This window comes from Amblyomma mixtum, chromosome 2, assembly GCF_055824585.1.
Source record: "Amblyomma mixtum isolate Tamu chromosome 2, ASM5582458v1, whole genome shotgun sequence".
Classification (NCBI taxonomy): Eukaryota; Metazoa; Arthropoda; class Arachnida; order Ixodida; family Ixodidae; genus Amblyomma; species Amblyomma mixtum.
This window is the reverse complement of record NC_143013.1, coordinates 207,890,524-208,106,382: the sequence shown is the minus strand read 5'-3', so window position 1 is coordinate 208,106,382 and position 215,859 is coordinate 207,890,524. Positions and strand designations below refer to the sequence as shown.

General features: G+C 47.2%; 2 protein-coding genes and 7 pseudogenes across 5 annotated transcripts; 5 read left to right on the top strand and 4 right to left on the bottom strand.

Moving 5' to 3' along the window:
- Positions 1 to 40,415: 40,415 nt before the first annotated feature.
- LOC149362389 (uncharacterized) lies at positions 40,416 to 180,008 on the bottom strand (annotated as a pseudogene). Its single transcript, XR_016288995.1, has 4 exons — positions 179,705 to 180,008; positions 177,106 to 177,166; positions 168,548 to 169,049; positions 40,416 to 44,998 (listed from the first exon to the last, which is right to left on the bottom strand). The product of XR_016288995.1 is annotated as an uncharacterized LOC149362389 (transcript).
- On the bottom strand, positions 47,010 to 63,343 carry LOC149362396 (uncharacterized; annotated as a pseudogene). The gene is made up of 7 exons (XR_016288996.1): positions 57,772 to 63,343; positions 56,843 to 57,210; positions 49,502 to 49,585; positions 49,200 to 49,435; positions 48,374 to 48,545; positions 48,170 to 48,317; positions 47,010 to 47,657 (listed from the first exon to the last, which is right to left on the bottom strand). The product of XR_016288996.1 is annotated as an uncharacterized LOC149362396 (transcript).
- LOC149362397 (uncharacterized) lies at positions 47,564 to 57,871 on the bottom strand (annotated as a pseudogene). The gene is made up of 6 exons (XR_016288211.1): positions 57,772 to 57,871; positions 49,502 to 49,585; positions 49,200 to 49,435; positions 48,374 to 48,545; positions 48,175 to 48,317; positions 47,564 to 47,657 (listed from the first exon to the last, which is right to left on the bottom strand). The product of XR_016288211.1 is annotated as an uncharacterized LOC149362397 (transcript).
- Positions 65,785 to 66,318, top strand: LOC149362395 (uncharacterized; annotated as a pseudogene).
- Positions 99,730 to 100,342, top strand: LOC149362394 (uncharacterized; annotated as a pseudogene).
- On the top strand, positions 110,474 to 127,981 carry LOC149362393 (uncharacterized). Its single transcript, XM_089568290.1, has 5 exons — positions 110,474 to 111,296; positions 112,345 to 112,431; positions 115,276 to 115,431; positions 116,200 to 116,264; positions 127,637 to 127,981. The coding sequence occupies exons 1-5, from the start codon at positions 110,489 to 110,491 to the stop codon at positions 127,979 to 127,981; spliced, it is 1,461 nt and encodes a 486-aa protein (XP_089424416.1). The 5' UTR covers positions 110,474 to 110,488.
- On the bottom strand, positions 114,727 to 129,932 carry LOC149362392 (uncharacterized; annotated as a pseudogene).
- LOC149362391 (uncharacterized) lies at positions 154,223 to 156,027 on the top strand (annotated as a pseudogene).
- LOC149362390 (uncharacterized) lies at positions 156,770 to 176,859 on the top strand. The gene is made up of 2 exons (XM_089568289.1): positions 156,770 to 157,521; positions 176,749 to 176,859. The coding sequence occupies exons 1-2, from the start codon at positions 156,796 to 156,798 to the stop codon at positions 176,857 to 176,859; spliced, it is 837 nt and encodes a 278-aa protein (XP_089424415.1). The 5' UTR covers positions 156,770 to 156,795.
- Positions 180,009 to 215,859: the final 35,851 nt, after the last annotated feature.

The following is a 215,859-nucleotide window of genomic DNA, read 5'->3' as shown; positions in this document are numbered from 1 at the left end:
CAGTGCAGGCCCCTGTCCCCGATCTTCGCCTCCTGGGCCTCCGAGCTGCCAGAAGACGAGCCGATCGGAAGGCGGAGAGCACTTCGCTACCGGAGGACTGGACGGCCTACCGGCGGATTGATGCTGTCTGCCGTCGCCAGGCGAACCGCCGTGCTCGAGAGGGTTGGGCTGGCGTCTGCCAATCCATCCGCTCGGCACGGCAGTCGGCTTGGCGGCTCCTACGGTCCCTGCTCCAGGTCGTGGCCAACCGACACCCAGTCCTTGGTGCCGCCATTGCCCGCGGGGTGTCACACCAGGCACTGGCGGAGCAGCCGGCCGACCACCTCACCAAGCAGCCCACCCAGGTCCAGGCCCCCCACTGGGACCTCCTTCCCAGCGTCCAATCCCATGTCCTCCTGTCCTTGCAGGTTCTGTTGGCGCGACATCCCTGTGCAGTGACCCGATCACCCCACACGAGCTCCACAGGGCACTCCATCGGTCCAAAAAGAAGAGCGCTCCTGGGGTGGACGGGCTCATATTGCAGATGCTGCGGAACTTGGATGCCCCGGAAAAGGACCGCCTGCTGACAGCTGGTCACTGAACCGACAAGAACAACGAACCCTGTTGCTAATACACTTGACCTTGTTCTCACTTCACATCCCGACCTTGTTTCCAACATCACTCACGTTCCAGGAATGAGCGACCACTCCTTACTTTCTTTTGGGTTATACCTCGCACATCCTACACATGTCAAAAGACCAGTAACTATCCGTAATTACAATAAAGCAGACTTTGACGCGATTAATAACGAAGTATGTTCATTTCTTGACATTTTTCTTCAGGACTTTGACCAACGTACAGTAGAAGCTAACTGGGCGATGTTCGTAGAAAAAGTTGCGCACCTGACAGACAAGTACATTCCTTTACGCACAATAATTAACAAACCGGACGCTCCTTGGTATAATGCTCACATAAGACGACTATCAAACAAAAAGAAGCGATTGTACAGGTCAGCCAAGCTTTCTTCGAGCGAAGCTCGTTGGAGTGCCTATCAATTAGTTTCCAGCGAATACCTATCAGCGCTAAAGATCGCTAAGAATAACTATCTATGCCACACGCTGCCGTCAATGTTAACAAACGATACTAAGAAATTCTGGCGCTTTATAAACCAAAAAGATGATGACACTATAACCCTCGTTGACAACTCTGGAATTGTTATACCTCATAGTCAGATCGCGTCCGTTCTTAATGACACATTCGCCCAAAACTTTTCTGTAACCCGCAATGTCCCGCTACCCACTGCACCTTGTTACGACTACCATGATATGTTCCCGCTTACAATTGAATCGTGTGGCGTCGAAACTGTGATTAAATCTTTGCGTCTCTCCTCTGCTCCCGGTCGTGACCTAATTACCGTGAAATTTTTGCACAGCACTGTTGCTTATTCATCCATTGTATTAGCAAAACTTTTTCAGCAATCACTTGAGACGGGATGCCTGCCCCTTGACTGGAAAGTCGGTGAGGTGATTCCACTCTATAAATCAGGCGACAAGCATTGTCCTCTCAATTACCGACCTATATCTCTAACCAGTATACCGTGCAAAATATTAAAACATATCCTATATTCATATATTGCAAACTTTCTCGAATCTAACTCATTTTTCTCGAACTCACAGCACGGCTTTCGTAAAACGTATTCCTGCGAAACTCAACTCGCCTCTTTCACACACAAGCTAAACATTATTCTTGATAATCGTTCAATGGCAGATTGTATTTTTCTTGACTATTCTAAGGCTTTCGACAAAGTGTGCTATAAACTGTTACTTTACAAATTACAGCTAATGAACATGGACCTCAAACTTCTTACTTGGATTGAATATTTTCTCACTAACCGTTCGCAGTACGTATCAGCCAATAATTAAAAATCTCAGTAAAATCCCGTTCACTCCGGCGTCCCGCAAGGCTCCATCCTTGGTCCTCTTCTTTTTCTAATTTACATTAACTACTTGCCTCCTTCTGTTTCCTCACATATCCATTTATTTGCTGACGATTGTGTAATCTTCCGGGAAATAACATGGAGCGACGGCATAACTACCCTTCAATCATACTTAAACGCTGTTTCTTCGTGGTGTAAAACATGGCTAATGGAACTTAACATCAATAAGTGTAAATCTCTTCGCGTATCCAGGACTGACAGAAGTATCCCCACTTATTTTCTGAATCATATTCCCTTAGAATCAGTACACTCATACAAGTACCTTGGTGTGCACATCACTTCCACTCTCACTTGGTCTCTACATATCACATACATAGTTAACAACGCCAATCGTATGCTGGGTTACATCCGCCGCAACTTCGCCAGAGCTCCTTCATCCCTCAAACTGCTATTGTACAAGACATTAATACGTCCAAAACTAGAATATGCCGCATCCATTAGGGACCCTCATCATGAAAACCTTATTCATTCACTCGAAATGGTCCAACATAACGCAGCCCGCTTCATTCTCTCCAACTATAATAGGACCGCTAGCATATATCTTCAATGAAATCAAGCCTTAATCTGCCATCCTTAGCTTCACGTCGCAAAATGTTTCGTATCTGCCTATTCCATAAGATCTTTCATCATCCACACCTGCGCAGTGAATTACTCTCTTCCCCGCATCACCTATCATCAAGATTAGATCATGCCTACAAAGTCGGTGTCCCATTTTGCAGAACTAACGCTTTCTTTCAGTCATTTTTACCTCGAACAGCAGCAGAGTGGAATCACCTTTCCGCACCAACAGCAACCATCAAAGATTACCAGCTTTTCAAGAACGCCTTAGCTAACATTGTATGACTAGACACATCTGTAACTTTTTTGATAATAGCCCCATATCGTTTATTTTATTGTTATGTTTTTTTTCACCTGTAACCACTCCCCTCTCAAATGCCAATGGCCCAGAGGGTATATGAAATAAATAAATAAATAAACGACATCTGGTCGAGCGGCATCCTTCCGGAGAGTTGGACCACAGCCATCGTGGTCCCTATCCCCAAACCCTGCAAGCCCTCTAGGGAGCTGTCCTCCTACTGACCTGTCTCCTTGACCTCAGCTGCCTGCAAGACCATGGAGTCGGTGGCATTCCAGCGCCTCACCTGGATCGCTTAGGCCTCCAACTTCCTCCCCGAGAACCAGACAGGTTTTCGCAGGCACCGCTGTACCGCAGACTCCATCGCGGACGTGGTGTCATCCCTCGAGGAAGCGAAGTCCCAAGGAGACGTTGCCAGCCTTGTCCTCCTGGACGTCCAGTCGGCCTTCGACGGTCTGCTCCACAGCACCATCGAGATGGCCTTGGACGAGCTGGGGGTGACAGGTAACCTCCGACGGTTTATAACCTCCTTCCTCTCCAACCGTTCTATGCAGGTTCAGGTTGGCCGCACCCTGAGCAGTCCTCGCCCCATCACCACCGGGGTCCCTCAGGGTTCTGTCCTCAGCCCTTTCCTCTACAACCTGGTCATGGCAGGCCTCCCTCGCTCCATCCAGCGGGACCGCCGCCACAGAGTCCTTTGCTCTGTGTATGCGGACGATGTCGCCCTCTGGGTCCGAGCTCCGAGGAGGCAGATCACCTCTGCCAGAGAGGCCCTCCATCGTGCCCTCAACGGGGTGCAGCGGTTCCTGGCGACCAAGGGGCTGTCTCTCTCAGCCACGAAATCGGAGGCTTTGTTTTTCCATCCGAGGGGAGCACAAGCCACGGCTCGGATTGCTACCCTCAAGATTGACGGCACAAACCTCCCTTGGAAATCACAGGTGAAGTACCTTGGTCTCACCATCGACCACCGGCTCTCCTGGATTCCTGCTGACAAGGCCCTCCTGTCCCACATGGACCGAGTCGGCCGAGCAGTCCTTTCCATCCTCGCCCGAGGCAACGGCTGCACCCCCACCTGGGCCATCCGACTCTTCGAGGCAGTGGCGACATCAGCCATTCTCTACGCCCTCCCCCTTGTCACGCTCCGGAGCACCCGCCTTATTCGCATGGAACTCTCTCGCAGAAAATGGATCCGCCGTTTCCTGGGTGTTCCACCGCGATCGCAGGTCCCGGCCACGCTGGCAGAGGCGGGCGTCTACCCGCTGAACATCTTGCTCCTGCAGAGGGGCCTGACCCACACGGACCGGCTCGCCCACCTTCGTGATGGCGAGGCCCCGTGCTCGTCTGCAGGCTAACTCCAACTCCAAGATGGGGAAGCTCCACGCTCTCTACGTGGAGACACTAGGCCCTCCCCAGGGTCTCCCAGTTCGCCCCCCCCCCTTCCCAACCCGACCTCCTCTGCAGGTCACCCTGGGCCTTGACGGAGTGACGAAGCGTCACTCCCCTGCTGCAGCACTCCGCAGACCACTGCAGCCTTCCTGGAAGAGTGTAAAGGGACCACCCTCCTCTTCACCGATGGCTCTGTCCTGCTAGCCACAGGGCAGGCAGCAGCTACTCTGGCACTGCCCCAACTGCAGCAGACCCGGTCCTGCAGACTGTCCTTCCCAGGCAGCTCTATGGCAGCTGAGCTGGCGGGACTCCACTTGGCAGCAGACTTCATCGGGTCCACCACACCGCTGTCTTGTGTGACTCCCGGCCTGCCCTCCAGATCCTTAGCAGGCCCCACATCTTGCAGACGTCGACGAGTGTCCTGCGTGCCTATCTGCTCGCCCTTGAGGATGCTGGCTACCAGGTGTCCCTTCATTGGGTCCCTGGCCACACCGCCATCCAGGGCAACGAGGACGCCGACTCCTTCGCGAAGACGGCCCACAACGGTGGGTCGCCAGTGACCACTTTGCCCGGCAGCTTCTGAGGCAGGCGGTAAGGACAAAGCACCCTGACAGGCGTATCTCTGCGTGCAGGCCCTCCACCGGCTCCCAGACAAGATCCCCCGCAGGGAACGTGCCCTCCTGCTGCGACTTTGGATCGGGTGTTCATGGACGCCGACACGAAAGTTCGTAGTTGGAATGGCCTCCTCCCCTGCCTGTCCATCGTGCGGGGATACAGGCACCCTGGGACACCTGTTGGGTGCATGCCCTATTTTTGCTCTGCCTCGTAGCAGTCTTAGCAGTCTCTTTGCAGGCCACCGTGCCCTCGGCCTGCCAGCAGACACGGAGGACCAGCTGCTGTCCTATCCGCCTGCCGGATCCTGCTGGCCTACCTCAAGGAGACCGGCCTTGACATCCTCCTTTAGCCCGAGGAGCCTAGACCTACAGCCCGAGGCCTGCGGCCTCCTGGACCTGCAGCCCCTGGACCTGGACCCTTCTAGATCTTCGGCTTCTCCCAGCCACATCAAGGTCTAGGAGACTGCCTTCCCCCTTGCCCGATGCTTGCACACCATCCGAGTGCATCGTGGCTCCCTCCCCAGCCCGGTGCTTGCACACTATCCCAGTGCACCGAGGCTTCCCCTCCGCGAGCTGTTGTTGCAGCGGCGGCGCGACTTCAAGAGCCCTCCCCCTGCGAGGACACGGACCGCTCCCGTCGCGGCGACGACCATCCCCCCTCCCTTCCCCTCCCCCTACATCCCCTTACCCCGTCCCCTGGTCCCCAAGAGTGATGTCACCAACTGGCCAGCATACGTCGGGACCAGTATCCCCCCCCCCAAGAATATCTCAAAGCAATTCAAGTCAAGTCTCTGTCCTCATGGCCGGCGTACTTAGTGGTTAGTTTTCTAGTTCTTTTCCGCCACTGTGAGTCAACGCTTTTCCTGTATGAATATTTAAATACTTTAGCTGCCCACCTGTTATCATCCAATTTCCTCAGGCGTTCTTCATATAGTATTTTACTCTTAGCTTCCCGTGCCTCGAATGATGCCCAGCCCGTATCTCCTTGTACTGCCTCGTTTGTGGTTTGCCGTGGGCACCTAGTGCTAATCTTCCAACAACTCTCTGATTTACGTCTAATCTCGACTGAACTTCTGCCCTTAAGCACAGAACCGCATTGTCGAAAGTAAGCCCCGGCACCATTATTCGTTTCCAAATGCCTCTCAGTACTTCATATTTGTTGTACCCCCACAATGCCCTACACTCTAAGAACTGCTACTCCTGCAGTAAGAGTAAAAGAGCCTCGCTACTCCTGCAGGCCTCAATCTACTCCCTCTACATACGAGAAAGAGTGAAAGCGTCTTTTCACTCCTCTTCAAGAAAGAGTAAAATGGCTTTTCCACTCCTGCATGCCCTGAGAGAGTTCGGGGCTTGTTTTACTCCTCTGCCAAAGGAACTAAACAAATGATAACGTTCATGCGGTTCTGCGGGCGGCACAATAGCATCGCATACCGTAGCAAGCAACTGGTATTATTTTGCTTATGCCGCAAAGAAGAATCTACAGCGAGGCAGTTGTTCATCTTGCTGTGAGCGCTCGCCATGCATTCCTTCAAATTTGCGTTTAACTGTATTTTCGCGGAAGTACGGACACATCTGACTGGCTTTCTATAGGATCTCTCATTAGATGCAAAGGCTTTGGGAAACAAATATAGGCTTTCTTTGGTCACTGAGTCCACCCCGAACGTCGGCAAAAGTCAGGGAACTAAATACAAACGCTATGTAAAGCAAGCTCATGCCCGATGCTTGCTGAGGGCATGCACCAACGACATCAGTTTTACTTAAGCGATGCGCACGAACGGGCATGAATTAATGCGTCGAAAACATGCACATTTCCGTATCGCGTGAGTTGGATATGGTTAGATATGACGGGCGGTAAGTGGATATATATGAAGCTTTATCTTACGACTGGTTTTTTATACTGTGGGTTAATCGTCTGTATACATACCTATAGCGGCAGCTTTCTAAAAGCTGCCACATCATGTATTAGCGGCAGGACGAGGTAAATATTTTCAAAAGCCCATCAACCACGCGAATCCCAAGTATTTATGACATTTTTTTTTCTCTTAGCGTCGAACATCATAAATTGCGCCGCAGTTGTTTTCTGAATTATTCAAAGTATTCGGCATCGAACTCATTCACTTATCTCATGAAATGTATCATTATAAGACACGCAGAGTAATATTTTTTAGACACCTCTTCGGGTCGTTGCTCACAAAATAACATAACTAATGATTCAGCAAATTTAGTACTCATCATGCTAGTCTGACACTTAACCACTTAATTATTTACTCTTTTTTTTCATATGAGAAATTGCTTTTAGTACAATATTCTCCTGCAAATGTATTCAATTAGAGTTTTTCAGATTTTGAAATAAAGTAATAAGAATCATTTCCAATGCATTTGTGATTGCCTGATTACATCTCGCTCAGAAAACGGCTCTATTACCATAGACAATTAACTCACATAAAATGTGAGCATCATGCTCTGAGAACAGAATAAAATCTAGGTGTTCCTATGCACACAGTTTGCCTGGTATAACTCACAATCCAAAGGCTTACAACAGTGTGAGTGCTGAGAAACATATTTCAAAGTGGTGATTGAGGAGGTAGCCTCGATATGCAATACATTGTGATGAGCATAGTTGCTTGTTCATACTCAAATTACAGACTATTTCGTATCTTTATTCATTAATTATTCTCATCGCTTCAAACTCAGTCTGCTCAACGTATTGTATGTAAATTTCTTTTCATGTTATGTTATTGGCTGTAATCCCATTTATATACATTTTGAAACGTTTACTTATGTGTGCACTAACATGCACATGTACGCAGTTATGGACACTACAGAGCCTAATACCCTCATCTGTTTTGTGTCTGACTTCCCTGTCAGAATGCAAAAAGCTCACTAGGGCTGCGATGTGTGTGAACTTGACTTGCCCATACATTAAAGCTTCGTCAAGCTGCCTGTATAGCACTCGTTGTGTTCATCCCCACTATTTCTCTATGTCATGCATGATGGTGCACTGGTGCAGCTCAGTCGAGCATTTCTTCTAGTTTATATGCTAACTTGGGCGCTTATGTGCATGTGTGTGCAGAGACAGAGCCTAATACCTTCATTTTTGTCTCAAATTCCATCAGCATCTAAAAAGCTCCATTTGTTCTGGCAAACTGTGCGGGTGCTTGATTGCTTAATTGCCCAAGCAAAGTTAGGGAAATATTTGCAAAGCTGCCTGTAGTGGCATTGCCTGGGCTCGTCCCAGCGACTCTTCCCCGTCTTGTCTGCTGGCATAGTTTGTATGTTTTCGAGCATATCCTCTCATTTATATGATTATTTTTATGCCGCATAAGCTTTTATGTAATTTATCTATGTTGATATATAGTCTCCCTGTCTGAATAAGAACAGTGCTGAATGATTTCTGACTCGTTAAAAAATACAAAACAGTGTTTTGCCTTTATCTCAGTAACAATGATTCACGTGCTTAAGTTTAGCAGGAAACCTTTAGCAAACCTTTTGCAGCACTTAGGAGGCCAATGATGGTTAAAAATAAACAGCTCAAAGCGTTTAGTACTACTGTCATGTTTTTTGAAGCAGTATGTGCAGCATCAACAAAAAATGTCACTGAATTGCTAGCTGTGCAAAACTCAACATGAAATTACTTCAAGTTGCAATGCTTTGACATCAAAAGCACCATGTTTAATTATTTTGTTCAATGAAAACATTTTATTTCAAAAAACAAGAGTGCAAGTTCAGCAATGAAAAATGACATGTACACTTCAAGAAATTGCAATGTAGTAACTGATAATCAAGTTCAATATTTGAAAAATGTTAGTAATAAGTATACAACAGCCTCTTATTTGAGTGGTGTTAACTTGTGCACGTGGCAATTACAGGCTTTTCATCTGTTCTGTACCTGTGCCATCATTAAAAGAAGATTTCACATCGCGGCATCACTTCCGCTTGAAAATAAAGGTCCAGTCGCTGTGGTGAAACTTCTTGTCCAGGATGGCTGATGAATAATTCTTCTTTTCTAGCCACTTGATAGGAGTAGCGGTGCCGCCTAAACTGCACCACTCTCAGTGGCACCATTACAAGGAAAACTTTTTGCTCAGTCATATATATGGAGTCCACAAGGGCAAACCTAGGGGGCTCTCCTTTTGCCATGATGAGAATATCATCTTTTCTGTACATTGAATTATCCAACGTGGCAGATGTTGCTTGCCAGATTTGCTCTTCCCCGACCATGTCTTGGAGCACAGCAGGGAGATCATTGTGCTGCACTTTTTTCGCACCAGTAGATGCCATGTTGCTGCCAATGCTCAGGCTGTTCAATTGATATGATTGAAAGAGCTGATGCCTGGCCGCCAGTGTCCTGCAAATATTTCTGAAATTCATGCAGCGAGAAGCCAGCTTTTTGAAGTACTGGTGCTTGGCTTCAAAACGCATGCACCAGTACTGTATGAGTGGCCCAAGCTGGCTGATCATTCTTGGGTAGTGCACCATGAAATGCATCTTGGGCGTTATGCCCGAGTTGGGATATGTGGCCACAAAATGCTGCATGAACTGTTCGATCTTTTGCTGAAGATAAGGCAGCCATGAGACTGGCACCTGTTCAGCCAACACCATATCACTGATTTCTCGAAATTCCAGATAAATTTCCCAGTGCTGGTTGCGCTCAGGTATCTGAGATGAAAAAATGAAGGGCAAAAGCCTTAGAAGGCACCATTTCTGGGCTGCTGTACCTTTCAAGCTTCCTTTCGGAGACAAAAAAGACTGCGTTACAGGTTCTGGTCGGTTCTTCCTGTCATTGTACCCGTAAGAAAATGTACTAACCTTGTCTAGGTCATCCATAGACAGCACAGAATCATTTATAAGGCCACTGACAACACTGCGAAGAACATGAGATGCAGTCCCTTCAAAGATGTCATGCATTAGATCAGGTGGCAGCTGATTGCACACTGAGAAGTACTTCAAGGACAAGAGTGGTGAAGGCCCACTAACACCATACATACGCTTCAGGTCTTCATTCACGGCAATGGATGCAAGATGTTCTGCGTGAATGTCATCTGTACGCAAATTGCATGCTGACTCGTTGGTTATGCATTGTATGTCTTCAGAATGTGCCATGCAGAAACGGCAGATCCTCCCCCTTGAAAACGAACCACTAAATCCACCTATACTACGCATCGAGAGGTTGTCTCCACAAAAAGCAAGCACCACAACTTTTGCTTGAATGACACCACTTTCTGTTTGCAGTGTGAGGCCTTCACTTTCTAGCCGCTGCAGATCATTTATTAAAGGTGAGAAAACCTTGTTGTGGCCATGCCTGTTCACATCTTTGAACCGAGCTACAAGCACAAGGTGAATGGCTTTGAGTTGTGAGCGATACGCAGCAGGAATGTTCAGAATAGTAAAGTAGACAAGAAAAAGCTTATGTAGGCCTCTCTTGGACCCTAAAGGATTACAAATTTCAACTTCATCAGCATACATAGACAAATAAATAGTATCCGCTTCTGAAGTGGTTAGCACGTCCTTCAAGTTGTTTTTATAGATTGTTCCATCTCTGAAATCATTCAGGATTTCAGTGCCTTCCTGGTAATGTGATGCAGATGACTGCGAAGGTGAAGGGTAGAAAACTATGTTGGCAATATCCGGCACTTCAAGGACATTCTTCAGCACTCTTGTTATTGGCACATACTGAAACGTTGGTACACTTTGTGGGGTGAACTTGTGCTGTTGTGGTGCTGTGTATGGCATATTCTGCTTGGCAAACAGTTCTCGGGTGTAACTGGATCGACAGCACGAAAACATCTTGTCGACAAAGTCACAGCTGAGGAGCTTAGTAATCTCTTCATTCAAACTGAAACTTGGTGGCAAGTAGTTTTGAACTGCAATAGAGAAACCGTGCAGCGTTTCTTTCAATAGGTACCTGAAGTCGGCGAAAACATTCTCTGCTGCCGAGTATGGGATTTTGTGCTCTTCCGTGAGTTTAAAGAAATATAAGCACAGTTTCTTTGGCATTCGAGCAAGGAACTGCGCGAAAGCATCATCTCCGCTTGCACGACGGTGGCTTTCGAGCGACGCGTCGTTATAGACTTCATCAGCAGTGACGTTACTGGTGTCTGCTGAAGGCGAAGACTGTTGAGAAGGCTCTGCTCCCACCTGGTCTTCACTGCCGATATCCGTGCGGCTACTGTAGGCATTGCCAGAGTCTTGCGGCAGCGCGTCGATGCCAACAACGCTCCGGTGACATCGGTAGACATGCTTTTTCAGGGAATCAACAATGACGTACGTTTTTGGGCACCCCTCAATACCGCACGTTACGCGGAAGTTCGGCTCCCAGCTATGCGCGTCACGAATATGCGCTAAAAGAAGCATGTACTTTGTGTCGAAAAACGCACATTTCTGACAGCGATACAGCAGCACCTGCGGCGGAGCCGCCATTTTGAACGCGTCTAGAAGGAGAAACAATTTCTCTCTTTCGCTTGTATCTGGCCTTGGCCAAATGGCCATGGGCGCGTGTGAAAGCTTTTCTTTTTTTATAACTTTCTTTCCCTTTTCCTTATGTCTAATGGCAAACAGCACGAATAATAAAAGAAAAAGCTTTTCTCCCTCTATCTATCTGTCTATCTTCTCCCTCTATCTATCTATCTCCAGCATCCGTCGCGCTGGTAACTGTAAAACATACGAAACTGCCTACCGCTCTTTCAAACTTTATATCTGAAGTTTCAATAACCATAGCCGTTTTAATTTTACTAACTGTTTATTCAATAGTTTGAACAGAAGTCTAGTAATTTGAATTGCATCATAACATTTTTTCATCATAACAATTTCCCATTTTGCGCGGCGTAACTGCGGCTCTGCTTATTCAACTTTGATGCCGCGCTCGCTGGTTTCGCGCGCGTTTTTCCCCGCTCTCTCCGCTGCACCGTTACCGCTGCCGTTACCTGGCAGCGCTGGCTCGGCCATGGCTATCCAATTCCTCGTTAGCCGCGGACCTGCGAACTTTTTGATTTCCGTGTGCGGCACCAAAAGAAGTGACCTGCAAGTGGCTTTTAAGGCGCACTCGTCGTTGCAGTCCGTGGGTGACAATGCGATCATTCAGGTACGGTTCGTTGACTTTGTTTCACAACTGAAAGTTCTAAATGCGCGCGAAAGTGTATTCTGCATTCGCACGTATTTTGAAAACTCAATTTTTGCAGAGTTAGGTTTTCGTAATTGGAGCTATAGCATTGCCGCCACAGAATCCCGCGCGTTAACAAAGCGCACATTTAATTGCTAGGTATATTGCTTCGGTATACCGCAACCAGTACGCGTCACTGTTTCGAAGGAACTGTCGCGAAATTGCTAATTGTGCAAGGTAGCTTTTCTTATAAATCCAAGTGCTCTCTATTTGCTTTTTCCTGAGCATATTCACCGGCCGCTTCAATTCTGAAGCGTTGGTGCTACAAGACATGCATACGCGGAAGCTACGTTTGTGTCTAAAGCGCCTGAATTTTTGAAAGCACAGCTCTGAGCAGTTCTCGTTGTCATAAATAAGTGCAAACAGATTTGTTCTGGAAGTGCTTTAACCACAGTTTCTTGCGCATGAATTCTTGTGCATTAATTTTATGACAGCTGCTGATTTTTTTTATCATCGCGCACATACACCGGCCTTTACTGTCACACCCGAGGGAGTAGTGGTATGGCCAGGGCATTAGTTTTATTCTTTCCACTTTCAGGTGTACAGCAAGGCGTTCGACACGCATGTCGACGTCGACGAGAACACAGTATTAGAGGACGGCTGCAAAATCAGGGTAGTTGATATATGTTTGGTTGCTGAAGGCACCCCTTCAGACGAAGCCGCAGGAAGCTCGTAAGTGTCGCAAGTGTGTTCTCCTTCCGCAAGCGTTCTCAAAGATTGTGCTACTACCACTGATGTTATCAGCAGAAAAGTTTTGTTGAGATAAGCGCCACTTTATTTGCCTGCATATACTGTACAACCTGATGAGGCAAATAACAAGTCGTTTAGGAGCCGCTTTCTTTTTGTGATTTTTCCTGTTTCGATTACTTCGTCAGAATTTGCCTACTTATATTAAAGGGCAGAGCAACTAAATGTGCTGGACAAGTTCACACTGGGACAGAACTTGCAGGTAGCAGGGCAGCAGAAATGTAGCGTGCCATGGGTATCACCTGAAGTGGGGCATATGTACCATTTCAGATAAACCTATGTAAGCAGCCTAAGAAAGTCATATTTGTCACCTGCACTCTTTCTTTGTGCAAAAGAGCTACTACAATTAAATGTCTATCCTGAGGTGAATGTAGTTGTGACAAGCAAAATGATAAGCTCAGTCACAGCTCCACAGGTGCATGACCTATCACTGTGTGGTTTGGCACGAATAATGCAGCTCAGCTGCTACCTTGTGTGCTGTGTGCATGTGGGTTAGTTATTGCTGTCACTTTTTAATCTTACATGAATTATTTATGCTTGCAAATGCATAATATGGTTAATTTGGTTATTGTGAGGACTGATATGTTGCTGTTGCGTTTGTGCAGCGTGTGGCTCTGGAATTCAGTGCAGACTTCTCCAACACTTCCTTCCAGCCAATGATCAGTTTAACAGCATATTGTCACTTGTTCAGCTGAAAGCGGCTGAATGTGGCTTTCTGCAAGGCACAAGCTGCAGAGAGAGTTTTCTTCTCAGCCACTCATGAGATACGGTTAATTAAGGTGCACCAACGGGGCAACTTCGTATTGTAAAGCATGAAAGAACGAAAGAAAAGGGCCATCGCTTAGTCGTTTACACTTTTTCTCAGCTTTCCTCTGGTGTCCTGCAGTCGAAATGCATAAAATTAAACATCTGATCGGGGCAGTAGAGATTTTGTTCTATCACAATCTATATTAACATGGCAAAAATGCATGGGCCCCATTAGGCTCTGTGCATTTTCCCCCTTCTATTGTCTGGACAGCAAGTTTCTATGTTAACAAGGCGGAAATATATTGGAAAATTTGGTTCCCAGAAAAACTGTTCGTCGTTTAAGTTGTCCATATTAATGGTGGTCGTATTAACAAGGCACGAGTGTATATGGCTGCGTGAGCGTAGCACAGCTGTGTAGCATCAGTCACTCATGTCTTACTTTGCATTGTTGTCACTACGGGTGGCCACTGCTGTGAGGTTGTCATGAAGGTTAAAAATGCCTCTACCATGGCAGATGCATCATTGTGGAAGCATTTGAGAGGGCACAATAGCAAAAGTTATTTTAGTATGTTTCAAAAGTGCTGTGGAAAAAAGCTGGTATATTTGGAAGTTGTACGCACACAAGTTGAGTGGCTTGTTAATGTAGCTGCTTTGTTTTACAATTTAGAAGCACTTTTTTGTTGCAGTCATCTGCTGTTTCCTATATATTGTGCTTTGAAGCCTTTTGTATACAAGGTGTTTCACCTCAGACTGTACACAATTTTTAAAAATAGGCTTTTTGTGTTAGAAGCGCGCTTTTTTTTCGGCATACCATTGTCAGCGGTGTAGTACATCAGAATACAGCTAGGATATGCTAACTACCTGGCTGGCTCACCCATATTGAATAGTTAACTTGTTAATTATTGCTGTTAGGCTCCTTATTTATTGACAGGCGTGTAGTCTACTGTAAGTAATGTCCATATCAGTTTTTAGAATTTCGAAGATGCGGCTAACCTCACCGTTGTGGCCCAACAAATTTTGGATATTTCGACGAGTTAGTGCACTGCAGAGGTTGCTTTGTGTGCAAGCTTCTCAAAAGTGCATGGATTTTGACGTGATGTAGCCAAAATGTGATGGGCAACAGCGTCAAGGGTAACTGTAGTTTTGAAATTCTAAAACTGATATGGATATTACTTACGGTGGGCTACATGCCTGTCAATAATTAAGGACCCTAACTGTAATAGTTAAAAGATAACTATTCAATATTAGTTAACCAGCCTGCTAGTCGGCATGTCTTAGCGATATTCCAATATACTCCACCGCTGACAATGCTGTGCCGAAAAAAGCACTCTTCTAACTCAAAAAGGCAATTTTTAAAATTTTTTGCAGTCTGAGGTGGACCACCCTGTATGCACAGTGACCAGCCCAAGTGTACAATCGTCAGCACGCTTAACACGAACGCTGGAGCACGTGCCCTCCACTGACATTAGCGCCGCTGGGCGCTGGCCACTGCGGCTGAGACAATATTAAAGTGGAAGCAGGGCACGAGCTGTCTCCAACTTCCAGAAACACACCATGCAGCATGGTCTTGGACTCAGCGCCCAGCGCTCAGGGGCTGTGATACCAGTGAAGGACACGCAATCCAACGTTCGTGTTAAGTGTGCTGACGACAGTACTCATCGATTGTGTCTAGCCAGAGTGCCTTGCTCACAAACATATACAGTAACAAGAAGGCAACTGTGATCAAGTTATATATGTCTATTGTCATAATAGCCATCATGGTCCTGTCTGTAACCTTTATTCTGTTTGCATTTTCCATTTCTGATTTTGTTTCTTTTTCCCTTCATGTGGCTTTCTGTCTAGGGTTGCCTCGTTCATTGCAGTGTCTGAATGCAATGATGAACCAGAGATAATGGCTGCACCATCAGGAAACCATTATCAGCAAAAAGCAATGGTGCCATTCACTTTTCCAAGGACACCAATTGACATTAGAGCTCAGCTGTCTCTTTGCAAGCAGGGCGACGTCCCTTATGCTCTACGAAAGCGTATCGTGGATTGGCTGTGGTTTGAGATGTCATCATATACATTGTAAGTGAACAATTAACTGCATGTATAATTGTGTGTGAGGGTACTTCGGCTTATCAACCTAAATATAAGGGTTATTTTATCATCTTTAAAGTGCTTATTAAAAGAATTGTTGCTCTTTATGGTATTTTTAAATTCAACACTCATATTCCAATCTGGGCTACCGCAATGCGATAAAATACCTTGATGCTGCTGCTCAAAGAATACATTCAAGACGCATTAAAGCAGCAGGTGATCATGCTTAGATATATGTATTAAATATCCAGCCTTGCATAAATAGCTGCAGCATTAATGGAATGCACTCAATGTATGTGTGGGAACTTCAGACTTCCTATGTTCAAATGTTTTTACCACTCTGCACGCCTGTGAATAGCACACGGCATTTAAAACGTCTAGTCATTTGGTGGTAGGCTGCCATTTTTAGCTGTCATTCGCCTACTTGTTTCTAGGCAGTGGGCTATTGTCAGGACTAATTCCTCGTTCTGGGTCGCAGCAGTGATTCCCCTGCTTGCTGCTTCCTTATATGCATCCAATCCATAGTTTTTACTCATGATAAGGGAATCGAGCCATTGTCATTGTTGTACAAACCTTTGGCCCAAGGCTGCGTATGAAAAGTAGGATATGTATACATTGGCTGGGTGACGAGTGTCACATTACTTGAAAAGGGGGAAGCCTCTAAAATCTTTTCATCTAAATTCAACTGCCCCATGTGCCCAGATGAGGAGGGATGAGAACTTAGAACTATTAAGTCTGTATAGGGGCGAGATTGTCGCTATACTTTTGGTTGTTGCAGGTACCCAGGACCTCTGTATGCTCAGGTAGCAAAAGAACTTGTGCTGCGATATCCCCAGCTGAGGGATGCCTGTGGTGAAGGACATGTGAGTAGTTTTCTTGTTTCCTCACAGTTGTCTTTAAGTGGTTGGACAGTTTGGACCTCTATGCTGTAAATAAATTATTTTTGTGATCTGTTTTTCAAGTTTTTATAAATCACATAAGTTGCAAAAATTGTTCCCACGAATAACTCGAGGCAAAATATTGCAGACGAGATGTGTCTGAGATTGGCATGTTGTTCCTTTATTAAAAAAATGTGGCAATAACTCCTCATGAGCTCTCTCTTTCCAAATTTCTAAAAATGGTTCCCTTCTCTCCTCATGGCTAACTTGTTCAGTCGGTGAGTGCTGACAGGTAGCAGTTGAAAAGTAATCTTACCTACTGACTGCTTAAGTTTGTTCTTTTTTTTTCCTTTGTGTTGAGTGCCTCTCCTCTCTAAAGCAGCTGCAACGAGCATAAAAGCTGTCAGCTGGTGGTGGCTTTGGGAAAACAAATTGTATTTGCTATGTGAATCAGTTTGCCATAAAAAGGAATGTTTAGGTCTTTGTTCAAGATACAGAGCTTTGCAGACATTTGGATTACTTTGAGAGGGTTTTGCAGGCATTTGGATTACTTTGAGAAATGTCCCCTTTCAGGAATAACAGCCATTGGTGCTTTTCTCTTTATGTATTCTGCCGAATTTCTGTTACGACCACTGCAACAAGAACGAGGCATGATGCATTGCTGAGCCACTTTCCTGCCTATGCAGCATCCAAGAGCTTGCACATTTATTCTTTATCTCACAAGTCGTTTTTGCCGCACATTGAAAGTTCGAGCTCTCAGGGCTGAGGAAGGAAACCAATAGTCATTAACTATTTGAGTGGCGTTGTGACTCTTTTTTCAAACAGTTATTGCAGTAATAGAAAGTGTAATTAGGGATGTTGCCTTGAAAGTACAGAGAGTGTTTCATTCACTGGTTAAATTAGCAAAGAAAGTTCACACGAACGCAGCACAGCAGAGGCTGGCTGTGAAACGGTGCACTGCCGTTCGTCAGCATGGGGTCTGCCGAGTCAGCCCAGCTTCCTGCTCAGCACAGCTGGTCACTGGTGTTCTTTCCTTCCCAGTGATTGAGCCGCGAGTTGTGGGGTGAGATGCGGAGGAACATGTTTCGCAGTGCAGAGCGTTCGAATTGGCTCATATTGCCACAGACTTCGCAGCATTGCAAACAGCTTGTTAGGTGTAGTATGCAGGGAAGAAAGGAGCACTAAGGGGCCTGCCAGTTTTGCTTCACGAAATTTAGAACTGACACTTTAACCAAACTCATGAAATAATGAGGTGAGTAATGTAAATAAGTCATTGACAGTGTACATGTCACATAGTTATCATTACCGAAGATCTGGTGTTTTGTAAAATCAAATTACGTAGTACTGATATTATAGTGACTATGGAATTTAGCTCACTGTCATAGTCTTGAGGTTGGCTTCTTTTCAGGAGTGGAAATTATGAGTGATGCATGTAAGTGGCATCTGTGATATGTTCAAGCTGTGCATTCGTAACTGTTTTCAGTCCGCAGCTTATCTAGGATTTCATCTGACTTAATTGCATAGCAGCAGTAATTTCTCTTAAGTCTGAGCTCATGAAAAGTCTGCTTGTACGCCATCCATGACCATCCAATGTGTAGATTTAACAGATGCCTGATACTAGCATACTGGCTTTGAATCTTTTACAGAAACATGTGTAAGCAATGGAAAATGCTTGTGCATTTTTAAGAAACAGTGAAGGCCAATGTTAGATATAGCCTGAGTCAATTGATTTGCATATTTTAATGAGAGACAACTTTCAATGAATGCACCGCTCCCATAATCTAGGGAAGACCAAAAAATGAAATACAGACAAGTCTCAATGCCACTGGTCGCTTTCTCAAGCAACCTGCAATGACGTTAGTCTGATTATCTTACTTTTTTTCTTTCACCTCTGAAATGATAGTGCACACCCATGCATTTCCAGTCAGGGTTCACGAAGTCCGCATAATAGTCACAGTGTCATCATCACAAGTTTATGCTGAGTTGCAGTGAAAATATTTCATTTTCAAGATCGAATTTCTCTGTATTGGATATCTTTTTTGACCAAGAAATGTTAGCAGAGCCACAAGAACCAAACGTTTCAATTTTACTAAGAACAAAAATTGAATGCTGCTGCAGTTTTTCTCAATGCGACTTTAAGCTTGCTGAAATTGCCCTTTTTTGATTAAGACTACAACATGTTTGATTGCCTTTATCTCCTTGGAACTAGTCGGTGATAAAGAATAATAAATTGCTAGCAACTGAAAGCAATTGTGTGTTGGGTGGGTTTCCAAATCAAGCTTCTTAGTTTAAATGAATGACAGTTGAATGCAGTTACTTATGAAAAGCAAAAATGCGCTGCCTTCCATTGGCTGCAGCTCATCATTGCACATATTTTTGTTTCTTAATGTTCGCTTAGTTGCACAACAAAATAATTGGACTTCCTGGGCTTCTTTTTTGTACTCTGAAATTTTCGGGCTGACTTTTCTTCACTGATGCAAGTAGCCTAAAAGAAATATCATGCAACTTTTCTTTTTCTTTGCTTCTGCATCTGTGTCTGGACGTACAAGTCCTTGGCTGCACAGAATACCTTGTTTCTCAAATATGGCATTTTACTGTGTCAATTACTGCTTGTTATATTCTTGATGTAAGCGAAAGTACTGATTTACTGATCTGTCTTCATTTAAAAAAAATCTCTGCACCTCCCGTAACCGAGAGTAGAGTAAGCATGAAATGTTTACGGGCCTAATGTCATCTCGGTGGACACCCGAACCGCACCGCACAGGAGAACGCAAGGTTTTTTGAGGAAAGGAAATGGCGCAGTAATTCTCTGCCATCTCGGTGGACACCCGAACCCACCATAAAGGAAGGGAGGAACCCCACCACCTTTGAACGCAGCGCTTCTCCCCCGGATCACGTATGACAACGAAGTGTAACGTTGCATTTATGTGCTTTTTGCACGCGTTATTAGAAATCGGAAATTATAATTCCGTGCATTATCAAACCCACAGCTCCACTGATATCTTGATAAACATTGAGAAGGCACTGGCAGCAGTTATTTTTTGTCTCATTTGGAGACCAACCGGCGCTTGCATGCCGGTCGCGTAGGAGGGCTTAGAGAGTCTCGTTAAATCTCGTTAAGTCTCGTACGGTGCCCGGATGTTCTCGTTTCAGAGCCCGGATGACTGGAATTCAGTGCCCGGATGAGTGGATTTCAGTGCCCGGATGACTGGAATTCAGTGCCCGGATGAGTGGATTTCAGTGCCCGGATGATGGCTCTCGGTCTCGGCGTGACGTCACCACACTGCCGACAACGGGAGCTAAAAGCATTTCATGCTTAAAAAACAACTTTGCAGTTCACATGGCAGACTGCCCTAAAGTTCAAAGCCAAAAATACCAGAAGAAAACTCCCAGCAGGCTTCATTGAAGTGGATGCGAAAAGGCGAAAAGCAAAAGAACACAATTCTGCCAGTGGGAAGGATGTGACCAGTACTGAGGTACCACAGTTCCTTGAAAGAAAGGTAAACACACCCTCCGAATCATGCCTTTTTATTAAAATATTGGTTTCTGCTTTAGTAAAAGTATAAAAGATAAGCTTGTAGTCCGGTCTGTGCTAAGCCTGGACTACCCCACTACAGGAATGCATGAGCACTGCACCATCTTTTGTTGCCATTTCATGAGCATCATGTGTTGTCTGTAAGCAAACTTTTATGCAATTGTTTTGTTGCACTTCTCTGGTGGTGTCGCCCAGGATGGCTACCTAGTGATATATGTTAACGTGAAGTGAAATCTTGTCCAGCGGTAAACATTTCTTTTTTTCTTTTCTTTTTTTTCGTTATCTTTTGTGCCTTTACAATTTTCACTTTTTTCCCCGGCGTTTCGCCATGATCGTTTTTACCTTCTTCAAAGTTCTTTACCTGTCACAGCCCTTTATATTGTCGATTCTTATTGCTTTTAACTTCAGTTTTGCGCCGTCCTTTATAATCTTTTCACTCTTGTGACGTGGCTACACTGCTTCCTGGTGACCACGCACCAATCCACATTTTTCCGCTCCTTCCTGCTGCCTATTTACTCATCTTGTACGTAAGTAAAATTTCAGTTAGCGCTCATGTGGATCTTGTGTCCTTATTCGACGAGTTGTTTTCTTTCGGTATAATATTCATAACTGGATCACCATGTCTCTAACATGGCTGCCCCCTTGTCAAAGTGGTCAATATAAATTATTGTGCATTTAATGAAATTTTATTTGGAATTCTGGACTTCTTCTCTTTGTCATGTCCATTCTATGTAGTCTAAGCTTGGCGCGGTAGGAGGACGTCGGTAATAGTCAGCAATTTCACATAAGGGCTGCAGTTGTAATGCTTACTATAACAGAGAAATTGTACAGCTATTTTGAAAATTTTAGCCCAGCAGCCACACGATAGGCATGGTCTAAAGCCAATCATAAACCTCAGTGGAACTTTACTACTGAATTGTCTTTTGTGATACCTTTTGTATGTAAACGTATGTGTCATGTCTGCTTTTTAATTTGCAGAGAGCGTTTTGGAATGCCCCTTTTTTGCATTCTGATGACGAAAGAAGCCTTGCAGGGCACATTGAACTGATGAAAAAAGAAATCCGCATGGCAGGTGGGAATGCCGAGAAGATCAGACAGTCAATGGATAAAACTTTTCAGATTCGAAGGGATTACATAAAAAAAAAAACCAGCTTTGGAAGAACTACTTGATGTATACCCAGCCCTAGGCACTGAGCGAGAGGCGAGTGCAACATCTTTTTTGATTGCATGAATAAGCTGCTGTCACTAAGTGCCAATGCCATCTTACATTTTACTGTGCTTTAATTGATATGCTATGAATTTTTTACAGTGATGCTAGAAAGTATAGGAAGTGTAGCTGTTTACAGCAAAATAAATTTTAAGAAATGCCATGTTTTGCATTCTTAGAGACATTGTGCAAGGATGGAACAAAGACTAAGGTTCGATAAGAATAGAGACCAGCTTACAATGGCAGTGCTACACATGCATAGTGAAACTAAAGCCTGGCAAGGAAAATAACCATGACAAGCACCTCTTCTAAAACAAATTTAAATTCATAGTTTTATCTTCTTTTGCAGTGCCATTATTTGTTTTTCATTTTTGAAATTAATTTTAAGTTTGGTTTGGGATTTGTTTTCAACGCCTGCTTACTTTCTGGCTTCGGTTTTCATATGCGTGCTGCACCATGTCATTATAAGGTGGTCGCTGTTCTTATGGAGCTTTTTATTTCACTTTTAATGCATTACCTGCAATAATGAGGAAGAACATGCCATTTTTTATGTGCTTCACCTCCTACTGGCATGGTTCTTTTTCTGTTGACTTTTTTCTTTTAACTCTAATTTAACAGCCGTTGTGTATGGGCATATTTTGTGTGCAAGACTGAACTTAAAACACGTGGTAGCTTGGTGCCAGCAAGTCCCTATAACCTGTCCTTGTTGATTGTACAACTTTTTCATACCTTTTACTATTCCTGAATCAGTATGCTTATTTAAACGAAGAGAATTAAAAAGCCAGCCTTTTCATAATGGCTATATTGACAGAAACAATTTTTCTGAACTAAAACTCTTTCATGGCTGAGACGCGAACACTGGCTCCGGTCTCTGCATTCACTAATCAGCATTCACTAATTCAGTAGTTAAAGAGGGTAGCCTAAATACAAGTGTAGTTCATGCAGCTACTCAGTAATGTTTCAAGAACAACATCCAATGTAAGTAAATGCTGAACCATGGCCTCTCTTTTGTCCTTTTCAGCTCCACAGCGAGTTCCAGAGGCTGACTGGTGTGAATGGGAAACAAAAAATGTGTGAACTTGTGGAAAAATACGGCGAAACAATACTGGCTTTAGCTTGCAGAAGCAAGCATACAGTACAAGACTTCGACAATGAGTGTGAGCTTTCCATGTGGTCTGAATATCTAATTGACATTAGGAAAAACATAAAATTAGTCATGATGCCAGCCTCTCTACTGAGGTTGTTGTTGTGCTGTACTGAACATTTAATGGCGTCAGTCTTTCAGTAGCAGTCTTGAAAGCTTTAGTGTTCAAAATGCATCTAATCTCATGGAACAATCATATTAGTACGTTCAGGGAGCAAATTAGAGCCTGTCCAAACTAAAGTCTTCTGAAGCAGCCATAATAAGCATTTAGCATCACTTATGGCCAGCAAAAACTTTGAAAGGTGCCATCTCTTAAAAGTTGCGGCTACTGACACTACTGTTTTATTTTCACAGGCTGACCATGCTTCCCTGCATTCCATATCAAGTCTACTCATCACACCCTTCTACATGTGGACCTGCGCTTTTCAGCGTGAAACACATCTGCATGCACTAACTCTCTTTGTCACTAGCTTCTTATTCTTACTTACCTCTCAAAAAGCATGTTAACAAAAGTTATTGCATGTGTTTCCAACAGCAGTTTTAATGCATGTTTCAGGTGCTTCTTAACATACAAGTTTAGAATTAAGTTTTATGCTTTGCTGTTGTCTCTTATCACTTAACCCAAGAACACAGCGGCAAATTTTCTGAAATGAGGCCTTCCAACCATTGTGGCTGGCCTACAGTCTGCAAGGAGCCAGCGCCACACTGCGGCTACATAAGACGCACGGTGGGGGGGCGGACGAAGAGAAAAAGGAAAGTGATACTTGGCAGAGAGAACGGGAGAGAAGAGGAAGAGGGCGGTCGGGGACGGATGTGTACGAGCTCTACCGGCTCCCCGAGTACCCAGGCTTGGGCATCAGCCGCAGACGTCCGGGTGACCAGACCCGGACAGCCGTCATTGGGAGCCTCAGCCACCAGAACCAGGCGCCTCTCTCCCCTCCCAGCCCACAGCTTCTCAACACGGGCCGCCTCTCTTCCCCTCCGCTGCATACCCGGCCTGCCTGACCTGGGGGGCGTGCCCGGAGTACACCAGGTGCCTAAAGACTGCCCTGACGCCCAGCCACACCTCCTCACTCTATGCACCAGGCTCATCACTGGGACACAAAAGAAACGTGTGCTTTTCCTTTTTAACTCTCTTCTCGCAACTGTTTTGTTTTCCCTTTCTTTTTCCTCTTTGTTCTCTTGTTTCTTGGTTTTTTTTTCTCGTTTAATTTCAATGCTTAAATAAGAGTTTCCTTTCCTGCAAATGCCGCCTCCTTTATTTCTTTCCTTTAACTCATGAATTTTAATTTTTGAGGGGAAAGACTTCAGGTCAAATTTACGCATTAAAATTCATTAGTTGAAGGAAAGAAATAAAGGAGGCGGCATTTGCAGGAAAGGAAACTCTTATTTAAGTATTGAAATGAAACGAGAAAAAAAAACCAAGAGACAAGAGAACAAAGAAGAAAAAGAAAAGGAAAACAAAACAGTTGCGAGAAGAGAGTTAAAAAGGAAAAGCACACTTACGTTTCTTTTGTGTCCCAGTGATGAGCCTGGCGCATAGAGCGAGGAGGTGTGGCTGGGCGTCAGGGCAGTCTTTAGGCACCTGGTGTACTCCGGGCACGCCCCCAGGTCAGGTAGCCGGGGTATGCAGCGGAGAGGAAGAGAGGCGCCTGGTTCTGGTGGCTGAGGCTCCCGATGACGGCTGTCTGGGTCTGGTCACCCGGACGGCTGCGGCTGATGCCCAAGCCTGGGAACTCGGGGAGCCGGCAGAGCTCGTACACATCCGTCGCAGACCGCGCTCTTCCTCTACTTTGCCACGCGTTCTCTCTGCCACATATCATTTTCCTTTTTCTCTTCCTCATCCGCCACCCCGTGCATCTTATGGAGCCGCAGTGTGGCGCTGGCTTCTTACACTGTTGCAGTGCAGCATGACATCACACTCAGTCGGCTTGCACCTGCCAGCCAACAGCTTGTGGCCTGGCAGGATCAAAAAGTTGATTGCAACGTCATAACAGCGGATCACTGCCACTGGTTGGGGGGGTCTCTTGTGAGGGGATTTCCCACTCTGATCTTGAGTTGTATCGAACAGTAGTTTTCATTTTTATTGTGTTATTTTCGTTTGTTTAAATCTTAAGAAGTAAGTACCGTTAAGGCAAATGAATTATATTTGTGATCTTCATCTCCCCAGGCATTTAATACACTTGAATTAGTGAACTCTACTTCATTTATTCATCCTCATTGTGCATCTGTGTGTGGCCACTTTCATTGACAAACTGAAAATGCAAGGAAATGCCTCATGAAAAGCCGTGCAAGTGGCTGAAAGAGCACAAATAGAGGTCGTTGTGAAGGCTAAATGCTCAACGGTGTTGGTGAGGAGGCAAAAAGAATGCTCTGATGAGTGCATCGAATGCCAGAGGCAAACAACAAATGTCTTTCAAACAGGATGGCAAGAAATGATAGGCAGATTTTGGTTATTGACAAAAGGGAAACGTGTTATGACATGCAATCCCTCAAAAAGCCTCGTCAGTCTCATCAGCCATGCAGGGAAAACATAGGACAACATTTATACTCAACTAAAGGCCACACGCCCCAACTTGAGAGCTTGTAATATGGGGAAAAAAATCCACAAATAGCAACTGTGTTCAGCATGCGTAGGCACTTTCCACTGCACTCTTCCTGGGAGGCTGCCAGGTGACTACATATGCCTGTTGCTATCGTAATCTGGCTCTGTGATAGTTTAGAGTAGAATTTGGATGCGCGTGTAATCTTGAGCCCATGGCAATCGTCGACCACAATATTACACTGACAGAACAGTACACGGGCAGCTTGACTGCAATATTTAGGGTAATATTTATAACAGGTGCAGTGAGCCTTGGAAGCATCTGTTTTGAGGGGTTAACTGCATGTCCTTTGCTGTTTGTTTTGGTAGATTTCCAAATGATGCATGCCAGTGGAGCTTGCCATACCTAGCCATGAACAGGGAGCTCTGTGTGGTTTTCAGCATTGTGGCTCATCACTCAATACTTTCTTTCAGCCATGTAAAGATCTGTACTGTTTGCATGCGGTCCATGTATATTGTTAAGTTCCTTTTTTTGCTGCAGATCACTATGCTGCAGAAGTCTTGATGGCTATACCACGACTAGTCAAGGAAAGCCCTGCTGCAATCATTGCTCAGCTGGTATGCACCTGCTTTTTTGCTTCTAAGACTTAATGTTTCAAAATAGTGACATATAAATGTAACCTGGTTTTTTGTGCAGTGGAATATTCTTGCTGGTTCACATTTCCTTCCTTATAGGATTGCTCTGATGAGTGCTTGAGTTTCTGGCTTAAATAAAGGCCCAGTAATTTGATTACAAATGATTCACTTGTAGCAAGTTTTCATGCCCAGATCGCATGCTGCACATGGTCTCCCAGTGTCTTCTGCACGTGGACAGAAATTAAGCTAGGGTGGGGCGAGGTATTTTCGCACAGGGTAAAGTTATGCAGAGGGTTTGGCATATTGAAACCGAGTCTTTCTGGGCTCTTATTAGACATCCCAGCACCAGGACAGTGGTTGAGGCTTTTCATCTTTGTTGTCTAGTCATTGGTTTCCATCACATAAAGTAGCCTTAATTTTAGCTATCCCGTGGCCGTCTAACAGGACGGTGCAGATATACTGAAGTGATCAGTGTTGCGTAAAAGTAGTGAGCACATTGCAAGACAGCTTCATTGGCTTGCAGTGCACTAGTGTGGCAGTCATAGGAATTACATATTACATTTGCAAATCTAAACTGTGCATAATGGTATGAACTGGCACATAATGTGCAAAGTAATCACAGTTCTCGTTCATGCCAAATGCTAGTGTCAAACAACGTCAGTATTGCGTGCTTATAAAGAGCAGACATGCTTTGTCTAAGTTGCCATTTGATAGATTTAATTATTATGAAAGCAAAAACTTTACACAAAGCTGTCGTGTTCTTGCATGGGAAGTAGTATTACCTTAAATGAGTATAAACAAATTTTTGGTTGTGTGTTCTTTGTAGCGACGTGCTGGGCATTCGTATGCATAGAATTGTTGCATGGTATTCGCCTGTGATTACTAAATAATTACAATCAGATTTCTTTTCTTGCCTGTTTCAGTTTCAATAGCATAGCAATTGCTATTACATCAGTGTTCAGTATAGGTCATGGAAGGCACAAAAAAAGCTATGATATCGCTACTTCATCATTTTAATTAGTTGCTATGCTAAAGCCAGCCCGCCTTAAGAGTTAGAATCACAACGAATGAAGAGGCAGCAATTATATTGCAGTTTTCCTCATGCCTCACCTGGCTTATACTGATCTTTGATGCCATTGCCATTGCTCAGTTTTTAAAAGTGAAGCAGGAGAGAGGAGATATTTAATTACAAATTATTCAGCATTCATAGGCAAATGCTGTGTGGTTATCCATGGATAGTAATGCCTTATGCATCATTAAAAAGAAAAAAAATCTGCAACTGAAATTTGTTGTCTGTACTTTTAAGATGAAAATTTATAATTTTTCCTTCACAATTTTTAGAGCATGAAATTCAGTTAATGGTATCTGAGAAAGAGAAACTGCAACAGCCATTTCTCTTCAGCGAGAAAACTGTCATTGGTTAAAGTGTTTTCCAGATTCAAGGTTACTATATATTTTAAATTGCACAATGTATTATGTCACAAGCAACCATCATGCACAATAGGTGTGGTTTTAGCAATGACGAAGTGATAAGGGAATGCATTTACTTAGGGCTGGTAGTGACCGCTGATCCGGATCATGAGAGGGAAATAACTAGCAGAATATGAATGGGGTGGAGCGAATATGGCAGGTTCTCTCAGACCATGAATGGCAGTTTTCCAATATCCCTCAAGAGAAAAGTATGCCGCACTTGTATCTTACTGGTAGTCACCTATGGAGCAGAAACGTGGAGGCTAACGAAGAGGGTTCAGCTTAAGTTAAGGACAACACAATGAGCTATGGAAAAAGAAATGATAGGTGTAACGTTAAGAGATCGGAACAGGGCGGAGTGGGTGAGGGAACAAACGTGGGTTAATGACATCCTAGTTGAAATCAAGAGGAAGAAATGTGCTTGGGCAGGGCATGTAATGCAAAGGCAAGATAATCGCTGGTCTTTAAGGATAACGGAGTGGATTCCAAGAGATGGCAAGCGTAGCAGGGGGCGGCAGAAAGTTAGGTGGGCGGATGAGATTAAGGAGTTTGCGGGGATATGGTGGCCGCAGCTGGCAAAGGACAGGGTTAATTGGTGAGACATGGGAGAGGCCTTTGCCCTGCAGTAGGCGTAGTCAGGCTGATCATGTTGATAATTGCAGAAGAGCTTGCTCATGTTGCAATTTTCATTTGGTAAATATGTGCTTCTTTTACTTGCACACAGCTTTTGAAAGGACTAGTGCAGTGATAATTGTATTGAGCTTCATAAAATTGTAGCTGTGAATAAAGGTTTGCAATGAAAGGTGTCTGCACTTGGTCACAATATGTTACTGCCTTAGGTGCACATTAGTGGCAACATGACGCACACGATCACTACATTCTAGTTGCATTCTTTTTTCATGGGGTTATATGCAGGATAATATGAAAAGGGCATTGAATTTGACCCTTACTTGCATTATTGTCGTTCATATTTGCAGGCACCTGGAGAAATGCATATGTACCCGAAGGTCCTTCACTCGGCCGAGCAAGCTGCAGAATCATCTAGCATCCTGGTTTCCTTTGAGCGATTACAGCTCACTGCGGTGGATTTAGTAGATGGGTTCGCTTTGCTTTTGGCGGTGTTCTGGGCATTCAATGTCAAGTACACCCCAAAAGCAAAGCGGACCTGTCTGCTTCTTGAAACGCTGATGGGACTTGATCCCAGCGAGCGCCTCCCGAGTGTGTTTCGGGCAGCCACAACAATTGCAACAATGAGTGAAAAATAAAAAGTTGAGTGTTGTACATTTGTGGCACTATTTATTGAAGCATTGTTATTCCCAACACAGACTGAGCACCATACTAATGTGCAAACTGTAGTGTAGCCATAAAGTAGTTGTATGAGCAAAAATTATTCTGCTCAAAGATCACAATCTATTTTGCTCATTACTCTTTTGTAGATGTAGAGCAGGTGGATCCTGCAAAAGATATGAATAACTTGCTCTGAAGAATATGTGAAATCAGAAAATTGGTAGGATACATTGAAAACAAGTGAAACTCCTTTCGAAGGAGTAAAATAACATCTGGGCTGATACTCCTTGAAGGAGTACAGTCACTCTTAATAAACGGAGTCCTGGAACTCCACCTGAAAGAGTAATAGGATGCTGCTTGAATGTGGTAGCTTTACTCCCTCGGAGGAGTGCCTGTACTCTATTGCAGGAGTAGGACAGTACTCCATGAGTAGGTGTTCAATCACTCTTTGTCCAGAGGGAGTAATTTTATTCTGGAAAAAGGAGTGGAATATGGGACAAGCGAATACTCCTCCAAAGTGTGTTCTGGGCACTCCTCTGTACTCCTTTAGTTCTAAGAGTGTATGTTTCATTATTCCGGCATCTCTTCGTCCTTTTGCCCTAAGAGCCTGGTCATGTTTTTCTTTCTCTCTTTCTTTCTTTATTGAATACTGCAAACCTTATACAGGTCCAAGCAGGGTGGGTAAAATGGCAAACAAAACAATAATAACAAAGTTAGTAAACATCAAAGTGTGGTGAAAGGCAATAAAGAATCATTCCAGTGCGGGGAAAAAATGAAAACTTGAATAAATCTGTTCGTGCAAAATACGGCGTCAGAGAATTAGGATGATGCTGGCGTTTATACCTCGATGTTGAAAGCGACAGATATGGGGCAGGGTTAATAGCTAATTCTTGATTCCAAAGCAAGTAAAGAAATTCCAAACGTAATTTTTTTCTTCGTTGTGCAAGACATTGAATACCATTAACCTGCATTATTTCAGAGGGTGAGTCACACGGAAAAAATTTAGAGTAAATAAACCTTACAGCTTTTCTCTGTACCTTTTCTAGGCGGGTGATATTGTGTTTAGTAAATGGGTCCCAGACAACGCACGCGTATTCGAGTTTCGGTCTAATTAGTGAATTGTAAGCAAGTAATTTTACACTAGGGGGAGAACTTTTAAGCTTATGTCTTAAGAAGTATAGCTTGCGGTGTGCGGAAGAGCAGATCTTATCTATAAGTAAATTCCATGATAAAGTGTTAGTAAGTGTGACACCCTAATACTTATACAGTCAAGTCCACTTATAACAATACTGGTTATAACAATATATCGGATATAACAATGGTGAGTCATGGCACCATCAGCTTTGCCATGTGTTCTATGGTAAAATAAACTGCTTATAGCAATGCTGTCAAGGCACATTATTGGTTATAACAATCAAATCTGGTAATTGAGTGTCAACCATTATAGAAAAAAATCAAGGAAATGCTACAACCACACCAGCAAAACCATGCTTACGACACAAAAGCACGCATGTGTGGGGCTGACCAATGAACTGAGCTGGCGCAGCAACGCCACAAAAGCAAGAGGCAGGCGTCATCCGTCAGGAGAGCTGCTGCATTGCTGCATTGGCTACGCACGCCATGCGTACCCCCAATCAGTTGGTGCAGTGCACGTGCATGCAGCCAGCGCGGTTTTTTCTTTCTCTTGTCAGCTGTCACCACACCCTTGGTTCTGCATGCTTCTTGAATTTCCCATAAGAATCACTTCCGGAAAGCCGGCTTGATTCCTGTGACGTGGTGGTGCACGAAGCTCCCGGTGGCGCAGCGATGGCGGTGCTTTGGTCATCGGTGAACGGTGAACATTATTCCGGTTTCCTGAAGTTCGAATTAACGAGCTTTTACAGGCATTAGAACAATCAAACCCCTTTGGGTATTTACTGTCAATAAATGCTCTGAAGTTTGTCATCTTTTATTTTTTTCGGCACAACCCTGTTATAACAATTATTGGTTATAACAATGGTATTTCCATGGCACTTGAATATTGTTATAAGTGGGCTTGACTGTATTTAGTCTCTTCCAGCAAAGGCGACGAACCTAGCCTGTAGTTAAAAGAAAGCGGAGCTTTTTTGCCAGAGAAGCGAAGAAAGACGGTCTTATCAGAGTTAAGTTTCAAGTCCCACGTTTCACACCATTCAAAAATCTTAGCGAGACAGGAGTTAAGATGGATTTTGTCGTCAATTGAAGTTAATTCATGAAAGAGCACACAATCATCCGCAAACAACCTGATTTGCACATTCCGATCAAGTTCAGTGGTAATGTCATTAATATACAATAAAAATGCTGGCGCTGCTCTCTTTCTGGCGTGTTTCAGACAGTGTCCTACGAATTAAATTTGACTATCGCGATGCCATTATCCTCATTAATGGTCTTAAGCGCCACTACTGTGGCTATGTGCGTCAACTATAGCTATGCCGGCGAAGTGTTCCCCACTGCTATTAGAAGCGTTGGATTCTGCATATCCTATTCCGTCGGCCGCGCGGGAGTCCTTCTGGCCACATTGATTGGCGCTGTCGGCGGACACCAGCGGGTATTAGCTTTGAATATTCTGATGACGGTACTGAGTTTGTTCAGCGCGGTGGCAGTTCAGTGGCTTCCCGAGATATTCTACCATCAAAAGAAAGACACGGATCCTGGCACGTTGGACGCACGGGAGCGCATGGAGGCCCTGAAGGCTTTCCTCGATCCATTTCGAGCATCTGAGAAAGTGGGAAAGTCAGGCAAGCCGGATAGGTTCCGGAAGTCAAAGCAGGCGCCGGCAAGCCTTGTTGCGCCTGCAGCGGAACGCGAAGCGACATCTGTGGCGCCGTCCCCTGCGTTAGCCACATGCCCTCCGCAAGGGACCGGAACGGCTGCTGAAAACCTTGTTTTGCCTTTGAGAAAGAGCGGATCACCTTCAAAAGCTAGTCGTTTGGCAGGCTCTTCACAGCTCAAAGCTGGATCACGTTCACAGAACACTGGACCACCTCTGGTAAAGGCTACATCCACTTCGGAAGATGCCGGAGCACCCCTTGAGAAGTTTGCGCAACCTTCGGAGGAAGTTCGATTACCTCTGGAGAAGTCTGCATCATCTCCGCAAGATTTGCGGGCTCCGCAAAAGGCCGCATCGAAGAGTAAGAAGGCACGAAAACACAATACAGCTTGAGGTGCTGGCTTGAACTGAACATCAGGACAATGTGGTTCCGTATTGTTTCTTTGCGTATTAAGTTCTCATCAAGGAACAATTTCAGGTAGACTTGCTACGAATTTTCTAACATGTCGGCTGCTAGAACCAAAACCCACCAAAGATTTTGTGTTTAAACATTTTCGCTCTGATTCGCTTCTTGTGTGTTCCGCTCCTTGTCGAGAAGGACTAGTGGCGGGCCAACGTTAAGTTTGCTATCAGTATTTTTGTGAAGTGGCTGCTCTCTCGCTTACGGTTACTGAAGACAATCCCAATCGTCATTACATTGCTCCTGAAGTACGCTTCGGTAGTCCTGTGTGCTGTTTAGCCACATTTAATTCATTGTAGAATTTAGTTTTTCTTCGCATTTTGAACTGCGTAAAACCCTGTCTACTCTATGCGTTTGTGTTTTATGACTGTTGCAGAACATTAATGAGAAAATTTTGAGGGAATATTAGATGCGTCGTTATGTGTTTTGGAGTAATCCGTGACAATAAGCAACGCAGTCTCAGCGCATATTGAGTCACCCAAAATATTACTTGCCTTGTTTGTGTTTGTACAGTGGACCATGCAGATTTTATTTTATTTTTTATGATGGAGCTCGTCACTGGCGCCAGTATAGGTGCTCAGAGCAGAGAGCCGGTTGCTGGTGGCCAATGTATTACGAAGGGGTATTGAGATTCCGGTGTGTAAAAGAGGAGGAAATAAAACGAAATGAACAATTTGATACATTTGCTGTAATTACTTTTTCAGTGGAGGAGAGAGGCCATAAAGCCACGACAACGGCATGACACGGGTCCTGCCCCCTTGCAGATTGGCGTCTTATAGATACGGCTATGGCACAAGTGATTCATAGGTAAAGAAAAAGATAGAACGCAGAATTATTACCAACTTTTTGAGGAGTTATGGAGGCCACAGCAAGTATCGAAAATGAATGTGAGTAGACATGAAGAAACAGTCATCAAAAAGTTATGTGGGAACGACCAAAACATACCCCACACTTAGGTAATGATGACGAAAATTACTTAGTAATGAAATTCGTATTAAAAAAGGACGAAATGACACTTGTTGCAACCTATTTAACAAAGTGGGCAGTAGTATGATAATGATTCTTTGCAGTAGTTTACTCGTGGCGTGTGTACACTTCACGTTTGAGCATGACGAGACAAGGTTCTTGCTTTTCCAGCTGCGCATTTACGCCAAGATGCTATCGTTGGTTTTAACAGAGAACTTGAAGCATTCCAACAACCTGTCAATGGTTTGGTTTGGTTTATGAGGTTTATCTTCCCAAAGCGACTCAGTATACGAGGGACGCTGTAGCGAGGGGCTCTTGAAATTTCGATCAACGGGGCGAACTCTTCGTGAATACCAGCGTATCACTGCTCAAGCTACCGAATGCTTGTGGGCTCAACATCTGCCACAACTACGGGCCGACCTTGCGAGCAGGACGAAGACAGCCCGGAGCACCGTCCACACCCTGGAGGCCCTGGATCTACCGGATGACGTGTCAAGGGTTCTATCGTTAGGACCGAAGTTTGCTGTGGAGCCCAAGCCGTCAGCTGCACAACTACTTGCGATGGTACGCCAAGTATCGCAGCGTGCTACGCAACTGGAACACGACCGCTGCATTTCAGAAGGAGTCGACGTTTTGCAATGCTCAAAGCCAGGATCTTCCAAGCTACCCCTCAAGCGTGTCGAGTCCTTCATCAAGGAACAGGACTTGGTCGTGCTGCCTGCTGACAAAGAAGGTGGTTTCACGATTCTATCCTGTGAACTTCACAAGTCCAAAGCTGACGAAGCCGTGTCTTCTGTATTTAACTGCCGCAACGAAGTAATGATGTCAAAAGTAAAAGCTAAAGCAAAGAAGCTATGCAACAAGTTAAACCTTACCAAGCTGGCTAAAGAAATAAGCGATGCACGAAAAGATTTTTTAGACGTGTTTTTCAGTGCAAAAACCCATAAACCGGAAAAACCATTCAGGGTGATAATTTCTGAAACTGGCACATGGCAAAAAACGGTTTCGATGTACTTAAAAAGCAAACTTAACCTTTTACCGCTTGACGACCCTTTTATGGTTAAGAAATCTGACGAAATTTTAGACTTTGTTCGGTCGCGCTCTGATGACAGCATTGTTGCATTTTCTGTGGATATTAGCGCTCGTGGTGTTCGTCTCTCGTCTCTTGTGTACTCGTCTGTTGCTGCGCTACAGTGTATTGGAACTATGTACCAACAAGCCCAAAAAGCCACGCTACATATATAATATTCGAGCACTAGCGCTTGGTGCGTATTAGTTCAGTTCTTTTACTGAACTGAACTAATATGTACCAACTAACCACTTCAAAGCATTTCAAGTCCTTTATATTGCCCATTCCTCCTTATATAGCTGTCACATATATCATATTCGAGCACTCGCACTTGGTGCGTATTAGTTCTGTCGTCACTGCCATAATGCACATGCCTTTTTTGTTTGTTTCTATCTGTGTGAGAGCTTTGTTCTCTAACCCAATACTGTCCTTACATATTTGCATGCCACTTGTCTGTACCTTTATTGTTTTTTTCTTTTTCCTTTCTCTTTTTGTTTTTTTTAACTCCAGTTGTTTCCGCATTTTTGTCTGTCTCAAAATGGACACTCCCTCAGACATGATTCTTCCTCCCCCCTCCCCCACATCCACCATCGTCCTCCCTCACCTCTACCTCGTGAGACTCAGCGCAGTGCTAGTGTCGGGTGCGACGGGCCTTGAGAGGAAATGTTCGAGTCGTTCGGATTTTCGATCAGCCTGGCGCTAAACACGACCTCATGTTCAGCACAGCTGGCGATACATTCTATTTGCGAGTTCTTCCTCGGTAGGCCGCTGCATTTTCAAGTTTGCCGCACTCGGCAAACTAAAAACCTAAACACAAACCTAAAAACAAATTCAAAATTTTTGAACACAAATATAGAAAGATACGTCTTTATAAGACAGAGCAGCGGGCGACTCGGTGGGAACAGCACGCGTGGAACAGCGCTGCTAAAAACGCCGTTCGCCATCTTGCAGATCGCCACGGTGATTACTTGGAGAGCCTGGATGACGCCCCCTCAACTCTACTGACAAGAAGGCATCATTGCGCCTGCGCACCGCCGGTCCTGCAGCTACGAAAGCAAGGCGGCGGAACCGTCAGCACAGAGCAGCGGGCGACTCAGTGAGAACAGCGCTGATAAAAACGCTGTTCGCCATCTTGCATATCGCCGCAGTGATTACCTGGAGAGCTTGGATGACACCCCCTCAACTCTGCTGGAAAGAAGGCATCATTGCGCCTGCGCACCGCCGGTCCTGCAGCTACGAAAGCAAGGCGGTGGAACCCTGTCAGCACAGAGCAGCGGGCGACTCAGTGGGAACAGCGCTGCTAAAAACGCCGTTCGCCATCTTGCAGATCGCCACGGTGATTACTTGGAGAGCCTGGATGACGCCCCCTCAACTCTACTGACAAGAAGGCACCATTGCGCCTGCGCACCGCCGGTCCTGCAGCTACGAAAGCAAGACGGTGGAACCCTGTCAGCACAGAGCAGCGGGCGACTCAGTGGGAACAGCGCTGATAAAAACGCTGTTCGCCATCTTGCAGATCGCCGCAGTGATTACCTGGAGAGCTTGGATGACACCCCCTCAACTCTGCTGGAAAGAAGGCATCATTGCGCCTGCGCACCGCCGGTCCTGCAGCTACGAAAGCAAGGCGGTGGAACCCTGTCAGCACAGAGCAGCGGGCGACTCAGTGGGAACAGCGCTGCTAAAAACGCCGTTCGCCATCTTGCAGATCGCCACGGTGATTACTTGGAGAGCCTGGATGACGCCCCCTCAACTCTACTGACAAGAAGGCACCATTGCGCCTGCGCACCGCCGGTCCTGCAGCTACGAAAGCAAGACGGTGGAACCCTGTCAGCACAGAGCAGTGGGCGACACAGTGGGAATAGCACGCGTCATGGGCGTCCGGAGGGGGGGGGGGGGGGGCAAGGGGGGGCGGCTGCACCCCCCTGGAAAATCACTCACTCGAACCGTGAGTGATGGCCGCACGTCAGGGGCGGCGGTGCGCTCAGCCAAAAGAGTAAAAGCGGCCCTGCTTCCACGCTTTGGGTCACATCTGCAAAGTGCCGCGTCCGGGGACGCGTCGTTGCAGACATACAGCGGCACCGGCGAGCATGTGTTTCGAGCCGTCTTGAGATGTGTGCCTGTTTCTTTGATCTCTAGAGAGATAGCGACACAGAGGCAGACAGTGCACACCCCGGCCACCGATGAATTCTTCAGGAGGGAGGGACAAATCAGCCGTGTCCATCCCCGCTTTGTCGGACTGCTCAGGGGCAAGCGGGCGATGAGTTGGCGCCGCCGCCGCTCGCTGTCTCCTCCGATCCACGGGAGAGCGCAGTTCGGTACAAGCGCCGCTTTCAGAATTTTCGGCAAAGGGGATTAGCTGCTTTTGTTCACGGCGACGCAGTCTCCAGAGGCGCCCCCACACCAGCGTTCCTTGCGTCTTCTCCGGAAACCAGCGCCTTTGGTCAAGGCAGCCCGATGGCGCCTGCCTGGCTCGCCTGTCACCTCTGGCTGGGCCTCAAATCCCAACAGCGCCCATGTATACTGTGCGATGTCAGTGCATGGTAAAGAGACCGTCCGTCCCTCATAGCCTGAGTCGTTTTGGGGCTCTGAACCTCATAAAAACACACAAAACAAATTTTCCGACCGGAGTGGCGAGCGTCCCTTCCCCTCGGAAGTCGCGCGGCGTTCCTTGCGTGTGCGCGCCTCTTTGTTTGTGCTTCGGTGTTTTTAGCGGCCGGTTGTCAACGAAGCTGAGAACAACCAAGACAGCGGACGAGAAAACGACGAGCGGCGAGTAGTGTGTGTGCAAATACTCGACTGTGCGGTTGCGCGAGCAAGATGGAGCGAGGTGTATGAAGCTGCGAGCGTGCCTTTATCTTGTAAATAAGTTTTCGCTGCATACATAGTCATTTTTTGTTTTCAACGTACGCATTCAACCGTTTTTCCAATCAATGTGTATATATTTTTAACACTACCAACCCCGAGGAACTCCATAGCCAGCTTTGTCTCGCGCGGTCCCGAATGATGGATATTCGACGCTTCTTCAAGCGTCAGCGGTTGTCTGACGAAGCATTATCCAAATGCGCCCCTGCAGATTCTGGTGTGACATGTGACAACGGTGTAGCATTTGAACAGAGTGATGCAAGCTTTTATCACCGGACAGTAGCTGATGTCGTCGACTCCACGGAAGGGACTCTGTCAACAGTGAGTTCAGGTGATGCAGCAGGCCGAGATGATTCCATTTCTCCTTTCTTGGGATTCAAGTCCGGATTTGACCAGAGCGATGCAACCTTTCATCACCGGACAGTAGCCGGCGTCGTCGTCTCCATGGAAGGAACTCCACCAGCGAGCTCCGGTCACGCAGTAAGCCGAAACGATTCCCTTTCTCCTTGCTTGGGATCGAAGTCCGGAGACAACATCAAGAAAACAAATAACTTGCCTCAAGAATATGACTTAGGAGAGTTTCTAGGCAAAGCTAAACTCACTGGCATACCGGACTTTTTGAAGTTACGTCTTCTTACTAAGCCATGGTCGCCAAATGTCACATATGATTTTAAGAAGGATGTAACACCTGGAAAGAGGCCTTTTCGACATCAGTGGCTGGGAGATTACGCCCCCTGGCTTGCGTACTCAGCGACAGCGAAAGGCGCCTTTTGTCGTTTTTGCGTCATTTTTCCTCCGCGTGTTCAACGGGGTACTCAAGGTAGTTTTATCGTGCGCGCTTTCAGTAATTACAGAAAAATGCACGAGGCGTGCAGGGATCACGTAAAATCCCAATGGCACCAGGAGGCAATGACGGCCTCACAGAACTTTATGGATGTGATGAAAGGCAAGCAGCTACCCGTTGTACAGCAGCTGAACAGGGCACTGCACGCGCAAGTTGAAAGGAACCGTGAGAAACTATTTCCAATAGTTTCCACCATTGTCTTTTGCGCGACGCATGACTTGCCGATTCGCGGCAAGCAGTCCGATAGTGGAGTCTTCAATGATCTGCTTGACTTTCGTGTAGAAGCTGGAGATACTCTACTTCAGGAGCACTTCGCTTCTTCTGCTGGCAATGCCAAGTACACTTCTGTCCGCGTCCAGAACGAGATCATCACAATCTGTGGCGACATCCTGAGAGAGCAGATAGTTACCGAAACTAACAAAGCGTTTGCTTTTTCCGTTCTTGCTGACGAAACTGCAGATATTTCAGGAAAAGAGCAGATGTCTATAGGCGTTCGCTTTATTGACAAGGCGGAAGTCGAAGTGTGCGTTCGAGAGCAGTTTTTGGGATTTGTAGAGCTGGAGCAATTAAACTCCGCTTGCATCGCCGCGGCAATCTTGAAGCTTTTGACGAATGTCGGACTGATTCTTTCGAACCTCGTTGGACAGGGGTACGATGGATGCTCTACAATGGCTGGAAAAGAAGCTGGAGTGAACAAAATTATACCAAAACAGTTCCCGAAGGCACTATTTTTCCACTGTGCAAGTCACAAACTAAATCTCGTCATCAACGATTTGAACGACGTCTCTGAAATTCGAAACACAATTGGGATAATCAAACAAACCATAAACTTCTTCCGCGAGAGCGTGCTCCGGAGAAAATTGGTGCCCAACATTCCGATGCTGTGTGAGACAAGATGGTCTGCAAAGTACAAGTCTATTAGGATCTTCTCTCAGCACTACGTGGCCATAATCGAAGCACTCGAGCAGCTCGCGTCCACGGAATCATGCTCGAACGCTGCAACTAGACAACGAGCTCACATCCTCTACTGCGCAACAACAAGCTCATCTTTCATCGTCTGCTTGCATATTGTAGCGAAGTACAGCGCTCGGCTCGAACCAGCTACGAACATTCTGCAAGGTGTATCCATGGACTTCCATTCTGTGCATGGCCACATCACTGAGCTATTTTTCGCGGCCACCGGACAAACGCTGTAGAGGAGTTCTCTAACATCATGAATGCAGCAAGGGAGGCAGCCAATCACTTAAATGTGGTGATATCTGTACCAAGACAAGTCTCTCGTCAGGCCCACCGAGACAACTACGGGATTCAGTCGCCAGAGGAATACTACCGTGTGGCAATATATGTGCCGTACTTGGACTCCCTCACTGCTTCTTTAGCTCGGCGCTTTTCTGAAAGCAATGAGAGGAGCTTCAAACTTCTCCAGCTGTATCCATCAAAAATGAAGCACTTGAGCCGTGTTGAGTTCGCTGTTCTCGCCGAAGAACTCCAGTGCTTTTACGGCATCGACAACTTCAAGGAAGAGGCCATCTCTTGGTACGAGATGTGGTGCAACAAAACTGGGGACCCATCAGAAATAACTTACTGCGAGCTTCTACATCAGGCCAAGACATTCTTCCCTGGTGTTGCAAAAGCCATTGAGGTGGCTCTGGCTTTGCCAGTTACTACCTGTACGGTCGAACGCTCCTTCAGTACAATGAGGAGAGTGAAAACGTGGCTACGCTCAACGATGACAAACGACAGACTGGACGGCCTTTGTATGATGAGTGTGCACCGAGAGCGTGTAATGAAGCACAGAAATGAATTTATCACCAGTGTCATCATGCAATTCGCCCAGAAAAATCCGAGGCGCCTACAGTTTCTGTTCAAGGAAGACTGACTGAGTGACTGTCGTTGCGTGTTTGTGAACATATTGTGCTGTGTGCTGGTCATCAATCCGGGTGTGTCGAGAACCCGTATGCAGCAAGACTGAGCACTCTTCTCCACGAAGTGATAGTATCTTTTTGCATTTTTATTAATTTTAATTGTTTCTTCGTTGATAAACTCCAATGTATCTCTCCTAGCCTCGCTTTAATTTGCTGTTTGTAATTTTTCTTTCATGTGTGTATTTTACTTATTTATTTTATTTGTATATAAATAAATAAATTTACTCCGAAATTATTTATTCACAAAGGAAAATTGGGTCACTGACCAAGTCAAAAAATGAAAAATGACGTTTCGGGTCCCATACGAGGCCCTTGTTCACAATAACCAGCAAGCTTCGAGCCGATGTGGTCAACGTGAAGGACCCGCTACCACGTCCCAAGTTCCCTGGCGTTGTTTATCGGATACCTTGCAGCGACTGCCCCTCCGTCTACATCGGGGAAACCGGGAACTTCCAGCGGCGCATTAAGGAGCACCAGGCCGACGTCAGAAACAAGCGCGCTGCAAAAAATGCAGTTGCAGAGCACGTGCTGTCCACTGGCCACGAGATAGGCTTGGATGAGGTGGAAATCCTGGCGACGGAAAGAAACCTATCTGCAAGACTACATCTAGAATCCCTAATCATCCAGACAACGGCCAACACGCTAAACAAGAATCAGGGCACGCTACATCATATCTACGTGAAAAGTTTGCAGAAGATTCTGAAGCGTATATAACCATCCCTTCTTCTGTGACAGCCTTATTGTGAACAAGGGCCCCGTATGGGACCCGAAACGTCATTTTTCATTTTTTGACTTGGTCAGTGACCCAATTTTCCTTTGTGAATAAATAATGCTTCACCCTGACCAGACGGTGTTCCGTCGAACCTTGGACTATTTACTCCACAAATAGTGCCTTTTTGCTACGAACATACCACCCCCCTCCGGCGCCAACAACCAATGGGGCCCCCCCCTGCAAAAAATTCTGCGGACGCCTTTGGCACGCGTGGAACAGCGCTGCTAAAAACGCCGTTCGCCATCTTGCAGATCGCCACGGTGATTACTTGGAGAGCCTGGATGACGCCCCCTCAACTCTACTGACGTGAAGGCATCATTGCGCCTGCGCACCGGCGATCCTGCAACAACTAAAGCAAGGCGCTGGAACCCTGTCAGCACAGAGCAGCGGGCGACTCAGTGGGAACAGCACGCGTGGAACAGCGCTGCTACGCCGTTCGCCATCTTGCAGATCGCCGCGGTGAATACTTGGAGAGCCTGGATGACGCCCCCTCAACTCTACTGACAAGAAGGCATTATTGCGCGTGCGCACCGCCGGTCCTGCAGCTACAAAAGCAAGGCGGTGGAACCGTCAACACGCATGGAACAGCGCTGTTATGGCGACTAGAGGGGGAGGTGGCAGCTTCGGAGCGGGCGAGTTGAAGCAGGCATTCAGGACGCAGCGGCAGCGCTGCTGTCGGCAGTTAGATCGCATCGCAGGCAAGATATGCGCAGAGGCGCGATCGGTCAGCCCTCATCGCTACATGTTATGCGCGCGCTTAGACTGCGCCTCAGTTATTGTTTTTGCATGCAGTATAAGCTTTTTTTTGCAGATTTATGTTCTCTGTGCAAACTATACTGGGAAATAAAATTACGGACATAACCTGGACGCGTGAAGCGCAGAGCTGAAGCAATGGACACAACCTGATCAGCTAAAGGATATATGAAAGTCACTTGTGGACTTCAAAGATTGCTTGTTTTATTTTTGTTGCCTATAACTTTTTAACCGGTCATGGATCAGTGCCTCAGTTTATGGAGTCTACTTATCAAGGCACTTATAGCCCCCTGAAAATAAATGCAAGCGCCAGGGGAGACTGCAGCAGTACAAGCAACGGTCAGAAAAAGAATCCTTTATTTACACTGCGGCATTTGCAGATCACAGAACTTTTATTTACATTGAGGCATTTGTAGATCACAGAAATTGAACAATATATGTACAGGCAACAAAGCAAACTATGTAACACGTTGTAGTTTTAGCAGCCGTGCCTTCTCTCTTTTTCCTGGTCTGTTTTTGTTCTCAGCCTGAACAAGGAAATGCAGTCTTGTAATGGCATAAAATTTGATTACAGAATTCGTCATTGCTTTTGTTGTGTTCAGGACAGCCAACAAAGTTCACCTGATTTCTTGCCAAGCATGATACAAGATCCATAATGCTGTTCGCTTTGAGCTTGTTAAAGGTGAAACAATGAGTAAATGAATCCGCCATCTTCAAGATGAGGGTTTCAAGCTCTTTGGAAGGATACAGCAATGCTCCTCTGTCCACCTCCATAGTTAAACAGGCATCGTTCGGACGATCAGATCTAGTGGCTGAGCAAAGCAACGATTTGGCACAATCCTCATGCTTTGTCTTCTTCAACATCTTGCAGGCAACATATCCAGCATAATATGTGAAGCGGGCATCACTCTTGATTGAAACAAGACAAGTGTGGTCGGGCAAATTGGTGCTTTTAAGCACATCGTGCACTTCATTAAGCACCCAATGTCCATGAGCTCATCGAACTTGTTATTTATGTTGTTTGACGCACCGGCGTCGGCAGACAGCAAGCTCTTGATCATGCGTGGAGCGATTTCCGCCTGCAGGTGCCTTTGCCAAGCTGCAAAATGCGAGGCAGTTTACGGAAAGCAAAAATTGTGTCGATGTTGGATGATCATTGCATCCAGACATTTGTCGCAGGATTCCAAACATATTTTCTAAAGGGTCTTGACTTAAACGAGCAGTCATCAGGTATTTGTAACCAAGCTTGCCAGTAGCATAGTCAAGGAGGGATATAGTGCTGGCAAGGGTTACTCGAAGACCCTCTGCGGTTGGACCACTAAGAAAGTCCAGTTTGCCGACTTTTGCTTCCCAAGTATCTATGTATACCAGGAAGTCTTTGACATTCGACAGGCATCCAGAATTTGGACGCATAGCATTCTTGCTGCACCTGGTTGTCATTGCAGCAACAAGTTTGTGCATTCTTCTTGTAAAAGCTACAGTAGCAGTAGTTGACCCAGTGCCGCACATGCTTTCCACTTGTTCTTTATATGTATAAAGGCCCTTCACTTCGTCGCTGAAAAGAGCAGAAGCAAAATTTACCTTCATTTTTTCAAAGCCATTTGGCTCAATTACCGCCTGTATAACATGTGGCATTGCTCTGAGCCTCACAACGTCTCTGTTGTCACACTTCCATGCCTCCTTGATGACATCCATTCTCACCCTCACTTCTGGTGCTTCAAGGCCTTTTGAAACGACAGAGTTGCGGACGCACTTCAGTAGATGCGGGAAATCAGAGAAACTGTAAACTTCTCCCAGAATCTGCAGGGTGCTGCACCTTGCATACAGTCCGCTTTGCAGACCCTTTCACCCCAAGTGCATGCCACATGCTTCTATTCCATGAGGCACCGTCTGTGGTGACAAAGTCCACGAAAAGGCCGGACCTCTCTGCAGCAAGCGTGGCATCAACAACAATCCTTGAAAGCAGATCTGCCTTCACGTTACTAAGTGAGCCAAATACTCCAAGGATTTGCTGAAAATCTCCAGAAAATGGCTGGAAAAGCACTGCCAAGCCATGACCGCAGGTCTCTTGGCTCTGGATTTGTGAAGAGTATGCACCAAGGTCAACAAACCCTTCAATAATTCCTGTGCTGGTTACCTTTAAGTTTTCAGACAGTTTTATTTCATCTATTAGGATGCCTCCAAGCCGGTGATACTCATCCATGCCTTTAGTCTTTTCCGCAATTGCACTGAATATGTTTTCATTGAAACCAAACTGCTTTTGTAATCCTTGGTGTATTTCAGGAGGCAGCTTTTACTTGGCAGAACCATTACTTTATGTTTACGAATGTGTTCACACAACTTGGGGCTCTTCATTCTCATTACACTACATTCAAGAAGCCACTCTTCATTGTACTTGATCCCTAAATGCTACAAGAAGCCACTCTTCATTGTACTTCATCCCTAAATGCCTTTCCTCCTGGAAGCATCAAAGCATACCTTCACCTGCTGCCGTTGTTTTAAGGGTAAAGCAGAAATGCTTTGCTGAAGGTTTGAATGAGAAATGGATGCATTCTCTTCCTTCATAGTTTTCAAAGAGGATGTCAGTTTTTGCACCTTCTTCCTTTCGCGACGAAGCTGCATGTTACGTGTCAGCAGGTTTTTGAACACAGTCAAATGATTATTATTTTTTGCCCTCATCCTTCGATAGGAGGCTTGATTTAAGAGAAGTTTACGGAGGTATTTGCACTGAAGGCACGGTCCTTCATTCTGTGATGCGCTGAAGCATTTCGCACTGTGCAGCCTGGCTCCATGAATTCTATACTTGTCCTGGCCAGTCCTGGGAAATTTTTCTTCCGCCAAGTCCTTCTCCAATCCCGCGCATGAATTCATCTCGTTTACACAGCGAAGGAGGCCTTACACACTTACAGCGTCAAAAATGTCCACTTTCTTTACAGATACACCCTGAACAAACACTGAACAGTGGTCACGACCTCCGTGCGCGGAACACAACACGACTTTTCTGAAGCACAAGCTATCGTTGTCTGGCGCGCAAACGCTAAATGCGATTGTTTCTGGCATTCCGGCAATAAGGCTTTTCGACCAGTACTCAGTCGGTAGGTTGTCTCCGCTAAGATGCTCCACCTCCCGTAGGTTACATGTGTCATGAACCGCTGTTTCGCCAGTACTTGTGTCGTCGAACGAAGTTGCCTCCTGTGGTGAATCGTCACTTACTTTCCTTTTCTTCCCCAGAATTTCTCCGCTGGATGTCTTAGACTTTCTTTTCGGGAGTAGTCGTTTGGACAAATAAGATGGTGTGTTGGGAAACAACGTAGGTGCAGCGTCGTCACTGAGGCAAGGCCGGCCACGGGGAATCTTCACCACCTCTCCATTCAGAACGTGGGTGTAATTCCGTACGATGAATCTTTCATCGAAATGCAGTTCGCAGAGCACCGACGATTTCTCCAAGGGCTTGTCCACGCGAGGAATCACTCTCTGCCACGCTTGAAACCTCTCGTCATTTGGCACTGAAAAAACGGAGACTTTGTTTCCCTTTTTTCTTGCGGAAACATACCCCGTCGTGCACCCAGGGGCAAAACAATGAGTCTGGCGCTTTGAATTTGCAGCCATCTGCAGTCATTACAGCACACGACCTATTCACAAGACAGGCGGGTGGAACAAACACAGTTTGCAGTCCGACGAACGAGATGAGAAGCAGCAAAATAAGACCACCGACCGGGCTCAACGCCTTCGCCAGCCCACGCCACGGAGAGCATGCATCTAAGAGAGAACTTGCGCACACCTGGTGCCGTCATGAACTACTGCTGCCTGCGCGGCGCGCCGCTGGCCGCAAAGCTCCCACCTCCCAGCTTCTAGTCACCATAGCGCTGCTAAAAACGCCGTTCGCCATCTTGCAGATCGCCGCAGTGATTACTTGGAGAGCCTGGATGACGCCCCCGCAACTCTACTGACAAGAAGGTATCATTGCGCCAGCGCACCGCCGGTCCTGCAGCCACAAAAGCAAGGCGGTAAAACCGTCACCACAGAGCAGCGGGCGACTCAGTGGGAACAGCACGCGTGGAACAGCGCTGCTAAAAATGCCGTTCACCATCTTGCAGGAGCGTGACTCCTCTTCCTGTTCTTTGTACAAATGGAGTGCTTGTATAACCTTCATCCCAAAGAGCTGAAAGGCATAAGACACCCTCATTTTTTTGAACCCATTTGGCTGAATGTGACACATTGTGATTCCTGGCATCGTCTTCAGCCTCAGATTGCAGGAGTCCATCTTCTGGGCCACTTTCACGTGCTGTACGGAGACCTGCATGAAAATACGGAGTCTTGTTATCAAATGTTATTTCAATATTACTGCCCTATAACTTTTTTTGGCTATATATTCTATAACAACCTGGTAAGAAATTGCACTGTCTTGTGCTTAATGAAGAAAACAAAATCATCCAACAAGAGGCTTTAAAATATGCTTAAAAATTGCGCATGCAAAATTTTCGCGCATATGCCAATAGGCACAAAAATGAAGTCAATCCATCGTAAAGCTTGCGTGGCCAGGTGGGGTATTAAATCCGGTCTTCAACGGAGAGTTTCTGAGGCATTTGATTAAAGGGACTATGCAGAAAATTAATTGAGATTACATAAAGCAGAAGAGAGATAGGCAATCCATCACTCATCACCCCAGCGCAAGAATTTTTGAGCTAGCATCAATAACAACGAAGTTATAGACTATTAAAATTACGCTCCTCCTCTCCCCACTCAACTCGTATGCGCGGGGCAACAGAAAAAAATAAAACAGCTCCGGTACTGGGCTCCACCCATGAATACATCATTCGCTGACGTTCGGTTTGCGGATTCCGGTAGTTGCACCTAACTCCCGATGAGCAGCGTGCGTCGGCAGCGTCTCTCCGGTCTCTGCGCTTTCTTGGATTTCGGCGCGTGTCGGGTTTCTTTGCTAGTTAGCAGAACGGACCCGGACCTCGAGGCGCGATTGCTCGCTGTTATGGCCGCGATGGGCATCGAGCCCTATGCATTCACGCCGTACCGGCTGAATGCCAGCGACAACACTAGCGACTCGGCGGGCTCATCAGACTTGCCCGAGAGCGGCGGAGACGACGACCTCCCGTGGTTAGTAACGTATGCATGATTACATTTGCGTTGTGTCATAAACTTCTATTTCATGCTCGAAGGTAGATGACAAATATCGCAGCTCTCTTTCACGAAGACCGTTTCATGTCCGCTTAGCGCAAACGGTGCATGACAGGATAGGGTGGACGCACCTCGGCTCTTTGTCATATTGTGCATACGCAGGTGCAGTTGCGGCCGTTGCGAAGAAACGGCAACCCATGAAGAACGACTGTGTTGCCATGGCGTGCCAGAGGCAGTTAACGAGCAGGAAGACTGCTGCATCACCGAGCACCCTGCGTTCAACAGCCTGTGCTGCGCCCCACAGGTGCTGCGTTTTTAGAATTCTTGAATGGTGTTGACGGCGAGGGGGATGACGATTTGAATATGTACGTAGCAGTGAGGCAGCACATAAAAAAAAACGTGGCTTCATGCCCTGCTGTAACACTTGTTCTTTTCAGACAGCGTAGCCTACCGGCTCCTCACGCGCTGGATCTGGGGCACGCTGGGCATAGGGAACAGAGTGGTGCTGCCAGCCTGCGTCGTCACTCGCATTAGGCACCAATTCCCTTCTGCCAGCTACGTAGGGTTCAGACACCCTGCCATTTAGTTCAAGGTGAATGTCGCTTCTCTGTATGCTGACCTCTGAAGTTTATTACTGTGCCTGCATGTTAGTGCTCTTTATTTTTAAGCTGCTCCATTATAAAAAACTCATTTTTTTCATCAGGATTCTTGCCTGTTTTGTGCCTTGTCATGAATAAATGTGGGAGTAATGGCATTTTATTGATATAAGGTGCCAAATTATTGCACGCCTTTCGCAGGACGGGTATTGTTTGCTTTGTAAGCAGGTGTGAGTGCCGACGCTTTGAATTATGTTTCGATTGCAGTTGAGGAGCAGCATCTTTTTTCTTTGCCCTTGTGGAAATGTGGCCAGGATTTGATTCCACTTCCTGGTGTGCAGAAGCCCTGTATCAAAACCACTTAGCTACCACTGTGAGTGGTTGCCGCTAAACTGATCTTATCTATTTAATCAGGAAGCATGAAGCAAGCAAGATTTATCTTGTGCTTGGTTTCAACTGTGCAATTGCTTGCAACTAATTTGCAGCTAGGTATAGCTACAGTTGTACGTATAAATCATCTACAAATGGGAGTAGCTGGTCTTGTTGAGCTGTGTTCTTAGTGACACATAGCAACAGAACTATAGGCTTTCACAGCACTTTATTTGAGCCACTGTCATGGCAGCTGCCCACATGTATGTACACCCTCTTGCAAGTTGTTACACCTCAGCATCTCCTGTTTTGTTTTGACAAGCAATGGTCAGTGCCTTCGCCAGGTCTGATGATTATGGATTTTTATGGCGCAAGGGCATCTATGACCAGAGAACACCATGACACAATATATTTTCTACTTTTCAAGGTGGCGTCAAAGACCCATTTTCCAAGCATTTCACCCCAACTAAGCCGACCACCAAACCAAGGGAAAGCATGTACCCATTGTATCACCGATAGCTACCCGGCAGCACTGAGGATCAAATCCGGCACCTCCTGAACACAAGGTGGATGCTCAACACTTGGCCCCCGCTGCAGTTCGTCGTGTCAACAGCTCTGCTCGGTCGAACAATGAGAGGCTGCGCAAGTTGTGCCACATGAAGAGTGCCTAGGTATTGCACTCAGCTTCTGGGGTTTTGAAAGGGCAATGATGTGATATAATCAGATCTTCCTTTGCTGGCCTTTCATAGCCACTGGACATAGAATTAGTCAGCAGAGTCTGGCAACTGTCGAAGCTTTCCCAGTAGGAATGTTCCCTGCAGTGGGATACCGAGGTTTGCAGCAAGGCATCGACGTAATCTGCAAGGAGATATAGTGCATTTCAGCATTGTTATGTAGGCTTATTATTTGTTTCTATCTCCTCATCAAGATAACAGGGCTCTCAGTTTCTGGTGCATAGCAAGGATGAACACAGGTGTTAATTGCTGGGCTAGTCGGTACTGTAGTCGGGACATGTTCGTAGACACTAGCGCAATGGCTCTATGCCAAAGAAGAAGAGCACAGAAGGAAGGGTGGCCCGACTACAGTACCGACTAGCCCAGCAATTAACACTTCTGAAGATATCTTTGTTGTTTCACATCACAAGCCCCTGTACAACATTTATACACTACAGTATTTTATTCTAGCTTGTTTTCATCGTAGTGGACTTAGCAGCCTGCTTTTATTCAAAAGCCTAGAAATTAAGGGTGTCATTTCTGGAGCAGATACAGCCACGTTCAGTCAATAAAAATTGTTCATTAGTATGACACTGTCTTGTGCACTGCATTTTCAAAGTGGACATTAAGTTTACCACAAGTTTAATGACCACTTACCATACCCGAGCTTCTCTTTCAAGGGGGAGACTGTGAAATGCCCTTTTCTTGCTTTGGAAGACTTCACCTTCCACTGCTTCTCTCCTTTCTTGGTTTCAGCTATTCTCTGTCGGAGTTCTCATTGAAGTGTAGGACAGCAAGCTGGGTCCTAAAATGTATTAAGGAGTTACACGATTGCAAACCACCTGTCAGAGCTATATGTACCTTGCCTACATCATATCCGGCGAAAAAGCATTGGCCTTAGGAGCGAACTGGATGAGCACGCTGTTGAAGGACTCCAATGAGAATGTTTGAAACGCTGGAGAGAGCTGCTGAAGGTCGCGCAGCAGTGGAGCAGACTCTATGACTGCTTTGAGGCTCGTGAAGGCTTCCGAGGCTACAAAAAAATATAAATCTTGGCATGCATATTTGTTCATAAAGTATAGATGCTGCATATCTAGCTCAGAGTACTACAGCTCCAAGTACTACCATTTGCATGTTAATTACTGGTATAAACTGTTAATGCTGACAAGATACAGAGACAAACTTCGAGTGTCTCTTGATCACACAAGATTGGTGCATTACTCAGAGACAAATTTCAATTGACTTTTGCTCACACAAGATTAGTGCATTAATTGCGGAAAAAGGTGCGCCGAATTTTCAGGAAATAAAACCGAAAAATCAAAACCCTACTCATGATGCAGTGCGCAATGCATGCAAATTCTTTTTGTCATAGATACGGCCCGCAGTCAGGTGTCTCCTTTTTCATTGCCTTTGTAGCGCCCGGCGACGCTATAAAGCGCCGGCGCTGAGATCGGCGTTACAGCGCGCGCTAGAGGAAAATAAAGACGGACAGCGCGTGCTCGTGGCGCACGCCCGGCACGGGCAGTCCGGAACTAGAAGCCTGCCACGCTGGTCGTCTCTGTCTGGTGCTCCGCTGCGACCCCGCAAAATCTTCAACACCTTTTTTTTGTTTCATTGCAAGCTGTTCACCAGAAGCATAAAAAATAAAATAAACAGTGTTCAACACGAAGCTTTTTGCATCACTTACTAGGCTTCATCCAGTGCCTGTCCCCCATGGGCTGTGCATACACTTGCGGTAGGGTCCATCGTGGCCCTCGTGGATGTTACAGATGTGGTTGAGGAGACTTCTCCACATGCTGACCACGAGGACCCCGTTGCCTTCAGCAACGCCAGCTACCCAGTATAAGCGGTTCACTATGCACTGCACCCACTCTGCAATGATGGGGTGCTTCTTGCTCAAAGCCCACAGCTTCTTCTTGAGGCCTAGAATGCATGGAATTATCACACGTTTTGACGTCTCCACCCAAGAGATCGCACACTACAACTCACCTTTGGCAACATGCCAAACATCAAACCAGTGTGTCATCTGTGGCCTGCCGACTCTGCAGTAGCTCCTCACACCAGGGTGTCGGTCTGGAAAAGTAGACGTTCACTCCATGAGCTTTGTGCTAATCAATAAGCCTTGGTCTGTACTAAGAAAACCAACAGCCAACCAACAGTTTCAGCACCTGAGAGTTCTCATTTCAATTCAGCATTTTCCCATGCCAGTAAACAGAAAGGCAGTGGCAGAAGTTAAATCAGTTTTATTCTTTTTTTTTGTGTTGTGTTGGGTTTATTGGCGCATAAGCAGCTAAGGCTATCATGCGCCAAGAACAAGGTATGGAAAAAAAAAATATGCTTGAGCAGAGTGTGAAAACAAAGTTGATAAAAACGGTGGTGTAAAGGGCCTAAAAGTTATTTTTATTACCTGGCTGATTAAATACAAACTTTTTAGAAATGGCTGCTTGTAGAAGCTTTTAAAAGTTGGTTGACCTCCGTGGACATCCTTGGCTTGCCAAGGATCTCGAGGCCCCCAACTACTGAGATAAAAAACCTCAGCCTCCCTCTCAGGACTGAGAAAGTGGCTGAGGTGTATCGTTCTAAGTAGAGAAGCACAGGGTCAGAAAATTACAGGTTTTGAAGAAGACCGGCTTCCCTTAAAAAGCTAAAAACATCAAGTATACTAACGAGTGCATATTCAGCTAAAATCAACGCTGGATGAAATGGGATATGTTCTTTGTAAAATGTAGCAAAATATTTTTTTCTTAATGATTCAAGTTTTGTGCATGATAGTAGTATGTGGTTTACGGTAAGTTCATGTCCGCATTGCTCGCAAACAGGTTTGTCTTTCTTTGTTAGCAGGAAGTTGTGTGTGAGATGTGTGTGTCCTATACGGAGACGGCATAAAATAACTTCGATGAATCGTTTTTGGTGTGAGCATGATTTCCATTCGTCTAGAATGGGTTTTACTAAATGTAGCTTATTATTTCTTTCGGTATTCCATTGGGACTGCCATTTATTTCTTAATTTCCACTGTACCAACTTCATACCATCTTTGTAGGGAATGTACACTTTCTTTATTTCTTTGTTTCGAGCTTTTCCTGCACATTCATCTGCTTTCTCATTGCCAGCGATTCCAATGTGGCTGGGAACCCAGCAAAATTTTATGTCTTGTCCCTGTATTGTGGCGCTTGTTATGTTATGTATGATATCCCCGATTAGTGGTGTCACTGCATTGCTATGGTGAAGTGAGGTTAGTATGCTCAGAGAATCAGTGTAAATGATACTGTTCTGAATGTTCTCATTTATTATTTTTTCTACAGCCACCAAGACTGCGTAACACTCGGCGGTGAAAATGGATGTACACTCAGGTAGCCGTACTATTTTTTCCCAATTATTCTGAACTACAGCACTTCCCACGTATTGCGCCGATTTTGATCCATCGGTATAAAATGCTTCGTATTCTCTGTATTTTTCGTTGAGTGCTAAATATTCTTGTAATATCTGTTCATGTGGAGTATGTTTTTTCTGAAATTGTGTTAATGTGAAGTCGCACACAGATGGTAGGCAGTACCAAGGCGGGAGTGGATCAGGTTTGCAGGCAATATTAGGTAATACGTTTATTATGTCTAGTTCTTGGCATTTCTCTTCAAAGCGGAGAAGAAGTGGTCTGATTGCTAGAGGTTTGTTGGTAAATAGTGTTCGGGATGGGCACTTTGTAACGAGTGGGTAACAGATGTGTTTAGGCTGGGAACGGATCTTTAAAATGTATGAGCATGTGAGCATTGTTCGTCTGTCTGCAAGTGGTGGTTCATTGGTTTCGACATACAGGCTATTTATGGGTGACGTCCTGTACGCACCAGTTGAAAGGCGCAATCCAGAATTGTGCACAGGATCCAGTCGCTTCAAGTACGATGGCCTTGCTGATCCATACACTATGCAACCATAATCTAAAACGGAACGTACTACAGAGCGATAAATGTGTAGAAGACATACCCGATCAGAACCCCAGCGTTTGCGTGATAGGACTTTCAATATGTTCAGTGCTCGCGACGCCTTCTTTTTCAGTGCATTTATGTGAGGCAGGAAAGTAAGTTTTTTATCGAAGGTGATGCCTAGAAATTTGTGTTCGTTTTTGAAAGGCAGCTCGGTTTGGTTGAGGTGTAATGTTGGATTTGTGTGCAAGCCTCGTTTGAGTGAAAAAAGTAAGGCCACTGTTTTCTGTGTTGAGAACTGGAAACCATTCTTGTCTGCCCATGTTGCCATTTTGTTGATTGTAAGCTGTACTTGTCGTTCGCATGTGGATATATTGGAAGATGTACATGCTATCTGCAGATCATCAACATACATTGAATACATAATGGACCTTGGGATTATTTTTCTAATAGAATTCATTTTTACAACGAAGAGAGTTGTGCTTAAAATGCACCCTTGAGGAACTCCATTTTCCTGAATGAAGTCCCTCGAAAGGGTCGAGCCTAGGCGGACATTAAATGAGCGGTTAGACAAAAAGTTTTTAATGGAGTTGAGCATTCTGCCACGGATGCCGAGCTCAGCTAAGTCCTGGAGAATCCCGAACCTCCAGGTTGTATCATATGCTTTTTCTAAATCAAAAAAGACGCTAAGACAGTGTTGTTTGTGTATAAAAGCTTCTCTGACAGTATTTTCAAGGCGGACTAAGTGATCTGTAGTGGAGCATCCTTTTTTAAATCCACACTGATGGATATCAAGCAGTTCACAGGATTGAAGAACAAAGGTTAGTCTTATATTTAGGACACTTTCGAAGGATTTGGCGAGGCAACTGGTTAAGGCTATGGGTCTATAACTGCTAGGAGAGGTTGGGGGTTTACTAGGTTTAAGAAACGGTACAATAATAGCTTTCTTCCAGGCTACAGGTATTTTCCCTGACATCCAAACTGTGTTGAAGAATCTCAAAAGTGCTTCTATGGCAGGCTCAGAAAGATGTGCAAGCATTTCATAATGTATATGGTCGGGTCCTGGAGCAGTTTTTTTTCCGGCAGACAGTACTCTGTTGATTTCTTGGCGGGTAATTAGACTATTGTATTTTTCATTTGCACCTCCAGTTGTTGGCAGCCGCTGTTTTTCAGCTGTATTTTTGTATTTTAAAAAGGACTGCGTGTAGTGTGATGAACTTGAAACTGCAGTGAAATGTTCCCCCAATATGTCTGCCTGTTCCTCTACGCTTGTTTGTGTGCCAGGTGTTGTTAAAAGCGGAATTGTGAATGGTGAAAAGCTACCGTTTAATTTTCGAACCTGCTCCCACATTTTTTTAGATGGGATCTGACTGTTGATAGATGAAACATAATTCTGCCATGAAGCTTTCTCGGCACTGCGACGGACGTACCGAGCTTTAGCTTTTGCCTTTTTAAAAATGAAGAGATTTTCATGTGTCGGATACCTACGAAATTTACCCCAAGCTCTGTTTTGTTGTTTTTTAGCTTCTTTACATTCTTTTGTCCACCATACTTTGTGGTTTTGTCGCGTCACTCCTGACGACTGAGGAATAGCTGTGAGTGCGGCAGTTATGATGCAATTAGTAAACTTTTCGTTTATCTGGTCGATAGTAAGATTTTCTAAAACTATATTTTCTAAAGTTGCCTTTGCTTTAAAAAGCGACCAGTCGGCGAGGTGAACCTTCCAGCGCCGTGGCCTTGTGGGGATTATTTCCGGTGGGGATGCTAAAGTGATTAGTATAGGGAGGTGGTCACTGCCGTATGGGTTGTCAATGATATCCCATTTAAAATCATTAAAAACAGAAGGTGAGCTAAATGACAAGTCTAAAAAGGACATTTTCCCCGAGGTAGGGGAGCAGTAGGTGGCTTTTCCTGTATTTAAAAGACATACATTGTTTGTGATGATAAAATCTTCGATTACTTGACCCTTAGAGTCACAGCGCTCGCTTCCCCAAAAAGGGGAGTGAGCGTTGAAGTCCCCAACTACTAGATACGGTTCTGGAAGTTCATTGACAAGTTCTTGTAAATCGTGGACTGTTAATGTAAAATGTGGAGGAATATATACAGAACAGATAGAAATTGTTTTATGGCTGACAACACTGACCGCAACAGCTTCAAGCTTTGTTTTGAGTGTGATTTCTCGAGCAGGGACGCCGCTTTGCACGACAATCGCAACGCCTCCAGATAGTCTATTTGCGTGCTCACGATCGCGTCTAAAAGTTTTATAATGTTTCAGGATATTTGTATGTTGTGGACCTAGATTTGTTTCTTGAAGACATAAGACTACGGGCGAGATTGACCCTAGGATATCTTTTATGTCATTGTAGTTCCTCAACATTCCTCTACAGTTCCACTGAACTAGAAAAGCCATATTTATGTTTGGGATAGGAACGATTGGGAGTTTACTTATTTTCTGGGGCCGTTATAGTGGCCCTGCCTTTTTTCCGCTCAAGAGAGCTGTTCCGCCGCTCCAAAGCAGGCGGACTGTGGGATACGTCCATCACCTCGCGACAGGTGCTGGACGACCGCGGGGAAGCCGCGCGTGTGTGAGTGTCAGGTCTCCCCCGACGGGGGGAAGTCCTGCGGGATGCTGACCCATGGGCCGGCACTCCCTGGCTTGGAGTTGGCAGAGCAGCTTTCGCTGTCCCTGCCTGGGGCGTGGGTGGCCCTGCTACAGGCACAGTGACACTGGCCTCGGCAGGTGCCGGAGTGCTGTGTGGTGCTACGCCCCTGCGCACCACATCAGCGAAGTTTGGTTTTGCTGAGAAGGAGAATGTATTTGTAACTGCAAAACGCCTTCTGGCTTCTTTAAATGAAATGTTTTCTTTTGTCTTTATGGTAATGATTTCTTTCTCTTTTTTCCAGGACGGACACGCCCTGGAGTACGCAGCGTGGTCGCCTTCGCAGTTTGCGCAGCGTAGTGCTGCGTCGCATTCCTCAGACTGGTGGTCCTTTGATGCGCATTTCGCGCAGGTTTTGCGGCCGCGGCAGCTTTGTGAGCCATGGCCAAACTTCTGGCAATTGAAACAGCGACGGGGATTGGGTATGTAGTGTCTTACGTTGACTTTCAGGTATCCTACTTCGATTGTTTCGGGTAAGGTGCTGGTGTTAAATGTAAGGACCATGTGTTTAGTGTCTATTTCCTTGTTATCCTTGCGGATTTTGATCCTGTGGACGTCTATTACATTTTGTTCGGATAGTCCTTGAAGCATTTCAGTTTCTGTTAGGTGGATAAAGTCAGCTTCGGAGATAACGCCTTTGACTGAGTTGAGGGATCGGTGGGGAGTCACGGAGAGAGAGATGTCCCCTATGGAATCGATGTTTGCAAGTTTCGAGCACTGGATGCTTTCGCGTAGTTCGAGGAGTAGGTCGCCGCTTGACATTTTGGATACCTTGTAGCCAGGCCCTAAGGTATCTGTTAGGCATTTGGTAACAAGAAATGGGGATATGATTCGGGCTTGCTTTTGTTCACAGTTACTGTGTATAACATGAAACTTAGTGAAAGTTTGTTTCTTTTTCATGAAAAAGTCTGATGCTTCGTTCCGCACTCTTTTAAGAGAGCGATCGGGTTTGGAAAGGGGGGGAGCCATAAAAAATTGATGTTTTTCGGTCATGGTGCCAGCCACCCACCATGGAGTCCAACAAGGGGACGCGACAGGAACTTGAAAGAAAGTCCTGCCCACGCCAGCTGTACACCTTAACTATAACCTAATATGACTCAACTCAGGGTAGTTGGTCACACACGGTTAACCCTCGCCGCCAGGAAAAAGGAAAAAACAAAGAAGAGAGGAGGATACAGGAAAGTTGTAAGAAAGGAAATAGGAAAGTGAAAGGTAGAGGGGAGGACAGGAAAAGGCGACTGCCGATTTCCCCCGGTCGGGTCAGGCCGGAGGTGCCGTCTACAGGAAGCTGGGGCCAAAGTGGTGTGTTGCCTCCGCCGAGGGGCCTTAAGGGTCCAAACGCTCGGCATCGGCTCAACCACCAGGATCCCCTTTTCCCCGGACACGGCGATGCCACGCACGGCTAAGCGCAGATGCTCGGGTCCGTGGTGATGCATTGTTCACCATCATCCCCCTGCGGGGATGTCCCTGCGGATGCTCGGGTTAACCCCGTGGTGTCGCCACTCACCAACGTCTGCATGCTGCAGACGCCTCCCTGCGGGGAGTTTTATTCTTTGCCACTGTCTGTAAAGTTCACTGTAAAGTTCACGCCATTCACAAAATTCAAACTGGCTAGCAAGTGGTACAAGCCACAGTGCGTTTCCAAAGTGGATAGTTATACTTCTGGACTGTCTAAAGTGTCAATACCTTACCGCATATTTAACATGTGAAGCTTAACAAATTCACTGTCACTGCAATGAATATGGTTAACTAGACTCCCAGAATTGGTGCCATTGCATGCTTTTAAGTTTTTTTTTCTTGCTACCAAGCAGCAACTGTAACAGCACCTGTGGTTAGGGAATTTTACGGCGATGCCCTTCTCTTCAAGTGCATCCAAGCACTTGATGAGCCCCTGCTTTTCCATAGACACACTGTTCGGGACCGCAGGTGACTGCATAAAGGGGCCCAATAAGCTTATTGTACTGGTTCATCTGACTGCTTGAAAGCTGAGATACCAAACTTCACCTCCCCAACTTTCGCTTGTGCAGTATAAATAATGCACCCAAGCTGCATGGCCAGCACACTTTATGTTAAGTATTTGGCACTGTAGCTTGGTGAATCGCACCGCCCATCGCCTGCTAGGTCCACCGCCACACCATCAGCCAGCAGCAAGGCATGCCATTGCTCAAACAGCTGCATGAAAAATCAAACATTCTTTTGTCCTCCTATTTTTTAGTGATTCATTTTTAAAAAAGAAAAAAAAAGGTGACGAAAAGAGTTGCTGGCCACGGCAATTGCTATCTAATGTCTTAAGCACCCAAGCTGCAGCCGGCAGAAATTAAAGGGAAAGGGAGAGGATAGTGTGGAAAAGTATAGAGGGGAGCGACAGCAAGAAAGGACCGGGGAGAGCTTTGTACACTATTTACAAAATACAAAAGTAATCAAGTTATTAAAAAGTATTTCGTAACATCCATACATAATTAATATTTACATTTATCACATGCTCCATATTTCGATCCCGTAGTTATAGGAGTGTAGGTGCATGCATGCCTGTTTGATGTGGGCTGTGAAAAAGACAGGCATAGAGATTTGCTGTAATATGTGTGTTACTTATGTTCATTCGCTATTATGTTCATTTGCTGGCACATTTTCTTAACAGGTGAAGTTTACATTATGCACATACAACAACATATCGCTGTTTGCCATGCCAGTTTACAGACTGGGGTGCAGTCACACTGTTAAAATATGAAAGCGCCCAAGTGCGAAAAAATCCAGACCTCACTGATAGCTGGCAGAAGGAATCCCCGCTGGTAATTGTAGAAAGTGCAATGTGATATCTCTTGCACATCGATGGAGCCCAGGCAGCGAAGTGCTGCCCCCACTGGACATCCGGAAAACAGGATGCCAGCAGCCAAGAGAAGGTTGCCAGCTGGGTTACCACTTAGAAGTGGCTGGCTTCTCCACTTGAAGTGGTAGCCTTGAGGACAGGCACCCTCCACTATAGTAGGGTGCCCCTTACAGTGAAGTCACAGCAGCACATTTGGCTGCACACATGACACATGCCCATAACTCTCTCACACAGCTCTCAAATATAATAAACTTCCGTTCAGTATGGACGGGTGCCTGGACATCCATTCCTTGGCCGCTGCAAATAAAATACAGTAAATTTCATTTCGCAGCACATTCCTTTCGCTCACCTAGGCTTTATGTACATACAACTTGGTATGGACTTATATCTCCTTTATCGCAGTCATGAAAACTGGGAGTAGGTCATGATGTTTAACACTGAAGAAAACCAATACATGAAAATGAGCCCTTGCTTATTTCACAACGCTGATCAGGAAGACTCGTCAAGAGTGGGAAAAAGGCTACCAGGCCTGTTGTGCTTCGAAGTACCTCATGTTATCTGTCTTTAGTATTAACAAACACTTGAGCTCATGCATATGTCATGAGAACACTCTGCATAATTCCTCAGTGTAACAAGTTGCCTTCAGCATCACATCAGAAGTGTTGTTGGAGGTCTCAGTCTAGGTGCAGGCCCATTAATTGTGTTCAGTTGGCAATACAATATACAGTTCAATGCAGTGAGAACTAATGGCTAATGTGCTTTTGTATAGAAAGTAGTGCTCCTTTATGCTAACTACAAGCATGCTCTAGACTATGAGAGCAGGTGATAGTTTGGGTAGCAGCGGCACTTTTTGCATACCTGCTGAAGGTGTCAGTAAATGATGGCGTGTACATCGTGTCCTGCTCTGCCGGCTGTTCTTCCTCATCATCATCTTCCTGCCAGTCGCAGAAAGATTCCTCAAGCTGTAGTGGCACAGGCACCAAGGCAAGTGGGGACAGCGGTGTCAGTTCAATAGCTGAGGCAATGGTCGGCAGTGGTGTTGAGGCACCACGAGACCTGAAGTTGGTAGGCGATAGTAAGAGTGCCTGTGAGGATCTGTGAGACTGCAGGTCTTATTTTAAACAAACACAAAAGTACAAACAATAAACGAGGCGGCTTTTATCGGAAAGGAAACCAATTTCAGTATGCGAGTGAAAAAAAAGGAAAGGAACAAGAGAGCAAGGCAGCAACACACGGGGGAACAGAACAAAGTGCTTACGAAAAATGCAGAAAAAAGAAAGTCAAAGAGGAAAGTCACACTACTTGTCTTATTCGAGCAACGAGCGGGGAGGACTGGCTGGGTGTCGGGCAGTCAGGGAGTCTCTGGGCGTTCCAATGTTGATGCAACGCTACCGCAGCGTCGGCGTCCGTGGGCTCCCAGCACGGTTCCCAGGTCTGGTATCCCGGAAAAGTCACGTAGGCGCCAGAGGCGGCCTGTGTGGAGCAGCTGACGGGTGGTCGGAGAAGAGTGGCGCCTGGGCCTGGTGGTTGAGGCTCTCGACGATGGATGTCCAGGTCTGGTGGCCCGGACGTCTGCGGCTAAGGCCCAAGCCCGGAACTCGGGGAGCCAGCAGAACTCGTCCACGTCCGTCGTCCACCGCGCTCTTCTCTTCTCTGCCACGTAATCCTGTTCGACCTGTCCCGGCGTACCCCTCCGCACGCGCTCCTCGTGCATTGTCTTCTTCTCCTCACGAACGCCGCTGGGTGGCGCTATCTCCTTACAGTGCCTCAGTGTGCTTACCGGCTTGCTTGCCGACAAATTTCTCTGCTGGAGCCTCCTGGAAGGCACACGGATCGGTCTGGGTCCCGGCCGAAACCAGCACCTTCAGGCCCAGAGATACCTGTGTACCTACCACAGTGTAAAACAATTATTACTGCATGCAGTTGTGCAGCTATACAAATAAAACACGGGATAGTTGGTGCACTGTGTCCAGGAAGATAACACCAGTCAAAAGCAGATGCACGCGGGAAACTGGGAAGATGACACGAAAGAGTACAACCTCTTTCCTCTCATAATCCCACTCCCCTGTGTCAATCTTCTTTGGGCTGGCATTATTTTCCTTAAAGCTGTACAGACATACATAAAGTACCGGAATACTTTAGCTCAACAAACTGCTTGCTTTACTGTTATTTTTTTTACTTACCAACAGACTGGCACTCCTTTGTTCTTTCGCTTGCACGCAAGCTCTCCTTCGTGGTCTGTGTTACCCGTGTAAATTTGTCAGCAGAACATGTGCAAGTGTGCGCTGGTTCCTAAAGTAAGGCACGCACAAACACAGAATATTTGTACTCTTGTGAAGCAAGCACGGGTACACTGAAGCAGACATCATTCACCTCCAGGAGGCTGCAAAACTGTTCGACTCAAAATATTTCAGCAGCAACTCTGAATACCTACTAAACACTGCCCAGACAAAGACGAGATCTTCTGCCGAAACATTGGCTGAACATACTGAGACTTCTCCCACAACGTTCTCTTCGTTCTGTGTTTTATGAATTCCATCTTTCAGCCCTTTCAGTAGTTTTAATAGAGGCATCATTGTGCTTGAAAGTAAACATTAGTTGCAAAAATCAAATGGTAGCTAATAAAGGTTAAATTAGCCACTGGCACTAGACACATTTTGCTTACAAGTTTATGTACCATATGCAATACCAGTTCTCACCAGGCTAGCGTGAGGTGGAGCAAGAGTAGTGGACTGCATTCCACCACGCTGCTGTTGGATGCTGCCAAGCTGAAAAAAAAGCATGATTTTTCAAACCACCAGTAATTTCTGATGGTTCTTTCGCGTTTTTCGGAGGGGATCAGAAGCCGCTCCAAAGGTGGTGAATTCGGCGGTGTTGAAGGAGACTACTGATGAATGCAGAAGATGAAACGAGGAAATATATTTACATATGTACAAGCGCAAACAGAGTTTCAGAACCTGAGTCACACAGAAAGTCAAACTAACTAAAAAAAAAAAATTCTCACACAGAGAACACACTAAAAGACCTAACTTCTCGACCCATGAGTTAAAGCCTAGGTACTTGTAGAATTACGTGCCACTGCATGGAGCCTCTTGCTAAACTAGACAAGACTGACTTCCCATGCATTTGTTTATGTTTATGTAGGTTTTGCAAACAGAGAAGTTAGTGCTCTTATCACGTGTTTTTTTTTTCCTTTCTCGCTGCACCTGTGCATCGATCACCTCTCAAAGGATGTTTTTCCAGCTAATTGGCAGGGCCATTAACTTGCTGGCCCATCGCGGAAATGTCAGATGGCAGAGGCCCGCGACAGAGTAAAGTAAAGGGCCGTCCACGGAACACAGGGCAGTTCGCAGATTTCCATAGAAGCATCTGTTCCTGGCTCACACAATGTTTTTTTTTGTACGCTGGTTCGGCCGTCACACCAATGCTGCCAAGTCTTGGTACAAAACACCATGTATACTGAGCCTCGCTGTCAAATGGTGTTGGACACCCGGCTGCGGGATCGCAAAATCACGCCGCCCGACTTAGAACACAAGGAACCTACGGCATTACGGTCATAAAACGGACAGGAGAGTGAAGGAAGGTCGGGACCAAGTCTGCATGCAGCAACCGAATGTGAACCACAGCAGTACGTAGCCGTCAGGCCAAGGCCCTCCGCGACAGTTAACGCTTCGAATTTGTCCTGTGCCCTAAGTAAATGCAGCACCTTTTTTCAATTCACGAAGATAAAATTGCCTTCCATCGCAGAGCATATCGTGTAAACGTTTATACCAATCGCTGTAAGCTGGAAACTCACCTTCCTGGCGGGAAAAACAGTGTCCGCAGGGACTTCGGTCGAAGCTTCAGGTGCTTGACATTCATGCCTGACTGTCGAACGAGCGCTGGGTTATAGTAGTAAGCATCAGGTGCGAAGTGTCGACCGCAAACGCGGAGTCTTCGGCGGGCGTGCGACGCTGGCAGTCCGATGCACTCCATCCAGGTAGCTCGCTCACGCACGTCTCTAAGAATAACATGCCTGAGTTCAACACCTCACCAGTCACTAGGTTTGCAGCTGATGACACAGCAAGGCGTATTCATCTTGGGCGATCGGAAAAGGCACTGCGAGTGGCTCCCGAACTCGCGACAGAAAGAGGCGGCAGAGGTAAATTGAAACCGTATGCGCGAAGGCAATGCCCTGGCTCGCGCTTGCCCGAGGGGGTTGCGCGGCGGCTCAAGCAGATGATTTTCACCGCTACCGGAGCTGTGCCCGTGATGTCGTGGCTGCTGCGGCTCGAGCGAATGACAGCTTGTGGTGGCCTGCTGACGTCATGGGACTAGTGACGTCTATTTTCCCGATTTTGGTTTCAAAATGGGTCCCTACGAAGACCCCAAAGGCCCGCGAATTTTAAAAAACACGATTTTTAAAAATTTGTAATAAATTGCCGGCTCAGTTCCCAAGACTCATACTTGTTGCGAATGCTCTGAGCATCACTTCTAAGCATTGAAAACATTTACAAGCGGCTTTTAATTCTTTGCATAGTCCCTTTAAGTGCGGAAAGTCCGACACAAAAAACAGATTTTGAGACGCATCATTGGGATGCTGCACCTTGCACCTCACTGATTTAGCACTTGCTCCAATGCCCATTGTCTTCCACATGTTCCGGTTCCGACTGGCCCCGTCATACGTAATAGAGTCGACAAACATCCCACTTTTTTCAGGCAGAATGGTTGCCTCAACAATGACCTTTGCGAGCATGTTCCCTTTCATATTGCCATTTGTGGCAAAGCATCCAATAATCTGGCTCCATTTGCCTTGGAATGGGACGAAAAGAATCACGAGCCCATGGTCAGAAGGTACACCCTTGTGCTTTTCTGTTGTGAAGGGCCCTAAATCTACGAAGCCCTCGATCACTCCAGAAATCTTCACGGCCAAGTGCTGAGACAATTTTAGTTCATCAATGAGCAGGGTGCCATGCCTTTTGCAGGCATCAAGATTTCCTGCCTTCTCTTCTAGCCGCCTTAGAATCTTCTCATTAAAGCCAAAACGTGTGCGGTAAGAATTCATGTAGCATTTCAGTGTCGACTTGCTGGGAAGAGAGAGTATCTGGTTATTTCGGAGATGCTAATAAAGGCGAGGACTTTTCATTTTCATCAAGATACACTCTAAAATCCAACTCCTCGTGTACTGCTGCCCATCTTTCTTTACTTTAGCAGCTGCGAAACACTGTTTTACTGCTTCTTGCTAAGTGGGAGACCTAGGATCTTGTTTTGGAGGGCCTCTGTTTTTATAGCGGCAGTGCTTGCTTGAATTTTGGTGAGGTTTTCCTTGATGCACAAAAGACGGCGAACAAGACACCTGCTCTTCTGCATGACAGCTCACAGCTTTTGGCCGACTGGATAGCACGCCTTGGTGCGCTGTGCTTCCAGTGTGCCCCTAGACAAGGAGAGTTGTTACATTGGAGGGTGTAACAATAAATAGTATAAGCTATGATACAGTATGTAGGTCAAAACAACATGCATGTAAAAAATGTCGCAAGATAGAGACCTTTTTTGACAACCTTTGTCATACAGCTCGTGCTGAAGTAGGATCCATGGCGTGAAACAATGTGGTCCTTTAGTTTTTTAGTGAACCATGGCTCTTTATAACCTTCTTGGGGTACAGCGCCACAACACAAGATTATAGAGTCAGTTTCTTCGAGGATCGTCTCAGCCTGCACTTCAGTTCGCACTGGGACCTCTTTCAGCAAAGTACCTCTAGCGTACACCTTGCAGTATACGTCAGAAGCGGAGCGAATGAACATCACTACTTTTTCTGACTGTACCTTATTTTTAGCGGTCAGAACAGACGTGCAGTAAACGACATCGTCTTGGCCTGGGAAGTGGTGCTTGCTCCAAAACGGAAGTTTTAAGCTACCAAATAAATCTGCATCCATGTTAGCTTGCAGATCTCCATTTTCTTCTGCACGTGCTTCCAGAAGCTGTGCGCAATCCGCGTGCCTTTCCGTCGAGTCTCCGGCACAGCCACCAACAGCACTGGTACGAGAACATATGTTCTTTTGGACCGGACCACAACTTCCTGGCCGCTTTTTCTTTTGAGTGGGTCTTTCTTTGAGTGGGTCTTCTCTTCGACAAGTGCTATGCCAAATTCGAGAGAATTGTTGGTACAGCATCCTTTCTAAGGCAAGGTTTTTCACGTGGAGTGCACACTTCCTTGCCTTCAATTATGTGCACGTAGTCCTGTAGCACACACATACTGCGGCTCGAAGTGCAACTCGCAGACTGCACAAGTGTTCAGAGCTTTGTCAGCTTGATGAAGGTTCCTTTCCCATCGCTTTCTGAAGACCGCATCCTTCGGAACACCAAATAAAGACGGCTTCGTTCCGCCCTTCATGTGCACATAACCTGTCCAACAGCCTGGAGCAAAACAGTGGTTTTGTTGTCGGGGTGACATCTCGATCGCACAAGGCAGTCACATGTTGGAAAGATCACATCTCTTCACAAACAAAACCTTCAGCACATCGAGAATTCAGCGCGACGGGTTTTCGAAGCAAACAAACAACGCACGCTCCGAAGGCAACTTCAGTGGCCCTACCACTCGCTCGTACGGATGCTACATTGAAGGCGGTGGTGGCACCACCTCGTGGAGGGGCGTAGAAGCTCTGTGCGCGAACATAACTGAAGTCAGCGCAATGCATGGCGCCGGCCAACGAGTGAGCTCACTACCCAATTCTAGCTTACTTTAGCGTAACTCAATTGTTTACAGACATCCGTCACTTATCGCGATTTTCTCGCGCTTGTCAACTGATGCCGCGATGCTATACTTGGCGCGAACTTCATCTGGTCAGCACTGCGTAGTCGTATGTTGTGGCAACAACCAGCGGAAAAGGAACAACATTGCCAATAGGACTTGCGCGAAGCATGCTGTGTCGAGGGCTCAGCGCAGGTGTGACATGTTCATGTTGCACCGCTTTCCTGTCTACCTCGAGTTGAATCGTTAGTGGACATCGCTGGTTAAGAGAAAGGACTTTGCCCCGACTACAAACTCGTGAGTATGTTCTCTGCATTTCGTCGATGGCAAGCGAACGGAGCTAAACCCACTGCCCATGCTGAACTTCGGCTACGAGCGAAAGGCAAGTACCATGCTACAATTATCGTCGTTTTGCAACATGCAATTTGCTTGCTGCAGGGCTTAAATGTTTAGTATACTGCATTTTACGTGCGTAAAAGCACCGACAGCATTTGTCGCTTTTTTTTCATTAGTTTCTCGATCACCAAGCACGTTAGCGGCAGCAGTGCGATATGCGCTGGTTGGCCGCAGATTGAACTTTAAAACATTGGCGATAATGTAAAATTGCAGCTTCACAACTTTACCAGCACCATATGTGATCTACAGGAGTGCTTTTTATTTCCGTTAATGAAAATAATAATCTTTTCAGGTCATCCACGGGCGCAGACGCCTGATGCGCGATGACCGTGGTCCACCACCTGTCAAACGAAAGGTCAGACTGTTGACTTTGTTCTTGTGTAGTGTGTTATTCCAGTGAAATGTAACGTGAGTTCCAGCATTTACATGAGCAAACGATAGCTGAAACGATGGACACAGGACAAGCGCCCTCGTTTCAGTTGTCGTTTTTCATTGTGTAGAGGGTTATTCCCATCAAATGTACAACCAACTAGCCCACATTGCTGCCTTGCTAGCTGTTGCTCACGTTACACTTGCTTCGCATTTTAGAGGGAAGAAAGCCTCAGTGATGAGTCTGAAGCATCTGATGCAGTGTAGAAGACACCATCGCACAATGTCAGAAATATGCATTCCTTATTTCACAATATTGTGAGCATTTATTAGGCTCCTAAAGGAGCGGGCTGAAGTACAGACAGGAGGCATGGTATTCCAAAGTAATAAAAACACAGCTTTCTCAAATATTCGGTTCAGATGAATGCACAGTTGTGAAATTTGAGCAAGAAATGAGGCTCGAGTACAAAAAATACAGAAAAGCCATTTCACAAAAGCAAGTCTTCTAGAAAGATCCTACAGTGTAACAAAGGCATCAAGTACCATATCTAATTATACATTGGCAGGCAGTTGGTTTTAGGCATGTATCTATGCTGATACCACCATGTAAAGCAGGGAAAAGAATTTGTGCAGTGCACTGGCTTTCAGAACACGATTTTGAGAATTGTGGAATTTGTTGCCTAACGCAATGTAGCGCTGAGAGAAATTTTCTCATAGGATTTGAGCATGCAAGAAGTGACGTCTGAAGCAACACACTCACATATGGCACATGAAAGGTGCAAGGCATTTGCCATGTCATTTGCACTGAACCTGTTCTGACAAGCTACGACTGTTCTAGTGAAGCCAGAGTAACTGCACAGAGAACCTTGTTAAACATCATCACATGCTACGATAGTTTTAGATCAGGGTTGTTAATGTACTGTTTCATAACATGTCTCATCCAACACAGAGGTTCCCCAGTAAGCCTTTCCTAATCAGCAAACACAGTGTTAGTGTGCATTCACTCTTTGATGCTTTGCAACGTGCTGAAAAAGTAGACTTACAGCTACATGTACTTCTCTGTTGGCAGGTTGTTTGTATCAGACATCCCTCGGTCAGCCTGTCTTTCAGCCATGAAGAGAGTGTAAGTATGCATGCTCTCATCATTCCTTTGTTGCTGAAGCTAAATTGCAGCCATCTGTAGAACTTTCTTTCACAGGTCATCAATAATGTTCAAGATGCCTTTGCTACCAGCAACGAACTAGGAGTAAGCATGCATGCACATACAGGTCCACGATGTGCTGAAATAATAGGCCAATTTCGCCATTCTTGTGTTTGTCTGCCAGCAAGTTGTTTGCCTCTGATGGCTATAAATCTGCTGTCAAATCTGTATTAATTTCTGTGGGGACCTTGCAAGAGAATTCAGCATTTCAGTTGCCACTGTGTCAACAATATTCTCAAGTATGATGTCCACCTTGGCTAAAGTAATGAAAGATATAGTGGTGTGGCTGCTTCGGTCAGTAGTTTATGAGAGTATGCCGAACACCTTAGTGAAGAATGGCCATTACCGCACATGTATATTTGACTGCACAAAGGCATGGCTGCAAAGACCCAAGAAATTAATGGCAAGGGCACAGAGCTACAGCGCATACAAAGGATCAAACATTATGAAGTTTTTGACAGTCATAGCGTCCAATGGGCTAATCATGTTTGTATCAGAAGGATATGGTGAAAGGGCCTCCGATAAATATATAGTTTGGACGTGGTGCGGAGAATTATTTACTGCCAGGCGACGAAATTATGGCAGATCGTGGATTCAAGCTTGAGCCACATGTTGAAGCACAAGGAATCCGCATGAATGTGCCGGACTTCACCAGAGGTATGTAGACTATGTTCTCTACATTGCAAGCTTTCATGCACCTCTGGGTTTGAAATGCTCATATTTGTTGTCTTTTAGGAGAGTCAACTGTCCAAACAAGTGACAAAAACCAGGCGAATTGCCGCACTGCGCATCCTTGTTGAACGCACTATCAATCGGATAAAGGCTTACCAAATTTTTAAGCAGGTGTTGCCTATCAAGTCAAGGAAACATATCAACACGATTGTTTTCGTGTGTGCTGGCTTATGCAATCTGAAGGGCCCTCTGATCAAAGAGCAGCAAGAACAATAAAGGTTGAGCTTCAATCCCAATACTGTGGGTTTGACTCAATTATTTAAAATGCTAACATGCTAATAAAGCAAAAAATGCGGAACACAGACATCACTAACAGTGCACTATATCACCACTCCGTCTTGAGGAGACAGCTGTGCAAGGAGGAGGAAGTTCCTGCTGTACATCATCAGCCTCGGTTATATCCACTGTGCCATAAAGGCATCGTCCAGCAGACTTATGTTATCCTGGTAAATTTGCGAAACGACTCCCTTCACAGCCTAGCCTAAGCAATATTATATTCTCAAAAAAGCTTTCAAGGTTATTAATGCGGGTTTCCATGAATCCTTTATCCTTCTTGACTGGAATCAATGCTCCCCTTGGCAGGAACAACAACTTGTTCTTGGACCAGTACCACACTTGTCTGGGCTTGTGGATGATTCCTTGCAATAGCAAGACTGCGAGGAGCACCCAAATCTCTTCCTTCAGGTGGGGACACATGTGCAAAAAGTGCGTGCAATTCGCTGTGGCGCGTCGTTGCGACCGTCGTTTGCAACGACCGAACGCAGCTCGTCGCATGCGTCCAACCTGCTGGATGTCAACGACGAGCCGTGCGCGGCAAACGCAACGACGGGAAGCGGCAGCCAATAAGAGCGTGGAGAGCGGCAGCGTCATGATGATGTCAGCTTCGCTAACACTAACATGGTGGTAGCATGTTTACCAGTGACTGCCCACCTGACAAGACGTGCCATCTCCGTGAAACGCGAGTTTGTGACAATTGCCAGCATGAACGGATTAAAACAGTCCCGGATAAACGAGAATGAATTGCTAATATCGCTGGTGCGAAGGCATCCAGCGATTTGGGATCAGAGGAGCCCCTTGTACAAGGACATCGACTGGCGATATGCAAGCTGGACGGCTGTCGCCAAGGGGATGGGCCTCGAGGGAGCCGCTGGTAAGTACCTACACAGGAAAAAAAATGCATTGTATGCACCTACAAATCTTTTGCCTGTTTCTTCAACTACTTTGCCTGCACTGTCTGTCGTTCGAGCCAGCGGCCTGAATACCCTAGTGTGAAGTGCGCACTGTGCTGCAGCAGCAGTTGCGCGGTTTTGCATAAGCTCTGCGCGAGCGACTGCCTCTTGTGATGAAGCGCGCATCAAACCGCAGTATCAGCTGCATACCTCGCATGGGCTGCGCGCATGCTCAGCATGCCTATGACTGCGGTTGCTCCGAGCTTTCTCGGAGACACACAGAGGCAAATCGCCTGCAAAAGCAACAAGGCTATTTCTTGGTTCAGTTGGCAGTTTACCTTTACAAGCGCCAAAAAAAAGAAGGGACGTGAAAGCACGCCGTGCCCTGTCTCTTTCGTACCCGTTTTTTTCGGCGCTTGAAACCTCGTCATAATGAAGAGAAAGAAGGATTCAATTTGTGTTGCAAATGACGGGAAATATGTCGACTATACCGTTCCCGAGCTACCCTCCAACACCAACACAGAAGGCTCACCAAAGAGGAGGCGGTAGACTGGCGCAGACTACAAACCGGTACCTACCCACACCTGCACAAACTACACAAGATTTCCCCTACACAATATGCAGACGAATGTCCGTGGTGTCAGGGTAAACCTACACTAGAACATATCACATGGACCTGCCCTAAGGCAGACTTAGAGCCAAGAATAAACCCGAGTGTGATGCAGTGGGAGCACTTGCTGGCCAGCGAGGACAAGGAAGCGCAATGATTCCTTGTGCGCCGAGCCACGATGGCAGCAGTCAAGTGCGGCATCCTGGACCAAGGATGGATCACGGCGCCAAGTGACCCGTAAGGGTCAGGAACACCAATTTATTGACAATAAAGTTTTTTCCATCCATCCATCCATCCAACACCAACATCGTGTCTTTTTTTTAATGAAAACGTGTCGCTTTTTGTGAAAGCATGCCCCTTTGCAGCGCGCCGGCTGTTCGCCCATGTTTGCTAACAAGTGTGGTGTCAGTTAGCAATTGTTGAAGTGTGCAGCTGCAGTAAAACAACAGCTGTTAGTAATGAAAAATTTAGAAGCAACCATGTTTTATTTCAACTCCACAGCCATTCTGATTGAATTGCCTTAAAACACCATACGAGGTACAAGCAATCACATGAACACTGTCAACATACAAGGTAACATTAATAGTAAATTACAGAGCCATATCAGAGAAAAGAATAAATGTCCGTAGAACAAATGCTAGGCAGCAGGTACAAACAACCAAACATTCCTAACAATGCAGCACTATATAAAGTGCAAAATAACTCATTATTTCGGTAACAAAGGATATGAAGAGAAAACCCTGGTAAGGAGCAACAGGAAGTTCATTGGGGGGATGAGGTCTTTAAGTTTGGCGGTAATGTGGCTGTCACTGGCACAGGACAGAGTTGTCTGGATGTAGGCTGATGATGATATATGGTGTGGTCTACTCTGTGTTTGCATCTGACACAAACAACCAAGTAGCATATGCAATATGCATGCTTCTGCAAATTAACCTTCACAATAATGTCTGCTTCACCTGCTATATGTGATTACAGTGCTGTAAAATAAAAATTCAAGAATATATACAATGCACATGGAAGAAAAAGATTTCAGAGCGATAGATTCGAAGAGTTAGAATGCAGTGCTAAAGAGATTGTTTCAGACACACTTGGCTTTATCTCAGGTCTGTTGCAGTAAGCAGTCAGTAGAGCCTTCAGTGGTTGAAATAGTTTTATGGTCGTTAGAACAAGTAGCTATTCATTTAAACGTTTGTACTGAGAATAAGAGATTCCCACACGGGTATGATATGCCCATTGTGCACGACAGAGCGTAAATAGCTTGGTAAATATAATTAAGTAAAGTGCTGAAATAACACTGCACGGTCTCGACATATTTGGTATTCTATAGTTAGGCTTTTTGGCTAACAGGAGTATGCTACGAGTACAAACCCAATTAAATTTGTCTAGAGTGCTCGAATGACACTGTGTGAAGGAAATAAAGTAACCGTATAGTACAGGCGCTGGCTTTTAATCATACTTCATGTCCTTGAGCAAAGGCACACACTCTTGAGAACTGCACAGGCACAACGATCTTGCATTCTGAAAATCGCTGCAATGAGATTTCACCTCATTTGTTTTGCAGCATGCAACTCGAGCACTCTGGTTAAGTGATATCAAAATTGCACTGTCCTAATCTTCATTGATATGTTGCCTCCCTGAGAGTGTTTCCTCCATTTCTTTGTGCTTATAGCTGACGTGAAGACAGTCAGCCAGCGGTGGCGCAATTTGCACAACACATTTTCAAGGAAGAGCAAAGAAATGAAAAAAAAAAGTGGCTCGGCAGCAGGAGATGGAACGACATCTTGGCCGCATTATGATTTAATGCTGTTCCTGCGGGACATCATCGAGCCTCGTGAGTATGTACAATTCTTCCTCTCGATTCTTGATGTTTCACTTTTAAAGGTGTTCTGTGTCCTGTAAATTCACTGTTTACGTTTCCTACATATTATGCCCTAATTTTGCTTCGACTAATTGATAGTGAAGACACAGAGAGCAGTACAGAACCCTGTACTGGAACAGCTATCTTGCTTCAACGAAAATTAACTAGAGGACATGAGAGTGTAGTTCAGAATTCAGGTGGGAAGTAGTACAGCATCGCAGGATATTTCCTAGTTTTGGTGGAAAACAAACAGCCTTATTAGGAAACAATGAAAGTCACAAAAGATATCGCATATCTGCCATATCTTCCTAATTGATGTGAGAAAATTGACCAACTCTAGTATGGTTAACATGAACATTGTGACAAAGCCGCAAGCATGAAATATGCCTGAAGGCCACATAGAGGCAATGAAATGATAGTAAAAACCAAGCATACAAATTACAGTGTAGTAGAGGCAAATGGTGATTATAAACTGATATAGTAAGAGCAATATAAGGCACCTGAGGTTACAAGCTTGCTTTCATAAAGGGCACTTGACAAATTATGTTGAGGGTCAAGTTATGAAAAAAGAAAGACACCTTGGTACACAGGTTGTGATAAGGACAGTAGCTAAATATGAAGAAGTGTCATAGCCCATCTATGGTGATGAATGGTGGTGCTGACAAATGTGTTTTCTTTCTCAGATCTTCCAGCAACGTTAGAGCTTTTTCCGCAGTAGAAGTTGCTGAAAGCAACTCCGTCGAGATTTTGACGGGGTTTGAAGAAGAGGGTTCGAACACACCCCCACAGCAGCTCCTCATGGATATGCAGAGAGAAGCAGGACCAAGCCGTCAACTAAGCCAGTCACAAAACTCTCCGTTCACCCAGTCCGCAAACCAGTCCCCCTGTCCATCATTGCCTTCACCCCTTATAATTTCGGCCGCACTATCCAACCAAGCATCAAACTGCCCCTACACCACAGCTTCTGCAGAGAAGAAAACTCGCAGAAAAAGAAAAAGTGAAGCACTGGACGCCGCGATTGCAAGCGTTAACGAAGTGCTGCAGGAAAAATTGGATTCAAATGAGCACTTCTGCCTGTCGCTAGCAAAGGAGCTCAACAAAGTACCGGAGGATCTGCACGGGTACTGCAAGATTAAGCTTCTGGAAACAATTATGCAGTTCAGAGCGCCTACCCGTGCTATGCAAGTGATGGACCCAGAAGGCCCATAGTTTCAGATAAAATAAAATATCTCAAAAGAGATTTGTGACTCTGCACTATCATTTTCCTTAAGACAGTCAGAACAACTTCATGCAGCCCTTCCCCTCAGTGAACACCATTGTACTGTTGTGGCTATTTTCATGTTTTTTCAACCCCAAAATATATTTCTTACTGGCAAGGTTTAATTTGTAAACAGGACCTACTCGCTCCTAACTAAGCCATATTTCTGGCACTTACCACTCAAGGAACTCTGTTTTGAGAATCCTTTCATTGCAAAAGCAATGGGGCATAGCCGAAGCCTCGAGCTCTGACCCCAGGGCAGTGACAAGCTAGTGTCTAAACAAAAGCAAGCTAAGCCAAGCATTAAATGCTTTCAGCTTTTGTTATTGGTGACCGTGAGGAGACTGAAAACCCGGAAGCAAACATCCAGAGAAACAAAATTGGACCCTGAGGAACATGAAGATGAAACCAAATGATTTTGAAAACCCACATACACCTAAGTGAGTCCTGATACAAGAGATATCTGTGCCCACACCAAAAGAATGAACATAGCCATGTAGGAGCGACAATTTTCAGACCCAGTGGTCATTGCAAGAGCAGGTACAGTATCCACTCCATCCATGCCACTGGATATAGTGCCAAAAAAATCTTGATCATGCAGCAGATTCGCAGCAATAAGTTATTTACAGTAGACTCTCGATAATTAAAACTCTGATAATTCGTACTTTCAGTTAATTAAAACAAAAATCAGTTAGTTATACTGATTTTAATGGCGCAAAAGCAACTGAGGCTATGATGCGCCAAACACAAGGTTGGAATTTTTGTTAAAGGTGAAGCTTTTTATACTTAGAGTTAGTTTAAAATGCTGGCTTCCTTGAGAAACCTAAAAACATAAACCTAAAAATCAAATTTTTGGTTGGTTCGCCATGTTTTCAATGTATTTAAGGCCGCTTAATTCAAACACCGCAAATCGGTTAATTCGTACTTTTTGCTTGCCCATACCGGAAAATTATCGGCTATCGCTGCCGCCACTGGTGAAAAATCTGAGTTCTTATATCACTTCAACAGTGGAAAATGTGAAAATAAGCGCACTATGACATTAAAAAGACAAAAAAGCAAAGAAGAGCCTAACAAACAAACGTTAAAAACGAAACAAAAAACTCCCGAAGGGCGCATTGCTGCTCAAATTTCTGTGGCTTGCTAGCCAGTTCAATGGAGGAAATTTGAAATAAAACAACACATAACCCTCAAAACTTGTGGAAAAAAAACAACTGTCCACCTGCGCTTGTCAAAACGCTCAAAACTGCGGCCACTGACATAAAAACAAAGAGCAGGAGAAAACAAAAACAAAAAGGGTGCGAAAGTGACGCGAGTAGCATCGGCCGATTCCGAATCACGTGACCGCCCGTGCTTTTCTTTCCCTCGTCGGTTGCCCGCGTCGGTAGCACCATGTCTCCGCGTGGGAAGTATCGGACGCTCTCTGTAAAAGAAAAATTGGCAGCCATAGAAGAAGTTGAGGCTGGAGTGACGAAGACTTCTGTGGCATTGAAATATGGGATCACCAAAAGTATGTTGACAACGATTGTGAAAGCGAAAGACAAGCTGCGAAACAACGCAAGCCGTTTCACTCCAGACAGAAAAAGGCTTAGGGAGGCGGCGCATCCGGAGCTTGAGAAGGCGGTTCTCCTTTGGCTTAAGCGCGCTCAGAGCTGTAATCTACCTGTAAGTGGACCGATCCTGCGAGAGAAGGCCGAACAACTGTCTCTGCGCTTTGGAATTGAAGATTTCAAGTGTAGTGACGGATGGGTGTCGCGATTCAAGGAGCGACATGGCCTCACTTTCAAAACAGTAAGTGGAGAAGCGGCAGCAGTCAATGAGGCGGTTACTACCGACTGGCAGCAGACGCGTCTTCAGAGCCTACTTCTTGAATACTCCCCAGCTGACATTTATAATGCTGACGAAATGGGACTTTTCTTCAAGTGCCTGCCTCAGCAAACATTGTGTCGCAAGGGGGAGCGTTGCACCGGCGGAAAGCTGAGCAAGGAGCGACTCACTGTCATGGTTTGTGCCAATATGGATGGTAGCCACAAGCCTGAACTTTTCGTTGTGGGCAAATCAAAACGTCCGAGGTGCTTCAAAGGCGTCCGAACTCTACCTGTTTCTTATGCAGCAAATACACATGCGTGGATGACGCAATCTTTGTTTGAAGATTGGCTGCAGAAACTTGACGTGCTATTCAAGCACGATAAAAGAAAAGTGCTGATTGTTGATAATTGTCCCGCTCACGGTGACGTGGAGGGGCTGGAGGCAATTCGTCTTGAATTCCTCCCTCCAAACACAACTGCTGTCCTCCAGCCCCTGGATCAAGGGGTAATCAAATGTCTTAAGACAAACTACAGGAAGCTACTCCTTAAGAGGATGCTAATATGCATGGACAGTTCCATGTCGTACAGTGTAACACTGCCGTCTTCTGTGGGAATGCTAGCTGACGCATGGAGTGCAGTAACGTCAGCAACGGTACGGAACTGCTTCCAGCATGCCTTCCGCATACCAGGCCACAGCAGTGATACTTTGCCTGACTGCGCTCGAAATGAAGACTGCCTCCAAATGGACAGCGAGGATGCAAGGACCTCGCTGTTCTGCACTCCAAGCACACAACGTAGCTGCTGACCTCGGTGAATTTGCGGCTGCTGACGATAACCTCTGCGTGTGCAGGGAAGACACTCTGGATGACTTGGTAGCTGAGGTGCTGCCAGCACACTACAGCAGTGAAAGTGAAGAGGAATCAGAAGAGCAATCCTCTGTGACAGCAGCACAGGCCTTCCACCACATTGCCGAGGTCCGCAAATTTCTCACTGCAGCAGAAAATGCTCAAAAAGAACTGGCTGCTCTTACTGGAGTAGAGAACTTTGTTCTTAATGTACATGTAAAGAAGAAGCAATCAACAATTCATGATTTCTTCAAACCGTCTAGTCAGCCATATATTTCCAATAAACTTGTTCTGGATCCTTCACCTCTGCTGTTTTTATTGTGTAATTAAAGTAGAAATGCTTAAAATATGATTTAAGTGGATAATTAATTATAATGTGCACTGTAATCTTGATCAGAGTCATATATATGAGAACTTCCGATAATTCAAATGTTCTGATAATTCAAACAAAATCCTGGGGTCCCTTCGAGTTTGAATTATTGAAAGTCTACTGTGATAACAAGAGAACTGCCAAATACATGAAATGATCCCCAAAGGCACCATTCTTTAATAAAGCACAGCGTCTTGCCACGGCACCTGGCCAACACCACTGAAATATTGCCTGTATATTTCCCGCACATAGCGGGCCCTGGTTCCGAAGTTCCTTGCACTGCAGCGTGCCACACTTGCAAAGGAGGCTGCGCAAGCTGTTGCCGCCACTGGTCAAGCATTCTTTGTCCGCTCATACTCACAGAGTCTGCATAGCCTGGTGCACAATAGCAGCCCTCTCCTACATTGTCCACCCTTAAAAAATTGTGCAGGACGCACAATGCCTTCACTAGTTCCTCGGCGTTCTTTGGCTCCTCTCCCACCGTCCTTTCCAATATCCGCCAGTGGGTCACCAGGACTCCGAATGAGTTCTCCGCACACCTCCTGTACCATAAAAAAATATTTTTAATTTCATTGACACCCAGACAAAAAACACTTCCTCACACCTACAAACATTTCCGTCAATTAGCTGCAATTGCAGTGAACAGTCGTCTTAACAAAAAAAAAAAGTTGCATTGCAACACAGACTGTGGTTGCAAATATGGAAAGGTAATGCTGCAACCTTTAGCAGTTTGTTGTGCAAAAACTACCACGGCCAGGTTTATAGTAGTTTATTTACGGCTGAAGCACGCGAATACTTTGTGTGGTTTTTGGTTTTAACCGGGTTTAACATCTCAAAGCAACTCAGGCTATAAGAGAGGTGCTGTAGTAGGGGCCTGACGTTCTTTAGTGTGCAGTGACGTCGCACAGTACACGGGCCTCTATCATTTCGCCTAATCATCACACCACCAACAATCACCATCAAAAAAGAATGAATATAGCCGCACCGCAACAACCACTTTCAACCCGTCTAGTGACAGTAACAAGAGAAGTGCCTTATAACTATTTCACTTGCCAGACACATCAACCAAACCACGAGAAAAGAGCAAGGCCTGCTGAAGCAGAAGTGAGATGCCCTTGAGCATAGTGTTCCTCAAATATATTTCGTGCTTAAAGGTACAAGGCAAGGTAGACTTGGCAGTGGGACAACAAAAAGCAAGGTGGATATTTGTCATGCATCATCTACCTCTTCCTTATTCCACACATTAGCCACATGGTGTCACAATATGCACTATATGCCAACAGGTCTCCGCATTCACACACATACAAGGTACTCAGAGAAGTTCCATTTGAGATGTCATTGGAGATGGTGCAATAAGGATTTCTTCTCATCATAACAGAGAACAACTGAAGAACAATAAACAAAGCTTGTCTCTTTTTTTTTTGTGACAAGATACTTCTAGTGCTTCAGGACAGTTTATTGCGTTTTTGCCTTGAATGCGCAGTCATTAGCACCTGTGTGCCTGCATGCCCTTTCTTTCATTCATGTGCGGGAGGAAAGAACAGAAGCCAAGATGTACGTGGTTACCCAGCAGCTTTGGGAAGCCATTAAGATTCTCTGAGGCTAAAAATATTGAGAACTCCTGCATTAAATGATTGTATATTATTGTGATTTCGTAACATACATAAGGTCATGACAGTTTTAATAGCACCAATTTCGTTCGTATTACCTTGCCCGGCTGAGGCGGTAGTTGAAGATCCGTTGGTTGGCTTCCAATCCCCGCCCAGGATATGGTTGTAAAAAGTCATGGCGAAGCTGGAAAGCCTCGTCGCCGACGAGAACACAGGGTGCAGGAAGAGTTGTTCCAGGCAGACGCATGTCCAGCCTTCCTGCTTCAAGGCGCTCCGCAAAATTGGATTCCAGAAGCACTCCCCCACCGCTCTGCTTTTCGTAGGCTCCAACATCAGCAACAACAAACCTGTAGTTGCTGTCGACTACGGCAAACAGAACGATTGAGAAGGTGCCCTGAAATAAAGAAATGTGCAATGTTTACTTTAATGAAACTCGCACAGCACCCCACAGCATTCAAAGTGTGACTCCCGGGATCTCTTAACAACACATGAAATGCAACCACTGGGGCATAAGCATTGCCAACTCTCAGTAGATTAAATTGTCTAAAAGTTTTGCACAGCACAATCACCAGGTGCTTTAGCACATACAGTGTGAAAAGAGGTTTAAGTGCTTAAAAAAGTAGAGCAATTTTCTAGCTGTGACTAGCACGTTTGCAACGTATTAATACAACGTATTAATAATAAGCATGTTCATTTTCGTCACTTGGCGCACAGGAGTGAAAAGAGACAGCTGATGGAAAAGCTGTTCTTTTTGCAGGTTTGCAGAGACTAGTATGATTGGATTTACAGTATAAACACAATTCTATAATGCATTTGCCACACGACCTGAATTCCTAAAATACCAATATAAATTTTGCATGCAAACTTGCCTTGTAGTTAAAGTACATGCTGCCGGACTTGGCAGGGGCCCGAATCTACAAGTGCTTCCCGTCGACAGCTCCAACGCAATTTGGGAACTGCCAATTTCTGTTACATCCCTCAGAGACACGCAACCATGTCTTAAGATCAGGATCCTGAAAAGTATGCATAAAAAGTAAGGGACGAATGTTAGGCAAACAGCAATATTGATGTATGAGGTTTGAGCGGCCTAACATAGCATTACTAACCTAACCAAGACAGAAGAGGCTAACAGCAAGGAACTGCCTTGCAGTTCCTAAGCAATGGATGAAAGCTGCCTTGATTCATGTTTCTTTGAACCAGATGTGCTTATCTGTGTCCGTGTGAGAATGTGCATGCTCCCATGGGGTGATGAAGCCCTAGTTCAAAGTACCTTAACTGTGCCTTGGACACAGTGGTATTACAAATTACTACAAGGAAAATCAAAAAGTCTGGCGCTTATTCTTTTTTACGACCAAATGAGTGCCTGTGGAATGCATGAATCTCGAACCAAAAGTAACTGCAGGATGTAGAATCGCAACACAGTTAAAACAAGCTAATAATATTTTTGGAAACATTGCCTGCTCTATGTTCATTCTCAAAAAAATCATGCCACTGTGTGTGCTCTGTGAAAGGATATGCATCAGGTAAACAATGTTGATTATATAGTCCTTAAACTTATCATCCAGAGACTGGCACAGACTGTCCAATTGAAATCAAGCGACCCAGCAGGTATTCGCAGCTTTCAGTGCATCAGAAAGCTGCTATCAATATAACTAATACAGCAAACATCTTTTGACTGCTGCAGTTCTTGGCTTAATTGACTACATATTTATATCCCATATCGGCCACCATAATAATAGCACTTACCGGCATGTACAGGGGCTGGAGCCTAGCCCACAGGGCCCGGCAGGTGGTATGCACAGCAGCCCGTCCAGTGGAGATCCCCACCCGAAAGGACAATGCCACATTTCGAATGAGGTCTCCGGATGACAAATACCTGTACGGCTTGGGATAACGTACAGTGCCTTGGCCGCTATGTTCAGTGTCACAGCCACCACAGCATCAACTGTGTTTAGAAAGACGCTTGATATTCTAAGCATTGCCCTGAAACAGTGGGTCTTTATGCCTTCCAGGGAAGTAATCAAGCTGTCTTTGCCTCCCCCATTCAAAGAAAACTATCCAAATTGCACCCTAATAACAGATTGCACCGAGCTCCGCACAGAAACACCGTCTAATCCTAATTGCCAACACGTGTTGTATTCACATTACAAAGGAGGATACACGCTCAAAATTTTGATCGGCATAATTCCTAATGGCATGATAAGTTTCATTTCTAAATGTTATGGAGGATGGCATACAGACTCTTTCATAACACAGGACTCCGGCTTCCTGCAGCTTATCAAACCAGGTGACTTAGTTTTAAGTGACAAAGGATTCCCGAGCATACGGAACAACCGTAGAGGGTAAAGGTGCAGTGCTACTTATGCCTCCTTTTAATTGAGTTAGTTAGTTATATTGATTTTAATGGCGCAAAAGCAACTGAGGCTATGATGCGCCAAACACAAGGTTAGAGTTTTTGTTAATGGTGAAGCTTTTTAAAAGTACTTAGTTTGTTTAAAACGTTGGCTTCCTTGAGAAACCTAAAAATACATGAAATGTCAACCAGTGCTCGATCACCTAAGAGTAGCATGGGGTGTAATGGGATGCTTTCCCTGTAAAATGTTGTGAAATATTTCTTTCTTAGTTCTTCTAGTTTTATGCATGAAATTAAAATGTGGTTCACCGTGAGTTCAGCACCACACATGTCACAAAGAGGTTTGTTCTGTTTGGTTAGTAGAAAGCTGTGCGTGAGGTGGGTGTGTCCAATGCGGAGCCGACATAAAATAACTTCGGTAAAACGTTCTTGATGCCTACATGATTGCCATTCCCCTAAAATTGGTTTCACAGAATGTAGTTTGTTGTTTACGTGCTCTTGCCATGCAGCCTGCCACTTACTTTTGAGTTTACTGTATATAAACTTTAAACAATCCCTGTGCGGTATGTTCACTTGCTTTATTTGGCCATTCCGGGCTTGTGCAGCGCATACATCTGCTTTCTCATTACCTACAATTCCAACATGGCTAGGAACCCAGCAGAATTTAATGTTATGATTTTGTTTTGTGATTTTAACTATGTTATGTATGATGTTTCCTATTATAGGTTCAGCTGCATTTCTGGAGTGCAGTGCTTTAAGCATACTCAGGGAATCGGTGTAAATGATGCTATTTTTGATATTCTCTCTTACTATTTTATCTACAGCTACAAAGATGGCATAACACTCAGCAGTAAAAACCGATGCGCAGTCTGGTAGTCGCATTATCTGTTTATTTTTTCCTTGGATTACTGCACTTCCAACGTGACTTTCTGTTTTTGAGCCATCGGTATAAAATTCAATGTAGGTGTCATATTTTTCTTGTAGTGCAAAGAATTCCTGTAATACGTAATCATTTGGCGTTTGCTTTTTATCTAAATGTGTCATTGTGAAGTCACATACTGAAGGCAGGCTGTACCATGGTGGCAAATATTCATTCCTTTGTGCAATATTCGGTAAGCAGTCTAGTACTGTTAGCTCTTCACATTTGTCTTCAAAGCGCAATAGTAATGGTCTGATAGAATGTGGTTTGTTGATGAATAATCTTTTAGATGGGCACTTGGTGACAACCGGATGGCAGAGATGTTTCGGAAGAGAACGGATTTTTAAGACGTATGTGCATGTTAGTGCGATTCTTCGGTCCTCAAGAGCGGGCTCATTAGTTTCAACGTATAGGCTGGCTACTGGTGACGTTCTGTATGCTCCAGATGATAGGCGCAGACCAAGATTATGAATGGGGTCTAATCTTTTTAAGTAGGATGCTCTTGCCGAACCATATACTATGCACCCGTAGTCCAGCTTGGAGCGCACCAGAGAGCGATATATTTGTAAAAGGCTTGCTCTATCGGACCCCCACCGCTTCCGTGAGAGCACTTTTAAGATATTGAGGACTTGAGAAGCTTTCTTTTTTAGGTTGTTAATGTGTGGTAGAAATGTGAGTTTCTTGTCAAAAGTTAGGCCTAAAAATTTGTGTTCTTGTTTAATTGGTAGCGCAGTGTGATTCAGGTATAGACTGGGATCGACCTGTAGGCCTCGTCGCAATGAGAAAAGAACAGCTACTGTTTTTTGAGGGGAAAATTTAAATCCATTTCTGTCTGCCCAAGAACCTAGTTTATTTAGTGTGATTTGTATTTGTCTCTCACAGGTTGATATACTGGAGGACGTGCATGCTATTTGTAGGTCATCTACATAAACTGAATACATTATGGACTTGGGTATTACTTTAGCTAAGGAATTCATTTTGACTATGAAGAGTGTCGTGCTTAGAATGCACCCCTGGGGTACGCCGTTCTCTTGGGTAAAAGTCATGGAGAGAGTTGCTCCTAGGCGGACTCGGAATGTGCGGTTAGCCAGGAAGTCGTTCAAGCAGTTCAACATCCTGCCGCGGATACCTAGCTCTGCTAGGTCACGGAGGATGCCGAACTTCCACGTAGTATCGTAGGCCTTCTCCAAGTCGAAGAAGACCCCAATACAGTGCTGCTTGTGGATGAACGCCTCCCGGATGGTGTTTTCTAGGCGGACAAGATGATCTGTGGTGCAGCATGTTTTCTTAAACCCACATTGGTGTTTATCTAGTAGTTGCCGAGATTCCAGTACGAAGGTTAGTCTAATGTTTATTACACTTTCGAAAGATTTAGCAATGCAGCTGGTGAGGGCTATTGGTCTATAACTGCTAGGACTTGTTGGTGGTTTTCCGGGTTTGAGAAAAGGTATTATGACTGCTTTTTTCCACTCGTCAGGTATATGTCCAGTTATCCAGATTTTATTAAAGAATTTTAACAGTGCCTGTACAGCAGCCTCGGAGAGATGTGCAAGCATAGCGTAATGCACGTTGTCTGGTCCTGGTGCTGTCTTTTTTCCAGAAGATAATACTATTTTTAATTCCTGTAGTGTGAGAGGCTGGTTGTAATCCTCATGTATACCTGCTCCGGATGGGAATCTTTGTTTCTCAGCTATTGCTTTGTGTTTCTGAAATGTGTTTGTGTAGTTCGATGAGTTTGAGATCTCAGCAAAATGCTCGCCCAAAATGTTGGCCTGTTCTTCTAAAGATGTTTGTGTCCCGGGTGCTGTCAAGAGAGGAAGTGTAAAAGGGGTATGGTCACCAGTAAATTTACGAAGTTTTTCCCACATTTTCTTTGATGTTGTTGAGCTGTTTATTGAGGAGACATATTTCTGCCAAGAGGTTTTCTCAGCATTCCTTCGCACATACCGCGCTCTGGCTTTTGCCTTCTTAAAGGTAAGTAAGTTCTCTGCAGTGGGATATCGACGCAGAGCGCTCCAGGCTTTGTTTTGTTGTTTTTTTGCTAATGTGCATTCTTTTGTCCACCACACTTTGTGCTTCTTTTGTGCAAGTCCTGTTGTTTGTGGTATAGCGAGTGTTGCGGCCGATATTATGCATTCAGTAAACTTCTCATTAATTTCATCTGTGCTGAGGTGGTCACAAAATTCATTTTCTAGTGTGGCACTTTTTGTAAAAAGTGACCAGTCGGCGAGGTGAAGCTTCCAGCGCCGTGGCCTTGTAGGGATTATTTCCGGTGGGGATGTTAAAGTGATTAGTACAGGGAGGTGATCGCTGCCATATGGGTTGTCAATGACATCCCATTTAAAATCATTAAAAACAGAAGGTGAGCTAAAAGACAAATCTAAAAAGGTCATTTTCCCCGAAGCAGGGGAGCAGTAGGTGGCTTTTCCTGTATTTAAAAGACATACATTGTTTGTGAGGATAAAATCTTCAATTATTTGACCCCTAGAGTCACAGCGCTCACTTCCCCAAAAAGGGGAGTGAGCGTTAAAATCCCCGACTACTAAATATGGTTCTGGAAGTTCATCAATGAGGCCTTGTAGATCGTGGACTGTTATTGTGAGATGTGGAGGAATATATACAGAGCAGATTGTAATTGTTTTGTAGCTGACAATGCTGACTGCAACTGCCTCAAGTTTTGTTTTCAGCCTGATCTCTTGAGCAGGGACGCCGCTTTGTATGACAATCGCGACGCCTCCCGAGAGTCTATTTGCCTGCTCACGATCGCGTCTAAAAGTTTTATAATGCTTCAGGATGTTCATATGTTGTGGACCTAGATTGGTTTCCTGGAGACATAAGGCTACGGGTGACATTGCCCCTAAAATATTTTTTATGTCATCGTAATTTCTCAATATTCCTCGGCAGTTCCACTGAACTATAAAAGCCATGTTTATGTTTGGGGTATGAACGATTGGGGGTTTACTTATGTTCTGGGGCCGTTATGGTGGCCCTGCCTTTTTTCCGCTCAAGAGAGCTGTTCCGCCGCTGCAAAGCGGGCGGATCGGGAGTTACCTCCATCACCTCACTGGAGGTGCTGGAAGACCGCGGGGAAGCCGCGGATGTGTTTGTGTCAGGCCTCCCCCGACGGGGGGAAGTCCTGCGGGATGTCGACCCATGGGCCGGCACTCCCTGGCTTGGAGTTGGCAGAGCAGCTTTCGCTGTCCCTGCCTGGGGCGTGGGTGGCCCTGCTACAGGCGCAGTAGAACTGGCCGCGGCAGGTGCCGGAGTGCTGTGTGGTGCTACGCCCCTGCGCACCACATCAGCGAAGTTTGGTTTCGCTGTGAAGGAGAATGTTTTGTTAAGTGCAAAACGCCTTCTGGCTTCTTTGAATGAAATGTTTTCTTTGGTCTTAATGGTGATGATTTCCTTTTCCTTTTTCCAGGACGGACACGCCCTGGAGTACGCAGCGTGGTCTCCTTCACAATTAGCGCAGCGTAGAGCTGCGTCGCATTCCTCAGAATGGTGGTCCTTTGACGCGCATTTCGCGCAAGTTTTGCGGCCGCGGCAACTCTGTGATCCGTGGTCAAACCGTTGACAATTAAAGCACCTTCGGGGGTTAGGTATGTAGTGTCTTACATTTACTTTGAGGTATCCAACGTCGATGGTTTCGGGCAATGTGGATGTGTTAAAAGTCAGAACTAGGTGTTTGGTATCTATTTCTTTATTGTCCTTGCGGATTTTGATGCGGTATACATCTATGACATTTTGATCTGAGAGTCCTTCCAGCATTTCTTTCTCTGTGAGATGTAGAAAATCATTTTCTGAGATGACGCCACGGACAGTGTTGAGTGATCGGTGTGCAGTGATGGAGACAGGTGTGTCCCCAATAGACACTATGTTACAGAGTTTGGTGGTTTGGACATTTTCTCGGAGTTCCAGTAATAAATCGCCACTGGTCATTTTTGATACTTTGTAGCCGGGGCCCAAAGCTTCTGTTAAGCATTTCGATACCATGAATGGAGAAAGAATTCTGGCCTGTTTATCTTGAACTTCACTGTGGATGACATGGAATTTGGCAAATGTTGCTTTCTTTTTCGAAAAAAAATTCTCTGCTTCGTTCCGCACTCTTTTTAGAGAGCGATCAAGTTTGGAAAGGGCGGGAGCCATAAAAAATTAATGTTTTTCGGTCATGGTGCCAGCCACCCACCATGGAGTCCAACAAGGGGACGCGACAGGAACTTGAAAGAAAGTCCTGCCCACGCCAGCTGTACACCTTAACTATAACCTAATATGACTCAACACAGGGTAGTTGGTCACACACGGTTAACCCTCGCCGCCAGGAAAAAGAGGAAAAAACCAAGAAGGGAGGAGGATACAGGAGAGTTGTAAGAAAGGAGATAGGAAAGTGAAAGATGGAGAGGAGAACAGGAAAAGGCGACTGCCGATTTCCCCCGGTCGGGTCAGGCCGGAGGTGCCGTCTACAGGAAGCTGGGGCCAAAGTGGTGTGTTGCCTCCGCCGAGGGGCCTTAAAGGTCCAAACGCTCGGCATCGGCTCAACCACCAGGATCCCCTTTTCCCCGGACACGGCGATGCCACGCACGGCTAAGCGCGGATGCTCGGGTCCGTGGTGACGCATTGTTCACCATCATCCCCCTGTGGGGATGTCCCTGCGGATGCTCGGGTTAACCCCGTGGTGTCGCCACTCACCAACGTCTGCATGCTGCAGACGCCTCCCTGCGGGGATCCTTTTAATTGAGGGGATGGTGGACAGCTGTCTCAACAAGACATGGAGAAGACATACAAGATTGCGTCTATGCGCATCCATGTGGAAAGAGTTATTCAAAGGCTGAAGATATACCATATTCTAAGCAACAGAGTACCGCTAAGCCTGGTCCCACACATGAACAAAGTGGTTTCAGTGTGTGCTGCCCTTGTAAACATGCAAGCACCAATAATTCGGAAGTAGGCCTGCTTGGTTTGCTGTGGCATCCATAAATTGGTTTGTAGGCATAGATTGCATTCGCAAAAAGATGAAAATTTAAAGGAAAACTAGTTCTGCAGTTTCATATTAGCACACTGTGACTTGACAACTGCAACTATGTGCACTTTAGCCAATAAATGGGTTCTTCAATCACACCACTGTTTTTTGTCTGAATTTTATTTCTTAGTGAGAAGTCCTGTGACAGTTCTGTAATGTGTTATTCTAGAAGCAAAATATACGTGTAAAAGAGGCAATAACAGGACTGAAAACCAAACGGCAGACATATAAGTCAGTTGAAGTATGCACAGCAATAAGTTTGATTTCAGGCAAGGATCGTGCATCAGTCCATAAATATAAAGCATAGAAACCTAGAATAAACGCTGAACCAAAAACTTGAAATAAAAATACTCTCCATCTTGGGGACAGAGCATGGCTGTGAGCACATTTTTGTGACGAAGATTTACAGGAAGCTCGTTTACCAAGACCTGGGCGGGCCACATGTTATACTTGGACGACTTAAAAATAGGACTACTGTCCGAGTCAAGGGGTACGGTCAAATTATTAGGCGACATCTTCTGACGAACCTTCCTATAAGCTTGACCATCTGTGATGTCTGCCATTTGCTCACAAGTTCCATCATTAATACTTATATTTATACTTATATACTTATATTTATACTTATAAGCGCTCCAATCACGGAGCGCTTCGGATATTTGTTTGTCAGCAAAAAGCAACTTGATCTGACGCTCCCGTGGTAGGCTCAGGAAGAAATTTTTATCCATGAGCATTTTTCATCCACAATATCCCTCACCACAAATCGAGCCCCTTCTGCGGACTCCGTTCTAAGCGGCCCGATGTCTCCGCAATAAGTGTCTGGCACTCATTGCTGTAAAAATGAAATTTGGCATCTTCCAGACTTCCGCCAGCGCTCTTCTTGAAAGAATATTTGCTTTCCGGCAGGTCCTGCCTTTTAAGCACATATGCCAATAGCCTCTGTAGAGCTTCCACTGCTTTCCAAGGCAATGCAAACTCAACTGCGAAGTTTACAGCAAGCGCCAGCAGATGCTGGGCACTCAGTTCTGCCTCTTCGCGTTGGTCAACGTCGTCGTCGGGCGACTGCGTGTCACATGCACTTCTAGCCTTTTCATGCTCTTTAGCAGGATTATAGGGCGGTGCGATGTGTGTCGGCTTTTCCTGCTGCTGTTCATTTGTTTGTAACGGCACTGCATATGTGCCATTTTCAAGGGATGGCGTTGTTTCGGTAACTGTGCTGTCCTCGTGCTTGTCAGTTGACTGCGATGCTGTGTTACTGGCAGTCCGTGACTGATCATCGGCTGCAGGGACTGGGAGCAGATTCAATTTAGCTTGTCCCCATCTCCACCTTGTCGTGCTTGGAAGATCAGCAACACTTGGTGTGGTGTCTAATTAACGCTTGCGAGGCTGCATAACACTGTTTCGATAAAGCGACTAGAAGGTCAGAACAGATCGCAAAACAGACATCAAAACATGCATCAAAAACATCAAAACAAACCGAGCATACACACTTCACCGTGCGGCCAATGGTGATTTCGATGTTGATGCAGCTGTGGATTTCGCCAATATGGCCCAAAAAGTAAGTTTTGAGCATATTCTAGATTATATATATAACCAGTATCTTTATACGATTGCAATAAACCCTCACAAAAAGCACCAGAAATACTTGCCTCATCATTTTTGCGCATTTGGTGCGACATCTCTAACTTTGTCTGTCGTCGTTGAACCGCGTTGAACACAACCAGCAGTAGCCATCTCCATCGCTGTCACTGGCTGCACTTGCTGTGCTGCCGGTAGCTGTATTGTCAACTCTATGGTATTGTCAGTGTGTTGTTAGGCCTAGTTATTTCATAACATATTCTGAGGTTAGATTCAGGCTTAAGATTCTTGGCCCAGTATGTTTGCCTTAGTAAGATTCCTTGCGGACATTGATAGGAAGCTGCACGTGGTGCCAGTGTCCGATATTGAAAAGTTTCGCCCGACGACAACAAAGGATTTCAACAACAAGTCTCCGATATTGAAAAGTTTCGCCCGACGATAACAAAGGATTTCAACAACAAGTCTGTCTAATCGGTACTCTGGATCGATAAAGAAGGGGACGGATCAGACACCGGGTACTATGACGCGCAGCTCCTCCTACTAGCCGGTAAGTTGTAACTATGTGTCAAGACCCACCGCTCTGGGTGACAGTGACTTGGCTTTGGGCTACTGGTTCTAAGGTCGCGGGAGTGAATCCCGCTTGCGGCGTAATTTCTGTTGAGGTGAAATGCAAAAACGCCTGTGTACTGTGCGATGCCAGTGCACGTTCAGTTATCCCAGGTAGTGTAAATCAGTTCGAGTTCTCCAACGGCCTCCCCCCCATAGCCCACGTTCGGAATGTAAACACCACTATCACCATGCGATGTGTCTATCATACTGGCGTAGACAGAATCGGACATTCAGCGCTCTGTGGCGTTCGAGTGATTGCCTGAGCAGATTGTTATTTTAGTCGAGCCTATTCAAAGCCACAAGAAAAAGGAAAAGCAGGTATGCTCACCAGCTAGAGTGGCATGCAAGCCTCATATAATGATCAAAATATTCAATTGCCTGCACTCACTTCTAAATTGTTTTGTAGTGCTTAATGTGCCTCCTCTTCGCACTAGGCTGTCATGAAAAAGAAGCACACGAAAGACAGCAGTAGAAGTGCTACTTATAATGCAATTTTAGAAAAGCACTTGAAGAGTGCACAGAAGGAGGAAATGTCGCCTTCTGACTCATCCTTCCACGGGCAGGTAAGCAGTATATAAGTAAACCTAAGGCTGATGGCCCAATGTATGTTACTTGATAGTTTATAGTTTATTTTGAATTTTCAGAGCCGGAAGAGGCACTACTCGACATCAAGTTCATTGGGTGAAGATGAGTCACTTTGCTCATATGAACAGCTTCGGCGAGGAAATGCTGAAAAAAAAATGTGGAAGGAGAAGGCTCAGGGGCTGCAAAGAGACAAGGAATTCCTTGTCTCTCAAGTGGAATCTTTCCAGCGCTGCTTGGAAAGCAAAATATTTCAGGGCAAGTACTTCCACACTAACCCTTCTTCCTATTTTTATGGCCGGCTGGTTGTGATGCGATTCAAAGCCTGGATGTTTTGAATATGATTGAAAAGCATTATGAGGTTTGAACTAGTGTTATGCACGTCGTTCAGTTGTCTGCAGTGCTTGTATCGTTACAGTGCACAAACAGTGCAGAACTCTAGCCATAATCTGTTGGTCCTGCAAAACCGTTCTTTTTGCTTTTGTTCGCTGTGTATAAGATTTAACTTTTTCTTTTTAGTGGAACACAGCATCATGAAGAGGGGCATAGAAGATAAGGCCTTCACTTCTGGCAATTCATTTTCATTGTACTTTTTTTATTCATGTGGTGATTGTGCTCTGGCTAGCAAGACAGTAGTATCATTTTGGTGTCCGATCATGTAACTTAAATTTTTCGTGTACCACGAGTAACAATTTGTGGCAAGGTAAATTGCGGGAGTTGTCAAACATAGACCTGTCTTCACTGGTTCTTCATCTTGCTTTAAAAATGCTGTTTGTTACTCAAGTTACAGGCACAAATGGGGGAGAGCATAGAATTGGTCTAGCAAAGAGGTTTTTTTCACCAGGAAGCATGCTGACAGAGTAATTGTAACATCCAACACTATAAGCTTTTATATAGGTGCTTGTAGAGGGAGCACTCATGCTACAATGACTGCCATTTTTGATGTAGGGGCAGGCAGGTGCTGCGTGCATGTCTAATCGCCTTATCACTGCCTGCACAGTTGAAGCTGTATGCCAAAATGGCAACCGCTGCTTCTCATGCAAACCTCTTTATGAACTACATCAGCTCAGTTTTGATCTTCAAAAAAGCATGCACTTCTGACTGCCAGCTAGTTGTAGAGTTATGCTAAATTGCCACTGCTTGTGCAGGCTCACAAGTGTGGATATGTGGTTAATCTTGTTTGCGGTGATGGGGGAAATAGATGTTGCTATTGTTTTCATCACTGCATGGGAAATATGATTTCTGGCTGCACACTCTTTAGAAGCTCCAATAAGCACCATGATTTTGATATTACAAATTTTTCAGTAGATTGGTCGTGCAGTGCATGGTATGTTGAGGCAGTTCTTCCTTTAAAATGTTAATGTTGGTAAATAGTATTTGTTATATGCATTAGCAATGACGGACACAAGTGAAATTCGATGTCCCTTCTCCCCTTTAATTGAAATTGTGTCAACTAGAAAACTTGATGCATGTTATTACTGCTTCTGAACAGCTTGACGTCATCTGTCTGCAGCATGTTTGCTACTAAAAGAATGGCAGCTTCTTTAGTATGTGCATATTTTTTAGGATCTAACTAGCATGGGCCCCTTTGTGTGGGAAATTCAGTGTTTGCTGGACATTCCTTCATGGCATATGAACCTCCTGTACAATAATAACTGCAGGCTGGTAACACCAAAATGTCTCATTTGTAAATTCGCTTGAAAGTGCCAAGTAATTGTGGAGGCAAAACACTATTTGGTGATGTGTCCTTGACTTGCAGATGCAAGTTCTTCACCTGCACACAGTGCAGCCATGAACCTGTGTAGTGCGGGAGCCTTGACAGGTTCAAGCAGCAGCTTGGAGCCAGACACAGCAGGTCCAAGCAATAGTGTGTCGTCGCTGCCACCACGCTGTAAGCATTTGTACAGTCTGATCTTCTAACACTTAGTAGTAAAATAGTTCATTGCGGTTACAGTGGGTGAATGGAGAATTTGAGTTCTAATTTTGCTGTGTTTATTATTCAACTCCTTTTATGACATGCTCTCCAGATGACAGCCAGGTCATGGGGCATGCCCGACAAAGGGCATGCACCTCGTAAGTAAACCATTTTTATAAACAGGAGAACATCAGGATTTTTACGTGAACACAACTATTTGTTAATGTTAGACCAAGTAACGGAAGAGCTTTGTCCTTGCCTTGTTCAACAAATGTTCTCCAAAGCCACTGTTTTAATAATTCATACCAATATGCCATGACTAAGTGCATGGCATTTAGTACAAGTTACAGCGGTCACAATGATTGCAGCATGAGCAGAAAATCTTCCTATATAGAGACGTGTAAACATCACAGTTGAATCAGGGAGGTGGTCTTGACGCTTCAAGATTCCCTTTGTCGCATACAGGAGCAGTTTGAAGCCTTCCAGACACTTCCACAAGGATGATTTATCTGGAAGGTGCTTGGATGATCAAAACCTGCACAGCAAGCTTTCCTCGGGATTTTCAGACAAATCCCTGTATGCAAAGGTGCTGTTTTTGAGAAATTGTGCTGACCTTTCCTCGGGCTTCCAGAAGTTATTTCAAAAGGAAGAACCATTGTTGCATGTGCTTTACATGAAGATGATATCCTTAGTGAAGCGAATCCTGTCGCTTTTTGCAAACTGAAGTGTACATCAACAAAAGTCCAAAAGACTTGAAGAGTCTCAATGTGGAGGACCCGGCAGTCTGGAAAATGAAACCCGAAATGGGTACGGACACCGAGGAAGCTATGGTGGTGTAGGACGCAAGTCAAAGAAAGCGAAAACATTCATCTTGCAGAAGCTCGTATAGATGCTCGCTGGGCACAGCTGTTCCAACAAAAGAGTGCAGCTGATGAAATTAAATACCCGTTGCTTTCAAAGCTGGTAAAAGCGCTGTTATGGCTACCCCACGGCAATGCTGATTGTGAGTGTGGCTTCAGTGAAAAGAAACGAATGCTTGAAAGTAGGGCATCACTATGCATCGAGAGCATCAGTGGCTTACGACATGTGAAGATACGGCAGCGATGCCACAAAGGTGCCTTTATCATCACAGCTTCTTCAAAGCATAAAAAGATTGGTTTATTGGGGTTTAACGTCCAAAACGACTCCGGCCGGCTATGAGGGACGCCGTAGTGAAGGGCTTCGGAAATTTCGTCCACCTGGGGTTCTTCAACGTGCACCGACATCGCACAGTACACACGTAAAAAGAGCGTGAGCTAGATACATAGAAAGAATTCAAAGCCGAGAAGCGGACCTAAAAAGAAAGAATCCTGACAATTCATCGGATGACGGAGATGACTGTGTTGGAAAACGGTCACGGAAGCAACTCGAAGAAAAGGTTGCATCATGTCAATCAACCCTGAAGAGGGCTCAGGAAGTCAGTTCTACTGGGTTGAACAAAAGCTTGGAGCAGGCCCAACGAGGCCAAGCTTTGTTGGAACAAGGAAAGGCCAGCCTTGCTGATTCACTTCGCGAGCTTGAAGAGGTTGTGAAAAATTCCAAGAAGCTTTAAGATCATGCCAATATAAAAAAAAAGGCTTGAAAACGTGAAAACATTTTCTGAGTGACCAGGTTGTATGTTGATGCACTAGTGTTTTATTTTTGCCCAAACATTTCCTTGTAGCTGTCAACAAGTTCTGCCAGAATAGACCACTACTGCAGGCTGGCCACTGCTTCCACACAGACGCGATACTGCTATGGTCGAAAAGAAGTCCATAGGTAACTTTTTAGTTTGAAGAATTCCTTCATCGCCACTTATAGGAGCTTAATTCTGGTTGAGAAGTCAGGTATTTGGCAGTAGAGTGACGCAGTGCATGTGCATAGCTCATTTGTTCAATGTTTGTTTTGTCAGGACATTGACAACTTGCTGGGAGACTCATTGCAAATGCCTCACTTTCCTCTCAGGTGTACAGGCCAGCTTCCTGATCAAAGCCGTGAAAGATGAATGGACACAGACAGAGCCTGGGTTGCTCCCTGAAGCAGGCACCACGAAATGCCAAGCAGATGGCACATCTGAGGATTTCTTGAACGGATCATTGGAGTTTTTTGCAGAAGGTTTCGTGGTACGGTGCTCAACACCAGTGAATCATCTAGATTCATTGACACTGTCAGCAGTTGAGCCATCCCCATTGAAATTTCCTGCTGATGACACCTATGAGCCATCACATGATGAGTCATTTTTGAGTGTTTTTTAATATCACCTTAGCCTGAACCATTCACTCATTCATTGCAGTGATTATCTTTAAACAGTATTCCCAATTTCTGTTGTAATAGTAATTGCGACTGTTCTTGTTGATTTATTACACAAGATGTTACTTATATTTTTGCAGAGGATCCGAGTCTCCGAGTGCACCAGCACACTCCCAGAGAAAATTCATCATCTTTGAGGAAAACTTGATGCAGTTTGAAGTGTGCAGACAGTACCAAGCACCTTGTAAAGTGTCGGCAAGAGTTACTGGCTCTGCGCTTCATGTGACAACAGTATGCATGCAGCAGCACAGATTTACTTGGATGAGCCAGCCCATGCTCAACGAAAAGGCACCGGGAAACGCACTGCTGTCTGCCGCCATATGTTTTTCTGGAGCCAGCCCAGAAAAGGTGCTGTGGCTACTGCAACAAGCGGGCATCTGTGTGCCATCCAGCCACCTATACTATGTGTATCAGATATTCACCTTGCAGCCAGCTACCACACACATATGTAACAAGTACTACTGCATCTGAAAGTTGCTGTGTATTGTCTGATACTTGTGTGCATAATTGTATGGTGCAGGTACATTTTTCTTGACATTATTTTTTCCTTCAGCATTCACTAGAGAACATGTTGCATTATTGTAGCATAATCAAATCAAACCAAATCACAATTAATTTCACTTCATTTGGTAACCAAGTTTTTTCCTGTTCTGGAAGCAATAGATTGTGACAAAGGTTGAGAAATATAGAGTGACAACAATGCATTCCATACTTCAACATGGTATCCCAGAGGCTGCATGTAAGGCATTTCTTTCTGTATTCTTTTCAAGCTCATCCTACATAATTTCATTCACCAGATGTGGAAAGCTGAACAGCATAGTGTGCTGGAGGCACTAGAAAGACCACTTCACTTGGCTGGTGATGGGCGATGTGACTCGCCAGGTTTCTCGGCCAAATACTTGACCTACAGCTTCAAGGACACAGCTTCCAGCAAAGTCACTCATTTTGTCCTGCAGCTGGGAGAGGTGGGTGTCACCTTTCTGTCTGGCCTCTTTGAATGTGGCAGTGAGCTGCCACTTTTGTACTGGTTGTATAATTCTGAGATGCATCACGTTTTCAGAGTAGGGAAGTATTAACTAGTAATGCAATGGAGAAATACGCGCTTGCCAAAGGCTTGGAAGAGCTGAGGTCCCAAGATGTGGCTGCTGCACCACTGACAACTGACCACCACCCAGGTGTCGAGAAGCACATGCGAGTGCATGAACCAAGTGTGGACCACAAGTTTGATATGTGGCATGTTGCAGAGTAAGTGATCAGTGTAATGCATTGGCAGCATTTTGTGCCTATGATAATTGCATTTTGAGAATGAACCTTCCTGTGAAAAATCGTTGATATCTAAACATGTAAAAATGTACAGATTATTCTGGCAACACGAGCAGGAACCACAAGCATGCCAGCTGTCTCTCTGCTTATCTTGTATAGCATTTAGGTGAGGCCACAATTTTACTTGTTACAGCAGCTAATACCCCTGTCATGCAGGCACTTATAAATGCTTTTGAGTGGAGAACCCGCAAGATTCTCAATAGCTATTGAACCTCAAGAAGTTGTGACGTTGCTACAATGAAAAAGCTGGTTGCGGCAAGAAAGAAGGCAGGCTGCGGTGACCTTCGTCCCTGGGTCCAACCAATAGTGAACCACCTATACTGGTGCGTCACTGTCAGTGCGGGGGACGGGAAACTGCTGGTGGCCATATGGAAAAGTAAGCTTGCAAAATCATTCCTTTGCAATAAGGCAATTTTAAGAGCCTGGAAGTTTTCATTTGTGAACCACAGTCAGCGACATTTCTGCACTTGTTAATTCAAGGTTTTAGCAGTACAAAGCGTCGTGAAATTTTCAGAGGCATTCTGGTTTGCCATGCTAATTAGATGTGCGAACTGAAAAAATGATCCTGAACTTGAAAAGGGAGTGTTCTGAAAGATTCAGATTGCTTTCCCTGATTAAGTTTCACCTTTCTCCTGGCCTATATCTGATGTTTATAATAAGAAATTAGTACAACTGAGGTTTTTTTGATATTGAGTAGCATGTATTGCAAGGAATGCAACCCTTCACACCTATGTCACTCCTTACCTCCTTCCAAGGTGACTTGTTGTGAAAGCTAGCTGTCTACTTGATTATACTTTCGATGACAACTGCCATCTGACTTAGTGCGTTGGTCTCATTATGAGGTAAACATGTTGCAAGCACAGAATTACATCACTGTTTGTTCGTGAATGTGTTTTTTCTAGGCATGCTGAACCATGTTGCCAATGTACATTCTGGGCATGGTGACCGCTACCCAAGATGTAGCATACCGAACGGGAAATGGTTGTCACCAGGTACAGTCATGTTTTGTGCCTGTAGTTGCATCCACTAAAAACTGAAAATTTTCAGGCACACCAGCTTATGCCCTTGCATCTGAAAGGGTTTTTCTCAGAGACACCGAGAAACTTTCGGCATCTGGACAGACGTACAACCTTGAGTCTTTCCACAGTGTGTTAAGTTTGCCCCGAAGTCTGTGGCATTTTCGACTGATATCATGCGTGCAAGGTACATCCTTCACACATGGCTACTTTGCTTACTTATATTGCAAAATAAGCGTAACTATACTTTTGTACTTGTCCCCTACATATTTTGTTTCATGATTAGGACTCAGCTAGCCATCCTTCGTCACAATGAAAACACTGGCCGAGCTCAAGCAGTCACCAAGGATGGGCAGCAAAGGTGGAAAAGGAAGCAACTGAGGGCCAGAAAAGGAGAAGAAGTTGTGTGCCCAGTCAAGAATGCAACAACTTATGGTGTGTACATCAAGTTTAGATGAACATTACGTAACTGTTTTCTTTTGCAGGATATGTTCCAGCACTGATGGAAGAGGTTGTCGACCGTTGCATCTCCTGCCCTTCTTTCAGACAGACACGGAGTGAGAGCAGCAGGAGCAGCAGCCACAATTCTCCAATGAGTGAACTTCGCATGCCACGGCGCACAAAGCAGGAACTCATTGATGCACGCCAGTCACGGTTATCTGCTTTTACAGCCTAATCTACTTTTTACAGACGCGTCGGCAGCAGCAACTGCTAAACAAATTCACACCCTCGCAAATGTGGTGGGCTGCAATAGAAAGGGAGGCACTCGAGGCAATTTGGGCATTAAAAACACTTGAGACATGGGTGCTTGGCGCCACCACAACTGTCATCACTGGCCACAATCCGCTCTCATTTCTTACAAGCAGCGTGCCCCCAAGTGCAAAGCTTACGCACTGCGCTTTGGCATTCCAACGCTACAATAGAGACTTTAAGTTGAGTGGGTTTGTGCAGTCGCTCCGCTCACCGAGCTAGCGGGAGCGCTACTGCGCATGCGCAGAACGGCTTCTCGGCCACGCTCCCGCGCGACGAGCAGGCCTTACGCAAAGCCTTCTGGACTCTCGCTACTTGAGCCAAACGTACACATCCAACATGGCTGCCTCAAGCGCTGCTGCCGCCTCCGCAGAGTGCACAGATCCTTCTTCGATTCGAACGCCTCGAAGGAGGTTTCGTATCAGCGAAGATCTGTGCCTCTTGCGCGAGGTGGTGTCGTTAAATCCCTTCCAAAACCCGCGTATGTGGCGGAATGTGTTGGAGAATGTTGTGGCTGCGATCAATCGGAAGATAACTCTTCGCGCCGTGCGTGATAGAGTGGACCTACTTATCGGCTATTTCCGGCAGCAAGACCGGGCTAATCTGCGAAAGTGATTTTAGATTTTTTTACTTATAGCTAGTGCGTTAGTTGTCAAGCGTTTCCGCGGCCATGCCTGTCGCTTCGGCGCTCGAGGTGGCTAAGGAGCCCGCCTATTTCCGTCCTTTGAATCTGTTTTTCCTTTTCATTCCCTTATATTCGCATGCAGCAGTGATCGCGGCACTGCTGTTTCTAGTCGACCAATTCGTGATCTGTCCTCTTGCTGCCTTTATTACCACTGTTTAGCACTTCTGATCACTTAGTCTGAGCTTCTTGAATTTCCTTTTCAGATCAGGCACCGAAGAAGACTATTCCGAGCTTGAGCAGTTGCTCCAGGAGGTTTCTGACCTGGCGAGGGAATTTGCTCACATCGTCAGAACTGTTCCCAGAAAGGGCAACACATCGGCGCCAGCTGTGCGTCAAATGCTGCCAGCTCCAATATCGGCCACAGCAGCAATGCGGACGGCCCACAGAACCAGGGACGCTGGTTTGGCGAGAGCCTGTGTTGAACAGCCGAGCCAGAACGAGGACAGCGAAATGAGCGGCAAGTGTTGTGGTCTTGTTCACAAGTATTTCTGCCGTAATCCTCGTTTGCACTGTGTTCTGCTTGTTGAGATTTTTGGCATCGGTGTTTGCAGGACTGCAATGAGTAGTGATGGCATATAAAACATTTCGATCTGGGTTAAATGGGCTGCTTAAGGGTGTATGAACATAAAACATACAGCGAATCTGTGCATGTACAAAAAAGTTGTGAAAGCTTTTGATTTCTTCACTGTCCCAGTACATCATCACTGCAGTTTTGTTATTGCAGTGACTCACACATTATTACTTTCTGCAATGCCCTTTTCTTGCAGAAATTGAGTCACCAGCCTCAGAACTGCTGATGACTTTGTGCGAGTCAGAATACCGGCAGCCACCGTCCCCAAAGAGCCCTCAATCTCTGGGAAGTGAACAGGTGGATAACACTGCAGTACAAATTGGTACTGAAGTGCACAGTGAAACCAGTGTTGTGCCTGTTGCACAGGAAGGGTCAGGACAGCTGCAACAAAAGGTAAGAGAAAACTCTGAGTGGTGCCCTAAAGCATCTTATCACCAGTATGTTCAGACAGTAATGTCAAGGAAACCTGCATATATTATCTCTTGCAGGGAGCACTTTTGACTGTAGAAAAGCTGCATGTTGTATATTTGGAACGTGCACCTAGACGGTGTGGCACAAGTCATGCCTATGTCTTGCACCTGAAATATTTGAAAGTGGTTCTTGCATGTATAAGTGCTGTTCCATATAGAAAATTTCCTGCATGGCAGCACAGCTGTGGGCGATGCTGATGCTTTTTCTATGGTGGTGAAAATTTTACAGAATAGCTTTAGGTGAATCCTGCGTTGCGTTAGTGGAGCGACGCACGCGTGCTTGCTGTGTGCCGGTGAACCGCTTGTGTCGCAACTGTGTAGGCTCCCTATGTTTACGGTGCACCAGGTTCCGTGCCCAAACTGCGTTTGCACCGTGTCTTTTCGCTTCGTGCCCAAATTTTGCTCTTGGGGCAGGTTGCGGGCGTCATCTACGAGCAACTGCGCGACCATCTGCTTGTGTTCACTGACGGCTCCGTGGTGAGCGAAAGCTGCTCACTCGCCGCAGCGGCCACCATCCCCGCCCTGCAGCTGCATCGCCAGCAAAGAGTGGTTTACCTGGGCTCTTCGACCACGGCGGAGCTACTGGGTCTTCGCCTGGGCTTGGACCTGGTGCTCACCCTTACTCCGCCGCCACCCAGGTGTGCTCTGCTGTGTGATTCCCGTGCCGCCCTCAGCCGCCTGCAGACTCCCGGCCGTGGCACCCCGTTGCTGTGCGCGTTACGCAAGCGCATTGAGCGCCTCGCGGAGCGCAGATGCAGTATTCGCGTGCAGTGGGTGCCCGGTCACTGTGGCATCCGTGGCAACGAGCAAGCCGACGAGCTCGCCACCGCCACACGTCAGCTTCCTCCCGGCGACGAACCGCTCGCCCTGGAAGACGTGCGTGCGGTGACCTACGACCACCTCCGTCAGCAACACCCGGACCCTCGCATCGCGCGAGGAGAGCGCATTTCTCTCGTCGGCGCGCGCTCACTGTCGCGCCTCCAGCGGGTGATGATCATCCGAGTGCGTGTCGGCTGCGTGTGGCCCGGGGAAAGACTGGTGCGCCACGGACTTTCGTCGAGCGACACGTGCGCTGACTGCGGCGCAGTGGAGACATTGGAGCACATGCTCCTTCGCTGTACCGCTTCTGCAGTGCCGCGTCGCGAGATGCTCGCGGCCTACAGGGCACTGGGAATCATCCCGGACAGTCTCGAAGCACTACTGTGGCCGTGCGGCAGTGCGCGCACCCTCGACAGAACAATGGTGAGCCTCTGTGTGTTCATCGAGCAGGCGGGCTTGACTTCCCGCTTGCTCTACGCCAGGTAGTGCACGCGTGACACGAACACTCCGTTGGTGCTACCTCGGACGGTATACGCGGCCGGGCGCCCCACCCCGGCCGCTAGTGCAGTGTGTCGCGCGCGCGATTAGGCCGAGACAGGACGCTACGTGCGCGCAGCTATGTACATAGAGTTTACTTCTTTTGTGATTGTGCGCAGTGGCCGCTCGCGCGCACTTATTTTCGGACAATGCTTGGACATTAGCGCGCGAGCGACGCGAAATTGATTACTTTTGTATTTTGTAAATAGTGTACAAGCTCTCCCGTCCTTTCTTGCTGTCGCTCCCGTCTATACTTCTGCTCACTACCCTCTCCCTTTCCCTTTCATTTCCGCCGGCTGCAGCTCGGGTGCTTAAGATAGCAATTGCCGCGGCCGGCAACACTCTTTTGCATCACTTTTTTATTTTGTAAATAAACCACTACTACCACTAGGTTACGGGGTGACGGTAGCCATGTGCGGCGTCGGGCGGAGACAGTGGGACTTTGTCTGCATTTAGACAGAGTTCTTGCCGAAGGGACGGCACAAAGGCAGAGCTCCGGTAAAGTTATCTCCAACAAGATAATTTACAAAACTTAAAGCATGCTAGCGTTTTTCCACGGCCGCCTCCCTCACCACACCAGAATTCAAGGGTTTTCAAGGACCCCATTAAAATTCCTGGACTCTCAAGGCCCTTGAAAACACTTCTTCCAAATTCAAGGGTTTTCAAGGACCCACATGGACCCTGACAAAGATATAGTAATGTAATAGCCTGACCTCATGCCAGCGTTATTTTCAGCAACATTGTTAAGATTTCCTTTCGCTGTCCAAATAGGAGTGCGAGGTCTTCAGGCGATGGGCTTGGAGCTCCTGGCCCACCGCGAGGACTACGACTTTAGTCTCAGGAAAGAGGAACTGGAACTAGGAAGACAGCGGCTGGCCCTGGAAGAACGAAAAGTTTCCCTGGAAGAAGATAGGCACCGCCTTGATGTGCAATCCCGGGCAGAGGAGCGTGACCATCTGCTTGCCCGGCTAGACAGGCTTGAGAAGCGTCTCGAGAAACAGATTACATCAAACAATTAAACAATAAATACGAAAAATGAATGGGTGGTCATGCTCGTTTCGCTTGTAGCTGTTCCGAGGAGCAGAAATGAGGGTGGGCCATCATCCACAGGACGTCTCATTTACTGCTTAGTGTCACTGATGTACAGCCACGTAGTATAAGTGCACTACTTAAACCAATGTAATGCCTCCAGTGCTGTTTTTACATTTTCAGTTTCAATTCAACTTCATTTTCCAGAAGATGTGCTCAGAGCTATATTGTCACAGTATAACATGTTGGCGAAGGTTACACCAGGTTGCTAGGAAACAAAAACAAGAAGTAGACTTCTGACATTTGTCATGCATCTGTCATAGCTGGCTTTCTCATTTCGTGCTCTGTTTTACACATTTCCACAGCACCAGGCCCTCTGTGTTCATTGTGCAAACACGACAGTAGATCTCGCAGTATTTGAGTGTCTTTGCCACCAGCCTGCAGTTAGAAAATAGTGTGTGTAAGACAGCATTTCAAGCAAATTGTGAAGTGTTTGCTTCAACTGTGTCTTGTCACCACGTTCGTAACTGTGCCACCAGTGCTGAACTGAGCTTGTTTTATGGCGAGAGGCGATATGATTTTGTATGTATTCAGGCACACACAAGCAACTTCAGAAATGGGTGTGTTGTTTTATATTCGTCATTCGGACTGTGTGTTGTCTGTAAACAAATTGTATATGCTTGGCTCGTGAAATTGTTTATGCAGAAGTTCCTTTATGTCCATGCACTCAGATAGACCTATCCAGGACTGGCTTCCTGCGGTAAGCTCGTGTCCAGGTATCTATGTAGGAAATGAAGAAATGCTCACAGGTAAGTTTTCGTAACTATTACCATAACTATTGCATGGGGCACATTGGTTTCATAACATCTACGGTGGCATGACATTACCAGTGTTTGAGAGTTTCATACTACTATTTGTTACCTCATTCCGCATTAATCGAGAAATTCCTACGCATACCCTGTTCACCATGGCATTTCTTTATCTCTACCACTTACCTCTAGATTCATCATGCCCCAACCTACCTTTTCTGAATGCTAACCTGGTACCTTACCTCTTTTGTTGCCCTGTTGCTACCCAAACCCTCCTCCTTACTCTCGGCAATGAAGAGGTCTTGGTTCTTCAACCTACCAACTTCTCGAGTGCTTAATTTTCCACCAAATTGGCTGCTGCTACTACTACTACTAATACCAGTACTACTGCTACTGTTATTAGTACTAGTGCCACTATACTATCACGGTAACTACAATCAACGCCCCCACCCTATTTTTCATTTTAGAACCCAGAGAAGCGGACCTGCACAACCTTCTCCATCAGTAAGAGAAACCACAGAATGCGGACAAGGCAACACAGGCCAATGTGCTGCATGACATGGCACAAAAGTTCAAAATCACTGAACTTCTAACTACAGACTCTAAACTGCTTTCACTGGTATTCCAAGTGTGAACATTCTGAACAAGATTGTTTAGCTCCTGGAGAGGCATCAAAGAGACAAGTTGGAAGCCACTGCAAAGGATAGAGTTCTGCTAGTGTTTCTTCTTCTGAGGCAAGCCATTTAATTTTCATCTGCTGGTGTGGTCTTTCAATGCAGAGCACCATCTGTGCAAAGTATTTTCTTCGCACACTTCCTCCTCTAGCAGCAATTTTTGAATCAGCCACAGAGTGGGTACCAAAAGAGGAGGTGTTAAACAATATACCAGTGCACTTTGAGAAGTACAGCAGAGTAAGAGGGGTCATAGGCTGTACAGAAATTGCACTTGAACGATCAAGTTGTGTGGCGTGTTGGCTGCTAACCTACTCCCTGTACAAATCAACTTATACTGTAATATTTCTTGTATGTGTCAGTCCAAGAGGCACAATCACTTCTATTAGTAATGCATTCAGTAGACGAGCATCTGACAAAGCCATTACAATGCACTGTGGCCTTCTCAACAAGTTTGAGTCTTTCACTGACATCATGGTTGACAAGAGGTGTTTTCATTGATTATCTATGTACAGCCTCCCTGATTTTTAATAATATAGCGCGAGCGTCGACCGAACTGCTGGTCAGCGCCTTATAACGGCGATAAGCGTGCAACAAGGCGAGAGTTCGCGCACGCGCACGAAGGCAGAGCGTCGTCTGCTAGGCTGTTCCAAGCACGAGGACACACGCCCTGCCGCAATATCAGTTCGCAAGATCCCGCCAAGCCGTAAAGCGCATGCGCATTATTAATATGTGAGACTGCATGAGACATGATTTCTTTCTCTCTTTTTTTTTTTGTTTGCCTATTACGGGAGGCCAGCCTGGCGATGCAAAGTGATAAGAAAAAATAAAAGTAAAGAAATATAGCAGCACATTGAAACCATTGCCTGGATCGCGATAAGCGGGGTTCCAACCAGCTCTTTAATGAGCCTTGCAGTGTCTCGACGGTATAAAAAGGCACCGCAGCTCTCAAACGCCCACTTCGGCGGAGAATGCCTCCACGCGTGCCACTGGAACAACGCCACCGCGTCATCGCAATGTCGCTTTGCGGGAAGTCTCAGAATGAAATTGCTAAGAGCGTTGGAGTCACTCAGGCTACCGTAAGCAGAATAGTTCAGGCTTATCGCGACGAAGGGCGCATTTGTGACGCTCCTCGACATTTGAAGCGCAAGACAACGGAAGAAGAGGACCATGCCATTGTTGCTGCGGCTTGTGTAGCGCCCTTCATGACTGCTGGCCAATTGAAGCAGGTTGCTGGAGTGGACGTGAGTGACAACTTGGTGCGTACCCGACTTCGAGAAGCAGGTCTTCGCAATCGAGTTGCGGTGCAGAAGCCGAAGCTTTCGGCGACTAACAAGGAGAAAAGGCTACAGTTTGCACGCGACCATATTGAATGGACCGTGGAGGACTGGGAAAATGTTGTCTTCACAGACGAGTCCACGGTTTGCACAAAATGGAGCCAGCAACAGAAAGTTTACCGGCCAGACCTCATGAGGTTGGTGATTTATCATTGTTCATTTTTTCGATTTGGCTATGTTTGGCTTAAACCTGCGAAAGTATATGGCATTTGCTTCCCGGGGTGACATGTGATTATCAATGTCAGCTATCACTGTTCAAGAAATAGATGATGCAGCACAGGCGGGTAAAATGGTTCCTAAATAGAATTACTTATACTTGGTTAAATTTAAAAGATGTTTGCTGAGATTGTGGATGGATTATACTTCCATGTGAAGAGGGGGTGTATTGTCGCTGTAATATTTTCATTACGTGTCGTTTAATATTGTCTAGGAGTCATTGACACACTTTATGTTGTGTATAAAATTTTCTTCCACTGTTGCAGGTATGATCCACACTATGTTCAGAAGGTCAAGTCTAGTGGCAGGACGAGCGTAAACATTTGGGGCGTAATAACTAAGAACGGCCTTGGCCCGCTCCGTCGTATATCGGGCCGCTTCTGTGCTGAGGCATACCTGGAAATTATTGATCAGGAGCTTCTTCCCCATCTTCTGGACGGCCCTTTCACGGATGGTTGCTTCTACCTACAGCATGACCTGTCACCGGTGCATGCTGCACGCGCCGTGAAGGAACATTTGGAACAACTAGGCATCATGACGTTGTCTTGGCCTCCCCAGGGAGCGGACCTGAATATAATTGAAAATGTTTGGGGTATCCTCAAGTCCAACTTGTCAAAGATGAGTCTCCACGATGCATCGGCAGACGGCTTGTGGGAAGCCGTGAAGAGTGCATGGGATGCCCTTAAGGATGACGTGGACCTTGTACCCGCACTCTTCGACTCCCTGCCCAGGCGCATCGCGGGTGTTGCTCAGTCCGGAGGCGAGTTTCAGCGCTATTAACTTATATGTATGATGTGTGAGAGCCTTGAGACAAGGCCCTGTTTCAGTTCTAAAATGCACCAAGGAAATAAAGGTTATTTGATGAAAATACACAGAAGTGTTCTACATTCGCGGATACATGCAGCTGTGTCTTACTACCCCTTCCTCTCCTGAAAGAACGAGCTTATACACCCCACGCTTCTCAATGCATTCATCGCTCCTAACGTGGCGACTGCCATTTCCAGCTCAGGTGACGCATGCTGAAAGCGGCAACCTTCTTGCAGAAAAAAAAGGAGGCGCAACCATTCGTGGCTCCGTGGTTTTGCTTAAGTAGTTCAGGAGTGAGCGGGTAAACTTTACAGAATTGAGACAACAAAAAAAGACAGCATAAGTGGGCCTTGGTCCAGAGCCACAAAAACCGAAAAATGATAACTCGCAAGGAGGCATTCTCCGCCGAAGTGGGCGTTTGAGAGCTGCGGTGCCTTTTTATACCGTCGAGACACTGCAAGGCTCATTAAAGAGCTGGTTGGAACCCCGCTTATCGCGATCCAGGCAATGGTTTCAATGTGCTGCTATATTTCTTTACTTTTATTTTTTCTTATCACTTTGCATCGCCAGGCTGGCCTCCCGTAATAGGCAAACAAAAAAAAAAGAGAGAAAGAAATCATGTCTCATGCAGTCTCACATATTAATAATGCGCATGCGCTTTACGGCTTGGCGGGATCTTGCGAACTGATATTGCGGCAGGGCGTGTGTCCTCGTGCTTGGAACAGCCTAGCAGACGACGCTCTGCCTTCGTGCGCGTGCGCGAACTCTCGCCTTGTTGCACGCTTATCGCCGTTATAAGGCGCTGACCAGCAGTTCGGTCGACGCTCGCGCTATATTATTAAAAATCAGGGAGGCTGTACATCTCGTGGTGCCGGCATTATCAGGCCCCCATACATAAGAAAGGAGATCCAATTTTCTGAAACTGAGGCCCCGAAGACAGCCGACATTGCAAGGGCTAGAGTGCATGTTGAAAGGGCCATTCATAGAGTGAAAATATTCAGAATGTTGGATGGCACAGTATTGTGGGAAAGCTACCGCATATTGGTCAACTCTTACTGTAGCATGACAAACCTGTGTTCAACAATACTGGCAGACGATAAATTTTTGTAGTGAGAAGCCGCTTTATTAAGTGCTATAGGGTGTGCCATGTTGGAGGGCTCTGGATTCATTTTAGTCTTCCAGAATTGCATTGTGTTATGTTTACTGGTGCATAAGCATCTCAGGCTACCATGCACCAAACTCAACGCATACAAAAATTGTTTTGTGCAGAAATTTTAGCCAAAGTGTATAACAATGGTGGTGGAAAGGACCTAAAAATTATATTTACTCCCTAGTAGATTAAGGATACAGGACAAACATTTTCCTTCCAAAATTGTGGCAGACTGACCCCAAGGAAGAACGCGTGCTGCCACACGGACGCGCCTGAGGACACCTAGTTCAAAGGAACTTTGAATCAAGGCCGCTCGAGTTTGTAGTTTGAGGCTGTAATGGAGTACTCTGTCCCAGCAAGTTAACAGCAAAAACAAATGGGGATAAGAAACGATCAATATTCTTTTCTTAAACCTGCTTCATAACATTATTGGTATTTTAAAATATAAGATTATTTGTTTTGTGGCGATCTCACCACGCCATACTCTCGTACCGGATTTACAAGCGCCGTGGTAACTACGGCGCCATGTTGGCCATGTTGCTTGTTGTTTCCAGCGAGTAGGGACAGTGGCGGACAGCAGCTAGTGATATATCTGCGGTGCCGTTGCCACTACTGGCCTACGCTTCCGTCCTTTACTCGACCTCGCATTCAGACCTTTAGCGACGGATGTGTTTGACAGACATGTGTCGGCAGCCCAGGGGAGCCGTCGGCAGATACGAGAACGTCGCATTCCGCTGTGGACTTTCCTCGAAGGCGTCCTCCTCTCCCATGCTCAACACATGACGGAGGCACATCCACAAGTGCAGGTGTACGAGTTTGTCCGCACGTGTGAATGTTTTAGGCCACTCCCACCCTGGCGACAGCGTCGTCATAGAGGAACTAGGGAAGAAGGACGGTATAAAACTCGACGACGAATGCGGTCGAAGCAGTCACACTTTCTGCTCTTCACTCATGTAAATATGTAATTAAATTCAGTCTTCTTTTTCCACGTTCTAACTCCGTCGCTCAGCGGCAATCCTGTTCCTGGCCTGGAGGTGGGAACGGACGTCGTGCAGACCGTGGATCTGTCGAGCCGCGACCCCGAACATCGCCTTCAACTGGTGGCAGCGGTGGGATGCTGCTACCTCGCCTTCAACACCACCAAGGAGCACAGTTGAGGATCGGGATGTGCCAGGTTCGTCACAGAATGCCCCGTGCACAGCTGTGTGCAAAGATGAAGAGCCAGCCAACAACAAGAGGCAGCGCTCGCGCAAGAGGAAGGCGGAGAGCTCAAGCTGCTGCTTAAAGAGCAACGCCAGCTTCAGACTCCACTGGCAGCAGCCTCAGACAAGGAAGCCCAGTTAATGGAATGCCAGGTGAATGCACAAGAAAAGCTTGACGATTTGGTCGGGAAGTTTTTCAATAACGCTTTTAAAAGGAGTAGAGACACGAAATTTTTGCTGGCGTGTTTTGTTCTTTTGAATGATGCGCTAAAGATTACATGGATCACACTGTAGTAACTGCGTTGCTTCAACATAATACTGGTATAGGCTCCGTGCACTGCTATGGTGGAGCCAGCAGCGACCGCATCGCCAGCGCCCCCACACGGCACTTCCCGCACTAACTGGATGCCCAGTGTGTTTCCGTCAACCTGTCCGCATAGCAGACGCATAGAGACATCGTTGCGAGAATGGCACTTCGGCGAGAGAGTGAACGCCTCCTTTGATGCGGATTTAAACGCATTGAGAACCTGGATGTATATTTCAAAACAAAGAGCTTGAAAAGTGTACAACAGCTTCATAAGAGCAGTCATGTGTATGGTGTTCAAGAGGAAGCAATCGCCTCAGCAGGGCCGTCCAATATCAGCGGCAAGTGCGTCGCGCAAATGAAAAATGTTGACTACGACATTCGCCTTGAGGTAAGCAAAGTTTACAGCTTCCGGCACTGCTCTAGGAAAGGCTAAAATAACAGGGCGCACTATTTATCTGCTCTCGAAAATCCACGGGAGATCTCGACGGCCAGCTGCACTTGCAAAGCTGGAGTCCGTGGATGGTGTGGCACTGGTGATTTTCATCAACAGCCACGATAATACCTCATGCACGGACCTGCCGTGTGAATGGCGAAAACCGTCAAAACCAATGCTGAACACAAAAAATAAACACAGAGGACTTGTTTCCAGGTGAGCATTACAAATGTTATTTTCATGCAGCTTTTATTTTGCACTATGCTTACGTTTTTGAGCAGGCCGGTCCCAGCAACCGCCAAACCTGAAACCCCTTGATCCAGCAATTTACCTTGAGAAATTTCCGGACCTCAACTGTTCCCTTAAGCATGTTCCATGGACTGACAGCAGCTGTGCTAAAATGCAAGAATGCGGACCAGCGGCTTCAGAACCGACAGCGACTGGAGATAATTGCGAAGCAGAGCTAGTGAAGGCCCTTGTGAGCGGGAAGCGACGGCTTTGGGCAATGTTCGAAATTACAGTCCTTTCCCCGCTGAAAATGAGAAGGCGGGAAATGGAGCATACATTAAACAAAAGAGAGATGTTCTTCTACAAAAAAGTCGTCCAAAAAGATCTTGATGAGATAATCGAAATTGCCCTCATTACAAAAGGCCAGGCAGCGGTTAAACAGTTTGTTTTTGTTTGGATTGCTTTTATTTATTTGCGGTACATGTTGTCTTTTGTTTCTGAGCAGAAGCTATGAATCACTGATGCAGGTGGCACCAAGAATGAAAAAGTGCGCATGAGCAGTTCAACAGCGCACTGCATAAAAACAAGAACTGCCGACTTCCAGTATTTAGCCGATGTCCTTGCTGCAACTTTTTACGGTAAGCTTCGTGGCCTGCTTAATGTATTTGGCAATTGAAAATGTGCTGTATGGCGGCTTAAACTGACCATGTTAAGGCAGAAGCCTACGGTGCCCGTAGGCTAATTCCCCTCGGGTTAGGAATGGCGACAGTGGGTCACGCGCTTCGGACGCTGTCCAAGGCTGCGGGAAAGACCGTGACCGCCTTGTCGGGGACCAAGGGGTCGGCGACCGTCTCCCATTGAAGAGAGATGAGCTGTCAAGTGGGGGTGGGGGACAGTAAGGTCGGCGACTTTTGAAACCCCCGAAGCAGTGGACTTACTGGCGCCTCTAGAGTCGGGCTCTGGCGAGCACTGGGCTCCACCTACTTGTACCTACAGTGCCATTGCGGCGGGATTGGTTGAAATTGGGCGAGAGCAGAGTCAATAAAGCTCCGCCCAATTTTCGAAGGGTTAAAACCCGCTGCAAACAAAGAGCAGGGACGAGCGCGCTGAGTCCCAGTCTCGGCCGCTTTCTTACAGCCCTTCTTTTTAAAAGCCTTTTTCTAAATCGCCTTTTTCTCCAAGTTCTTGTATTCGGTCCCGTCTTCAATAAATAAGTTTTGTCTAAAGAAGTTTGGAGTTTGTTGCCCCAACTGGCAACGTGTCGCCGGACGAGCGTACGAAAACGTGAAGTGCTTTCGATCAGACCAACCGGCATATCCGACCTTTTTCTTTAACTGGTGCCGTGACCAGGATCAGTGTTTCGATTTAACTGGTGCCGTGAAGAGGAGGACCAGTGTTGCAAGTTAACTGACCACTTGTTGTAATCCCTGTCAGCTTCTTTACAAGCCTTTTCTCCCAACGGAAAGGTCTTGTTCCCCGAAGACACTCTCATATTATTCGAAAAAACGAAAAAAGGCAAGTTCCTCCTTCTATGTTAACTCAGGGAGGGGTGTCCAAAGGGCACACTGGTCAGCTATGTGCCATACATTCATTACGGGAATGGGCACTTACAGTTGCGTTCTGAGAATTGACACTGCTTTACTTTATGTGTATTGTCCTCAGGGAAGCATAGCTCTTAACAATCAAAAAGGATGAAGCATTTCTTGCCGAGTATATACCAAAGTTACAGGACATTTATTTCAGCTATTTCCTGAAAGCACTGATTAAATGAATGCCCAACAGCATTTTGCAAATAATGTACAAAACCGCATCGGCTGCAAGGGTTTTCCGTCGGGGGCTAACAGTGCACGAAGAAAAGGGTAAAAGAATTAAAATTATTTCCTGATACAGCTTTCCCCATAAAAAAGGGCTGCCCTTATACTCCAGATATAGTCGCCCTTACCTTGCCTGCCGCACTGCCTTAGTCCTGCGATCCCTCTTTTCTGTTTCATAAGATCCCCAAGGGAAACGATAAAATTTTTTCTTCGGCACCTTGGTTGCAGTGTTTTTGCGGCTGTAATGGCTTCGAGCAAGTCTGTGGCGGACGTTGGAGATGATGCCGACGTTGAATTTTGGGCTGCTTTCACAGTGCATCAGGCAGCACTTCAACGCCTCCACTTGCAGCAGCTTAACATAGACATGCTGGAAGCGAAAAGCAGGCATCAACGAAGGCGATCTTAACACCTTTTGTTGGCGGCAATGGTTCAATGCATATGACTTTGTGGATGTACCTGCGCCCAAACTCGTGGTACGAAACGATGTTGCCACGTCTTCTGGACAGTGGCTTCCACAAAAATTTCAGAATCAACAGCTCCACATTTCAATACATTGTGGGTGTGTGCGAGAGCATGCGGCGGCAAGCTACAAACATGCGAAAGGCAATTACTCTGGAAAAACGAGAGGCAATTTGCCTTTACCACCTCGCAACGTAAGGTGAAGAACGGACTGTCGCTAACCTCTTTGGCGTGAGCCCTGCCTCCGTCAATCTGGTATTCAGAGAGTTCTGTGCAGTAATTGTGCAGAACTTGGAGCCATGATTTGTACGCTTCCCGAAGTTTCATGAATTGCAGAAACATGTGTGCCAGTTCGCAGCAATCTGTGGCTTCCCTCAAGGTGTTGGTGCATTGGATGGCTGCCATACTGAGGTGTGCCTGCCAAAGAAGGAGGTGGCAGATTATTATAACTATAAAAAGTAGTACAGCACCATCCTCCTCGCTATGGTTGAACACAGTTACAAGTTCTTGTACACCAACAGTAGGAGTCTCTGAAGAAATAATGACTCTGCAGTGTTTCAGACCTCACGTCTTCCACGTATCTTATCCAGTGATCTCTTTCAGTCAGAAACAAAGGAAATTCAAGGGGTACAAGTTGGTCTAGCGTTCGTCGCTCGCCAGGTGTTCGCTCTGCAGAGGCATGTAATGAAACGTTACCCCTTTCCTGGTGCTGCTGGGTCGTCCGCACCGACCTTCAACTACCATCTATCCAGTGCCAGACGTGTTGTAGAAAATGCGGTTGGACGAGTAAAGGCATGCTTCAGAATGTTGTTAAAGGGCCTTGAGTGCGATATTCACAACGTGAACAATGTGATCCGTGCTGCTTGTGTGCTACATAATATCTGAGAGCGACTCAATGATCAGTGTAATGCAGGCTGGCTGAGTGCGGTGCAAAGCGCAAACGAAAGGCGTCCTCAGCCAGTATGCCCGAGTAGCCGAATAGAGCCGTCAGGAAGAGCTGTAAGGAATGCCCTGGCGAAGCAGCTTGCAGGCAACTGAAACATTTTGCATAAGTCTGCTATAAGCAGCTCCTGGTCCTAACGGGTGTCAGTACCTGGAATGCAGTACCTGAAAGTTTCTGTCAGTATATGACATTAGCAAAACAGCACCAAAACATATATGCATGGCACTACTAAGTGTCGAGCTAGACGACGCGATTAAAGCAGGTTGAAATGGGTAAACAATAGCGCTGCATGCTGTACGTTTGCTCCATGATAGGACAGCTGACCTTGCACTTATTTAAGAGAGACACAGCTTAAGAAGAAAACATTAGAGATCACTGCAGCAACCCGCACTGGGAGAATGCGAAAGCATTGACGCCTCCTCGGCGCTCGTCTCTCTTTGCCCCTCTCTTACAATCTTTATCGCTCTTCGCTCTTAATTAGCATCACATTGGCCTTCATGGGGAGATGCGGGTCGAAAACGCGGTTTTTTGCGAAAAAAAATCGATTTTTTGTTTTCGCGTGTTGTCTAGTGTCTCTACTATCATGAAAATAATAATTAAAGCTGAATTAGAACTCTAACTGGGTCAAAATTGTGTTTAAAGAGCACAGGGTGACTGTTAAAAGTCCGAAAGTACGCCGTCTTCTAGCGTCTCGTGGCCGACAACTCACGGCCGCTCGCCACTGGCAGCCGCATGCGGAGCTAAGCCAGCCTCTTTCTTCCAATAACCATGGTTGCCCGGGCTGCTAGAGTGCAAGAAATAATAATAAAAAGCATGCGCGTGCCGAGTTTTTCGAGAGCTGTGACTGGTTTTTAAATCACGTGGTGCGGATCGGGGATCGCCATTGGCCACTGCGCACCTTCGTATGGCGAAGCCTACTTGCTGGGTCCATTCTCTCTTCGAGCTGCGTAGCCAAACGACGTTCATTTCTCATATTTATATTCGTTATGGATGAAGGCGGCAGTAGCAGGCGTAGTCACCGGCCAGTGAAGCATGCATCCAAGCATAAATTTAGAGGACGGCGATGAAAATCGACCGTGAAGACTCGCCAAACGGCAAGTGAACCCGCGGCCGCGAGGCCTAGCGCCAGCGACGCCGATTCATCCGGCGAGTTCGACGCGACGTTGGAATACGTCAGTGCATCGCAAAAGAAGATTGGACTCTTTGACGACAAAGAAAGAGTGCAAGATGAGGAGTCGTCTGTGATCACGGACCTGACGGCATTGAGCCTTCTTGCACGCGGTGCGGTTTGTCCGACGTGCCGACGGTCGGAAATGCGCGTCTGCGAATCGGCCGACAAACGCAAAGGACTTGCGTCGTACCTGGAGCTACGCTGCAAGAACAGTGCGTGCCCCGAAAGTGTTCTCTCAGCGACATACACATCACGGCGAGTTTCTTCAGGCGGGAAGGCCAGCTCGAGTGTGGCAGGCAACGACGGACCGAGGGCAAGCAGAGCCTATGACAGCGGGAGCTCGCGCGATGCCTTCGCTGTCAATGTGAAAACTGTTGTGGCAGCGCGCTCGGTAGGGATGGGCTACGAGCAGTTAGTTCGATTTTCTGCAGTTCTTGGCCTGCAAAAGCCAATGCACCACAAGTCATTTTCTGCGATCACCCGGAAAGTTCGTGATGCGGCAATGAGTGCCGTGTCCGAAAATCTTGCGCGGTCCAGGCAGATCACACAGAGTGAAGCAGGCGGCGATGAAATTGCCGTTATGTATGATGGCACATGGCACAAACGAGGCCATAAAAGCCACAATGGGATTGGAACTGTTGTGTCCCTTGACGCTGGACTTTGTTTGGACTTTGAAGTCCTGTCCAACTTCTGCCTACCGTGCAGCAGACACAAGGCCCTGCCAAATGAAGACATTTGGCAAGCTTTTCATGGCCCTGTTTGTGAACGAAATGTTGATTGTTCGTCCCATGCAATGGAAGCTGAAGCTGCAGTGCGGATATGGCGAAGGAGCCAATCCTACGACACACCATTGCGGTTTAAAAAATTTCTCAGTGATGGTGACTCGAAAGCCTACACTGCAGTTGTAGAAGCAAATGTTTATGGTGGTGTCGTGGATATTGAAAAAGAGGACTCCACCAATCATGTGGCGAAGCGCCTTGGGACTGCTCTTCGCAAGCTGAAAGAGCCACTCCCAAGAGGGGAGAAGCTGAAGGAACCTGCCATTCAGAGGTTGACGACTTATTATCAGGTTGCTATCACGAGCAACAGGGGCAGTGTGAAAGGAATGCACCAGGCAATTTGGGCTTCCTACTTTCATTCTTGCTCATCAGATGGTGCGAGCAGCCATAATTATTGCCCAGATGGACCAGCATCCTGGTGCAAGCATAGGCGTGCCGAAGCCTTAGGTGAAGCTGCACCAGCCCACACACCCCTGCTCACAAAAGCCCAGGGGAAAGCTATATTACCCATATATAAGAGGCTTACCGATGAGAAGCTGCTGGCCCGCTGTGTTCAGGGCAAAACTCAGAATGCAGTGGAGTCACTGAATAGCAAAATATGGCTTCTCTGTCAGTTTTGCTTGGAAAAACTAGAATTTCTCATGTTGCACGGCTTTTGGAAATAAGTTTTTCGTTTCAAAGGCTCACATCCCATCGCCTTGTACGTGACTTCGATGTCTGGCGCTTTCTGCTGGTAGCAACTAGGCAAGCTATTGTATCATACAGAAATTATGCATTATCATTGTAGGTACTCGCATGGGCCGTTGACAGGTAGTCACACAATTGTCTTAGCTATTCGATTCTGTAAAACTAAATGAAATTATAATTGATGCTTATGCCTAATAGCTTGTGCACCTGTGGTGTTTCTTTTCAGCGAAAGCAACTGGTCTGCCTGGGGGGGGCGGGGGGAGGGGGGGGGGGGGGGGGGGGGCAAGGGCCCGAGGGAGGTGGCAACCAATGTGATGACAGCCATCATGGGGGTGGCTGTACAAAGGTTGTACAGCCTCCATGGCCACAAGAGGAAGAGGTCCTTTATTGCCTTGAAGCTGTGCAAGGTGGCAACAGGTATGCTGTTACTGAATGCAGTAACTTTTAATTGAAATTTAAAAGATGAGTGGAAGAACATGCAACATGTTCTGCTGCACTTTGTTTTCCTTTTTTTTTTCATATGATACTTTACCAGTTTTCTTTTTCACAACAGATGAATATTTTGTTACTGTAATTTTTTATGGGGGATGTCATCTGCAGTTTTCATCCATGTGCATCTGAGGAAGGAATCAGCAGATGCCTTTCAAAGAAAGCCCCTCACACCAGTCATGTCACGGGTCGCAGTCGTGCCTTGTACCTGCCAGCCATTTGCGCTCCCATATGTTAGTAGTGCAAAGTGGTCGACCGTGACGTTGCAGCAGCTTCATACAGTTGGTTAGAAGAGCTTTCAGGTGGATTTCTTCCTCAATTTGTATTTGGATACTGTGCAGTCCTTTCATTTTGGGACTCACTTTGTGTAATAACATGTACTTCTGGCCTTTTCTGTTTTCTCTGTTGGTGAAATAATCTTGATTTCTGTGAGCAAGCAAACTTTTTCTGCTGGCCTAAAATGTACGCTTATCTTATGCAGATGCCATCTGTGAGAACATGGGGGTGGATGTGGTGGAAGCACAGGGGTTCATAAGGAAGTGGTTGCCAGGTTCGGTGGACCGTGGCAGTGGGCGAAAAAGGTGATTTGCTGAAGCGTGTAGGGTCCGCTCGCGGGACCACTCAAATCCCGCGCCGCTCGTCGCGGGTAGCCTCGACAACCCTTCCTCCCGAGTGATGGGTCGAGGGGAACAAGGCTACACGGGGGAGCCTACTTAAGGAAGGTCGTGCCGAGGCTCCGTCTCTTGACACAGTCTCTTGACACCGGCTCTCTTGACACCTGCCCTGCCCGAGGACCACCTGACCCTGCTGCCCCAACGACGCCCGACTCCCCTGCCACAACAGAATGTGAGATTAAACCTTTTTGTTACAAAGACCTGCCTCGAGTCACTGCCTGTGCATCCCCGCGCAGAGGAATCACCCACAAATAATGGCGCCCAACATGTGGCTTTAATTAGCACCTTGTGGACGATTTCGCTGCCGATTTTGGGACGTGCAGCCAGACTCGTGGCAGGCGCTCTTTGTTTGGAGCCACGCCGGACCGCTAGGGTTAAGGAGCAGGTCAGGCGGAATGTTCGCGGGGTAGCGACGTGTGCAGTGTTTTAAATTTGTTAGGGGTTTTGTGTTGTTTATGTAGTTTTTCAGGCGTATTCTGTTGTATATTTCATGTGTTTGTAGATAGATTGTTTGTGTATATGAATGCCTTTGTCCGCTGGGTTGTCATGAGCTGTTAGCCGGTGCGACTGAACAGCTGACGCAAGCTTTCTTGAAAAAAGTAGCACGCAGGGTAGATCCTCGCATTCCCCCCGCCAGTTCGAGAAAACTATGCCTCCCAAGAGGGATATTTCAGCCACGGCTTTGGATGGCGGGGCAGCCAGGAGTGAAGCGAGGAACGCGGCGAAGATTCCTGACGCGGCAGCCGTAATAGGGCAGGTGACTGAAATATTTGCCGCATTAGCCCGTCAGCACGGTTCAGCGGCTGGCGCCAACAAGGCCGCAGCATCGGTGGCATCGGCGACAGCATCGCGCCCGCGGATAAATATGGAGGTCCGCTCCTTTTCCGGGTACACGGATGCGAAATCAGTTGAGTTTTTAGAACAACTCGAGGACTACCAGACGGCTCTGGGCGTCCCAGATGACGTGATGCTAGGGCAGGTCCTGCCTGTAGCACTCATCGAGAGCGCAGCACGATGGAGGCGCTGCCAGCCGACCTTACAGTCAATGGCGGGCTTTAAAGACCGTTTCTGCGCCGAGTTCTTGCCACCTGAGTATGAGCGCCAGATGCTGGAGGAGCTTGCGTTGCGCACCCAACACCCAGAGGAAAGCTTCCTCGAGTGCGTACGCGCAATGCAGGAGCTGTACAAGAGGGCCGATTCAACGGCAACCGACCGAGATCAGGTCTCGCGTGTGATCAGGCAGTGCCATCCACACTTCAAGCCGTATCTGCGGGGCCGCGGTTTTACAAACCTCGAGGCCTTAGCACAGGAGGCCAAGACCGTGCAGGCGGATTTACTGCGAAAGTCCTATGACGGCAACAGGAACTACCTCGAATCCTGGGAAAAAGAATTCCCGTGGCAGACCAGTGTAACATCACAAGGCACCAAGCTTCCATTCTGCAAGTTATGTCGAAAATCTCTGCAACCACACCGCGGCACACTAACCAAACATGCACAGGGGGCTCAGCACAAAGCAGTTATGACGTCTGCATCACTTTCTAAGACACTGAATTCTCCAAGGAAGCAGCCGGACCTGTCAGATGATCTGAAATGTGTAGAGTTGAAGTAAGCTCTTGCAACTTGCTGCCACTGCCCTACATTGGCGATTGACCACTTAAGGGAAGTGATAAAAAAAAATGGCAAAGGAAGCACTCTTGAGCACCTGCGTCTTCATTGCACAAAATGCACAGCTTTGATCTTAACTCCGTCTTGTCCCCCCCCCCTCACTTAAAGACGAAGTTAAGGCTGACATCAAAGGCAAAAAGTTCACTCTGAAGCTTGATGAGACCACAGACGTTGTGGTTGAGAAGCTGTTCGCAATGTGAGCACGATATTTCAGTGAGAAATCAAGAAAAGTTCCAACTGCCTTCCTGGGACTTTATCCAGTAGTTCAGTCTACTGGTGAGGCACTTTTTCATGTTGTCGAAGGTTGACTTTGTAAGTATGAGATGTGCCTATCGGATTGTGTTGGAATTGTCTTTGACAGAGCTGCTGTGATGGTTGGTGAAAACAACACTGTCTGGTCACGAATCAAGGAAAGATCTTCTAATTGCATACTGAATAAGTCTGTCTGCCATTCCTTGGCCCTTGGCACACCCCCTCCCCCCCCCCCCCGCCACCTCCCCCCCCCCCACACACACTAGGCCATTTGTATGCATGGCATGAGTTGGATAAATTCAGTATTACAAAATTGGGCAGGCATGAAGACCTATTTATGGGATAACAAAAGTGGGGAATAGCCACGGCAGCTACACACACACAAACACACACACAAAAAAAAACGGTAGGTCATTTATATGTACTGCGTGATTTTAATTAATTCTTTATTACAAAATGGGGCTGGCACGAAGGCCTATTTATGGTATAGGGGAAATGGGGGCATAGCCATAGATAGCAGTTGCGTTCTTCTCTGCAGCCATTATTCGTTTGGTGTGGTATTTCCTGTGTTCTATAGTAAAAAAGGCGCTACATGACTAGTCATGCAACACCTTTTGCAATGTTTGTGCAACGTTTGTGCAATGTTGCCATTTACTTTCTTTTTCCCCAGGTATCTGGAGTTCCCAGCTTACGTGGATCTTATGTGGAAATTCAGTGCCCCAGTAACAAAGCAGCAACCAAATGCACGAGACACCACTACTTATCACTGATGCTGCAGGCGGTCTGTGATAAGAATCATCGGTTTGTTGACACTTGTGTAGGTTGCTCAAGCAAGGTCCATGACTCGAGGGTGTTCAGAAAATCTTCGCTCCTCAAAAAGCTGCCAGCAGTGTTTTTCAGAGTGGCCACGAGAGCCCTTAGTTGGGAGCAAATGCAGAAGTTTCCACAGACACCACAGCTGCTGAAGCTCATCAACGGTAAGTGAAGGAAGGATTGGGAAGAGAACTATCACTAGCTAAAACTACCAAATATGATTCTGCCATAATCCTTCAGTACTACAGTTATAGCAGGTCTGAACTAAACAAATATTTTGTTTTAAGGAGAACCACATGAAGATCACAGGAATGCCTCCCAAATGCTTCCATTATCATCTGAAGAAGCACCTTGCAAGTGAGTTGCAATGTGCGACACCTCTCCTTACCAAGGTTTCATTTGTTTCTGCTGCATGCCTTTCTTTTTTTTTTCTAAACATTTCAAACGACCTCTTCAATGATGACTACAGAGAATAACCTACCGTATTCTTCTTTTTTTAGGGACTCAGGACGGCCAGTTTCTTTTCCAAAAGAAGCCTCAGCATTCAGAGTGTCTTTGACGTGCCCAAAAGATAGTGCGGGAGAGCTTTTGTAGCAGAGGACAGAGTCTGGAGTCTCCTACTTTTTGTGCAGCTCCCACGAAAGTGTCACACCTCATCATTCCAAAAACAGAGATGCAATCGAGTCCCTCCGGCAACCTTCGATGAGAGTCCAGTTTATCTCAAAATACTGCAGCTACAAGCCAGCATATGTTCACAGCACAGAACTGGACATACATTTGCAACTACTGAAATGGCAGTGCCTTTTTCTCTAAGTAGCAAAAATTTTTTTTTCAGGAATCTACTATTCACACTGCTGTGTGAAAAAAAAAAAAAAGTCGCTTCTGAAAGTGTCTTGGTGCCAGTGCTGAAGATTTGTGGGGTGTGTATTCAGAACAGCAGCATTCAAACGCAGTTTACGGCACAACTGTGACCTTGAACATCAGGAGAAATGGCACAGTAAGCCTTCTAGCAATGGCATGGCAGTTTCCTAACATTCTGCTGCCTGGAGATACCCTACTTAGAGGGTGTCAGAGCATCAAAGGTCTTGCGCCTCCTGGCATCCATTGTTATTAAAGTGTCGGTACAGACAACTGCACCAGAAGGACTGTTTCCTGCCATCTATAAAGAAGGCAACTAGAATGCGGATGTAAACCAGACACAGCTGGAACTTAGTGACATGTGTAGGCATAGACAATGGAACATGCTTCCCTTATCAAAGCATAAGGTGGCCACAGCTTCCATGTGCTTGAAGATGGAAGGTGCAATTCGCCTCAACACTTGACAAAGTATGTATCTCACACCTTCACGGTTGCTGAAACAGCTGAGGTGATTTATTTTGTAGAAGTGCAAGTTAGAGAGGTAAGAAACTCTATTTTAATAACATGAGTTGCAAACTGTTGCTGCCGTTATAATCCTGTGCTCTTTCATAAGTTAGAGGATGAAGTTTATCTGTTGCATGCTGAAGTCCCCAGAAGTGACGACGAGTCCACATATAGAATGGGCAGGCTTCATGCAAGGACTGGAAGACCTGCAAAGCATGGGCCTCATAGTTGTACTAACTACTGATAGGCATCCAGGCATATAAGAAAATATATGTGAGAAAATGAAGTGGCCATCAAACACTAACTAGATAGCTGGCATGCTGTCAAAAGGTTTGCACGCAAAATTATTTTTGAAGAACATGACCTCGTCGCGGCTGAAATTCGCAATCGCAGAAATGTATGACGGTGATAATAACTTCTACAATAAATGCTAGCAGAACACCCTGCAACATATTTCAATAGCAGATGCCTTTAGATGAATACACTGTGCACTAAGAGAACTTAAGACACAGCCTCCGTGAAAACTTACTCGTTAAAAAAAAAATACTACAGAGTTCCCTTCTCATGAGATCGCACATGCTTACGTAGGCCTGCCTTCTGGGCAAAGGATATGGGACATAGATGACATCGGAACGGCTTCTCAGCCAAGTGGATGGGAACATGCTCTTTCAGGGTGCCCCTCTGTGTGAAGCTTTTGCCACAGTGAATACACTCCGCAACTCTTTGTGATCAGCATTAATAGTTGCTGTCTAGACAGAATCAAGAAAGCACTATTATTCAATTGTTACTTTTTTTTTTATGTGTCAAAATGCTGTTTCAGTTGTAGCTTTTGACAATTTGGTTTGTTATCATTTGGTGCACATTCATAAGCAAAAGGTGAGGCTTCGTCAAAGCTTTTGGCAAGACACGAGGTTCATCTGTATTGAATGTCGTAGATCTTTGCTTTGCTTTGCTCAACATTATTCATTACTTAAATGTCCAGAGCTCTCAAAACTGGAGACTCGAAAATGACTGGCTTCAAAGTACAGCATGGGTGGATCTAGCGCACTGCAACAACCTTTACTTCTGTGTTGCCCTGCCTGATGGTGATGTTACTCTCCAACTGAGCATCTGGAAAAGTCAGCTAATGATTTTCCGGAAACCCCAAATGTGCAGATACTGTACTTAGAAAGCCTTGGTAGATTTCATTCTATCTTGTTCGCCATCACGCAACTTTAAATTCAACTTAATCAGCAACGCAGATTTGCAAGTGACTCATTTCTACTGAACGCCTGAACTTATCGGTGGGACAATAATCTTGTTGTGCTGCTCCTTCATGGCTAAACGCGTTTAGTTAAGCTATAATCTGCATAACGATCTCACGAGCCAAACGTTGGGTGCATTACCTGTAAAGTGAGTTATTTTTCTTTATTTTGTGAAGCGAGTCGTTTTTCTTTATTTATTGTACTACTGGGACATATAAAGGGGATGACAGAATAATTTGGAGCATGCTTCCATGTTTCTACTATCCACAAATGTTAGGCTGAGCAAATAATTAAGGTTCTTCTGTTTATGCTTGAGTAGACAAAAGAAGCATTTGCCACCATACATATTAAGTTCGTCAGCAATAAACGTACTCATTGCACCTCTAATTGCATCAACAAGCCTAACAAGGCATTTGTTGTCAATTTAAAAACCATGAACCAACTGCCCAGCAAGAAGTACTTTAACAAGACATGTTAGGACCATCTGGGTTGGTAACGAAAGATCACATCATCACTGCCTACACAAGAAGCTGTCCCATAGGAATGGCTTAAACAAGTACAGATTTTAGCACTGAACATTTTCTTTGTACAGGAAGGTTTTACTCGAAAAGCTGTAAAAAATGTTTCCGAAGGGCTGTGACAGTGATGCCTCTTATTTCTTTAGTTTGATTCACAGGCAGAAATCAGAACACTGCTGTGCAATCTTTTTTTTTTTTTTTTGTCACATGCAGCAGAGCAGCGCCTCCTATATTTTGTCAATGGCCGGCAGAAAGGCTCCCTGCCGCCCCGCGGGTGCTCTCCTGTCACTCTCTCCCGTTCGCCTGATTTCGCCACCCGCGGCGCTTCTGGCTGACACTACGCTGTCGGCGGCCGTCCCGCTTCGCTGCCTTCTCGCGCTGCTAATCAAGGCGTCGCTGGATGGGCAAGCTCTCTCCATGCACGAGAAACGTCCACTTTTCGACTTTGGTGCTTTTCATCGACCGCGTTCACCATGCGGTATTGCTGCGTGCCGATGTGTACATCAAGTGCCAGGAAGAAAGATCCAGGGATATCCTTTCACGAGATCCCGGCTGGCCTCGAGTTGCGACCACAGTGGATCAAGGTGATTTCACGTAAGGATTGGGAGCCAAATTTTACATCGAACTATTTAGTTGTGTACAGCAAGCACTTCAAGATCTCGGATTTTAAAGACAATACTAAAATCCGCCAGTTAAAGAAGGGAGCAGTACCAAGTGTGTTTCCCTGCTATCCATCTTACAAACAGCCTGCACCTTCGATAGTGCGCAGTGACCCAAGCAGTCGCAAGCGCGCTTCGGGGCTAAACACCAACGGCTGCTCTGCAAAGAAAAGACGCAAAACGACACTATTGGCTGATGCGAGTGGCTTAAGACCCGTTGACAGCGTTGCGGAGCCTGAAGACATCTCAACAGCGGTCGCGGAGCCAAGTAGCACGCCATTTCGTGACACCGCAGCCCCAGCTTCGCTCGCCGCGGCTTGTCCCCAGCTTGAATGTCACCATCGGCGAGGAGCACACAACACCGGCTTCTCTCCAGCCATTTGTGTTCGCAAGGCGGGCGTTCGGCACGCAGACAGAATCGGCCAGAATGAGCGCCAACAGTTTTTTGTGTCACAAGAGATGCAAAGAAAAGGAGCGTGCTCTTCGTCTCCAGGTCGCAAGACTGAGGCATACAGTCGACAAATATAAAGAGGAGCTGCGGAAATTGAAAGAGGATTGTAATGTGAGCTCTTTCCTGGATGTCACTGCAGACGCCAAGCAGAAAAGTGAGAAAGCTGCGTTTATTGTGGATCAGGTGAAAAGCTATACCAAGAAGAGAGCAACATGGGGCGAGACAACTGTAAGGTATTGCATTGTTCTCAGGAACCTATCCACCAAAGCCTATGAATACATCCGTTCTGAAGGGCTGCTGCGTTTGCCATGCAGGAATACTTCGCACAAGTATACAGGTACGTCAACTGGTGACGTTGGTTTCAGCCCTTTGGTGCGTTTAAGGCTTGAAGCAGAGCTGGCAAACTTGCCTGCAGAGCAGTCAAAAATGTGCAGCTTGTCGACGAGATGCGCATAAGGCAGAGGTTAGAATACAATAAGCAGCGTGATGCATTCATCGGGAATGTCAATATGGAACAAGTGACAAAAATGACCACCTGGCAAACTCGCAGCTGTGTTTCCTGCTGTGCGGCCTAGCTGCGCATTTTAAAATTCCAGTCGGTTATTTTTTCACGAAATGCTGCACGGGATCAGACCTCGCTACGGTCATCACACATGTTGTGAAGAAAACTGAACAACTAGGGTTTGAGATTGTTCGTCTTGTGGCCGACAACCGTAAAATTAATGTTGCAGCAATGGACATTTTGTGCAAAGGGCAGATGCAGATATCAGCTCCACACCCAGCTGACCCTTTTAGACAGCTCTTCTTGGCATTTGATCAGTGCCATATCTTAAAGAATATAAGATCGCAGTTTCTTGCGAAGTGTATAGGTGGGAAGAAATTTCATCAGCACCTTTGAAAGAACTCTACAAAATGCAGAGTGGATCCACAGTGAAACCAGTAAGATTTTTGACACGTAAACACCTTTATCCTTCAAATCTGGAGAAAATGAATTGCAGGCACGCCGTGCAGATTTTCTCATCCCCTGTGACTGCAGCAGTGCAGTACATGAAGGATCAAGCTGGACATACATGCGGTGTTATGTTTCAAACAGTGAGTCCCACTGCAGAATTCATGATACCAGTGCACAGATGGTTTGTCCTCATGGATGTAAGTAACACCCAGCAATACATTCACAAGAATGACCCAGACACTCGACATTTTAGTGACCCGGATTATTCAAGGTTGCAGTGGTTGGAAGACACCTTCCTTGCATACTCAGTGAGTTCCACTGTAGAATTCATAATAGCAGTGCACAGATGGTTTGTCCTCATGGATGTAAGTAACACCCAGCAATATATTCACAAGAATGACCCAGACACTCGACATTTTAGTGACCCGAATGATTCAAGGTTGCAGAGGTTGGAAGACATACTTGCATACTTCGTTGCATACTTCAAGACTCTAAAAGATGCAAGTCACCCGGATAATTTTTTGAGCAAAGAAACGTATCATGCACTTGTTCGTACAGCAGTATCTAATGTCATGTGCATTCAATTTCTTCTAAAAGAAAAAAAATTCATTTTCATCCTCACGAGAAAATTTTCTAGTGACCCCATCAAGGCGTTGTTCGGTCTTCTTCGAAGGACAGCCGGATGCAACGACACAATGGACATGAGAAGTGTGCTCAGTGGCCTGGAAAAGATGTTGAAGACTGGTATTGTTTCTACATCAATCGGAAGCAATGTCAATGCGTCGACATCGTTTTGTGCTGCCAGAGCAGTTTCAGGCTCAAGCACCCAGAACGTCAACCGCCTGGAGAAGCCATTTTTTTCACCAGCGGCCGAAAATCGGCTGCGAGAGGTCTGCACCTGTCCAAAGCAGTGGCTTCCCAACCCAGAGATCGCAAGCATAGCTCTGATTGGAGGGTATATAGCCCGTGTCATGACGGAACAACTGAGCTGCCAAGACTGCGCTGACACTGTCGAAAAACCAAAAGGAAATGCACCTGTGGATGGACTTATAGCGTATGAGGATAGGGGGGCATTGAAGTACCCAACAAGAAAGCTAATTACTGTGTTGTTGAGTCTCAAAAGGTTTGTCGACATTGTTCTGTACATCAGAAAAATCTCTGGAATCCAGTGTGGAGCGCGCTGTTGGCATTTTGATGGACAACCCTGCTTTGCACTGCAAAAACGAAGCTGCAGGTCACAGGAAGCAGTTCCTGGAACTTTTGTGCCGCAAGTTCATAAAGCCATTGCTCACGAATCATGCAATGAATATTACAGATAAGAACTCTGTGATGAAAATGTACACGAAAAAACCACTGTCGCATAAAGTTCTGAAACTGTAGTGTGCAGAGTACTTTTGTTTTTGTTCTATGAATTGCTCCAATGTGGAAAATATATGCTATTCCCTTGTCCATGCATTCAAATCTGTTCTTAACAGGCCTTCTCATATCGTAAAACCCGATTTCTTACTTGATACAGAAATAGTCGAGTACTGGCACTTCGTAACACAAGTTAAGATGTAGTAACTGTCCCCCTCAGTGAAAAATCTGAACCGTGCCATTGTTGAGAGGATTCAGAGAGGTAATGAGAGAAAGAGATTCCGTATTTATGGACTCCGGAATGATTTCAGGCATCTGTGTTCTCTTATGTGCAATGATGTTGCACAGTTCATGGGCGCTTTTGCATTTCGCCTCCATCAAACTGTTACCGCCGCATTTTCGGGATTTGGTCTCGCGTCTTTTTGGTCAGCAACTGCCATAACCACTCAACTGCCATGACGAAAAGAATAACCGCTACTTATCGTTTTCGATAAACAGAAAAGTGCAGCACCGAGCATCATTGCACTAGCGCGATCCTCTGAGAGCGCTGCACGCATGCTGCGCGAGCGAAGAGCACAGCCTGGCCGGCCTGGCGATAGTGTCAGATAGCAGCGCCAACCTGTGGCCAGCGTGTGAAGCGCGGCGGCTCACGAGCTCCCATTGTTTGGCACCCGGTCTGACGGGCATTAAAAAATATAGGAGGCGCTGAGCGGAATTAGCAAAAATTCTGCTAGGGTTCACGCGGGCTACTCAATATAAATACTTAGGCGTTCACCTCAAACCAAGTCTCTCGTAGCCTGATCACAAAACTACCATTTCTGGTTATACTCCAAGATCATTAGATTATGCTCCTATCCTATTTAACAGCAGTTATAACTCAGCTTGAGTACGCTTCTTCCATTTGGTCTCCTCATCGGAAATACTTAATGAACATGTTAGAAGCAGTGAAAAATAGGGCTAGTCGCTTTATTTCATGGAATTAGTTATCAATCAAGCGTAACCCAAATAACGCTAGACCTTTCACTCCATCCATTAAGAATCCGTCGAGACATTGCCCTTTTATCTGTTTCACAAATTAATCCACACAACTCGGTCAATATTATCGCACCTACAAAACAGCAGTTATATTCAACAAGCAGATTGCACAATAACTTCAGCTACACACACATTTATGGCAGTGCCGACGCCTTCAATTTTTCCACGTGTTAGAAGCATGTAGAATGGTCCTCCAAACTGCACTGCCCCACAGTGCAACCACAATACATTTCATGATCATCTAGTCAGACATTTTATTGATAACACCTAGCATGTTTACTTCTGTAGCTATGAGTCGTGCCCCTTTTTTTAAAATTTCCCGTGCGATAATTAACTTCTCTGCTTTTTCCGCAGATCTGCTCGTGTTTTTGTGCTGTTACTTTTATGCATGCTTATTTTTTACTTATTTTGTTTCACGATCCATTGTATCTTTCTGCGTGCCTTTTGTCTCATTGTGAGAATTGCAATCAGTTATTTGAACTTGAGTGTTTGTACTCACAGAGTTTGATATTGTTTTTACACGCACTGCTTTATATATACATATATTTGAATTTAGCCCCTTACTGAATGCCTCCCTGGAGACCTGTAAGGTATATATCAATAAATTAAAATTCTTTCATGTATTCCATATTGTTCAAGGTATTTGAGCCATTTTCTTCAGCACACCATTACAGACTTAAACACTTATGCTTCCAGGGAGCTGAAATGAAAATGGAACTAAGCAGTTTTCCATACCCATAGCATCACTGATATGTTATACTCCTTGCTGTTATGTTTGCAGGAACAGTTGTGCACTAGAAGCTCTGTGCCACTGTAACCAATGCAGGACTGCTGAAGGACATTTCGCAGTTGTCGGGGGAGAACCAGACATTATGTCTTCAGTTGTTCCTAGCTGACACGATCCACTCTGCTTGGAATTCAGTGGTGCACACACCAAGTGTCTTGTCTGAGAGGTTAAATTTGCTTTGTGTAATGCTCAGTTTTTTATAGCTTCTTTTGGCCCGCTGATTGTCCATTTGATGAACACAGCTTGCCATATTGCACCTCAATGAAAATGAAAAGCGATAGCAAGTTCGTTAATTGCAAGACGGGGGTTGTATACCAAATTCCTTTATCATGTGGTTGTACTTACATAGGCCAGACAGGCCGTTGCATTAATATTAGACTTATGGAGCATGCCAATTCATTGCAGAAAAAAGACACGAACCCGGCAAGTCATTGGAGTGTGTGTAAATGGGTGCCATTCTTTGACGACACAAAACAAAATTTTTTCACATCGACAAGACTACCAGAGAAGTCGCTGAAGCATTCCACATCACCAGAAAATCGAATGGTTGCGTTAGTAAAACTTCTTTAGCTTTGGCACCTCACCCAGCTCTTTTCACTCAAAGCACGTTAGGCAAATGCTTCTGTGGTTCCGCAAAAACCTTAACTACTGCTGCGAACGTCACCGCTTGCTCCCGGCTCCCGAAAGGAAGCTGAGCAAAGCTGGCGAATGTATACTGCGAAGATTGCAGACCAATACCCTAATGTGTCCCGCAATCACCAAACATTTTGACCCTCAATTCGGCGGGCGGTGTCCATACTGTGGGGAAGTTTGCGATAACTTTCACACTGTGTGGGCATGTCAGAAGACTCCCTTCCCCCACTAGAGAGGCAAAGGTGGCAGCCCTATCCAACTGCTCGGGGCTGGAGTCTCAAAGGTCTCTAGTCCAACGGGTGGGGGCGGCGGCTTTATCCTGTGGCATCCCAGACCAGGGATGCCTCTAATGTGAAAGGCGATTTTCGGCTTGCTAACTCTCAAAACTGAATAAAAGACCATCAGCTTTGTGTGTGTCCTTGAAGAGCTGAGTGTGAGTCCACCTCAAAGTTTGGTTGCACTTAGCATGTCCAGAAAGGCACACGGCAGAAAAAATGTCCAGCAAATTGACAGCGGAACCAAAAGTGCATCACCATACACTGAGAAAAAAAACAAAAAAAAAAAACAAATATGTGTCAAAGAATCGGCTCAAAAAGACCGCGAGAGGAACAAACTTATAGTACAGGAAGTTTCTAGTGGCAGTGAACAATAAGCCCCCCTTGTGTCAAAGTTTCATTAGGAAGCAAACCCTGTTTTGTAAATAAACTTGTTATTCTAACTTTAAAATGTGTCTTTCTCAAAATGCAATTTTTAGAAACTTTTTTAGTTCGCCCATCTTGTTCTCGGTACTTCAGATGCTCACATATGAAATCTTTCAAGTATTTTCTCTCAGGTGTGAGAAGTACGATCATCTCCTTTAAATATCGATACTGGGCACATATTCAGAAATAAATTGCCACATTCCAATTTTTCACATGTATTAGCATGTTTCATATGTGCTTTACAATTACTTTTCAGTGCTCTACGTTTATATGGAGAAAAAAGCGCCATCAATGGCATGTATTTATACAAGTTTAATGCGAGAAAAAGCCAGGGCAAAAAGGTCTATATTTGGCATACGGTCATGGTACAAAAAAAAAACGCAATAAAGCTAACTGAATATTTGAAATCAGCATAACAAACTATGCTAACAGTTTCTCAAAACTGTTAAAAGGGTTCTCACGCAGCTTCCACCCTCTTCGTTCGATGACGTTCTACGTCACACCTGCGGTAACTCAGGACGTTCCACGTCCGCCGCTTATGAACGTGGGTGGCGCTGATGAACACTCTCAAGGTTAGGTTACTTGTAAACATAAATACCCCCGAAAGCAGAAGATTTGACAGCCGTCGCCGTAGCTCAGAGGTAGAGCACCGGACGCGTAATTCGGAGGTCGTGGGTTCGGATCCCACCGGCGGCATGTGGTTGTTTTTCTTCTGCTTTTCTAATCAATTAGCATGAAATAATAACATATTCAGCAATATTCTAAACTGATCAGCACCACAAATTAAATAAATAAATTTCAAAAAAAATCCCCTCTGCACCTTGGTTTCTGTGGCTGTTGGCTTCTTTCATATTTATAACGAGCCCCTCATTCCCCTTCCCTTGTTTGCTTTATGCTAACAGTTGGAGATCCATTGCTCTAGGTCGTGAATTTCGGAAAAAGTGTCTTTGAGTAGCATCTCACCCTAACTTTCTTACACGAGCACCAATTGCTCTTTTTGCTTTATCACAGCAGCATATGTCCTGAAAGCGTTTTGCCTCTAATGAGCTCATGTCACATAATTGAACGAATGGCCGGTCCCTGCCAGTGCTACAAGGTAATCGATCGTGATTATTCACAGAGACATATGCCACACACATCTGATCTCCATGAGCATGGAAAGAAAACACAAAACACTCATGAGCTAGAAATAGTGCTATGGGAAGTCCCACCCTAGATTGGGCTTATCTAGCGCCATATCTAGGCTCATAAGTGCGGAAAGGAGGTAGTGAAAGTGCTCTTGCAAAGGCTCTAAGAACAGGCTCGTTACTGTGCACAGAGAATGGAAGGATATTGGCACTATAAACACTTGAAGAGCAGAGAACAAAAACATGTAAAAGGCGAGCTGCAATGGCAAGAATTGTTCACAACAAGAGGAACTACGCAGAATGTGTGTCTTGAGAGCAGCAAGCTTTTAGTTTCAGGAAAATTGCCCAGATCAAATAGCAATAAAATCAGAGGGCATTGTGGTTACAAATATGAGCAGAAGGAAATGGCAGCTACAATAAGGCCTACAGAAAAGACATGGCTGTGATTATTCTAAAACACTTCTGTTCTTAAGAAACAGCCCCTAACCCCTAAACACCCCAATCTTTATCACTTTGTCGGCAACTTCGAAGATGGTCACAACCTGCGACAACCTGAACGCAGAAAAGAGACATTTGTTTTAAACAGGACACTGACCATGTCACTTAATGTGTATTCAAACCAGAATATTGTGGTACTGTAAATTCTTCGCTTCAGCAACTGCCAGCATTTCATTAGGACATTCCTAGTATTGAAATTCACTTGAATGTGTGGGCATTCTGAAATGAGTTTACCTCTCTTTTTGCAGATGAATGGTGCCACTACATGAGGATTTAAACTGACAATGTCCCTTCCCAAAGAGCAGCAATTGACCCGTTAGTAAGCCAATTGTCCATCGGCCCCATGGCGGTCCTTTGTGGCAAGCCACCGAACACATGATGACTCCAAGGCTGCTGTAAGTTGCTTGTCATTGTGTTGCATTTACGGGTTCTGGTTCACCGATCTCTTCGCAGACGATTATGCTTTTGCATCATGCACGGCTCAACTAAGTAAGTACCGTTGTTAAAGTTGCTACAATACAAAAGTTACCATAATATGCATGCTCTGTGTGCAGTTTCACCACAAATGAGCTAGCGGTTAAGGCGAAAAAATTTTTGAAAATATTCACAATAAAGACACACAATACCGTATGTGTATGGATGTGAGAGAGAAATGCCATTTATAAATTCATGATGCTGGTAAAATGAAATACACGATTACCGGAAGTGCAAGGAGGTGTTGTACGTTGTTTCTGGTGGTTGCCGTCCCTCATGGGGCGCGGTTGGATGAAGGGTCTTGGCTTGGAATTATGCAATGCAAGAGAGCTCAATGCTGTGTCGTCGCTTAAAGATGTACTGGCTGCGTACTCCTGTGTTTTTGATGACAAACTAGTAACTCTCAAAGACGTGGCTGCAAAGATCACCATTCAAGACAATGCCAAGCCTAGGTTTTTCAAGCCTCGATCTGTACCGTTCGCGATGATCGATCGTGTTAACGAGGAGCTGCTCCGTATGGAGCATCAGAATAGGCTGCACCCACTGTGCCTATTGTCAAGTGCAACGGACAGATTCGAATCTGTGGTGACTTCAAGGTCACGGTGAACCCTCTGACTGTGTCGGAGAACTATCCGATACCGCGTGTTGAGGATCTATTCGCCAGACTGAGTGGGGGTGAGAAGTTCTCCAAGCTGGGCCTCAAAGATGCCTACTTGCTGGACGAGGCGTCCTCGAAACTGCTGACCGTCAACACGCCAAGGGGGCTGTACCAATACACACGCCTGCCTTTCGGCTTAACGTCAGCACCGTCGATTTTCCAGAGGGAGATGGACAACTTCATGCACCGACTACCACACGTGGTCGTGTATTTAGATGACGTCCTGGTGACTGGGCGCAATGATAAGGATCAACTTTAGAACTTGTGCCGAGTACTGCATCGCTTGAAGGAAGCCGGACTGAAGCTGAAGCTTGACAAGTGCACCTTCATGGATCCAAAAGTGGAATACCTGGGCCACGTTATCACGTCGGCTGGTTTCCATCCTAACCCTGAAAAGACCGAGGCTGTGCTGAAGGCCCCTAGGCCTAGCGGTGTGAAGTCACTGCAAAGTTATTTGGGACTGGTAAATTTCTACCGGCGATTCCTGCCAAATCTGCCTGCTGTTCTTCATCCACTGAATCAACTACTTGGAGCCAAGACACCGTGGATGTGGGGTGCTGACCAGGAACGCGCGTTTCGGGAAAGCAAGGAGTTGCTGGTGTCTGCTGCGGTTTTGGCACACTACGACCCTAGGAAAACATTGGTGCTGATTTGCGATGCATCACCACAAGGAGTAGGGGCTGTGCTGGCTCACCGTGAGGATACGGGTGCTGAGCATCCGATCGCTTTTGCATCAAGAAGTCTCACATCAGCTGAGCGCAACTAAAGTCACTTGGATAAAGAGGCACTTGTAGAAGGTAGCGCATTTTACACGGACGTGATGCTGATGGAAACAATTCCTTAAAGTCAAGACAAAAAAAAAATGAATCTTTCTTTGCAAGTAGGCAATATGTGAAACCGGAATTTTGTGGCTCATGACGATGTCAACGACTTCTCGGAGAAGTAGGTAAAGCTGCCAAACTGCACTGTCTGAAGGAACGCTATCCACGACAAAAAAGGTTAGGTAGCGAAAGAGGCAAAATACTTGTGTTGCCGACCCCTTTAAAACTGCTCTTCCTTGAAGATAAGGCTCAGCAATGGGCTCTGGTTTGTTGCGGATGTCATGTGGATCATAAACCCATTGTGAAATGCTTTTGTTCAAATCACCGAGTGAAAAAAACTGTTTTTCAATTAATGAAGATATTATATGCTGCAGAGCAAATGGTAGGACTGCTTCATGCAGGTCATGCATTATATCTGGTGGAAGGTGTTGTGTCGGATCAAAGCCGGGGCACGAAAGAGCACATGGCTCCTTGACCCCACACAATGGCAGAGTCGGCAGCCCTGCGCTCAGCATACTCAAGTGGTGGTGTGCCCTTGAGGTGAGCGAAGTACAAAATCACCTTCCAAATGTTTGTAGTCAGTTTCGGACCGCAGAGCAATGCAGTACCTACAAATTCTTCCTTGGCTGAATGTACATTTGAAGCCTCCAATTCTATGGCTAGATAAATTGTCACCAGTGAAAATGAAGACCAGATCCCTTTACAAGGTTTCCATTCACAGTTATGCCACGATTTACTAGTATCCTGATATCTGTGATGAATGGCTCAAGATTCTTAGAAAATCCATAAGTGGCTATATGTATCTTTGAAAAGTAGTATGAGGTAAATACCTGACAGTGCTGACCACAACTTTGCATGAAAATTCAGCACTGAGTAGACAGCTGTCATTTTATGCTTTCCCCTCTTGCTGCCCAGCGAGTTGCACACTTCGAACTCACCACTGTACAATTGCAAGCAAAGTTTACTTGTATTGCCTGCAAAATACTCGTGGTTTTGAAAAGCACTTCCATCAAATACAGAATTCATGTAACCATCTGTACAGGAGTCAATGCTGAACTCATCTTAAAGTTCTGAACGTTCAAGAATGCACTTGAGCACTTCCCAGAGGGGAACGTATTCTATGGTGTTGCTTCCACGCAACACTACCGTACGGGATTCAACAAGTGAAAAATGCGCCTTCCAATAGGTTGTTCGGCCAGATTTTGTACGCAGCTGGTCAAGTTGCTGCTTTCAAATTTCTTTTATGCCGATGGCTGGCCCGTTTTGATGCTGTGTGCGCTGGTGGTCTGCAATCATTTCCACGAAATCAATATCGTTGGCTAACTCAAGCACAGTGGATTCAGGTAGCCGCCTTCCTTCCACTTGAAAAGTTGCTTTGCCAGTTGATAACCAAAGTCAAACTGGAGTCACGTTGTTCAGCCTGCCCATCTAAGGGTTCTTCATGATCTGGAGGCACATCAGGTGCTGCATTTGTACCACTTCGTGCCATCACCGCCTGCACAATGCCACGGGAGCATATTCCTCCCAAGCAAGAAGCATGTTTTCGGTATACACGCTTCTTGTAGGAAAACAAGTGGCGAAACGTTTGCATGCAGCCACTCAAGCCACACACCCCATTTGACTCATGGCCATGGGCAGTGCGCAGGTGCCTAAAGAGTGTCTGTACGGAGAATTGGTGACAGGCACATCGTGGAGAATGAAAGAAGCGGATTCCTAGCATCTGAAACGACAAATGATTGGTTTTAAAAAAAATTTTTCATGGCTTTTACTGCCCTCCAAAAAGACTTGTCAATACAAACTCCGGTCCATTTTGTGGAATGGATTAGAAATCTCCATAGAAGCAAATCATTTTCAGGGATGAATTTATGTTATTGCAATACAAAACAGAATTCTGTTATCATCCAAAATTGTTTTTGGAACCATGAGCAAGCCGCTGTGTCTGAGTGCTAATCACATCTTCATTTTTATAAATGCCTCACAGAGCACAAGAAGACAAGCAAACATTTCCCGTGACATTCGCTGAATAAAGCTGGAACCGCATGGCACGTTTTTGGGCGCGATTGCCGCGCGGATGGTGGGACGCGCGCGTCATTCTGACGCGTGCTCAGCATAATCCAACACGAAATCGCGCCGCCGCGTGGTTCTACGCTTGTAGAAAAAAACGTCTCGCGCTGTGCGTCCACTGACGTCACAGCCGGCGTCCACCAATCAGCGTGCAGGCACGTGTCATTTTAGCAAAACGTTCAGTTGGGCGAGTTGGTAGATATTCATGATGTAAACAGCACAGGAACAACTTAAACATTGGTGATGACCTTTCACATTTGGTCAAACATTGTCTAGAATGTAAAGTCATGAAAAAGAAAAAGAAAGAAAAAATGCACTGCGTTATTCAATCAAACACGTGTACTATACACCCACAGTGATCAGACGACACGAGAAGTTGTCGAGGCTTTTCACATCGCAGGGGATCAACTGAATTGCGTCAGCAAACCATCTGTTTTCCTTTGCGATAGGGGGATGAATTTTCTCGGGAGCACCTGACGAATGTGCGTTTCATGGTTTTTAATTTTTTGTGTTGTTTCTTCCCTTTGATTGTTTTTTCATATAAGAAGGTTTCAGTGAATAAACCTTTTAGTTGTGAGTCAGCGCTCGTCCTGTGTCCCTTCTTTTCTTGTCCCTTGTAGTTCGCGCTGTTTACATCATGAACGTGTCATTTTGGTTTTTCGGTTTGCCAACAGATGGCTCTGCTCTCCGCGCATCTCGGCGGTACCTTTTTGGGGGAACTTTGCTCTTTCCTCGGAGGAGCTGGCTTTACTGTTGAGCACGTCCAAAGAGCCACGTGCATTCACGCATCGTGTTCGTTCGCATGTAGTGTTCGGCCAACATGCACAAGACAACCTTTAACGAGGTATAATTACATGAAGATTGTTTTTATTGTAGTGTCCTGTAATTTAAAGGGCATATTATATATGCGGTAACAGATAATTCACCTTGTTGGCAGTTGTGTGGTCTGGCAACCCGTAAAAACGCGGCCTTCATTTTTCTCGTGCGGGTGCTCATGCGTCGGCGGCAACGCGGGCGTTTGCCGCGCGTCGCGTTTTTCACGTGCGATAAACGCTCCATGCGGTTCCAGCTTAAGGAGGCCATGGGCTGAGCTCCTACCAACAGCACGTGATTATCTTTTATTCTACCTTCCAAGCAATTATTTTTGAGGTGAAAAATTATTACACCACGTATTTCCATTCACCAAAACAAAAATTAAGAAAAAAATCTGGCTATGTTTTCCTTAGTTGCAATAATGGCCAACTTACTTCATATGCAGACCTTTCTACAAATTGCAGCGCCGCGCCATCCCCTAGCGGATCCGCGCAAAGCATGATGGGAGAAAGGAGCGATCGCCTCCCGTGTCGGCTGCTGTCAAGCGTGTTGCTGTGTTGCGCCGCCATGTTCAGGCATCGTGCGTCTTCTCGTGCGCATTGTTAGTGTCTAGCAAAATGTTGCAGCGCACTGCTGTGGTGGTTATCTGTTAGTCTTGCTGCAATTCTGTGGTGACTTTTTAGACATTCGACATGTCTGCAAAGGAGAATCGCGGTGGCGGTCAAATGTGCTGCTTCCCCGCCTCTAGTAACAGCACGAGAAAGGACATCAACATTTCATTCAATGTATTCCCCAAGGACAAGAAGCTGAAACTAGAAAGGGTGCGCCAGATAAATCAGCAAGGTTCGCAATGGCGATTTACCCTGTGGAAGCCTTCGAAACACCACAAAATATGTGGTGTGCATTTCAACACCACTAGCGGTTGCAAGGGATACATGGATCGTCTCCCCACGATCTTTCCACACCGAGTGTATGTGGAACGGACACCTGCTGTGATTACAGGTAAGACTATCGATTCGATAGAAGACGGTTGTCTGCTGCTAATGCTTGCCAAACTTTCTCCTTTCATCGTACATAGCATGCATATGAACGCGACCTTATACAACATCACATCACACGCCCAAGCGGCGGCTGAAGCGTTGGCGGCGAAACAACTTCGCCCTCCTCTTGCGTGGACACTTATTCATGTTGGAAAAGGCATACTACTGCATTCTGAATAAATGGCAGCAACGTTGCACGCATATGCAGTTGCTGCTGAAGTTGAAACAACACGACCCCGAACGATCAGTGCAAGACCAAGCTGTCTGATAACTTGTCAACAGCAGCAGCAAAGAAGAACACACCTGGAAGCTATAACATGCCCCAAACAAAAAGGGCACACCCATTTCGGGCAGCTGGGCAGCAGCGGGACGCGCAGCGATGAGCACATGCGAAGCTCCAACTTTGGCTGGTGACCTCAGCGGAGGACGTCGCGACCAGGTACGGCCTGGACCACGGTGTAAGAAATATTTCAGGTGATACAGCTCACCGTGCTGTCCACACGGCGGCCGGAGAGGAAAACCAGTACCCATTTCCCTTCCATGCCACCAGATGGCATTAGGGCCAAGGGGGCTTGACGCTGTGTTCGTAGCGTGCTGCTTTTGCGCTTGCTTTTCACGTTTGGGCCTTGCTTTGTTCGTGATGATTTCACTTGTGTGGTGATGTTTTGGTTGCCAAGGATTATCTTCTTCATGCGTGTAGTCAAGTCATCTCTTTGAAGGCAATAGAAATGGGGAAAAAGTGCTTTGTGTTAACAGTACCCGTGTTTTCTGGTCACACTATGAGTCTATGACAAGCTATACGTTGCAGACACTAAGCATGAAGGCAAATTGAGGGTTTGTCCTAAACTCTCATACTCACATCTAAACCCAACAACTACTGAAAAGATGCGGGTGAAACTAGCAACACAGCTGTTCAGCCTCAGCGTTGCCAATGAGCTAGAGTTTTATTCCAAAAGAGGTACGCCAGGTCTAGAGGATGTCAAGGGCACTGTTGATTTTACTGTGAAAATGAACAATTTGTTCGATGCATTGAATCGAAAACATCCAAAAGGAGGGTTAAAACTGCACAGTCAAGATTTTGCTGTTCTGGAATCTTTTCTGAATTGGCTCAATGAATGGGAAAAAAACGTGAAGGCAGGACGTATTGACCACAGAGATTTTCTGTCAAATTCAACTGCCGAGGGCTTAAGAGTGACTATGCTCTCTAGCATGCAACTTTCCAAGTACCTGTTGGAGAAATGCAATTTTAAGTATGTTTTAACTGCGAAGTTGAACCAAGATGTGCTGGAAAATTATTCGGTATTATCCGCCAAGCTGGTGGGCAAAAGGAGCACCCGTGTCTACCAACTTTCTCCTAGCTGTACAGCATGCTTTCTGTGTACAGCTTGTTGAGACCGCCTAGATATGGTAACTGCCAGGTACATGAAAATGAAGACTCGCGTCTGATAAACCTGTCCGACATGATTCTAGCCTTCAAAGAACCTTACGAGCCACGCAGAAATGAGCTGAAGGCTAAACTTGATGGTCTTGTAGAAGTGAGAATGAATGTGAGGACTTTATTCACAACAAAACCGACTCAGCAAGTGTAACCGATTGTATAATTAATTATGTGACTGGGTTTCTATGCAGGAAACTGCTGAAATGCACCGATTGCTCAGCGTGCAAAACTGGGCTAACGGCTTCTGCAAACGTGACCACGCCTGAAGCAGCCTTAGTTTTGCAGAAAACACGAGGCGGGCTGCTACATGCAAATGTTGCCATATTTTCTCTCTTAAATGAAATAGAAAAACAGTTTCAGAAGAATGCTTCTGATAAGAATGTCTACGACATAACTGTCGACTACATTCCAGACAATCATAAGATGTCATTTCCATGCAGTCAGCATAAAGTCGACATAATGGCACAAGTCGTGCATTATTACGTAGCACTACGCATGCGTCAGTATTGCAAGCAGCTGAAAAAGAATGCTGAAAACAAAACTCAAAAGCTGCGCAAGCTATCGGAGCTAGTAAAACTGTTTTATCCTCGTTGAAATTTTGAAGTACTCTCTTTTCGTTGCATTGTCACAGAGTGAATTATCGCCCGCGGGGCCTGTTTGTTGTCATAACTGCGTAATGAACTGGAGCATTTAATTGCTTGTGTTTTCAGAGAATAAATTGAAATGCGTTCTATATGCCTTTGAAATTCTTGCAGCTGCTTCCCTCTTTTTAACCCGAGCTCAACAAACACCTACCTGTAGTGAAAAGCCGTTTGTGTGCCACGAGAAAAAAAAAAAACACATACTCCTTGTCAGTACTTTTGTGGGCGTCAGTATTCCATCCAATACCTTTGGTTCTAAATTCCGTAAGAATGATGACCTGTTACCGAGCTATGCACATCACTGTCTAGCTGTTCTACACACACATGGAAAGCAAACATGGCGATGCGAAATAGTGGACGTTGGTAGACATGGCTAGCTGTGATATAATTGTTGCAGCTCGATTGTGCTTTTCTATCTACACAATAACAGGCCATGTTAGGCGTTCGTTGCCTCAGGAAAAGCGGACCACACGCCAAAAATTATCGCGGTTTCAGACGCCATCGCATCTTTAAAGTAACATCAGGTCATAGCCTGGAAATCTAGCTGACCAGTTTCGCTGAAAAGTACCATTAAAATCAAGTAAGTTCATTTCGCACAGGTGACGCATCACCGACAGCGCTAGAACTGTTGACAGCACGCGTCAATATTTCTTACTCTGTGGCACGTGTCACGGCGCAGATTTGAAAGCCTCCTGTGCAGTAGCGCCATCTCACGGTGAAGCGCCGAAGTTGGTACGAGATTTCCGTGGCCGCGGAGGTGCTGTTACTACACATGAAATATTTCTTACACTGTGGCCTGGACGCCACAACCAACAGCCTTCAGGCTGCCCGCAATGCTGCTGCATAATTTTCGTCTTTTTTTTTTTTAGGCTTTTATAAATAAAGCTTTTCACCACCACCATGGGCACATGAGAGGCGAGGGCTCTACGTTGTTGTGCCTGAACTCTCATTCCGCTGGCCTTTCTGGAAACCAGAGAGGTAGGCCCGCCGTCGCGCAAAACAAGCCCGGACTCGCCGCCATGTCGCGGCTTGCAGCATGAGTCATCCTGGCTCACCGGCACAGACCCTTCCTCCTCCTCCTCACTAGTGTCGGCTCGAGCCAATCCGAACGGTGGTCCGTAGCATGACCTGACTGGAGCGGTTGAATGCCTGGCTGCCGCAACGGTCACCGGCGGCTATAAGAACAGAGCCGCGCTGGGACGCGGCAGCGAGGGGAGGTGGTGACGAGGAGGCGCGACGATGTATCGCATAAAAGCGCAGTACATGAGACCAGCTCTTAGACAATACCGCTCAAACATTAGTATATGTTTATATGCATAGCATACGTCTATTCATGCCAAAGTTGGTTATATTGCTGTTTTTTCTTTCAGGCTACTGCAATCGCTGCTATTTCTGGGGAGAATGAAACCAACTTCGGTATGCACACAGAGTGGCTCATGTCCGAGTGCCGAAAAACCTCTCCAGATGAACTGCAGATGCAGGAAAGGATGTCACTGACTTCCTGCCATAGGATTTCCGAGCTTTCAACAAGTACAGTTCAAGAGGCAAAGGAGAAATACCCTTACTTAATGAGCTTTGAAAGGGTAAGTTTAACTCTTACTGCTATATTTGAGAGACGGCATTTATATTATGTTAGGCTGCTTCTTAGGCGAGGCAGCATTTGTTGAAAAGGTAATATAGGGTCTACGACTGGTCAAAAACAAATTTTTAATGCACACTAAATGTGAGTGCTGGGAATAAAACATGAAAAATTGAAGAAAAAATGCAAATTTCGAAGCTCAATTTTCTGCACAGTACCACCTCACTGTATGCACTATAAAATTTTGCCTAAATGAGCAGTTTGGGAATCAGCCATCCACATCTTGGCAATGTCTTTGTAGCAAGCAACTGCTGATGTCAGTCATGTGTCTGCTACTCCTGATTCCAATGTTATCTGTGTTGTGAAAAAAACAAAAAAAAACTGGTCACAGTTCGGTGACGTGCACACTGAGCTGCTCTACGGGGGGAATGCATACACAGCGTTGTGTACCCGCATGCTCTCGAACCTTAATGCAAGAAAAGGTGCATGAGCATACATTTTTTTTTACCCAGCAATGATGTCATAGTGATGCAATAATTTTGTTACTGCTGTAGTTAGACTTAGTGACTGCACTTCTACTAGCAGTTCCTGCATTTAGCTGTTGTGTGTTTCTTAAGCCAGGGCTCACTGCTTACCTCCAGCGGGGGACGCACTATGGGTAATTTATGCTGATGTTGCACATTCAGGCGACTAAGTAGTAATCAATGGCCCCGCCACGGTGGCTCAGTGGTTACGGCGCTTGGCTGCTGACCCGAAAGACACGGGTTCGATCCCGGCCGCGGCGGACGAATTTCGATGGAGGCAAAATTCTAGAGGCCCGTGTGCTGTGCGATGTCAGTGCACGTTACAGAACCCCAGGTGGTGGAAATTTCCGGAGCCCTTCACTACGGCGTTCCTCATAGCCTGAGTTGCTTCGGGACGTTAAACTGCAATAAACTGAACTGAACAGTAATCACTGGGCAGGTACTAAGAACATAGTAAGCAAGAACCACGCAGGTGGTAATCAGGTTGTAAGCTTGGACGGTAACAGGGGGGGTAGCCCATGAAGGAAGACACACCCTACACACCTTAGCGTGGCAACGTTTTAAGAGGCAAAACCAAGTGAAACAAAACGAAGCATATCAATGAAAGCAGCTCAAACTACCACGCGGTTTTGACATTGTCTAGCCGAGGAAATGACTGCCATTTTTAATGTGAAAGCATTTATTTCTTGGCTCATGACGCGGTGTTTTGTGCATCGAGTGTGTGAATAGAAAGTGTGCACTCCTAGTTGGAAAGCAACATGGGTCGCACCCTATGGGTGCTTGTGGCAGGTAGAGCCGCTTGCCAATGCATTGGCGCTTCGCCTAACCACTGCGCTGGCAGTGGCATGAGCACTCACCAGCGTCTGTGAACGTTCAGTACAGAGTGACTAATTCTGCATATAGTATGGGGATTGGCCCATGGAGGAGCTCTGAATGGTGTGCGGTCTGGTGGCCACTGCGAACTAAATTGCACAAACGCACCAACAGAAACAGCAGTAGTGCACATTGCTTCCGCATTTCTCCACTAAAGCAGACTTCAGTGCCCCCGGTATACTCTTTCGATTATGAGATTGAATGTTCTCAAGCAAGTCAAGGTAGTGGACACGGTAGTGGAGGGCTCCAAATTAATTTAGGTCATCTGGGATTCTTTAACATCATTCACATCCCATAGCAGACGGACGTTTTTACATTCCGCTTCCACTGAAATCTAATCCGAGGTCAAACTGCCGCCCTTGGAATTGGCGGCCGAACGTTAGTCACTGAACCGTCATACCGGGTAGAATCCTTTGCATCAACTGCATTCTATGCATTGTCACTAACTTTTCCTGAAAAGGATTTGCAGTAGCTTTGCTTTGACGCCAACAAAATTCTTTACTTATTTCTGATTTGCAAGATAAGTTTGTTAAATGAAAATGTGCTTTATCGGGTTTTTTTTCCCCCCTAATGTTGCATTCTTCTGGGGAAGAAAACAAAAAATTGCTTTTTTTTCTAGCTTCCAAAATTTCTTGAGATTTGACATCTCTTCTACGTGCTCATGTTCTGTTGTAGTACAAGAAAACGCTCAGCTACTGCTTCCAAAAATTGATGTAGGGAAAAAGCTAGTGCCCAAATGCATTTGGGCAGAAGACTCATTAGCTGTGTCATGAAGGCTGTGCTTGTGCCAAGATTAAACAGTCAGCACCATAACTTTTGGTTTTCTTTTGTGTGTGAATCAAAGTTTTCAGGCCCAAGTACACCTCCAGAAATAAGGTTGTGTTAGTATTTTGTGCGGTCAGAGTGCTTGTTTGAACTGCACATTTGTCAGTTCCTTGCCTTATATTCAGTTGATGCCATTATAAAGTAAAATCACTGCTTTGTATGTGTTGGGGTCTTGTTGTAAAGCACTTTTATATTTTTTTTTCAGTTTTGCAGCGACTTTCAGAAACTGACAAAGGTCAACCCTTCAGCAACCATAGCAGAAGGGATCAACAAAGTTGTGAAATTAGCACATATGCAGCTGATTGCTTGCGAAGCTACCATCATGGAATCTCTCCGAAGTGCTGGAGAGATGGCACCAGGGAGGCTGCGAACACGACGTGAGTAGTGTTACAACAGCTTTATTGGTATATTTTAGACCTACACTCTCTAGCAAATTATTTTTGCAGGGTTTCATCTTAGAGGCATAGCAGTAGTGTTCATCCGTGTTTAAAGGTTTGGTTCTTTCGATGTTTGCAACTCGTGTTTGGTCCTGAATAGAAAGAATTTGATGGCATGTTGCTTGGTGTACGAAACAGAAATAAACTGTTGTAATATAGCACAGTTACATGTGTAAATAAGCAACGTTTTGCACTGTGTCAAGTACTAGACAATATCTTAAGACCCGTTGGAATGGCCTTCAAGATGCAGCAGACATAAATAAGATACCGTTAATCTAGTAGCAATGTTCCGTTACTTGTGGGCACAGATTACAAAGCAAATCACTTTCTAAACAGCCTTTGTCACATAATTAGGGAACTTTAGGAGGATACTAAAAAAATGCATTCGAGCATTCCCTATAAATGTTTTGCTTTTGCAGACATCCTAACAGTTGCAGTTTTGCGGATACTGTCTGCAAGTGTGAAAGAAGTGAACGGGCTCTCAGCTTTGTTTGTGCGAGAGGAGGTAAGTTTCTTGATTTTGTGCTGCTAGAATTTCTAGCATGTGTAGTACAAATGGGCTTAGCTGAAAGCATTGGTTTAAGACGTTGCTGAGCTTTACTGTGATGCATTGAACAAAGGAAGCTTAATATCAATGTAGTTACTTTAGTGTAATGGTGTAATTTTGGTTAGCAAATGTATCATAAATAAATAAAGGTAATGAAGTTGCCATCTAATAATTGTGAGTACTGCTGGCTGGGGTCCAAAAGTTAACGTTGCGCATAAACTAAAATTGCATGCGTAAATGTAAGACAAGCCATTTCGTACTGTTAACATTCCTTGTATTGTACTAAAAAAGTACAACACACAGATAACTTTACGAAGGAGGTGACTTAAGCATGGAGAGATGGGATTGAATTAATCTCTCGTGGGCTGTTTGGGCTGTTTCTAACAATGAAATATTTTCTTGCCATCACAGGACTTGAGCGTTCCTGCAACGCCTTGCATAGTTTTCACAGGACGGCACATTGAAGAGGCGGAATTTCTTCATATCAAGGTGGATAGGGAGAAACTGTTTATGGTCAAAAATGCAGAGGAGGGGCTGGCGGCTGTTCTGTCGGCCTACTGGCTCTTTAATGTCCAATACGACCGGAAATTGTACAACACGCTTGTAGTGTTAGAGCGCCTTTTACTTGGCCTCACACTGAGCACACCAAGGGTGGTGGCAACAAAGTTCCTCAATAAAGTCGCAAAAAGTGTGTAATTAAGTATATTCGAGGTGATGTGTGTTTTTCTTTGGTATGTGGTGGCATTGTGTGAAGTGTTTTTTGGTGTTTTAACCCTTTGACCGCCAACCCCGAGCTGTACTCGTCATGGAAGATCGTACCAAAATCGCCAATGACGAGTCACACTCGTCCAGCCCGATATTGCGGTGCTGCCAACTCAAAAGACGAGTTACGGTCGTCAGTTGCATTGGTTGCAATTTCCAACACTAGAGGGCGGTAGTTGACCATAAAAAAACGCATTTTGCGCCTTTGGTGCGTAATTGAAGGCTCAAAAGAGCCATTTCACAATGGCGTCATCCATGAGGAATGCCGGTGGTGGCAGTGTCCCGAGAAAAAAAGCTGCTTCTTCAAGCAGTTGTGACAGCAGCATTTCTGAGAATATGGAATTTGTTTCTGAAAGTGACTCGGACATTGTACGCGCTGGAGTCGGCTTCGGATGACTACGAAAGCGGCGACGACGACGAGGATGAATCGCCGCACGTTTGTGGCAGCGTGTGAGCACGAAAAACCCACCGCTCGCGCCTCCACGCTTTCATTTTTCTCGAGTGCCTGGGATCTTGCGCCAGCCCACTGACGAGCACGACATTCTCGGCTGGTTTTAGGTACTTTTTGACTTGGACATCTTTGACGTAATCGTCACAGAGACGAACCGCTACGCGGTAGAGTACTTTGCTGATCGGCGATCTGCATAGAAACCGGCAGACCGCGATGAGATCACGGTCTTCCTTGCTCTGATAATATTCCAGGGTATTGTTGGTAAACCTCGAGTGGAAATGTACTGGCCTACAAGAGAAGTTTTGCAGACACCAGTGTTCAGGAAGGCCATGAGCAGGAACCGCTTGAACACATTGATGCGCTGCCTCCATTTCACCGATATGAAAACCGTGGATGAAGCGACCCACCCGCACTCCAGGCTTTGGAAGTTGTGGCCCGTGATCTCAAGGCTGAAAGAGGCCTTCCTTTTAGGATGAAGCAATGTCTATGCACATTCTTTTGTGTCACAGCGCATAATATGAAATAAGTACGCGGTATTTCAATGAGTTCTACCCATTACTATGGCATGCACTGTAGGAAAGCCACCCTCGTAAACTGTTTTTCTTTTTGAAATTTCTGTGTTAATTTTAACCAGAAACCATCGAAGTATTATATTTTCAGAAATAGAATTACATGGAGAATATTATAGTCACTTAAAAAAATTGGCGATTTTGGTGCGTTTTTCGGAAAATGAATTGGCAGTTAAAGGATTAATAAATTTGCTCTGTTATGCCAAAACTATAGCCCCATATGCACTCACTCATGTGCATTCTGATATGCATATATACAAGGCTCCCTGTGCCACACATGCCAAAAATGAGGAAAATGTGGCCCAATCTGCATGATGTGTATTATCTGCCTTTGTCAAGGGAGTGTATGTTACTATTGAAGTTGTTAGCATTGTTTTCCATAATGAATTTTTCCTTGCAGGCATTGTCTGGATACACAGTAAAAAATTTTACACCCCTAAGGGTGCTAAAAAGGTGCTCCGGCAATGTGCACCCTTTGATGCACCTTTATAACACCCTTATTTTGCCCTATACACCCTTCAGCACTGTCTGAAAGGGTGCTTGCTATTCCTCCAAGCACCCTTCATTTTGCATAGGGTGTAGAAAGGGTGTAAGGAGGCTACTTGTAATGACCATATATTTAAGTATATACTGCCTTTTAAGGCTCGTCTGTACCACAGATACAACTAAAAAAGTGGTAGCCACGCATAAAGATTCTCCATTTAACATTACTTCGAACAGATGCGCATATCTTTACATCTAGTTGGCAAAAAACTGCCAACTAAACACAAGTGTTTTCCTCAAGCAGTTTTTAGGATTGTGTAACACATATGCGCACTACCAGTCTGCCAGAATCACTTACACTGAACAACTCATAGAACAATTTGCTCTTGATTACATCTCTTCAGTGCTGTGTCATATTTAAGTGCCTTGCTTAAGTATCTTCTGGCATTATTGTAAAAAGCAATATAATCTGAGGACCTCATCTAACACTATAGATGAAAATGGGTGAAATCTATTTCGATAAGAAATGATTTTAATCATCAGAAAAAAGCATAAAAAGTGGAAACAAGACCAAATGCAACATATTACACTGCAAACATTCACAGAAAAATTAACACTTTGTAATTGAGGAACATGTGATAATGAAAAAAGTTCAGTGAGGGCAATGCATGCGTAGAAGCATGCAGCAAGCAATTTAGAATGTCATATGATGAAAGCTTAAAAATTGATTTGCCCTGGACCTGCAAGCATGCTTTTGTGACGCAAGCTCAGAAAGTTTGTTTCTGTATAGGTACCAAACATCATTCCATGTGGTTCCGTGAGAGTAAGATACTTGGGAGTAAGATGCGGAGGATGTCTGATTAATGTTCTTGCCTGTGGAAGCAACAGCAGCGCAAGCAACAGGTCGTTAATCCGCGCGTTTCTACCAGTGGTAATTGCTGGCAAGCGCTGAAATTTCTTCGGGCACCGAGATGGCTGAATACCCAATTATATTACCAAAAATAAAATAAGTAGGAAAAAAAACTTTTTCACATCGAAACCGAAGCAGAAACTGGTTGTCACCGCCAGGTGGCTGCCGGTAGCTGTTTTTCTGTATAACCCTCATGGCGGCTCGGGCGCTGTGACGCGCTTTGACGCTTGTTAAAATTCGCTACTGGGATTGTGAGCCGTCGTGAAATGTGATGTGGTTTGCGTGTGTTTCTTCTTGCACAAGGGTGCACAATCACGTAGTGCTGTCGACATAGCCTATTCGAGGCAAAGGGTCATTTTTCTGGTCTCTAACTTTTCAGTCTGTGCGCTTTGTGCAGTGCAGGATGGGTGTCCAGGCACAAAGATGCGTGGAGTGTCACGGTTGAAAGGTTCGAAATGAGGCCTGGAATATTTTCTTCTGTGTGACTACGTGGCAGAGTGTGCCGGCTACGCAGCACTCGTGCTGAACTCTCACTGGTTGGTGTAGTGCCCGTGACACGAAGGCTAACAGCGTTCTGCACGACGACGCAATCATCTGAAAAGTTAAGCAGTACTCGTGCATTATTCGAAGCATATAATGCTCGAACGGTGACCTGTCGTACTGCTGCATTATTCGTTTTCAATGCTGTAAAAAGCGTTTAAGCCGCTTGTTTGTCGCTGGCTGCCAAAATGTCGCCGTGGTGAGTTGCTCTGCCAAGAATTGTCGTTACTTGTTCTGGCAAAAGGGATGATACCGCGCGTGCGCTAGCTTTGCATGATTTTACAATGATACGATTACGGTTGATCCGAATTTCGCGATGATACGAATTTCAAAAGTGTTTTGGATGGTGTACGTTATATAGAATACGCTATGATTTGGGATTATACGAACAGTTTCTCAAGCCTTCGCGGATGATACGAACGTGCCAATGGCCGGCGCACGCGAGCAGGGCGACGCGGCTGGTCTCGGAGGGGGAGAGTAGCCACCATGGCTAATGCGCGGTAGCTGGCCCTTTCCACGCCCGCTTCCCTTGACCTCCAGTCTCCGCTGGCTGAGCGGCCACTGGCCCTCCTCTCCACACCGGTCTCCCTTCACCTCCACGAAACCTGCCTAGCCAGGGCGAGTCACGTGCCTGACAACTCTGCGTCGCCCATTTCCTGGCAGCCATCGGCGTACGCTAGTTTTTTTTTTTCTTTCTTTTTTCGCTACGCCACGCTTTCGCGCAGGGCGACCCGATCTGAAAGGAAAAGCCGAATCGCCATCGCCATCACAGGAAGCTGCGCGCTGCTGCTGCATGCGTCTGTTCAGTGTTCGCTGCTGCTGCTGCCCTGTGCGTTTTGCAACGTGGACTACCTGAACCTGACGGGCAGAAGTTTAGTGCGCGCGGAAAGACCGAAGCGTTTGCTGTTCGACATGTCGCGAGAACGGAAGGCCCTTTCGTTTAAGGAGAAAACTGAAATACTCAAGAAGGTCGACGAGAACCCGAAGAAGAAATGTGTCGAGTTGGTGAAGGAGCTAGGCATAGCACCGTCGACGCTGTGCACCATTGTTGGGCAGCGAGACGTTGTGATGAAGAATGCCCAGCACTTCGGCGTGAACGTCAAACAGGCGAAGACGGCTACACACGTGAAGCTGGAAGAGGTCCTGCTGACATGGTTTGCCGAAGTTACAGCGGCCGGCGTCAACGTGGACGGCAAGGTGCTACGCGAGAAGGCGGACAACATTGCGCTTTCCCTGGGAATCGAAAATTTCCAAGCTTCCGGGGGATGGCTGCATCGTTTTAAAGAGAGGCATGGACTTCTCTACAGAGTCGTTTGCGGTGAAGGAAAAAAAGTGGACCAGTCAGCTGTCAGCGACTGGCTGAACACGCTGCCGGCGCTGATTTCAGACTATGCACCGCGCGACATATTTAATGCTGACGAGGCGGGCCTCTTTTTCAATTTACAACCAGAGAGGAGCTTGTATGTGAAGGGCCAGGCTTGCCAGGGCGGCCAAAAAAGTAAGGAGAGAATCACCGTGCTTTTTTGCGTGAATGCCGACGGCTCGGAGAAAATTCAGCTTACCGTCATAGGCAAGTCCAAACAGCCGAGGTGCTTTCGATCGGCAGGACGTTTACCTTGCTTTTATAAAGGCAACAAGAAAGCGTGGATGACCGCGGAATTTTTCCGTGAGTTCCTCACGATCCTGGATCGAAAAATGGCTGCAAAAAACCGAAAGATCTTGCTTTTCTTAGATCAGTGTTCGGTGCACCCAAAGGAAACGACCTTCAACAACGTCACCGTAAGGTTCCTGCCTGCCAACACTACCAGCCATTTGCAGCCACTGGACGCTGGGATAATTCGGAATGTGAAGCATCATTTTAAAGGACTCTTAGTAAGGCGTCTCCTGGCAAAGATTGACCGCAAAGATGAGAATTTGCGAATCAGCCTGCTCGATGCGTTGCATTTTTTGGCCATGTCCTGGGATAATGTGACCTCAGACACCATCGCGAACTGTTTTCGCAAATGTGGGTTTAAAACGGGACGGGACGCGGCTCCGACGGGAGAAAATGAAGAGCCCGATGAGGACTTTCGAATTGAAGGCTAGGGGAGTCTGCAAACTGAAGCTTCCGCACACGAGTTCGTCACCGCGGACGACAACGTCGCGACCTGCGGGTTAAGATCCATTGAAGAGTTGGTCGACGAAGTGAATGAAGTCGAGACCGAGAGTGATGATGAAGACGCCGACGAGTGCGATCAGCTGCCGTCGACGTCAGAAAGCCTTAACGCTCTCAATGTTCTGCGCCGCACCGTAAGTGGCGGCAACGTGAGCGACGAAACTGCTGCACGATTTTATGCCTTTCAGGCGTGTCTCGTCAACGACCTCGAGGGCAAAAAAGTGCAAGCGAGCATAACTGACTTTTTCGGCCGGAAGTAGCTGTGGCCAATAAAGTGTGTTCATTATCATGTCGAGATTTGCTTGTTTTGGCTCATACGAATTCGGGGTGATACGAATATTTCGTGTGCTCCCGAGGAATTCGTATCATCGAGATTCTACTGTAAACTGATATGAAATATTTTACTGTTTTTGTCTGAAATGCAGACTCGCACCATGTATGCTGTTCACCGAAGACAATCCTGAGGTAGCTGAGAACCTGTTCGTCGAGGGAGGATGACTACTCAGCAGGCTTACCACTGCGGCTCTCACTCCACAACTGCCATAATGTCAGGAATATCGGTGTTCAGCATAAGCTGCCTTAAGTTTGCTTTTTTGCTTATTCCTGGGAGTTAGCGTCACAGTCCAAGCCTTCTTCAGGCTGGTATATAAGGCTGCACAGGCATGAATTCTTCATTCTGTTTGCTCTGAAAAAATTGGGTGGTAGAGTAAGTGCAATGGAACCTTATTCTTGCAGCACCATAAACCCAATAAAAGCAGGTATGGTGCTGTTGTACCTTAAAATTTTAAGTTCTTTGGATGGCAGTGAGGAATTCATTGGAGAAGCTTCTTGTGCCTTGTTTTATGGATGTACATCTTGAAAAATTTAGCGCGACACACAAGGACAGAAAGAGTAGACGACACGAGCGCTGACTAACAACTGGAAGTTTATTCGAAAACACGTAGAATTATAAAGGAAGAAAGTGCGATAAAATCGTTGGTCAAAAACCAAAAGAAGAAAACTAAACACAACAGTCACCGCCAGCTCCTGCTATCCTGCAGTCACTGGACTGCAGGAAACCGGTGTCTTCGAACCTTGTTTTGCACTGCCGTGAGTGCAAGGATCTCGGGACCAGCAAGTGCTCGCCGAACCTTGACAACACTACGATTGTGTACAAGAATGACAACGTGTTGTGTAGGGAAATTTACGAGGCATATAGTATCGCCAAGGCTCATAACACGTGCGTGGCCAAACCGTCCGTTACTATACGGGAAAAAGAGGTAGCTTATCTGGACAAGTGCTTTGCGTCTTGATAGCAGGAGCTGGCGGTGACTGTTGTGTTTAGTTTTCTTCTTTTGGTTTTTGACCAACGATTTTATCGCACTTTCTTCCTTTATAATTCTACGTGTTTTCGAATAAACTTCCAGTTGTTAGTCAGCGCTCGTGTCGTCTACTCTTTCTGTCCTTGTGTGTCGCGCTAAATTTTTCAAGATGTATGTTAACCAACTCGCCCAATCTGCAGTATTGTTTATGGATGTGTTTTGTTCTAATAAAAATTTTCCACATTTCTGCAGTTTTGCGATTTGTTTGTCAATAAACGTTTTCTTTAGGTGCACACAGCCTGTTTACTGCTATGAAGAGCTCCAGTAGTACAGGTATATTGCATTACTTAGGCATTATAATGGTAAATTTAAAGAACGCTTAAGAAAAGTAATAAAAGTGGGACCAAATTATGAACCCATTGCATGCTTTTTTCCTGAAGGGTGTAGGGGTGTAAGAAGCGTAAAACGCCTGTGGCTCGGTGGTAAAGTGTGTGATACACCTCAAAACCTTTGAGTCAAGTTTTATCATTTTCGGGTTGGTTCTTTCCTGAAACACCCCACGTTAAAGATGTATTGAAGTCACAAAACTCCTTTCTGGGCCGGGTGCAAGGGTGCGAGTTATAGACACCTGGAAACTCCTTTAAAGGTGTTTTATTTTTTACAGTGTAGCCAACTGCTTGTTCGGTGATTCAATGCAGAGCACCCTTCCAACACCCATTTTGAAGGGTGTTATGGTTGCACCCTTTAGTAAGGGTGCAACCTTTACACCCTTGAAAATTTCATGCTGTGCACCCTTTCTTAAGGGTGCTGATGTCTGCACCCTTTCTCAGCACCCTTTTTCGAGCACCCATTTGGGTGCAAAGAATGTTCGTCTGGGGACAAACTGATTTGCACCCTTAAGGGTGAGAAATTGTTTAGTGTTTACACAGAGAGTTGGATCACTGTCACTCTCGCTATGCCGAGTTTGGTGTTGGCGGGAGTGTGTTGGTCCGTTTCAGACACAGACACATTATCAGAACACAAACACATACATGTACACATTGGCTTTGACGGGGGATCTGGGGAGCGCGGCCTCACTCATCTGGGCACCACGCGACTTATTCGCAACCTTGCGAGGATGATTTCTTCAGGGTGGTTCGGGGTGCGCACCTCACTTCGAGGGCGGCGCTCGAGTGTGTGGTCGATAAATTTTATCTCATTTTTGAGCGAGAGCGCCGCAGCTCCGCTCGTCGCGCTTGTCCTGGTGGGGCAGTGGTCCGGCGGGCGGAGTGGTGGACCCCGGAGCTCCAGATTGAGCGCCAGCGGGTTCGCGCGCTTCGGCGCAGATATCAGCGCTGCAGGGCGGAGTCGCTCTGCCCGCTATATAGAACCGCCTTCAATAAGGCACTAACTGTGTTTCGAAACCGCTTTGCAGCTGCGCGTGAGTTGGCGCGACAGGCAACGCTAGAGAATTTATATGACCATCCGTTTAGACAAGCGTTCAGTCGGGTGAGGGGACTGGTGATTTTGCCTCCTCTCACACGGCCGGATGGCACGCGCACGACATCGTTGTTGGAGACAGCCGAATTTCTTCTGCGTGCACAGGTCCCGTCGGACGATGTTGCCCGGGATACTCTCGAGCACGCGGCACTGCGAGCGGCAGTTTTGGGTTCCACACTGGGAGGTCCCGACGACGTGACCTTCACGTATGGGGAGACGGAGCTGGCGGTGGCACGCGTAAAGATGGGTACGGCGTCGCGACTGGACAGGATAACGCCGCGTTTGGGTCGTGAGCTTTGGTCGCGTCATCCAACTTTCTTTTTATTTCTGCTTAATTCGGCACTAAAATTAGGTCATTTTCCCCTTTCGTGGCACCGCGGGAGCATAATTTTATTTGCCCAAGCCGGGCCAACCGCCTGACACCGCGTCATCTTATCGCCCGGTCGTCATGAACTCGACGCTCGGAAAGGTGCTGGAGCATCTGCTGTACGGGCGGCTATACCATTTTTTCGCTAGTCGCGGAGTACACCACGAGTCATGGAGCGGTTCACGCGCTCAACGCCCTGGTCACAAAATTGCGATCGTTGAGGGACGCTGGCCTGCACGTGCTGCTCGTTGCCATAGATTTCAACGGGGCCTTTGATAGTTTGTGGCACCCTCTGGTCCTGAGCTTGCTCAGCGCGTGGGGGTGTCCGCGGAATCTCTGCGCACTGCTCCGGTCGTTTCTATCTGACCAAGAGGTGGTGTACCACTCCTGTGTGGGCGACAAGGTTGCGCGTCCCACCTTAGGCAGCCCGCAGGGTTCCCCGCTGTCGCCCCTTCTGTGGAACGTGGTGGTGCGTGGCCTTCTTTCGGCGGAGATGCCACCGGGCGTGTCGGTCCAGGCTTATGTGGACGACGTTGTCATCCTTGTGCCTGGTCCCAGCAGGAAGGCGCTTGAGGATTTGGCGGATGATGTGCTCAGACAAGTCGCGTCGTGAGCGAAGAGGGCGAGGATTACCATCATCCGGGAGAAGACGTGTGCGTTCTCATTTCCCCTCCCCGTAGGAGCACGGGACGCACAATGCCTGCAGTTCGCCTTGACGGTGCTGGGTGGCCTGTGGTCAAGGTGCTGGGTGTCGTCTTCAACCGCACTCTTTCCTTCATGCCCCCCGGCGACAGGCTCAAGGAGCGTGCTGAGAAGCTCTCTGCGCACCTCAGCATTTTTCTGTGGCTTTGCGGCCCGCCGGCGCCTCCCTGTTTGTGGGGGCGATTTATCGCCAGGTCGCGCTGCCCACACTTGCTTACGCATCGCCCGTGTAGTGGACTGAATGTCTCCATTCCGATCTTCGCACGCGCCTGTTATCGGTGCAGAGAGCCTGCTTTTGGCTTTACCGGGGGCTTACTTCATGACTAGCACAAGAACGCTGCAGATACTTCTGAACGTGCCGCCGATAGCTCTAGACTTCAATCGGCTGAATGCGGAGTTTGAGCTCTTCGCTCTTAGCCCCAATGTCCCGACGAAACGCCAGTTTGGTTCGACATGCCCTCAAATCGTACTGTTTCAGAGAAAGGAGCTAAGCAAGTGAAGCTTCTAACGACTGGCAACGAGCACTCGCGGTTCACTGTGATGCTCGCGTGCACAGCCGATGGGTACAAGCTGCCCCCTTTCATCATTTTTAAAAGGAAAACATTGCCGAATGAGGAGTTCCCACGCGACGTCATCGTCCGGGTTAATGAAAAGGGTTTTATGACCGAATCATTAATGCTGGAGTAGATCCGGCTCGTGTGGAAGCGGCGACCTGGTGCTCTCTTTGAACGAGCAAACATGCTCGTTCTGGACGCGTTTCGAGGTCACCTGACAGCCAACGTAAAGCGGGCCCTGGGCAATGGCAAGATGGACCTTGTTTTCATCCCTGGTGGACTGACATCTGTGCCGCAGCCACTAGACGTTGTGCTAAACAAGCTATTCAAAGATAGAGTGCGCGAACTCTACAATGAATGGATGCTGGGTGACAACCCCACCACCCCCACCGGCCGCCTGCGACGTCCACTGCTTGCGACTGTTTGTGGCTGGGTGTCGTCAGCATGGAAATCTCTCCCCGCAGAGATGGTGCGCAAGTCATTTAGGAAGTGCAGCATTAGCAACGAGCTAGACGGCACAGAGGATGACGCTCTGTGCGACGTGGGCAGCGATAAGCAATCGTCATCCGACTCAAGTTCGGCCGACTCTGACGACTCGGAGTAGCTTGCTCACTTTGTGCCCTTCTCTGTGTTGTACACCCAGCCAATTTTTTAACATTATCGCGCGACCATCGCCTCGAGTGTTTGTCAGCACCTTATCACGGCACGGAGCAGCGAAAGAAGCGAGAGTAAGCGCGTGTGGATGCATATGCGTATCTCGTTTGTTTGGCCGCTCAGCGCCGTTAATAAGACAGTGACAAGCACGCGAGGCGATGTTTGTGCGATAGTGTTAAAAAATTGGCCGGGTGTACATACCAGCAGCCCATAAATGAAAACAAATACTGTCACCATTGTGCAACCGGTTGAGTTGCATTTCTTTCAAGGTAAGGGTGTTTTTCGGTACTTCTGCCATTGAAAAAAATGTTTTTCATTTTTAGAATTGGTTAGTTGGGGGGTCGACCTATATTCCGGTCCGACCTATATTCCGGATTTTACGGTACATCTCGAAACAAAACTTGTTTCGTCTAAGGTGTGTCTAAGGGGCGGCCATGTGTGTGTGTGCCTATACCTCTCCTCCGGTTGGGTTGTGATGTGCGCTCCGCTGTTGGCGATGCAGTAACCGATGGCCCACGAACGTTGCTTCGCGACGAAGATTATTGTTCATCGTCCGGCGGTTACCGTGACGCTTCTTGATTCTGCTCGTTGGGTGTTCCTCACGAGAAAATTTCGTTTATTTCTAGTTTGCGTGAGGTGCGCGGGCAGCGAATTGTGTTACCAAAGTACGCAGCACTGTTGGAATAGCGTGAAGATTGCAGACATTTGTAAGTGCGAGAGGTGTTTCGGGCACAAGCCTGGCAGCACAATGCATCAGGAGCAGCAAGCAAGCTCGGGCAAGACGTGCACATCCAGTCATCGCACGAGTATGAAGGCAACGAATCCGACCGTGACTGCACCGGTGCGGCCCCCTGGAACGGCGATATAAAAGCGCTACTTCGAGTGGCCCGCCCTTCAGTTGGCAGCAGCAGATACGGCAGCCGGACAACGACTGAACCTACTTTGTTGCCACGCAGGTTGGTGACCAGCACTTTTGACTCCTAGCACTTGAATTCATTTCATGCCGTACCTGCTGCTGCTGTTGTGGTGTTACGTTGTGCCTGGCTGCCTGGCAGCTTTTGAGAGTTAACATACGCAGGTCAGGTCGCAAGTTTCTTTTGTGTGTGTGTTCTGTCAGAACGCTGTACCTCAGGAATGTCCAAGGAATTACATAAGCTGTTCGAGGACTTCAAGCGTGAGCTCAAACAGGAGTTCTGTGACTTGCGTGAAACCCTGGAGCGAGACCTCAGAAAAGACATCAGAGAAATTAAAGCCAGCCTTACTTTCATGAATGACGGTTATGAGGAAATGAAGGAATCCGTAAGTCGAGTTGAAGCTGAAAATGAGAGCAACTGAAGGAAACTATCAAGGAGTTGCAGCAAGAGCGTGATGTCCTTCGTGCGAACATGAGGGACCATGAGATCAGGCTTGTTAAGAATGAACAGTACTCCAGATCCTTCAATGTCGAGGTAAAGGATGTCCCGGAAACTCAAAGTGAAAATGTACTGGAAATAACTAAAAAACTAGGCACAATCGTCGGCATGCCTCTCGAGGACAGTGACATCGAGGCGTGTCACCGTGTTCCAACTCGAGATGAAGACAGGCCATCCAATATTGTCATTCAGTTCGCACGGAGGGCAAAGCGTGACTGCTTCCTTGAAAAGGCAAAAAAATGCAACATAAAGCCTGAGCAACTTGGTATTGAGGGGAAGGCAACTGTTTACATAAATGAACACTTGTGTCCAACCTTGAAGCGCCTCTTTCGTAAAGCGAATGCTAAGAAGGAATGTGGTTGGAAATACATCTGGACAAGGAATGGAAAGATCTTTCTGCGCAAATCTGAAACAGAAAATGTTGTTCGTGTAGCACACTCCAACGACCCAGCTAAAGCTGTGTGAGCATGCTCGTTTTGCTTGGTAAGGAACGAAAGAAAAATGTAAACATGGGCCTTAACCCATGTGAAGTTAACAAATTGGTAACAAAAAAGACGCGCTTATTGTTCTTTCATCTTAATGTTCGTTCACTCGTTAACAAAGAAGATGATATGGCAATACTCCTTGAAGCAATGGGTGTTTCTTTCGATGTGATTATACCTATACACAGAAACGTGGTACACACAGGACTCTTGCATGTTCCATCCCCTTGGCTATCAGTTATTTTTTCAGAATCGGCAAGATAGGCGAGGAGGTGGCATTGCGCTTTTTGTCGAAGAAAGCATCCAGTGCGAGAGCATTGAAGAATTTAGCACGGTGACACCTGATTATGAGGTTCTGAGTTTGCGCAGTAAAGAATGTATTTCCTCAGTTGTTTACCGACCACTGTCGGGAGACATGATGAAGTTCAATTCTTTCTTAGATAAATTTTTCGGCCAGATGACAGAGGAAGCCCTAGACATAATCTTGGGTGGAGATATTAACATGAATATGTTGGTACCAACTTACACCCAAACAGAAATTCATTCATTGATTGCATCTTATGGGCTTACCAACGTGATCACTACACCGACACGTGTTACACAAGAAACTACTTCTTTATTAGATGTATTTATAACAAATTAAAACGACGATCTGACAAATGCAGGTACAGTTTACACTGACATAAGCGATCATTTCGGCATATCTTTATTAGTTGAGAAAGCATGCAACATCTTAAAAGAAAGACTCGGCAAGACACCTCTGTTCAACTCACCACGCCATCATATCTTGAACAATTCCGCTACGCAATCGGGCAACAAACCTGGGCCACTGTCTATGACACTGAGTGTGCAGAAACTGCCTATAACAATTTCACCGACAAATTTAATCACACACATCACTTACATTTTCCTTTCAAGGAAATGAAGAGGCCACGCCGGGCACGAAAACCTTGGGTGACATACGAGTTACTAAAAATGATTAGGCACAAAAACTGTCAACACGCACAATTCATAAAAATGAAGGATCCGTTGACATTTAAACAATTCAAATCATTTCACAATAAACTAACAGCAATGTTAAAAAAATCCAAAGACATGTATTACATCAATCTGTTCTGCAAAGACACAGTCTGCAGATCTGATATAATCTGGAAAAAGCTGAACAGCCTTCTGCATCCAAACGTGCAAAAAACATTTCCTACTCTTATCGAGCACGCAGGCGAACAACTTTCGGGAAGCGCACCGGCGGTGTAGTGCCGGCGCCCACATTTCGCTGGCTGGCCTCTCTGGAAACCAGCGCTGCGCCCGCCGTCGCTCAAAGCAGGCCCAGACTCTCTCAGGCATGTCGCGGCTTGCAGCGTGAATCATCCGCCTCACCGGCGCCTGGCACGGACCCTTCCTCCTTCCCTCCTCACCGTCGGTGCGAACTCCTACGACGCTTCAGCGGTCGGCCGCCTCTCGGCTATTCGTCTAATTTGAACGGTAGCCAGTGCCGTGACCTGATTGGAGGAATTCAACTGCTGGCTGCCGCAACGGACACCGGCGGCTATAAAAATGGAGCCGCGCTGAACCCCCGCAGCAGATGGGCAGCAGAAGAGCCATCACACTGGAGCTATGCTCGCCGCCGGGGCCGCCCTCCTTCTTTGTGCTAGCCCGTGGTGCTCTTGGCCCTTGTATCATGTAAAAGCCCTTGTACATACTGCACATAAAAGTCCTTTGACTCACCGTCGCCTCGACCGTTTCCTGGCTCGGACACCCAGTCCCAACAGTGGATGCAGCTGCGGGATCGACCGGCCTCAGCTACCTCGGCGCGGTGAGTGCCTGATGTTTTCCCCTCAATTCGCCAGACTGCTCTAGCACACGTGATTGTAGTCTAGAGTAGGGCTGTGTGTGTAGCACAGTAGAGAGCTTTGCTGTTTCGAGCCAAGTCGGAGTGCTTTGAAACGAAAGCGGGTGCAAAGGGAGTAAACAAGGTGTTGTTGGAAAGAATTACTTGCGCGTGTCATGCTAGTAGCTCTATAGCAGTGAACCGCAAGGGAATTCTAAAAGGGCAAGCTGCAAGAGACTATTGTGCGCGATGGAGAACCATAAAGTGAAGGAACCCGTCGAAATTTGTGAAGAGCTAGGCCTTACCTTAGGCCGTGCGAAACGAAAGCATGCGATTCTCGATATCATGCGGAAGGAGGGCGTAACGGCTAAAGAAGCCAATGAGGCCTTGGCTGCGATCAATGAACGCCGTGAGCGCGAAGACGCAGAGCGAGAGCGACAGGAACGCCGAGAGATTAGAAGATTAAAAGAATTGGAGCTGCGGCACAGCTCGCCGGCGCCTAGCGTAGCTTCAATGACAGTGCAGGCTAACGGCCAAAGAATCCGAGACCAACTGCTGCCGTTCGTAATCGGTGAGGACATGGCAAAGTATCTCGTGAAATTTGAGCATGTCTGTGAGAGGAATGTCATTGAGCGAGAACTGTGGGCACAGAATTTGCTAGCTCTGCTTCCCGGGGAAGCATCTGACGTGATAACGTGTTTGTCGAAGGAGGCGTTCGAGAGTTACGATGAGGTCAAAGAGGCCCTGTTGAGGAAATATAAGCTGTCAACTGAGGCATTCCGGCAAAGGTTCCGGTACGCAAAAAAAGGCAGTGAGTCGCACATCGACTTCGCGTTTAAGCTGAAAGCCAACCAGTTGAATGGCTCAAGAGCGAGGAAGTTTATGACGATCGTGATAAGGTGGTAGAGTGCATTGCGCTACAGCAATTCTACCGCTGTATCCAGGACGATGTAAGGCTCTGGCTGCAGGATAGGCTTACTGAGGTTAAGCTCAACAAGGCAGCAGAGCTGGCTGAGGAATACTACACTCGCCAAAACTTGCACAGCACGGCATTACGCTTCGAAAAGGTGGAAACAAAAGATGCTTCTCTAAGGAAGCCTGATGGAAGGAAACTGTTCGTGCGTCGCGATTTTCGAAAAGATGCATCTGCTTTAAAGGAAGCTGTAGGCGAAGAACAAAAGGAGTTAAGGAAATCTGACGATGCTCCTAAGCAGCGCGCTGATGCCGCACGTGCGTTTGAGTCACGGAGGCCTTTGACATGCTACCACTGCAAAAAGGAAGGGCATATCGCGGCAAACTAGACAAAAGGTTGCTTTTGCAACGATTCTGGAGACAGACAAGAATATGCGCTTGTTGGAACCATATATGCAGGAGATTAGTGTGAACGGTAAGAGGTGCAAAGCCCTTCGTGACTCGGCGGCAACTATGGCGTCTCGGCGTCTTTAGTTTCTACGAATGACTTTACAGGAGAATGCGCGTGGATAAGGCAAGTAGCCGAGGAGCAATGTGCTTGCTTACCGACCGCTACAGTGATCATTGAGGGTCCTTTTGGTCAGCTTAACACCGAGGCGGCCGTGTCTGCCGCCCTCCCTGAGCATTTTCCTTACCTCTTTTCGAACAGCTCAGAGCAGCTTCTGAAGGATAAAGGCAAATCGTTCTTTGCCGGCGTGGCATGCATGGTCCTTACGTGATCCCAAGCGCGGAAGCTTTCGCAGAAACTTGACCTTGCACCGGAGAGGGAAACACCGCTTAGGGAAGCAGATGAGCATTATAGCCTGGATACGGTGTCGGTAGAACCTCAGATCGAGGACTCTCGGGGAAGCGGAGAACTCGCTGCTAACGAAACTGAAAACAGTTTCAACGATAGTGGCAACGAGAAGGTAACGGCGACACCACTGAGCGATGCGAATTCCAAATTGAGCCCACTTTCCGACAGTTGGCACGAGCTAACTCCGGTTGATAGAGCGACGCTCGTTCGGGAACAGCAGGGAGATAGCTCGATAATAGCTTTGCTGGATAAAGCTAAAGGAGGAACAAAGAAAAAGAATGTTTAATTTCATCAAAAATCCGGCTTGTGGTACCGAAATTACGCTGACGCCCGTGGTCGTAAGTACGAACAGCTTTTGATCCCACAAAAGCTATTGAACCTGGCGCACGAAAACGCGAGGGCAGGGCACCTTGGCGTGAAAAAGACCAAAGCTAGGCTCGCCCAAGAGTATTACTGGCCTCATTGCTGGAAGGACATTGAAGGCTTTGTGCGCTCTTGCGACACTTGCCAGAGAGTAGGCAAGTCTACCGACAAGTGGAAGGCGCCCATGAAACTGGTGCCAATCATAACTGAACCCTTCCGCCGGTTGGTAATTGACATTGTAGGGCCACTGCCCGAGTCCAAGAATGGTTGTCGGTACATTCTCACAGCTCTGTGTGTCGCGACAAAGTTTCCTGAAGCGATAACTCTCAAAGAGCTCAATTCTCCTTAGGTAGTAAATGCCCTTCTCTCAATTTTCGCTCGTGTCGGATTTCCCTCGGAAATTTAGTGTGACAATGGCAGTGTCTTTACCAGCTGCCTAACCTATACTTTTTTCGAAAGGTGTGGTATCAAGGTCGTACACAGCTCGATCCATCACCCGCAGTCCAACCCAGTAGAGCGAATGCATTCGGTGCTCAAAAGAATACTGCGAGCTCTTTGCTTTGAGCGCAAACGCGATTGGGAAGCTTGCGTGCCTGCAGCTATGTTCGCTTTATGATCCGCTCCCCACGAGAGCACAGGCTTCAGCCCTGCGGAGCTTGTGTACGGCCGGAGCTTAAGAACACCGCTGCGAATGCTGCGAGAGTCGTGGGAAGGCGATGAGGAAGACCCAAACGTGGTCACGTACGTCCTTAACCTACTTCAAAGGATCGGAAAAACGAAAGATCTTGTAGAGAGCCACATGAAGGCAGCACAAGAATTGTCGAAAGAGTACTACGACAAGTCAGCAAAGAAGCGTACTTTTGAAGTGGGCAGCCAAGTAATGATACTGCGACCGTCTAAGAAAAATAAGCTTGAGGTCCAGTGGGAGGGGCCAGCGAATGTGGTATCGAAACTTTCTGATACCAACTACGAAGTTAAACTAGGTAAAAGGCCCAACAAAATCTATCATAGTAACCTGATGAAACCGTACATTCAGCGTCACGCTGTCGTGAATGTGATTTTGAATGGTTCGGACGAGGAAGGTGCAGAAATCCTGACCTCTGCGGATATGAAGGAATGCGGTTCGGATGCACTGTTAGAACAGGTTAACCTAGAACCACGTCTAAGCCAAGCCCAGAAGGAAGACTTGAGAACGATTGTTTCTGAGTTCGAAACAGTGTTTTCGGATCGTCCCGGAAAGACGACACTAATTGAGCACGATATCGAGCTAACGTGTGAAGAACCGATCCGTAGTAAGCCGTATCGCTGTTCTCCCGTGCAGAAAGAAATCATGGCAGGTGAGATCAAGCGAATGTGCGACCTGGGAGTCATAGTACCGGGTGAGAGAGATTACACATCGCCCTTGATACTAGTCCAAGTACCGGGAAAAGATCCCAGACCGTGTATTGATTACCGGCGACTAAACGTGATAACCCGGGATCAGACCTATCCAATATCAAACCTTGAGGAAAGGGTGGAGACAGTGTCAAAGTCGAATTACATATCCACACTAGACCACATGCGAGGCTATTGGCAAGTCCCCCTTACAGAGCGCGCCAGCCGCTACGCCGCGTTCGTTTCCCCATTCAGAACGTTCCGCCCAGTCATGTTGAGTTTCGGACTCAAAAACGCGCCATATTGCTTCTCCAATCTAATGGACCACGTGCTCCATGGTCTGTCCGAGTACGCGCTCCCGTATCTCGACGATGTCGCCATCTTTTCTAACACATGGGAAGAACATGTAGATCACTTACGAGTCGTGCTGAGCAGGCTGAAAGATGCCGGCCTCACAGTCAAACCTGCTAAATGCCAGCTAGGTTGTGCCGAAGTGACTTACCTAGGGCATGTGGTGGGGCGTGGCCGGCGTAGACCGTCAGAAATCAAAGTGGCCGCTATCGTAAACTACCCCCGGCCAACCACTAAGACCGGGATAAGGGCCTTTTTAGGCTTAGCTGGATATTACCAGCATTATGTAAAAGACTACTCGACGCTTGCCAGTCCTCTTACAGACGCACTTCGAAAGTCGGAACCTGTGAAGGTGATATGGGACCAAAAAAAAGAGAACGCGTTTCAAATGCTGAAACAAGCCTTGAGTGAGGAGCCAGTTCTAATGGCGCCTGATTTTTCAAAAGGCTTCATAATTCAGTGTGATGCCAGTGATCGGGGCATGGGAGCTGTGCTATGCCAAGAGGATGATGAGGGCAATGAAAGGCCAGTTTTGTACCTAAGCCGTAAGTTGACTTGCTGTGAAGAGGCGTACAGCACTTCCGAAAAAGAATGCGCCTGCCTGGTGTGGGCAGTTCAGAAGCTCGCCTGCTACGTCGCCGGTTACAAGTTCGTAGTCGAAACCGACCACTGCCCACTAACTTGGTTAAATAATATGTCATCTAAGAGCGGCCGGTTGCTGAGGTGGAGTATGATACTCCAGCAGCACAATCTTGTCGTTCGTTATAAGAAAGGTAAGTTAAACGCGAACGCAGACGCACTAAGCCGTGCGCTCTGAGCAAGGCTACCTTCGAACGCCTCGCTGTTTGCATTTTGTCACTTCGCAAACGGTTGTTAAGTTTGCTCGTAAATCGGGGCAAAATTGATGTCCTCATTTGCGCCTTAGTTGATTGTTTTCCTGCCCAAATGATCTCGAGGGACCCAATTTACAATCATTTCATTCCTTGTGTTGCTTGCGTTCGACACTTTGTTTGAGTTTATTATTTTAAGAGTTCTGGTATCCCACATGTGCCTCTTGTTGAAGAGGGAGCGAAAAGGGGACAGAACTATTGCTAGCGGAGTTTTTATGACCTTTAAGTCTGGCGTTTTGACGGGTGACGGAGGGCACTTGCTCATGTTGGGTGATGCCTGTTGTCGGTCGGTTCTTGGCAACATGCAGAACGATCAACAACCGATGCTGAGAAGCAAGCTCTTCCGAAGGACCGAGCGAAGCTGATTCAGGCACCTGGGCGACAAGGCGGAGGAGCAGTGATCCTGTCCTGACGAGCGGGACCTGTTCACGGAAAGGAGCCTGGGGCTACCTGCGGCTGAACACCGTACGAGAACTTGGAGGAGCCTGGCGTACGAGCGCGCCCCGCATCCGAGCCACGCGGAAGTAGCTCGTCTTCGTGGCGCATTGTCTGGCGGTGGTGGTGCTGCTGTGCCGGTGCCCACATTTCGATGGCTGGCTTCTCTGGAAACCAGCGCTGCGTGCCCGCCGTCGCTCAAAGCAGGCCCAGACTCTCTCGTACATGTCGCGGCTTGCAGCGTGAATCATCTGCCTCGCCGGCACCTGGCACGGACCCTTCCTCCTTCCCTCCTCATCGTCGGTACGAACTCCTACGACGCTTCAGCGGCCGGCCGCCTCTCGGCCATTCGTCTAATTTGAACGGTAGCCAGTGCCGTGACCTGATTGGAGGATTTCAACTGCTGGCTGCCGCAACGGACACCGGCGGCTATAAAAACGGAGCCGCGCTGAACCCCCGCAGCAGACGGGCAGCAGAAGAGCCATCACGTCGGAGCTATGCTCGCCGCCAGGGCCGCCCTCCTTCTTTCTGCTAGCCCGTGGTGCTCTTGGCCCTTGTATCATGTAAAAGCCCTTGTACATACTGCACATAAAAGTCCTTTGACTCACCGTCGCCTCGACCGTTTCCTGGCTCGGACATCCAGTCCCAACAGCGGTAGTATTCAATAAACTTCAATAAATAAATAAATAAACTTTTCGTACTGCAGGGCAGTGAAAGTCTTGAGCATGCTAACACCTTGGCACCTGATGCTAAGGCATATATGTCAAATAATAGTGTGAACTCATTCTTTTTCCGTCCAACAGACTTTGATGAACTATTTTCGTCTATTAATCTTATTAAAAATGGCAACTCGAAGGATTCGAATGGAATTCAGATAGGTCCTGTGAAGTATGTGCTTGACTTGATCTGCCCTGTCTTAACACATATCTACAATCTAATACTTTCAACAGGTGTGTTTCCTAAAAAAATGCAAGAAGCTCGAGTCATTCCTATATTAAACAAGGTGAAAGAAACGACCAAACCATAATTACCGCCCTATTTTAATACTGCCTGTGTTCGCCAAAGGCATTGAGAAATTAATACATATAAAAAACTCCGCCTCTCCCGTAACCGAGAGTAGAGTAAGCATGAAATGTTTACGGGCATAATGCGAAGCGCGCGCGGACACGACGAGACGCAGGCCTGACAAGAATGTATATGCAGCGCGTTCGAAACTGTCCGAAGTGCGTAGAGGCGAAAGCGTTTTCAGCACCACTTTGCGTATGTGACACTGGTGATGTTACCACTGGATTACGTCACACATAATTCATGACGAAGTAATGACAAATTACTGATTAGTGTGTAATGACTGATTAATGACTAAATACTAATAAACTGCTAATTAATGACGCTTAAGCTTCGCCTTTAGGAGTGGAACGCGACAGCGTGTTGTAGCGCTGCCAGGCAGTCCGCGGAACGCCACCACCCGTTCGGCGTGATGCCTCGTCCTTTGAACGCGACGCTTTTTGAGGAAAGGAAATTGCTTTTTGAGGAAAGGAAATTACGCAGTAATTCTCTGCCATCTCGGTGGACACCCGAGCTGCACCTTACAGGAAGGTAGGAACGCCACCACCGTTTTTTGAGGACAGGAAATGGAGCAGTAATTCTCTGTCATCGTGGTGGACACCCGAACCGCACCGTAAAGCAATTCATGCTTAAATATTGTGGCATGTATGTGCTTATTGCACGCGTTATTAGAAATCGGAAATTATAATTCCGTGCATTATCAAACGACAGCTCGACTGATATCTTGATAAACATTGAGAAGGCACTGGCAGCAGTTATTTTTTGTGACTCGTTTGGAGACCAACCGGCGCTTGCATGCCGGTCGCGTAGGAGGGCTTAGAGAGTCTCGTTAAATCTCGCTAAGTCTCGTACGGTGCCCGGATGTTCTCGTTTCAGAGCCCGGATTTCCGAGCAGGTCCAAGACATCGAGCACGTCTTCCGTGATCACTTTGCCCATCTCTTTGCGTCGCAAGGCCTGTGCGAGTGGGATGGGTTTGACGCTGCTGTAGACGCCTTTTGCGCCGCCCTTCCCCACGCGCCCGACGACGCGGAATCGGCTCTTTGCGCTCGCGCCACGCGGGAGGAGGTCTACGCAGTCTTAAGCGACATGAATCGCGCCTCCACACCCGGACCAGATGGTCTAGTCTCCGGGTTTTACTACACCTTCTTTGATGTGCTCGGGGACTTCCTCATGCATTTGGTGAACGCCTTCTTCGAGGAAGGAGCTAAGCCACCGTCTTTCGGTGCGGGCCGAATCGTGTTGATACCAAAGCAGGGAACAACGTCGTCATGCCCGGCGGCGTGGCGGCCGATAACCCTGCTCAATACTGACTACAAACTGGTCGCCTCGATTCTCGTCGCTCGCTTGCGTCTTCTTTTGCCAAACCTCGTTAGCCCCTTCCAGGCTTGCGCTGTTCCTGGCCGTTCGGTCTTTGCGTCGCTCACGCTCACGCGCGATGTGTTCGCATACGCACACGCGAAAGGGACTAGCGGGGTTTTTGTTTCCTTAGACCAAGCTAAGGCCTTTGATAGAGTAGAGCATCGCCACTTATACTCCGTTTTGCGGTGCTTTGGGCTGCCTGCCAGCTTCATTGAGCGCATCAAATCGTTGTACTCGGGCCTCACGGCCGAACTCTTGGTGAACGGGTCAGTCACCGCTCCTTTCCCCGTAACACGTGGCGTGCGCCAGGGATGCCCTCTTTCTCCAGCTCTGTTCGTCCTGTCTTTGGACCCCCTGCTGCGCAGCGTCGCCTCCAACGAACGCATCCGCGGCTTTCCATTGACAGGACAGGAAACAATCGTCGTCTCGGCCTATGCCGACAATATTTCAATCTTCGTCCGAGACACCCGGAGTTTTGAGGCCTTCCTGGCCGTATTTACTACTTACTCGGCGCTGTCTGGTGCCGAGCTCAACGCCAGCAAGAGCAGGGCGCTTCGTTTTGGGACCTTCAGCGATCCCCTCCCGGTGCCCATTCCTTTCGTGGACGGGGTCCGAGTGCTAGGAGTCCTTTTTTGAGCAGAGCGGTGTGTCGTCCCGGACATGGGATGAAGTTGTTGCGCGCACGACGAGCGCGCTAAGGATGGCAGCGCAGTTCCGGCCTCTCCATGGAGGCCAGGGTGAGCGTCATCAAGGGCCGCGCGTGCGCCTTTGCCCACTATGTGGCCCGCGTAGCAGTGATGCCGCGTCGTACGGCGGGTCGGCTCGCGTCCCTTGTGGGCGCCTTTGTCTGGGACGGTGGCACGGCGCAGGTCGCTCGACGCCTTTGCCAGCTGCCGCCTTCTAGAGGAGGACTCGGGCTGCCCTGTGAAGCCACCATGGCGCGTGCGCTCAGCGCCAAGCTCGTAACCACGCTGGTGGAGAGCGACGCATACCTTGGGCGTTCGCTCATGTTTTATTGGATGAGCACAGTGCGGCGCTTCTTCACCACTGAGCGCCATATAGGTCCACAGGCCGAGAGGCCTCTGCGCTTCTATAGAGCGGCTGCTGGTTTTAAGCAGTCTGTTTGTTCTGACTTGCCAGGAGTCGACCTGACTGAGACACCCGCGTCTCGGCTGAGCGAGATGATCGCGTGCGTGCGCCTTGGCGCCGACGACCAGCGGCGCACCGCAGTACGCAAGTGGCGCACGTGGTGCACAAGTCGTCTCCCTCCGCAGGTCCACGACTTTGAGTGGAGGAGGAGATGGAGAGTCCTCCCCACGCGCGAACGTCTCTTATCATGGGGCCTTGTGCCCAATGCCCAGTGCGCGCAATGTGGAGCGCGAGAGACAGCGCGACACACTTTCTTTGAGTGCCGTGTTGCCCGGATAATGTGGTGGCAGGTGTATCGGATGTTTTCAGTTCGTGCCGGGCCAGGCATCCGGCAACCATGGGATTATTTTGGCAAACTAGTGTTTATGTCCGCTATGTTTGTTTTGTGGCGTCGCCGCTGTCTGGCCGAAGCCCGGCGTCAACCGGCGACGGCTATGTACCCCGCGTTGCAGAGCCTGCGTCTCCTCATCTGGCAATACCTGTCTGAAAGGCTTGCAGCGGATGGGGAGGCGCGGTTTCTGCGACGGTGGCACACACGCTTCTTTGTCGTGCACGAAGGTCGGCTGGTTATGCCGGCGCTGCTGTATTAGCCGGGCCGACCCCCCCCCCTCTCTTTACCGACTATGCTGGTTTGTTCGAGGATGGTGGTGTATAATTTTGAAAGGGCCAATCACCCTGAGAAAGATCCTTGCCCCCCCCCCCCCCCCCCGTGCGTCGTTGCTACAGGAGGCTGATTCTTTGTCCAGTGTTCGTTCTATGCACTATAGGCTGTAATTTGTGATATGTACGGTGTGTTAAAATAAGGTCATGGTGTTTCTGGGTGGCCACCCACTTTGTATACATTTGTTTTGCCCTCAGTCATGAGTGTGTTTCCAATGTTTTGTTTGTTTGCACTGTTGAATGAACTTCCCTTTTATTCAGAGCCCGGATGACTGGATCTCGGTCTCGGCGTGACGTGACGTCACCACACTGCCGACAACGGGAGCTAAAAGCATTTCATGCTTAATAATAACATCACACCTACACCAAAATAATTTACTACATGACTTCCAGCACGGTTTCAGACGACATCGGTCCACTGAAACAGCTCTCCTAACTCAGAAAGAAATAATCATCGAATCTTATATGAAAAAGTGGTTAGTAATAAGTATATACATAGACTTTTCAAAGGCATTTGACCCAGTCGGTCACAGGATTCTCCTTTCCAGGCTTGACAAATACGGTTTCCGTGCACATTACCGAAATCATATTTCCAGCATAGGACGCAGTATACAGAACTAAATAGTGTGAAGTCATCTACACTACTCATTAAAGGGAGACTGAAGCACTTTTTTTGAAAATCAGGCTGACAGCGTCGTGCTATAGTTTCTCATGCTGCATACTGGAATATCGCACCCAAATAAGGCAGAAACAAGCGCGAATTGCTTTTTTTAGCAGAAATATGCGGCCTGTGCCGCGGGGCACGTCGTGCGGCGCGCCGCCGCCCGTGATTGGTCGAGAGAGGTCGTGACGTCACTTTGAGGACTGGAGGAGCTGCCGATGCGGATCCGGCGCTGCGTTGAGTGCAGATCGCAGCTTTCCGTGCTGTTGTAAAAGCGAATATGGCGACTATTTTTTTACTGACCTCCAAAGAAAAGGATACTACTAGTTTGTTCATTCCACGTATCACCTGAAACCAAAAAGACGGAAGCAAAAAATTCTACGCCTAGCACAAGCATACGCCAGCTTGAAAGACGCGTATGCAGACCATGCGTAAAAGGTGCCAGCACAACTTCGGCTCGTATTCTTGGAAAGGAAGGGGTGCGAACAATACTCAAGTCAATTACCACCACCGGACGCCTCTTGGCTCGCCCGAAAGAGCGTCATCCTAAAGAAAAGGCCCAAAGCGCTGTGTACAAAAAATCCTGTTCTCAGTACCCGGCGTTGTAGGTTGGGGCAAGAAAGTATTTCAAGGAAACGATGAAGCAGCATAAAGTTGATGTCAAAATTAGCGAAGCGCAGTGGCCAAGCACTGCGCACAGAGTAGTGACACAGTCATTGTGCGCTGGAAACCAATTAGCCAAATACGCTCACAAGGCTGCTGCTTCACTGGTGGCGCGTTCAGCAGATGCCAGAAAATATTAATCACTGCCTCGAAAACGTTCGCCCTCCCTAGATTTGCAGTTTAGGTTCAGTGAAGTAGCGGCCAACTATATGTGTGTATAAAAGCCAAGCTAGCTGCAACTCGCCCGCTGCCACAAATTGATGATGATACCGAATAAGGTTGCGAAACATGGTGTTTTTTTGCAAAAACTTGGTTGGCATTCATTTCTCTCTTAAATTTGCATCCAAAATCAGAACGTCGAACGCTGTCATTTTAATCGCTTAGCTACGATTAAACGAGATGCCGCAATGAAGAGCTTCGATGCTTGCTTGCTTGGACACATCGAACCGAGTATAAAATCACTAACCGAGCCTTGCTGAGCACGCCTCAGGTGGTCTGGCCACACCCAAGCTGAGGAGAGCGACACATGCTTGAGCCTCTATAAGGTTTCTGCAGGGGCTAAGTGTGCATGTTTCTAGTTTTAGAAGAGGCACTTCTTCGGAATGGTGACACGCCTCTCATGCGCGAGAAAATCGAAGGAACTGTGTCATGGTTCAGCTGCGCCTTTTCGACAGAAATCTCCAGAGATCAGACTGGGGACAAGCTCTGCATGTAGCCGTTCTTACGAAAGTGCCTCGAGCAGAGTAGGCTTACTTTAGTCGGCTTGAATTCTTCGTCAAAGCAGCGAGCGCTTGCGCTGCGAGCTTATGCCATCTTGCGGAAAACAGTGGAAGATGACACAGTCGCGGCCGTAGTTGTTCATGGACACGAACGCATAGTAGTACCTCGTGTTGAATCTGATTCTCAAGGTCGGCTGACACGCTTTGTACATACGTCAAAACGCACGCAGTACGAGGAACAACGTATGCAGCACGAGAAACAACGCGCGCTGAAAGCTCGCTCGGGTGCGCCGAAGTCTTTCCGGCTCCTCAACGTGACGTCACGTTGGCCGACATGGACGAGGTTTCCCTCTCCGCTGCTCTCCTCTCCTGCTCTCGCGCGGGGCGCGGGAGATTTAAACATCGCATTTTTAATTGGTAATTGCGGCACTGTTTTAGCCAAAATGAAAAAAATAATTTCACAGACGTGATCAGCAATGACACTACTTCAAAACCTTAAAAAATTATCTGATTCGAAAACCGCCTCAGTATCCCTTTAAGTCCGGGGTACCGCAGGGGAGCATTCTAGGACCGCTGTTATTTTCTATTTATATCAACGAATCTGGTGCACAAACAACGCACAATTTGTATCCTATGCAGATGATACATGTTTTTATTACAGGTACATGCGAAAGTGACATCGAACTCTGTGCAAATAAAGTGCTGGCCGACATTTAGACATGGGTTGATGCAAATGGTCTTAGAATAAATCCAAATAAAACCAAGATTGTGCTATATTTGCCGAAGGGAAAGCGCATTTCCGAGCCACTTAATATACGCCTAGGCTCAAATATCTTAGAATTAGTAGAGTCTGTGAAGATCCTTGGTGTAATCTTTTTAATGCGCTTAACATGGAATAAACACATAGAACATGTCTGTTCGAAAGTAGCCTCAGCAGTAGGAGTTTTGTGCAGATTAAAACGCATGCTTCCCGAAAAACTTAAAATTATGCTGTGCAATTCCCTACTGCTGTCTTTACTGCAATATTGTAACCTCGTTTGGGGCACTACTGGTGTCACAAACTTGTCTAATCTGCACTTACTTCAGAAAAGGGTCTTGAGATGTATAGCAAATGTTCCTTACCGTTATCCTTCCCGTGATCTCTTTTTGCGGTATGACATTTTTAGAATGTATAGTTACAGATTACTGGTATGCTTCAAGACATCTGTTAAAAATAATGATAACATCATAGCGGAAATTGCGAAGCTGGAAATAAATGAATCTTGTCACCGTACCCGTCATAGCGAAAAGTGGAATGTGCCCACACCACGAGCAAACTACTGCAAAGAATCTTTGTCATTTACACTCCCCTCTTTGTTAAATCGTTTGGAGCAAGAGTCATTCGACCTTTTTTCTAACCCGAATTCTAACATTAAGTTATTTCTATCGTCTTTACCTATGTGAAGTGTGTAGCATGTTTTTAGACTTTCCTAATTAATGTTTATTGATGACTACTGTTTATGTCTATCCACATTCATTTCCGAAACTTGCTGTGTGTTGAGTGACTGCTCAAGGGTTGCTAATACTTGTGTCTTCCTTTATTTATTTTTTTTTCTTGACCTGTAAACACTTGTGCCACAAAAGTATCTGTATGTCTGCCAATTTGTAAGGGGGCAGGACCTGCGTCAAGCCGTTGTCACGGCTTTTTGTCCTGTCTCCTCCTTTGCAAAAGGAAATAAAAGAAATTTAATTGAATTGAATTCTTTTGGGCTTTGTCCAGAAGGCCAGACCAAAATTCCAAATTATCCGACACAGTGCTGGTTGCAAAGGCTGCCGCCGCTATCAGATTAGTAGAGCTCACCTGCTCCCCGCGGGCTACGAAGATTGCTGCTACCCTCGCGTCTGCATTCTCCCCTTCTTTGAATTTAACAGAACGCTCAGGCCTCTCATCGGCTACTTCACATGCAGTTTTGCATCGAGTTTCAAGTAGCGCTAGCTCTTCGTACAACTGCCCACCGACGTTCCCTTCAAAGAAAATCATGTCGTCAAGCCTTCTTTTCTGACAATTACATTCACCAGCTTGCTTCCGCACTTCTAGTAACGAAACATACTGTCTCTCCTCCATGCTGATATCTAGAGGGGCAGATGCATTATCCGAATCCCCCAGTTCCCAACTTGCTGCAAAACCCATTGCAGCGATCTCTGTTAGCTGATAATCTGTTGGAGAAACTTTTGCAGCTTCCGGATCTGCCTAAAGCTGTACTGGGGCCTCAGGTTTGTATAGAACAGGTTCGTGGGAAATTTCGAAATGCTCTTCACAATCAGCTCTCTCTGTTTCTTCCTGTAGCCACTCTCTTTCTGCCTGCTCTAATAGTGAGAGTGTTTTCAGGTGTTATCAACTTGTTTACACCTTCGGCTACATCTGCTGCCACTGCGCAGAGTGTCAGCTCCGGCTGAGTAACCAATTCATCTCTGGCAGCCAGCTTACCTTCGCCTGCTATTGGTGCCTGCTCTAGCTCTTCGTCGAGCGTTACTACTGCCCCAGAGTTAGCGCCAACCTGCTCTGGCACAATGCTGACGTCCTGTTCACAAACAATACACTCAGGTGCCTCCTGGGTCTGCTCTATCTCAGCTTGCTCTGACAGGCAGTGCTTCACAGGCGTGACTAACACCCCTATGCCCTCAGCCATCTCTCCTGGCACGGCACACACGGTTGGGCCCTGCTGCCTAACCGCTGCAGCTTTCACACCTATAGCCATTGGCACACAGGTCATTCTCACCACGGGAACATCCTGTGTTTGCTTTGAGTTCGGACAGTCAGTAATGAAATGCCCAAATTTCATGCAGTCAAAACATTGAACTGCAGCAAATAACCACTCGCTATCAGCTTTCGTTTCCTGTCTTACTTTCATTTGCATCTGTGCAAGCTTTGTCTTTTCTAGCTTTCAACTTCTCAATTTCAAACATCTGCTCAGCCTTCTGCTCAACCTCCACGCGTCGCATAATGCCTTCCCGATTATACTGCACGGCAGCCATCTCCCTTTTCCGTGCTATCATTTATAGCACGAAAACACTACACCGACACGGTGAATTCGGAGAAAGCAGAAAGGTCTCCTACCTTGTCTCTAGTTGCTTACCTCTGCCACGGTAATCTCGTCGCCCTCAGTGACGACTGCGGGCTCCTCGATGCGGATGAGTTGAGCCTCGGCTCTCGCAGCAGCTCGCTGACTTGAACCTCCCTGACGATGTCGCCTTGCAGCTTGAAGTTTCTCGATGCGACACCCCGGTTCATTCAGCAGCTTGCTGACCTGCCTCGTTTGACTCGCTGGTCACCTGGTTCTTGTCTTGAACCTCAACGTAGACGCCTGGTTCCTTCCGCAGCTCACGGACTTGGCACCTCCATGACACGTCGGTCGCCTGGCTCCTTCAGCACCTCGCTGACTTGAGCCTCCTACATCCCGTCGACATTGACCAGCAGTCTCCGAAGCTTCCATTGTCACTCTATGATGCTGACTCACGCCCCTCCTTCAGGACGTACCGCTCTGCAGCTTGTCCACCGACTTGATCTTCCGCCCCTCCGTCAGATACCTCGAGCAGAAAGACGTAGCAAATCCTGTCTCGACTGCGACAGTTGACATCCTGGCGGGAGGGGTTACACAAAGGAAGATACAAGCAAGGAGAGAACATATTTACACTTGACTGACTTGACGAAACCAGCCCTCGGTCCTGCCCAAACGGCTGGTTTTAAACCCCATGTCCCCGCCCTCGCTGGGGAGAATAACCAATCAGGTACTGTACAAACATCCACCAAATAACTTATTGGGGAAGGAAAACATCACCAATCAACAATTTGGAAAGGATAACACAACCAATCAATGATTGGGGAAAGAAGGTAACTCATCGCGACACCGTACACATATGTACACTTTCTACCACCACGATTTCGGATAATTATGCTTTCCTGCTGCGAGTTTCACGAACACTCACTTTCCCAATGTCTGGTTGACCCAAGTTCAAGGAAAGCCACTTCAACCCATCTGTTCCGCATCGTCGCTCCTCATGCCTGCAGCTAGCGTGGCAATATCCTGTTGACCGCGCTTCAAGCTGTCAAAGCACGCCGCTGCAGACATGGGACAAAAGCCACGCACTGTGACGCGGGTCCACCTCGCCGCAAGCATGTGCACACAGGATGCGACCTTATGAAACCGTCCCTGAAGGGAGTTTGACCTTTCCCGTAATCCTCCGCTATCCGGCGCCCCCCCGGTATCCCGCTGGGTCGAGCTCACCCCTTCTCTGCGGTTGTGCGGAGGGCCCAAGAAAGAATGTAATGGGCATTCCACTAACGCGAACCGGATGCGGCAAACAATGTACAGCACCGCGAACTTCACTACTGGGTGCCCGACGTTCTAAATTTACCCGCATCATTCCCTCCAACCCGCCTGCTTGTCACTTTACCGACCGGACATGGCCGCTTCCCGGCCTATTTCCACCGTTTTGGGTTGGCGTCTACGGCGGAGTGTCCTTGTGGGCACTCTGTCGGGAACGCCACCCATTACCTAATGACATGTTCCCTCACAAAATGCCTGGCGCAGCGGCTCCTGGGAGTCACGGACAGGGACGGCGCTTGGCGCGCTGTTTGGCGGTGGTGGCTTGACGACTGCCAGGCATCGGCGGTCCTGGTCTGCATGGTTGCTGAGATCAGTCATGCGCTCCCGGACCGTGTTCGCGCGTCCCGGGCACGCACTTGATCTGTTCGCCGAACCACAAACCTCATGCTTTACACTTGCGCGGCGGAGTCCAAAAGCAACCACCACCGCGGCGGGAATCGGGATGCGCGCGTTCAGAACAACGTGATGCGCCTACTCCTTCCTCAGTTTTTTTTTGGGGGGGAGATAGAGGCATGTCCGTGAGGCGCCTCTCCTTACCAGTTTCGCGCTTGCTTGCTCGGGGGGGCCTTTCTGGCCACATAAGTGGACACCTTTGTGTCCGCCCCTCCGGCAGGCGCGTGCTGTGGCTTGTGCGCGTGAATGAGTGTGTGTTTGGGTCTTTTTTCTTTTGTGTGTTCTCTCCCTTCTTTTTTTTATACATAAACATGTTTATCGCAATTACCCTTTTCAGTGCATACCCACACATTACCTTCTTCATTACTTAATTTCATCTGTACCTTCTATTTCTAATTTCCCCTTCTCTACCATTATTTTATTCTTATAACGGTCCCTTACTATCCTTCTATACACCTTGTGTTTACAAATATAAATTTTCTTTTTCTAGTAACCTAAGAAAAGGGACCTCATTCACATTTTCCTATTACTTTCTACTGTTCTACTTCTGTTTCTGTTTTCTTTTTCGTTTCAGATCTGCTTTATCCTCCTGCCCTTCCCTGTTCCTTCTCCCAACCACCAGCTTAATCACATCATACACATTTTTTCAGTTCTCTTTCTGTGTTTCTTTTTTTCTTTCTTCTTTTGGGCACCTTCATACCACAGTAAAATATGTCTGTCATCAATAAATCAGCTCACGGGATATTTCATCCCTCTGTGCTCGCTGCGCCCTTAGGACACCATTTCAGTTACCGTGCCCACATTTTATTTTTCAATTGGCTTTTTCCACAAAATTATGCTTTTTGGCCACATGGGCCCTTTTATATCTGATTGGGTTAAGCCTGTTGATGCTCCGCAGGTGCAGGCTATTTCTTATTCCGCTTTATTGTTGCCCTTTCTTTTGATTTTAGCATGGAATGAGACTTCGATTGGGGCGACTAAAGCAGGCCTCTCCAGCGATCCTTTGTGGCTGGATCGCGGTTGCTTGGGCCAGCATCCCTGAGGAGCTTGTAAGTCGCTCTTTTAAGAAATGTGGCATCTCAAACACACTCGACGGGACGGAGGATGAGTTCTTATGGGAAGACATGTCCGACAAGGGCCTTTCTGAAGGAAGTTCTACGGACAATGACTAAACATGAAGAGCACGGAGTGCAATGAAAATAAAGGCTTTCGAAAAATTTCTCTCGCTTTTTTCCATTTTTGCTACCTTCAAATTGCACCTCGTATTATATGCGGGTCCGTATTATATTCGGGTTTTTTACGGTACGCATATGAAAAGCCCACAGCTGTAAGATCATGTCAAGAGGGGAAAAAAATCTTGGTGCTCCCTAGCTATACTTGCCTAAAGACATACATGATCTGTTCTGAAAGTAATAGGACTGGTTTTTTCCTGGGCGAACGGGCGGACGAGAGGCGATCTGCGCGTGCAGGATCGTTGAAGGGGGATATTAGGAATGCTGGGGAAAATCGGCAGTCGGCTCTCGGCCGTTGAAGAGAGCAGGTCGCTTGTACTGTGAACCCCTGTCGAAACGTCTCGTCACGCAGAATCATGGAGCGTTTACCGGATCAGCGATACGCGATCAAATTTTCTGTAACCCTTGGTAAAACGGGCAAAGAGATTCACGACATGATTAAGGAGGCCTATGGTGACGCTGCCATGGGTAGATCAGGTGTTTTTTGTGTGGCACAAGCTGCCCCGAGAAGGTAAGGAAAGAGTGGAAGACGACGACCACTTCGGACGCCCTTCGACCAGCAAGACGAACGAAAATGTGCAGCGAGTGAAACATTTACTGAACAGTGATCGTAAGATTCGTATCAGAATGATTGCTGATGACTTGAGCATTCCTCAAACCCAAGTTTTTGAGATCATGACAGAAAACTTAGCCATGAGGAAAGTGTGCAGGAAGTTGGTGCCGGGAGTGTTGTCAGAGGAGCAAAAGGCCAAACGGAAAGCGACCTGCCAGGATCTTCTTCATCATGTGAATGAGGACCCCGATTTTTTGCCCAGCACAAGGCGGCAACGCTGCCTCAGGACCCCTACAGCCCCGACTTGGCCCCGCCAGACTTTTTTCTATTCCTGAGAATAAAATCGACACTCAAGGGGAAACGTCACGGATCGGTAAAGGCGGTTCAACAGGCCATAACGAAGGAGCTATTTTAAATAGCATTCCGGTCCAGGCGTTCCTGGAGGCGTACGAAAACTGGAAAACTCATTGGCAGCAGTGTGTAGGTGCGGAAGGGTGCTACTTTGAAAAATTCTAATTGTTTGTACTACTCTCTTGAATAAATTTTGTTTTAAAAAAATGAGTCCTACTACTTTTAGAACACACCCTGTATATGAAGCAGTACGAAGGCACTTTCGGTTTTAATGTCAGCATCCTCTCAAGCATTGCGTAAGAAACGAAAAAAAAAAACAGAATTTCAGCCCCATGGTGGACTTATCATATACAAGGTTGGTTTATGGGGTTTAACGTCCCAAAGCGACTAAGGCTATGAGAGACGCCGTAGTGGAGGGCTCCGGAAAGTTCGACCACCTGGGGTTCTTTAACGTGCACTGACATCGCACAGTACACGGGCCTCGAATTTCTCCTCCAAAGAAATTCAGCCGCCGCGGCCGGGATCGAACCCGCGTCTTTCGGGACAGCAGCCGAGCACCATAGCCACTGAGCCACCTTATCATATACAAGGTGCGACACAAAAGAAACGAGACTAAGTGTAGAGCTTGAAAAAAAGAGTGGAGTTGGCAACAACTGTTTTGCAGCGTCATCCCACAAACCTCCTCTATTCATGCGGCCAGTTTCGACAGAACCAATAACGCCAGTTGGGAGTGCTGCGTCACTGAGTGAACACGTGCAAGTGCATTCTGCCAGAAAAATGTCTGATGTAAAAACCGAACAGCAAATCAACATCAAGTTTCTCGTGAAACTAAAATCACACAGAAACATTTCAAATGTTAACCGAGGCTTATGGAGATGAAACTTTGCCTCGTGCGTGACTGTTTGAATGGCATAAGCGGTTCTCAGGGGGAAAGGACAGTGTGGAATATGATGAACGTGCTGGGTGCCCAAGGTCAGCGATTACAGACCAAACATTGCCAAAGTTCGTGATGTGATCCGCGGTGACCGAAGATTAAGGGTTGGTTAACTTGGATAAGGAAGCTGATCGACGTATTCTAACGAACAAATTACACCTGAGGAAGATTTGTGCAAAGGTTGTTCCAAAAGTTCTGTCCAATTACCAAAAAACAGTGCCGAAAAGATCTGTGTGTGGACATGTTAGAACGCATTGCAAACGAGGCAAATTTGTTGGAATCTGTTCTAACATGCGATGAGACATGGATTTTTACCTATGACCCAGAAAGTAAGCACCAGTCAATGCAGTGGAAGTCTCCAGGATCCCCAAGACCCAAAAAACCACGCATGTCAAAATCAAAATTCAAGGCAATGTTAATTGTCTTCTTTGACATTAATGGAATTGTTAGGAGAAGGTAAGTGACGCCAACCAAGTAAAATACAGGAAAAACACGACGTTTCGGGACCGGCTCGGCCCCTTCTTCACGGTGTGACTTCTTCCCAACCAGACAGACTTCTGTCGAATGTTTTCTTTTGATTAATGGAATTGTAATGATTGAGCGGGTACTACATTGAAGTACTTTTTAAGACTTCGTGAAAAAATTTGGAAAAAAAGGTCCCAGTTGTGGAGTGATGGATGGCTGTTGCATCAGGACAATACACCCGCTCACATGGCCCCATCTCTCAAGCAGTTTTTGAGCAGCAAAAACATTACTGTGATGGGGCATCCTCCCTATTCACCTGATTTGGCTCCATGCGACTTTTTTTATTTCCTAAAGTTAAGTCTTGCTTAAACGGGACCCATTTTACCTCAGCTGAGGAGTTTCAGGCAAAACGGAGAATCTCCTGAAGGGCCTTCCAAAAACCTCGTTCCAGAACTGTTACCAGCAATGGCAGCATCAAATGCAGAAGTGTGTGAATTCTGAAAGTGACTACTTTGAAGGTGATAACGCCACAGAGAACTGATTCTGTAAGTACAATAATTTGTTGGACCAGTCTCGTTTTTTTTGTGTGTGTCACACCTCGTATGAGATGAAGTTGTCCGAGAACTTTGCGGTGACAAGAAGCACAAGAAAGATCGACAGGTTCGCAGACCTGGGTGCATTCACTCCAGAGTGTGATATAGAGTTACATATGGCCATGGTATGATGATCATGTTCCAGCCTCTATCGGGATCACGGCATCAAATTCTTGGAGTGTTCACATCAAGAGGAAACGCAATGGCTCCTTTGCTGTCGATGATAACCCTGGAATCTGTATTGCTGTATTGCTTGCAAAGAATGCTGGCCTCCGAGTTGACTATGTCACAGGCCTCTTGGAACCGCACTGTGTGGTGGACAATTCGAAAACAGCAACTACTATCAAGTCATCTGTGCTTCATCCAGCTGGAAATGACCGACACCTTTTATTTCAGTCTCTAATTTTGCCACATTCCATGAAATGTGTCAGAAATGGTTTTGTGAAAAAAGGGTACAAGACACTAGAATGCCATGTAGATGCAAAGCCAATAAGAAACGCACCCGAACTTAACAAGTGGCACAACTACTACGAAGGTGATGCCCAAAATCATGTAGGTGCACATTAATCCTAACAATTATGAAAAAAATGGAAGTTAATTTCGGCTTCCACCTTTTCAGCCAGAAGTGCTGTGGGGCCTTCTGCAAAAATCAGACTGAGAAATCTTACTCATATGGTGACCAGACAGGAGAGTTTGTCAACTTTATGCATGAAATGGTTGTCATTATGACATCTAAAGTGCCCTCAGATGCATTAAGGCCAAATCCAAAGAAGAGGTGACGTTGAAGGATGCCCTTGAAACATCAAAAACGTAGTTCTGATAACAGTGCTTCTCCTCACAGAAATCGGTGCTGTCTGTCAGTGAGACAACACCGACATATCTCCTCAGCTTGCATTCAAGATGTGATCACAGCTCTATCTGGAGAAAAACACCTAAAAAGAAGCACAGGAAATCCCAAGCCCTGACGACACTGCTAACCAAAGGATCCCAGAAATCGCAGTGGATGTGGAAAATCAAGGAACCGAAAACACCAAAAGCTCCCCAAAGTTTGCGATTTCGGCGAACGATAATTATGATGTTGGCTAGCCACAGCTAGAGGCATTCGTGAGCTTTCTCAGACGGCGCAATTGTGCAGGAGGTAGGCACTGAACAGAAGATTATTACTAAGTGAAGAGACATGTTTGATATGCTAAAAGAGTTTTTTGTTAAAAGAAGTCTCAGCTGCAGCAAATCTGTAGCCATTTGCTCGGATAGGCTGGAGCAGATGACGAGGCACGCAATAGGATTCACAGCCTGATTCAGACAAGCAACACCAACATTTTGTATATACTTTGCACTTTACACAGGGAAGCCCCAGCCTCAAGAGAGCTCAACACTGATTTCACGGTAGTCACAAGCCATAGTGTGAAAATAATGAACACAATCAAACCGAAACCCAAGGCCATTCGTATTTTTAAACTGCTTTACAAAGAGGTGAGTGCAGCACCTGAACATAAGTTGCTGCCCATAGAAGGGCATTCGCTGTCACGTGAAAATGTCCTGAAAAGGACCTTCCACCAGCAAAATAAGCTGGCTGCTTTTTCTCGGAGGATTCAGCAATAGTAGAGCCATTTATACAGTGCTCTTTTCTGGCATGGTTAACCTACCTGCCTGCTGAGCGGTTTAAGCACCTGCACAATTTAACTCAAAGCTTACAGGGCTGACAGGCCACCCTCGTAAGCCCTCCAGACCAAATGAGGGGATTCTGAAGCAAACAGCAGTTCTGGCTGTGCTGCATGAGCTAAGAAGATCCCACTCCCTTCGAGAGGCTCAGTGAATATGAAAACAGACCTATCCTGCCTTCTGTCGCATACAGGTCCATCATCACCACCACAGCACACTCAGAGGTCAAATTAGCTAGCTACTTCTCAGAGGTACACTTGCGTCTCCTTCTCATGCCGATGTATCCACTATCAATACTGACAGTGCTGATGTTGAAAACGGGTTCCATGAGCCCGGGGCCAACATTGCTCTTGAAGAGAAATGTAAATGTCAATATCAGTGACATTTTGCATGGGGACTGCTTCACTGTTTCAACACCTCTTTGACAGGGCAGTGGACATGTTACTTCCCTTTGCAACAACATATGCTAGTGTGCAGACATTCCCAGCCTTTGCCTATATGAAGAATAAACATGGCAGTCGTCTCCTTCCAGCAGCCAAAATGAGACTGGTTTCAAGTGTTATTGAGCCAGGCATTGGCTTGCTGCTAAAAACAAAGCCGTCCAAAAAACACGTCACACTTATATAGGTAATCATTATCTGCGCAAAGAACTTTCTGCAACATTTGCAACTCTCGTTTTCCTATAAGCAAATGCACCAAACAATGCTGGTGGATGAGAGCAGGAGGCATTCCTTGAGGCAAAATGCCCGAGAGCCCCCTGCTTACAGGATGGAAAAACTTTCAGCTACTTCAGAAAGGCTTACATCTCAGACAGCCAGCTCAATGTTGACCAGGCCACACTTTTGACACTAGCAATGAGCAAGACTTATGGCAGCTAGCTCGGTTGCACTCAAGCTCGGACATGCATTGGCAATGTTGTCAAAGTTGGAACCATCAGAGGAACACAGAAAAAAAGTCGAGAGATGCTTACAGGCAGCACATTCAGCGCAACAGGTGCTGCAAGAGGCGACTCAAGGAGAAGGCCACTCTCCGCTAGCTTTAAGAAAACCACTTTCTGCTTAAATTGGCTGCAACAACCTTCGTACCAATGTTATTTAGAAACACCAAACATGGACTGGACTCACCAATCGATGGCCAGGGAAGCATGGAGCTGCTGCTAAGGACAACCAGTGCTGTCACTTGCCCCTGCAAGTGGTGGAGGGGGGGGGGGGGGGGGGGGGGGTAGAGAGGTCAGTAAAAAGTGCATGTCTGTCCTTCACATGGCATGCACATGCATTAAGAATCAGTGTTATGCAAGATGTTGGCAGATTTCAAAGCACAAATGGGCATTTCACAAAAGTCTTTCACTTGTTTTTATACATGCAAGATTCCTTCCACATACAAAAATGTCGCATCTGACCACAAGTTTTCGACATGCACTGACAGAAGTCACAGGGCTGGAATGGTGAATAAGTTGATGGCTTTTCTGGTGTTGATCAGCTAAAAAAGTTGGGTAAGTTGGTATAGATTCATGGTGGACAACAACACGGCAGGATACAGAAAGGAGGGAAGAAACAAGAAGGCGGAACAGATGCTGACATGAACTGAGCTTCATTAGAGGAAAAGAATATATAGCACATACAGACCACTAAAAAACAAAAAAGAATCCCTCCAAACCAAGTGCCTAACCAACAATGCAGCGCACATATTTCTGTGGGGCTGTGTAGACCGGACGCTGCGTTAACATTAGGCTCAAAGAGCAGTTCGATTCAATTGACAGTGACCCGTATAGTTCACGCGTAGATCCCACCCTGCACAATCACTGATTTGAATGCATCCATTTATTTAAGCCCTGTCGCTCCTCTCATACATGAAGACCCGCTGGCCAGAGAAATAATCGAAGCTTTTCACATTCATATTACGAAGTTTGGTTTTTATGGGATTTAACGTCCCAAAGTGTCTCAGGCTATAAGAGATGCACTAGTAAAGGGCTCTGCTCTGGAAATTTCAACCACCTGGGATTCTTTAACACGCACTGGCATCGCACAGTACACGGGCCTCTAGAATTTCACCTCCATCGAAATTCAACCGCCGCGGCCAGGATCGAACCCGCGTCTTTCATGTCAGCAGCCAGTGCCATAACCCCCGAGCCACCACGGCGGTTATATCGCTAAGGGTGCCTGGTAAGTCATCCACCAATTGTTGTTTCCCAAAACGCGTTACATTTCTTAGCAAATGCCTATTTCAGCTCGTAGCAATAGAAGAAAGCTGGGGTTTAACATCGCTTTGGGGTGTTAAACCCCATAAACCAAACCAGAAGAAAGCTTAGCAGTGCTTTCTTTCACAGGCAAGGGCTGCTTGGTGGCTTTCTTTCTTTTGGCACACGTGCACTGCATTGCTGGCTAGGTGCTACATTTGCAGGGGTTTTTTCTTTTTCTTATTGTAGTCCATGACGTATATATTCTGCTTTTCCTGTAAAAATGCTCAGTTGACGCGAGTGCTTGTTGCGGCTTGTTTCTTCTCTTCTGTCTCTATTCCACAGCGCTGTTGTCCACCATGAAATTTTCTGCAAAAACTGCAGAAACCCAGCACCCTTTTCACCATCTGTTCGTTGCATGGTACAGACAAGCCCTCCAGGAAACTGACTAGCTACACGCTCTTAAACCAAGGAACAGCAAATATGAGCAAATACTACATAATATTTAACAGCCCTCAAACTCTCCCCCGTTCCTCAAGTTGTACGGATAACAGTGATAGCTTGGCACATCTTTAGGGAATGCTTGAAGTACATTAGGTAGGCCTTTTTGGTTTTATAAAAGCGAAATGTGTAGTGAAAGCGTTCTTCAATATTCCTGCTTCATATCTAGGAAGCTAAGTCTAGTCAAATGATAACTCTGTGCTAAAACACCGAGGAGAACTTCCGACACCTTGAAAATACACGACAGGCAGATATGCAAGGCTTTTTCCCCAACGTTGCACTTGAGCTACCAGACACACAATATTGGAAAAATCCAAATTAGTTTCAACCAAATGGGATTCTTTAATATGCACTGACAATGAAGAGCACCCGGAAATTTTTGTGTGGCACGTGAGCTCACCCAAAATAGGGCACAGCCCGATAATGCTGGTGTGTGAATTAGAAGCATCCTCTGCCTTAAATCCTGTTAAGTACTATTCATTTCTCGAGGAAAAATGACAACCCAAAGGTAAAGCACGACCATATTCGGCTACATCGATACACCGTAAATATTTTGTACGGCGATCAAGTTCAAAGGTATTCCTGCGACACTTCAAGAACATCTATCAGCTTCGCACCAACAAACAATATTGCTTCAAAACAATAACGTCCCTAGTTCCTGCTGCCTGCAGTATATGCCCTTTACACCTAACTGCACGGAGACCATTGAGCCGCAGCTCTCTACCACAACCCCTGATCAACGCAACGCCGTTGCTAACGCCATTGCTAACGCCATTTCTTCCGCCCTTATAATCACAAGGTTTTCAAAGTCCATTGGGTAACATGCACGCGTAACTATGCCTCAACTGATGACTTACGAGCTCCGTACCCTGCCACTGGAGCCTTTAGAAGCTTCGACACAACTGCACATGCATTCTGTACATTTGAAATGAAGTATCACTGCCGCGATTACGCAGCGAGAGACTATCCACAACAAAATCTGTACCTCACGGACCGCGCTGCCGCAAATTATATAACTACAGTCAACGTAAGGAGCAAGGACCTACCTAAATGTCGGTAGCATACTTGTTTCCGGACACACCACATATACTAACTGCTGATGAGCAAGCAGTGCATTGTCATGAGCGCCGACAAAGCGAGGTGCGGTCCGTGGCCGACCGGCTCCCCGAATAAGCGCCAGCGGGGTTCACCCACCCGCCTCCTCGGCAGTGGCACCTTGGTCTTCCGACTTGGCAACACAAATACGCGGCAATTTCTCATGCTGTCATTGCCTACAATTTCGGTAGCCTACGACGCCAAAGCATAAAACAAAACGCGTAAACGACCGCACTCAACCACGTGCTGCACAACAAAAACACGCCACTGCGACGCTAGCCACCCTATCGACGCGTGGCTGAAAATTGATTAAGCCGAAAGTCGCATGTGCCTCCTGACTTTATCAAAATTGTAATTTTTGTTTGCAATTAGTACACTTAGAAATAATTTGAGGGTTTTAGAAACATAAATTCGCTCTGGCAAATGTGCACAACAAAACACGCGGATTAATAAAAAGGGCGCACTTTTTAAACGTAGCCAAACATTAGGTTGTTGTGCATATTTTTATTTTGGGCCAGTGAGATTTCAAGTATAGCTTGTTGTCCCCTTAAAGTAGAAGAACAGATCATCCATATAACAAAATTTCCTAGGGAAAAGGGGACAGAGGGAAGAGCGATGACATCACGTAAAAGCAGCAGCAGCTAAACATCACGCACATCAGGTGTCCGTGGGACTCACCCTCATTACTCGCCTCTAAAACGTCTCTCAAACTTATCGCTAAACGAATCAAATAGTGAGCATTAAAAATTATTCGAAACGAATCGAATACGATGTAAGGTTTTCGAACAGTGTTCGAATCGGGCACGCCATAGTTTTCTTCGACGGCTGTTTCAAAACCAGAACCCACTCTAGTCGCGCATCATGCTGCCGCGATTATAATAGTTAGCTAAGTAGATAGATAATTATCAGAGTAATGATAAGTGTCACTTAAACATTAATTTCTTTTTTGCTCAATATCTTCGCATTAATTGATCATTTTCTTCCTAATAGTAAATTACTTTCTTTATCTTCTCCAGCAATCCTCGAGTCGTCTGTTTCTACTTTTCGAAAATGGAATGGAGCGAATGGAGAATGTCATGACCACGGTGGTCATGACTATTCCGAAACCCTAGTGGTTATCGGATGCCTGTGGCGGCACCGTGCACTGGGGGTTGGAGGGCCTTACACTAGATAAGAATATATTCTATGCTTTCCCTGTCTTGCATGCAGCAACAGCAAACGTTGTCAGTGGTGTCAAATTTTTGCCGTAACACTCGTCCTCCAGTGCCCAGCCAGGCCTAGCCTAGAAAAAGTCAACCAGTCCCTTTGGAATTGCCAAAAAAGTTTCCCTTTGAATCTTAGATTTAGCCCATCTATAGAGCTCCAATGTCGGCTTATCCACCATTTTCTTTTTCTCCGCGTGATTCAAATCACTATACGCGTGCGGTAGAACAGGTGTAGCTTTCTGTGTACTTGCTTTGCCTAACTCCGCAGGTAGCACCGAAAAATTACGATAATGTTGCATTTTTGTTTTCGCCAAATGTTATTTGAAGTGCTTTTTGGTCCTTTTTTTCTAACGTTTTTGTAATGTTACAGATAAGCGCTAGATAAACCTTCTCCGAACATTAACGAAGCATGTAGGCAACATAAATGTCAAATCCTCGAAAATGGTGAAGCCGCCCTGCGCAAGCATGCAGGCCCGCCAGTTGTGACGGCACACAACTTAAAACACTTTGGCCGCCGCGGTGGCTCAGCGGCTATGGTGCTCGGCTGCTGACCCGAAAGACGCGGGTTCGATCCCGGCTGCGGCGGCTAGAATTTCTTTGGAGGAGAAATTCTAGAGGCCCGTATGCTGTGCGATGTCAGTGCACGTTAAAGAACCCCAGGTGGTCGAAATTTCCGGAGCCCTCCACTACGGCGTCTCTCATAGCCTTAGTCGCTTTGGGACGTTAAACCCCATAAAACAAGCAAACAAACAAACAAACAAACAAACTTAAAACACTTTGCAAAGACCAGCAACGAGGGCTACACTTCAGCTCCACAACGCAGCACAGCTAAGAACTCACTTCCGAACGGAGCTTGTACTGCGGGCTATCCCATGAGTGATAGTGGCGAATGGGTAATAACCAGACTTTTGTGACAAAATAATGGGGCTACATGTGCATGCAGTGTATGGCGAGTACTGTCTGAGAGGTATGGTTGCAAAGTACTGCTAACTGAAAAACTTCTGTAATGTAGGAACAGTGGGAAAAGTTTTGAGAATCAGTACTCTAAATTTATTTGTAATGCTGTTTCATAGCTATGACTTTAACATTATAATAATTAACGTTTATAAGACTATGTTAAACAACGTTTATTTTGAACGGCAAACTAACGTTTTCTATATAGCTACCGTTATATATATATATTTAACTTTACTGTAACGTAGAATGGAACGTGTAACATTACTGGAACTCACAAAACATACTGATAACATTATTTTAATGTTCAATGATAACTGGATCTGCGCTTTCCTGTGGCCTACCTTGGCTTTCAGTGCTGCAGAACAAAATGGCAATATACTAGCTGCTATGCTCAGGACATACAACAGCATCATTGCTCATGGCACACCTTCACATATATATCTCCGAGACGAGAAGTTCTGATGACTGTCAAATTGTGCTGCTCAGCCATCACGGAAAAGCTGGATGCATTTGACTGCGCGCAGTGGGAACGCTGTGAATAGCCCCTGCGGTCTCTGTTGCTAGTTTGGAAGGGAGGAGAGACAAACACGGCTCATATCCTGCCTACCCACCCCACCTCCACCCCACTCGAGAGGACTGGGAAGCTGCCCTGCGCGGCTGCTCCCAACTCCATGCCCAACAGGCATTGGTAGCTAGAGCCCGGGCTGCTGCGGAAGCTACAGGGATCCCGGACTGGGGATCCCTCCTAGTGTTTGTAAGGGACGGGCCCTTCCGGCTCGCCCCATCGACCTTTCACTGCAAATAGGAATAAAAGTTTTCCTCCTCCTCCTCCTCATATCTAAGTGCACGATCTTATGGAGGAACGAGTGGTTAACCGGTGATAGAGCGCAACAGCATCAGAGCACAGGAGTCGAGAATGAGAGTTATTACGATTTAATTAACCGATAGAAGATCGGCATGGTTCAGACGGGAGAAATTTTAGGATTCACTGTACGACATGGAATGTGACAGGTGAAGGAAATACAAATACAACATATTTCAAGGGGTGAATTCAAGAGAGAATTCGCAAAATCGAGGAGGGGCGAGAACTTAGCTGTTCGGATTGGTTTTATGGTTTTAAGGAGTTTAACGTCCCAAAGCGACTTCGGCTATGACGGATGCCGCAATGGAGGGCGCCGAGCTTTTACCCGCCGCGGTTGATTAGCGGTTAGGACGCTCGGATACTGAGCCGGAGTATCCTCGTTTGCACCCGGCCGTGGTGGCCACGTTTCGACGGAGGCGAAACGCAAGAGGCGCCCATTTGCTGTGCGATGTCAGTGCTCGTTAAGGATCCCCGGGTGGTCGACATTATTCCTCAGGCCTCCACTACGGCTCCTCTTTCTCTCCTTCTTTCAGCCCCACCTTCTATTCTTCCCTTATGGCCCGGTTGAGGTGTCCACCGAGAAATGAGACAGTTACCGCGTCTTTCATTTCCTGATAACCAATCTTCATAACTTCGACCACCCTGGGTTCTTTTAACGTTCACTGACATCGCAACAACGCGGATACTACATACACAACACACCTGGCATGCCCCCTTACAGGGGCACATCCGCAAAACAAGCGACATTAACAAATCTTGGACGATCTCTTACACAATCTTACATATCTTACCGGGAGTGGGAAGTACTCTCGGATCGCTTACTCAGCGGCCATTACACCATCAGCTGCGCACTACAGGCCTGAACCATCTGCCCACTCACACACTTTTCGCACACCAATTGAGATAATCTCCGGTCAGCGTGCACACAAGCACCGTCTCCTTGACCCAGTGGATACACGGCCTAATAAGTAAGTAACCGCCATGCGTGGGTTACACTGCCACTGACCACCCAGACCCGCACCTAATTAGACTCTTCATGACACACAAATGTCTCTCACGAACGTCCCGTCCCTAGCTAAATAACTCACATCTTGCCCACCGCATCCCGAAACTATCCAGTCAGACTGCCTCACACCGCACCGAGCTAGCCAAAACAGAATGGAATCCGGTGTGCAATGACGTCAATCGCTGTCGTAATCGCAAAAGCACCTACTTCGATCCTTCCTCGACCCTCACACTCCGCCAGCCCTTACGTTAGCTAAGCAGCTCCCACAGATTGGAAAACAGCTGCTAACACAGAGACTTATCGACACGAAATGCATTCGCAAAAACTAATCAGGCTGCATGCTTTGCTTCTCAGTCCTGTAGCAGAGACGGTATGTCACTTATGAAGTTCTAAATCAGTAAAATAAGACCCCTCGTCCAGGGCGTTGTCCATATGGCGCTGTCGCGACCACTGCATGGCCCAAGTGCATATCACGACTTCAGCTATCATAGTTTTGTTCTTGCCTGGATCGTCTGTCTTCACGTGTGTTTTTACTATCTGTGATTGCGCAAGATGTTTATTTGCCTTGTTTGACGCATTATATAGAGTGACCTTTGCTTAGATACGTAGATTTAATGGAGACATACGTGCATTTAAATATCTTGTTGCGAGGTTTTGTGTATACATACTGCCACCTAGTCTTGCCAGGTGGCGCATACGAAGTAGGGCGACGACGACGAAGTAGGGCTCGCGCCGTGTGGAGTCTGTCGCTGTTGTTGCCCCAGCTTGCCTGGCCTTCCCTTTCGTGCCTGCTAATAAAGCCCCCCTTCGTCAGCAAGTACGTTACAGTCTGGTGGAGGTGCTGGGTACCCGTGAGCCCATGCAAGAGACCCCTCCAGGCAGCCGTCGAGCCAGCCCTGTACCGCTTGACACCCCGGTACATCGCTTCAGCCGGAGGATCCAGGGACTGCCCTCGGAGGTTGGACCATTAGAGAGCGGCGCCATGGCGACAGCCGCTCTTCCTCCTCTGCAAACCGCTGTTGCCGCGCCATCCCACTACACCTTGCAGACTCCGCGGATTCCCAAGACGTTCCGTGGGGAACTTTTTGAGGATGTGGAGGACTGGCTCCTTCACTTGGGATGTGGAGGACTGGCTCCTTCACCAATGGGACGACGCAGTCAAACTCCGGAACGTTTACTTCAGCCTCGAGGATAGTGCTCGCACCTGGTTTGAGAACCGAGAGGACGTTCTAATCTCGTGGCATGAGTTCCGTCGTCGGCTGCTGGAGGCCTACACAAGCGCTGATCGTCGCGAACGAGCTGAGCGTGCGCTACAATCCCGCATCCAGCTGCCGAACGAAAGCGTTCAGATGTACCCAGGCAGCACAACAACATTGGCCGAACGTCGCGCAAGTGTTGGCAAAACTTGGCACGAACATCGGTCCTACACTGGCATTTGGGCCGAGCGCTACCACTTTACACATTGGCCTTACTTTCATGCCAGTTTTGGGCCAACGCTCGGCCGATCAAGCGGCCAACGCAGTCCCGATGTTCGTTCTGCAGCATGGACCAGCAAAGGTCTCATACTGGCATCCAACTTTCAAACATTGGTAGCCAACTTTCAAACATTGGTAGCCAGCTTTCGAATAATGGTTTCCAGCTCTCGAATATTGGCATCCAGCTCTCGAATATTGGCATCCAGCTTTCGAATAATGGTTTCCAGCTTTCGAATAATGGCATCCAGCTTTCGAACGCTGGCACATGCAATTAACCCACTCGCCAATGACCGGCACTGTGGATAGATGTACATACATAACATTCTACCTAGCAAATATTCATAAATGAGGGTGCGAAAGAATTCCAGAAAAAAGACCCGTTTATTGCTTTGAGTTACAAGAATCACGCTTCTAGCGCACACAGGATGGTTTGCGCTACCACCAGCCACCCTGGGGAGTAAAGAAAAGGGGCCCAAGAGCATGGTGGAAGAGGCTGTGGGAAAACAATTTATTTTCAAGTTTGGTGAGTGCCGATCAGGTTGGACAAAGCATCCCGGCAAGCTGCTGCGGCACGGCTAAGGCATCCATAAAGCGCTCAACGGAGCTGTCCTCCAGTGAACTGATCAGTCATATCCGAAGTAATCGTTGCACTCCACTTGCAAGGGGGCTGCTGGACTGCATTCAAACAAATTCCTCGTCCAGTTCTTGCACGATAGCCTCACGAAGTGCCAAGCCTGCAAAGAGATGCATGATGTCATGGTAAGTTGAATTATGGCCATCACAGAACAAAAACAAACATAACAAAAATAACACCGAATTTTGTGAAACACAGTCATCGTGAAGACACTAGCAACATATTTTACAGGATAATTTTTAATTTATTCTTAAGAACCAGCCCCACATTAGTTGCACAAAGTGGAATTTAATTTACTAAACTTCCCTTACACCAAATGGTTTAATTTAGTTTAATGCGTCGTGTCGCACTCCCAGTAAATATATTCAATGCGAGATAAGGAAATTAATGTGATATTGAAAACAGATTAATGTATTATTTTGTTTTAATATCATAACTTGTATCTCTAAATTGCGAGGTAATTTTTTATTCCAGTAAATATGCACAGGTTGTAGCGTCTCTTCCACATGGACGTCAAAACAACATTTTTGATTAGTTTTATTTAATGGGGTCAAAAATGCGGCTTACGACTTTTGACGAAATACGCTGAACGCAAGGAACTCAGGGCACCTTTGTTTTACCTTAGTTGCTTCGCATGCATGCTATAGTTGGATTCGAAACTGCAACTTGAAAACCACACAAAAATACTAGTCTGATAGTCCAGAGTAATGCCCTTTTTCATTGCGAGAGAACTTGGGCAAAAGCTTTAACCAGTAATTGCGGATTTTCTATTGAGTCTGCAAGAGTAGAAGGCAAAAAGAAACACTACGGAAGTATTACACATATCCTTACCAACTAGTCTGCAGTGGAAAATTAATTAAGCGGTTCTGATTTCCGTCGTGCATAAGCGGTAAAGGACATATTCCCGAATGCATCCTATCTCAATTCATATGAGTTCAAACCCGCTGTTAGCCAAAGTAGTGAATCTTCAGTGAGTTCATCTCACCAAAGACGAAAAATTAAATTCTCACCATTCGGCCACAATTCCACTGCGCACGACGTCAAGCAAGCCATTTCGCAATGAGAGTGGGTACACAGAAGTCGTCCTCGTGCTTTTTGGCTCGCTCTCTTCTCCTGCCGAAAAAATAAAGGCGCATGTAGTCAAAGCAACATTTACTACAAAAACCACTTTAACTTCCAGACGTATATCAAGATAAAAGAGTTTTAGTACTTACAAAAGATCTTGCAGGCGGTACGAACAGCGTCGGAGCTCTCCTAATATATGAGTGTGGCTTGTCGCGTGCGCAGACTATGAACGGTGCTAGCTCGAGTGTGCATGCATTTTCGTCGCGTTGGTTTGCACGTGGTTGAGCTCCGCCGTGCAGTCAAGAATGTCTTATTGTGATGAGTCGCGCGGTTCCAAGACGAGCAGTGGAGTCGATGATGTGGGGGGGGGGGGGGGGGGGGGGGTTGGCTGGAGGGGAGAGAAGAATTTTCCTTTACACAGGTTTTGTGATTCCGAGAAAAGTCCTCGAGCTGAAAGGTGGAGACAGGGAGGTGGAGGAACAGCGAAGCGCGTAGCTGCGCGCGAGGGAAAACAGGTTTGAGAAAGTGACAACCAAAAAGAAAAAATAGCGCTTCGCGGGGTGGGGGGTTAGCCCGCAACCTGGAAAAGGGCACGGCCGGGAGAACAGGTGGGGAGATATTGGACTTGAAGGCTTGAAAGAGAAAGGGAAAGAGGCCAAAACACGTGAAAAGGGTTTGGAATTTTTGGAGAATGAGCTCTACCCTGTCCTTTCTCGCTGTCGCTCCCCTCTATACTTCTCCTTACTATCCTCTCCCTTTCCCTTTCGTTTCCGCCGGCTGCAGCTAGGGTGCTTAAGATATTAGATAGCAATTGCCGCGGCCGGCAACACTCGTTTGCTTCACTTTTATTTTTTAAATAAACCACTACCACCACCACCACCACCACCACATGGCCACAGGCAGTACAGAAAGGAATATCTACAAGAGAGAAGTGGATGGGAAACACGGAAGCGTGAAAGTATTGCTACAAAGCTGCAGCAAAAGCCTGAAAATTTTGAAGTGAAAAACTTGGAGCTTCAAGATGCATTTCGCCAAAACGACTTGAGACACTCGCGTATTTTGTGGGGCCGTATGATGTGGCTTCTGTTAGTTCAAGATAGCTTAAAATGTTACCGCATAATAACAAAAATATAAAGCAAAAAAAATATCCAAGCAGAATGCGCGCTCTTTCATAGTTTCATGTACCGTACATGCGCCAAACAAGCTAGGTTAACATGCGTCTAACGCCAGTTGTCAGTCCATTTATTCAGTGGTCGTCGAAGAATCCTCAAATTGTTTGTTGGTGTGGAAGTTTCGCGCAAAAAAAGCAAAAACAAACAAAGGCATGTTGAATTGTGGTTCGCAACTACTTTCGACGGTTTTCATCAATAAAGGTCATGTTCGAAAAAAAACAAAAAACTTGCGAGTAAATATGCAAGGACGTGAGCAAGAGCTATATTGCCCCCAATGCAAATTACGCAACAGAAGAATAAAATGGTCAAAAACAACAATTTCCAACACAACGATTTGCAGAAAAGGAAGGAAATAGCAAATCAGAAAACACGGGAAAGGCGCAATCACAGGGCACGACGTAGGGAAGCGTAGGAATCGCTTAGCACGTGTCCGCGTGCGTTTATGAAGCACCCGCCTAATATTTCACGAGCGCAACGCATAATTCGAAATTACGAGGCGACTGCTTCGTTTCTGGACGTTGCCAAAACTGAGCACAATTTCGGTTTAGCGAATGCACTTGCGCTAATCTATTACGTTTGTATCGCGATCTCCCTGAAGCAGACACCAGCTGCGCACTGCGGCAGTGAATTTGTAGAGCGAATAAAAAAAAGTGATTTTTTTATTCCAAAAATTTAATCAAATGAAACTTATTTGATTTTTGTTGAAGGCACCTGTTCACAATTTTTGTTGAAGGCGTCTCGGGTGTAATCAGAACGTTAATTCTGATCAACAGGACTTCGATCGCAATTCTAAAAGTATTATTGCTGCTCACTGCGCAACCAGAGTGCAGTTTTTCCAACGGAATCATGGGTAGCTTTGCTCACAAACTGCAAAAGTGTTCGGTTAAAATATAATAATAAATAAAACCAAATCTTTGAACTCGCATGTTTTAGCGCGTTCGAAAATTATGAACTGCCGATATGGTACTCGACAATAAAATTAATTTTGAACCCATTTTAATGGATGACACAATGTTTACCAACGTTTGCCAGTATACTTTGAACACTGGATAAGCGGTGGTAATCCTAGGCCAATATAGCCAGCTCCCGGAGATGGCATAGCCAATTCTGGCAAAGAGTGGAACAACACTGGCTAACATGGCCCATGATAGCCATGATTCGATGATGGCACAGCCAGCAATGGCAAACAGTGGGGCAATCCTGGCTAACCTGGCCCATGATAGCCAGGATCTAATGAGGGCTCAGCCAATACTGGTAAAGCGACGGACAACCAGGGCCATTGTTGGATGTGCTAAGGAGTGGCACAACCAATATCGGATGCTCACTGGCAAATCTGGGCCTAGTTAGGGCCACGCTTTGCCAGTGGATTTCCAATATTGGCCTGCCGTCGTGTGCTACCTGGGTACTACGTCGAGGACATGACGCGCCTGTTTAGAAGAGCTGATCCGGCCATGCCAGAAGAAAAGAAAGTCCGGCATTTGATGCGTGGAGTCAAAGAACAGCTCTTTGCAGGCCTCGTGCGCAGCCCACCATCGACCGTCGCTGCATTCCTTGCCGAGGCAGCGACGATGGAAAAGGTTCTTCAACAACGTTCTGCGACTTACAACCGGCCCGTGCATGCTGCTGCAGTCACCGAATCGTTTGCCACCGCCGGGAGCCACCCTGACGATTTGCGCGAACTGATTCGCACCATCGTGCGTGAAGAGGTCCTCAAGTTTTGCAGCCCTTCGCAGTCTGCACTTGGCTCGATTTCCGCTCTTGTTCGCGAGGAGGTGCAACAGGCGTTCAGGGGTCCTACCGTCGTAACACCACCTCTGCCGGGAGACTACAGCCGCCCCACCTATGCCGAAGTTGCGAGACGCCCGGCTGCAGCTTCGCCACCGCCGATTCCAGTAACGCCTCCTGCACCGCTGTCCCCAGTTCCACCAGTCCCGTATTTCGACGATCGCCGAGCGCACTTGCGGAAGGCCGATGTCTGGCGCACATCTGACAACCGGCCACTCTGTTTTCACTGCGGAGAACCAGGCCATCTCTACCGCAATTGCTCTTATCGACGCCTTGGTCTGCAGGGATTTCGAGCCGATTCGCCCAGACCCCGGTTTGGCCACCGGCCTCCAGCCATTGAAGACTTCCTCGCGGAACAGCGACTTTCAGCCCGTGCGCCGCATCAGCCGCGCTCATCTTCTCCGAGACGCTCTTCCCCGAACCCGCACAGCTCCTCGCGAGCAGTACAGGGTCGCTCGCCGAGCCCTCGCCGGGAAAACTGAGACCAGCGACCTTCGGGGGCGAGGTCGCTGGGAGTCGCTGCGCTGAAGACCTCCCGCCGCCGCCGCTACGCTCCGACCGTGAACAGCTAGCACCGTCATCTGACCGAGACAGCTGCGTTTCCTTGGACATACCTGTTCTTCTCGACGGTCACAGAGTCAGTGCATTAGTGGACACCGGGGCCGACTATTCAATTATGAGTGATAAATTGGCGACTCTTCTAAAAAAAGTGCTTACGCCTTGTTCTGTAGTGCATCTCCGTACTGCCGGTGGTCATCTCGTTACTCCAAAGGATATTTGCACGGCTCGCGTTCAGATTCAGGGATCTACGTTCGTCTTCAGTTGTGTAGTTCTGTGCAATTGCTCCCGCGATCTCATTATCGGCATTGACTTTCTGCGGGAGTATGGTGCTGTCATCGACCTCCGCCAACGAATCATCACCTTTTCGACCAGTAAAGCGACCCACCTCGCCGAAACTTGCCACCGCAGTGCCGCCCTTCGTGTTTCTGCAGACAGTGTCACGTTGCCGCCACGGAGCAGTGTTTTGGTTGAAGTCACTTGCAACGACTTGCATGACGCAGAAGCAGTCGCCGAGGCTAACCGTCCACTCCTGCTTACTCAAGGCATCTGCGCCGCTCGCAGTCTACTGACGCTTCGTGGTGGCCGGTCTGCGGTCCTGGTCACTAATTTTTCTAATGCGTACCGGCACCTTTTTGCAGGTACTGCTATCGCTTCTGCCGAACCTGTTACCGATATTCCCGTTTGTTTTGCGTCCGCGGCAGCCGGCACTGACGAACCTTCCCTTGAAAACGTCGACATAAACTGCCACCTGTCTCGGGAGCAACGCCTGGCTTTGGAACAGCTGCTGAAGGAATACAAGTCGTGCTTCGCTTCCTCCTCGAAGGTTCGTCAAACACCCATCACGCAGCCCCGCATCATCACCTATGACGACGCTCGCCCTATACGACAGCAGCCTTATCGTGTTTCTGCTAAAGAACGGGCGGTTATCCAAACTCAGGTTCAGGAAATGCTTGAAGATGGCGTTGTTCAACCTTCCCAAAGCCCGTGGTCTTCCCCTGTAGTCCTTGTTAAGAAGAAGGACGGCACTCTCTGGTTTTGTGTCGACTATCGCAAACTGAACAGTGTGACTAAAAAGGACGTCTACTCGTTGCCGCGCATTGACGACTCGCTGGATAGGTTACGGCGCGCTAAGTACTTCTCATCCATTGAATTAAACAGCGGTTATTGGCAAATTGAAGTAGACGAACGGGACCGCGAAAAAATCGCCTTTGTGACTCCAGATGGCCTCTATGAATTTAAAGTGCTTCCTTTCGGTTTGTGCTCCGCCCCGGCTACGTTCCAACGGATGATGGACACCGTCCTCACAGGCCTCAAGTGGCAAAGCTGTCTTGTTTACTTGGACGACGTGGTAGTTTTTTCGGAAACATTTGACCAACATCTCCAGCGCCTGCGGGCTGTCCTCGAAGCCCTCCGCTCGGCAGACCTTACCCTGAAGCCTGTGCGAATCCTGGCTTTCCGCCGTTGCCTTTGCGCGGCTGTGCCGGCTTCCTGCGTTGTTTCTCCTCTTTCCCTTGCTCCCGCCTCAGGCGGTGGAGAGGCGGCTAGGTGACTAATCACTGTCATTTGGCCACAGCTCCGCCCCGACTCCCCAACGGCCTTTGCCATTGGCGCCTTTTGGCGGGAAATCGGGACCCGCTACGGGCGGCCGCGCACGGCGCGACCGTCCGAGCGGGGCCCAGAGAGAGGGAGATCCCTTCGAGACAGCGTAAGGTGCGTACGCTACTGTTTGTCCGTGCCGGCTTTGCCGCTCGGACCAGTGCTTACTCGAGCTCGCCCGCACGTGTCCTCTGACCTGCAGCGGCTCGAGCCTGTCCAGCGGGGTCCAGCGACCTCTGACAGGCGTACCTTGCGTTGAATGCCCACTCTCTCTCGCAACCGGCCCAACGGTCGACACGAGAGAGAAATCACAGCACTGCCGCGGGGACATTCTCCTGCAGCGGCATGCTAGCGGCGCACATTGCTCGAGTCGCTTCGTGCGCGCAGCGCAGCCTTGCTCCTCGCGCGCCCCCGGGACGGGGTGACTATTGAGTGCGTGTGTACCTGCTGAAGGACGACGTGAATAAACGTCTCCTTTGTGAACTTGGAGGCTTATTTCTTTGCGGCGAATCGCTCTCCTCCCGGCGGAGGTTGAGTGCGCTGCAGCGGTGTCCCAGTGTGTGTGTGTGTGTGTGGTGACGGCTGATCGGGGCCCTTGGCTCGCGCGAAGCTCGAACCCGCGGTGGGTGGTGGCCTGTGTCCACTTAGAAACCCACAACTGGCGCCCAACGTGCTAAGTCATTGGCGCTTACGCCTTTGATGGCACATTAGCCGAGCAGGTCGCCTTGACGATCACGCTTGCGCACCATGTCTAACACCCCCAGCGGGGCATTCGGCAGCTACATGTCGGCTCCCTACGGAGTTGTAGCGTCGTTTTATCCGCTGGCTGCTGTTCCTACGAATAGCTAGACACCGTGGTTGGCCGCGGCCCCCATTGGGGTTTACGGCGACACAACCCAAAATGTCGACCACGCGGCTCCCATTGGAGCTGTACCCGGAGCACCCTGCGGTGCATCCGCTGGTCACATGCCTCAGCTGTGCACGCTTTCCGCCCAGTGCGAAAGCAGTTCGTGTCACGCTGCCGCAACCGGCAGTTTCGAACAGCAGCAGCCGTGCCCCGCGAGCAGTCAATTCTGCTCTGGGAACGGCGAGGCGCTGGCCCGGTTCCCTGTGGAAACCACGCCGCTCATCGAACTAGGAGCCTTGCCTCCCTCGTTCGTGCAGCCCGCCCAAGCCTCCACTGAGGCAGGGGTGCAGACGCTGAGGCCGGGGCTCCATTGAGCCAGATGCGGAGAAACTTCGAGTCATACTCGAATTTCCCGCGCCCAAGGACGTACGCGGCCTGCGCCGTTGTGTGGGAATGGCCAACTATTATCGTCCTGTGCCCGCGTGCAGGCACCCTTGACCGAGCTCTTGGGAAAGACTGCCGCGTGGCGATGGGGGCCCGAGCAAGAGCGATCCTTTCGCCTCCTGTCTAGTGCCATTGCCGAGACAGCGCAGCTCAGGCTACCCGACCTGACCAGACAGTTCGTAGTCCAGACTGACGCGAGCGATCTGGGTATAGGAGCAGTTCTCCTACAGGAATTCGATGGCGTGCTGCAACCGCTGGCCTTTGCCAGCCGCTCCTTGCTGCCCTCGGAGAGGAATTATTCCGTGACCGAGAAGGAGTGCCTCGCCATCGTGTTTGCACTGCGCAAATTTGACGTCTACCTTGATGGAACGCAATTCGTGGTGCAGACAGACCACAGTGCGCTCAGTTGGCTGATGCGGCTCCGCGAGCCTGCGGGTCGGCTGGCGCGCTGGGCTCTCCTGATACAGCATTACGACTTTTCCGTGCAGTATCGAAAGGGGAGCACGAACGTGGTAGCTGACGCGCTATCCCGTGCCCCACTCGCCAGCGGCGCCTTGACGCCTGTAGGCGGAGGGGGCGAAACAGCGGACGAGCCGCCGGGCGGCAAGGAGGGGGAGCCCGCAAACGGGTTAACCCATTCCGCTAACCAGGCAAGCAGCGCTTCGCAAAGCGGACGAGAGGCAAAGCTCTTCGTGAGCGCCTCAGAGGTGCCGACGCGAACGGAAATTTTGGCTGCAAACCTGAGTGGGGACGAGACCAGGCTCCCCTCTGGGATGACTGCAATCGTTTTCAGCCCTAAAGAGCTACTGAAAGCCCAGCAAAATGACCCGTTTTGTCGCGAGATGAGCGACGGTCTCAGGGAGATGGAGCGCCGTGACGCTACTTGTATTGTAGCGGGCGCAGGGGGGCAGAAGCCAGCGTGTGTCGCGGCGAACCCCGGGGATTCATATTTGCTGGACAATGACGGGCTCGTGCTGAAGTACATAGCCACCGATGACGAGTCCATCGACCCGTTCTAGGTGGTTATCCCCAAAAGTCTATGAGGCGCACTTTTGCGATTCTCTAATGACGAGCCACTGGCCGGTCATCTGAGTGGCTCCAAAGTTTTCGCAAAACTGAGTCATTCGGTGACGTGGCCCGGCATGAAGCGTGACATTTTCCGCTATTGCCGTTCCTGCCATGTCTGTCAAGCGGTGAAGTCACGGGGCGGCAAGCCGCCTGGAATGATGAAACCGATTGACAGTGTGCGTCCGTGGCAGATGGCCACCTGCGATTTGATGGGGCCTTTCCCCAGGAGCAAGCAGGGGTTCATAGACCTGAAGGCCTACGCGTCACGGTCTGACGAGCTTGCGCCGGTACCCATTGGTATCAAAGGTAAGCGCAAAGGCACAACTGGTGCTGCGGAACGCAAGCGTACGGAGCACCGGTACAATCTGAGGCGACGGTCACCGGTGTGATTGGTGCCGGACGGCGGACTTTTCCGCAACCGAAGGCACGCAGCCTCAGCTAGCTGGCGAGCTTTCTCGTCAGGCTCTACCCAGGCGAAGCACGGTGTGTTATTTTTTGTTGTTGTTTTGGCAGCATGATCAGTTCCAGCCTTGTGTGTTTATCAGTTTACTTATTTGTTTTGTTTGAGTCAGTTTCTAGCCACTTTCGTTTACCCGCTTGCTCGTCTGTTTTTGTTCTAACGTACCCAGATGTACATAGGCAAACTTCAGCCCGCTCGTGCTTGCTCTTATCTTCTAGAAGGAATAGATTGGATTAGGTGTCGTTTGTACAGCGAGCCTTTTCTCATTTCCGGCCCGACTGTGGGTGGTGGGCTCGTTAAGGAGCCGTGTGTCGCGGTGCGAGTTTTGTGCGGCCCGTATGGAGGGGAAGTTGGCGGGGCGTTTGGGGCGATGGGGGGCGGAAAGTGCACCCTTTGACCCTCGCCGCGGCGCCTCTGGACGCTTCTGATGGGGGGGGGGGGGGGTCGTTGTCGCCGACCAGCGTCCGCGCATGTGCCGGTGTATGCGTGTTTGTGGCTGTGGCTGTGTGCGCGCGTAACCATGAGCCAAGGCGACGCCTGTGAGTTGTGCCGTTGTGTCCTTCTGCGTGAGCGCGAGGATGAGAAGGACCCCTCGCTGTGGACAAGGTTACACATCTGGACGCCGCCGAACGTCCTCGCCCGTTTCAGCCGGCGTGAAAGGGGTGCACTAACTTTCTTGTGCCCGAACGTGATGTCGTGTCCAAGGGCGCGAGGTCAGTGCTCTGCCGCGGCCCCGTCGTCATCAACGCACCCTACATCAACGGAAAGAAGACCGCCATCAGTCGTCGGCCCTCCCAACCCGTTCAACTTGAAGTCTGCGAGCGGTGAGTCGCCGACCGGCCCATTGGGCCGCGCCATCGAACTTTGAGGCTGACATCCACCTGTCACATAGCTGTACAGTTTTATTCACATCTTCTTGTGTACCGTGTATATAATATGCAAGCTGTTTTGATTTACTGAAGCGTATGCAAGTGTTGTTTGCCTTGTTTTTTCTTTGTCTGTGCGTTGTTTTTTACGTTGTTCTGGCTGAAACTGAAGTGTGGCTAGTTTTTTTTTGTGTATTCATTTCTTTATTTTGGAACTGAAGTGTAGATTATTTTTTTTGTGTATTGATTTCTTTATTTTGGCCGCGTGCTTTGCCGATGGGTAGGAGGGCATTTAAGGAGAGGGGGATGTGGGAATCCTGGCTTTCCGCCGTTGCCTTTGCGCGGCTTTGCCGGCTTCCTGCGTTGTTTCTCCTCTTTCCCTTGCTCCCGCCTCAGGCGGTGGAGAGGCGGCTAGGTGACTAATCACTGTCATTTGGCCACAGCTCCGCTCCGGCTCCCCAACGGCCTTTGCCATTGGCGCCTTTTGGCGGGAAATCGGGACCCGCTACGGGCGGCCGCGCACGGCGCGACCGTCCGAGCGGGGCCCAGAGAGAGGGAGATCCCTCCGAGACAGCGTAAGGTGCGTACGCTACTGTTTGTCCGTGCCGGCTTTGCCGCTCGGACCAGTGCTTACTCGAGCTCGCCCGCACGTGTCCTCTGACCTGCAGCGGCTCGAGCCTGTCCAGCGGGGTCCAGCGACCTCTGACAGGCGTACCTTGCGTTGAATGCCCACTCTCTCTCGCAACCGGCCCAACGGTCGACACGAGAGAGAGATCACAGCACTGCCGCGGGGACATTCTCCTGCAGCGGCGTGCTAGCGGCGCACATTGCTCGAGTCGCTTCGTGCGCGCAGCGCAGCCTTGCTCCTCGCGCGCCCCCGGGACGGGGTGACTATTGAGTGCGTGTGTACCTGCTGAAGGACGACGTGAATAAACGTCTCCTTTGTGAACTTGGAGGCTTATTTCTTTGCGGCGAATCGCTCTCCTCCCAGCGGAGGTTGAGTGCGCTGCAGCGGTGTCCCAGTGTGTGTGGTGACGGCTGATCGGGGCCCTTGGCTCGCGCGAAGCTCGAACCCGCGGTGGGTGGTGGCCTGTGTCCACTTAGAAACCCACAAGCCCCAGAAGTGTCATTTCGGTTACGAAGAGCTCAAATTTCTTGGTCACGTTGTGAGCGCTGAGGGAGTGCGGCCGGACCCCGAAAAGACTGCCGCCGTCGCACGTTTTCCCGTTCCGACCGACAAGAAAGCTGTCCAGCGCTTCCTGGGTCTCTGTGCGTATTATCGGCGCTTTATTGCGTACTTTTCCACGATTGCTGAGCCGTTGACGCGCCTCACCAGGAATACCACCTCCTTTGTCTGGACCACTGAGCAACAGACCGCTTTCTCTACGCTCCGCCAGCGCCTTCAAACACCTCCCGTTCTTGCGCACTTCGACGAAGATGCCGATACCGAGGTCCACACCGACGCCAGTAACATCGGTCTTGGCGCGGTCCTTGTTCAACACGAAGAGGGCCTTGAGAGGGTTATCGCCTATGCTAGCCGTACTCTCTCCCGCGCCGAGAGCAATTACTCCACGTCTGAAAAAGAATGTCTTGCGGTCGTGTGGGCCACCATGAAGTTTCGCCCTTATCTTTACGGCCGCCCATTCAAAGTGGTCACCGATCACCACTGCCTATGCTGGCTGGCAAATTTGCGAGACCCATCTGGACGCCTGGCACGCTGGAGCTTACGGCTCCAGGAATTTGACATTACTATTGTCTACAAGTCCGGCCGCAGACACGAAGACGCCGACACACTGTCGCGTGCACCAGTTGATGCTGCCGACGCAGCGCCCGATGACGACAGTGGCTTCCTTGGTACTCTCACCGCCTCCGACCTACTGACACGGCAGAGGGCGGACTCGGACCTTCGCCCTCTCATTGACGCCCTTGAAGGTAGTGATACGGCTATACCTCGCCACTTCTCTCGACGTCTTGGCTCCTTCTGTTTGCGGCAAGGTCTCTTGTACAAGAAGAACTCGAGAGGCAACGATAGACCTTACCTTCTCGTCATTCCAGCCGACCTCCGGTCTGACGTTCTTTTCGCCTGCCACGATGAGCCCACGTCTGGCCACTTGGGCTTTTCACGTACGCTCGCCAGAGTGCGGAACATGTATTACTGGCCTGGACTTTCTGCTGCTGTCAAACGCTACGTTAGAAGCTGCCGAGAATGCCAGCGCAGGAAAACGCCCCCACTTAAGCCGGCGGGTTTTCTCAAGCCCGTTACTGCCCCTTGCGCTCCGTTCGACCAGGTCGGCATGGACCTCCTCGGCCCTTTCCCCTTGTCGTAGGGCGGCAATAAGTGGATCATAGTTGCTACCGACTATTTGACTCGCTACGCCGAGACCAAGGCGATCCCTCGTGGCACAGCTTCAGAAGTCGCAGAGTTTTTCATGCACAACATCGTCCTGCGACATGGCGCTCCTTCGCACGTGATTACAGACAGAGGGACAGCGTTTACAGCGCAACTAATCGACCACATCTTTCGGCTCAGCTGCACAACACACCACAAGACCACGGCCTACCATCCGCAGAGCAATGGCTTGACCGAACGATTGAACAGGACCCTTGCGGACATGTTGTCCATGTACGTAGATGTCCAACATAAAACTTGGGATGAGGTCCTGCCGTATGTCACCTTTGCCTACAACACCGCCCTGCAGGAAACTACGCGCTTCTCCCCGTTTCGCCTTGTGTACGGACGCAAAGTCCAGAGCATGCTTGATGCCATGCTCCCGTGCCCAGAGGATGACCAACTCGCCCCAGACGCCCAACAGTTTGCCCAACGTGCTGAAGAAGCCCGTCAGCTGGCCCGCGTGCACATCGGGCAACAGCAGAGCTCGGATGCGCGCCGTTACAACCTTCGCCACCGACAGGTTGACTACAAACCCGGTGACCAAGTCTGGGTGTGGACTCCTGTTCGTCGCCACGGCTTGTGTGAGAAACTGCTCTCCCGCTATTTTGGCCCTTACAGAGTGGTACGGCGTGTGAGTGAGGTTAACTATGAAGTGGTTCCGGACGGTGCTGCGCAACCGCGACGCCGACAGCCCGACTCTGACATTGTGCACGTTGTGCGGCTTAAGCCGTACTATACACGGTGACGCAACCGTGCTGATGTTTTCGCGCGCTTCAGTTGCGGCAGTTTGCTTGTTTTTATTTGTTTATTTTTTGTTTCACCCTTACGTCGACAGCGACAGCGCTCTTTTTTTTTTCATAAGGGGGGAATAATGCCACCTAGTCTTGCCAGGTGGCGCATACGAAGTAGGGCGACGACGACGAAGTAGGGCTCGCGCCGTGTGGAGTCTGTCGCTGTTGTTGCCCCAGCTTGCCTGGCCTTCCCTTTCGTGCCTGCTAATAAAGCCCCCCTTCGTCAGCAAGTACGTTACAATACAGTGACTTTGTTTCCATTGACACTTTTTTGTCCTTTATCAAGTTGTATCTTCGCATTTCTAATACTGCATTTTATCTTCGCACCTCGAAAGCATATTGTCACGTTGTAGTGACGGCAGTCCAGCGGTCAGGAAGACACCAACACGACTTGGAAACAGAACTCTTTATTTGGGCTGACTTGCGCCCGCAAAAGAACTGATCACTCGGCGGCGGCGTAAGCAACAAACGTGCCCGTCAGTCGTCGAACTAGGAATTGCCCGCCGCTCGCGGCATCGCTCATTTGAAAGTCAGCAAGGATTCGAGATAACAGGTCAGGATCATCTACAGTAACCTAGAAAAACGTAGATGCAGCTCTTCATGGCTGTGATCAATCGAGATTAGTCCGGTCGCTTCTCGCGTCACAAGCAAAAATGATAACACTCCTTTCCTGCGGCCTTGAGCGCGAACAAACGGGCACTACAATGATACGTGGCAATATTTTGCAGAACTACTCGTTTATACATGTGGTCGTTGTTACGGCTAAAATTTCGGTGCAATTACTAGCAATACGCCCAGACAACACCAAATATCCGTAGGACGTCCCAAAAGTGTACGCACGTCCCACATCCCTAACAGGACGTCCCTATGAAGGAACAGGACGTCCCTATGTCCCTATGGACATCCGTATGAAGTCCGCACTGGGATGATCCCAGAAACAGTCACGGCTCGAACGTTACACGGACATTACGGCCGTATTTATTTATTTATTTATTTATTTATCTATCTATTCATACTGTTAACCCTTACTGAGGGTCATGACAGGGAGGGAATCAACAATACAGATAAAATCAATAACACATCCAAAATTTCATATGACAGAACACAGTAACAAACATTTTGAGTTACAATTATACAAACATCATCTCAGAAAGCTGCTGAGCTAGAACAAATGACACAGAAAGCGAAAAAGCACATACAAAGTAATAGGACTAGCGTTCATTAAAGTATTGATCGAGACTTTTCTAGAATGCCGTTTTACTGGTACTTTGTAAAACATGAGTAGGCAATTTATTCCACAGCTCTATCGCGTCAGGAAAAAAAAGAAAAGCAGAATACGTTAGCGCGAGCGAAGTACGGCCATATGGTTGCATCATGATTCAACCTGGCGCTATGCCTAGCAGGTGGGTGGAAGTACATTTCCTTATTTATCTTTAAATCGTCATGCAGTATTCGGTGCAGTACAGTCAACCTTTGCTTTATTCTTCGCGTTTCTAACGGCTCGAGGTTGCAGGAGTGCAACATTTCAGTGACCGAATCAGTCCTCCTATATCTGCCACAGATAAAGTGTGCCGCAAGTCGTTGTATTTTCTCCAGATTATCTTGCAGTACCTTTTGGTGAGGATTCCAGGCTGCTGAAGCATACTCAAGCACTGGTCGAATGAATGTCTTATAGGAAAATAACTTCACATCCTTTGTTGCCCTCGAAAACTTTGCTCTCAAAAAACATAGCTTTTTAAAAGCAGCCTTGAAATCGCTTCAACATGAATGCGCCAATTTAAATCATGTGCAATCGTTATACCCAAATGTTTAAAGCTAGACACATCTGTCAAGTAATTGTTACCTTTAGAGTACTGGAAAGTAAGTGGATTTTTCTTCCTAGTAATATGTGTGAAAGTTGTTTTACCGTAATTAACTTGCATTTTTCATTTTTGACACCAGTCATTGAAAGCATCGAGGCATTGGTTAATTTTAATCTGGTCTTCCACAGAAGATGCTGCTCCATAAATTAAACAATTATCAGCTAAAAGTTTAATTTTTACAGGTAATTCAACAGCAGCCACAATGTCACTTATATATACGAGAAAAAGCAATGGACCGAGCACGGACCCTTGTGGTACGCCCGAGTACATATCAATAATCCAGAATCACACTGTGATTCTAGATTACCTGTCTAATAATCCAATATCCAATATGTCCAATATCCAATAATCCAGAATCACACTGTGATTCTAGATTGAGGCCTACCTGTCTGGCCGTAGGCCAGACAGGTAGGCCTCAATCCATTTCAGAACCTCATAATTAATGCCTATTTCATGCAGTTTAAGAAGCAAGTCATTGTGCGGCACCTTAGCAAAGGCTTTCGCGAAATCTACACATATAATGTCAATCTGCTGACGGTCATCTAAAGCCTTCATTAAGTTTGCCCAAGCATGGTGTTAGTGAAATTCAACGAAGGTTTTCTAACAGCAAAGGTTTGTTCGGCTTTGGTATGAATTGTATATAGTGGTGGTGGCGGTGAAAAACTCTTTTTAATAACCAAAGAGAGTTTGGGGGTCAGAAGACCCCGCTGCATGGTCGGTATCCTTAGTCCAGGACACCGCACGACAATGCCCCTTCTCTCGCGCGCCTTACTAGAGCCCTCTGGGACTCGTGTAGAACAGTTGAGGAGGGCAGTCTCTCATACCTTGGGGGGGGGGGGGCGAGGGGAGGATTCTGAGTACGTGCCCACACCATGTGAAATATATTGCACATCTCTCCACAGTGCTAGCAGCGCCCATCTATGCTCGGAACAAAGTGTTCGGCGATGGCAGAACAGAGAAGAGTTTTGTCTGCAGGCGCCTCAGAGTTCGCTCCTCCGCTTACTGAGTCCCTTGACAGATGGCGGGTAGGAGACGGTGGCTGTCGCATTAATGAATTAAGATTTCGTGGAACCGCAGAATTGCATGTCAGCCAACTTCCAGAAGGGTGGCAGTTGCCCCGTATCCCACTGCTTCTCGTTCGAATAATTGACTAATGATGTAATCTGGTCGTCAGGGAGATTGTATAGAAGCCGGACGGTCACCTTGCCTGGACAGGGCCCGTATTACGGAACTTTGTCAAAAATCTGTCAAAAGTTATTGACAGTGACGTCAAAATGACGAAACGATGTGACGTCGACGCCTGACGCAAAATTGACGCAACGAGGAATCAGCCAATTACAGCAGAGCGGCGCCCCGAAACATTTGCCTGCACGACGAGGGACCGTCTGCTAAATTTTTGCTAAAAGAGTAAAGAAATGCACAGCGATAAAAATAATTATTATTTTATTTTGCCAAAAAATGATGTTTAAAGCTAAAAAATATTAAAAAAAAACAAGAAGCGCAAGAAGTTAGGCTATTAAATTTCCTGGTGGGTAACTTTTGCTGCCGCGGGGGTGCGCAGACGGCGGTAAAACGTCAACAAGCCGCTTTGCACGTGAACAGCTGTTCCACGCCTAGATACTGTTTTCTTACGTGGCGACGAAAATCAAGGTACTGGGCGGTTGTTCTAAGTGCGGAAAAATCGACGAAGCCAACTTGTTAAGGTCTGTGTTGTTCGGCTCTTACGATCGATGAAAAAAGTGTCAAAGCGTGAAGCGTTGTATGTGATGTGTGGTCGTCTGTTTCTTTTTCCTCGACCGGTAAACAGAAGACGGCCACGAAGTGCGATTTGCATGCAGGTGAAAATAAAGTTCTTTGCCAGCATAAGCATGTTTTATTTGTATGTAGCTGTGGCACAGAGGTGTCGTCGGCTGCCGAAGCTTGCATGAAAGCCGCCGGTCGCAAATAACCGCTGTGCACACAGCACCCGCCGCTGCACCGACAGCGCATTCGCACGCAAACATCCAAATTGATCGGCGAGTTCGTCGCATAGCCACACCGCAGTCTGCCTCTCCAGTCGAAAAAGGCGTCGGAACAGCTCGTCCGGCAAGTCAAACGCGTCTTCGTGCGCCCTCCTTTGCCGTTCCTCGCGTCATACGACGCCGCCGCCGCCATTTTCTAAAACGGAACGGTCCAATTTTGACCGCCTCGAAGCCGTCAAAAAAAAATCGTCAAAATGCGCCTGCATAATTAGGCGTGCAACGTCACCACTTCTGTCATGTCCGTGACGTAAACGCCAGCCACCCATGACGCAAGAAAGCAACATGGCCGCCGGACACAGCCGACCAATAGGAGCGCGACTACGGCGGGGCTTTTTGACGAGTTTTTGACGCGTTTTTGACAAGTTTTTGATTTGACAGTTCCGTAATACGGCCCCAGAGCGCAGCTCTTTGGCGCTCGTTTCTGTTTCACGGCATCGAAACATTTCGACCCCTCCTTTAGCGGCAACTGCCCGCACTGTAGTGCGGTGTCTTCTGACACCTATCACATGGTGTGGGCCTGCCCCTCCAACCGGGCCGCGTGTTCGCCAAATGCAGCCGGTACAGCCAGCGATGACAGCGCCGCCCACCGGCAGGTAGCAGCCACATTAAGGCTGGTTATAAATATTCATTCAGAACGACGGCTTGACATCGCCGCTATGGCGCAGTGGATTAGAGGCACGTGTTGCGTATGGAAGGTCGGCCGTTCGACTCCGCTCTCTGTACTGTAATTTTATTGTTTTTTAATTTCATTTCTTTTCAATTTTTACCTTTTAGGTCGCAAATCGTGATGCTTAGTGGCATATAACGCCGTTTAAGAGGATTCATTATCCCTTTTAGGTAAGCCGTTGTGACAATCTTCAGTCACCGTGATCAATTCACCGTGGTTTCAAGCCATGTGGCTGTACAGGCTGCAGTTGGCGAATACGCAACCGGGCCATTCCCCCCATCCCCAACCCAACCCGGGAGGACTGGGAGGCGACCCTGCTCGGCTGCCACGACTTACAGGCCCAGCAAGCCTTAGTCGGTCGCGCCCGGGCGGCGGCTACCGCCACTGGGGTCCCAAACTAGGGACCTCCACCTAGTGTTTGTAAGGATCGGTCCCTTACGGGCTGATCCAAACACCTCCTGTCCGTTCTGAATAAATGTTTTCACCACCACCGTCGCCGTTGTCTGTTGTAACCAGCAGTGGACACCTCACTCGCACTTTAAGCTGCGAAACCAATGAAGCGGTAGCTTGGAAAGCAAAGGAAAGGCGCATAACTTCCCTCTTGGAACATAAGGTGCCTCAATCATGCTTTAATCTGACTGGCGGTAGTGACGGGTGTGTGCTGGATGCATTGGCGTTGTCAACGTAGTGCAATTTTAAGAAACGAAGTGCGCCAAACTGGCTCCCTGGATCAATGGACGCCTCAATCGCGGTTGTAGGTACATGGGGTGATGAGAGATATGTGCTGTAGTCGTTGACAACATTGTGCCAGAAACGCGGCGCTGAAGCAACAGGCCGTCGGCGTTCATTGTGTTCATTGGCGTTGGCAACGTTTTACACTCCGATCATTTTAAGGAGAGGAAGTGCGCATAACTGGCTCCATGGGTCAGTTGTCACCTCAATCGCGGTTATAGGTACGTGGGGTGATGAGAGAGATGTTGGCTCAGGAATTGACAACGTTATGCCAGAAACGCGGCGCTGAAGCAATAGGCCGTCGGCGCTCATTGTGTTCACTGGCGTTGGCACTGACGTTTTATACTCCCATCATTTTAAGGAAAGGAAGCGCGCATAACTGGCTCCCTGGGTCAGCGGATGCCTGAATCGCGAGTATAGGTACGTGGGGTGATGAGAGAGAGATGTGGGCTACATGCGTTAGCACTGCCTACTGTAAGCGAACCATTAACTGCAACTTGCCAGAGTGGCAGGGTGGATGGGGACTTTGATATATATATATATATATATATATATATATATATATATATATATATATATATATATATATATATATATATGAAGAAAAACAGGAACTTCTTACCACTTATGCGGGAGAACAACCCGTTCCTCTCGCTCGTAACGCCTCCTACGGCTGTGACAACCTCGCGAAATACTTGCCTAGACCTCGTCTTTAAGGAACTAGAATTGGCGCAGAAAGTCGAGCCTATATCCATCTATGTCTTTGACCACAAACCTTTCTTCATGGCAATCAAGAACTGTTAGTGGAGTGTCTTGAAGAAGGAATATGTGTGAAAATTAAGTTTTCTGTAATTGTACATACATGTCTTGCTCGAATTGCTTGCCTCACTCTATAAACAGCTGAAACAGCTGATGAGCTGCACTCAACTTTCGCATTAGGAAGTAACGTAATGGTCGGCAATTTTTTATTGCGAAGGAAACTACGCTCATGAACGGCCTTTCGTGTAGCGGCGGCAGGTAGCCACATTTGACCTTTAGAATGACCTCTGACGTAATACCAAGGTGAGAAATGGGCTACCAAGTCTAGCCGTCGTGCAGCGGCGGCCGGTAGCCCCGCGTGACATTTAGAATGACCTATGAGGTCATACCATGCCTAGTGACGTCATAGCGTGACGTCATACAAGGGTGAGAGATGGGCTATCAATTCGTGTTGTTGCGACTGAGAGAAGAATGAAAAGGAAAGTGCACGGGCCTGCCAACTGGCTCCAGCCGAGCCCCAACCGCTGCCACGTGCAGATAGAGGAGAGTTAAAAGATCAGAGTCGTCGCGCAGCAGCGGCCGGTAAAATTGGTAAATTGGTAAATTGGTTTTTGAGGAAAGGAAATGGCGCAGTATCGGTCTCACATATATCGGTGGACACCTGAACCGCGCCGTAAGGGAAGGGAAGAAGGTAGGAGTGAAAGAAGAAAGAGAGAAATAGGTGCCGTAGTTGAGGTCTCCGGAATAATTTGGACCACCTGGGGATCTTTAACGTGCACTGAAATCGCACAGCACACGGGTGCCTCCTGCGTTTCGCCTGCATCGAAACGCGGCCGCCGTGGTCGGGTTCGAACCCGGGTACTCCGGCTCGGTAGACGAGCGCCTTACCACTGAGCCACCGCGGCGGGTCGGCCGGTAGCCACGCGTGACATTTAGAATGGCTACTGACGTCACGCCATGCCTAGTGACGTCATAGCGTGACGTCATACCAGGGTGAGAGATGGGCTACCAAGTCGAGTCGTCGCGCAGCGGCGGCCGGTAGCCACGCGTGACCTGTAGACGCGGCGCACTGCGTTCCTTTTAGACGCGGCGGGCCGCGTTCCTTCCGTTAGAGGCGCTGCACTCGCTCTCGCAACCTACCAGGCTTAACCAAAGCTAAGCCCCCGCCAATTTTTTCTCACGGAAACGAGTTCCGTCCTGACTTCTTCCACCGAGGGGCATCTAACATTATTGCGTGTTGAGAGGACTGAAATTCTAGGGGCGCAACTTACTGCCGCTGGATGAAATGTGGGGTAATTTTTGAGGGCAGGAATGGCAAGCTTAGCCGGAGCTCTGACGCTAGTTTTTATACATCACGTTCAGGTACCAATGTTAGGGGTAGATGGATTGAATCGCACCACTTTTTTCAGGAGGCGTTTTGCACTTGTATTAAGCGTGGTGAGAGAATAAGGAATTGGCTCACTGAGAGGGCATGGCTGTGGGCTCGAGAAGGCCATGGCTTCAGGCTGCGAGATGGAGGGCAGCTTCGACAATGCAACACTCCCGGTTTGATAGCGGCACCCGTTAGTTCGCCCGAGACCGGGATGTGGTCTTATATTAAGGCGAAAGCCTTTAATGCCTCATACTGTCGTGACCAAGACGTGTTTGCAAATGTGTCCGCGTTTCCGATGCATGCCTTATATGGGCGTACGCCATTCAATAGCCAATTGATTCTTAATCGGGTGCAATCGAAAGACATCGGAACATGATATAAAGGGATTTAATGATTATATCATGGTACTTAATGACTAAATGACTAATTGGTAAGGAGCAGTAGTTAAGAAGTGGCATGTGGGACTGTGCAATACGCCTGTACCTTAGCTAAAACTAATTAATCAGTGTAGTAGTTATGGTCACGTTTGCTATCACTAACCATACATTAACTAGTAACCCGAAATGTGCAAGTCATGCTTAACTCTCATTAACCATCATTAATAGTGAAACGTTTCTATTCGTTTCATACACATTTTGTCGAACATTCTAGGGGGTTCTATCGCTGTCATTTAATTTATTGAACCCTCAAGTCAAAAGGCATTAAAGAGGGGAGTGGTTACAAAACAAGAAAATACATAAAAAGATGCAATGCATGATACAAAACAAAGTATTATCATATTCCTGCTATACAATGTTAGCTAGTGCAGAACGAAAATGGTGGTTATCACTTATGTCGACGATACCTGCGGGAAGGCGGTTCCATTCGCGTGATGTACGAGGCAAGAAAGACTGAAATGGAGCTACAGTGTTACACGTTTCAATGCCAACTTTATGACGATGACTAATGTGGTTTGACACGTATCTGGGGGACGAAATGAGGGCATCATGTAGGATGGGATGATAGTATAGTTTATGAAACAGGCTCAAACGAATTGTCTGCCGGCGGGATGCTAAAGGAGGCAAAGAAAGATTAGCTTTGATGCTTGTTACACTTGCGGTACGGTTAAAGTTGGACAGGATAAAATGAGCAGCGTTATATTGAACTAGCTCAAGCGAAGTTATCAGTTTTTCATGATGGGGATCCCATATGGCGGCGGCGTATTCCAGATTAGGACGTATTAGTGTTTTATAAAGCAATAATTTCAAGGAAGACGGAGTTTTGGAAAAGTTATGGCGCACGTAGCCAAACACGCGGTTAGGAGGAGGAGGATGTAGAAGAGGAAAGGCAGGGAGGTTAACCGAAAGAATAATCGGTTTACTACCCTACACGGGAGGAGAGGAGTGAGGGGATAAAAAGAAGAAAGAGAAAGGAGAGTAACAGAAAATTGGAGTCACTCTAAAACGTCACTGATCGTTGAAGTCACAGCCTATCGTGCAGGCCAGAAGTTCTCAAGAAGCGGAGCAGTGCCTTGGAGGCCTTCTCCGCCGACGACTATTGGACGACACCAATTAGATAGAACGCTGCAACTCGGCAGCGCGTCAGATGAGCTCGAACTGGACTTGGCGTCTCTTACGCAGCCTCATCGACCCTTCTCAAACGAAAGGGGAGACGCAAAAACAGCTCCGGCGGGCTCTGCACGGGTACCAAGGTACGACGGCGCAACTTGCGGACACTTTGTGCGACAGGTATCTCTGCCGCACAAATGACCCGGTTGGGCCCGAGTACACGTACTCCGACAAGCCAAATCAAGATTTAGACGCCCCTTTTGAGTTTCATGACCTTAAGGCGGCCCTGGCTAAAATGCGTCGAGGTGGGGCACCGGGTCGGGATCGCATAACAGTGAAACTGTTGGCGAACCTCTCCGACTCTGCATACCTCCACTTGCTACAATACATAAATCAGATCTGGGATGGGTGTCCACTCCCACTCGAATGGAAAACATCGCTTGTAACGTTCATCCCCAAAGCAGGTAGAGCCGTGACTACGGACAACTTGAGACCCATCTCATTGACCTCGTGTGTGGGAAAACTCATGGAGACGATGGCTCGGGATCGCCTCTCTCCATACATGGAGGGTAAGGGCCTCTTTGCAGACACTATGTTCGGGTTCCACCCGCACATGTCTGCACAGGATGTCCTACTCCAACTACACAGGGACATAATACGACCCACAGCCATGCAACAAAACGACAAGGCCATTCTCGCCCTCGATCTTAAGGGGGCGTTTGACAATGTTAAACATGCCACCATACTCTCTAACTTAACACCACTAACTGCGGGGCGAAGGCCTTCGCCTATGTCAGAGACTTCCTCTCTGCGCGTCAGGCACTCCTCCGGATCGAGGACGAGGAATACGGCCCGTACTCTATGGGTACACGAGGTACACTACACGAGGTACACCACAGGGGGCGGTGTTATCACCGCTCCTTTTCAACATCGCCATGATGCACCTGCCCGGCCGACTGGCTCAGGTGGAGGGCATAAAACACGCACTCTACGCAGACGATATTACAATCTGGACCACCGAGAGGAGCCTTGGGGAGATGGAGGACCGCCTTCAGCAGGCCGCCTCCATAGTCGATGCATATGCTGCCGACTGTGGTCTCCAATGTGCTCCCGCCAAATCAGAGCTTCTACACGTCAGGACAAACCACAAGGACAACACGTCTCTACACATATCTCTGTCGGGCGGTCCCATCAGAGAAGTGTCAGAGCTCCGGATCCTGGGTCTTTTCATCAATAACAAACTTAAGCCGGACTCTACTATAGCAAAACTCAAGAGCATAGGTGAACAGGTAGGGCGCATGATCCACCGTGTTTCCAACAAGCGGGGTGGTCTACGGGGCAGGGACGCGCTACGGCTCGCCCATGCCTTCGTGACCAGCCGGATCCTCTACGCCGTGCCGTACGTACGCATCACCAAACAACAAGACGAGCGCATTGACGCCATCATCAGGAAGGCAACAAAGCGAGCATTGGACCTCCCGGTGGCTACCTCCAACGCCAAACTGAAGGCGTTGGGAGTGGTAAACTCCTATCAGGAGTTGCGGGAGGCCCGCCTCGTGAACCAGTACACGCGGCTATCGCAGACGGTTCCTGGGCGCCGCCTGCTAAACCGCTTACACATCCAACACACATGCATACCAGAGGGGACGGAGAACATTCCGGTGCTGTGGCGCCACATGCTCTTGGTCGCTCCGCTCCCTCGTAACATGGACATGGCTTCACATGAAGGCAGACGACAAGCGCGGGTTCGCACGCTTGAGAGGCAGTATGGATATATAGAGGGCGTCTACTACGTGGACATCACAGGGCCGTCGCCCACGGGATTCTTCACGGCTGCCGCAGTCCACCGGGGAATGAATGTCGATGGCCTATTGAGTAAAGCAGAAATTTGGGCAAGTTTGTACGTATTCATTTTTGAAACAGCGCAACAAAGACGGGACGTGGAAACTGAGGGGTAAAGACAAACAGGCGCAGACTAACAACTGGGTTTATTGAAAAAAAAACACACAAATATATAGATCCTAACTCTCCTCCTAACTCTGTCTATATATTTGTGTGTTTTTTTTTCAATAAACCCAGTTGTTAGTCAGCGCCTGTTTGTCTTTACCCCTCAGTTTCCACGTCCCGTCTTTGTTGCGCTGTTTCAAAAATGAATCGATGGCCTATCTTTTCGGGCCCCAAATCTATCTTCTATCTTTTCAACGCGAGCGGAGGAAGTCGCCATAGCTCTCGCTGCCGCCGATCCAAACTCGAGAACAGTTATCACGGACTCTCGCCGGGCCTGTGAACATTATCTTGCAGGCGAAATATCCCCTCTTGCCTCCCAAATTCTAAGACGCGCTCCCGCCGATCCAACTCGCACAAAAGTGATCTGGGCTCCTGGCCACCAGGGTCTACGAGGCAATGAGGCCGCTGATGCGGCCGCCCGAGCGCTCACACACCGGGCTCCTCATCCTAGCTCTCCTGGCTCAGAAGCTCACAAACCGCTTCTGCGCTTCCGCGAAATCCTAATTAATTATTGCGACAGCCACCGTCTCTACCCAGTACCTGCCAAGGGGCCGAGTAAGGCGGAGGAGCGAACTCTGCGGCGCCTGCAGACAGGAACTCTTCTCTGTCCTGCCATCGCAAAACACTTCGATCCGAACACAGATGGGCGCTGCCCGCACTGTGGAGAGATCTGCGATATCTTTCACATGGTGTGGGCATGTACTCGGAATCCTCACCTTCCCCCTTCCCCCACCCCCACCCGAGAGGCATGGGAGACTGCCCTCCTCAACTGCTCCACGCTGGAGTCTCAAAGGGCTCTAGTAAAGCGGGCGCGAGACGGGGCCTCGTCGTGCGGTGTCCCGGACTAAGGATACAGACCATGTAGCAGGGTTGACAGACTGTGATTATTTCCCGTTACTTCTCTCTTTCCTCTTTAATTCCCCTCATTCCCTTCCCCTGTGCAGGGTAGCCAACCGGAATCCTTTCTGGTTAACATCCCTGCCTTTCCCTCTCTCTCTCTCTTGACCCTCAAACTCTCTTTGCAAATTAAAGTTTTTCACCACCACCACCACCACCGCGGCCAGTGGCTGAGAATCTTCATTTCCGTGAGTGGGCGTGGATCTAGGCGCTCCAGCACACGGCTGAGAGACTGCCTTTCGGTGGTTTAGGCAGGGCAGTCACAAAGAATGTGGGTTATAGTTTCATCATACCCGCAGATGGCACATGCAGGGCTATCAGCCATACCAATTAAGAAAGAGTAATGGTTGGTGAGTGCTACACCAAGCCAGAGGCGACACAGCGAAGTTTCTTCTCGTCCTGGTAGGCCAGATGGTAGCCGGAGCTTCAGGTCTGGGTCCAAGTATTTTAAACGGGAATTGCAAAATTGGCCGGAATTCCACGCGGCAAGCGTGATGTCCCGCGCAAGTGCGCGAAGCCTGCTCGCTGCGTCTGATCTCGAAATGGGGATCGACACAAAATCGCCCTCGTCGTGAGCAGTTCGCGCGACCTCATCCGCGCGGTGATTGCCTGTTATGCCGCTGTGCCCCGGTAGCCATTGGTAGATAATGTCATGTTGTTTGTTTATGGCAGAGTGATGTAGTAGTCGAATTTCTGCGACCAGTTGTTCATGGGCTCCACGGCGAAGAGCAGCTTGTAAGCCTTGGAGGGCAGCTTTAGAATAGGTGAAAATAGACCACCGCTGAGGGCGCTGCTGACTGATGTATTCAATGGCGACACGAAGAGCGGTGAGTTCTGCACCCGTCGAAGAAGTGGGGTGACCTATCCTAATTCTAATTTCTGTAGTGCTTGCGGGTATGACCACGGAGCCAGAAGAAGTGATAGGGTTCACTGAGCCGTCGGTGTAAACGTGCACCAGGTTTGCATGGTGCTCATGAAAATATTCAAGAGTGACTTGTTGTAGTTCTGTCGGCGATAAGTCCATCTTCTTCCTTATGCCAGGTATCGAAAGAAGCACACGGGGATTGTGCAGACTTCAAAGAGGCGAGGACGGTCTAGAGGCGGGTGTAAACTGGGATGGCAGAATGGCGCGATGTGCGTCAATGATGTCTGTAAACGATGGGCGCGGTCTGGTAATAGGAAGACTGGCAAGATGGTGAGAGGGAACCCTGGAGATGTGCCGGAAATGTGTCCTCAGTGCGTCAACTGTTAAGTAGGTAGGGATTGGATGCTTCTGTGCGATGAGTACAGATGCGGCCGTAGAGGCACATTTCAGCAATCCTATGCAAGTCCGGAGAGCTTGAGGTTTGCTAGTACTGTACTCAATATGGCGCGTCCAGGTAAGGTCAGCAGAAATATGAGCACCCAGGTATTTATATAAAGTAAGCGCTTCTAAGGGAACGTTATTTAGTTAGTACACAGGCGGAGTGTTGGCACTTCTTAATATTAGCATAATTTTGCACTTATTAGCGTTAAGTTCCATAAGCAGGTGAGTGACAGGACATGATGGATGACATTAGAACAATGGTAAAGGCCAGTTAGCCTAACTGACCTTTCTAGTCAGACCACATAAATAAATAAAACCGAGTCGGAAATTGGTCGAGTTGGGGAATCGAACCAGGGTCTCCGGAGTGCGAGACGAGCACGCCAACCACTCCGCCATGCCATGGATGGATGAAAAAACATTATTTTCGTCAGAGAGCATGTGTGGACGATTCCGTGTTAGATGACCATCAACCCATGGCTGACGGCGACCTGGGTGGCCCACTCCACGGCCCTGGTGTGGACGACCGGGTCTGAGCTGGCCAACACGGCCTCCCACTGCTCGAGGGAAGGATCACGCATAACATCCGCCGGTGTCGGTGCTATGCTGCAGCTCCATAATATGTGGTCATAGGTTGCCAATTCCTGACACCATTTGCACTCCGGCTGAATGTCCGGGTAATTTTGCTCAACACGTAAGGGTTGAAGAAACATATAGTCTGCAATCGTCGCCAGACGCATTCCTGCGCCTTCACCAATTGCTTGTCCGGGGGTGGGTCAATCCTCCGCTCAAGTCTGAAATGGTTACTAATGTCATGAAAGGAGCTGGCTAGAGGCTCTGTATGCCTGGGTCAGCTCACTGAATCAGTGCATGCGATCCTTCGTGAATCCCCGATCCGAGGCCACCTGAGCCCGGTTTAAAGAACCTCGGGCTAAAAGGTTGGCGGCCTCGTTTCCGGGATTCCCGGAGTGCGCAGGCATCCATATCAGCTCCACTTGGCGGGGCGGGGGTGCATCGGGCGAGTCCAGTATGCCAAAAGCAGGGACATGAACTCGGCCTCGAGCAAAATTTAGAATCGCAGTTTTAGAGTCAGTTAAAATATACCGGGCTTCCGTGCGGGTTATAGCAAGTGCAATGGCGGCTTCCTCTGCAGCCTCTGGGGACGTATCTGGAGGGAGAGGTAGTGTGAGGAGGGTGGATGAAGAGGAGTCCACCGCAGCTGCTGTCGCTTCATCACCCGTGCAGGCAGCGTCCACCCATACGGCGTCCGGCTGGGGGCCGTACGCTCGATGGAGTGCCTTCGCACGGGCTCTGCGGCGCTGCTCATGGTGGGACGGGTGCATATTCCTCGGGAGCGGCCTGATGAGAAGCTCTCGGTGAAGGGATCGTGGGATGGCGAGAAGGGTTGGGTCGTTGGCCGGTATTTTGATTCCCAGGGAGTCCAGGATATACCGACCTCTGGAAGTTTTTGTGAGCCTGATGTATTGGGCCTGTCGGTCAGCCCCCCGCCCCACCCCTCCCTAGATAACAGACACGCAACACTCTGGCGCAGATTACAAACACATACTCTCCCCTCGCCCCTTACCCTAACCCACTATCATCCCTCCTTCCCCACTCCTGCTTGCGCCCTATGCCCAGAACCCTTCGCTTCTTCCCTCCACATCCTTTCCCTCTGCCCGGCGGACCCTCCCCCGCGGGACCTAGAGAACCTCAAGACCTGGGAGGACTGGGAGACCCTGCTGCACTCGGAGGACCCGGCCGTGCAGACCATCGCCACCGGCCGTGCTGCCAGTGTTATGGACCTCAGGAACATAAACACTTGAGTGCAGTGGGGTCGTGCGGGGACCCTGGGGCGTGCCCCGAATTCCTTTGTAAATAAAGTTTTCTCTCTCTCTCATGAAAGGATACCAGCCCATCTCTCGTGGACCTTCCCGGGACGTCCGACTCACCTACTCGGATGATGAAACCTCGAGCATTCATGTGAGCCGTCTCGTTCCCAGGGTTCCCAGAGTGTGCAGGTACCCAGACAATTTCCGCCTTTGTAGTTCCTCGCCCCGTGGCCCGATTCAGCAATCGCGCCGCTGTGACAGATATTCTGCCCCTCGCCAAATTTGAGATGGCTGTTTTTGAATCGCTGAACATAAGGTCAGCATTACTACTAGTTATAGCTAGTGCTATCGCCGCTTCCTCTGTAGTTTCTGGGGAGCGGGGTTTGACTGATCCAGAGGTGATCAAGCGTCCCCGCCCGTCCACCACCGCAATTGCAAATGCGTCCTTGTCCTTATACTTGGCGACATCTCCAATGTGTAGGTTTCGATTTTTCGTTCTAGCTCGGCCGTCTTCCTACGGAGGACACCATTATGCCTTTGTTTCCTCCACCTCCGAAGGAGGCTCGCATTGTGTAACAGTCTAGAGTCAGCCGTAAAGCCCTCCTCCTCCGTGGGAACCTCTTCTGTGGTACTTTTATCCATCTCGATGGTTTGGAATGAACAAAGGCGCGTCTAGCTAATATGGCGCCTTCGTTCACTCCCATCTTCCTCCCTTCCCTTACGGCGAGGTTCAGGTGTCCACCGAGATATGCAAGAGAGATACATTTCCTTTTATCAAAAACCAATTTACCGTCGAGCAAGGCATAGAGCCGAATGGGTGATGGTGTTCTGTGGACTCCCTGGCAGTTGCAAGACACTGTCGCGTTCCACGTCGAGGCGCGGCTTAAAGTCAACCACACATCAGTGACACAAGCAGCAACACTGCGCTTAAGGCTTCCGCCTCACCACACTTTAGGTCAACAAAGTGCCCCCCTGAATTTTCTAGTCTTACAACAGTTGCGATGCTCTCAAAGCTAGCGCTATTGTTTGCCCCTCTTTCTTTCCCTTTGCCCAGCGGACCGTCCCCGTCGGGGCCTCGAGAACATCAAGACCTCGGAGGACTGGGACGCCCTGCTGCCCTCGATGGTGGTCGTGGTGAAAAACTTTTGCAAAAGCCTTTAATGCCTCCCTCAGCCGCCGCGGTGGCTCAGTGGTTAAGGTGCTCGGCTGCTGACCCGAAAGACGCGGGTTCGATCCCGGCCGCGGCGGTTGAATTTCTTTGCAGAAGAAATTCTAGAGGCCCGTGTACTGTGCAGTGTCAGTGCACGTTAAAGAACCCCAGGTGGTCGAAATTTCCGGAGCCCTTCACTACGGCGTCGCTCATAGTCTTAGTCGCTTTGGGACGTTAAACCCCATAAACCTAAACCAAACCTTTAATGCCTCATACTGTCGTTAGCAACCGTGTCAGCAGCCGTGTCGACCTCCGGTCCTCACCATGGGGGATGGTACACGGTCGCGGTAGTTCACAACAGCAACACAGTTAACGGCCTCCCCTTCAGAGCCCGTAGTGCAACACAAGCAGAAGAGGTCGCGATTGCTCTCGCGGCCTCACGTTCCAGAACGTCGAACAAGGCTTCCTAGCCTTTCGAATCTATCAAAATTGCATACTGGATACGGAACCCGCACACCGTCACCTTATATGAGCCCCTGCTCATCAGGGGTTGGCAGGAAACGAGGCAGCAGACGCAGCCGCCCGCGCGCTCTCACCGGGCTGTTTTCTCCTCCTCCGATCAGGAACCAGATCCTAATCCGATCTATACCTTCAAAGATATTACAACCTATTATCAAGACAGGCATCGCCTTTACCCTCGCCCATGTAAAGGCCTGAAGAAGGCGGATGAGCGGCTCCTTCTCCGGCTTCTCACCAATACATTTCTGTGCCCGG

What these genes read in the sequence shown, in the direction of transcription:
- LOC149362390 (XM_089568289.1), top strand. Translation starts at nt 156,796, where the DNA reads ATGCTGCGAGAGTCGTGGGAAGGCGATGAGGAAGACCCAAACGTGGTC. An exon ending in CGCCCTTGATACTAGTCCAA is followed by an intron (nt 157,522 to 176,748) that starts GTACCGGGAAAA and finishes CCCTGCTTACAG; the next exon opens with GATGGAAAAACTTTCAGCTA.
- LOC149362393 (XM_089568290.1), top strand. Translation starts at nt 110,489, where the DNA reads ATGTATGATGGCACATGGCACAAACGAGGCCATAAAAGCCACAATGGG. An exon ending in TAGCAAAATATGGCTTCTCT is followed by an intron (nt 111,297 to 112,344) that starts GTCAGTTTTGCT and finishes TATCTTATGCAG; the next exon opens with ATGCCATCTGTGAGAACATG. An exon ending in AGGTTCGGTGGACCGTGGCA is followed by an intron (nt 112,432 to 115,275) that starts GTGGGCGAAAAA and finishes ACACTTGTGTAG; the next exon opens with GTTGCTCAAGCAAGGTCCAT.